We start from the raw sequence: 258,595 nt of genomic DNA, 5'->3' as shown, positions 1-258,595 counted from the left end.
TTTGAGGATATAGTCTGTTGATGAAATTTCCTTAATTTTATTTTTTTAGCTACAGGAGTAACAAACATATGGGATCCTTTTGGAAAATTGAAATAGTATTAAATATTAAACACTTAGGATTATATTTCTTCACAACCTTCTCCCTGCCATAATAACCAATGCATCAATTCTGTGAGCATGTTTCTAGACCCCCACCATTTTTATTTGCTCTTTTTATTTAAAAACTCTAGAGATTTTTTTTGTATCTGTACTTTCCATCTATCTAATTCGGCTTTTTTTACATTTCCTTTCTCTTTGTAAATACATTTTTTTCTTTTCAATTTTTTATTTAAATTCTAGTTAATATACAGTGCAATATTAGTTTCAGGAGTACCAGTGCTCATCATAACAAGTGCCCTCCTTAATATCCATCCCCCATCTGGCTCATCCCCCACCCACATCCATTTATCAACCCTCAGTTTGCTTGCACTGGTTAAGAGTCTCTTGTGGTTTTTTTCCCCTCCATCCTTTTTCCCCCTTCCATATGTTCTTCTTTTTTTTTTTTTTTTTTTTTTAAGATTATTTATTTATTTATTTGACAGACACAGAATACAAGTAAGCAGAGAGGCAGGCAGAGAAAGAGAAGGAAGCAGGCTCCCGGCCGAGCAGAGAGCCCGATGCGGGGCTCGATCCCAGGATTTGGGATCATGACCTGAGCCGAAGGCAGGGGCCTTAACCCACTGAGCCACCCAGGTGCCCCTCCATATGTTCTTCTGTTTGTTTCTTAAATTCCACAAATGAGTGAAATCATGGTATTTGTCTTTCTCTATCTGACTTATTTTGCTTAGCATAATACACACTAGCTCCATCCCTGTCATTGCAACTTAATTCATTTTAATTCTGCATAGTATATCATAATTTCACACACCACAATTTTTTTAACCTTTTTCAAAATAGTGGAAATTTACATTGTTTCTAATTATTCAAAGTAACAATATTGCAAAGAACATCATATATGTATGAGCATCTTTGCACACGTTTATTTCTGATGAATTCATTCCTAGAAGCAGAATTGCAGAACAAAGGGTATACGCATTTTCAAGTTTGATTAATATTGTGAATATGATTCCAAAAAGGATGTACCAGTTTACATTTTCTTTATTTAAAAAAAAAAAGTTGGGGTGCCTGTGTGGCTCAGTGGGTTAAAGCCTCTGCCTTCAGCTCAGGTCATGATCTCAGGGTCCTGGAATCCAGCCCCTCATCGAGCCCCGCATCAGGCTCTCTGCTCAGCAGGGAGCCTGCTTCCTCCTCTCTCTCTCTCTCTGCCTGCCTCTCTGCCTACTTGTGATCTCTATCAAATAAATAAATAAAATCCTAAAAATAAAAAAATAAAAAACAAAAAGTTTTCTTTCTCATAGCCCCATGCCTTAAGTTCAGTAGTAAAATATAAATGTGAAGTCAACCTGAAACTCACTGTCCATATTACTAACAATAACTCTGAAAAGTCTCCAGTGTAAAGATAGTGTGCTTGATTAAATGAAAAAAACTGTATGACATTTCCTAAATACTTAACATCCCATTTTGCAACAGAAGGCTAGATAGAAGGAAATAGCTCACAACGGAAAGCAAGGTCTGTTTCCATTGCCTCTTGGTCATAAGTTCAGAAGACTTTTCACTGATTTAGTTCCCTAGGTTTGTGAGTCCCTCTGATTCAAAACAGTGGACAGATTGGGAATTAGGTCTTCTAGGACCACTTTTAGAATCCTAGCTATTCCCATAGTCTATATGGCATGGGAAAACCATGGCCTTTGATAATCTTAGCAAAAGTTTCTGAGTTTGCAGAATCATGGGATATCATCCACATGACTTAGCTTGTCATGAGAACTTTATGTTCTATATAGTAGCTTTTTGCTGGTGGAGAGAATAACATGTTCTCAATTTGCTAAATGCTCCATTCTTTTGAAAAGTAAGCAGTTACAATAACTTAATTTATAAATTTTCTAAGATTTTACTTCTTTGTGTTTTTGTTCTGATTTGTCTAAGAAATTCACCTGAAATACCTTCACTGAGAACAAACACACACACACACACATACACACTATTATTGTCTGGACAAAATGTAACCTTGGAACATTTTGCTGTAAGGCATTCCAGTATGCAATGATAGTTAATATTTAACTAATATTACCTATTGATGTTTACAGGTAAGGCTTCCTAAGACATACAATACAAAGATGCCAGTATAGGTCAGAAGTAAGATCAGCCATTAGGTGAATCTGGAAGGTAGACATTTTAATAAAGACAAATGACAAAATTGTAATATGATAAAGACAAAAGTTATAATCATTAACATGTATTCCTTAAAATTGAAACATCTGTAATTGTACTGAGGGGAAAAATGCTAAACTTAAAATGTTATATATTGTATGATCCCATTCATGTATAATATCCTCAAAATGAAAAAAATATAGAGATGGAGAACAGATTAGGAACAGGGTGAGAGGGTATAGGAAGACAAGAGGAGGGATGTGATTATAATGGAGTAGCAAGGGGATGTTTGTGGTGATATGATAGTTTTGTTATCTTGATTATAGGACTGGTTATACAGGTCTACACCTGATAAAATTACACAGAATTTTAGATACACACAAGTGCATATAACACTGGCAAAATCTGGGGGCACCTGGGCGGCTCAATGGGTTAAAGCCTCTGCCTTGGGCTCAGGTCATGATCTCAGGGTCCTGGGATCGAGCCCCACATCTGGCTCTCTGCTCAGCAGGGAGCCTGCTTCCCTTCTTCTCTCTCTGCCTGCCTCTCTGCCTACTTGCGATCTCTGTCAAATAAATAAATAAAATCTTTTTAAAAAAACTGGCAAAATCTGAATAAGATTTGTGGATGTTTCTGATGTCAATTTCCTGGTTTTGCTATACGGGGCACCTGGGTGGCTCAGTGGGTTAAAGCTCCCAGGGTCCTGGGATCAAGCCCTGCATTGGGCTCTCGGCTCCGCGGGGAGCCTGCTTCCTTCTCTCTCTCTGCCTACTTGTGATCTCTGTCTGTCAAATAAATAAATAAAATCTTTAAAAAAAATTTTTTTCCTGGTTTTGTTTTAGATAAGATGTTACCATTGTAGGAAAGCAGGTAAGAGTACACAGGACCTCTTTGTACAGCCTTTTAAATTTAATATGAATCTATAATTATTTCAAAATAAAAGAAATCTTGCAGAATGTTCCCTTAACACTTGTTATTTTTCAAAAGTTAATCAAAGCAAACTTCAAAAGCTTAAGAAAACTGTGTGGGAGGGGCACCTGGGTGGCTCAGTGGGTTGAGCCTCTGCCTTAGGCTCAGGTCATGGTCTCAGGGTCCAGGGATCGAGCTTCGCACAGGGCTCTCTGTTCAGTGGGGGTGCCTGCTTCCCACCCCCACCCCTGCCTGCCTCTCTGCCTGCTTGTGATCTCTCTCTGACAAAGAAAGGAAACCGTGTGGGAGTATAATTCGTATTTTTCAGGCAGCATCATCACCTTGGTAATCAAACTGGGTTGTAATAGCTTACACACACTGAGTCTGACAGACTGTCCGATCTGTTGAATTATGAGCCCTCCTTTTTTTTTTTTTAAAGATTTTATTTATTTATTTGACAGACAGAGATCACAAGTAGGCAGAGAGAGGCAGGCAGAGAGAGAGAGAGGAGGAAGCAGGCTCTCTGCCGAGCAGAGAGCCCGACGCGGGACTCGATCCCGGGACCCCGAGATCATGACCTGAGCCGAAGGCAGCGGCTTAACCCACTGAGCCACCCAGGCGCCCCTGAGCCCTACTTTAAAGTCCTATCTGAGGAGAGGGCTTGAAAGTGTCTCCTCCTGACCTCTCCACCACTATAAGTCGTGTCCATTCTCCTCAACCTGTGCCTGGCCCTGACATAATCATCTCGACATGGTGGTCCTGACATGACCAATTGCCTGGTTCAGAGGACTCCACTGTTTGCATGGAAAGTGCTGTCACCTAACACTGTCCTCCAGCCCATGTCAAAGTTGCACTGAATTTTCCAGAGCACTTTCTGAAAAGGGGGGGATTCCTTTCCCCTTTTTGTCATACTGTATCACCAGGATCCCATTGTCCCTCAAAGTTTTTAATAAAACAGCACTTTCCATTTCTATTCACAGAAAATCCTTTAGGATTTAGACATGAGTTTGTGGAGCTAGGCTAGAGAATCATCTAAATGATTCTAAATCATCTAAATGTTCCAAGTGTCATCATTCCCCTAAACACTGACATTTTGTCCTTAAAACTGGAGCACATGGCCATCCTGCTGTGTGCCACTCACTGTTAATTAACCATGTCTTCTCACAAGACTTTCAGTATCTAGTAAATCCTGGCCAAGAAACAAAAGCAGAATCGTCCCATTCCCCAGTGGATTTGGATGAAAACTGGTAATATAATCAGGTACAACTCCAAGAGGAGGCACTGGAGGAGAACCAAGCTGGGTCTCTAAGGAGTCCCACATCACTTGATGACACACCTAATTAGCACCACGTATTTAATTAAGCTACTTGAAGATCATGTGTTCTATTCCTTCACCCTGTAAACACCTTTCTGCCTGGCCAGTTGATACCATTTATCAGTGAAAGATTTTTCTGTTACTATAGCTCTGCACCAGTGGGTTGGTTTGGTAATAAACATGAGGCCTTAGAGCTGTTAGAAACAAAACAAAACAAAACAAAACTGGAGCACATGACTCCCTACCCTGAAGGTGGGTTCTTAAACTAGGAGATTCCTTGGCCCCACTTAGAAGTAGATCTCTTGAAACAGAGGTCAACATACTCCTTCAGATACATTTAAGTATATTTGTTCCTGTTTATATTCAAGCTGAGACCCCCCGACTCCCACAAAAAGAATTCCATTCACCAAATTTAGTTACCAAATAACTAGGAAAAGGACACTGAGTTAAGTAGAGGAATACCTCTGCCTACTGAATAAAATAAACAATAGTGTGTCATGTGATCTAGAGCCAGATTTCCTCATTTAGAATCTTAAAATCTTCACGAAGTCTGGTAGCATTGCATTGCACTGGCCCAGCTCCTAGTAGAGCCAAATTTCCCAGCCATTGCCATCCACTGTGGGATGCTCCAGGAGGAGAAGCTTTCTCAGTACCAGCAGTTTAAAGATTTTTTCAGTGATGAATTCTTGTGGCTACCAACACTTCAGCTGAGGTGTGGACATTAAGCTGGTGAACATTGCTTTTAACAATGGCATGCCTGAGGATTCCAACACCTGCCTGCGTTATGTGGTCAAAGCAAGCCACTTTGGTACCATGGGCGTGGCTGTCATGTTTGTGTCAGATGAGAAGGATGCAGAGATCCTAAATGATGTGCAGGATCGCTTCGAGATCAAAATTAGTGAGCTGCCTGTTGGATAGACATCTCCTCAAACAACGAACAGACGCAGTACAGGACTAGCCTACCCATTCTGGAATGTGCCGTCTGTCGCTCTTCAAGAGACAACACCAGGTATGGGGGTGAAGAGGAGACACCACTGCCACCTATCCCCAATCCTCGCCCAACAGCTTCACTCTTGCATTACCCCTTCTCCTAAACTCCCATTTCCTGACTTGTGTATTAAGTTTCTAACACATTATAGACCAGCACTTGCTAAAAGTATAAACCCAGATAAGTTCCTTAACCTCTCTATGCTTCAGCTTCTTGAACTGTAAAGAAGGGATAATGGTAGTACCTACAGATTTTTGGGAAGGTTTAAAATGATGTTTGGCCTATGGTAATAACTCAATATGTTTACAGTTATTAATAATTATTACTTTGTAATACTATTATGGGCTTACAAAGCGGCAGAATTCCTGGAGAATATAATTTGAGAATCATTTATTTATCATTTTATCATTTAGTGTGGACAGTGGAATGGTCCTGGTCTCTAAACTGTTATTAGTCCCTAAGAAGAAAAATACAGAATGAGAAAAAGTGTCTGAGAACTCACAGAAATTTGACAGAGAAATATTACTTCTATTGGATCTAATAATAAAAAAATTGGATTAATATTCTGTCTTTTTTTTGTTTCAATTTTTAGTTAATTTTATTATGGTTTTATGAAAATCTTACTCCACAAAGGATTGGAAGCTTTTTGAGAAAAATGGTCCTTCACCACAATTTTAGAAGCACTAATCCACTATTTCTCAGTTATATGGATCTATTTTTTTTTAAAGTTTCAATTTTTCATTTTCTTATTTTTAAGTAATATATGAATATGCTGTCTACTTGAGTGGTTTTTTTAAACTTTTACTGTGAAAATTTCAAACATACAAATAAATGGAAGTAGTTTAATGACCCCTAACTACCAATCACTGATAATTTTAAATCACTGAAAATTTTAAAATTATCAGTATAGATCACGAATGCTCAAACTTTAATATGCATCAGAATCACTTGGAGGACTTGTTAAACAGAAATTGATTATTTCTGATTCAGGGATGGGGCCGAAAAATTTGCATTTCTAGCAGATTCCTACTAAAGTTTGCCTAAGAGGCAAGCTTTGAGAATCATTGATGTAAAGGGGCGAGATTTTTCTGCAATCCCTATGCCAAGCATTGGACCCCTTAGCCTAAAGCATGTGTTTCTTGCTAAACACAAATGGGTAGAATATTCCTAGTAACTCCTCTCTTCTAACCTGAGCTCACAGAATATATGTTTTCAAACTTACCCTTAAGGTATCCATTTCTTGAGAACTGATAATGGATTTTTGCCCTTGCCCCTCTTTATATTCTTGCTTCTTTTTTCCTTTTTCACATAAGTAACCCAAGTAAGTGTCTATAAAGTTTTCTTTCACTTGTTTTCTGATATAGGTGATACTCAGAATATTTAGTTACTGGTACTAAATGGGCACCACCTATTCGAAACAGATGTTCTTAACTAGTAAAACCAAACTCTTGTATATTAGCTAAATACTTGAATGGATGTAACTTCGCTACAGAGGGCTATGTGACAATGACTCAATTGCATCATATAACTTTCTACATACCTTCATTTTTTAACATGCCATGATATCATTTGTCGTCTGTCTGAATCAAATTCGTCACCTACATACCAAGCCTCTCTGTTCTTTTCTCATTAGCCCAACACAGTTAAAAGTGACACTAATGGATGAGGAATCAAATGTAAGTACAAATGTAGACACTAAATTTACATGACAGAACTTGGTTATAAGATAGTTAACCACATGATCTAGAGTATAATTACCTAACATTTTAGATATATAAACAACAAATGTCAAAAATTGAAACATTCTTGCAGAAAACCCTCAGACTTCCATCCATGTATTCAGAGGCCCATTTAAGAAACATTTTCCTTGGTGTGCCTTGGTGGCTCAGTGGGTTAAGCCTCTGCCTTCAGCTCAGGTCCTGATCTCAGGGTCCTGGGATTGAGCCCTCCGTCAGGCTCTCTGCTCAGCGGGAAGCCTGCTTCCCCACCCCCACCGCCTGCTTGTGATCTCTCTCTCTCTCTTTAAAAATAAAATCTTAAAAAAAAAAAAAAAAGAAAAAGAAAGAAAGAAAGAAAAGAAACATTTGCCTGGAGCAGTTTCTCAAACCTCAGTCATTCAATACCAGTTCAATGATTCTTTCTCTGTCCATAAACCATATTTACTTTTGTTTACTTAACATTTTTCTTAAAATCACTTCACTTTATTTACTTAATTTTTTTCAAAGAAAATTTTATATCTCTGTCATGAATGGAAAGCCAGCATCTCTTGCCATAAGAGGCCATCATAAATAAAAAAGATACAATGAAAACAGAAAATGTTATTAAATTCTGGCTAGTTACTATTATTTGGCTCTTAGCCAAAAGTCTATCTCTCTTTGGTAAAAATTTTAGCAAGTATTGGTGTAAAAGGCATACTAGCACCAAAAGGAAAGCGCTTTTCTATTTCCAGCTTTATAAAAAATTCATTAGGTAGATACTGAATTTAATGTATCAAGTAGATCTTGATTGCTAATATATGATCGATCATAAGGTTATCATACGCTTTTTCTTTTTTATTTATCTTTTTTAAAAATTTATTATTTTAGAGACAGAGAACAAGGAGGAGGGACAAAGGTTGAGGGAGAGAGAGGATCTCAAGCAGACTTCCTATTGAGCACAGAGCGTGATGCAGGGCTTGATCTCACAACCCTGAGATCATGACTTAAGCTGAAATCAAGAGTTGGACACTTAACTAACTGAGCCACCCAGGCACCCGTCTCCTTTTTTCTTTTAATGAAAAGTTGTCATCAATTTTCTCATGTCAACACATTCTTGCATTCACAGAATAAAATATACTTTGTCAAGGTATTTTTAAATACATTAATATATTTGTTAATACTTTTATTACTGTTTTAAGAACTCTTAATAAATGAAATTGCTTTAGAGCTTTTGTGATTGGTACAGTTTTAGTATCTGAATTATGGCAACTTTCTCTGGTAAATTAGAAGATCTAGTTTTAATTCCACAAGTGGTTATCTTTAGCTTTAAATAATATACTTAGGGGTGCCAGGGTAGCTCAGTGGATTAAAGCCTCAGCCTTCGGCTCACGTCATGATCCCAGAGTCCTGGGATCGAGCCCTGCATCAGGCTCTCTGCTTGGCAGGGAGCCTGCTTCCCTTCCTCAGAAGCAAAAATGTTATTTATTGACTCCACTCTGAGAAATGAACAAATTAGCCCTCACCCTAACTTTCATGACTCTTTCGTTATAGTCAGTTTTGTCAAAGTATTATCATTTTCACATTATGTAAAATTTCTATTAAGAATTATAACTGTCACATTAAACTGAATATTCATATCTATGTGAATTGATGTTCATTGATAGTTTTTTAATTAATCTTTCCATTAGCAGAATTATACCTTCAATAATCTTTTTAGAAGGTATCATGTTTCCTGAGTCCTTATGAATCTATTACTTGTCTACAGGAGGCCCTAAGATTTTAAAACTTTTAAAGTAAACTTTATTTTTTAGAGCAGTTTTAAGTTTACAGAAAACTGTGAAGACATTACAGAGTTCTTACAGTTCCAACACCTAGTTTTTGCTATTATTATCTTACATAGGAGGGTAGATTAGTCATAATTAAGGAACCAATACTGATACATTGTTATTAACTAAAGACCATACTTTATTAAGATTTCCTTGGTTTTTACCTAATGTTTTTCTGCTTCAGAATTTGATCCAAGACACATTACATTTAGTCATCATGTTCTATTAGGATCCTCTAGGCTGTGACAGTTTCTTAGACTTTCCTTGTTTTTGATGACCTTGATAGTTTTGAGGAGTATTGCTCAGGTATTTTGGTCAATGTCCTCCAGCAGGGATTTGTCTGGTGTTTCTGGTTTGTTTATTTTTTATCATGGTTAGACTAGGGTTATAGGTTTTTGAGAGAGAGACCACAGAGATAAAGTGCCATTTTCACCATGCTATATCAAAGGTCCATATTATTGGCGCATCTGACTGGCTCAGTCGTGGAGCATGTGACTCTTGATCTCAGAGTTCTAAGTTCGAGGCCCAAGTTGGGTGTAGAAATTACTTAACAACAAAATCTTAAAATCTTTAGGGGTGCCTGGGTGGCTCAGTTGGTTAAGCGTCCAACTCTGGTTTCAGCTCAGGTCATGATCTTAGGGTGGTGGGAACAAGCCCCACGTCAGGCTCCATATTTAGCGCAATCTGATTGGGATTCTCTCCCTTTCTCTCCCTCCCTGCACTCTTTTTCTCTCTCTCTCTTTCAAATAAATAAAATCTTAAAATATAAAATAAAATAAAATCTTTTAAAAAAGAACATGTATTATCAACATGACGTACCACAATTGATACTAACTTTGATCATTTAACTGAGACGTTGTCAGCTTTCTTAGCTGTAAAGTCATTCCACCCCTCCTTTCCTACTGAACTCTAGATGTCACTGTATACAGCCCGTACTTAAGGAATGGGAAGTTATTCACCTTCTTCAGGGGGCAGTATTTACATAAACTATTTGGAATTCTTCTACATAGGAAATTTTGTTCTTTTTCCCCATTTATTTATTTACTCAATCATATAATTATATCAGTAAAGACTCAAATATTTATTTTATACTTTGGTTACAACCACTTTATTTTGTTGCCCAGATTTTTCCAGCTTTAGCCATTGGGAGGTCTTTCAGTTGACTTCTATGCTCCTTTGACATACCTCCTTCAATGGGAGTCTTTTGGTTTTTGTTTTCATTTTTCAGCACTTCCTAACTTTCTGGCACTATAAGATGTTCCAGGCTCATCTCATCTATTTCCTACTCTAGTTGAAGAATTGGTCATTTCTCCAAGGGATGCTGATTCTTTTTATTAGAGTAGAGTATTAGAAATCAAATCTAAGGGGCACCTGGCTGGTTCAGTCAGAAGAGCATGCAACTCTTGACCTTGGGGTTGTAAGTTTGAACTGCCACATTGGGTATAGAGATTACTTTAAATCTTAAAAAAGAAAAGAAAAGAAATCTGATTTCTAGGTTCTCAATTCTATTGGTATTAAGATTGATTTTTTTAGTTTGGGAGTTTCACTCTAGAACGTTATAGGATTTTTATCTTCTAGTTCACTGTTTATTTACTCTGCTCAATTTATTTGGATCAACAGTTGCAGATCGGTCTGTTAACTGATCTGTTACTGTTAACTTTCCAGCTATCCCTCACTTTCCAGTTTCAGTTATAAGTCCGGAAACTGAGTTCTGGAAAATCAAAATGTATGCTACATTTTCTCTTCTTTGGTTCTACCTTCCTTGCCATCTAGAATGGATGCTAAGGTGGCCTTAATTTTTCCATGGTCCATCCATGTCCCTAGTGTTTATTTCTTCAAGTTTCAGACTACTGTTGGACCTTTATAACTATCTCATTTACCTTCTTAAAATGGCACTGAGTTGCTATTTAGAGGAAATGCTTATTAAATCTCACTTCCTGAGGTGCCTGGGTGGCTCAGTGTGTTAAGCCACTGCCTTCGGCTCAGGTCATGACCTCAGGGTCCTGGGATCGAGTCCCGCATCGGGCTCTCTGCTCAGCAGGGAGCCTGCTTCCCTTCCTCTCTCTCTGCCTGCCTCTCTGCCTACTTGTGATCTCTCTCTGTCAAATAAATAAATAAAATCTTAAAAAAATAAATAAATCTCACTTCCTTAATTTGGGTACAATTTGGAAGGTATTCTTCATAGTCTGTGGTAGGATTACGGCAGTTCCCTAGTTTCATTAAACGTGAAATTTTCCTCTCTGGTTTTGGCTCATTTCTGTTCACTTTCCTACAGTTCCCTCTCCCCTGGAAGTTATGTAACCATTAATGATTTTCATTTCACCAGCTCTTAACATGATTGTCCCTTACTTTATCTGTCCCTAACTGGTCAACTCACATGTGATTCACCTCAGCATTTTCAAAGAAGGAGGGAGGTGGAAAGAAATAGCAGTGAATAGGGCGCCTGGGTGGCTCAGTGGGTTAGGCTGCTGCCTTCGGCTCAGGTCATGATCTCGGGGTCCTGGGATCGAGTACCGCATCGGGCTCTCCGCTCAGCGGGGAGCCTGCTTCTCTCTCTCTCTCTGCCTGCCTCTCTACTTGTGATCTCTGTCTGTCAAATATACAAATAAAATGTTAAAAAAAAAAAAAAAGAAATAGCAGTGAATAGGGTAGCAGAGGAAAAGGGGCAACTCCCCTTTTTTTCTTCTTCTCCATAACCTGTTATTTACAACTCTTCTTCTCTGAACTGAAGTTAGTCTACTATACTGATTTGATTTACTTTTCCTGCTTTCATATTCCATTTGTTTATAGATATGTGAAGTTGATACACATTACAGATGCCTATAATATTGTAAAAGGTTTTTTTTTTTTTGAAGATTTCATTTATTTATTTGACACACACAGAGAGAGAGCACAAGTGGGAAGAGCAGCAGGCAGAGGGAGAGGGAGAAGCAGGCTCTTCGCTGAGCAGAGAGCCTGATGCGGGGGCTCAATCCCAGGACCCTGGAATTATGACCTAAGCCCAAGGCAGCCACTTAACCAACTGAACCACCCAGGCGTCCCAATATTGCAAAAGCTCTTACATGGGACAAATAGTCCCTCCTTAGGCATCTGAGGACATACACCAATAGGAATTATAAATTTTATTTTGCAACTAGAATAAGCCCTTTACTCTGGCCACTAATTCAAACCCTCTCTAAATTTTTGGACATAACTGTTTAATGAAGAGCCAGATAGATTGTTTAGAGTATATTTTCTTTTTCTTCATTTGCCTTTTCTTGGAATATTAGCCTGTGCAAAAAGCAGATCATAGTCTATAAGGTCAGTAGAAAGGTTCCTGGGATGCCAGACAACTGAATAGAGCTGTTGTTCTCCCTCCCCAATATATTTTAACTGCAGATAATCCCACAGGGTGCACAAGGCAAATGTTCAACCTTGAACAGGCAAACAAACAAAAGGTCAGTAGCAGAAAAACAAAACAAAAGAACAATCTGGAACACTTCTCTATGAAGATATGCTATTTAGGTAACTGGAAAAGCAAATCTCCCCATCCCCTCCCTCATTCACGGAGGTGGAGGATTACTTCTATCAGGGGATAATAAGTCCTCATATACCTTCTCTTCTCCTGGAAAAGTGGGAGTGTGAGACTTTAATCAAGAATTTAATTTAGTAGAGGGAGATGGTGGGATGACACCAACAAGAATTTAATTTGGCAGAGTTGACACATTTGGTAATTCCAAAGCTTGATCTTTGCGTATTAAAGTAGTGGCCATTAAGAGATAGATGGCTCAATTATGGCCTGATTCTTAAGGTAACTTTGAATGGGTTTTGTTTTAACTTGTTTTTTTTAATGCCTTTTAGGACAGTTTGAAGGCCTGAAGATAAAGAATTGATATTATTCTACAAAATAAAGTACTATCTTTTTTTTTTTTAAGATTTTATTTACTTATTTGACAGACAAGTCAACAGAGAGGCAGGCAGATAGAGGGAGGGGGAAGCAAGCTCCCTGCTGAGCAGAGAGCCAGATGTAGGGCTTGAGCCCAGGATCCTGAGATCACGACCTGAGCCAAAGGCAGAGGCTTAACCCACTGAGCCACACAGGCGCCCCTAAAATACTATCTTTATAGTGAGCAGGTATGAAGCTATGTTGATTGTAGAAGAGTCAAGTTTCCTTCTCACCTTACAAAGACTATGTATACTACTAGTAGAGTACTGTGTCACAGAATTAATGCCTGACTTTGGGAGATGTGGGTGTGTTTGGTACCAGAAAGATTTAGGTGGAAATATCTCAAGGGAACCAGACTTAGAATACCCGGGCGCCTGGGTGGCTCAGTGGGTTAAGCCGCTGCCTTCGGCTCAGGTCATGATCTCAGGGTCCTGGGATCGAGTCCCGCATTGGGCTCTCTGCTCTGCAGGGAGCCTGCTTCCTCCTCTCTCTCTCTTTGCCTGCTTGTGATCTCTCTCTGTCAAATAAATAAAATAAAATCTTTAAAAAAAAAAAAAAAAAAAGAATACCCACACCCAACCCAGACTCTTTTGCTTAAGTCATATTTTAAAAAAGAATGAATAATTCAGACTTGGGAAAATGTATGGTCTGAGAAAGGAGGATGGATCCTGATATAAATAAGACCAACTCGTATAGGTGGAGGATGGGATTTCCTAAAAGCATTGGAAGTACTAAAAAAAAAAATTTGTTTTTAAGAACTCACAACCCTGGGCACCTGGGTGGCTCAGTTAGTTAAGCAACTGCCTTTGGCTCAGGTAATGAACCTGGAGTTCCAGGATCGAGTCCCACGAGTCCCACGTTGGGCTCCCTGCTTGGCAGGGAGTCTGCTTCTCCCTCTGACCCTCAACCTTCTCATGCTCTCCCTGTCTCTCTCACTTTCTCTCTCTCTCTCAAATAAATAAATAAAATCTAAAAAAAAAAACAAACAAACAAAACCAAGAACAAAAAAACACTCACAACCCTGAGATCAAGACCTGAGCTGAGATCAAGAGTCAGACACTTAACTAAGTCACCCAGGTACCCCTAAAAGCAATTTTGAAGAAGGGAATTTGAACAATGTTGGTGCTGTTAGGGAGAAAAGCAGATATGAAAACAAGAATTAAAGCTAGAGATTTGGGTAAACTTGAGAGGGAACCTGCAATGGTTTATGTTCTTTTGATATTTTTGCCTTGAGATAGGGTATCATTTAAGAGTTAGGTCCAGATGCATATAACAGGAAACAAAAAATAATTACAGTGTCTTAAACTGGATAAAGATTAATTTCTCCTGCAAAAGTAGTCTAGAAGTAGTAGTTTCAGGGCTGTTATGACATTACATGTTCATCAGAGACCCAGTCTCCCTTTTATTATGTGAGCATATGGTTTTCATTCTTAAGATCACAAAATGGCTGGAATCTCTTTAAAGAAGCTTTCCCAGAAGTCCACTGCAATATCTTCCACTTATGTCTCATTAGCCATAATTTGGTAACATGGCCACTCCTAGTTACAAGGCAGGCTGAGAGATGCAGGCTTTTTTCTGGGCATACAGACACCTCCAGTAATCGATACTGTTGGTAAAAAGAAGCAGAGAATGCATTATAGGTAGGCAAATATCAGTCTCTGACATTGCGGTTATCCCATAAAGTATAGAGTTAATTGTTGTATATGCATAATTATATATATATACATATATAAACATATATATAATTATGCATATACAACATATATATGTTTATATGTGTATATATAATTATGCATATACAACAATTAACTCTCTATATAAACATATATGCATATATGTATGTATGTATAGTATGTATATATATCCATAAGGACTTGTTTTATATACACACACACATATATGTGTGTGTATATATATATATATATATATATATCTGTAATTCCCTCATATTAGCCTCAAATCTTTGGCTAAGAGTTGTGTGCAGATAGTATAATAAATAAACCAACAAGCAGGAAAGTGAAATAAGGCATGATCCACACACCTACATACCCATTCCACTCACGACTTGCAGTCATGCAAGTGAGCTGTTGTCTACTGAGGGAACCCTTCCCTGGAATTCTAAAAGATGGCACCTGCAAAGTGGGGAAACCCCACAGCATAACTTGGAACAGTAGGAATACGAGAAGGTTAGGTGGAAAACTCAGGAGGGTACTGAGGGCTGCCTCCCAGCCCTAACCTTTCTCCCATGAATGTTACAAAAAGCTCACCTTTGAAGGAGTCACAGGAAAGGGAAAGACCAATACCCCCTGTGATGCAACATAAATGCAGCTGTTCCAAGCATCACATCCCCTATTAACATCTAGAAGAAAAGAGGTAACTTATTCTGTGGTCTCTTTCTTTTTAAAGATTGATTGATTGATTGATTGATTGATTTTAGAAAGAGAGCACATGAGAGTTGGGGAGAAGCCAAGGGAGGGGGAGAAAGAGAATCATCAGGAGACTCCCGACTGAGGGCGGAGCCCGACACAGGGCTTGATCTCATGATGCTGAGATCATGACCTGAGCCAAAATCAAGAATCAGATACTCAAAAGACTAAGCCACCTTTCTCAGTCAAAACACTAAGAAAATTTCTTAGCAGACCTCACATTTGCCAAAACTAGATAACAAACATGTCCACTTCTAATCAAGGTATGGGTGAGGGGAATGGGATTACACTAAGGTCAGTGATTCTCAATCTTGACTGCATATTAGAACCACTTAAGGGGCTTAAAAAAAAATACCACCTATGTGTATCCCATTCCAACTTAATTAGAATCTCTGGGAGTAAGGCCAAGACATCAAAATTTTGAAAAGATACCCAAGTGATTCCAATTTGCAAGCAGGGTTGAGAACTACCAGCCTACACTTTTTGGGACTGCAACCAACAGCACTAGCCTTACCTGGAAACTTGTTACAACTACAAATTCTTCAACTCCACTGTTTAAGACCTAGTTAATCAGAAACTCCGGAGGTCAGGCTCATTAATCTGTGTTTTACAAAGCTCTTCAGTTGATTCTGGTGCACATTAAAGTTTAAGAACCACTAACCTAGACTAATGAAGATTTTGTTCTAAACTGTATTCTAAACTTTTCTGAAGCATAGATGAGCAAAATTAGCAAGGACAAGGAGTTGAAAAGCATGGGTAGGCAAGAAATAATCTCAGTTATAAGAATTTTCTTTCACTTAAAACAAAACACAAAACTTTTTAGATTGAATTAAGTTCAAGCTTATAGGAAAGTAAAGTTGTAACCAAAAAAAAAAGAAAATCAAAAAAAAAACAAAAAACCCTCTCATACATCTTAACTCTAAATCACCAATTTTTAACATTTTCCCACATTTGTTTTAGCGTACTCTCTCTCTCTCTCCACACAACACACACACAAATACACACACTTGAGAGTAGGTATTAATTTCCTTTTATTCCTTAATACTTCATACTGGGAACACAGGCCTTCTCTTGTATAACCCCACCAGTTATCAAATTCAGGAAATTTAAAATTGATGCAGTACTTTAACCTATGGTACAAATTCCAATTTGTCAATTGTGCTACAGCAAATTTTCTTCTTCTGTATAGAAACCAGTCTAGGGGGGGCGCCTGGGTGGCTCAGTGGGTTAAGCCGCAGCCTTTGGCTCAGGTCATGATCTCGGGGTCCTGGGATCGAGTCCCGCATCGGGCTCTCTGCTCAGCAGGGAGCCTGCTTCCTCCTCTCTCTCTCTGCCTGCCTCTCTGCCTACTTGTGGTCTCTCTCTGTCAAAAAAAAAAAAAAAGAAACCAGTCTAGGGTCATGTGTTTCATTTAGTTGTAATGTCTTTTTTAGTTTTGTTTATTCTATTACAGCTCTTCAGCTTCTCATTTTCCTTTTAATAACATTACATTTTTGACTTCTCATTTACCTCTGTGATGGTGTAAACAACAAGGGTAATTTTGCCCTCCAGAGGACATTCAGCAATTTCTGGAGTGTCAAAACTGGAAGGCCTTGGATGGTGGTGGTGGTTGCACAACAATGTGAGCGTACTTTAAGGATACACTTTAACATGGTTAACATGATAAATTTTATATAATATATTTAAACATACATACACGGGAGTGGGGGCTATCACATCTAAGAGGTACAGACTAGGAATTCTTTTTTTTTTAAGATTTTATTTATTTATTTGACAGACAGAGATCACAAGTAGGCAGGGAGGCAGGGAGAGAGAGAGGAGGAAGCAGGCTCCCTGCTGAGCAGAGAGCCTGATGCAGGACTCGATCCCAGGATCCTAGGATCATGACCTGAGCCGAAGGCAGAGGCTTTAACCCACTGAGCCACCCAGGTGCCCCCAGACTAGGAACTCTGCTAAACATACTGCAATACATGTGACAGACTCCAACAACAAAGGATTATCCAACCCAAAAGGTCAATGGTGGCAAGGTTGAGAAATACTGGTCTAAGTTACAGCTGACTCTTGAACAATGAGGGGGTTGGGGCACTGATGCCCACATAATCAAAAATCTGTGTGTAACTTTTGACTCCCCCCAAATTAACTATTAATAGCCTACTGTTGACCAGGAGCCTTACAATAACATTAACTATCTATTAACACATATTTTATAGGTTCTATGTATTATATACTGTGTTCTTAAAATAGGCCAGGGAAAAGAAAATGTTACAAAAACCATAAGGAGTGCATCTGGGTGGCTCAGTTAGCTAGGTGTCTGCCTTTGGCTCAGGTCATGATCCCGGGGTACTAGGATTGAGTCCTGCATCAGGACAGAGCAGGGAGCCTGCTTCTCCCTTTGCCTCTGCCTCTCCCTCACTCATGCTTTCTTTCTCCCAAATAAATAAATAAATAAATAAAATCTTAAAAAAAAGAAAATCATAAGAAAGAGAAAATACATTTATAATACTATACTGTATTTATCAAAAAATATCCATGTAAAGTGGACCTACATAGTTCACACCAGTGTTGTTCAAGGGTCAACTATATCAATAACAACCTTGCTAAACTATTTTGCATATCCATTGAGCAGTCTTATTTCTAGGAATGTATTTTGGAGAAAAATGAGTAGTGAACAATTATGCATGCACAGAAGTTTTTATTGCAAGGCTGTTTATAATAGAGACAATGTTGAAATAATTAAAATTTCCATGACAAATGAGAATGGTAAAATTAATTTCATTATAATCATGTGAAAGAAAACTACACACCTGTTTTTAAAAAGTCAAGGTAGGGGCTCCTGGGTAGCTTAGTTGGTTAAGCATCTGACTCTTAATTTCAGCTCAGGTCAAGATCTCAGGGTCCTGTGGTCCAGCCCTGTGTCAGGCTCCATGCTCTGGTTGAGATTCTCTCTCTCCCTTTCCCCCTGTCCCTCCCCCAGCTCACACTCGCTCTAAAATCTTTCAAATATTTTAAAAATAAATAAATTACAAGTCAAAATAAACTTTTAGGTGTAAACTTGGAAAGATGTCTATAATACATTAAGGAAAACAAAAACAGTATCCAAAACAATTGGTATACATAATCTCCCCTAGGATTTACAAATAATCAAAACCTATATTAAATTTCAAAGTCTTAAAGGATACATGCCAAAATATTAACAATGATTGATATTAAGAGGGAAATTTTCCCTTTCTCTAGATTGTTATAGTCACGTATTATCAGGAAGATAAAGACATTAAAGTATAGCATTGAGGTTAATATCCAACAGTTACTAATAAAATAGTGACTGGGAATAATTCTTTGAGCAGCAAAAGGTACTGCTAGCAGTCCTATGGGGAAGATTTGGTACATTATCAAAAGAACTGCCATACCTTCAAAACCCCAGGGATTTCTTTCATTTAACCTGGACCAGGATGAGCTGTCTTGTGGGTGAAAGAAATGGAAAGTATCAAGAGCTGTGACTTTGAAGCATCTGCATTGAAAGCATCTGCATTGTTTGTTGGCCTCTGACCATTCATTAGTAATTTCATATCTGAATGAAGAAGCTTAGAATACTTAAAAAGGCAAGTTGAAAAATGACCATGGTAAGTAAATGGTAAGTAACAACACACTAAAGCTGTGTTTTCCAAATAATAGGTTATGATCCATCAATGAATCAACAAAAAATTTAGTAGGTTATGATCAACTTGATAGAACATAATAGATCCAATAAAATAGAAAACTCTGTGTACTGGGTCTAGATGAAAAAGAACTTTTTTTGTCAGGTGCCTGATGGCTCAGTTGGTTCAGTGTCTGACTCTTGGGTTTTGGCTCAGGTTATGATTTCAGTGTCATGAGATCAAACCCTATATTGAGCTCCATGCTCAGCAGGGAGTCTGCTTGAGATTCTCTCTCCCTCTGCCCCTCGCCTGCTCTTGCTCTCTTTCAAATGAATATTCTTCAGGAAATTTCTTTATGTGGGTGTGATCAACAAACTTGAATGTTACTGCATTATATACTTTTTTTTTAAAAAAGAGTTTATTTATTTGACAGAGAGAGATCACAAGTAGGCAGAGAGGCAGGCAGAGAGTGAGAGGGAGGCAGGCTTCCCGCTGAGCAGAGAGCCTGACGTGGGGCTGGATCCCAGGACCCCTGGATCATGACCTGAGCCGAAGGCAGAGGCTTTCACCCACTAAGCCACCCAGGTGCCCCCACTATATACTTTAAAAAAGATATATATTTTTGTTAAGATTTTATTTATTTATTTATTTAACAGAGAGAGAGAGAGAGAGACAGTGAGAGAGGGAACACAAGCAGGGGAGTGGGAGAGGGAGAAGCAGGCTTCCAGACAAGCAGGGAGCCGGATGCGGGACTCAATCCCAGGATCCTGAGATCATGATCTGAGTCAAAGGCAGATGCTTAAGGACTGAGCCACCCAGGCGCCCCTAAAAAAGATACTCTTGAGATGCCTGGGGCCACAGTTAGTTAAGCATCCATCTCTTGGTTTCAGTTCAGATCATGATCTCAGGGGCCTGAGATCAAGCCCTGTGTCAGGCACCCTGCTCAGCGGGGAGTCTGCTTGAAGATTCACTCCCTCTTCCTCAGTCCCTCCTCTCTCTCAAAAAATAAAATAAGTAAGTCTTTAAAAAAAAAATATATATATATATATATTCTTACACAAGATAGTGTTAGAAGTGTTCTTATTTAACTTCAGATTAAAGTTGTTCTCGGTGTCATACCTTTTTTTCTAAGTTTTTTTTTATTCAAGTAATCTCTACATCCAACATGGGGCTTGAATTCTCAACCCCAAGATCAAGTGTCACATGCTTTTCTAACTGAGCCAGCCAGGCACCCCTCAATGTCATATCTTTTAATATTTCAACTTGTCTACATTTTCAATTTGCCATGCATTTGAAAACTACTTATTTTTTATTTTAATAAATTTTATTTACTTAAGATTTTATTTATTTACTAGACAGAGAGCACAAGCAGGGGAGAGGGAGAAGCAGGCTCTCTGCTGAGCAGTGAGCCATACGTGGGGCTTAATCCCAAGACCCTGGGATCAAGGCCATGAGCAGAAGGCAGACACTTATCCTACTGAGCCACCTAGGCGTCCCCAAAATTAGGTTTTAATATTGGTAATATTAATTAATAATTAATTTAAATAATAAAATAAAAGGAATTAGAGTATCACATCTTGTTTTTAATGATGTGTTTTTTAATAAAATACAAATTTTCATTAAGGAATTAATTAATTTATTTATTTATTTAAAGATTTTATTTATTTATTTGACAGAGAGAGATTACAAGTAGGCAGAGAGGCAGGCAGAGAGAGAGAGGAGGAAGCAGGCTCCCTGCTGAGCAGAGAGCCCGATGTGGGACTCGATCCCAGGACCCTGAGATCATGACCTGAGCCGAAGGCAGCGGCTTAACCCACTGAGCCACCCAGGCGCCCTCATTAAGGAATTTAAAATTTAAAATATTTCTCCTAGGGGCGCCTGGGTGGCTCAGTGGGTTAAAGCCTCTGCCTTCGGCTCAGGTCATGATCCCAGGGTCTGAGATCAAGCCCCGCATCGGGCTCTCTGCTCAGCAGGGAACCTGCTTCCCTTCCTCTCTCTCTGCCTGCCTCTCTGCCTACTTGTGATCTCTGTCTGTCAAATAAGTAAATAAAATCTTTAAAAAAAAATTGTTAGGGGCACCTGGGTGGCTCAGTGGTTTAAAGCCTCTGCCTTCGGCTCAGGTCATGATCCCAGGGTCCTGGGATTGAGCCCCACGTCAGGCTCTCTGCTCAGCAGGGAGCCTGCTTCCTCCTCTCTCTCTGCCTCTCTCTCTGCCTGTCTTTTTGCCTCCTTGCCATCTCTGTCTGTCAAATAAATAAAATCTTTTAAAAAATTGTTAAAAAAATTAAATATTTCTCCTTTATGGGAGTCCTGTAGAGAACTTTATGCTATTTTTGCCTTAATCCAACTCAGATTATAATAGTATATCATAATATTGTTAATAAATTGACATTTTGCTTTATATAATTTTGAATTTTAAAAGGATAGTGCCATCTGGTGGTTCTCCTGAACATGTTCACATTTCTCTTGGGGATATATCAAAAAGTGGGGCTGCTCTTTTGCATGTGGATATCCAGTAGGTGGTAATTGTAACTTTCTGAGGAGGTGCAAAACTGTTTCCCAAAGTGGCTATGCCTTTTTACATTTCCACCAACAATGTATGAGGGTTCCAATTCCTCCTCATCCTGGCCAACAATTGTTATTTTCCGTATATTCTATTATAGCTATCCTAGTATGTATAAAGTAGAATCTCATTATAGTTTTTTTTTTAAGATTTAGATTTTAAAAAAAGATTTAAAGAGAGAGACACAGTGAGAGAGGGAACACAAGCAGGGGGAGTGGGAAAGGGAAAAGCAGGTTTCCCTCCGAGCAGAGCCCAATGTGGGGCTTGATCCCAGGATCCTGAGATCATGACTGGAGTCAAAGGCAGACACTTAATGACTGAGCCACCCAGGCACCCCTCCTTATACTTTTGATTTGCAGTTGCCTAATAACTAATGTTGGTGGGCATCTTTTCGTGTGCTTGCTGACCACTTGCATATCTTCTTTGGAAAAATGTCTATTCAGATCCTTTGTTCACTTTAAAAAATATATATATATATTTATTTATTTGAGAGATGGGGAGATAATGAATGAGAGAGAGCAAATGTGTGTGCGAGCCGGAGAAGGGGCAGAGGGAGAAGGAAAGAGAATCCCAAGCTGACTCTGAGCTCCACCAGAGCCAGATATTGGGGCTGGATCTCATCACGTGGAGATCATAACTTGAACTGAAAGGAGGAGTCAGAGGGCTAATCAAATGAGCCACCCAGGAGCCCCTGTTGACTTTTTAGTTGGTTTGTTCATCTTTTTGTTGCTGAGTTGTAAGAGTTCTTTATTCTGGATACTAGACCTTATTGGATATATCATTGCAAACATTTTCTCCCATTCTGTAGATTGTCTTTTCACTTTCTTGAGTGGAGAGTTAAGCTTTTCATCTAATAGCCCCTATCAACACGCTTTTTGAAACACCCAATATCTACAACAGTCTAACACATTGTCTACTCATTCCTCTCACATAGGCAGACCTTGTCTTTTTTTGTTCTGCTGTATGTCTACATAGTGACCAGCATGCACTAGGTGCTACTATTTGTTGAATAAACAAATTCTTCTGGAGTCTCTAAGGACAATATCATAGATCATCAATTCAACTGACTATAGGAGACTGACAACATACATGATTAAACAAGACCATTTAGGGCTTGCAGTAAAGGGAGTGCACACACCCCATCTTCAAGCTAGTTTAACTGGTCTTCATGTAAGCATTTCATTGTCCTGTTCTACCAATCCAAAACAGTTTCTTCACGTCTCCCTAAAAATATGCCAATCTTTGGTTCATTAGGGTAGCTGAGTAATGTCAGGTATACCATGAAAAACAATACTAGAGTGCACTTGTGATGAGCACCTGCTGTCCTATGAAGTGCTGAATCACTATATTGCACACTTGTGTTATATATTATTATATATACTATGTGTTAACTGGAATTTAAATTAAAACTTAAACCAAACAAAACAAAACCCCGCAGTACTAGATTTCAGAATTCACCTTACTCCTGCACAGAGTTTGGGAGTTCCTTCGCTAACTATGTATCCTCCCCCAGGCTATTGATCCAGAAGCTGCCGCTCATCACAGGTCTGTAATAGGGTCCGGGGGACTTTAGCCCAGATTCCTTGCTATAGTCGAATGCGATGCTGGACGGCGTCTGGAAGAAGATACCCGCCGAGGAAAACTTGTCCCTCGATGGGGCGCGTGCAGCCATACAGGCATCCAGGTTCGGGCCGCGGAGTGGGGAGAAGAAGAAGAGCCAAAGTACTTGCAGGTCAGGGCCTGCTGAGAAGCCTCACTCTAGCCCTGGAGACCCTAGTGCTCGACTCAAACGACCGCCCTGCCAGCCGAATAACGAAGCGCTGCGACGAAGGAGCCTTCACGCGGCGGAGGAAAGCATACGCACTGGCTGACGCGCCCTTACGCGGGACGCCGGCGGAAGACCGATTGTCACCGCAGCGGGCCGCGAGAGGGGTGGGGCGGGATTGCCTCTTTCCCAGCGCCTGCGCAGAGAGCTGGCTTCCTGGGGCCAGGCGGGGGAAGGTGGGAACTAGCGCCGAGCGCCGGGAAGCCCACTGCGTGCGCAGGCGCACTCAGGGATCTGCCACTACCTCCAACACCCGTTACCCCCGCAGGCCTCCGGGGCGGGGCGGGAGGGGGCGGGGCGAGGCGAGGTTGGGGGGGCAGCGCCCTCTCCGGACGGGGGTAATTAAAGGGGGAAGCCCCGCCTCTCGCTGTACGCTCACTGCAGCTGCTGTGGACTCCACGTCTGCTCTAAGGAAATTATGTTACCCAACACGGGGTAAGGGCATGGGGGCGTTGCGGGGTGGGGAGGGGAGAGGGGGAAGCCGCGGCAGGGCGGAGTGCGCGCCTAGGTGGGGCCGGAGTGGGTGGCTCGCGGGTCGCGGCCCCTGCGGTGAGAGAGCGGCTCTGGAGTGCGGCTCCACGCTGGGCACGCAGTGTTGCTGGAACCCGCGGTGATGCCTGAGTCGGAGTTGTGCACCTCTGGGGGGGGACAGCCACGTGCAAGTCTCTCCCACAAGGAAAGGATCCAGAGTGGGTTACCCCGCCGCTCGCGGGGCAGGCCCTGCCTCGGACTTTCGCGTGTTTTGCTGAAGGTTTGCAAGTTCTAGGTGAAAGGTCACTGTACCGCTCACGGTTCTTCACTTTTTCCGAACGCTCAGTTCCGAGGTAATGAAATGATAATGGGGTGTTTTAAAAAGGGATTTTCAAATTAGTAAAAAATTAAATTAATCTTAAATATGGGTATCTTTTTCACGGTGGCGGTTCACTTAAGATTTTTTCTTTTTTGTTTTTTAAGATTTTATTTATTTATTTATTTGACAGCGAGAAATCACAAGTAGACGGAGAGGCAGGCAGAGAGAGAGAGAGGAGGAAGCAGGCTCCCTGCTGAGCAGAGAGCCCGATGCGGGACTCGATCCCAGGACCCTGAGATCATGACCTGAGCCCAAGGCAGAGGCTTTAACCCACTGAGCCATCCAGGCGCCCCACCATCTACCATCTTAAATCATTTTAAGTGTACAGTATATTCGCATTGTCTGCAACCATTCTCCAGAAATCTTTCAACTTGGAAAAGAAACACTGTACCCATTAAACAACTGGCGCACTCCTCCCTTCCCTTTAGCACCTATTCTACTTTCTGTTTCTATAAAGTGTAGAGGTTTTGAGTGGGGTGACTTGTTTATTTTATAACTTGCTTGAAACATACAGGCACATGGTCAAAAGACTAAAAGGCTCAAAAGGGTGTAAGGTAAAAAGTGAGTTTCCCCATCCTTAACATTCAGATTCCCATTTATTCACTGGTATGTTTCCAGAGATAGTTTGTGCATTTTTAAACATTTGTACACCACTGTAAACACAGAGACCACTTTTAAAAATAGTGGCACACTCCCTTTTTATTTTTACATAGTGTGTCTTGGGACATATTTTTACGTACATTTTACATATGTGTATGCACATCTTCTCTTTTATTGGTTACATGGTATTCTATTGATGTACCATATTTTGTCCAACCAGTCCCCAATCACTGGATACCAGATCATTTCTAGTTTTTCTTACTGCATAATTGCTGCAGTGATTAAACTTGTATCCACTGTTTGTATATAATTGTGTATGTATGACAAATTCCTGGAGGCAAAGTTTGAAAAAGTGTATGCACTTTATATTTCAATGGCTAATATCCTCAGTGCTCCAGGGAGATTGCACACCCAAAAGATTGAATGAGATTTCCTAATCCTACACGTTGGCAAACAACAAAATGTTTGATAATAAAAATACTTATTTTGATACTAAAAACCTAATTGAAAAAGATGGCACCTCATTACAGTTAAATTTTTCATCATTAGTGAGGGAGGGGATCTTTCTATATGTTTAAAGTAATAGTCCACATCAAGGAGCAATTTTGACTCCTATGGGACATTTGGCAATACCTTGGGACACTTTTGGTTGTCATAATTATGTATGCATGGGAGTATGTGCATCTTTAGAGTCCAAGAATATTGGTAAATGTTCTGCAATGCACAGTATAATCCCTTACAGATAAATAATTATCCTTTCCAGGGCGCCTGTGTGGCTCAGTGGGTTAAAGCCTCTATCTTGGGTCATGATCTTGGGGTGCTAGGATAGAGCCCTGCATCAGGCTCTCTGCTCAGCAGGGAACCTGCTTCCCTTCCTTTCACTCTGCCTGCCTCTCTGCCTACTTGTGATCTCTGTCAAATAAATAAATAAAATCTTAAAAAAAAGAATTATCCTTTCCAAAATGTCTATAGTGCAGATTGAGAAATTCTGGTTTAAGGCCATCTCTGTATCTTTTTCTTTGCTTGGCTTAGACAACTAGGTTTTGATTGATTTCTTAGAGTTCCATTTGAAAAAAAATTGTTGTATGTCATATGTGTTACAAATATTTTCAGATTCTTTTTCATTATGTCTTAATTTTGTACTATTTATCATGCAGAAACATGTTTTGATTGAGTCATAGTCTTTTAAGGCTTTTGTGGTTTTGTGACAAACCTATAGGGCCTTCTAAAGGTAGGATTTTCTTTTGAATTGATAAGTATTCTTCTGGATTTTTATTATTTTTTATTACTTTTATTTTGTTTTTACTCAGATTTCTCATTCAACTGAGGTGATACTCTATTTTGCTTACTATTTTGACAAAGGAAGTGAGTTAGGAAGCCCTCTTTCTTTTGGTTCTGATGACTGGCTGTACAATTGCACCAATACTGTTGACTGACTAGTTAATCTTTCTTTCTATTAGAAATTCCACCTGTCATATAACTGAAGGGGATCTGTTTCTGGATTTTCTATTTTATTACTTTTGTCTGTCTATTCATGCACCAGTACCAAAGTAGTTAATTGCTCTAGCTTTAGAAAATGTTTAAATATCTGGGAAGGCTAGTTTCTGCCTCATTTGGAATTTTTTTCAGAATTTTCCTGGATATTGTTGGATGTTTCTTTTTCCAAATGAACTTGAGTAGCTTATATAGTTGTTTTTTTTTTTAAGTGGTTGCTTTTCTTTTTAAAAACTTAAGAAAAATTAAATCACTTTTACTCTGATTTTGAGGTGCCATAGAAGTTTGGGAGATTGTAATGTAGATGAACTATGTTAACAAGTTTTAGCCATCCACCAGTGGTACTGACAAATTGGGACTCTTGCTTGCTTTCCTGCCTCTTATGGCTCTAACGTTTTTGAGCTGGAAGGGGGTTTCTTAATAGGACAGCCCAGGGCTTCAGGTTAAGAGGAGAAACTGTCTTTGCCTTTCTTTTTGCCAGTGCCTGAAACTCTTTGTGAGGAGAGAAATGTCCTTTATCCTACTGGGAATCAGTCCAACTGTACCAAAGGCAAAGGGATGAGGCTTTTAAAGCATAGTTGAGACATGTCTTGGATTTCTTTTTTTCAATTGTTAAAAATTATTTATGTGTTTTATTTTTTTTTTAAGATTTTATTTTTTGTTTGTCAGAGAGAGAGAGAGCACGCGCGCACAAGCAGGGGAGGGGGACAGCAGGCCAAGGGAGAAGCAAGCTTCTCCTGAGCAAGGAGCCGGATGAAGGGCTTGATTCCAGGACCCTGGGACCATGACCCAAGCCAAAGGCAGATGCCTAACGGATGAGCCACCCTGGCATCCCAAGATTTATTTATGTATTTTAGAGAGAGAGTATGTGCACATAAGTGGGAAGAAGGGCAAATAGGGAGAGAGAATCATCCAGTAGACTCCCCGCAGAGTCTGGAGCCCTCCATCTCACAATCCTGAGATCATGACTTAGGTCATGACCTGAGCTGAAATCAAGAGTTGGACGCTGGGCGCCTGGGTGGCTCAGTGGGTTGGGCCGCTGCCTTCGGCTCGGGTCATGGTCTCGGGGTCCTGGGATCGAGTCCCATATTGGGCTCTCTGCTCAGCAGGGAGCCTGCTTCCTCCTCTCTCTCTCTGCCTGCCTCTCTGCCTACTTGTGATTTCTCTCTGTCAAGTAAATAAATAAAATCTTAAAAAGAAAAAAAAAAAAGAGTTGGACGCTTAACCAGTTGAACCACCTAGGTACCCCAAGATCTGGGATTTCTGTTTGTCACATTTAATGTAGAAATTTTGATGTGTAAATAACTTAAAATGTCTAAAGTAAGTAAAATTTTATCACTCCCTCAAACAATACGAGGACCTAGAAAAGTTAAACTCTAATCACTGTTTTTAACATATGTTATTATATTTTAATTCTTTGTGCAAATATTATTTATTATTACTTATGGTATTACTAATTATTATTGTAAATACATTTGTAGATTTCTGTACTTAATTTACCAGGGTTTTTAAAATTTGTTTGTTTCTATTTTTTTGTTTCTTTTGTTTTAGTATTTTTGGCTTTTATGTCTTCTTGCACTTCAGACCTCCCATCTAAGAACATTTCTTCTTTTAATAAATAAGAAATGAGAAGGAAAAAAAATCTTTGTTGAAGTGAAAGAAACAATGCTGTCATTATTTGCAATTGATATGATTATATAGAAAACCAAGATAATGTGTAACTAAAGTCTTAGATTTAATAATTTTCAGTATACAAAAGTTTGTTCTTTTTTTTTTGCCTTAAAGATTTTGTTTATTTACTTGACAGAGTGAGAGGACACAAGCAGGGGGAGTAGCAGAGGGAGGGAGAGGGAGAACCAGGCTCCGCACTGAGCCTGTCACCCCATGTGGGTCCAATTGTAGGACCCTGGGATCATGACCCTAGCTGAAGGCACACGTCTATTTCACTGAGCCACCCAGTGGCTTATCTGAGCATCCGAGATAAGCTGATTCTCAAATAATATGTGGAAAAGCAAAGGTCCAAGCATAACTCTTGAGGAAGAACAAATTGAAAATACTTGCCTTATCAGTTAGTAAGATAAAGCTATTAACAGTTAAGACGGTGCAATCCATATGGACCAATGGAATAGAAGAGAAGGCCTAGAAACAGCTGTATTTATGGAGACTCATCAGCTGTATTTATGGAGACTCATCTTGACAAAGCTAGAATTGAAGGTCTGTAGAAAAGATGGGCTTTTTAGACTGGGACATTTGGTTGTCCTTACTGGAAAAAAATGTAATTCGATCCATCCCTCAATTCATATATATAAGTTAATTCTAGGTAAATTTTTTTTTTTTAAAGATTTTATTTATTTATTTGACAGAGAGAGATTACAAGTAGGCAGAGAGGCAGGCAGAGAGAGAGAGAGGAGGAAGCAGGCTCCCTGCTGAGCAGAGAGCCCGATGCGGGACTCGATCCCAGGATCCTGAGATCATGACCTGAGCCGAAGGCAGCGGCTTAACCCACTGAGCCACCCAGGCGCCCCTAATTCTAGGTAAATTAAAGACTAAAATTTAAAAGATAAACCGTAAAATTTTTGAGAGACAAATTAATACAGTTGTGGTTAGAGAAGGATTTTTTTTTAACCCAAAAGCATTGGCTGTAAAAGAAGATTCATAAATTCTACATGAAAATAAAGAATTTCTGCCCATCAAAAGATATTATAGGAGCTCCTGTGTGACTTAGTCGGTTCAGCATCTGACTTTGGCTCAGGTCATGATCTTGGGATCATGAGATGGAGCTCCCTGTCAGCTTCCTGCTCAGCGGGGATCTGCTTCTATCTCTTCCTCTGCCCCTACCCCAACTCATGCTTTCTCTCTCTCTCAAATAAATAAGTAAAATCTTAAAAAAAAAAAATTGTAAATGTAGTGAAAAAGCAAGCCACAAGTAAGAAGCTATTTTAAGTATATATGGTTTATAGATACCATATATTTATTATTTATATTTAAATATGTAAATATATGAATATGTATTTACATACAGGAATACCATTAAATTTATTAGAGAGAGAGAGCATGAGCAGGGGGAGGGGCAGAGGGAGAAGCAGACTCCCCACTGAGCGGGGAGCCTGATGTGGGGCTTGACCTGAGCTGAAGGCAGCCACTTTACCGACTGAGCCACCCAGGCATCCCCATACATGAATACTTTTTTTTTTTTTTTTTTAAAGGGTGGTTCTTTTTTTTTTTTTTTAAGATTTTATTTATTTATTTGACAGAGAGAAATCACAAGTAGACGGAGAGGCAGGCAGAGAGAGAGAGAGAGGGAAGCAGGCTCCCCGCTGAGCAGAGAGCCCGATGCGGGACTCGATCCCAGGACCCTGAGATCATGACCTGAGCCGAAGGCAGCGGCTTAACCCACTGAGCCACCCAGGCGCCCACATGAATACTTTTTTGATGAAGTTTATTGTAAGTAACCTCTATACCCAGCATGGAGCTTGAATTTATGACCCTAAGATTAAGAGTATCATGCTCTTCTGACAGAGCCAGCCAGGTGCTCCAATATATGAATACGTACGTAGATTATATGTTTGACCTATAATAGTATCCTATAATCCATCAGTTTCACCAATAAGAATATATGCCTTAGGGAAACTGTTGCCCATGTGACTGGAAAAAGTGAACAAGAATTTTTTTTCTAAGGTTTTATTTATTTATTTGAGAGAGAGAGATCACAAGCAGGGAGAGGGGTAAAGGGAGAAGCAGACTCTCCACTGAGCAGGGAGCCCGATTTGGCACTCGATCCCAGAACCCTGGGATCATGACCTGAGCCAAAGGCAGAGGCTTAACTAACTAAGCCAACTAGGCAACCAGAACCAAAATATTTTTAGCAACATTTTTCATGATAGAAAAAAGAAGTTTCCTGAGGGAATAAGAGAGAAACCAATTTCCACAATACTTTTTATGAGTGAAATTCAAAATAGTACAGTTTTGGACAATACAATGAGACGAATGAAATTTTTTTGCGGTGGTGGGGGGAAGAGAGAGGGTTTATGAGTTTCCTAGGTCTGCTGTAACAAAATAACCACAAATTGAGTGGCTGTAAATAAATTAATTCTCTCACAGTATCAGAGGCTAAATGTCTAAAGTCAAGGTATCCCTTGGGCCATTCTCCCTCTGGGATTGTGGGTAGAATTCTTCCTTGCCTCTTCCAGGGTGTGAGAGCTTCTGGTGACAGTCAGCAACCCTTGGTATTCTTGGCTTGCGTCACTCTAGTCTCTGCCTCTTTCATCGCATGGTGTTCTTGTATATGGGTCTTCATGTAGTCTTCCCTCTGCGTTTCAAATCATACTGGATTAAGGGCCCACCTGACTCTAATATGACCTCATTTTACCTAACATCTGCAACAATCCTGTTTCCAAACAAGGTCACATTCTGAGGTACTAGAGGTTAGGACTTCAACATATCCTTTTGGTAGATAGAATTCAATACACAACAGGGATGTAATGTCTGGCTTCACGGGGGTTCAAAATTAGTGTTCCCAGGGCGCTTGGGTGGCTTGGTCAGTTGAGCATCTGACTTCAGCTCAGGTCATGATCCCAGGGTCCTGGGATTGAGCCCCGTGTCAGGCTTTTTGCTTAGCGGAGAGCCTGCTTCTCCCTCTCCCTCTGCTGCCACTCTGCTTACTTGTACTCTCTCTCTGTTAATAAATAAATAAATAAATAAATAAATAAAAATCTTTTTTAAAAAAATGGTGTTTCCTCTCATCGAATTGATCATAAATGTTCATCTGTAAACAATTTCTAGCTTTAGGGCTATACTGTTTAGGAGGCCCTTGGCTTAGCCATAGATGTGTTGATACTAGGAATAGTAAAAAAATGGGAATGAGTAGTCATATGTAAACTAGTTGTTACTTTCTGGGGTGGGAGAATAAGGAGGAGAATAGAATTAGAGGAATGGACAGGTGGCTTCTGGAGTGTTGGTAATACTGTTTTCCTTCCCTCTTCTCTGTTCTCCATCTTTCCTACCAAAATGTTTATTTCTTGTTTTAAAACTCTTCCTCATGTTTACCTCTGACCTTTTCTGGAGTGTAAATCCTATAGATCTTGGCAGAGACCTTATGCTCTTTTTTGTTAACAAGCCTGTTTATGTGGTTACTGTACCCTTTTCTCTTTGCTAATGTCATTTTCACTATATTCTCTTTAATCCTTCTCCTTAGACAAGCTTTTTGGTTTTTTTTTTTTTTTAATGCCCAGCAGGCAGCCCAGCGTATGGGGCTTGAACTCACAATCCTGAGGTCAAGACCTGAGCTGAAATCAGAAGTCAGCTGCTTAACTGACTAAGCCACCCAGGCACCCCACCACTATCAATTTTAAAACCTTTGCATCATCTTCAGAAAAGACCCCATATTTCTCAGCTATCAACTCCCATCCCTGCACCCCCAGTCCTAGGCAACCACTATCCTTGTGTCTCAATAGATTAGCCTGTACTGAACATTTCATTTAAATGTAATCATACAATGTATGGTCCTTTGTAACTGGCTTCTTTGACTTAGCATAATGTTTTCCAGGTTCATTCATGTAACATGGATCAGTACTTTCTTCCTTTTTATTGTTGAATATATTCCACTGTATGGGTATACAGCAATTATTTATCCTCTCATCAGTTGATAGACATTTACATTTTTTCCAATCTGGCTATTACTAGCAATGATGAGCATCTGTTACACATTTATTTGCTTTTAGATAATTTCTTTTAAGTGGTATGTATTCATTGAAGAAAACTTGAAAAAGCCTGAAGAACATAAAGAGTGTGATAAAATTTATTCATAATTGCATCACTCAAAAATAAACTTTGTTAACACTTTTTCTGTGGGGAAAAAATTACTTTCCCCACTTTTTCTGTGGGGAAATGTGTGTATAGTTTATTAATTCGCTATTTCTTGTTAAGGTTTCCTTTTTGTCTGGGGGTGTCTGGGTGGTTCAGTTGGTTATCAGTTGCCTTCAGCTCAGGCCATGATCCCAGGGTCATGGGATCGAGCCTCATATCCGGCTCCCTGCTAAGCAGGGGAAGTCTGCTTCTTCCCCTCCCCCTGCTCATAGCCTTTCTCTCCCCTCGCTCACTCTCTGTCTTTCAAATAAATGAATAACATCTTTTAAAAGGGGTGTTATATGTAACTAAATAATCCTTGAACACTACATCAAAAACTAATAATACAGTGGCTAACTGAATGTGATTAAAAAAAAAGAGTAAAAAATCAAAATTTAGGGGCGCCTGGGTGGCTCAGTGGGTTAAGCCGCTGCCTTCAGCTCAGGTCATGATCTCAGGGTCCTGGGATCGAGTCCCGCATCAGGCTCTCTGCTCAGCAGGGAGCCTGCTTCCTCCTCTCTCTCCCTCTGCCTGCCTCTCTGCCTACTTGTGATCTCTCTCTGTCAAATAAATAAATAAAATCTTTAAAAAAAAATCAAAATTAAAAAAAAAAAAGATTTTCCTTTTATCAGGCCAGATATTGTTTGCCCTATCACAAGGCTGGCCAACTGCAGTTGTAATAATTTTTAAATCATTATGCAGTGGCAGTATCACAGAGCTGTTAGCTATCAGAGATGGAGGGAGGAAAGAAAGTTTAGAGAAAGTTTTTTTGATTTTTAAGATTTTTTTTATTTATTTGAGAGAAAAGAGAGAGGCCAAGGCGGGGGCGGTGCAGAGCAGAAGGAGAGGGAGAGGCAGACCACCTGCTGAGCGAGGTGCCCATTCGGGGCTTGATCCCTGGACCCCAGGATCATGACTTGAGCCAAAGGCAGATGCCTAACCGACTGAGCCACCCAAGTGCCCCTGCAGAAAGTTTTAGGGGAGGAAGCATAAATATTGTGAAAATATGCATAAGTTCCTGATACTAACAAGTAAGTAAAACACTGAGGTTTCTTATAAGGTCATTATTTTTCTGTTGTAGGAGGCTAGCAGGATGTACAGTTTTTATCACAGGTGCAAGTCGTGGCATTGGCAAAGCTATTGCATTGAAAGCAGCAAAGGATGGAGCAAACATTGTCATTGCTGCGAAGACCACCCATACAAACCCCAAACTTCCAGGCACAATCTTTACTGCTGCTGAAGAGAGTGAGTGAATGGGACAATGCCATTTCTTGAAATGTTCTGTGGTTTCAGTAGATGGGAAATTTGCTGGAGACTTTATAGCTATTTGAAAGCTACTCTAAACATAATTTTATCTGGTTATAGAAATATTTTGTCACCTGGGGGCAAGGATTTAGGAACTGTGTCTTTCCCAGCACTTTTGTATGATATGAGAGACTCCCTTTAAAAATCATGTCTCTTAAGAGCAGTGGTTCTTGGATCTGTGCAGAGAATAGGGGAGTGGAAATGAGAGGTGGTTGATGTGAACACTTGGAAAAAGTTCTCCATGTTTTTTATTCTCTGTGCTTTTGAAACTCATTATCTTAATACTTTAAGTTCACAAGTAATTATCAAATGCTTCTAGTCAAGGCATTGCGCTAGGCACGATATCAGGAGGGAGGGCTTAAAATTCAACTTTGGTGGATATTGCTAGTTTTGTTAGTCATGTTAATAGCATTGTGGTTATGTTAGGGGAGCACATATCAGGTATTTATGAATGAGACGATGCCTGAGATTTGTTTTAAAATATACTCCAGCTGAAAACAGGATCGGGAGTAAAAAAATTAAACAACTGGCAGAGAATTAACAGTCATTGAAGATAGGTGATAAGATTCATGGTAGTTAAATATACCGTTCTTTATAATTTTGTCTTTTTCTTGAATTTTTTCATAATAAAGGTTTTTTAAATTACCTTCCTTTTTTCTTTTTTCTTTTCTTTCTTTTTTTAAAAAAAGATTTTATTTATTTATTTGACAGGGAGAGATCACAAGCAGGCAGAGAGGCAGTCAGAGAGAGAGAGGAGGAAGCAAGCTCCCCGTGGAGCAGAGAGCCTGATGTGGGGCTCGATCCTAGGTCCCCGGGATCGTGACCTGAGCTGAAGGCAGAGGCTTAACCCACTGAGCCACCCAGGCGCCCCTTTTTTTCTTTTTAATAAAGTTTTTTAAAATTACTTTTTTTTTTTTTAAGGTTTATTTATTTATTTTAGAGAGCACACACATGTGCTCAAGAGTGGTGGTAGGGAGAGAATCCTCAAGCAGACTCCCTGATGAGTACGGAGGCCAAGCAGGGCTCAGTCCCATGACCCATGAGATCATGACCCAAGCTGAAACCAAGAGCTGGATGCTCAACCAACTGAGCCACCCAGGCACGCCCCCCACTTTTTGCTTTTTAATATAGTTGGTCTCTCTAGTCGGAGGCTGGATGTGGGTTTGTCTGTCCTACAGTAGGGTGGCGTCACTAGCAGTTATAAGAACAGTTACTTATATTGATTTTCTGAAAATGGGGTACTTCTTTTGGTTCACAGCAGAATGAAAAGGTTAGTATTTGAATGTCTCAATGCTTTTTTGTTTGTTTGTCCTTTGTAGTTGAAGCAGCTGGAGGAAAGGCCTTGCCATGTGCTGTTGATGTGAGAGATGAAGAGCAGATCAGTGATGCGGTGAAGAAAGCAGTGGAGCGATTTGGAGGTAGTACCTTAATTCTGAAATAATTATTGACTGTTATAACTATAAATTTAAAAAATTTTTTTAACTTTCCTAAGTCTTCGGAGTATAACCAGATATGAGTATTCAGTTATGTAGAAGTGCAGCTTAAAACCACGTGATGACTTTTGTATTGTTAAAAGTTATTTTGAGGGGCGCCTGGGTGGCTCAGTGGGTTAGGCCGCTGCCTTCGGCTCGGGTCATGATCTCAGGGTCCTGGGATCGAGTCCCACATCGGGCTCTCTGCTCAGCAGGGAGCCTGCTTCCCTCTCTCTCTCTCTGCCTGCCTCTCCGACTACTTGTGATTTCTCTCTGTCAAATAAATAAATAAAATCTTTAAAAAAAAAAAAGTTATTTTGAGTAAACATCCACCATTTATTCTCAAGTTAGGCCCTTGACAGTAACGTACATCAGCCCTTGACAGTAACGAACATGTAACCAACTAGTTTCCCAGATCTCATCCTCTTGCCTCTCCTCAACGTAGTCATCAATTTGATGACTTTTGATATTTACTGGATTAAGTATAGATAACTTACTGCCATTTAAGATGTTTCACATTCTGATCTCAAAAGACTTTTTTTGGTTCCATCTTTTTTCTATGCCCCTATATAAATATGTAAATACTTTATTCTTTCTCAAATAGTTTACTTCCATATCCTTGCCTTGAGGTTTTTGCCTCTTAACTTTTTCTCTTTCCTATCCTGAGACTTCTCCAGTGCCTACCTGTCCATCTCCATTCCTACCTGAAATGCTCCCTTCTCTGAGTGTGAAATCCCACCTCTCTGTGGTTATATCTTACCTCCTTCATGAAGCCAATTTCCTCACCATGCCAACTAGTCAGAAGTGTATTTTTCTTTTTCTGAATTCCTAAAATATTCCTTTGATCCTTGTCTTGTAATACTTTATTTTTTTTTTAAGATTTTTTTTTTAAACTTGACACAGGGAGAGGGAACACAATCAGGAGGAGTGGGAGAGGGAGAAGCAGGCTTCCCACATAGCAGGGAGGCCGATGTGGGTCTCGATCTGAGGAGCCTGGAATCATGACCTGAGCTGAAGGCAGACACTTAACAACTGAGCCACCCTGGTCCCCCTACTTTATTTTTTTAAAAGATTTATTTTATTTTAGAAAGAGAGAGAGAGAGCTGGGGTGCGGGGAATAGAGGGAGAGGGAGAGAATATCAAGTACACTCCCCACCAGGCATGGAGCCTGACACCGAGTTCAGTCTCACAACCCTGAGATCATGACATGAGCCTAAATCAAGAGTGGGACACCTAACCAGCTGAGCCCCTCAGATGCCTCTATTGTACTGCTTTAGATCTTAGTATTTTTTTTCCTCATTTAGTTCATAAACTTCTAGAAGACAGGTGTTGGGGGTGAGCTAAAGCTTTGATGGTATTATACCAAGGCACATGGCCAAGTCCAAATCCTGCCCAAACTATTACCACTCTTCCCTGCTCCCCCTATAATATTCCAGAGACTGTATGTATGTACATGTGAAAGATACTGACCAATGGGAAAAAATATCTTATTGTCAGCATGACTTGTGTTTATAACCTTTACTGCAGAGTACTACGTTATAAAGGGCCGGAGCACAGAGTTTAGTTTTCAGTTAGGAGGATATGTTTTCCATACCTTCGAGGGGAAACCAAAAATTTCCCAGTATGTTTTAATACTTTGTTTTAAGATTTTTATTTATTAGAGAGAGAGAGAGGGAAAGTGTGTGCTCGCATGGGCGCACAGAGGAGGGGCAGAGGAAGAGGGAGAGAAACTGAAGCGGACTCCGCGCGAAGTGCACAGACCAACCCAGTCTCGATCTCCCAACCCTGATACCAAACTGAGCCAAAATCGACAGTCGGATGCTCAGAGGACGTCACCACCCAGGCCCTGCCCCTATTTTGCTACTTATTATTGAGAAGGTCATCTGAAACACACTTTCTTTTTGATAAATTTACAGATTTGCAGTGGAGTTACCTCTGCTCTGAAGTCTTGCCCAAGATTTTCTTTCCTCCTCCTTAGTATCCACTTTGATGTATTTAAAATTGTTTGCTTTCTTGGGCGCCTGGGTGGCTCAGTGGGTTAAGCCGCTACCTTCGGCTCAGGTCATGATCTCAGGGTCCTGGGATCAAGTCCCGCATCGGGCTCTCTGCTCAGCAGGGAGCCTGCTTCCCTCTCTCTCTCTCTGCCTGCCTCTCCATCTACTTGTGATTTCTCTCTGTCAAATAAAAAAAAAAAAAAAATCTTTAAAATTGTTTGCTTTCCTTTTACCCATCAGTTTCTGCTTTCCTGGCATAACAGTGCACAATGAAGAGGGAATTCTTTTCAGCCACTCAGCTGCCACTCTCATATAACTATTAAGGATGCCACATTTACAAGAAATGATTCATAAGCTGCTCCTTTTTTTCCCCCCCTCTGTACTGTTTTTCCATGAAGATGCGAAGCCTTGATTTTTTTGTTTGTTTGGTTTTAGTTGTATACTGTGGTTGCTACCGTTGTGACCTTCTGTTTTGGCATTCTCTGGGGCTTTGAATTCTGCCTTTTTGGAAGACTTTACTTTTTCCCGATATTTCTCTCTGCTGGAGAATTGTCTTTAATAAAATCCTGAACAGTTGATAATGCTTTCAAACCTGTGCCTACAGGGTGCTCCCTATCACCCTGCCTTCCCTCACCTTCAAAGTTTTCCAGGCCTTGAGTAAATTATGCTCTTTTTTTTTTTTTAAGATTTTTATTTATTTATTTGACAGACAGAGATTACAAGTAGGCAGAGAGGCAGTCAGAGGGAGAAGGAAGTAGGCTCCCCGCTGAGCAGAGAGCCGGATGTGGGGCATGATCCCAGGACCCTGGGACCATGATCTGAGCCGAAGGCAGAGGTTTAACCCACTGAGCCACCCAGGCGCCCCAAATTATGCTCTTTTATAAACCATAGAATCATTCTTTCCTGCAACCCTTTTTTTCCCCCTGAAGCATGCATATATATATATATATATATATATATATACACACACACACACATATATACCTATATATATATATATATATATATATAATTTTTTTTTGCTTGTGCATTACTTTTCACTATTGTTCCCTGATCCATTTTAATTTGGGCCATCTGAGTGTAGAAATTTTGACCTACCTTAATTAGAACTATTTTTTCCTTTATCACTGGCAAGTCAAACATAGTTTACCACGTCAGTGTATCCCCATTTCTCATCTACTTTCTTTGCTTTTGAGCCCAGATGTTTGCTCTGCTAACATCTTTGTCACTTACTACCACATAGTGAGAGAGATGAAGTCAATAAAGTCTGAATTTGCTTAAGGAATCTATTGATTGGGTCAACCCTTACTAGCTTCATCTCTCTGAAGAGGGTAATTCTACACAGGGTGGTGTATATACCCATCAGGCCAGCCTCTCACTCAGACCTCTCCTCAATTCGCTTTGCTCCCACCTGGCTTCTTAGCAAGAATCATCTTTCTTGCCTCCCAGGCCCTAGCAGAGTGCCTTTGTACTGTAGCCACTCACTGATTATCTTTCAGTGGTGAGGCTGAGCAGCTCGTAGCTTTGTGGATTGACAAGTATGTCCTGATTTAAATATGCTCTTCATATGGGGTGCCTGGGTAGTTCAGTGAGTTAAAGCCTCTGCCTTCGGCTCAGGTCATGATCCCAGGGTCCTGGGATGGAGCCCCACGTCAGGCTCTCTGCCTCGTGGGGAGCCTGCTTCTTCCTCTCTCTCTGCCTGCCTCCCTGCCTACTTGTGATCTCTGTCTGTCAAATAAATAAATAAAATCTTTTAAAAAATGTGCTTTTCATAGATCATTGCTATTTGTGAAGATAGCCATCATTATGTTCAGTCTAGGAGGTTGGTAGTCACAGAATCTAGAACTTGCCTCAGATATGTGGATGACTTGCTTGAGTTGAGATTTGTTATAATGGAGTTATAAGATGTATAAGATGTATAAGTTATAAGATGTATAAGATGTATAAGATGTTGTTGAGTCCAAAGTTAGTCCTAAGGACACATTTTAAGAAAACATTATCAGGGCACCTGGGTGACTCAGTCAGTAAGTGTCTGCCTTCAGCTCAGGTCATGGTCCCAAGGTCCAGGGATTGAGCCCTCCATAGAGCTACCTGCTCAGCAGGAGACCTGCTTCTCCCTCTACCACTCCCCCTGCTTGTGTTCCCTCTCTCACTATGTCTCTCTCTGTCAAATAAATAAATAAAATCTTTTAAATAAATAAATAAAACCTTAAAAAAAAAGAAAAAAGAAAAAACATTAGCAACACAGAGTTTATACAGAAGAATATGGAAATTGAGGAATGAGTATGTGATCAAGATTTTATAATACCATGTATGAAAAAAGGGTACTTAGGACTAAAATACATTATCCACGTATTGTGAGAGAGGGGCTTGGTAAAGAGGACAACAGAAAATGTTTATTGCAACAGTCTAAGCCCACAATAGAAGTTGTGATATTTCTCTTTAACTGAATATTAAGTGCCCTTTAAAAAGAAGTGTGAATCATGGAGAAACAGAGAAGTGTTTTAAGATACTTTCATATTTCATCAGGCTCCCTGCTCTTCCCTCTCTCCCTTTCTCTCTGCCTGCCTCTCCATCTACTTGTGATCTCTCTCTGTCAAATAAATAAATAAAATCTTAAAAAAAAAAAAAAAAAGATACTTTCATATTTTACTATTTTCATTTAACATTATTTAACTAAACTTGTAACTAAAACTTGTAATTAAACTTCTGAACAAGATTATGTTACATAATGAGGGACCGACAGAACATGCATAAATAATCATTATTATAGATTAATTTTGTGTATTAATTACTAAAACAAACTTGATATACTTTGATGATTTGCCTAGAATTGAAAATTCACTCTAGGTGTTTTCTCTTTTCCTAGTTCCCAAGACCAGGAAGGACCTCTTTTATTAAAGTGAGGGAGACTAGTGAGCTTGGAAGTGGGGAGGGCCTTGGAAAGATGATAGAGAGAAGGGAAAACTTTTAGGAAGTTAACCTAAGGTTCTTGGAGATAAGGAGAGAAGACCAGGAGGTAAGAGAACAAACTAGGAATCGAAGCTACAAACCTCTGAGGACTAAGCCTCCTTGTGGTTTCAGGTGGAGCTCTGGAGATTGGCTTTCTCCATTGTGCCAGTGAAAATCATTTGAGTGTTTCACCACAGCTATCAAATCTTGCTTGCTTTGGTATATTGTCAGTCATATTATCTAAAAGAAGTATTTGTGAGCCAACTTAGGGTTCAACTATATAGAATGAATGTTTTTATTTCTTTTTGTTATAAAGTTAAAATTCCATTAATGGGAAGTTGGTTATTCGAAAACAGGAATTGATGTTTTGGTGAACAATGCCAGTGCTATTAGTTTGACCAGCACATTGGAAACACCTACGAAGAGAGTGGATTTGATGATGAATGTCAACACCAGAGGCACCTTTCTGACGTAAGTTACAGTGGTTGGGGAGAATCTTGCAATGTGTTTTCAGAGAACTTGTTGTGAACAGACTTGAACCAGATTAGCAATACAGTTTAAAACCTAGTCTCTTGTTTTAAAGGCTTTAAAGTGCTCCAAGTCAGTAAATGGTATTTTAAATAGTTTTATTCAGAGCTCCTTTCTCTGTGACTCTAATAAAGTCTGAAGTATAGCTCCAACGTTTTCAAACATTTGCATGAATGCATGCCAACTCGTCTGAGTATTCAAATCAGCAGTAGTCTTTGCTTTCTCTGAAAAACACTGGTTATAGTTATGTAAATCATAGGAAGCTCATTATGAATCACATTTTTTCTATTTTTATTAAGTTTTTAATTTTAATTCCAATATAGTTAACATGATTGTTATATTAGTTTAATTGTCTATGAATCACATTTTTTAAAAAGATTTTATTTATTTATTTGACAGAGAGAGAGAGATCACAAGTAGGCAGATTGGCAGGCAGAGAGAGAGGGGGAAAGCAGGCTCCCTGCCAAGCAGAGAGCCCGATGTGGGACTCGATCCCAGGACACTGAGATCATGACCTGAGCTGAAGGCAGAGGCTTAACCCACTGAGCCACCCAGGTGCCCCTATGAGTCACATTTTAATATAACAGAGGGTTAAGGCTATCTTGGGGAATATCAGGATGAATACAGGATACAGACTGAAACCAGATGTAGTTGTGATCTGTTCTGAACTGGTCAGACAATCCACTCTTGTTTGTCCACTTTTTATCTGTTGACTCTCAGGTTCTATCATTTTTTCATGTGGACGTAAGGAAAGATCAGCATAGAACTTGTTTGTCCGTGCATGTATCTTACATGTACCTGCCTTACAGTTATACATAAAATGGGTTAGGACTGATTAAGACCTTGGGCTTTGGAGTTAGACTCCTTTAAGTATGTGCGATCTCATGACTTTTTTCAAGAAACTTAACTTCTTGCAGATTCTTTTTCCTCTTTTGTGAAATGGGGACAATGAAGTATGTCACAGGATTGGTTGTGAGGGTTAAATGTAAAATTTGTTGTTAATATGGGACTTTCTCTTAGAGATACATTTTGTTGGGTCTGCAAAACTGGGCCCTGACACAGTAAAACAGTTTGTTTTTATTAGCATCTTTATTAGCTGTGCATATGAAAAAGATCAGATTTACACAAAATTCCAGATTTCTAGGTTTTCGTGAAGCATTGGAAAATCGGGCCACAGCATACCCACATGGCATCAGTTAGGCACATAGCAGAGTGGCTGAGTGTGGACTGGCTCATTAGAGACATTAGCTTTAGCCTTTTGTTACATTGCAGTGTGACTCCTAGATACCTGAAACTGAGGACAGGCTAAAAAGTTGCCATTTTTATCTCGTGCGCTTGCCCTGCTGTTTTTCTTAAAGAGGGAAGTAAAATATTTCTCATACCCATGTGTCTTGTCTGAAGTGGGAAGATGAGACATACGCCAACAGTGCCATATGTTCAAGTAAAATGAGTGAGAGCTTACTTCTTTGTAGACGTGGGGCATATTTCTATAAATTCAGTATGTAAAGTCTATCTCTATTGAATGGAAATCACTGTGAATCCAACCATAGTAAGAACTATGGCAAACATACAGAAAAGATTGTGGTGAAAGACTTCTATAGAAAAAGGACTAACACTTCAATAGGATTTGTGTTTATTTTCAAATAAAACCAGCCGCGCTGCTCTGTGATGCAGTTGTGTGTTACATGAAGAAATTATCTGGGCCTCAAAACCTTTTACAGATGGTAACTTTGTGAAAGAATTTTGATTAAATACAAACATTCATTTAAACAAGCATTTAAAAATAGAAACCTAAGCAGGAATACTGTTGCTCAGCATGTTGAATTAAGGCTTAAAAGGACATGATTTGTGAGAAATTAAATCATTCGTGACGGTTTTGATTGTAGATGATGAAGCCACGGATATAAACATTCTACTGACCAAGTTTTATTTACCTAAGGTATCAGGAGAATTTTGACATGATTAAAAAAAAAAAACTTTTAGACTGGTCCCATGACACGAGCATGGAAGTGACTTGTTAAGCACTGAGAGACATCTTAGGAAGTTTAATATAGATTTGTCAAAATTGTAGTAACCATAATTGTAGACAGTGCTGTTGCAATGCTCAGTGTTAACTTTAAGCTGTCATGAATGGTCAGTGTTAGCTTTAAACTTTAAACACTAATGTAGAAATGGTTCACGGAGATGCAGAAAATAATTTTGGTCATCGTGTTGTTCATTGGGAATTGCTCTTGCTTTAAAAAGTTAAAAATGGACTGTATTACAAATTTAAGAACTAAACACACTTCCATGGTTTGAACCACAGTTAACTGCTTTACTAATGTGGACTAGAAACGTGATCCTCTGGTATGTAACAAGATTATGTGGCTGTGTTGTATTGTTGAAGAGATTTTGTTTGTTTGTTTTTTTCAAAGATTTTATTTATTTGAGAGAGTGAGTGTGTGTGTATGAGAGAGCGATGGAGAGAGAGAGCATGAGCAGGGGGAGAGGGAGAAGCGGACGGACTCCCCACTGATCAGGGAGCCTGAAGTGGGGCCTGAGCTGAAGGCAGACACTTAAGCGAGTAACCCATCCAGGTGCCCCAAGATTTTGGTTTTAATTTATAAGAAATCAGCTGTTTTTTGCCATCCCTGAGAGAATTCTCAACTCAATTTCCATACAAAGATTGGATCAAAGACTTAGCTTTATCAGTCAACATTATGACTAACTAAACACAAATGTCTGATTCTCATTGCTCATTCCTTGTGAAATGACGTCTTTGGAAAACCCATTTGGCAAGGACAACCTGGCCCCTTTCCTATACCAGGATCATTTTCCAAAAATGGCTTAAACTGCATTCCTGCAGTTACAGATTTGAAGGTTCAGTTCAAAACAAAGCAAAAAAACCCCTGATTTTCAAACCAAGAAAATGAATTAACTTTGTTCAGGTACATTTCTCAATGAATACTACGTGTATAGTTGGAGAACTACTGATGGAACATATGAGCCATAGGGCACTAATGTACTCAAAACTAAATATGAGTACATTGGAATAGCAGATCTACAAATGTCTCAGGAAGAGATACTCTAAAATAAGAAGCCTTTTTTAAAGCAAAGATTCTATTCATTGTTAAAAGTTCCTGCATTTAGGGACAGCTGTTACTTTATCTTGTTTTATTTATTTTATTTTTAAAAGTAGGTCCCGTGCTGAATGTGGGACTTCATCTCACGACCCTGAGATCAAGAGTCGCATGCTCTACTGACCGAGCCTACTAGGTGCCCCTGGAACAGCTATTTTTTAAATCATACTAAATATTTTTCCCAGTTAAAGGCGTTTTGCAATGCCAAATGAAAAGATCTGATGTTGCTCTTTGGATCAAGGACAAGGTGTCAGGTTTTTGGCCCTCTGTGAAAGTTACACGTTATGAAAGCGAAAATTGATAATGAAACATTTCCATTTTAATTTTTATTTTGTTTTTTATTTAGTGACACTCATTTATTCATGGAAGGTAAGCGTAGATTATTTTCTCAGGCAAGCCTAGGAGAGAGTGGGGGCAAGGACCAAAGAGCTGACCTGTTTGGAGGTTTCAGGGAGGATCTAGAGCTCTTTCCTGATCCCTGGCATCCAGAGCCCTGTGGCAGAGATGAGATAGAAGGCAAACCCTTAATTTGCATTTTTAAGTTTTAAATATATAATCTCCAGTGTTATAGGTGTTTGTATCATGTTAAATGCTTATAGAAATTGAATAATAAAGTTCAGGTGCATTTCTGAACCGTTAATTTTTTCCCCCTACACCCAGCTCACTTTATTCGTTTACTTAAATGCCTATTGAGCTTGTGAGCCTAATTAAGTAAAATAATTCATGGAAGGGTAATAAGTGCAGTGCCTAGCATGCAGTAAGTTTTCAGTAAGCTTAACTATTTTATTAAGCTGAAGTTATTAGTATCTAAGTGTGGTGCTAATTGTCTTTAATACATAAGATTGAGCATGTTGCTCATAAAAATGCAACTGATTTAGTATTAGTAATGCTAAGGTCCAGTCAGGCAAAGTGCAGATGGAAAGGTTTTGTCTAAAAGATCAAAGGAGAAGCTCATGTTTATAATGTAATTGAAATTAGCTCTTTCCTTGGATGTAAAATGTAGTCATGGTCTTATTGCCTGGAATAGATTTGGTTTTTCCTGTGAAGATTTTAGCTTCATTGGTTTAATGAATATCAGCTGTAATAGTGTTTTCCCCTCCCCAGCTCACTCTCATGAAAGTGAAGCACTTTTGGAAAGGAAAAACAATATGTATAAAGCCTTTTAGTGATATTGATTGTATTTGGTTTCTAGACCTGAAAAGACATTGCAAATGGTAATAAGTATGTTGTACATTAGTTAATAAAAAAACCAAACAAACAAGAATCAACTATTTCAAAGTCAGAAATTACTGAATGTGAAATAAAACTAAAAGCTATATAATTTCAAGCTACACAATGTTACAGCTTAGTAACAGTGTAGCTTAATCATTAATAAATTAAAAATGTTGAACCTAAGTTTAAAAAAAATAAATTACCTACCATTTTGAATAGTTTTTTTAAAAATATAAAAACTAAATATTCATCTTGAAAGTATACTGAATTGCATATTGGTGCAAACTAAATTTGGGAATGTATTGGGAGTTGTGTTACTAAATTACAGTTCCAGCTTAGAAGGAATACCACACCTTCTAAGGTGAAATAAATCAGTATACATTATACGAATAATAGCAGTTGTTTATTTCATGTTTAACATATGTACTGTTCTAAGTATTTAATATTTATCATCTCATTTTAATCCCTTGGTCAGTCCTAGATGGTAGCAGGTATTACCAACACTTAAACAAATGGTAAAACTGAGAATTAGAATATATTTTGCCTGACATCATTTGATGAAGGGGAAGAAGAAAGATTTGAACCCCACTCTGTCTGACCCGAGCACCATGTTCTTTACCATAGTACTGCCCGTGCTGGCTGGCAAGGACATGAACTTGGTGAAAACCATGCACGCGTCGCACGCGCGCGCGCGTGTGTGTGTGTGTGTGTGTGTGTGTGTTGGTGGGAGGAGAATTGGAAGGATGTAGTTGAGGACAGCTTCAGTTGGAGTTAAGGCTAATGTGCCAAGGATTTTATTATTTTCACCAAGCAGATAATTTTTTAGGCTATTAAGTAAAGTTTCAAAAAAGTGAAAATTACTGCTTTTCCTACCTTCATTTTAGGAAAGTAAACGCAAACAAACAAAAGTAGCCTACAGATTGCTGACCAGGTTTAGTTGCTTTGTAGAAGTACTTTAAAATACAATCTTAGGGATGCCTGGGTGGCTCAGTTGGTTAAGCATCCAACTCTCGATTTTGGCTCAGGTCTTGATCTCAGGCTTGGGAGACTGAGTGCCTGCATCAGGCTCTGTGCTCAGCGGGGAGTCTGCTTGAAATTCTTTCTCTCCCTCTCCCTCTGCCCCTCTGCTCTTGTCATGTTCTCTCAAATAAATGAAATCTTTAAAAATAAATATAATAATTTGGAGAAGTGGGGAGGTTGTTAGAAATCTATTAACTTGATGTGTTTTCTTTTGCTTTCAGATCTAAAGCTTGTATTCCTTACTTGAAAAAGAGTAAAATTGCTCATATCCTCAATCTCAGTCCCCCGCTGAACCTAAATCCCATGTGGTTCAAACAGCACTGTGGTAGGTGGTAGGTTGAGGGGCTGGTTTGTTTGGTTAATTTGTTTTGCATTAAATCAGTGTTTCTATGATGTAATCACAAATTTTACGTAGCATTCAACATTAACTTTTCTATGTAGAATCAGTAGTACTTTCAAAACTAGATTCTTAAACTTTTACCTGTAATTTAAACCACTGAAGTATAATTTACATTCAATAAAATGCAGAGATCTCAATGGTTCCGTTTAAAGAGTTTTGACAAATGTATACACCTGTATAACCAATACCCAAATCCAGATACAGATTTCCATCATTCCAGAAAGCTCCCTCACATCTCAGTGGGTGTGTTTTATCATATATAACTTATTCTTCAATAAAGTTGGTTTGAAACTATGAAGTACTTTTCCTTTCACAGCAAACAAATAATTTGAGGTGAGTATGCATTAAATTACAAGATTTATGTAGAGCTGCCTCTTTTAAAATAGTTACATCAGATACTTCTTTGTACATATAATTCACTAAAATTTAGACAGGTAATTAGAAAGCCACAGGGCAAAGCTGAAAGAAGTTCTGTTTTAATTGACTAGGTTAAACAAATCTGCAACTTTTTGTTCTTGTTTTACTAGCAGTGTAGCCATAGAAAGTGGTTATTTATACTCCCAGAGTTGTTTCTTAATTAAGCGCTTTTCTTTGTGGTTTCTTTCAGCTTATACCATTGCTAAGTATGGTATGTCTATGTGTGTGCTTGGAATGGCAGAAGAATTTAAGGGTGAAATTGCAGTGAATGCATTATGGCCAAAAACAGGTATGTATTAAAAAAAAAATCCAGATCGGAGTCTCATTGCCCTTGACACTTTGAGATACATCTTGGGTAGGTAGGTTGAGGTGGGAAACAAACTTTTTTTTCTTTTTTCTTTTTTGAGAGAAAGGGAGAGTTAGCACGCTAGAGGCATGAGTGTGGGGTAGGGGCGATTGCGGGGCAGAGGGAGAGGGAGAGAGAGAGAACTGGGGCTTGATCTCATGACCCTGAGATCATGACCTGATCCCAAATCAAGAATCATACACTCAACCAGCTGTACTACCCAGGCACTCCTGAACTCTCTTTTTAAAACTTAGAGGTTGGGGAAGGGCGAAATATGGAAGTAATTGAATTCTGAAGGGCTTATACAAGCATGGGAAGATTGGGGAAAGGAAAGTATTCTAATAAGTCTCATGTTGGGGCAGCCACAGTACTAGATGGTAGTTTTTAAAAAAATTATATTTTCGGGCACCTGGGTGGCTCAGTGGGTTAAGCCGCTGCCTTCGGCTCAGGTCATCATCTCAGGGTCCTGGGATCGAGTCCCGCATGGGGCTCTCTGCTCAGCAGGGAGCCTGCTTCCCTCTCTCTTTCTGCCTGCCTGCCTCTCTGCCTACTTGTGATCTCTGTCTGTCAAATAAACAAACAAAATCTTTAAAAAAAAAGATTAAAAAAAATTATATTTTCTCTTTGGTGCTAGGGTATAGAAGTGCTTCTGGATTTTAAAGTTATAAACAACTACCTGCCTTTTTTATTTTTTGTTTTAATTCCAGTATAGTTAACATTCATTGCTATGTTAATTTCAAGTGTACAATACAGTGACTAAACAATTCTCTGCGGTACTCAGTGCTCATCAGGATAAGTGTACACTTAATGCCTTTCACCTATGCCTCCAACCACTTCCCCTTTAGTAACTGTTAATTTCTTCTCTATATTTAAGAGTCTGCTTCTTGGGTGCCTGGTTGGCTCAGTCTGTTAAGCATCTGCCTTTGTCTTGGGTCGTGATATCTGGGTCCTGGGATGGAAATCAGCAGGGAGTCTGCTTCTGCCTCCCCCTCTCCCTGTCCCTCTGCCACTCCTCCTGCTTGTGTTCTCACTCTCATTCTCTGTCAAATAAGAGTCTGTTTCTTGGTTTGTCTCTTTTTTTTTCTTCTGTTCATTTGTTTTGTTTCTTAAATTCCACATATGAGTGAGATCATATGCTGTTTGTCTTTCTCCGACTTTATTTTGCTTAGCATTATACTCTCCAGCTCTATCCATGTGTCTCAAATACTTTCTCCGCAGTTGGTTTATTCAAATCAGGATATAAAAAAGTTTCACACATTATATTTGTGTGATACGTTTTTCACTTATAGTCGTTAACACTTTTAATTTTTTTTTTTCCTTGCCGCTGATTTCTTGAAAAACCAGGTCATTTATAGAGTTTCCAACATTCTGGATTTTCCTGTTTCTCCCCATCGAGTCTTTTAACATGTTTCTTTATTGTCTAAAGGACCTTTATATTGTTTATTTCTATTGTTCTTTCTGGAATTATTTTGTTTATTCCTTTATTGCTCAACAAATACCTGTTGGACAGTTATTATGTGGAGACATTGTGCAGGGCACTGTGGATACTTCTTTAGCCTTTTCAGCTATTGGATGATGAGGCTGGTAAGAGTTGGTCATGAAAACACATTTAATCCAGCATTTTTGCAAAGTATTATAGCTCTGGAGTACTCTTGAACTGAATTGCTACAGACAACAACTAACCCAGAGTTCTAACCTGGGAACATGTGAGGGTTATCTTATCTTTGTTTGCCTCTGGTGTCTGCTGGGTGAAGGGATTTTACCACTCCCAGCAGAAGTGAAAGGGCCAAGGACTCAAGGTATTGATGCCAGGGGAGGGGGGGGAACTGGGAGGCTGTGGGTGAGAATGTATGGAACATGGGGGCATATTGTTAATGTAACTTTCAGGAGAATTTAGCTGTTGCAGCCACCTTTGTAGTTACTATTTTTTTTCTAAGGGCTCCAAGGATCAGTTTTTTAAAATTCCTTTCAAATGCTATTTGACCGAGATTCCTTTCTTCCCCCGCCCACTGTGGGATCTGAACCGTGTTTTACTGCTTCTTCATTTCCCCTTATGTCTCTGTAGCAGACACAGTTCCTTTAAGATTTTCTAGAGAATGATATTCTTTGCAGCGGGGCCAAAGGTGAAAGTCAAAAAGTGCTTCTGTAGTGCTTGTCAAACGGCTTGTCAAGATTCGTCGGTGAGTCATGAAACCAATTTTGTGGACTGTGAAATTGAGTTAGAAGGTAGCAGTCAGAATTTTGTTGTTTTATTTCTAGTGGAATAAGGTAGAAAATATTAGGGGGCATTGCAGATTGTCAATATTGTTTCATATATAAAGGAATAGATTTGTATTTGTGAGTGTGTGTATAGGTAGGTATTATGTATTCTTAGTCATGTCAATAAAAAGTGTTACTGATTATGGATCACAGTTAAAAACTTTAAACGCTCACAGTTGACTGTGTCTTCTCTTCCTCAGCTTTCTTTCCTCATCCGTTCTCAAGCTCCTCCGTCAACCTCCTCCTCTCCCACTTCAGTCGTTGATGCTGTTGGTAGATAGTGAAAGGAAGTTAGTCTGAAAGGGAGCTCTTCCAGATAACGAAGTCCTAACATAGTATTTTCCCTTTTTTGTACCTCTATTATGTCACTTGTCATTTTCTATTCATTCATCTTCCAAACATTTCTATATGCCAGGCACAGTTCTTTGTACTGCACAATTCATTGTGCATACACAGGTAATTTATTATGTGTCTAACCTGTGTACAGGGGATTAAGGGTACTAAGGTGAAGGGGATGCAGATCTTACCCTTCGAGTTTACTCTTTATTTATTTATTAAAATATTTTATTTATTTATTGGATAGAGATCACAAGTAGGAGGCAAAGAGGCAGGCAGAGAGGGGTGGGCAACCAAGCTGCCTGCTGAGCAGAGAGCCCTAGGCAGGGCTCAATCCCAGGACCCTGGGATCATGCCCTGAGCTGAAGGCAGAGGCTTTCACCCACTGAGCCACCCAGGCGCCCCTCGAGTTTACTCTTTAGAGTGGTTATCATCATCTGCATTTTTTCCTTCCCTCACCTCTGTTCCCCTAACCTTTAAATCTTTGGTTCCTTGGGTAACAAATTTAGAAAAAGCCTAGTCTGACTCTAAGAATTATAGATTTTATTCATAATATAGATAATTATTGAATACCTATTATGTGCCAAGCTGTGCTCTAGTAGTTTAAGATATATCAGAACAAAACAGACAAGAAGCTCTGTCCTTTTGGAACTTACAGTTTAATTGGGAGAGATACAATAGACAGTTAACATAAGGAGTAGTAAAGTCTCTAGAAGGTGATAATGCTATAGTAAAAAAGAGAACAAAGTAAGGGGGATTGGGAGTCTCTGGTACTGGAAGGGTGGATTATAATTTTGTTTTTTAAGATTTATTTGAGAGAACACAGCAAGCAGCAGGGAGGAGCAGAGGGAGAGGGAGAGAGAGAATCTTTTTTTATTTTTAAAGATTGATTGCTTGACAGAGAGAGGGAGGGGACAGGTAGAGGGAGAAGGAGAGTCAGGCTCCCTGCTGAGCAGAGAGCCTGATGTGGGGCTGGATCCCAGAACCCTGGAATGATGTCCTGAGCTGAAGGTATTCCCTGAATGGACTGAGCCATCCAGGAACACTGGAGAGAGAGAATCTTAAGCAGACTCCCTGCTGAGCATGGAACCTGATCTCATGACCCTGATATCATGACCTGAGCTGAAATCCGGAGTCTTTGCTTAACCAACTGAGCCACCCAGTCACCCCTAGATTGCAATTTTGTTTTTATTATTATTTTTTATTATTTTTTAATTTTTTAAAAGATTTTATTTATTTATTTGGCAGACAGAGATCACAGATAGGCAGAGAGGCAGGCAGAGAGAGAGGAAGGGGAAGCAGGCTCCCTGATGAGCAGAGAGCCCCATGCGGGGCTCTATCCCAGGACCTCGGGATCACGACCCGAGCCAAAGGCAGAGAGGCGTTAACCCACTGAGCCTCCCAGGTGCCCCTAGATTGCGATTTTATTTTATTTTATTTTATTTTTTTAAGGTTTTATTTATTTATTTGACAGAGAGAAATTACAAGTAGATGGAGAGGCAGGCCGAGAGAGAGAGAGAGGGAAGCAGTCTCCCTGCTGAGCAGAGAGCCCGATGCGGGACTTGATCCCAGGACCCTGAGATGATGACCTGAGCCGAAGGCAGCGGCTTAACCCACTGAGCCACCCAGGCGCCCCTAGATTGCGATTTTAAATAGAGTAGAAAGGTTTGGCCTTTTTGAGAAGATGAATTTTTTTTTAAGATTTATTTTATTTGACAGAGAGACATCACACGTAGGCAGAGAGGCAGACAGAGACAGAGGAGGAAGCAGGCTCCCTGCAGAGCAGAGAGCGCGATTCGGGGCTCGAACCCAGGACCCTGGGATCATGACCCAAGCCGAAGGCAGAGACTTGAACCCACCAAGCCACCCAGGTGCCCCCGAGAAGATGACTTTTGAGCATAGACTTGAAGGGGGTGCTGGAGTTACCCTTGGTGATGTGTTAGTTATAGGGAATCTGAGGGAAGCATTGAAGGCTGAGGAAATGGCCAAGGGAAAGAGGTGAGTATGCTTGGCATGCTCAAAGAGCAGGGAGAAGACCAATGTAGGAGTAGGAAATGAAGAGTAGGAAATGAGATGATGCCCATAAGGAAATGGGGAGCAGATGTTGTAGGTTCTTGCCAAAACTTGGGTTTTTATTCAGAATGAAATGGGGAGCTTTTGCAGGGTTTTGTTTTCATTTTGTTTTAAATATTTTATTTATTTAGAAAGTGTGCACACCTATGCAGGAGCGGGTAGGGGCAGAAGTAGAGGGAAGAGAGACTCTCAAGAAAATTCCACACACAGCACGGAGCTGATATGGGGCTGGATCTCACAATCCTGAGATCAATACCTGAGCCAAAATTAAGAATTGGATACTTAGGTGCACCTGGGAGGCTCAGTTGTTAAGCATCTGCCTTCCGCTGGGGTCACTGGGATGGATCCCTGCATCTGGCTCCCTGCTCAGTGGGAAGCCTGCTTTTCCCTCTCCCATTCCCCCTGCTTGTGTTCCCTCTCTCACTATGTCTCTGTCTGTCAAATAAATTAAAAAATCTTAAAAGAAATAAAGAATTGAGTACCTAACCAACGGAGTCATCCAGGCACCCCTTTGACAAGGTTTTCAGCAGTGGAGGGACATGATGGTACTTTATTTAAAGGATTTGCCTGGATGCTCTTAAGAATAGATTATTGGTGGAGGGGGGGTGGGAACGCGTCGAGGACGGGTCCCTGACTGACTCAGTAGAGCACAAGACTCTCTTAATTTAATTTCAGGTGCTTTGAGTTCAAGACCCATCTTAGATGTCGAGCCTACTTAAAAAAAAAAGATTTGGGGTGCCTGGGTGGCTCAGTGGATTAAAGCCTCTGCCTTCGGCTCAGGTCATGATCTCAGGGTCCTAGGATTGAGCCCCGCATTGGGCTCTCTGTTCAGCAAGGAGCCTGCTTCCCCCTTTCTCTCTGCCTGCCCCCCTGCCTACTTACGATCTCTCTCTCTCTGTCAAATAAATAAATGAAATCTTAAAAAAAGATTTGTGGGGTTTTTTTGTTTTTTTTTTTAAAACCCTTTTGTCGGGGTCTGACTTTCAGTAGACCCCAGCGGGGAGTTGCTCTGCTATGTTTGAAACTCCCTGATCCCAGAAATCAGGTAGTCTAGGAACTGTTGAGCACCAGGTTCCCTAGGAACGTGTGGGTGAGGGGGCGGACTCTCTCTCTGGCCACGCCCATTTCCCCCAGGAGGAGAGACTCTCCGCACTGGACCTTGGTCCCCACTGGGTTGGGGAGGAAGGGGCCGGTATAAAATCTTGAGGGTCAAAGGGAGAAACAGGAAATTGAGGAGGTTGGAGACTGTTGCAGTTACCCAGACAGTACATCTTGGTAGCTGTGTCCGGAGTGATAGCAGTAAAAGCAGTGGAGAGTGGCCAGATTGCCATATTTTGAAGGTGGAACCAATAAATACGGAAAGCTGCAGAGGGGGCAGGCTAGGGAGCAGGGTTAGGAATTCATTTGGGGGCATTGTGTTTGTGCATCCAAGTAGATATGGTCAGTAGACAGTTGTATTTGCAAGTGTGGGTGTCAGGAGGGAGGTCCAGGCTGGAGATAGAAATTTGTGGGTTATTAACACGTAAATGGTATATAGGAAGAGAAAGGACCATTGGCCATTACGACATTCAGAGATTGGGAAGAAGAAGAAATAGCAGAAATCTATAGCAGAGTAAGGTAGGAAGAAAATTGGAGTATGATATCCTGAAAGCCACTTGAAGAACATGTTTCAAGGAAGAAGGGGAGTGATTTCATTGTGTCACATGTTGCTGGTAGTTCTTATAAAATGGGGACCCTGGATTTAGTAGTCTCTACATCTCCTTCATGTTACTTACAACATTTGTAATTGAACTATTGATTTTACAACTTGATTAATGTCTTGTTGGAATGAAAGTTTCTTAAAAGTAGAGATAGTATCTGCTTTGTTAATTTTATTGTAGTCCTTGTAGACATTCAGTAAATATTTGATGAATTAATGAATGCACAGTATGATTACCTTCTGCCTAGCTCCAGAATAGACATTCTGAACAGAACATTGCATGACCATGAAGGGGGAGGACACCACCAGAATTGACGAGAGAAGTCAGTTCACTTCCATCATCTTTGCTGTAGCTTTGAGATGTTCATTTTAGAAGTTTTACTAGACATCTTGGAACCATTGGTATTATTTGGAGCCTAGACTTGATGGCACAGTAAACTGAATTTAACAGTCCTGTTCCTTGTTATACATGACATGATGAATTATGTACAGGATACTTTTGAAAGAGATCAGGAGGACTGTGTAGTTCTGGTTAGAGGTCAGGAAAGGAGGCTTTCTAATAAAAATTAACAATTCCAGTAGGATCTCAAGGGGATTTTGGAATTAGCAAGAAGAAGAATTGGACAAGGCATTCCTGGCAGAGGGAACAACAAAGACTATGGTATAGGAAAAAATACCGTGTGTTTGGTGGAACTCTCAAGGAATTTGATAATGGTGTTTATATGATAAATTATGGGCTTTTTATTTCCCACTGAACTTGAAGAATTGGGTGGAATGTTGGGTACGTGTGAAGTTGTTGTGGGGATGACTAAGCCCTAGATCTTGACTGCCAAGTTTAGGAGCTTGAATTTTAACTGGTATTCAGTACAGAGCCCCTTCAGAATTTTAGAAGCAGGAGAGCAGAGGGAAAATAGGAACAGTGGAGTGATAGGGTTGCTGATGAGGTTTAAGAAGTTTAATTTGGCATCTGAATGTAGGATGACTTGTGAGATCATGGAGAGAGACAGGAGCACTCGCTTGGATACTGCATTATTCATGACTAAGGCAAAATGGATTTCAGAGTGTGCCCAGGCTCCTGGCTGTTTATGAGGCTTCTATTTTAAAAAACATGTTTTTTCATCCTAGACTGTATAGAGCAGCTCTTTATGCTTGCTGGAACCAGAAGTAATCTCCCACCTGACAGGTGCTAAGGAGGTGAGACAGGCTTTCTTTCCAGAAAAGGAGTCAAAGGCAATGCTGATGTTTTAAGTCTGATATGTACTCTATATGTTTATGTGAAAGGACATCTGTGTTTTTGTTTTTGTTTTTAAGATTTTACTTATTTGAGGAGAGAGAGAGAGCATGGGGAGGGGGCAGAGGAAGGAGGGAGAAACAGACTACCCACTGAGCAGGGAGCCTGGCATAGGGGGCTCCATCCCAGGATTCTGAGATCATGACCTGAGCTGAAGGCAGATGCTTAACCAACTGAGCCACCCCTCTTGGGTTGATTTTAAGGCTCTTCTTACTATGTGTTTTGTGCAGCCTGCAATCAGGAGAATCAGTTGGAGGCTATTAGATAATTGTCCATTTTTTCCTTATGAATGCTTAACTTTTAGGGTCACCTTTAGGATTCTTGTGATCCAAGGCAAATCAGGTTTCGTTAAAATTTTTGCTTTTTTTCTTCTTCAGAAATCATCAGGAAGTTTTCATTTGATGTATCCTATTGTGAACCTGCTTCTTTTGTTGTCAGTTTTATACCCTATTAGGGTAGCCTATGACATTACAAAACCTTTGTTGAAAATAACTCTGACTTAGTTCCTGCTTTTGAGCATCTTTGCCTTCTTTGTATCTTCGGTAGAAAGATTAATGAAGTAAAGTTAGGTTGTTTGGGGAAATCGCTCTTTGTTCTTAGGTTGTATGTATGTGTCTATACATAGGAACACACACAGCACATGTACACATCCATGACATATTCTTAATTTGGAGTTTCTAAAAATTCTTTTACCGGGCACCTGGGTGGCTCAGTGGGTTAAGCCGCTGCCTTCGGCTCAGGTCATCATCTCAGGGTCCTGGGATCGAGTCCCCCATCGGGCTCTCTGCTCAGCGGGGAGCCGGCTTCCTCCTCTCTATCTCTCTCTCTGCCTGCCTCTCTGCCTACTTGTGATCCCTCTCTGTCAAATAAATAAATAAAATCTTTTTAAAAAAATAAATAAAATAAATTTTAAAATCTTAAAAAAATAAAAATAAAAAATAAAAATTCTTTTACCATTCATATAGTCTATATGAGACTAAAGTGTGTGCATATGCATAAGTTTTAAGATGCACTGTATTGAAATTTTTTTTTTTAAAGATTTTATTTATTTATTTGACAGAGAGAAATCACAAGTAGACGGAGAGGCAGGCAGAGAGAGAGAGAGGGAAGCAGGCTCCCTGCTGAGCAGAGAGCCCAATGCAGGACTCCATCCCAGGACCCTGAGATCATGACCTGAGCCGAAGGCAGTGGCTTAACCCACTGAGCCACCCAGGCACCCTGTATTGAAATTTTTTTTAAAGCTTATTTTGAGTAATCTCTATACCCAGCGTGGGGCTCAAACTCATGACCTGGAGATCAAGAGTTGCATGCCTTCCTGACTGAGCCATCCAGGCATCCCTATAATGAAATATTTTTAGAAAAATTCTGTAGTTGGGGTGCCTGGGTGGCTCAATCGGTTAAGTGTCTGGCTTGGGTCCTAATGGTCCTGAGATCAGGCCCCGTGTTGGGCTCTGCACTGGGCATGGAGCTTGCTTCACATTCTCTCTGTCCCTCTCCCTTGGCCCCCCCTCCCACCTCTTGCTTGCAGGCATTCTCTCAAAAAGTAAAAGAAAAATTCTATAGTTTATGGGAGTGAGATAACTGAACTCTAAGAATGTTGGTTACCAAAGTATGATCCTTTAGTTTCATTAAGATCCTGGCTCTGAAGTCAAGCTGTGTTTGAATGCTAGCTCCTGTAACCTTGGACAAGTTATTTAACCCCTTTGTGCATTGAGTGTTCTCTTCTATAAAATGGAATAATAGCAGTACCTACCTCATAGAATTCATTCAGATAACTTATGTAGAGTATGTAGAGTATATAGAGTATGTAGCAGCATGCCCAGCATAGGACACACTTGATAAATATTATAAATATTGCTGCCCTTTTTAATTTAATTTAATTTTTTTCAAGTTTTATTTCTTTATTTGACCGATAGAGATCACAAATAGGCAGAGAGGCAGGCAAAGAGAAGAGAGAGAGAAGGAGGAAACAGGCTCCCCGGTGAGCAGAGAGCCCGATGCGGGGCTCAATCCCAGGACCCTGGGATCATGACCCGAGCCGAAGGCAGAGGCTTTAACCCACTGAGCCACCCAGATGCCCCTTATTTATTTATTTTTTTAAAAATAAGATTCTATTTATTTATTTGAGAGAGAATGAGAGAGAGCCAGCATGAGCGGGGGAAGGTCAGAGGGAGAAACAGACCCCCCTGTTGAGCGGGGAGCTGGGTGCGGGACTCAGTCATGGGAATTCAGGATCATGACCCGAACTGAAGGCAGTTGCTCAACGAACTGAGCCACTCAGGTGCCCAGCTGCCATTTTTTATTAATAAGGTATCACATCAAGAGCAAAACCAGATCTCTTGAACTATTGGTTAAGCAAAAATTTTCTTCGTGGTAAAGGAACTATAGTTATAAGGTAGGGATATATTTTCTGACTCAGTGCTTTCAGGAAATTGCCCAAGTTAATTGTGCTGTCTTTGAAGTACGGTTTTATGCAAGAATGTCTTCACCATGAAGGTAGGAGCTTTTATCTGTTTTTGTCCCCAATCCCTATAGTCATGCCTGACTTAGAGTAAGTAGTGAATCACTATATGTTGAATGAATGAAAAGGGGTTATTGGCTCTCAAAAGCTATAAAGTTTTCATCTTGTGGACTGAATTATGTAAATTATTCCAGTATGTAATGATTTAAAATGATGGTTAACAGTGGTATGGAGAGAACTTTAAATTACTAGAGATTGAAACCTAAAGTACATTTAAACAAGTTGACTTTTTCATTGTTTGAAATGTAAGCTAAAATATATGTAAGTAAATTGAGATAAGTTACTGTTCACAATTTTGACAATGTATAATTAATAGTGTACAATGAATGGTAGAGTTTCAAATTACTTCATAAAAAAACATAGAATTTAAAAATCACATGCACCTAAAACAAGGGACGCCTGGGTGGCTCAGTTGGTGAAGCGTCTGCCTTTGGCTCAGGTCATGATCCTGGGGTCCTGGGGCTCCTTGCTCAGTGGGGAATCTGCTTCTCCCTCTCCCTCTACCCCTGTATTCTAATAGAGGGGTAAGACAATAAATTTAGGGAATGAGGTCCATATTTAGAGACAAACTGAGGCCCCATAGAGGTTAATAAGCGCCTTGCCAAAAAGCAACATAGTTGGCATAAAAATCCCACTAACCTTACTGCTCCGTGCTTTTTCTGTTACATCTTTCTGGCTTTCCTTGAAGAATCATATGCAAATTCTTGAGCATTCTAAATCAGAAGTCTATTTGAATTTTGCTGTGAGTCTCACAAAGGACTTCTATTTTATGAGGCAGTGTTGTGTAGAGTAAGGGTTGTGTGTTCCACTCAGTTATGTCAACAGAACATTTGCCAAATCCCTGAAGTTCTCAGGTTCTTGTTCTCATCACCTGTGAAATAAAAAGATCAACTGCCTTGTTTGTTCCTTCCACAGTCTTGTTTCATTTTCAGGTCTATGTGTGTGTTCTCTCCGCAGCCATCCACACCGCTGCTATGGACATGCTGGGAGGATCTGGTATTGAAAGCCAGTGTAGGAAAGTTGATATCATTGCAGATGCTGCCTATTCAATTTTTAAAAAGCCAAAGAGTTTTACTGGAAACTTTCTTGTTGATGAAAATATCTTAAGAGAAGAAGGAATAAATAATTTTGACATCTATGCAATTAAACCAGGTAATGCTTCCAGTTTTTAAGTTTTTAAAAGTAGTTATGCATTTTTCTACATTTCCTGCAAAGAACACACTCATGTTTTGTGGGCATGTTTGTGTAATCATAAAGCTAGTATCTTCTTTTAAAACCTATCCCGATGAGAGGGAAGACCATACCAGCACAGCTTCAGAAAGAGAGAAAGGAAAAATTGAAGTGAATTGAGGCCTTTTTAAGTGATGTACAGATACAGAAGGCATATCAGCCATTTCCAGATCTTGAAACTAAAAATGAAAATTGGGTTTTGGTTTTTTGTTTTGTTTTGTTTTTTGGTTTGGTTTTAAAAAAGATTTTGTTTATTTATTTGACAGAGAGATGCAGCGAGAGAGGGAACACAGTAGGGAGAGTGGGAGAGGGAGAAGCGGGTTTCCCATGGAGCAGGAGGGATCCCGATGCGGGGCCGGATATCAGGACCTAAGACAGACGCTTAATGACTGAGCCACCCAGGTGCATCTGAGAGTTGGTTTTTGAAGTTGATCTTAAGGGGCACCTGAGTGGCTCGTGAGCAGCTGAGCTACAATCAGAACCTGGCTCTTCTTCTCCCAAACTCCATGCTTTTCATCCCTAGACAACACTGCTTCCCTCACAGGACTGCTGTGAAGGTTAAATAGATCATGTATATAAAACTGCACTGGGGATGCCTGAGTGGCTCAGTTGGTTAAGTGTCTGCCTTCAGCTTAGGTCATGATCCCAGGGTCCTAGGATCAAAACCCCGAATCGGGGTCCTTTCTCTGTAGGGAGCCTGCTTCTCCCTCTCCCTCTGCTGCTCCTCATTGCTTGTCCTCTCTCTGTGTGTCAAGTAAATAAAATCTTTATAAAAAATTAATAAAAATAAAGTTGACCTTAAAATCAGAGTAAAGACTTTATTCAAGGATTAGGTGATATAGGAGTACATCTCTGTGAAAACTTTCTAGGAATATGGACTCTTTACAAATGTTTCTCTCTTAAGTGCAGTCTCTTAGAGCAGCTAGCTTACTGCTGGATGGTGAAGGCAAGTGAGCACAGTCTGCTTTTTGCCAAGAGTGTGATTCGAGAAGTTCTCAGAAGGCCACCTTGTTCAGAAATCATTTTTCCTCTCTAAAGTTGAAGGTCATGGTGGTGATGATCAGGCATTCTTACTTTATGTGTAAAACATAATCTATATTAAATAATAGTATAGGGGCGCCTGGGTGGCTCAGTGGGTTAAGCCTCTGCCTTCGGCTCAGGTCATGATCTCAGGCTCCTGGGATCAAGCCCTGCATCGGGCTCTCTGCTCAGCAGGGAGCCTGCTTCCCTCTCTCTCTCTCTCTGCCTGCTTCTCTGCTTACTTGTGATCTCTCTCTGTCAAATAAATAAATAAAATCTTTAAAATAAATAAATAAATAAATAAATAAATAAATAAATAAATAAATAAATAAAATGATGAAAAACAATAGACCATACAGCCATAAGCAGGAGTTCTCTTTATTGGTGCAGAAGTGTATTCTAAATACATTCAATAGGTTGCACTTGCACTTGTTTATATTTGCGTCATCCCTGTCTCTTCAGTTTGAACTGAATGAAATAGCTCTTTACAGTTTTACAGAATAGTTTGGTTTTTTTTTAAGATTTTATTTATTTATTTGCCAGAGAGAGCATGGGTGCACACGCAGGGAGAGCTGCAGCCAGAGGGAGAAGCAAGGAGCCCGGTGGTGGGACTCTGTCCCAGGCAGGACCCTGGGATCATGACCTGAGCCGAAGGGGACACTTAGCCCCCTGAGCCACTCAGGCATCCCCCGCACAGTTTTATTTACATGATCTATTTAACTTACACAGCAGTCCTGTGAGGGAAGCAGTGTTGTTTAGGGATTAAGAGCATGGAGTTTGGGAGAAGACAAGCCAGGTTCTGACTCCAGCCCAGCTGCCCAAGAGCTGTGTGACTTCAGGCATGTCACCCACTTTCTCTGAGCTTCACTTTCTTTATTTTTTTTCAAAGATTTTATTTATTTATTTGAGAGAGAGAGAGAGAGAATGAAAGAGAGAGCATGAGAGGGGAGAAGTCAGAGGGAGAAACAGACTCCCTGCCGAGCAGGGAGCCCGATGCAGGACTTGATCCCCGGGACTTCAGGATCATGACCTGAGCTGAAGGCAGTTGCTAACCAACTGAGCTACCCAGGCACCCCTTCATTTTCCTTACTGGTAAAATTAAGGAAACAATAGCTTCCATATAGGAATTTTGTAAGAACGAAATGCAATAATGTGTGTAATGTGCTTGGCACGGTGCCCGGCATAGGACACAGTTGCAGTAGTCAGTAGTTAATATTTACAGTAGAAAAACAGGCTCACAGAGATTAGTCTTTGTGAAAGAGCAGTCAGCTAATAAGTGGCAGAACCTGAACCAGATCCAGATCTTCTGGGTCCTGGACAGTGTAATTATCAGTTTAGGTTTTAAAGACACAGAGTCATTGTGTACAAAATCTTGAATTTGATTTAAGATTAAAAATCCTGTTAAGTCGGGGTGCCTGGGTGGCTCAGTGGGTTAAGCCGCTGCCTTCGGCTCAGGTCATGATCTCAGGGTCCTGGGATCGAGGCCCGCATCAGGCTCTCTGCTGGAAGCAGGGAGCCTGCTTCCTCCTCTCTCTCTCTGCCTGCCTCTCTGCCTACCTCTCTGCCTGCTTGTGATCTCACTCTGTCAAATAAATAAATAAAATCTTAAAAAAAAAAAATCCTGTTAAGTGCTGAGAACATAAGATGAATAGGTACTTTGATAAGTGGATATAATAAAGACCAATGCATTCCTGACCTCCAGTTTTTTTAATCTTCTGAGAGGGAGAGAGAGAGATGGGAAACATGTCCTTTTTAATGAGGAATCCCCTTCTCTCAGGAGGCCAGGTAAGAAATGAGTCCTGAGCACTTTGGAGGGATGTAGGACAGGTTTGCATGGATAGATGAGGGGGTAAAACCTCCTGAGAGAGAAGGTGAGAGCTTAACATAAACAGGTGGCTCTTTGTTTGGATCTTAGAGATGAAATTTGCCATAGAAGAAGAGGATAGCTTGATGAGAAAAGTATTTTAGCCTTGTGAAAGTCAAGTAGTCGGACAGCTTTCATGGGAATCTTTTCCATTGCACTAGAATGACCACTACAATAAAAACAGATAGAATGTTCGTTAAACAGGTGTTAAAATCTTAATGTATTGATGTTGTCATAGTAACCTGAGTATTTTCGGGGTCAATTTTCCAGGCCATCCATTGTTACCAGATTTCTTCTTAGATGAACACCCAGATACAATTGTCAAGAAAGTGGAATCACGTGGTAAGATGTAGACCATATTTTGTGTAGGAAAATAAAGATGCTAACTATGTATTTCTTTCAGAATATAAAATTGGACATTTCTGCCTTATGCTTTTAAAACATTTTGTAATTTAAACTAGACAAGTAGTATGTGGGCTTAATTAATTCAAGCAAAGAAGGTTGTCTTTTCCTTCTCCCAGTAAGAAGGTCTCAATATATTCTTTTCATTTGATTTTTTTAAAAAACTCTAAAAAGAAAGCAAACCCTTTTTAAGGTTTTATTTCTTTTCCTTGGCACTGTCTTTACGTATTTCGTGTTCATGTATTATTTCATTTTGAGGAAAAATGTGTCACATCAAAGTACACCTAATACCATTCTCAGAGTTTGTGCTGTGTGAGTACTTCAGGGGAGAAATTAACTTCAAAGGGGCTTTTGGTTTTACTTTATTTTTTTTTAAAAGATTTTATTTATTTATCAGAGAGAGAGAGAGAGGGAGAGAGTGAGCACAGGCAGACAGAATGGCAGGCAGAGTCAGAGGGAGAAGCAGGCTCCCTGCTGAGCAAGGAGCCTGATGTGGGACTCGATCCCAGGACACTGGGATCATGACCTGAGCCGAAGGCAGCTGCTTAACCAACTGAGCCACCCAGGCGTCCCTTTATTTTGTTTTTTTAATTGGTCCAGAGTTTAGTCTTTGGGTTTGACGTTATGCCACTAGCTTACTGAAAGATGTCTGAAGAAACATTCTTTAACAAATACCATTGAGAAGAATCTTTCATGCTTTATTAACAAGAATAATTGTGTTTCTTCTGGGCCCTTACTTTATTTTTATCTTCTAGACACTGCGAATCTCCTAAGCGATCACAGATTCTTTACGTGGCTGCTAGAAAACTTAAGAACAGATTTCCTCTATACCTTCGTACAGATTTATAGAACCTTACACTGCAGTGTTTTTAGCGCCAACCTTTTTTCTGGCTTACTCTTTTCTATATTTTTTCTTTGTTCAAATTTTTGTAGATATTTAAGAAATTACTTAATAAAAATGGCAGCTTTCTTTTATATCATAAAAAATTGAAAAATATACAGCTTATCAAAGTCTGAAAGAGTTTAGTCCTCAGGTTAGGCAAGAGGAAAATCCTGATTTTTACTCATCACTTTGACATTGGAAATGAGCTCATTGAAATTCCAGATTTAAATTAACAAAAGCCACTTATTGATCATGTATATCCATTTTGTTTTTCAAAAAATATTTATTGGGCACTACTGTGTTTCAAATACTGTGTTAAGTCCTTTGCATTCATTGTCCCATTTAACACTCGTGAGCCTACAAGGCAAGTATTATTATCTTCATTTTAGATCTGAGATCATGCAGGTGGCAGAACCAGGATTTAAATTCGTAGTTCTCTGATTGCAAGGCCTGTAACCTTAACCAGTAGATTTAAATTCCTTGTCTAAGTATTTAATATGTAAAGTCCTTTTAAATTAGCATATTTCCTCCCTCAGTAATCTAATTTATTAGCTATGAGGAATTGCCATCTCATGGACTAAGTGTGTAGTTGCTATGATCACCCCATTCTCTCCCTTGGGTCATAATGACATAGGGAACAGAATCATAATCAGAAGGTTGTTTCATGACTGGAATCAGAACAAGAGAGGTTAGATAAGTAAAATGTAAGATAGATGTTTATTAGCATCGGATTTCAGTGGGAGTGATTTTGCCTGTGGGATCAGAGTATGTCAAGTGCATTGACTACAGTCCATACACCCATCTCCACAGGAGGGATGCTCTCCTCCTTGAGGTCACAGTACTCCCATTCCTTCTGCTAAAGCTTCTCTTTCCCATATGCTGGAGAGAGCATTTGCTGCTGTGGCTCTCTTTTCCCTCTTCCTCACTCATGCAATTCTATTCAATATTTCCTGTAGATATATTAATGTATTTATATAGGTAATGGTCCAGTATACCTGGCCTGGGACCTAACATTTCTTTCAGGTGATTATTTAGTCCATATGCACATCTGCTATATGTTGACTTCACACTTTCTCTCTGAGATCCGTGTGAAATCCCTCATTTCTCAAGTGAGAACAGCTCACCTTTCTATTTGCTAATCCTATTTGTACCTTTTCTGGTTATTTGTGCTGTGTATATTTGTTTTATATAATGTGTTTGTAACTATGAAGTATAAACTAGGCACATAATTTTTAATTTGCATTTTTTTTCTCATATTAAAAATAGTACTGTCATTTCTTCATTGATTTCCCCTCCTCCTGCCACCCTAGTGCACAACACAGGGAGCCCACAGAGTCTTGTTAGTTGGTTCAGTTTGTTTTTGTTTTTGTTTTACTTTAGTTTTAATTTTAATTGCTTCCTCTTCTCCAATTGTTCTGGATTCTCCCCAGAAACACTTATTCTTTGCCTGGCTGTCTTTTTACTTTACCCTGTAGTTATCACCATCTTTTAATATTTCTATCTTACTGTTCTTTCCTTCTGCATTCTGGGAGACCTTTTCAAGGTTGAACTCTGTATTACTGCTAAGACTTTTGACAGGGTGCTTGGCTGGCTCATTCGGTAGACCGCATGTATGACTCTTGATCCTTGGGGTCGTGAATTGAAGCCCTATGCTGGGCTTGGAGCCTACATTACAAAAAGACTTTGGACACTTTCATCTTTTCATATGGCCATACTTAAAACAATGTTTATTTTAATTTTGGTGTTGTACTTTTTATTTCTCATGTTCCCTATTTCCTTTTTCATTTTATTCTGTTGTCTTTTCATCCTGGCCCGTTATATATGACTCTGTGCCCCTGTTTCATAGCGTTTTCATGTGGAGGAATCCTTATGGGATTAATAATCCTAGTAAATAATAATAGTAATTAGTAATAAATAACAGTAAATAAGCAATAGTAAATTGTTTTTAGAGATAGATTCTTTTTTCTTCAGGATAATTTTCCTTTACCTTATGGTACATTATTTTTCATAGACATCAGGTTATTTTTTCCCCCTGTTAATTCATCTTCATATTAGGAGTGATCGCTAGAGCTAGTAGAGCCCGGTGACAGAGACGCACAGATTGCTTTTGGCTCCACTCCCTGTTCAGCTGGTGGAATTCCTTTCTCAAAGCGGTAGCTTCTCTTGTGGTACCTATTAGGCCTGTAGCTAGTGCCAGTGTGCAAGACTGACGCAAGACCTTCTTCTGCTTCCTGCTGTCCCCTGCGTTCCCCGCTCTCAGGGCTCTTCCTCTCCCCACTGTCACCAGTAATGCTTTGAGGCCTGCCTTTTCAGGAGGAACCACTACCAAAGCTCCCTCTACTGTCTGCTCTTCCAGTATTTGGGAACTACAGTCTTTGAAATTGGATTTGAAAGATGGAGGCATTCTTAAAAGATGGCATTATATAATAGAGGGACAGATCCTAATCTTCTAGCTGGCACAAGCCCAGAGGCTGGTCCCATGTTTTAAAAATGTAAAAACCTGTCTTCCTTGTTTAGGTGAGCAGGACCATTCTTTCTCAGAGATCTTCCATGAAGCAAAGTATAGGCAGTCCTGTGTTCTTAGGCTGACTCTGTCAACCTTCGAGTTACTGAGCATTTCTTCCTAGGTTCTGACAGTAGATTGTGAGTCTAGGTGATGTTTAGTGTCTTGTTCACATGTTTATACTTAAGTTGTGAAGTTAGGAGAATCTGTGACGGGGCTGCTAGCCATGTATCTTTTTTTTTTTTTTTTTTTTTTTTTTTGGTTACTGAAATGCTCTTTCTCATTGTAGTCTATAGATTGTACCTTTCCACTACACTACTGATTTCTTTTTTGTCTCCTGAAGTTTTATTCTCTTGGGCAGAGTCATCACACCATGTCTAAATACTCCAGGTGATTATGCAATTTATGTAAAAAACTTTACTAAAGTTTTTGCTGTGGTCTCCTTGGCACCACAGGCTTCTAGGGGCCACTTCCCTGATCTAGGTGTTGGTGACATAGTATGTTCACTTATTCATACCTTTTTAAAAATGTATTGAAGTATAGTTGATGCAGCATATTACATTAGTTTCAGGTGTACAACATAGTGATTGGACATCTCTCTACATTATGCTGAGCTCACCACAAGTTTAGCTACCGTGTGTCACCATACAGCATTGTTACAGTTCCATTGACTATATCCCCTATGTTGTACCTTTTATCCCTCTGACTTACTCATTCCATGACTGAAAAGCTTTACCTGTCACTCCTCTCTACCTTTGTACCCATCCCCCAGTTCTTCTGATAACTTTTTGAGCTGTATACTTATGGTCATTATTCATACCCGTTACCCAGAAAAAGCCAGTTCCTCTTGCAATTTCATCAGACTGGGGCTCCTCCCACTGGATGAAGAGGACGGCGAGAGTATCAGCCTCAAAAAAGCTCTCCCTGCCCCTGGCCCTGGCAGGAGTCTAGAAACAGAAGACCAGGGGAGTGGAAGTTACGTATTTTTAAACTTGTATCAACTTAACCCAATGGTCATAACCATTCAGTATATAATGAGCCAGGGGATCTGCAGTCCATAGGACAATTCCAATAGCATGAAGCTGTCCCTCAAAATACCAACTTCTGTTCCTTTATTCATTTTCCAGTAATCACTTGTGAGTAGTTTGGCAGTTGCCCCCAGAAACAAGTGAAAACAACTCATTAATTAAATTAACTCCAAGGTCAGCCTGTGCTCTAGGCTAAAATTGAACTCTCCATCTGTTTCCCAACTCAAATCATACTCAGCCATATTGACCAGTATAACTCACCAAAGATTATTAAATGAAATCTAATGGACAACATAAAGATCCTCCATCGTACAACAGAAGCAATATAAAAGTATCCCGAATTTGCTGGCTATAAATTACCTTCACTATGATGATTCCAGAGACAAAAACGACGACAAAATCCTCCTCTTCTTACACGTCAAAATCCAAACAGATATTAAAGATGAAATCCTCAAGACCCAATGGAGCAAAGAAGATACACACTTTAAAAAAAAAAAACTTGTAGTCAGTTTGTCATTATTTTTAAATTCATTACAGACAGTGCACCCCTTTACTGCCTAAACCCAGGGACAATAACCCCAACTGCCTTGTCCTTCGCATAATCCTGATGGGAGGAAGTAGGTTCAATCCAGGGATGAAGGAACTAAGTTTAATTCAGAGGTAAAGTTATTAGAAGTTCACTTGGCTGTTGATTCAAGCTACAGTCTCCCAACAATTCAGCCCATCGATTTACATCGTTGATGTTCTGATCTCTAGTGTCTTCTTTTCTCATTTAGAACTCAGAGGGGGTGATGAAGGAGTGATTAATTATTACTCCTAAAAATGTCTTTAGGTCTGTTTAAAAACAAACCAAAAGGGGCGCCTGGGTGGCTCGGTGGGTTGGGCCGCTGCCTTCGGCTCGGGTCGTGGTCTCGGGGTCCTGGGATCGAGTTCCGCGTCGGGCTCTCTGCTCGGCAGGGAGCCTGCTTCCCTCTCTCTCTGCCTGCCTCTCCATCTACTTGTGATTTCTCTCTGTCAAATAAATAAATAAAAAATCTTTAAAAAAAACAAAAAAAGCCACTATAGTTTAGTAGTGGTTTTTTTTTTTTAACTTAATCAGCGAATCAGCCTTTTACTTGGAGAGAATAAACCATTTACATTTATAATCATGACTGATGTGTTTGGATATTATTCCATCAGTTTGACTTCTGCTTTTTGATGTCACCAGATGCATTTAAAATCATTTTTGTCAAGTCTAATTGGTGGCAAGTCTTTTCTGCTAATTCATTAATTCTCTGTGTGGCTTTATACTGTGTAGGCTTTCAAACCATTTATATCAATATTTTACAGGTGCTCTTCCGGAATTGAAAGAAGAGAAGTCACAGCAACCACCAAAACCACCTTCTGGAGCCGTGGCAGAAACATTTAGAATCGTTAAGGACTTCCTCAGTGATGACGTTGTTAAAGCCACTCAAGCAATTTATCTGTTCGAACTCTCAGGTAAGGATAATATCTGGGAATGTGGTGCTTTTGTGAAATAAAGTAGGATATTTCTCTTGGAAGAAAATCAGCCTCCAGTGGCAATCACCTTGATAGTTGCCTATATCTAAAACCCTTAACCCTAGAATGTAGACATTAAAGAATAGTAAATACTGATTTGTATTTTATTAAGATCAGTGCATATGGACACATGTAAAATAAAATCTCATTACATAGACTTCCAGTGTTAAATAAATTTGGTGGTATGTCGTTGAGAGAAAATCCTAGTTAGGAGGGCATATGGATCCTGACATGAGGTTTAATACAGTAATGTATCATCAGCCACGGCACCCGGCCATTTTTATCTTTGAAATTATCCGAGTCAGTCTGCATGTAGTCAGCGTTCTTTTTTTTTTTTTTTAAAGATTTTATTTATTTATTTGACAGAGAGAGATTACAAGTAGGCAGAGAGGCAGGCAGAGAGAGAGAGAGAGGAGGAAGCAGGCTCCCTGCAGAGCAGAGAGCCCGATGCGGGACTCGATCCCAGGACCCTGAGATCATGACCTGAAGCGAAGGCAGCGGCTTAACCCACTGAGCCACCCAGGCACCCTGTAGTCAGCGTTCTTAAACTTCTCAATGTTTTTCTTCTCAACATGGTATTAACACATACTAATGATAGTTACAAGAACTAGCTACCTCAGTCCCATTGAGTGCAACTTTGACATTATCAATTCTTTTATCCTTTGTCTCCTCGGTTTCCTCTCCTCTTCCTTTGCTCTCCGTAGAGCCCATGGTCCTTTGCTTTAATCACTCTCTTACCTATATCCTACATTCCCTGGCCTTTGTGTGCTTATGTCATCACCTATCAAAAGCCTAGTCCTGAATGAATCACACTGGCTGGCCCACAGTTGCATTCCGGCTGCTCAGTGCTCCTGGGGAAATGGAAAAACCCGTCACACTACCCAGTGGATTTGCACTAATAGAAATTCTCATCACCCTTCCTCAACTGGGCTCTAAGCGGCACCTCAGAATACTGTATTTCTGTGGTTGGCTTACTGCCTCATTTCCCACAGTGACTGTTTTAAAACTTCTCAGTATTCCACAAACCTCCCATCTTTCTCCCTTTTACCACTTCCCTGCCAGTTTCAGCAAATAACCCCACCTCCTCTTTCACAGAGATAATGCAAACTTGCAGACAAAATGCTTCAGCTTCCTGTCATCTGATACCACATCAGTTGTTAGGAGCATCATTCTTTCTTCCTTCCCAGTAGAACAGAGCTCAGCTCTAGATTTAAGCATCTCAAGCTTTAATGTTGTTACTGATCATCTGGGACCCTGCTAAAATGCAGTCTGATTCACCATGTCTCGGGTAGGGTCTGAATTTTGCATTTCTGACAGGACTGTAGTCCACAGATCGCACTTTGAGTAGCAAAGTTTTAGATCCCATTTCCTCTGGCCTCATCAGGGATTTTGTGCTGTGAATTACACCCTCTTACCTGTGTATCCTGCAGCCTTCTTTCCAATGATAACTTAACATCCTCAAAGTCTGTTCCATCTTTAAAACAAAACACAACGCCCCTAATCCCACTTCTTACCCCTGCCATTCCTCTCCCTTTTAGAGCCAAACTTCATTTCATGTAGAGTTCACTCTACTGTAGTACCATATTTCTCCATTCTGCTGAATGTGCTGTCACCAAGGTCCTCAGTGACTTCTGTATTGTCAGCGGGCCTTTGTCATTTTACACTGTCCCCACTGTACAGCATTTGAAGCTGTTGACCGTTCCTGCCTTCTGGAAAGGCTCCCGTCCTTGTCTTCCCTGCCTGCAGCTCTCCTTGCTTTCCTCCTTTATCTGTAATCATCCTTGTCAGTTCCAGACTTGCCCTAGGAAACCTTAATCATTCACATGGCTTCAGTTGACCATAGGAAATGACTACTTAGGTTTCTGTATTTCTAGCCTAGTCAGACTTCATTTGACATTTTCACTTTGTTGGTGCAGAGATGCCTCAATCTGAAAATGTCTAAAACAGCTCACCATTCCCAACACCTGGCTCGGACACTCCCTATTCAATCTGCTCTTCCTCAGTAGTCCTCTCTCAGTACAAAATACATCCACACTTACCCGGTTTCCTGAGCCAAAAACTAGCAAATCATTTCTTACGCACTCTGCATACCTTTTCCTCATTCTGTTCATTTACCGAGTTTTGTGTTTCTGCTTTGAAGTTCTCTCTCAAATATGCCCACTTCTCCCTATTCCCACGGCCACAGTCCTGATCCAGGCACACATCCTCAAGTTCTCAAACTACCCTAACAACCATCCTCACTTACCTTTTGCATCCTCTTTATCCCTCAACAATATATTCTCCACCCTGATATTAGGGATTTTGATTTAAAATACCAGCCTTATGTCATTCTCCTTCCATGGCATATCCCTTATGACACTGACTTTATGGTAAGGGATATGCCATGGAAGGAGTACTTTCACTTGGCCCACTGCCCCTGCCTCTGGACTGCTTCATGAGCTCATCTCATGCCACAGTTCATTCTCTTTCTACCTTCAGTCCTCCCACACTCGTTTCAGTTCCTCATTTGCCTAATTCTCACCTGACTTTCCAGTCTCACCTTCCATGGGGCTTGCCTGGCTCTGCTTTGTTTTGTGTAAGAACCATGTTACCTCAGGGTCTTCAGAGCCTAGCCCCATGCCTGGCACAGAAATACTTAATAGTTAGTGAATTTGATAGTGGCCTCAGGGTTTTAACCAGGAAAACAGCATGATGTAAAATTATTCTAACTCTAGCAGCTATTAAGTTTAAGAAGAACAAGCCTTCTGCGGCATTGTTTTCTATATCTCTGTATTTTGTGCAGGTGAAGATGGTGGAACATGGTTTCTGGATCTTAAAAGCAAAGGTGGGAATGTCGGATATGGAGAGCCCTCTGAACAGGCAGATGTGGTGATGAGTATGTCTACTGATGATTTTGTAAAAATGTTTTCAGGTGAGTTTTAAATTGTATTAACTTACTGATTGTTCAGGGAAAATTTAGTTCTAACTTTATTCCTTTCCAAATAATCAAGACTTGTGTTCGATAGCCGTAGAATCTTAGCAGCTGTTGATGTTAAAGAGCACATAGTCTTCAGAAGGTGGGTCTTACTGTTGGTAAGTTCTTACTGTTCAGCCGACAATGGGAAAGTCGAAGTCAGAATTTCTTTTTTCCATGACTGAGAAGCCCATAAGATAATCTTGAAAATAGAGAGGTGATTTAAAAGGACTCCTAGGTGGACTTTATTTCTACTGGTTGGACTAAGACATAGCCCCTTCCAGTAACACCTGGGACACAGGAGGTGCTGAACTCAGCTGTACCTCATTTATTGAGAGTAAGGTCCTGCTTTGATCATGCCATGACTGTAACAGGAAACAGAGGCCCTCTCTTGCGGCTCCATGATCCTGCTTTCTGTGGAATCCCTAAGCAAGAGAACCTTTTGTGTAATCTTCTATTCTTCCCATGTACCTCTAACTGTGCCAGAGAATTTTAAGGATAGTTTTTTCTATTTTCTACTCTTAGGATACTACTTCAAATGGTAATTATCACATGTATTTAGAAACAACACTTCAAACTAAAGCATTATAACATTCTAACCAAAAAAATTCACTTAATGATCTATAAATGTGATTCATTCTTTGTTCTGTTTTAATCTTTATACATTCCAAAGATCACAGTGTGTACTCTGTGCCCTGTAGATTTTGCTTTCCAATTCCTTTTTTTTTTTTTAACATTTATTTATTTTTGAGAGAGAGAGCACATGAGCAGGGAGATGGGACAGAGGGAGAAGCAGACTTGCTGCTGAGCAGGGTGCCAGATGCACTCAGAACCCCAGAATCATGACCCAAGCTGACGGTAGCTGCCCTACCCACTGAGCCCCCAGACGCTCACTGCTTTCCAGTTCTAATCCAGGATGCTAATGGCCTACCTACCATATGAGACAGTGTGTGTATGTTGCTAATCATTGAGGTCCCTTCGACTTTCCCTTTTATTTATTTTTTAAGATTTATTTTAGAGTGCAAGAATGGGGGTAAGAGCCGAGGGAGAGAATCTTCCAGCAGACTCTCCACTGAGTGCACAGCTCAGTGCAGAACTTAGTTTTGCAACCCATGAGATCACGACTTAAGCTGAAACCAAGAATCAGACATTTAACTGACTGAGCCCACCAGGTGCCCCAACTTTTTTTTTTCTTTTACAGTAATGTTAAATAACTCATGGTACAAAATCAGAAAATACAGTTAAGAAAATAGCAAAACAGAGGGGCACCTGGGTGGCTCAGTGGTTTAAAGCCTCTGCCTTCGGCTCAGGTCATGATCCCACAGTCCTGGGATCAAGCCCTGCATTGGGCTCTCTGCTCAGCACGGAGCCTGCTTCCCTTCCTCCCTCTCTACCTGCTTGTGATCTCTGTCAAATAAGTAAAATCTTTTAAAAAAGACACAAAATAAAAATAGTTCTTTTTATTTATTTATTTTTTAAGATTTATTTATTTATTTTAGGGAGAGCATGTGAACAGGGGGAGGGGCACAGGGAGAGAAAATCTCAAGCAGTGTCTCTGCTGAGTGTGGAGCCCAACACGGGCTGGATCCCAGGACCATGAGATAATGACCTGAGCTGAGATTAAGAGTCAGCCACCTACCCGACTGAGCCACCCAAGCACCCCTAAGCAAAATAAAGATACTTCTTTATCTCACTACTGAGAAGTCAACCATTAATTGATTTTGGTTTAGAGTCATACATACTTTTGTGAATATGTATAAATATACACAAGTGCTTTTAAAAACAGGATTATAGCATTACCACTGTTTGGTGATCTTTTTCACTCACACATTATAACATCTTTCAGTGTTAATAATGATCTCTTCAGTTTTCAGTAGTGCCTTTAGTGTTTCAGTATTCTAACAACTATGTCTTCATAAAACTTAAAGTGCTTTGGACATACAAGATGCTCAGTAAATGTTGGCAAATTTATATTTTATAAATAATATTTTGAACTTAAAGATCATTTAAAATAAAAATTGTCAATTTCTTTTTTTTTTTTTTTTTAAGATTTTATTTATTTATTTGTCAGAGACAGAGGGAGAGAGAGCAAGCGAGCACAGGCAGACAGAGAGGCAGGCAGATGCAGAGGGAGAAGCAGGCTCCCTGCCAAGCAAGGAGCCCGATGTGGGACTCGATCCCAGGACCCCGGGACCACGACCCGAGCCGAAGGCAGCTGCTTAACCAACTGAGCCACCCAGGCGTCCCAAAAATTATCAGTTTCTAAACTGAAATAACAATAATTACAACTAATATGCATTGTATGGTTACTGTGAGTTAAGCAAGTTAACAAGCAATGCTTTGAGATAAAATGTTTTCTTCATTTTATAAAAATGAAAACTGAGGCACCAGTGGATTGAACAATAAACTCAAGATTACACAGTGAAGAAATGTTGAGGTCAAAATTTGAATCCAAGCTTTTAAGCGCATGCTCTTTTAATCATGATGCTACTCTGCCCTCCAAAGGTGAAAAAAGTCAAATGACTTATTAAATTTAATCTTCTTATGTAACATCAACCTATAATAATGGGTTTTCCAGGGGCGCCTGGGTGGCTCAGTGGGTTAAAGCCTCTGCCTTCAGCTCAGGTCATGATCTCAGGGTCCTGGGATTGAGTCCCGCATGGGACTCTCTACTTGACAGGGAGCCTGCTTCCACCTCTCTCTCTGCCTGCCTCTCTGCCTACTTGTGATCTCTCTCCATCAAAAAAATAAGTAAAATCTTTTTAAAAAAAATAATGGGTTTTCCATTTATATCTGTCCGTGAATGTGCTTCTGCGTTGACTGTGGGAAGTCAGATAAATGAGTAACTAAAAGGAAAAAAAAAAAGTATTCTTACAAGATTTCCTTTTTTTTTTTTTTTTTTTTAAGATTTTTTTTACTTATATGACAGAGATCACAAGTAGGCACAGAGAGGCAGGCAGAGAGAGAGGAGGAAGCAGGCTCCTGCCTAGCAGAGAGCCCCATGCGTGGGGCTGAATCCCAGGACGCTGGGATCATGACCTGAGCCAAAGGCAGAGGCTTAACTCACTGAGCCATCCAGGCACCCCTCTTAAACGGTTTCTTATATTGACAGTGAATTTACTTCTGCTTCTTACGTCCTTTTGTTCCTACTCTTCATTCCATCTGCTCTCCTTTGAAGGGGCACAGTTTAGACCTTATATCCTAGTATGGTTTCTCTTTTAAGAAACCACAGCCAGGGGCTCCTGGGTATCTCAGTGGGTTAAAGCTTCTGCCTTCGGCTCAGGTCATGATCCCAGGGTCCTGGAATTGAGCCCCACATCGGGCTCTCTGCTCAGCAGGGAACCTGTCCCCTCCCACCCCCCGCCTGCCTCTCTGTCTCCTTGTGATCTCTGTCTACTTTTGATCTCTGTCTGTCAAATAAATAAATAAAATCTTAAGGAAAAAAAAAAAAGCCTAGCCATTTCTGACCTAATTTATATAGTGGATACTTTATAAATAAAGAAACCAAGCAACTAGTACTCATCTAATCAAAATCTCCTTTTGGCCAGTAGAGGCCACTGTAGGGTAAACATTAGCATAGAAAGGAAACTGTAGGGGATTACCAGTTTAATGTATAGAGAGGAGATATATATAGGATATTGTGCTTACTAGCTATTTTTAAAGTTATTTTTAAAACAGTTTTATTGAGGTATAATTTACATGTCATAAAATCCACCCAGTATAGATTTATAGAGTTGTACAGCCATCACATATAATCTAGTTTGAGAAATTTCCATCACCCCAGAAAATTCTTTCATGTCTCTTTGTAATCATTTCCCATTTTTGCCCTCAGCTAGCCAAACGCTGATTTGCTTTCTGTCTCTTATAGATTTCTGGGTAGTTGATATAAATGAAATACACAATGTATAGTCGTTTGTATCTGTCTTCACTTACGATAAGGCTTTTGAGATTCATCCATTTATGTTGTAGCATGTATCAGTAATTCATTTCCTTTTTATTGCTGAATAGTATTCTACTGTGTGGCTATTCTACATACTACTTATCCACTCACCAGCTGGTGGGCATTTGGATTATTTTAGGTTTTCAGCTGTTATGAATATGCTGCTCTGAGTATGGTCATGCATGTATTTGGGTGGTTGTATATTCTCATTTCTCTTAGATAGATTCCTAAGAGTGGAATTGGTGGGTCATATGGTAAGTTGATAGCTTTTTTGAGAAACTATCAAACCGTTTGCTAAAGTGGCTGTACTGATTTTACCTTCTCATTCATAATGCGTGAAGGCTCCCATTTCTCCAAATTCTCACCAAAACTTATTAGTGTTTGTTTGTTTGTTTGTTTGAACAGCTTTATTGAGGTATACTTGACAAAAGCTATATATATTTAAGGTATAAAACAATGATTTGATGGATGTGTATATATACATTGTTAAATTACTGTAGTTAAGCTAATTAACACATTTGTCATCCCACATAATTACCTTTTTTATGTTTGTAGTGAGAAGGTTTTAAGATCCACTCTTAGCAAATTTCAAATATGCAATATAGTATTATTAACTGCAGTCACCATGCTGTGCATTAGATGCCCAGGAATTATTCATCTTAGAGCTGAAAGTTTGTACCCTTTGTCCAACATCTCCCCATTTCTCTCACTCCCAACTCTGGCTACCACCATTTTACTCTCCGTTTCTGGATTCCACTGTAAGTGAGATCACACATACTTGACTTTCTGGGTCTAGGTTCATCCATTTTGTCACAAATGGCAGTGTCTTTGGTATTATAGCCATTAGAGTGAGTGTGTGGTGGTATCTCATTGTGATTTTAATATGTATTTCCTTAATGTTGAGCAGCTTTTAATGTGCTAAATAGCTATTTACATTGATGAACTGTTCAAAACTTGCTCATCTTTAAATTGACTTGGCTTTTTCTTATTAAATTGCAAGATTCTTTATAAATTCTAGATGTATGTGATTTGCAAATATCTTCTCTGTGACTTATCTTTTCGTTTTCTTTTTTGTTGTTGTTGTTCTTTTTTTTTTAAGATTTTTTATTTATTTATTTGACAGACAGAGATCCCAAGTAGGCAGAGAGGCAGGCAGAGAGAGAGAGAGGAGGAAGCAGGCTCCTTGCTGAGGAGAGAGCCCGATGCGGGACTCGATCCCAGGACCCTGAGATCATGACCTGAGCCGAAGGCAGTGGCTTAACCCACTGAGCCACCCAGGCGCCCCTGTTGTTGTTGTTTTTAAAGATTTTATTTAATTTTTTGACAGACAGAGATCACAAGTAGGCAGAGAGGCAGGCAGAGGCGGGGGCGTGGGGGGCAGGCTCCCTCCTGAGCAGAAAGCCCGACACGGGGCTTGATCCCAGGTCCCTTAGATCATGACCTGAGCCAAAGGCCGAGGCTTTAACCCACTGAGCCACCCAGGAGCCCCTCTTTTCATTTTCTTAATGATGTCTTTTGAGTTATGAAAGTTTTTTAGATTTGATAAAGTCTAATCCATCAATTCTTTCTTTTATGGTTCATGCTTTTTCCCCTAAGTATTTTATTCATGCTATTGTGAATGGAATTATTGTCTTTAATTTTATTTTTGAATTATCTGTTCTAGTATACATAAATACAGTTAATTTTCATGTATTGTTTTTGTATCCTGCGAAAAAACGGTGAAGCTATTTGGACCTGGGATTTTTTTGTTGGAACATTTTTAATTACTAATTCAGTTTATTGTTATATGTAACAGTCGCTTTTATTTTTTTAACAGCTTTATTGAGGAATAATTCACTTATCATACAATTCATCCATCTAAAGTGTACAGTTAAGTAGTTCTTAGCATATTCACAGATATTTGCAGCCGGCACCACAGTTGCTTTTAGAACGTTTTCATCACCTCAAAAAGAAACCGTTTACCCATTTGCTGTTAACCTCATATCCCCTATCAACCTGCTTTCAGGTCTAAGCAACCACTGATCTACTTTGTGTCTCATAGTTTCCCTTTTCTGGACTTTCATTTGAACAGAATAGTATAATATGTGATTTTTTTGTGACTAGCTTCTTTCAGCATGTTTTTTCTTTTAGTATGTGTTCAACTTTCTCTTTTTTTTTTTTTTTTTAAGATTTTATTGGAGAGAAAGAGCGCATGGGGGGTGGGGCAGAGGGAAAGGGAGAAACAGGATCCCCTGATGTGGGGCTCAATCCCAGGAGCCTGGGATCATGACCTGAGCCGAAACCAGACCCTTAACCAACTGAGCCACCCAGGCACCCCCAAATTTCATTCTTGATGTAGAATGTATTGATACTTACTTTTTCCTTTTTTTCAAAAATGGAGATTGAATTCATATAACATATGATTAACCATTTTAAAGTATATACTCTTCAGTGGTATTTAATTTAGTGATGCACAGTCCTGTGCAAACATCACTTGTTTATTTCAAAACTTACTCATCGCCCCCAGAAGAACACGCCATGGCATGTAAGTAACACTCTTCATTCTGGCCTCCCCCATCCCCTGGCAACAAGTCATATGTTTTTCCTCTTTCTCTCTATGGATTTGCCTATTCTAGATAGTTCATATAAATGGAATCATACAAAATAAAACCTTTGTGTGTGGCACCTTTCATTTGGCATAATGTTTTCAAGGTTCATCTAAGTTATAGCATGTATCAGTACTTCATTGATTTTTATGACTGAATAATATTCCATCATAGAAATATGCCATAATTAGTTTATCCTTTCACCTGTTAGCAGACATTTGGGTTATTTCCACTCTTTGGCTGTTATGAGTAATGCTGCTGTAAACATTTGTGTCCAAGTTTCTGAGTGGACTTAGGTTTTCATTTCTCTTGTATTGCTGGGTCATGTGGTAAATCTATGTTTCACTCTTTGAAGAACTGCTGAACTTTTCCACAGCAGCTCTGCCTTGACATTCCTACCAGCAGTTGTGTGAGGTTTCTGTTTCTTTGTGTTCTTGCCCTTCCCAGCACTCCTTATTTTCGTTTTTGTTTTAATAGCCATCCTAGTGGGTGTGAAGTGATACTGCATGTGGCTTTGATTTGCATTTTCCTAATGACTAATGATGTGTTCAACATTTTCTCATGTGCTTATTGGTTACATGTACATCATCCTTGAAGAAACATCTCTTTGGGTCCTTTGCACATTTTAATTGGGTTGTCTTTTTTTTACTGAGTTTTAAGAATTCTTTATAGAGCTCAGATATAAAGAGGATATCCTTTATGAAGTGTATTATTTGCAGATATGATCTCTCAGTTTTTTGGGTTATCTTTTCACTTTTTTGATGATATAGTTTGAAACACAAAAATTTTTTTTTTTTTTAAAGATTTTAGTTATTTATTTGACAGAGAGAGATCACAAGTAGGCAGAGAGGCAGGCAAAGAGAGAGAGGAGGAAGCAGGCTCCCTGCCGAGCAGAGAGCCCGACGCGGGACTCGATCCCAGGACCCTGAGATCACGACCCGAGCCGAAGGCAAAATTTTTATTTTGATGAAGTCCATTTTGTGGATTTTTTTTCTTCTGTTGCTTGTGCTTCCATTGTCATATCTAAGAATCTTAATGAAACCTGTTTTAAAGATTTGCGATTTACTCTTAAAAAAAAAATTATTTATTTACTTATTTGACAGAGGGAGAGAGACAGTGAGAGAGGGAGCACGAACAGGAAGAGGGGGAGAGGGAGAAACAGGATCTTCACTGAGCAGGGAGCCCGACGTAGGGCTCAATCCTAGGACCCTGGGGATCATGGCCTGAGCTGAAGGCAGATGCTCAATGACTGAGCCACCCAGCACCCTGAGGGTTTTTTGTTTTTTGGGTTTTTTCTAGAGAGAGAGGTTGGGGGCAGAGGGAGAGGAAGAGAGAGAATCTTTTTTTAAAGATATTATTTATTTGAGAGAGAGCATGAGTGGGAAGGAAGGGACAGAGGGAGAAGCCAACTCCCCACTGAGCAGGGAGCTGGAGCCAAAGGTGGTGCTCAATCCCAGGACCCAAGGTCATGACCTGAGTCGAAAGCAGATGCTTAACCGACTGAGCCACCCAGGCGCCCCAAGAGAGAATCTTAAGCAGACTCCATGCCCAGCGCAGAGCCTGACATGGGACTTGATCTTAAAACCCCGAGATCATGACCTGAGTCAAAATCAAGAGTCAGACACTTAACTAACTGAGCCACCCAAGCACCCCAGAGGGTTTTTATCTTATTTAATAGTTTTAAAGATTTATTTATTTATTTTAGAGAACACAGAGGGGAGGGGCAGAAGGACAGGGGAGAGAGAAACTCAAGCAGACTCTACACTGGGACCCAACACGGGGTTCAGTTGCACAAACCCGAGATTACAACCTGAGCCAAAACCAAGAGTCTGACACTTAACTGATTGCATCACCCAGGGGCCCCTATTTTTATTTTTTTAAGATTTTATTTTTTTAAATAATCTCTGCACCCAACAATGGAGTTCAGACTTACAGTCCCGAGATCAGAAGTCACTTGCTCTTCTGACTGAGCAAGTCTGGCACCCCTTTTTTGAGGGTGTTTAGATTTAGCTCTCCCATTTAGGTCTCTGACCCATTTTGAACTAATATTTGTATATGGTGTGTACATAGAAGTACAAGTAGAAACCTAACTTCATTTGTTTGGACGTGGAGATCCATTTATCCCAGCATTTCCACTCCCATATTCAAAAGAAAATAGACCCTCAAATATGTATATACACATGTTCATAGCAGCACTGTTCACAATAGGCAGAGGGTGGGAAAACCCCCAGATGGCCATCAACGGATGAATCAATAAATTATTTGTGTGTGTGTAATGAAATATTATTCAGCCATAAAAAGAAATGAAGTACTTATTCATCATACAATGTGGATGAACCTTGAAAACTTAATAAGCAAAAGAAGCCTGACAAAAGATCACATATTGTATGAATTCTTTCATATGAAACACTGAAATAGGTAAATTCATAGAAACAGAAAGCTGATTGGTGGTTGCCAGGGTCTAGAAGGAGGGAAATTGTTAATACATAGTGGGTACAGGGTTTCCTTTTGGGGGATGGAAATGTTTTGGGACAAGATAGAGGTAGTGGTTGTACGATCTTGTGACTATACTTAAATTTAAGTTCTGAATTATTCACTTTAAAATGGTTAATTTTATGTCGTGTGAATTTCACCTCAATCTTTAATGTACCTGTTTTTATTTTATTAAAAATTTTTGGGACATCTGGGTGGCTCATTTGTTAAGTGTCTGCCTTTGGCTCCAGTCATAATCCCGGGGTCCTGGGATCAAGCCCCCACACAGGGCTTCCTGCTCAGCAGGAAGCCTGCTTCTCCCTCTCTCACTCCCCCTACTTGTGTTCCTTCTCTTGGTGTCTCTGTCTGTCCAATAAATAAAATCTTCAAAAAAATTGTTTTGTAAGTAATCTCTACAGCCAACATGGGGTCTGAACTCATGACCCCAAGATAAAGAGTTACACACTCCACTAACTGAGCCAGCCAAGTGCCCCAAAGTATGTATTTTTAAAAGGTGTTCTTTGGCCTTTCCCCCTTCCACAGCACAGAAGTGATCACCGTCAGGTCTCTTTGGTATCTCTCATTGTGTAACTGCACCTTTTCCAAAGTAATCATATTTCTCAATGTTAGATACATATTTACACTGTTTTGTTTAGATTCACTAATCTAAACACTGATAAGTGAGATTTAAGTCCTCTTACAGCACCTTGATGTTGCTTTACCTGCCCCTTACCCATCCCCCCAATATAATTCTATCACTATTTTTGCTTAAATAAATACTTAGGTTTAAATGATTATGATTCTGGTATAGTTTGCTGCTGAGTCAAATAGTATACTATTATTATGTTTCTTCTCAGAGAACTTTTCTTTTTTCTGGACATAAATAATTGTCCTATTTTTCCCCCCACTAAAATAAGTATAAAGTAACTAAGCAGAATCTTTCTGTACTCTTCCACAACCTTTTGATACAGTTTTCCACTCTGCCAAATGTGTTAGGTTACCTGTCGGTCTGCTTTTTTCCTGGAGCCCTTTGTCTTGTTATAATAGATAGATAGACTTACTAAGCCTGCTTCACAGCTGTGATCCCAGCAATTTTTAACTCTCTTCTGCACCGAATGTCTTTATTTCCTATGTCCCACGTTCTTTCTTGGTTTATATCCTCTTTTGGTTACACACATTCTCCAGTAGCTTCATGTGACAAGATACATAAGAGGCAGTATTTTGTGAGTATCTAAAACTACTTATATTCTACCAACACATTATTTGGCTGGGTAGAGCTTTTTGGATTGAAACTCATTTTTCTTCAGAAATGGGAGGCCAGGGGGTGCCTGTGGCTCAGTTGGTTTAAGTGCCTAACTCTTGATTTCTGTATGTGTCATGATCTGAGGGTTGAGGGATCGAGCCCCACATTGGTCTCCATACCAATTGGTGTGAAGTCTGTTGGAGTTTCTTCCCCTTTCCCTCCCCTTCTGCTCCTTCCCCTGCTCACATGCTCTCTGTCTCTCTCAAATCAACAAATGAATAGACTCATAAAAAAAAAAAAGAATCATGAAGCTATTGCTCCATCTTCTAAGATTACCATTGAGAATTGAATGATACCTTTTTTCTTAATCTTTTGGATCCATCCTCTCTTCTTTCTAAAAACTTTGGAATCGGAATGCTCTCTTACTCTGTTGTGGTTTGAAATTTTATCATGATGCAGGGTAGTGTGGTCTTTTTTCCTTTCATTTTCCTGGGTACTTGATAGGTTCCTTGGGAATGTATCTTAAATTATTTCTTTGATATTTCTTTCAGTTCTCACTTTCTAGAGAAAACATGATCTTTGATTCAATCTTTGACCGTCTCCTTCTTGTATTGCATATGTCTTAATATAACTTTTTTACTTTGGGGGAGATTGGCTCACCTTATTTTTACCTACCATGTTTTTTTAAAGAGTAAGGAGAAACTTTATTTGGAAAGAGTATTACGGGGGTGGTGCATGGAGAGAGACTTTTGTAGGAGTGGGAGGGGGATGGTAGCAATGGAGAAGACCTCTGTGACCAGAGGATCTACAAGTGCCTCTCGCCTATTGTGTTTTAATATTATCTCTCAAATTTTTAATTTCTAGGATTTCACCATGTGGTCATTGTTTCTTCTTCTCTTACTGTCCCCTTTTCACTCACTGGATCCCATTCCATCTCCCTTCTACTGTTTCTCTCCCTCTCATTCTCCTCCCCTACCCATTTAGGTTGTCTCCTCTATTTTCTCCCTCTTCCCTGCGCTTCTCTTCTTCCCCCTTTCTCCAGTATTCTCTTGATTCATTGGTTTTATATGTTCTCTTATCAATAAGGACACAAACTGTGAAATTTTTTATTTTTTTACTTTGTTTAGCTTTCTTCAATGCCTGCCAAATGGCTTTTATCTCATTTTGTTTTTTTTGTCTCCATTTGATGTCCATTTGTCTTTATAGGCAGGGCTCCATAAAGCTGGAGAAGCTGTGTATGTGTGAGCAGGGCTTGTGGTCTCCTGGGTTGTGAAACCCTGCAGTGAAGCAGGGTGACAGAATAGGGACCCTGTTTTTCAGCAGAAGAGCTCCCAGATGTTAGTGTTTGTTAAATTTTTGGAGGAGCCGTTCTGTTCCTGTAAAGAACAAAGATTTTCCTGTCTTCTGTATAAATCAAAACTATCCCTTGGTTTATGATTTGTAAATTTAGGTATTTAACATCACATTTCCATGGAGCAACGTACACCTGTTTATTCGTTAAAGAATTGGGCTTGATTCTTTCTGTCCTTAAACAAACTATAATGCTTTGTTACAACCCCTACATTGAATAATTTAAAGGTGTTTAATATCTCGACATGTATAAATACATTAACACATGCTTTTTTTTTTTCTACAAAGAGCCCATTTTTGTGTGGGCAAGTAGAAGTTTACTAATGCACCAGACACATATCATGCCTGCTGGAGATATCTATATATATAAATTAGCATCATATAGCTCAGAAAACTATTGAGAATTAGGGGCATCTGGGTGGTTCCATTGGTTAAGCGTCCCAACTCTTGATCTAGGCTCTGGTTGTGATCTCAGGGTCATGGGATCGAGCCCCACGTTGGGCTTCATGCCCAGCACAGGGTCTGCTGGAGATTCTTTCCTTCTCCTTTATCCTCTGCCCCTTCCCCTGCTCACATGTGTGCATTCTCTTTCTCTCTCTCTGTCAATAAATAACATCTTTTAAAAAGAAGAAAAAAGGAATCTGAAACACCTGGCTTTGAAATCCAGTGTGTCATATATAAGCTGTGTGACATTGGGCAAGTCAGAATATTCTCTGAGCCTCAGTTTCCTCATTATTTGTGCTGTGTGCCTGACCATGTAGTAGCACCGGAATAAGAGTAGCAAATACAGACTCCTCCCTCCATGGAGCTTCTGTTCCTTTTATGTTGTTAATGACTACAGTTCTGCTATAATGCTCCCGTTTTACATCCTGGCATTTCTGTGCTAACACATAATTTTGTTACCCATACACTATGTTTTTAATGATAACTTTTTAAGAATATTATATGCATTAATACCTTTTGGTTTTTTTAAAAATCTAAACCTAAAATGTTAAAAGTTTAATGAACTGTATAATAGATTGGAAAATTAACTAAAATAGTATTTGTTTACTACAGTTCATCTGAGGGCTGTGTATCCTTTAATGTGCTGTAACTGGTGTGTAAATGTTGCATCTTCATCTTTTTGGTATAATCTTTGCTGATTGTTTTTACATTATCTCATATTATAAGATATTGTTAACATCTAAGTCTAGGAATTGGGATTCCTAAGATATTGATAAAAAAATTCTGGAATAGAAACCTGTGCACTTCAGAGGATTATAGAACTCAAGAAGGTTCTTCTTATAATGCATGTTCTTGAAGTGGTATCTCCCTAAGGGTACTAATGGTTGCTTTTCCTTCTCTCATTTTCTCATTTTAGGGAAACTAAAACCAACAATGGCATTCATGTCAGGAAAATTGAAGATTAAAGGAAACATGTCCCTAGCAATCAAATTGGAGAAGCTAATGAATCAGATGAATGCCAAGCTGTGAAGGAGAAGGGGAAAAAAAAAATGTCAGTCACTAAGCTCAAAAAGTAAAAGGAATCAACAGTTAAAATCTGTTTTCTTCCCTTTCATATTATAAGGATATGCAAGTTTGTTCTGGAAAAAATAGAATTTCTGTATCTATAAGACTTGAAATTGTAATTAAAACAGCTAGTTAATCAAACCTAAACTTCATTAAGTGGAATTCTAAGACAGCCTGCCTATTGAATTTTGTGAGTTTTGCCCTCTGAGAGCTAGATTTCATTCATTGTGGGGAAGGTATGGTGAACAATTAATCAGGTTCAAACAGTAAAATTAGCTCTTTTAAGCACATCTTCCCATAGAAAAGGAGGTTAATCTGGTTTAAATTTTTCAGTTTGGGATTGTATGCTAATGAAATCTTAACGATATTTTAGATTTTTATATACTTGTTTTAAGGAAGATCTTCTATAATGTATTTTCACAGAAATCACATAAACTACCTTAATAAATACTGTTTGTGAAGACTGATGAAACAAAAACTGTTTTTCATCCTAACTAGCTTTCCAAGTATAAGTTACCTATTATTAATACAATTCTGCTAATGTAATTCAGTATGTATCCTCTTGCTAAATGTGTAAAAAGCCTTAAAATAAAATACTTTCTCTCCAGAAGTATGGATTTGGTCACAGTGTTTTATTTATTTATTTATTTGACAGACAGAGATCACAAGTAGGCAGAGGCAAGCAGAGAGAAGAGGAAGCAGGCTCTCTGTTGAGCAGAGAGCCCAATGTGGGGCTTGCCCTGGGATCATGACCTGAGCCGAAGGCAGAGGCTTTAAACCACTGAGCCACCCAGGCGCCCCAGTCATAGTGTTTTAAAAAGAGAACATCAGAATAGATGGTTGTTGAGCGCTGAATTGTCAACCTACCAGATTCGTTTGTTGAAATACACACATGTCCCCCCATGTACCTCAGACTTTCTGTATTTGGAGGTAAGGCCTTGAAAGAAGTGATTAAGTTAGAAGAGGTGGGCTCTAATCCAGTCTGACTGGGGTCCTTCAAAGAAGAGGAAGTTTGGAGATAAAAGACCAGGGATGCACACACAAAGGAATGACCATGTGAGGACCAGTGGGAAGACAGTCATCTGTAAAGCAAGGACAGAGGCCAGAGAAGAAACCACATCTACCAAAACTCCTGTTCTCTAGAACTGGAAGTTGTCTGTTGGTGTAGCCACCCAGTCTGTGGTATCCTGTTTTGGCAGCCCCAGCAAACTCATACAATGGTTTGTTTTTCTTTCTTTCTTTCTTTTTTTAAAGCTAAGGTTTAAAAAAAGTCTTTCCTTTCACTTTAATCAGTTAAAAATACTTGCTCTGTGTAATTCTTTTACTTCTCATCTTTCATTCTCTAATATTACTGTGATTAATTCTGACATTTCCTAGAATCGTAATGTTAGAAGCATTTAATGTCTATTTTACACATGAGGAAACAGGACCAGAGAATGGGAAAAGATGAGTCCAAGGCCAAAATTAACAAAATCCCTATCCAACAAAAATCTCCTAGGACATTAGCCTTGAATAGAATCTGAAGGCTTGACTTGCCCATCCAGAAGCCCAGATGGATTGCCTTTGGGGTGACAGCCTCACAGTTACCTTTGTATGTGCCGGTCTTTCCTAGCTGTCTGAAGATTCTGGTCACGTGTTGCCAGCAGGCTTGTATTCCACTGAAGTCTATCAAAGCCTTCTTCCTTTGCATTCTCCAAACAGTATCAAAGCTTTGGGAAAATGAAAATATTGGGAGACAGGAGTTCTGGGTGCTAGTCACTAAAACATGAAGTCGCTTACTAAGAGGCCTTGGGATATTGGGGAAAAATATTTTTGTAGGGCCCTGGTTTTCACATCTGTAACTGAAGGAGTTGGATTAGGTCATCTGAAGCCCCTTTGCGGTCATTATTGCTAAGAAGTACCAGACAGGTTTAGCGTAGCCTATCAGAAATAAAGGTAGGGGCCCCTGGGTGGCTTGGTGGGTTAAAGCTTCTGCCTTCAGCTCAGGTAATGATCCCAGAGTCCTGGGATCAAGCCCCGCATCAGGCTCTCTGCTCAGCGGGGAGCCTGCTTCCTCCTCTTTCTCTGCCTAGATCTGCCTACTTGTGATTTCTCTGTCAAATAAATAAATGAAATATTTTTAAAAAAGAAAAAAAAGATACAAAGGTAGCCACACCTAGATTCCTGAAGCCTCTCTTGCAACATTGCCCAGATACCTTAATGAATTCATGTGTTCCCTGTCCCTGGATCTTAACCATTAACTGCACTGAAGTAGAATCACCCAGAAGTTTTGAAGGCCATTTTGTGAGTCGTCCAGCAGGTAGTTGAACCCTATTTCTGAAATGAAATAGTGCGGAGGGGAGCGCCTGGGTGGCTCAGTGGGTTAAGCCGCTGCCTTCGGCTCAGGTCATGATCTCAGGGTCCTGGGATCGAGTCCCGCATCGGGCTCTCTGCTCGGCAGGGAGCCTGCTTCCTCCTCTCTCTCTCTGCCTGCCTCTCTGCCTACTTGTAATCTCTCTCTGTCAAATAAATAAATAAAATCTTTAAAAAAAAAAAAAGAAATAGTGTGGAGGGAAATCAAGCCCATGAATCTTGTTAGTGATTGAGTTAAAGTATTATATATGTATGTATTTTTTTTAAGATTTTATTTATTTGACAGAGATAACAAGTAGGTGGAGAGGCAGGCAGAGAGAGTGGGGGAAGCAGTCTCTCTGCTGAGCAGAGAGCCTGATGCGGGGCTCGATGCCAGGACCCCAAGATCATGACCCGAGACAAAGGCAGAAACTTTAACCCACTGGGCCACCCAGGTGCCCCTATTTATTTATTTTTAAAGATTTTATTTATTTAACAGAGCACAAGTAGGCAGAGTGGCAGGCAGAGGGAGAGGGAGAAACAGACTCTCCACCAAGCAGGGAATCTGATGTGAGACTCGATTCTAGGACCCTGGGATCATAACCCAAGCCGGAGGCAGCCGCTTAACGACTGAGCCACCTAGGCGCCCCTGAGTGAAATTATTTAGACGTTATTTTTAAAATGGCTTATTGCTAGTAATCCTATATTTCACCAAATCCCCTTATATAGTGCCTCTTAAATAAGCCTCTTAAGTAGAAGAAAAAAGTCTGTTCCCTCTACCTTTACGTTTTCAGCTGGGGTGTCCTGTAAATTAGATTAGCAAAAGATCGCTTAACAAGAAGAAATTGAAGTTTTCTAACATGTGCATTACAAATATACATGGGAGTATTCAGACATGAGTATTTCCAAGGTTTGTTTGGTTAGAACTTGAGCTTATATATCATCTCAACAAAAGAACCATACATTTTTAGACAAATAATACGAAAGAAAAGAACTTTGAGTTTCTTAAAGTGGCAAATTATGCCAAGGAAAATATATGGTAGTAAGTTTAGTTTTATAATAGACTGCCAAACTGTCTTCCAAAGTGGCTGTGCCATTTTGCATCCCCCCCAACAATGACGTTGTGTTCCTGTTGCTTCGCATCCTCTTTAGTATCTGGTATTGTCAGTGGTGTGAGTTTTGGCCATTCTAACAGGTGCGTCATGGTATCTCCTTTCAGTTTGCAATGTTGAACATCTTTTCATATGCTTACTTGCCTCTGTATCTTCTTTAGTAAGGTGTCTGTTAAGCTTTTTGGCCCAGTTTTAAATTAAGTTGTTTTCTTACTGTTGCATTTTAAGAGTACTTTGTGTATTTTGGAAAACACTCCTTTATCATAGGTCTTCAGAAAATATTTTCTCCCAGACTGGGACTTGTTTTCTTATTCTCTTGACATTGCCTTTTGCAGAGCAGAAGCTTTTCATTTAAAAAAATTTTTTTTTAAGTTTATTTATTTTAAGTAATCTCTACTCAGTGTGGGGCTCGAACTCACAACCGCAACCAAGATCAAGAGTTACATGCTCATCTGACTAAGCCAGCCAGGCGCCCCGTAGTTTTTCATTTTAATGAAGTTTTTCGTTTTAATGAAGTCCAGCTTAGCAATCACTTCTTTTCATGGATTTTACCTTTGGTGTCATATCTAAAAACTCATTGCCATACCCGAGGCCATCTAGGTTTTCTTCTGTCATTTTCTAGGAATTTCATAGTTTTGCATTTTACATTTAGATCTGTGATCCAGGGCGCCTGGGTGGCTCAGTGGGTTAAGCCGCTGCCTTCGGCTCAGGTCATGATCTCAGGGTCCTGGGATCGAGGCCCGCATCGGGCTCTCTGCTCAGCAGGGAGCCTGCTTCCTCCTCTCTCTCTGCCTGCCTCTCTGCCTGCTTGTGATCTCTCTGTCAAATAAATAAATAAAACCTTTAAAAAAAAAAAAAGAATCTTTAGATCTGTGATCCAATTTGAGTCAATTTTTGTGAAAGGAGTAAAATTGTTCCGATTCATTTTTTAAAAAAATTTTTTTGGCATGTGGATATCCAGTCCCAGCACCATTTGTTGAAAAAAAAAAAAAAAACCACTGTCTTCTCCTTTGTCAAAGATCAGTTGACTGTACTTATATGGATCTATTTCTGGGTTCTCTGTTCTGTTCCACTGATCTATTTGTTTATTCCTTCATCAATACCACACTGCTTGGTGACTGCAGCTATATGGTAAGCTACTGTAAGGTAGTATCAGTCCTCCACCTTTGTTCTTCTTCAATACTGAGTTGGCTGTTCTGGGTCTTTCACCTCTCCATGTAAGGGAGACTCAGGGTCACCTGGCTGGCTCAGTTGGTGAGGCATGTGACTCTCGATCTTACGGTTGTGAATTCAAGCCCCACACTGAATGTAGAGCTTACTTAAAATGAAAAATAGAAAGAAAATGAAAGTACAAGTATTTCTCAATTTAAAAAAAAAACAACTTAGAAACAATTTGTTGATACCACAAAATAATTTGCTGAGATTTTGATTGGCATTCCATTGAATCCATATATCGATATGGGATAAACTGATGTCTTGACAATATTGTATCTTCTTATCAATGAATATGAACTATCTCCTCACTTATTAAGGTCTATGATATCTTTCATAAGAGTTTTTTAGGTTTCCTCATATAGATCTTGTCAGATTTTTTTAGAGTTGTACTTCAGTATTTTGTGGGATGCCAATGTAAGTGGTAATTTATTTTTTTTTAAGATTTGATTTATTTATTTGGCAGAGATCACAAGTAGGCAGAGAGACAGGCAGAGAAAGGGAGAGGGAAGCAGGCTCCCTGCTGAGCAGAGAGCCTGATGCGGGGCTCGATCCCAGGACCCCGGGATCATGACCCGAGCTGAAGGCAGAGGCTTTAACTCACTGAGCCACCCAGGCACCCTGGTAATATATTTTAAATTTCATATTTCACTTCTTCATTACTGGCATTTGGAAAGTAATTGACGTTTGTGTATTAACCTTATATTTTTTAAAGATTTTATTTATTTGAGGGATAGAGAGAGAGCATGGAGGGGAGAAGGTGAGAGGGAGAAGCAGACTTCCCACAAAACTGGGAGCCCAATGCGGTACTCAATCCCGAGACTCTGGCATCATGACCCAAGCCAAAGGCAGTGGCTTAACCAACTGAGCCACCCAGGTGCCCCCTGTGTATTAACCTTATCTCCTAAAACCTTACTATAATCATTTATTAGTTCCCAGGAAGGTGTTTTTGTTTGTTTGTTTGTTTGTTTGTTTTGTTGTTGTTGTTTTTGGTCATTTTTTTCAGGTTTTCTACATAGACAACTATGTCATCTGTGAACATAATTTTATTTCTTCCTTTGTAATCTCCCTACATTTTATTTCCTTCTGTGGTATTATTGCATTAGCTAGGACTTCCAGTATGATGTTGAAAAACATTAATGAGAGGGGACATCCTTGCCTTGTTCATGATCTTAGTGAGGAAGTTTCTAGTTTCTCACCATTAGCTGTAGGGTTTTTGTAGATATTCATCATCAAGCTAATGAAGTTCCCTCTATTTCTAGTTTACTGAGAGATTTTATCATGTGTAGGTCTTAGACTCTGTCAAATGCTTTTTCTGCATCTATTGACATGATCTTCTTTAGCTTGTTGATGTAGTAGATTACATTAATTATTTTTGAATGTTGAACCAACCTTGTATTCCTGAAATAAATCCCATATGGTTGTTTATATAGGAATGTCCATGCTCCACCATTTCATATGTTGAAATTCTAATCCCTAATACAATGGTATTAGAAAGTGGGGCCTTCAGGAGGTAATTAGGTCTTGAAGGTGGGGCCCTTGTGATTGGGATTAGTGCCCTTAGTAGAACCTAGTAGAGCTAGCTGGTCCCTTCTACCATGTGAGGATATGGTGAGATGGTGCCATCTGTGAACCAGAAATCAAGCCCTTTCCATATACTAACTCTGTATGTGCCTTGGTCTTGGACTTCCTAGCCACCAGAACTATGGCAAATAAAGTTTATTGTTTAAAGGCTACCCAGTCTCTGGTACAGAGGATCCCTGATTTCATGATGGTTCAACTTAACAATTTTTCAAAGTCATGATGGTGTGAAAGCACTAGACATTCAGTAGAAACCACACTTGAAATTTGAATTTTCATGTTTTCCTGGGCTAGTGGTATGTGGTGTGATACTCTCATGACACTGGTCAGCAGCAGTTAGTCGCAGCTCCTAGTCAGCCACTTGGTCATAAGGGCAAACAACTGATACACTTAACAACCATTTTGTACACGCACGACCATTCTGTTGTTCACTTTCAGTATAGTATTCAATAAATTACATGAAATATTCAACACTCTTCTTTTTTTTTTAAGATTTTATTTATTTGACAGAGAGAGAAATCAGAAGTAGGCAGAGAGGCAGGCAGAGAGAGGGGGGAAGCAGGCTCCCTGCTGAGCAGAGAGCCCGAAGTGGGGCTCAATGCGGGGCTCGATCCCAGGACTCAGAGATCGTGACTTGAACCGAAGGCAGAGGCTTAACCCACTGAGCCACTTAGGCACCCCTTCAACACTCTTCTAAAATATGCTTTGTGTTAGGTGATTTTGCCCAGCTGCAGGCTAATGTAAGTGTTCTGAGGATGTTTAACACAGGCTACACTACACTCGGGTGTTCGGTAGGTTATGGGTATTTAACACATTTTTAATTTATGATATTTTCAATTTACAGTGGGTTTACTGGGACAACCCCATGGTAAGTTGAGGAAGACCTATATTTTATTATGGTAGCCTGAACAGACTATGACTGTTGTGACATATAGTTCTCTTTATACATTGTTGGATTCAATCTACTAATATCTTATCGAGGATTTTTGTGTGTATGTTCATGAGAGATACTGGTCTGAAATTTTCTTGCAATGTCTTTGTCTGGTTTTGGATTAGGGTAATATTGGCTTCATAGAATGAATTAGGAATATTTTCTCTGTTTCTGTGCTCTGAAAGGGAGTAGAAAGAATCGGTCTGGGGCGCCTGGGTGGCTCAGTGGATTAAGCTGCTGCCCTCGGCTGGGGTCATGATCCCAGGGTCCTGGGATCAAGCCCCGCATCGGGCTCTCTGCTCTGTGGGAAGCCTGCTTCCTCCTCTCTCTCTGCCTGCCTCTCGCCAACTTCTGATCTCTGTCTGTCAAATAAATAAAATAAATCTTTAAAAAAAAAAAAAGAAAGAATCGGTCTAATTTCTTCATTATTTATTTATTTATTTTTATCTATTTATTTGACAGAGAGAGACACAGTGAGAGAGGGAACACAAGCAAGGGGAGTGGGAGTGGGAGAACCAGGCTTCCTACTGAGCAAGGAGCCCCATATGGGGCTCCATCCCAGGATCTGGAATCATGACTGAGCCACCCGGGCACCCCTAATTTCTTCATTTAACTATTTGTTAGCATTCACCAGTGAGGGGTCCCTGGTTGGCTCAAATCCGTTGAGTGTCAGCCTTCAGCTTAGGTCATGATCTCAGGGTCCTGGGATTGAGTCCTGTGTTGGGCTCCCTCCTCGATGGAGAATCAGCTTTTCTCTCCATCTGCCTCCCCCCGCCCCCCAGAGCTTTCAAGTCCAAGCTGTCTTGCTAGACTTGACCTCCAAATTTTGTATCTGTAGACTGATCAGACTGTCAAAAATTCTAGGGTGTTTCTCACTGTTTGGTTTCTATACTCCTAGACACAAATCAACAATGCCCTAAGAAAGAAAAGTAGTCAAGAATGTAGGAGTCACTTCAGTGTGTTTCCCCTTCTTGCTGAGCTCTTAGACTCTCAATTCTTGGCTGCTCTAGAAGATCTTTAAACAACCTTTGTTGTTTTGTTGTTTTAAATACAACTTCTATAATTCCAGTTCTTAACAGGAGAGGTAGTTTATTCCTCAAGGTACCCCATCATTGCTGGAAGCCTGCATCATTAAAGAAATTCATCACAATGGATATATCCTTTTTAAAAATTTTTTCTTATTATTTTATATTTTTAAAAGGTCTTTATTTATTTATTTGACAGAGATCACAAGTAGGTAGTGAGGCAGGCAGAGAGAGGGGGGGAAGCCAGCTCCCTGCTGAGCAGAGAGCCCAATGCAGGGCTTGATCCCAGGACCCTGAGATCACGACCTGAGCTGAAGGCAGAGGCTTAACCCACTGAGCCACCCAGGTGCCCTGGATATATCCTTTAAATGAGATTGCATTTTTAAAAAGTTATTTGTGGTAAAAAACAAACAAACCACACAATATGAAATTTATCCTCTTAACCACCTTTAAGTAGACAGTTCAGTGGTATTAACTACACTCACATTGTTGTGTGATAGATCTCCAGAACTTTTTCATTGCATCAAACCATAATTCTATACTCATGGAACAACTCCCCGTATTCCCCTCCTCCAGTTCCCAGCAACCACCATAATACATTGTTTCCATAATTTTGACAACTCTAGTTATCTCATGTGAGTGGAAGCATATAGTATTCCAGTAGTCCTTTTGTGATTGGTCTGCTTTACTCAGCAGAATGTCCTCTATGTTCATCCATGTTGTGGCATATGACAGGATTTCTTTCTTTAATAGAGCAATATAAGATTTCTTAAAGTCTGAATAATATTCGATCATATGTATATGCCATATTTTGTTTATCCATTCATCTATGGGCATTGCGGAGGCTTTCACCTCCTGGCCATTGTGAATATGCTGCAGTGAACATGTGTGTGCGAATAACTCTTCAAGTTCCTGCTTTAAGTGCCAGATATATACCCAGAAGTGGGATTTCTGAATCGTAATTTATGGTTTTTTTTGACAGGCCCCCACACTGTTTTCTTTCTTTCTTTTTTTTTTTTTTTAAAGATTTTATTTATTTATTTGACAGACAGAGATCACAAGTAGGCAGAGAAGCAGGCAGATAGAGAGGAAGGGAAGCAGGCCCCCTGCTGAGCAGAGAGCCCGATGTGGGACTCGATCCCAGGACCCTGAGATCATGACCTGAGCCGAAGGCAGCGGCTTAACCCACTGAGCCACCCAGGCGCCCCCCAACACTGTTTTCTGTAGTGGCTGCACCATTTACATTTCCACCAGCTGTGCTTAAGGTCCCAATTTCTCCAGGATTACACATTTGAAATATGTGGCAATTAGCTTTTTTTTTTTTTTTTGGACAGACATTATTTTGTCAAAAATGCTTACATAGTTTTTTGTTTTTTGTTTTTTGGTAAGTCAGCCTAGACCAGAAGGAGTGTTGACAGAGCAAGGTGTTAAGAATCCTTTCTTTTGAGCGCTTGGGTGGCTCAGTGGGTTAAGCCGCTGCCTTTGGCTCGGGTCATGATCCCAGGGTCCTGGGATCGAGTCCCGCATCGGGCTCTCTGCTCAGCGGGGAGCCTGCTTCCTCCTCTCTCTCTGCCTGCCTCTGTGCCTGCTCGTGATTTCTCTCTCTGTCAAATAAATAAATAAAATCTTAAAAAAAAAATCCTTTCTTTTTTGTTCTGAAGTTAGTCTCTTTATCTACCTCACATTCTTCTCTCTCCTCATGTACCGCAAGGGTGAGAGGGACTGAGGTTTTCTTGTCACAGTGGGGTGAGGTCAGGATGTAAGCACCACATTTGGCTAATCAGTCAGATATGCTTTAAATGTTGTTTATTATCACTATTATTTTGGAGATACTTAATGCTGCAAGTAGAAAGAGAGCTGAGCATGGAATCTGGTTCCAAACCGCCTGGGATAATCCGGGTTTTCCCAGCTACTGTATGATATTGGGGCAGATGTCCTAATTCCTCTGTGCCTCATTTCCTTATCCATAAATTGGCAATGCTAACAACACTCATTGCAGAGTTCTTGGCACTAAATAAATTAATATTCCCTAAGCACTTAGGGTAAACCCCAGTCACACACAGTAAGTACTACAGAAGTGTTTGCTAGATAAAGTAAAGGTGGAGGGCGCCTGCCTTATCTCTGTGATACCGAGGTGTTCTTGTATGCTTCCCTGGTCCTAGTATGTTTTAGGTGTCATTAAACTGCCCTCTCTGTCTCTCTGGGATGAATGCGAGTATTGTAGTTGGATGGGGAACTTCCACTGGGCAGCGGAGACTGTGGGTTGTCAGTACGAAGTGTTTCCGTACATGCCTGGGTGTAGAGGTGACTCGACTCGGTGCGTTAAAGCAGGTGTTATACACCAGACGAACGGAGCAGGTTCTTGTAAGGTCTGCTCCCTGCGTTCAGGTGAAGCTCTGTGGAGCTCCAAAGGGGCAGCGGGGGCAGCAGGGACCGCGGGCCACCGCGCGCGGCAGGACGTAGTGCTGCCCACTTCAGAACGTCGCGGGGACCGTGGGTTCCACACCTGTCTGCGCCCAGAGACCGAGCTCGTGCGCGCCGGTGTGTGCTAGGAAGGTCGGTCTACACCACCTCCGGGCAGCGACGACCGCGAGCTCGGAGCACTTCGTAGGAGGTGTCGTTACACACTTCCTGTGGGTCTCGCGGACCACGGCGCGTTTCCGGTGCCGGCTGGAGCCCGGGGTCCGAGCCCCCGCCCCGTTCGCCAGCCCCGCCCCGCCTGCGCCCCGCCCCCCGCCCGCCGCGCTCCGAGCAGGGCGCGCGGAGCCCGGGGCGCACGGAGCGGCGCGCGCCGGTCGGCGGAGCCAGGCTGGCGCCCCCGCCCCCCGCCCCGCGCCTCCGTCCGCCGCCCGCCCGGCGCCTTCCCCGCGCTTCTTACCTTCGCTCTCCGGCCCTCCGGCCGCTTTTCTCCCTCCCCTCGGTCCCGCCCCGTCCAGCCCGGGCTCCCCGGCTCCCGCAGGCCCCCCCCGCCGCCCGCGTTCCTATGGACAGACGCACAGACACCTGCAGGTGGGTGAGAGCCCGCGCGCGGGGCGGAGACTAGCGCGCCGACGCTGCGACCTGGGCCGGGGAGCCCCTTTGTGTGGGGGGCGGCCGCGCTGGGGTCCGCGCTGCCGCCCCTTCGGCAGCCGAGCAGTGACCCGGCTGAACCCTCTTTTGTCTCCTCTGGGGGTGGGGGAGGTGGGAAGGCCGAGAGTCAGGGCAGCGGACTCAGGCGCGTGGCCGTAGCCGACGACGGGCTTGGGGGCGCGAGGGGTGAGACCCCGGGCGGCCGAACGGGCTCCCGGAGCGAACGCGGGCGGCCGCGGCTCTGGTCAGCCTCGGCTGGGCCGGCCCGCCGCCCAGCATCTCCTGTCGCCGCCGCGGGCGCGCTGCGTGGGTCTGGCTCGCCTGCTCCTGCTCTCGGGTCTGTTTGGAGGTGGGAAGGAGGGCGGGAAGGAGAAAGAAAAGATCTGCCCTCTTAGTTTCCAAGTCTTGAGATGGTTGTAGAGAGAGGCAGAGAGGTGCTTCGGGTCTTTGCCCGACTTGTTTCCCTCGCGAGAGGCACGCTGAGGTGCGTGTGGGGCGTGTGTGCATCGCTCCGGTCCCTTATTTATTGTTTCTAACGGAGGAGGGCTTTCTCCGGAGGGCTCTTCCGCCCCCTCCCCCATCTGAGGCTGCGCACAGAGATTTGTGTTTGTTATCAAATACATCGACAAATGTATTCCCCTGGGCGCGAGCAGGCTGGGCTGACCGAAATCCAACCCAAATCACAGACCGTTTCAGGTTTTCCGGTGGCTTTTCTCCTTGTTTTAAGGTCAGGTAGGGACTTACAGGCAAATCGAAGATGAACATGGCTGTGATTTCTGCAAAATTTGTTTTACATATATACACATTTTAAAGTTTGATGGTAAAGTTTTGTTATTTTCGAGACTCTTTTTAGGATTAGCATGACAGAATCTTCTATCTATTAAGTAAACAGTTAACAAGAGACAGTGACAGCTTCCACGGTGGAGGTTAAATTGGCGTGCAATAAATATCTAGCTTTGCGTTGAGGCGAAAACCATTATTTTTGCTGGTTTAAAATATGAGGTCTTCCACAGCATGTGGGGAGAACGTGAATGTTAGAACTGATTTTCCTCCCTGTGATGTGCTTTCCCTCTTTTGGTCTGTTTTTATGTATTTTCTCTCGCTATAAAACCCAACGATTGGGTGGTACATGTTGGATATAGTTTTTTGAAAAGCACTGTAGGTGGGCGCCTGGGTGGCTCAGTGGGTTAAGCCGCTGCCTTCGGCTCAGGTCATGATCTCAGGGTCCTGGGATCGAGTCCCGCATCGGGCTCTCTGCTCAGCAGGGAGCCTGCTTCCTCCTCTCTCTCTGCCTGCCTCTCTGCCTACTTGTGATCTGTCTCTGTCAAATAAATAAATAAAATCTTTAAAAAAAAAAAAAAAGTACTGTAGGTGATATTTCCGAATTATATTATTTATCTGGGTGAGTTTCTTATGAAGAGTTGATACGTATTTGTAGATATTCAAATTATAAGTGAAGTTGAATGGGCGCCCAGAAACTTAATTTTACAGATTCAGATTTTTAATGCAGGTACGGATTTTTATCTTTGTATTATTCTCAACTAGTGCTCACTTCTGGAGACTTCTCCCCACCCCCCCTCACCCCAGCGTGTGAGAATCTATATTGACAAATTTAAATCTGATGGTTATCAAGAAGATTAAAAAAAGACTTTTGGGTGCTCAGTTATATGTACAGCTGTATGCAGAAAACAGAGGCTTTTTTAAACATCTGAACTTAAAGGAAAAACATTGTGGTGGAAAACAATTTATTTAAATCTTCATCAAGTAAGATGTAGAGATTCATCAGAAAGCAAAGTACAATTTTAATGCAGTTTTAATTAGGCAAACTGATTTTTGTCATTTAAAGAGACAGTTTTAGTGTGCCGAAAAGAGTAGTCTTTTTCTAGGAGAAAGAATTAGCCTAGATTCTTGCCCTAGTTACATTAACAGACTATTGTTATTGCATGCCTAATTTTGTAAATATCTGGAGTGTACATTTTTGTACCCTTAAAACCTAGAAGAGACTACATCTAACATTAATCTCACTAGTCCCTTTGACTTGATCAAATTTTATTCTTGCGTTGACTTCCTGTCTAGATTAGTTAAACGAATTTAGACTGCATAGGGCTTAGTGCAAGGCGCTGGTAGGCCCTTGAAGAAGGTTCCTCTTTCTTTTTCAGTGAGGATGGCCCAAGGAGCATAGGTATTGAAATTTATTCAGGCTTTATTAGTGATGGGATGGAGTTGGAAAACACCAGCAGAGTTTCCGCTATTAGATTACATACTCATTTTCAGTTCTTAGAAGTTTTAAAAAAGATAAGCCAAGAACTTGAATTATTTGTTTGTGTGTTTATAGGACTGTCAGTCAGAGGGATAAGGTTTTAAAAGAGTCACTGTGTAAATTAAATATTAAGAGTGTGGCCTGCATTGAGAATTGCTTGGCAACTTGTGGTTAAGCATAACAGTTTTCTGGGATTGGCAGTGTAGCGTCTTCATCTGGGGTGGCTAAAAGATAACAGCCAGTCTTTTTCCATTTTGTTTTTATTTTTGGCTCTGATATGTGGATATTAATTTTTTTTTGTTTAATTAAAATTAATATTTTCATGTAATCAGAAACCGTCAAGAGAACTTGACATATTTTCAACTGATTTCTCTTCTGGTTTGTTGGTATTTAGGAAGGCGTATAAATTATTTTGCTCTCTTAATGATTGAAATTTTTTTCTGATATTTTTGATATGACAAATGTTACTTCCAGATATTTTGAATTTGTAAAGTTGGATTTTAAATATAGCTGAGCAGTATAAACTGACATTGGCCACTTTCTTTTTTTTAAATAACGCTAAGCTGTCCAGTTAAATTTGATAGGCTAGAAAATCCAAAGACTTTTCCTGGTTGTTAGTTATCAGTGTGGTACCATGAAAGGAAACTCAAAATGGCCACTTTAGGTTACCTGGAACCCTTAAAGGACTAGTATTATCATTAGTAATAACCAAATGAAAAGCTGAAAAGTAACAGTTTCATTTTTTGTTATAGACCTGTGACTTTCAAATACTTCTTTTTCATAAAGTTTTTTTTAGCCTGGTATAGAAGCAGGTCTGACTGTGAGAAGTATGGACAGTGACCTCTCATTACAGCCTTTATTGTTCTGCATTGTTTAAGAACAGCACAAACCCATGCTGCTCTTGGAAAATGCAGAATTCATTCTTGGATTAATATTCTGCTACCAGATGTACGAGGCTGGCTCTGAAGAAGCTTTTTCTCTTAAATACTGTCAAAAATAGAGAAGCTGAGGATTGGAGAGAAGCCATTTATTTTGAACAGTTTATTTTCTGACAGTTTGTGTTTGTAAAGAAACCTGCTCATAATATTTACTTAAGAGATCTACATAGTTGCCTGAAGAAGCCCCACAGGTTTCTTTCTTTCATTTAAAAAAGTTTCCATAGAGCTTAACTCTTATGTGATACTTCTTGACTTGGCTTCTGATTAGTTGATTTATGGACTTTGTTTACCAGCATGAGTGGAGAATTCTTTTGCTGTACAGAAATTGCACTCTGCCTGTGCTCTGGTCTGTTTCCTAGGTAACAAATGTACTGCATAGATTCCATAATGAGGACTGTGGTTGGCTAGTTACAGTGTAAATTCTGTTGTTTGGTAAAGCTTAGTCTCAAATTCAAATAAAGGTCAAGAAACCAAAAGTACTCAAGATGCGAATTTTTGAATTTTATTTTGTATCCAGTGTCAACAAGTTTAATACCCTTTTCTTGAGAAAGGCAAATTATACAAGTATTCAAGTGTATTTTGTAAAGTCTTAAACAGTTGGAGGGCTTTTGACTATTCCGTATTTGTAATACCAGTGGCTCTAGTGACAAAGAAAATGTATTTCAAAACACTTTATCATACTTCAATATAGAAAGCAAAGGGATATTTAGGATGTCAATAACCTGCTTTTTTGTATTGGAAGAAAGGTAACATCATATATATTGCTGAAGATAAATTGTGCAACTTCATGTGAAATACAACTTTTAGGGGTGCCTGGGTGGCACAGTTGGTTGAGCATCTTGGTCTCTTCTCAGGACTTGATCTCAGTGGATTTGGGCCCTGCATTGGGCTCTGTACTGGGTGTGGAGCCTGCTTAAAAAAAAAAAAAAAAGTAAGAAAGAAAAAAACAAATAGAACTTTAAAAAACTTTAAGAAGATATTAAAACATTTAAGAAACTTTTAAAAACATTAAAAGTCTTGGGATACCTGGGTGACTCAGTAAGTTAAGCGTTTGCCTTTGGGGCATGTTCCCAGGGTTCTGGGATAGAGTCCCCCATGGGCTCTTTGCTTAGCAGGGAGCCTGCCTTCTGCCTCTGCCACTCCCCCTGCTTGTGCTCATTCTTTCTCTGACAAATAAAATCTTAAAGAAAAAAGAAAAGTCTATTATAAAATGATGCATTTATACTCTAGCTATTTTCTCTCTTACCTGCCTGAATTTTGGCCTGCTCAGCACTAGGGAGCAAGTCTTTCTTAGATAGCTACAAATTGGAGAATAGCTTTCCACTCCCCCTTACTCTTCCTTTTGAAATCGATGGCTTCTATAGCTCTAGGTGCAGGGCAAGAAATAATATATGTGCAATTGCTAGTAATTATTACCTGTTTGTTAAAAAAAAATTACAGTGAACCAGAATTCTATTAATACCCATTGAAATATCTTTTCATTTGATGACTGAAAATGTTTTAGTTTGTTGACCATCAGGGATTCTGTTAGGTGAAAAAATTTTTTAAAAAAACTTTATTTATCTATTTCAGAGAGAGAGAGAGAAAGAATCTTTAAGGCGACTCCCTGCTGAGTACAGAGCCTGATGTTGGGCTTGATCATGACCTAAGCAGAAACCAAGAGTTGAATGCTCAACTGAGTCACCCAGGCGCCCCTGAAAAAAAAAAATTTTTTTTTTTAAATTAATTTGAGGAGCACCTGGCTGGCTTAGTCGGTAGAGCATGTGGTTCTTGCTTTGGGGGTTGTGAGTTTGAGGGGTGTAAAGCTTACTTAAAAAAAGTGGGGAGGGGCACCTGGGTGGCTCCGTGGGTTCTGCCTTCGGTTCAGGTCATGATCTCTTGAGTCCTGGGATGGAGCCCTAGATGGGGCTCTCTGCTCAGCAGGGAGCCTGCTTCCTCCCTTCCCTTCTCTGCCTGCCTCTCTGCTTACTTGTGATCTCTCTCTGTGTCAAATAAATAAATAAAATCTTAAAAAAAAAAGTTGGGGTGCCTGGGTGGCTCAGGTGGTTAGACATCTTCCTTTGGCTCAGATTATGATCTCACGGTCCTGGGATGGAGTCTCCTGTGCAGGGCTGTCTGCTCAGCAGGGGGCCTGTTTCACCCTCTCCCTCTGGCTACCACTCCTCCTGCTTGTGCTCTCTGCCAAATAAATAAAATATTGGGGGAAAAAAGTTAATTTAAATTCTAACAAATTATGCAGAGTTGCTTCAGTTACTTTACCTGGCTTAGCAGGATTGGTTGTGGATTATTTATTTACTTTTTAAATTAATTTTAATTTCAGGAATAGGGTATATCTTGTTTGGGTTTTCTTTCTTCTTGGTTTTCCTCAAAACTGACAAGTACTTTAAACATTTTTGGCCTTTTCACATTGAAAATATTATGCCCCTTCAGTTTTCTCTTGCAATTATTTTCCTTATATGTATTTATTCTTTAGATTTTTTTTTTTTTTTTAAGTAGAATCCAAACCCATAGTGGGGCTTGAACTCATGAGCCTAAAATCAGGAGTTGCATGCTGTGCCAACTGAGTCAGCCAGGCACCCCTATTTAGAATTTTTTTAATCATTGCATTATTTAAGACATAATCACCACATATCAAAAGCTCTACTTTTCTGAGACTTCACACTTCTGGGACAGAGTTAACAATATTTGTCAATTCCTACCCAGTCAGAACAACTTCCTCTCCCCAGTCAGTATTAGTTATTAAGGGCTGTCATAACAAAGTATGACAGACTGGATGCCTTAAACAACAAAGTTTTCTCCAAGTCTGGAGGCTGGAAGTCCCAGATCAAGATGGTGGCAGAATTGGGTTCTTCTGAGTCCCCTTTGGCTTTCAGTTTCAGTCTTCCTCAGATGTGTTCACTATGTACCTGTGTCCTCTTATAAGATATCTATCCATAGCCTTAGAACTCACCCAAAGGATCTTGTTTTACTTTAATTACCTCTTTAAAGACCCTCTCTCCAAATATTGTCTCATTTTGAAGTACTGGCTATTAGGAACTCAGTGTATTAATGGGGGGGCAGTACAACTCATAGTATTTGTCTGCTCATTGTCTTTCATACATACAGACATACTTCACTACTTATGTGTGATATATTCGAGCCCCTAGACTACTTAATTCCTACTCCCTAAGATTTCTCAGTTCTGTTTGCCCCCATAGAAATCACATATTATTCTGTCACCTTTGCCTATCATTAGTCTTGGTTCTCCAGTTAAGTTTATTTAGTACACAACACAAGTCCTTATGCTGAGACTTCTCTAGTCGTGTTTGATAGTCTGAAGCTCTTTGAATCCTCATAAATGGCTCATGTGAATACTGTGTTCTGTCTTTCAGGTTTAAAACTGTTTATCTGTGGTTTTATACTTGAAGGCCAGTTTGCCTGAATATAAGTACTTGGCTCACATTTTTGTTCTCAAGTTTCCTAAATATGTTATTTTGTTGTAGGTTTGGCAGACCTTGTCTGTGAAAGGCCAAATAGCAATTATTTTAGGCTTTGTGGAACATGCCACTGCAGTGCAAAAGCAGCCGTATAGAGTATGTAAATGAACAAGCATAATCGCGTTTAGTAAAACTTTATTTACAGAAGCAGATAGTGGGCTGGATTTGGTGCACAAGCCATAGTTTGCTGAGTCCTACCCATTTTTTTTTTTTAAGATTTTATTTATTTATTTGAAAGAGCAAGCATGCGTGAGAGAGCATGAACAGGGGGAGGGGCAGAGGGAAAAGCAGACTCCCTCCTGAGCAGGGAGCCTATGTAGGGCTCTGTCCCAGGACCCTGAGATTGTGACTTGAGCCAAAGGCAAATGCGTAACCAGCTAGCCACCCAGGTGCCTCAGAGTCCTATTGTATTTTGTAATTCTGTAAAAAAAAAAAAATTCTGCTAAAAAATGTTACTGTCAGAGTCCAATACCACTTTGATCTTCTTTTCTTTTTAAATGACTTTATTGTTCTCTTAGATGCCCAAAGACTTTTTTCTTCATCTTTAAAAGGTAGTAATTTTGGTACAGCATCTATTAAGTGTTGGCTCTTCTCTGTTAATTTTTCCAGATACACAACATGGATTTTATAATGTTGACTTAAGTATTTTTTCATAAATATTTTCATCAATCATAGATTTTAGTATTTAATCTGTTTTATTGCTCTCATTTTCTTTTTTGGGGGGTCCCCTGTTACATGTATGTTGGATTTTTTTTTAAAAGATTTTTATTTGTTTGTTTATTTGACAGACAGATCACAAGTAGGCAGAGAGGCAGGCAGAGAGAGAGGAGGAAGCAGGCTCCCTGCTGAGCAGAGAGCCCGATGCGGGGATCCCAGGATCCTGAGATCATGAGCCGAAGGCAGAGGCTTTAACCCACTGAGCCACCCAGGCGCCCTGTTGGATCTTCTTTGACTGCCTTTTATATCTATAACTTTCTTCAAATTTTTTTTATCTTTTTTATTTTATTTTTCTATTTTTTCCTTTTTATCCTTTATTAAGCAGTAACTGCAGTTTTGTCTTCCTTTCTGATTTTTTTTCTTTCTTATTCTGTCCTGAATTCTATCATTTCTCTTTGTAAATGCTCTTGTTGTGTGACCATTCCCTTTCTTCCCCATTTTTCTATTTCTAATGTATATTTCATAGCTTCTATCACTTTAATTTCCTTTAATATTAAAATATTATGCTACCGTTCTCACCTACTTTATGGCCATATTTCTGTGATGTTACTTCATTGACTATTAGTACCTTATTTCATTCTTTTACATCTTTTTCTCATAGTACCTCACATGGGATTAGATTGCATTTCTTTTGTGTGTTCATGTTTAAATTAGATGGATTTACTTGTACTTTAGGAGAAGGTTTCTGTGATGGAGATGGAAGTAGGCCAAGGTAGTTCTTTTTTAGTTTCATGGTATGAAATTTTTTCCTTTGTTTCTTATGTGAAATATTAAAAAAATATGGCCACTCAAATAAAATTGGTGGGAGGTAATATTGCATACCCACTAGAATGGCTAAATGAAAAAGATGAAAAATATCAAGTGGTGATGAGTATGCAGAGTAACTAGAATTCTCAAGCACTGCTGTTGGAAGTGTAAATGGGTACAGAAATCTAAATGGAGGGATGCCTGGGTGGCTCAGTTGGTTGAGCATCCAGTTCTTGGTTTGGGCTCAGGTCATGATCTTGGGGTTATGAGATTGAGCCTCATGTCAGGCTTGGCACTCAGTGCACAGTCTGAGATTCTTTCCTTCTCCCGTTCTACTCCCACCCCCAAAGTAATAAACAAAATATTAAAAAGGTATAAATGGATACAAGCAATTTGGGAAGCTATTTGGTAGTATTTACTGAAGCTATGAGTGTGCATGTATTATGATTTAGTAATTCTACTCAAAGATACATGCTTACTAAAATAAATGTACTAGAATGTTCATAGTACTGTTTATAACATCCCCCAAACTAAAGTTCTGCCCAAATGACAATGGTATACTATGTGGTAGAGTGTTAAATTAATGACCCCAAGTAAGTGCCATCTCTTGGTGTCTATGCCCATGTGTTGTCCCTTTGCACAATGATTCTGATTTTAACCATTTAACTTATTTTGGCCAGTGGGACATTAGGCAAGTTTGGTGCAGTAGAAGCTTGATAAATGCATACACATTGGAGGGGAAATATTGCCCAGAGACCACAAGATAGAGAAATACGCAAGTAGGAGAGATCAGGTGAAAGAAAATTGAGATGCACTAGCTAGTGACCAGCACTTACTGCCAGGTTAGGTGAGGATGACCATCTTTAACTTCCCAGCTGACCTGACCCTCCACCTAAAAGTAGTCACATGAGCAAATTCACGTAAAGCCAGGAGGAAAAACTGCCCAGATAACCCACAGAATTGTGAGAAAGGAAGAATTATTTTAAATTATTTAATTGTAGGGTGATTTGTTATACAGCAATAGGAGACTGAATCAAAATGGATAAATTTTTCTATATTCATAACAGTGGAATACTGTTGAGCAATGAGAATGAACAATCTGTAACTACATATTATGTATGAATCTCACAGACCTTTGTGGTGCTATAGAAGCCAGGCACAAAACAGTTCACACTGTGTGCCTCCACATATATAAATTTGCCAAGCAGGTAAAATCAGCAAATTCTGTTAGAAGCCAGAACCTTTAGGAAGTAGTGACTAGAGAGAAAGTAGAGGCTTCTGGGGCATGTAATGTTCTGTTTCTTGATCTGGTTGCTGGTTACATATATGTGTTCGGTTTGTGAAATTGTGGAATATCAGCAAATTGTTCACTTATTATTTCTCCTTTTTTGATTGTATATTTCTTTCTTTCTTTTTTTTTTTTTTTAGACTTAACTCATTTTTGAGAGAGAGCAAGAGCAAATAAGCACAAGTAGGAGGCCAGGGGGAGAGGGAGAGAGAATCTCAGGTAGACTCCGAGCTGAGCATGGAGCCCAACTGGGGGCTCATTCTCATGCCCTGAGATCATGACCTGGGCCCAAACCAAGAATCAGTTGCTCAACCAATTGTGCCACCTGGGCACACTCTCTCTCTCTCTTTTTTTTTTTTTAAATTTTAGAGAGAGTGCATTTGCACGGGGGAGAGGCAGAGAGAGAATCCTTAAATCGACTCCTTGTTGAGTGTGGAGCCTGGTGGGGCTCTGTCCCACGACCCTAGGATCATGACCAGAGTCAAAATCAAGAGTCCAACACTTACCCTGAGGGGTGCTGAGCCACCCAGGCACCCCTGATCGTATGTTAACTTTCAACATAAAGGAAGAAAATGTCCTTTTTCTTCTTTTTGTAATTGTATGTTTATTTTTTTATTAATTATTTTTATTAACATATAATGTATTATTTGCCCCAGGGGTACAGGTTTGTGAATCGTCAGACTTAAGGACTTCACAGCACTCACCATAGCACATACCCTCCCCAATGTCCTTAACCCAACCACCCTCTCCATACTCCCCTCCCCCCCAGCAACTTTCAGTTTGTTTTATAAGATTAAGAGTCTCTTATGGTTTGTCTCCTTCCTGATCCCATCTTGTTTCATTTTTTTCCTTCTCTACCTCCCAAACCCCTCATTCTCCCTCTCAAATTACTCATATCACAGAGATCATATGGTAATTATCTTTCTCTGATGGACTTATTTCACTCAGCATAATACCCCCTAGTTCCATCCTTGTCGTTGCAAATGGCAAGATTTATGGCTGCATAGTATTCCATTGTATATATATACCACATCTTCTTTATCCGTTCGTCTGTTGATGGCCATCTAGATTCTTTCCAAGTTTCGCTGTTGTGGACATTGCTGCTATAAACATTCGAGTTGCATGTGCTCCTTCAGATCACACATTTGTATCTGGTTTGGCTATTGTGGACATTTGGGTGCATGTGCCCTTTTGGATCACTACATTTGTATCTGGTAAATACCCAGTAGTGCGATTGCTGGGTCGTAGGGTAGCTCTGTTTTCAATTTTTTGAGGAACCACAATGCTGTTTTACAAAGTGCTGCACCAGCTTGCATTCCCACCAACTCTGTAGGAGGGAGTCCCCTTTCTCTGCATCCTCACCAACATCTATTGTTTCCTGACTTGTTAATTTTAGCCATTCTGACTGGTGTGAGGTGGTATCTCGTGGTTTTGATTTGTATTTCCCTGATGCTGAGTGATGTTGAGCACTTTTTCATGTGTCTGTTGGCCATCTGGATGTCTTTTTGCAGATATGTCTGTTCATGTCTTCTGCCTATTTCTTGATTGGATTTCTATTTTTATGTATATTTTAGTTCTGTCCACTCATGTGGGGTTCATGGGGCTACCTTATCTCCTAATTTTGTTGAATATCATGTCTTTTGTTAACTGTTGTCCCATCTCTGTGTTTGTTTTCTACTGAGATAATTGTAGATTCATTTGCAGTTATATGAAATAACAGATTCTTTGCCTATTTGCCTGGTTTCCTTAAATGGTAACATTTTGCAAAACTATATAATATCACAACGAAGATACTAACTGTTATGGGCTGAATTGTATTCCCCCCAGATTCATATGTTGAAGTCTGAAACCAAACCCCAGCACATCAGAATGTCAGTGTATTTGGAGGAAGGACTTTTGAAGAGGTTATTAAGTTAAAACAAGGTTGTTAGGGTAGCCCTAATCCAATCTGCTGTCCTTGTAAGAAGAGGAAGTTTGGACGAAAGAAGAGACACCAGAGATGTGTACAGAGGAAAGACTACGTGAGGACAAGGTGAGAACTTGGCTATCTGGAAGCCATGGAGAGGCTTCAGAAGAAACCAAACCTGTTGACACTTTGATCTTGGATTTTTAGCTTTCCAGAACTGAAAATGAATTTCTGTTATTTAAGCCATCCAATCTGGTCTTTTGTTATGGTAGCCCTAATAAATATATTGGCTTTGATACAATCCACCACTTGTATTCATATTGCGTTTTATTGGTACTCACTTGTGTGTATTAGGATCAGTATAGTATATTTTATCACCTATATATGTTAATGTTTCTCCCAGTCCTTCTATTCTGCTCATATCCTACCAGCCTATTTCTAAGCTTTGACAACCATTTCTGAAATTTTTTTTTTTTACCATTTCTGAAATTTTGTTGTTTAAAAAAATACTATACAAATGGAATCATATGTAACCTTTGAGATTGGCTTTTTTCAATAAGCACAATTCCTTGGAGATTCATCTAGGTTGTTTTATTTATCAGTTTTTTTTTTTAAAGATTGTATTTATTATTTGAGAGGGAGCACAAGCAGTTGGAGGGGCAGAGAGAGGGGAGAAGTTGGCTCCCTGCTGAGCAGAGAGCCAGACGCGGAACTCGATCCCAGGACCCAGGCGCCCCAGTAGTTTGTTCTTTTTTATTCCTGAGTAGTAATCCATGGGTGTATCCTAGTTTATTTAACTTCATCTGTTGAAGGACATCTGGGTTGATTCCATTTCTTGATTTACAGATAAAGCTGTTATGAAGGGTACCTGGGTGGCTCAGTCAGTTAAGTGTTTGCTCAGGTCATGATCCCAAAGTCCTAGGATAGAGCCCCATATGGGGCTCCCAGCTCAGAAGGGAGACTGTTTCTCCCTCTCCCCCCTGCTTGTGCCCACTCTCTTGCTCTCTCTCTCTCTCTCTCAACTAAATAAATAAAATCCTAAAAAAATTAAAGCTGTTTTGAACGAAATTTGTAATCTCCTGGGGTACATACTCAGGAGCATAACTGCTGTATCATATGGTAATAATATGGTTAGTCTTTTAAGTACCTGTCATACATTTTCTGGGTGATTGTATCATTTTATATTCCTACTAGCAATACATAAGTTATCCAGTTTCTCCTCATCCTTGCTAGCATTTATTGCCCTTATTTCCTATTTTATGCATTCTGATGTATGTGTAGTAATATAGGTTTTTAACTTGCATTTCCCTAGTGGCTAATATAGCACATCTTTTCATGTGCTTATTTACCATCTGTATGGTAAATACAGATTTACCTTCTGAGTAATGTCTCTTTATGTCATTTGCCTATTTTATAATTGGGTTTTTATTTATTTATTTATTTATTTATTTACTATTTTGAGTGTTCTTTATATATTCTAGTTACTAGTCCTTTGTCCTTTTTCTGGTACATGGTTTGCAAGTTTTTTTTCCAGTCTGTACCTTGTCTTAATCCTTTTCACATGGGCTCTCACAAAGCAAAAGATTTTAATTTAAATTTTGCCAGTTTTTTCTTTTTCTTTTTTTAAAGATTTTATTTATTTATTTGACAGAGAGAAATCACAAGTAAACAGAGAGGCAGGCAGAGAGAGAAGGAAGCAGGCTCCGTGCTGAGCAGAGAGCCCAATGCAGGACTCGATCCCAGGACCCTGAGATCATGACCTGAGCCGAAGGCAGCGGCTTAACCCACTGAGCCACCCAGGCGCCCCAGCCAGTTTTTTCTTTTAATGATTATGCTTGGTATCAAATCTAAGAACTCTTTGCCTAGCCCCCGATCTCAGAGATTTTTTCCTATGTTGTTTTCTTCATGTTTTTAAGTTCTACATTTTATTTCCGTTATTTTTTAACATTTTATTTATTTGAGAGAGAAAAAAATCATCACTGGAGGGGGGAGGGATGGAAGGAGAGCGAGAACCAGATTCCCCGTCTGTCAGGGAGCCTAATGTGGGGTTTGATCCCAGAACCCTGAGATCATGACCTGAGCCAAAAGCAGGTGCCTAACCATCTGGGCCACCCAGGTGCTCCACGTTCTGCATTTTAGAGTTAAGTCTGATCTGTTTGGTATTAATTTTTTTGTTTGTTTGTTTGTTCTGTGTTAGTTTTATTTAAGGTGTGAAGTTTAGGTTTAAGTTCATTTTTTGCCTATGAATGTCCAGTTGATCCTGCACTGTTTGATGAGAAAGCCATCCTTCCTCCATTGGATTGCTTTTGCATCTTTGTATAAAAACAGTTGAGCATATGTATGGGTCTATTTCTTGGTCTACTTCATCTGTTTTGTGAGATTTGAGGGGAGTCCAGACTAAGCCTTTGCTACTGCTCAGCTTGCTTAGAACTCCTTGTTCATTCTTTGCATGATTTTTTTTGTTGTTGTTATTATCTTGGAAATTTTTTTTCCTATTGATCAAAGGGAACAAATATCTTATTAGGTAAAAAAGGGGGGATAAGATACACAGTAATTTGATTCTTAATAGTTTTTCAAGTTTATCTTCTCCATAATATAGTGATATTTGTTTTGGAGAATTCAGTTCTAAATTACTTGGGTTATTAACATTTTCACGACAATTATGGCTCAATAATAAGCATACTTTATTTGACATCTTGAAAAAATGGAGCGCTGCATTAATGGATTTTTGTATATCAAAAGTTTATCTCTTGGACAAAACTTAAAATTTTAATTATTTTTAGAGAAAATGTTTCCCACATGTGGTTAAATTTCAATCAAGGTGGCAATTCAGTTCCTTATGGAAATCTGCCAAGAATCCTTTTCTGGCATCTGGATAAACACAAGCAGATAGAGAGAAATTTGTTTCTCTCCCCCAGAAAATTCTTTTAAGCTTTCTGGCTCCGAAGTTTTGCAACTTTAGGCCAGTTTCCTACAACCAAGGTGAGGAAGGTTCTATCCCCCAACTGAAAAATCTGTCTAATGCATGGATTTATCAAACCTTGTTTAAATAGCATTTGAAGATTCTGTGAAATTTTAGCTGAAGGTATTCCCATTCCACCTTCAGAGCAACATTTAAGGAATGTTCTGTTTCTGAAAGCTGATAGTTTTATGTGATAGTTTAACCTTCCTGTAAATATTTTCCTTTTGAATATATGTAATACAAGTGAATATAATCAATGTAAAGTATATATTTTTATAAATCATTCTGAGTATATTGTTATGAATATAGTATATGTGAATATATTCTTGATATGTAATATTCTTTTTTTTTCTTAACTGGCTTTTTTTTTTTAAGATTTTATTTATTTATTTGATAGAGATCACAAGTAGTCAGAGAGGCAGGCAGAGAGAGAGGAGGAAGCAGGCTCCCCGCTGAGCAGAGAGCCCAATATGGACTTGATCCCAGGACCCTGAGATCATGACCTGAGCCAAAGGCAGAGGCTTTAACCCACTGAGCCACCCAGGCGGCCCATCTAGCTGACTTCTTTCTGATGGATGAAAGTCTTAACACAGATTATTCCTGTATACTTAGTATTTCTTTAGTGATGTGTTTATACACTGATAAATAATAAAATATGTGCTTTCCATTAATAAAGTAATTGCCTCAAATGTCTAGGTTTTTTTTTTCTTTTTTAAGTAAGCTCTACCTGCTACCCCCACCATGTGGGGCTCAAACTCATGACCCTGAGATCTAGAGTTGCTTGCTCTACTGGCAGAACCAGCCAGGCACCCCTGGGGTTTTTCTTACTTAAAAATTATTTTAGGGGTACCTGGGTGTCTCAGTGGATCAAGACTCTGCCTTCGGCTCAGGTCATGGTCTCAGGGTCCTGGAATTGAGCCCTGCATTGGGCTCTCTGCTCAATAGGGAGCCTGCTTCCCCCTCTCTCTCTGCCTGCCTCTGCCTACTTGTGATCTCTATCCCTCTGTCAAAAAATAAATAAATAAATAAATAATTTTTAGAGTTAAAATTCATTCTATAGATTTGCCTTAATACCTTTTTAGTTGATGCCTTCCAATATCAAAATAGACATTTGTCTTTCTAAGAGCAAACTATAGGCCTGAGAAGTAAGCATATCTTTATACATTATGTAATAAGAAACAATATTTTTGTTAAAAATGAAATAATGTAATTCTGAGTAATGTTTTTTGAGAAAAGTGTATGTAGGTGAAAAGGTCACTCAATTTGGCTATGTGAAAACTTAAAATTTTAAAGTTTTTTTTTTAAATGAGATTAAAAAGGAAGGCAGCAGTTCCAAGAAAATGCAGTGATAGAGAGTTGAGGTCCTCTTGGCACTGTATTATTTTAATTTTAATGATTTACAAAAGAATTAAAACTTTGGGGAAGAATAGGTAAACTGAAGAACAATTATCTGTCTCACTGAAAATTAAGCATAAAATAATACAGCAATCCATTTACTTTCAATTTTCTTTTAAAAAATATTTATTTATTTATTTTAGGGGGAGAGAGAGAGAGAGAGAGAGAGAGAGAGAGAGAGAACAAGCAGGAATGGGAGGGGCAGAGGGAGAGAGAATCCCAAGCAGACTCTGAGCTGAGCGCAGAGCCTGTTGTGGGACTCAGTCTCATGATCCTGAGATTATGACCACCGAAACCAAGAGCGGGGGTTTAATGGACATGCCACTGAGGAGTCCCTTCCTTCTTTCTGTTTTTCCATCTATCTTTCTCCCTCCCTCCCTTCCTTCCTTTCTCTCTTTCTTTCTTCCGGTATAATTAACGTAGAGTGTTATATATTAGTTTCAGGAGTACATTAGTTTCAGCAATTCTGTGTTACTCAGTACTCCTCACCGAAAGTGTACTCTTAATCCCCTTCATCCGTTTCACCCATCTCTCTCCACCCCCACCTCCCCAGTGCTAACCACCAGTTTGTTCTATATATTTAAGAGTCTGGTTTTTCATTTGTCTTTTTCCCATGTTCCTTTGTTTTGTTTCCTAATCCATTCATTCATTCATTCATTTATTTTAAAGATTTTATTTATTTATTTGACAGAGACACAGCGAGAGAGGGAACACAAGCCAGGGGTGTGGGAGAGGGAGAAGCAGGATTCCTGTTAAGGAGGGAGCCTGATGCGGGACTCGATCCCAGGACCCTATGATCATGACCTGAGCAAAAGGCAGATGCTTAACGACTGAGGTGCCCCATTAATTCATTTATTTATTTATTTTTAAAAAATCTATCAAATTAGCAAAAATGTAAAATGAGATAATGCCCATTGTTCTTGAGGGGAAAGGAAGGGAGGAAGTTATTCCATATATATTGCTGATGGGTATGCAGAATTCTTTTTTTGTTCTTTTAAACTTTGAAAGTGTAGGGGAGGAAAAACTTTCTTCTACCCTCTTTGATTCTGTGGCTTGGCTTAAGAAATAAACAGATTGGGACGCCTGGGTGGCTCAGTTGGTTAAGCAGCTGCCTTCGGCTCAGGTCATGATCCCAGAGTCCTGGGATCGAGTCCCACATCGGGCTCCTTGCTCGGCAGGGAGCCTGCTTCTCCCTCTGCCTCTGCCTGCCTCTTTGTCTGCCTGTGCTCACTCGCTCTCTCTTCCTCCCTCTGTCTCTGGCAAATAAATAAATAAAATCTTTTTAAAAAAAAATTAAAAAAAAAAAAGAAATAAGCAGATTGACAGGAGAAAACCATACAGGTGTTATATAATATTTTTACGTGCACATAGAAGTCTTCATAAGGCAAATGAAGACCTGAATGAGCAGTTAGAACTGAGAGTTTATATATATTTTATTTTATTTGTTTATTTACTTTTTAAAGATTTACTTATTTATTTGACAGTCCGAGATCACGAATAGGCAGAGAGGCAGGCGGAGAGGAGGAAGCAGGCTCCCTGCTGAGCAGAGAGCCCGATGAATGTGGGGCTCCATCCCAGGACCCTGGGATCATGACCTGAGCCGAAGGCAGAGGCTTTAACCCACTGAGCCACCCAGGCGCCCCGAGAGTTTATATATATATTTAATCAAAGGATCAGTATATTTGTGGGGAATTGACTAGACAAAGGAGTTTTAGCTAGAGGCCATAAATTGTGAGACAGTGATTAGAAAATATATGGGGGAAACTAATGGAAGATAAGGGTTATTTTGATAGGTATATTTGTACAGATCAATTTTGGCATCATCTCCCAGTCTCTAGTGCTAAGAATGTTCTCTTCCTGCAGAAGAAGGGCGCCTTTCTCATGGGAATTTTATGACCTGCTCTTAGGTAGAAAGAGGGAGGTCAGAGAGACCTTCCTGCATTTGCTATTTCTCACATGCTCTCAGCCCAAAGTAATTGCTGAAGTGACGTATTTGGCACCTTCGGAACCCCTTCAAGATATAATACATGTGCCAGTAATAAACAAATTGTGTATCTAGTTGATGAATTGTTACAAACTGAGTAAATGTGACTAGCACTCCTATCAAGAAGCTGGACTTTATCAGCACCTTATAGGAACACCTTGTATTCCTTCCGGTATCTAACACCATCTTCCTGAAGGAAAACAAGTGTCCTGATTGTTGAGTCATAGGGTATACGTGCTCAGCTTCAGTAGAGACTGTCAGTTTTCCAGAGTGACTGTATCAATTTATACTGCATCAGCAGTGTGTCAGTGTCCCAGTTCCTCCACTTCTTTGTGATTATCATTTTGAAAAGCATTTAACAGAATGTATCAAGAGACGTAAATACATCTATACCCATTTATCTAGTAATTCTACTAATTGAAAGGATGGGAAAAGATACATGTACAACAACAATGCCACGAAAGGTGAAGCAGAGATCAGAGACCACAAGCTATATCTGGCCATCTGGCCCAAATCCGGTTACAACCATTTGTTTTTTTGTGGCTGCTTTTGTGCTATAATGGAAGAGTTTAGTAGGTATTTCAGAAACCTTGGAAAACAAAATATTTACTGTCTGACTCTCTCCAGAAAAAGCTTTCTGACCCCTAAATTAGAGCATTATTTAGAGTAGTAAAAGATTAGCAATAGCCAGTATATCTGTCAGTTGGGGAATTACTGGATTAATCCTGGTGTAAGCACTTGATAGAATAGGATATAGCCATTTAAATTCATCCAGCAAATATTTATTGGGAATTTGCTACATGTTAGGTACTTTTCTAGGTGCTGACAAATCAGCAAAGACTAGAATTCATGCCCTCATTGACCTCTAATTTTAGTGGAGGAGTTAAAAAATAAACAAGTACATGAGATAACATGTTAAGAGGTGAGTGCTCACATGGTAAAAAAAGGGAAGGAAGATACAAAAAATTTCAGGGCGAGGGCTTGACATTTTAGATTGCCTTCTTTCTCTGAGAAAATGACTTTTGAGTAAGGACTTGAAATAAGTGAAAGGGCTTGACATGCAGATAGCTGGAGGAAGAACATTTGAGGGAGAAGGAAAAGCAAGACAAAGGGATAAAGTTGGAAATGTGCCTAATGTGTTCTAGGAACAACAAGAAGAGGAAGGGCTGTAATAGAGTGAAGGAGGAGGAGAGCAGCAAGGGATGAGGTTGGACAGGTCATTGGGGTGGTGGTAGCAGTGAGGATGCATCATGGTCAGCCTTGTAGCAACATGAAAAATCCATGTCATAAATTTATGTTCAAGGAAAAAAAGTGCTTTTCTCACTTCCATTTTCCCCTCCCTCCCTCTCTGCTCAGTAATGACAATCATGTAAAGCAATGCATAATAAGGAAAAGACTAGAAGAAAATAATGCCAACATTTTTAATGTCCTGGGATTATGAGGACATTAGCTTGCCATACTTTCTATAGTTTGGTTATCTTTTATAATAAAATACATATTTAGAAACTTGAATGATTTTGCATACTTTAGAAATCAGTTACTCTAGTTTATTGTAGCCTGCCAATGGATAGCACTCTTTTTTCTTTTTTTAAAGATTTATTTATTTATTTATTTGAGAGAAGGCACAATCATGGAGTGAGGGGAGGGAGCAGAGAAGGGGAAAGAGAGAATCTCAAGCCGACTCCCTGCTTAGTGCAGAGCATGTCATGGGGTTCAGTCTCAGGACCCTGAGATCCCAACCTGAGCTAAAACCAAGGGTTGATGCTTAATTGACTGCACTACCCAGGTGCCCTGGATAGTACTGTCTTAAATCATATAAGGGGTTGCTGGGTTTTTAATTACTAATTTTTCAGTGTTTGAACCAGAGGAACATGGGGATTATCTATTTTAAGCCCTTCATTTTATGTTTTATAGGTAAGGAAATGATCTGGAGAAGTGAAGGAACTCAAGCTTTCAGTTCTTTTTCTTAGGTGTTGGTATGTTCCATCACTCTTGGTGGTTATTCTGCACTTAAGTGATTTTTGTGATGAATGATTTACTTAATCTTTAACATAAAAAGAAAATCCTTGAAAATAATGAAATCCAAATCTGTGTTCAAATCTTCTTAGTGTGAAAACCAATGGAACAAAAACGATGTTAATAATGATGCTTTTGGCTAGCATCTGGTTAAGACCATGGATGTAGGAGAGCTCAGACTGCTTTGGTTTGTTTCTGGCCCTTATTATTGCTTAACCTCTCTGTGCTTTGGTTTCCCATTTACAAAATGATTTGTTACTAGGTATATACCTCATAGGGTTGTTGCAGTGCTTAAATGAATTCATATGGGTACAATTCCAGGCACCTAGGCCAAATTATTGAGGCTTAAATATCAGGAAGGGAAGGTATTTGAACACTAGGTACCGGAGAAAATTGAGCTCAATAAATACTTGTGTTGTTCAAAGTGTATATATAAGTGTATATATCTCTCTACTTTGACTTCATGGTTATCTTATAGCAATTTACTAACGGTTTAAAGCATATCATCTTAGCACACTGGCTTCAAATTGTCCTGTTGTAGCACTTATGCTATAAACCCTTCACAGATGGTTATCAAATTTGGGGGGAAATAATACTTATTTTTATTTTATTGAGTAGGAGAAATATTGTGACTTAGTTGAATGGCCTGAGTGGGTCATGTGACAAAACACAGAGCAAGGTGAGTGGTAAAAGGCCACTGGCTGGCCTAAAAACTAGCTGGCACAGAGTCCAACCAGCTCTAAGAAAGATTGCTTGTTTACTGGAACATGCAAGAACTTTATTTCATGCCTATATAGGTCAGGGCATTAAAGAGCTCCATATACACAGACACACACTGGTGAAAGGGAATCAAGTAGAGAGTGAGAAGGATGTAACCTTGTCCTTTGAAGTGTGCCACCAAAATTTTAATATTTGAGTGATCTTAACCTCAGAGAGGCTGAGCACCATAGATTTCATATAATGGGTATAGTTAAGAATTAGCACTTTTTAAGTTTTTCTAGAAAATGACTTTCAAAATATATGATAGAACTTGTTAAAATTTGAAGTAAGGGGGCACCTGGGTGGCATAGTCATTTAAGCACTGGACTCTTGGTTTTGGCTCAGGTCATGATCTCAGGGTCATGAAATCAAGCCCCCTAGCTGGGCTTTGAAAGCTCACCTGGGAGTCTGGTTAAAGTTTCTCTCTCCTCATCTACCTACCTTTCCTCCTGCTTAATCCTCCCCTCCCAAATAAATAAATCTTTAAAAATTTTTGAAGTATGGATAAAACAAGATTTAACTTAGAGTACTTTGACTATTTGTGGGGAAAAGAAGTTGTATTTTTCTTAGTGGCATTTATCTTAGTGAAGGATAATTTTATATACACGCTGTGTCCCTAATGTATTTTGTGTTTGTCACTATTTGGGGATTACATAAAATTCTGTTACTTTTTAGTGGGAAAAAATCTGAAATATTTTTGATATGCTGATTTTGTTTTCTTCAGTACTAAGTCTTCCGAAGTTTTACTTGCTCAAGCTGCTTTTTTCTTTTTAACATAGCTGGATAAATACAGTTATAGTCAGCAGTGTTCCTGCCACACCAGCTTCACAAGAAAGTTTCTGCCTTCCTTGCAGAATCATGGGTTATAACTTAGGGTTTCTGTGGGCACATTAATTCTGAGTAGAATCTGGGGATTGTTCTTAACTAGAAGTGTGGTGGTTTTGGTAGTGAGTGCCTAACAGGACTTAGGTACTTATATGCTCAGTAGGACATTGCTGTTTTAGCAGTTGTGGTATTTAATTGAACCTGAACTTCCCTTGGAATTTTCCTAGTCCATTATATTAAACTGAGAAAGTTTTTAAAAATGCAACTCAGTATTTATGATTTAGTTAATAGGTAAGCTAAGGGGGCACCTGGGTAGCTCAGTGGGTTAAAGCCTCTGCCTTCAGCTCAGGTCATGATCCCAGGGTCCTGGGATCGAGTTCCGCATCGGGCTCTCTGCTCAGCAGGGAGCCTGCTTCCCTTCCTCTCTCTCTGCCTGCCTCTCTGCCTACTTGTAATTTCTGTCTGTCAAATAACTAACTAACTAACTAACTAAATAAATAAATAAAATCTTTAAAAAATAGTTAAGCTAGGGATTTTTATATATATATAAAATATTTTAATATTTTATATATATATTTTAAAATATATATATATATTTTAAAAGATTTTATTTATTTATTTATTTGACAGAGAAATCACAAGTAGGCAGAGAGGCAGGCAGAGAGAGAGGGGGAAGCAGGCTCCCTGCCGAGCAGAGAGCCGATGCGGGGCTTGATCCCAGGACCCCAAGATCATGACCCAAGCCAAAGGCAGAGGCTTAACCAACCCACTGATCCACCCAGGCGCCCCAAGCTAAGGACTTTTAGAAGCGTTTGGAGGTGGGAGGAAGGAAGCCATGCATTTACAGAGATCTTCATGAAACATAAAATTATGACACTGGATTAGCCTTTCTTTCATGGTCCTCTACTGTTCCACTAGGCTCTGGTCCAAAGAGTAGCATATGACTCAGACTTCCCCTTAACACTCTTGTTGTTGCATTAGTTATTCTTTTCATGGTTGGTTTGGTGTATCATATGCACATAGTTAATCTGAATACTCAGGATGTATGGAATCTCTCTAGGTTTTAAGAAATGACTGTGATTGAATATTTTAGTTTGATTCTTTTGTGAGGAGTTTTTTGTTCTGTGAGATAAATATATAGCATTAGGACCAGGGGAGCTAATTTCTTATCAACTAGGATATCAATCAAACTTTCTGTTCCTGTAAGGTCAGGTAAGACTCTGAGATATTGTGTCTCTTAGCTTTACTTGGTAATTCTTTTTTTTTTTTTTTTAAATATTTATTTATTTGAGAGATAGACAGTGAGAGAGAGCATGAGCAAGGAGAAGGTCAGAGAGCGAAGCAGACTCCCCATGGAGCTGGGAGCCTGATGTGGGACTCGATCCCGGGACTCCGGGATCATGACCTGAGCCGAAGGCAGTCGTCCAACCAACTGAGCCACCCAGGCGTCCCTTTACTTGGTAATTCTTAATCTTTCTGTGGGTTTTCATCCCTTTTGAGAATTGGATAAAAAGTTTGGATTATCTTCTTAGAAAGTGCCCATTTGCAAATGCAGCATGCAATTTTGTATAAATTTTGGGAAATGTGTGGATCTTTCTGACATGTTATACTAACAACCTCTATTTTGTGTACTTACATTTTAGCATATGACTTTCTTCTGTTTTCTTAAGAATGGAAACCTTAAAGGTTTGAAATATGGATTAGGAGAGTGAGCTTATAGGTTTCCAGGGAAAATTTATGTTTTTGAAGAAGGGGATATCATGGAATTTTTCCATCAGAGATCCATTTAAACTGTTGTTTCTGATAATGTGAGTAGTTCATCTGGTTAAATCATTCTTCTGCACTGTAGGTTATGAAAAAATAGTGTCTCACTAGTGGTATATTCACAAAGTCTAGCAAGGAAAAATTAAAAAGCTTAAATTCTCATTCTCATTTCTATGGGAATAAAGAGGGAGAATTCATTATGTCAAGCATTACAAATAAGCATGTATTAAAGAGGCTACATATGATGATGGCACATTGTTGGAACACCCCATGAAAGATAATTTGCATGGAAGATGATTATTCAATAGGGCTTTAATTTACAAGAAACATTCCACAATTTAATTGAGCCCCTTTTGCACACACTGCTTTGCTTCAATAGATTGCATTTGCTCCCTGCATATGTACAATGCCATAAGGGTGGTTAAAATCTGATTCAGCCTAGCTGGAAGGTGAAACAACAACTGAAAGTCATGTCATAAAAATATACATTATTAAACATTTGAGAATTGTTTTTGAAATCCGTTTTCTGTTGGCTGATATGTACCATAAAGCTGATTGTCTAGTTTTCTTTTTTATAATAAGATTTGTATAAGATTATTTGGTCCTGCTGGCCACTAGTTAAACTATATGGTTCAATTTAAATTTTTTTCACTTTCATAGGCTAGTCACCTATATTATATTTTTGTAAAATGAGCATACATAGCCTGTATTTATAGTTACTATTGAAAGAAAATTATTTGGTGATAAAGAAGACTCTAAAACATTTCAGTAAATAACTGACTTATGATTAAAATGCCTAGAAAGTTAATGCAGTAGCCCTCCCTTATCCGTAGGGATATACATTCCAGGACTACCAGTGGATGTCTGAAATTGCAGATATATACTATTTTTTATTGATGTATACCTATGATAAAGTTCATTTTATAAATTAAATACAGTAAGAGATTAACAACCAATAGTAATAGAACAATTATAGTAGTATACTGTAATAAGTTATGTGAATGTGATCTCTCTCAAAATAGCTTACAGTACTGTGTTTACCTATCATCTTGTGATGGTGTGAGATGAAAAAATGCCCAAGTGATTAGGTGAAGCGAGGTGAATGATGTAGCCTTAGCCTACTATTGGCCTTCTGACACAATGTCAAGAGGATCATCGGCTTCAAGACCACAATTGACTGTGGGTGACTGAAATCTTGGAAAGCAAAACCTCAGATAAGGAGGTCTATTATATGTGGTTAGAAAAAAAAGAAAAGAATGTAGGTATGTCCAGTGTCTTCTCTGTCTGTATTAGAAAAGTATATGGATAAACTTTATCCTAGAGAGGAGGTTTTGTGTGAGCCTGAACTGATGGCGTTAGTGGATGTTCCATCCTTGAGCATTTAAAATAAGCGTTGTTGTGAGAAGCAAGGCCCATTCTTGGTGGAGAAGCACTAAAGGTATGTCCAAATGAGGAAAAGACAGAAGACCTGCAGGTTAAGTCAGGAGGAACAAGATAAGGATGTCTGTTATTACCATTGTTTTGGAGTCCTAAGATAAGGCAAGAAAAATGGATGGAGATGTTGAAAAGGAAACCATATAATTATCACCATTGTAGGAATAGTGATGGCATAGAGGTAATGAATTTTTTTTAAAGATTTTATTTATTTATTTGACAGAGATCACAAGTAGGCAGAGAGGCAGGCAGAGAGAGAGGGGGAAGCAGGCTCCCCGCTGAGCAGAGAGCCCGATGCGGGGCTTGATCCCAGGACTCCGGGACCATTACCTGAGCTGAAGGGCAGAGGCCTTAACCCACTGAGCTACCCAGGTGCCCCAAGATGATTTTTGAGAATAGGATGAAAGTTTAAAGTGGAGGGAAGGGAGGTTGAAACATTTTCTGTTGAGTGCCCTTCATGTTTTTGGTGAATGAAGGCTTTCTGCTGAAGGTGGAGGGGCTAAGAGGGAAATGGTCAACTAAAAAGAATGAAAAGAAAGGATTTAGAGTAACTGTGATGAAAAAGTATTTGGTATAGCTCTAAGAGTTCAACTGAGGGTAAATTGTATGAAGACAGTATGGAGTCAGTCAAGAAAGGTTGGTTCCTGTGAGTTAGGATATTTCTGGAATTTTCTGAGCATAAGCAGTTGATTACTGTATGGGCAGCTTGATGACGACCTGAAGTGATAAAGAAGTGGTTCAGCATCTTCCACAGAAGTTTGCTCCTCATGTTAGATGTTTGCCTCCATGAGACCCTGAAGTTGGAGAACCTATAGGATCAATTATAAGTAAGGTGAGGGAAAAAGGAAGAATAAAACTATTTGGAGGAGAAGCCTGTATTATTTTTATAGTGGACAGATCTGTTAGTAGAGGTCTCTGATTATGTCCAAAAAAGTCTAGATGGAAATTCCTACTTGCTAGAGTTACTGTGGAGATTAAATTAGGTACAACAGTGGGTATGAGTTGTTTCCTGTAGTGCTCTGCATTATAGTAAACTCTTAGCAGATGTCTGCTTTAAAACAAAAACAAAAGTCCTGTGTCCCGTGAGCCCATTCTTCCGGACATTTTAAGCAATTTTGTCTCCCTTATGTTCTTTGAATATTTAGCATCTGTGAACTTTTTCTTTGCACTGGTCTTGGCCCCTGTTCCTTCATCCCTGCTTCTGCATCCTGAGGAACCTGTGCTTGAACCTGGTACTTCTTGTCCCTATTTCCTTTCTTTCTTTTTTTTTTTTTTTAAAGATTTTATTTATTTATTTGACAGAGAGAGATCACAAGTAGGCAGAGAGGCAGGCAGAGAGAGAGAGGAGGAAGCAGGATCCCCGCTGAGCAGAGAGCCCGATGCGGGACTTGATCCCAGTACCCTGAGATCACGACCCGAACTGAAGGCAGCGGCTCAACCCACTGAGCCACCCAGGCGCCCTTTCTTTCATAGCCAGATTCTTAAATAAATGGATTAAGTGCTTTTTTCCCCCTTTTATTACTAACTCTCTTTAATCCTAGGGAATTTGGCTCTTTCTACCTCCCTTCTGGTCAAAATCTCCACAAAATAAACATTGCTAATAGACAAATAAACACCTAAGTAAATGATCAGGTGATAATAAGTGCTATGGAGAAAAATAATTCAGTTAGGGAGTGCTGGGCAAATGTCAGGGGTGGGGGGGCTCTGGGGTGGTCAGAAAGATCTCTATTTTTTGCAGGGGGGGGCAGGTATCTCTAGTAAGTGGACACTAAAGCAGATTTAAGGAAGTGAAGGAGCAAATCATACATATCTGTGAAGAACATTCCAGGCAGCCAGTGCAAAATCCTTGTAGCAGGGACAAGGTTGATGCATTTGAAGAAGAGCAGGGAGGGTTTTGGAGATGGGGTAGAGTGAGAAGGGGATGATGTCAGAAAGGTAAGTAGATTGACATTGGGAGCATGTGGAAATCGTCTTCTGATTGCTTCTTTTTCCTCAGTAAGAGTGAGAATGAAGCAGAAGGGACTGGAGATTTGAAGAAATGTTCATTTAGGACAGTAGAGAAAGAATGGACTTGAACAAAATGTTATCCCTGGACCAGTAGCACGATTGTCTTCTGGGAATGCGTTAGAAGTGCAAATTCTTGGATCTCATCCAAGACTTACTGAATCAGAAACTCTGGAGGTGAGGGCAAACAGTCTGTGTTTTAACAAGCTTTCTGGGTTATGCACAAAAATGTTTGAGAGCCATTGGACTAGAGGGTTAAGTACAATTACTAGGTAGCCCTGAGGACTTACTTGAGTTTAGTGATCTTAAGTTTAATGTGAAAATAGTAATTAGGGGCGCCTGGGTGGCTCAGTGGGTTAAGCCTCTGCCTTTGGCTCAGGTCATGATTTCAGGGTCCTGGGATCGAGCCCTGTATTGGGCTCTCCGCTCAGGGGGAGCCTGCTTCCCCTCCAACTCTCTGCCTGCTTCTCTGCCTACTTGTGATCTCTGTCAAATAAATAAATAAATAAAGTAAAATAAAAGAGAAAATAAAAAAGAAAATAAAGTAAAAAAATAAATGTAGTCATTAGGTTATGCTGAAAAATGAAAGGGATGAGGGAATTGAGTGCATACAAGGAATTGTTTTAAATGATGTACTGCAAAATCTAAACTGCATAAAGAGAAAAGTGAGGGTGGGTCATTGGGACAATGAAAATGTGCTAGGATCAATAGACTTTTAGTCCCAATGGGTCAAAGAATTGGTCAATGAAAGAAATTCTGACACAGATCTAGTTGATTCTAAATTACAGGTATTTTCCCTTTAGTCAAGTATCTTCCTAAATCAGTATTTCCTGCTTGACAATTATATGTCAGAGTAAGTAATTTTGAGTCAAAAATTCTGAGTTCAGGGGTGCTTGGGTGGCTCAGTGGGTTAACCTCTGCCTTCGGCTCAGTTTATGAACTTAGGGTCCTGGAATTGAGGCCTGCATCGGGCTCTCTGCTCTACTCAGTTTGTTTTGTGAGATTAAGAGTCTGTTATGGTTTGTCTTCCTCCCAATCCCATCTTGTTTCATTTATTCTTTTCCTACCCCCCAAACCCCCCATGTTGCATCTCCACTTCCTCATATCAGGGAAATCATATGATAGTTGTCATTCTCTGATTGACTTATTTCGCTAAGCATAATATCCTATAGTCCATCCTTGTCATTGCAAATGGCAAGATTTCATTTCTTTTGATGGCTGCATAGTATTCCATTGTATGTATTTATATATATACATAAACATTGTATGTGTATATATATACATACATACATATGTATATATGTATATGTATATATGTATGTATGTATATATATATCACATCTTCTTTATCCATTCATCTGTTAATGGGCATCTAGGTTCTTTCCATAGTTTGGCTATTGTGGACATTGCTGCTATAAACATTTGGGTGCACATGCCCCTTCAGATCGCTACTTTTGTATCTTTAGGGTAAATACCCAGTAGTACAATTGCTGGGTTGTAGTGTAGCTCTATTTTCAACTTTTTAAGGAAGCTCCTTGCTGTTTTCCAGAGTGGCTGCACCAGTTTGCATTCCCACCAACGGTGTAAGATGGTTCCCCTTTCTCCGCATCCTCGTCAGCATCTATCATTTCCTGACTTGTTAATTTTGACCATTCTGACTGGTAGTCTCACTTTTTTATAGGATTTTATTTATTTATTTGAGAGAGAGAGAGTGAGCATGAATAGGGGGATTGGCAGAGAGGGAGGGAGAAGCAGACCACTCACTGAACATGGAGCCAACGTGGGGCTTGATCCCAGAACCCTGAGACCATGACTTGAGCCAAAGTCAGATGCTTAAGCAATTGAGCCACCCAGGCACCCCTGAAGTCTCCTAATCAGTGCTCTTCACTGTTTTCCACACTGACCTCCTCCTCTTCTGTATCCTTTACTTTGTTTCTGTAGTGCAAAGAATCTTGCCTTGTATCAATTACAAAAATATGAATCTTGTAGAAAAGTAAGAAAAAAGTATTCATGACTGTTATTATTACTTGCCATATAATAAAATTGTTGTCTTAAAAATACATTAGACTTTTGCCTCTGGCCAAGGCAGAGTAACTGGAGCAGATTTATCATCCCACCTGTATTATTAGGGTTCTGCAGAGATATAGAACCAATAGGATGCATATGTTTATATATTTATTTTAAGGAATTGGGTCACTTAATAGGGGAAGCTGGGAACTCCCAAATTCTACAGTCTGTAAGTTGGAGACCCTGGAGAGTCAATGTATAATTCCAGTCCAAGTCTGAAGGTCTGAGAACTAGGAAAGCTGATGGTGTACTTTCTAGTCTGAAAGCCTAAAGGCTCAAGATCCAAGAAAAGCTAATGTTTCCTTAGAGTCTGACTGCAGGCAAAGACTCAACTCATTCGTCAAACAGGAAGAATTCCTTCCTACTCTGCTTTTTTGTTTTATTAAGGCCTTCAATTGATTGGATGAGGCCACTCACATTTAGGGGGGCAATCTACTTTATGTAGTCTACTGATTCAAATGTTAATCTCATTCAGAAATACCCTCACAGATACACCCAGCATTGTGTTTGTCTTTTTTTAAAAATTAACATACAATGTATTATTTGCCCCAGGGGTACAGGTCTGTGAATCAACAGGCTTAGACATTTCACATACCCTCCCCAGTGTCCATCATGCAGCCACCCTATCCCTACCCTCCCACCCCCCAGCAACCCTCGGTTTGTTTCGTGAGATTAAGAGTCTCTTATGGTTTGTCTGCCTCCCGATCCTATCTTGTTTCATTTTTTTACTTCCCTTCCCCCACAACCCCTTCCCTGCCTCTCAAATTCCTCATATCAGAGAGATCATATGATATTTTCTTTCTCTGATTGACTTATTTCACTGAGCATAATACCCTCTAGTTCTGTCCATGTCATACAAATGGCAAGATTTCGGGCTTTTGATAGCTGCATCGTATTCCATTGTATATATATATACCACATCTTCTTTATCTATTCATCTGTTAACCGACATCTAGGTCCTTTCTATACTTTGGCTATTGTGGACATTGCTGTTACAAACATTCGGGTGCATCTGCCCCTTTGGATCACTGCATTTTTATCTTTAGGGTAAATACCCAGTAGTGGGATTGTTGGGTCCTACGGTAGCTCTATTTTCAACTTTTTGAGGAACCTCCATACTGTTTTCTAGAGTGGCTGTACTGGCTTGCATTCCCACCAACAATGTAGGAGAGTTCCCCTTTCTTCGCATCCTCACCAGCATCTGTTGTTTCCTGGCTTGTTAATTTTAGCCATTCTGACTGGTGTGAGTTGTTAATCTCACTGTGGTTTTGATTTGTATTTCCCTGATGCTAAGCGATGTTGAGCACTTTTTCATCTGTCTGTTGGCCATCTGGATGTCTTTTTGCAGAAATGTCTGTTCATTTCTTCTGTCTATTTCTTGATTGGATTATTTGTTCTTTGGGTGTTGAGTTGGATAAGTTCTTTATAGATTTTGGATAGTAGCCCGTTATTTGATATGTCATGTGCAAATATCCTCTCCCATTCTGTCAGTTGTCTTTTCGTTTTCTTGACTGTTTCCTTTGCTGTGCACAAGCTTTTGATCTTGATGAAGTCCCAGTAGTTCATTTTTGCCCTTACTTCTCTTGCTTTTGGCGATATTTCTAGGAAGAAGTTGCTGAGGCTGAGTTTGAAGAAGTTGCTTCGAAGCTGTGTTCTTCTCAAGGTTTTGATGGATTCCTGTCTCATACTGAGGTCTTCCATCCTTTTTGAATCTATTTTTATGTGTGGTATAAGGAAATGGTCTAGTTTCATTCTTCTGCATGTGGCTGTCCAATTTTCCCAACACCATTTTTTGAATAGACTGTCTTTTTTCCATTGGACATTCTTTCCTACTTTGTTGAAGATTAGTTGACCATAGAGTTGAGGGTCTATTTCTGGGCTCTCTATTCTGTTCCATTGATCTATGTGTCTGTTTTTGTGCCAGTGCCATACAGCCTTGATGATTATAGCTTTGTAATAGAGCTTGAAGTCTGGAATTGTGATGCTACCAACTTTGGCTTTCCTTTTAAACATTCCTCTGGCTATTCAGAGTCTTTTCTGGTTCCATATAAATTTTAGGATTATTTGTTCCATTTTTTTTTTGAAAAACATTGATAGTATTTTGATAGGGATTGCATTAAATGTGTAGATTGCTTTAAGTAGTATAGACATTTCCACAATATTTGTTCTTCCAATCCATGAGCATGGAACATTTTTCTGTTTCTTTGTGTCTTCATTTCTTTCATGAGTACTTTACAGTTTTCTGAGTACAGATTATTTGCCTCTTTGGTTAGGTTTATTCCTAGGTATCTTATGGTTTTGGGTGTTGTTCTAAATGGGATTGAGTCCTAATTTCTCTTTCTTCTGTCTTGCTGTTGGTGTATAGAAATGCAACTGATTTCTGTGCATTGATTTTGTATCCTGACACTTTACTGAATTCCTGTATGAGTTCTAGGAGTTTTGGATAGAGTCTTTTGGGTTTTCCACATAAAGTATCACATCATCTTCAAAAACTGAGAGTTTGACTTCTTCTTTGCCGATTTGGATGCCTTTTATTTTTGTTGTCTGATAAGGCTAGACTGTAGTGCTATGTTGAATAACAGTGGTGACAGTGGACATTCCTGGCGTGTTCTGACCTTCAGGGATAAGTTCTCAGTTTTTCCCCATTGAGAATGATATTTGCTGTGGGTTTTTCCATAGATGGCTTTGATGATATTGAGTTTTGTACCCTCTATCCCTACACTTTGAAGAGTTTTGATCAAGAAAGTATGCTGTACTTTGTCAAGTGCTTTTTCAGCATTTATTGAGGGTATCATATGGTTCTTGTTCTTTCTTTTATTAATGTGTTGTATCACATTGATTGATTTGTGGATGTTGAACCAACTTGCAGCCCAGGAATAAATCCCTCTTGGTCGTGGTGAATAATCCTTTTAATGTACTGTTGGATCCTATTGGCTAGTATTTTGGTGAGAATTTTTGCATCTGTGTTCATCAAGGATATTGGCCTGTAATTCTCCTTTTTAGTGGGGTTTTTGTCTGGTTTTGGGGTCAGGGTAATGCTGGCCTCATAAAATGAGTTTGGAAGTTTTCCTTCCATTTTTATTTTCTGGAATAGTTTCAGGAAGAATAGGTATTAATTCTTCTTTAAATGTTTGGAAGAATTCCCCTGGGAAGCCGTCTGGCCCTGGGCTCTTGTTTGTTGGGAGGTTTTTGATGACTGCTTCAATCTCCTTGCTGGTTGTGGGTCTGTTCAGGTTTTCTATTTCTTCCTGGTTCAATTTTGGTAGGTTATAGGTCTGTAGGAATGCATCCATTTCTTCCAGATTGTCAAATTTGCTGGCATATAGTTTGCTCATGATATGTTCTTATAATTGTTTATGTTTCGTTGGTGTTGGTTGTGATCTCTCCATTTCAATCATGATTTTATTAATTTGGGTCCTTTCTCTTTTCTTTTTGGTAAGTCTGGCCAGGGGTTTATCAATCATATTAATTCTTTCAAAGAAACAGCTCCTCGTTTTGTTGGTTTGTTCTACCGTTCTTTTGGTTTCTATTTTATTGATTTCTGCTCTGATCTTTATTATGTCTCACTTTCTTTGCTGTTTTTTCTCCAGCTCCTTTAGATGTGGGGTTAGGTTGTGTGCTTGAGATCGTTCTCATTTCTTGAGAATGGCTTGTATTGCTGTATATTTTCCTTTCAGGACTGCCTTTTCTGTGTCCCAAAGATTTTGAACAGTTGTGTTTTCATTTTCATTTGTTTCCATGAATTTTAAAAATTCTTCTTTAATTTCCTGGTTGACTCATTCATTCTCGAGTACGATGGTCTTTAGCCTACATGTATCTGAGTTCTTTCTGACTTTCCTCTTGTGATTGAGTTCTAGCTTCAGAGCATTGTGGTCTGAAAATATGCAGGGAATGATCCCAATCTTTTGGTACCAGTTGAGACCTTATTTGTGACCCAGGATGTGATCTATTCTGGAGAATGTTCCATGTGCACTAAAGAAGAATGTGTATTCTGTTGCTTTGGGATGGCATGTTCTGAATATATCTGTGATGTCCATCTGGTCCCATGTGTCATTTAAGGCCTTTATTTCCTTGTTGATCTTATGGTTGGACAATCTGTCCACTTCAGTGAGGGGGGGTGTTAAAGTCCCCTACTATTATTGTATTTTGTCAATGTGTTTCTTTGATTTTGTTATTAATTGGTTTATATAGGTGGCTGCTCCCATGTTAGGGGTATAGATATTTAAAATTGTTAGACCTTCTGGTTGGACAGACCCTTTAAGTATGCTATAGTGTCTTTCCTCATCTCTTATTATACTCTTTGGCTTAAAATCTAATTTATCTGATATAAGGATTGCCACCCCAGCTTTCTTTTGATGTCCATTAACATGGTAAATGATTTTCCACCCCCTCACTTTAAATCTGGAGGTGTCTTTGGGGTAAAAAGAGTTTCTTGTAGACGGTGTATTGATGGGTCTTGGTTTTTTTTCTTTTTTTTTTTTTTTCTTTTCCTTTTTTTTTTTTTAATCCATTCTGATACCCTGTGTCTTTTGATTGGGGCATTTAACCCATTTATACTCACGGTAACTATTTAAAGTTATGAATTTAGTGCCATTGTATTACCTGTAAGGTGACTTCCTGATTATTGTCCCTATTCCTTTCTGGTCTAGTACTTTTAGGCTCTCTCTTTGCTTGGAATTTCCCTTTCAGTATTTCCTATAGGGCTTGTTTGGTGTTTGCAAATTCTTTTAACTTTTGTTTGTCCTGGAAGCTTTTTATCTCTCCTTCTATTTTTAATGATAGCCTAGCTGGATATAGTATTCTTGACTGCATATTTTTCTCGTTTAGTGCTCTGAATATATCATGCCAGTTCTTTCTGGCCTGCCAGGTTTCTGTGGATAAGTCTGCTGCCAATCTAATATTTCTACCATTGTATGTTAGAGACTTCTTGTGCCGAGTGCTTTCAGGATTTTCTCTTTGTCACTGAGACTTGTAAGTTTTACTATTAGGTGATGGGGTGTGGGCCTATTTTTATTGATTTTGAGGGAGTTTCTCTGTGCCTCCTGGATTTTGATGCTTGTTCCCTTTGCCATATTAGGGAAATTCTCTACTATAATTTGCTTCAACATGCCTTCTGCTCCTCTGTCTCTTTCTTCTTCTTCTGGGATCCCAATTATTTTAATATTGTTTCGTCTTAGGGTTATCACTTATCTCTCAAATTCTCCCCTTGTGGTCGAGTAGTTGTTTGTCTCTCTTTTCTCAACTTCTTTATTCTCCATCATTTAGTCTTCTATGTCACTAATTCTTCTGTCTCATTTATCCTAGAAGTAAGAGCCTCCATTTTTTATTGCATCTCATTAATAGCTTTTTATTTTTTATTTATTTTTATTTTTTTTAAAGATTTTATTTATTTATTTGACAGAGAGATAGAGAGAGAGCACAAGTAAGCAGAGCAGCAGGCAGAGGGAGAGAGAGAAGCAGGCTTCCTGGAGCCTGATGTGGGGCTCGATCCCAGGATCCTGGAATCATGACCTGAGCTGAAGGCAGCCGCTTAACTGACTGAGCCACCCAGGCACCCCTCATTAATAGCTTTTTAAATCTCATTTTGGTTGTATTTAAGTTCTTTCATTTCTCCTGAAAGAGATTTTATTCCTCCAGAAAGGGATTCTCTAATATCTTCCATGCTTTTTTTGAGCCCAGCTGGCACTTTGATAATCATCATTCTGAACTCTCGTTCTGACATACTACTTTCATACAGCTTTTGAGGAGGAGAATCAAAGTGGTGGACTCCCAATATCTGGCCGAGAGCTCAGGGCCCCATTCTTCAATGCGCCCTCAAAGAAAAGCAGTCAGTCCCTCCTGTCTCCCAGCTCTCTGGCCGCACTCTGAGCTCACCCATGCCTGTGACTGAGCGTTTCTATCTCTGGCGCCAGCCCCATTTGGAGTTTCTTTTTTTTTTTTTTTTTTTTTTTTTTTTAGATTTTTATTTATTTATTTGACAGAGAGAGAGATTACAAGCAGGCGGAGAGTCAGGCAGAGAGAGAGAGAGAGAGAGAAGCAGGCTCCTGCCAAGCAAAGAGCCCGATGCGGGGCTCGATCCCAGGACACTGAGATCATGACCTGAGCCGAAGGCAGCGGCTTAATCCACTGAGCCACCCAGGCGCCCCCCATTTGGAGTTTCTAAACCCAGCAGATTCCTGCCTTGTGCTCCTGCGTCATTCCCCCTGGTGGAGGGAAGGTGAGTCTCCCTGGGTCTGCCACTTGTGGGGTCACTGCTCAAAGAGCAGTGGTCTGACTGTGTGGCAGATCACAGTTTAAGGTAATCCTGAGCTGAGAACCCTCTGCTCAGCTCTGTCTCTGTAGCTGGCTTCCCCACTCCGATACCTGGGAACTCTGCCACATTCAGACACCCCTGGTCTTTCTGTGACCCTATGGGTCCTGAGACCATATTGTCCCTGCAAGGGCTCCACTCCCTGCTTAGCCTTTGGAGCAGACTTCTGAAAGTTCCGATTTTGTGCTCCGCTGCTCTTTCATTTGCCATGAGCCAGCCCCTCCCCCCACAGTCTGTCTTCCTGTCACTTCAGATGCACTTTTCCACATGTCCTACCTTCGGAAAGTGGTCAATTTACTGTTCTTAGAATTGCTGCTCTTCTTCTCTTCTGTCTCCTCTTTAGTTTCTAGGTGTTCATAATGGTTTGATAACTATCTAGTTGAACACCTGGGACCTGATGATATTTCTCCTCCACCATCTTGCTTCCTCCACCCAACATAATGTTAATCAAATATCTGGGTGCCCTGTGACCTGTCAGGTTGACACATAAAATTAACTCTCACACACCTGAAACAATTAAGAAACCATACAAAATATATTAAACCGTGATTTTTTTAAAACATTGGATATCAGGTACTGAAATACCAGTGATCTTTGAGAGATAAGAAACAAACAAGGTGAACCTCATGACTGTCTCAGCTTACTTCCTGGAAAGGGTTTCTGTTCTCCATGGAGGGGGGCAACCCAAGTGCAGGCTGCCAGTTTCCCTGAGTTGAGAAGGTGGGGATTGAAGTCTGAGGAGGCTGTGGTGGCTAGAGTTCCTAGGAAGAAGCAAAAATATCTCTATTCACAGATGACATGATCCTGTATATATAAAATTCCATGGAATCCACAAGAAAACTAGAGATAGTAATATGTGAATTCAGCAAATTTGCAAGGTACCAGATCAACACACAGAAGTTACTTGTATTTCTGCACATAAGCAAAGAACAGTCTGAAAAGGACATTAAGAGAGCAGTTCCATTTATTTATTTTTTTAAAGATTTTTATTTATTTGACAGAGCACAAGGAGAGGGAGCGGCAGGCAGAGGGAGAGGGAGAAGCAGGCTCCCCAGTGAGCAGAGAGCTGAATGCAGTCTTCTGTACTAGGGCCTTGGGATCATGACCTGAGCTGAAGGTTGACGCTTAACCGACTGAGCCACCCAGGCACCCCAGCAGTCCCATTTATAATAGCATCTAAGAAAATAAAATACCTAGGAATAAACTTAACCAAGATTGTGAAAGACTGGGGCGCCTGGGTGGCTCAGAGGGTTAAGCCTCTGCCTTCGGCTCAGGTCATGATCTCAAGCTCTTGGGATCGAGCCCCACATCGGGCTCTCTGCTCAGCAGGGAGCCTGCTTCCTTCTCCTCTCTCTCTCTGCCTGCCTCTCTGCCTACTTGTGATCTCTGTCTATCAAATAAATAAATAAAATCTATTAAAAAAATTTATAAAAAAAAAAGATTGTGAAAGACTTCTAAACTGAAAACTATAAAACAGTGCTGAAAGAAATTAAAGACCTAAATAAATGGAAATATAGCCCGTGTTCATGGATAGGAGGACTTAATATTGTTAATATGTCAGTATTTCCCCTGAGCTATCCTCATTGAAATTCTAATAGCCTTTTGTACAGAAATTAAAAAGCTGATATTTAAATTCATTTGGAATTGCAAAAGGTCTTGAATAGTCACCACAGTTTTGAAAAAGAGCAAAGCTGGAGGACTTGCACATCTGATTTCAAAACTTACTACAAAGGTATTATACACTTGATCTTAGCCAAAAGGCCGAGAAGCGATGTACTACAAAGGTATTATAATCAAAATAGTGTAGTATTGGCATGAGGATAGAAATATAACTAATGGAATAGAATTGACAGTCTAGAAATACACCCACATATCTAGGGCCAGATGATTTTTGACAGGGGTGCCAAGTCCATTCAATGGGAAAAAAATAGCCTTTTCAACAGGTGGTGGTGGTGGGACAACTGTATGTCCACACATAAAAGAATGAAGTTGGATCCCTGCCTCATATCATATAGAAAAATTAAAATGGATCAACAACAACACCATGTAAGGGCTAAAATCATAAAACTCTTAGAATAAGTGACTGCTAAAGAAAGCAGAAGAAAGAGGTGCCTGAATGGTTCAGTTGGTTGGGTGTCTGCCTTCATCTTGGGTCATGATCCCAGGGTCCTTGGTATTCAGTCCCACATCTGGTTCCCTGCTTAGTGAGGAGTCTGCTTTTCCCTCTGGCCCTCCCTTTGCTGGTCCTCGCCTCTCTCTCAAAAATAAATATTAAAAAAGTCTTAAAAGAAAGCAGAAGGAATATCATTCTTTGTTGTTTTTAATTTATGATTTCTCTGTTGATTGGCCTATGAAATATTAGGTTGTGGTTACTAATCTGTGCTGTAATATACTAATCTATACTAACAGAGATTTAACACATGAAATGTTCCATTATGATGTCTAAACTTGTGCTCATAGCATACTACATTGTTCTGGAGCTATTAGGAATTTCATGATCTAGTTTTTGTGTGTTGATTACTAGTAGGACATCACATGTTCTGGTATTTAAATATAATTTCACATTAGCAAAATCTTTATCAAACTTAAATATAGATGGCTTTTAGGCTTTTAAGAATTGGTTGTCTTGAATTATTCTGGACTCTTCTGAACATTTCAATACATAAATTTGCCTTCCTTAGTACCTGGTGTGTAGGTCCTCTGATTTTTTATTGAATGAGCACATACTGTGTAAAGTATGATTATCATGAAAATTAATTCCCAAGCCTTCAGTTCTTTGAGGCATTTGCAGCAAATACATACTACTTTAGAAGTCATCATAGTAAGAAATGCTGGTGTATCTTTTGGAGTTCAAAGACCTTTTTGTACCAACTTCTTTCTAATGAAACAGTTATTATATGGGAATAATTTGATCCCATTGAGTTATATTCATGTAATTGTTAGATTATTAAAGCATTTAATCTGTATTTTAGTAAGTGCTGGTATAAATACATTACCTTGTGTCTTTTTCTAATTATACTATATTGTAGGAAGTAGACCAGTATAATAGAGGAGAGGTGGTTGAGTCCCTTCAGTGTTGTTTCATCTTAGTTAAGATCAAGGAGTTCTAAAATTTGTGTTTGGGTAAATGACAAAGTGAAAACAGTTTTTTGCCATTTTACACTTGGCTTGATTGAGTAGATTGGTTTCTAAAAAGGAAGCGGCAAATTAAATTGCTTTTACATTTTTAAAACACTTAAGATGGAAAATAGGAAAGCCAGACGTAGATAAACATAGTATATTACTTTCAAGGAAATTTAATTCAGTCTTTAGCAACGGCTTTGAGTAGAAGTACTACCTTTAGTTGTAGATAAGATAATGCATGTGGTATAGTCTCAAGTAACTAGAGACAATGAAATTGATATCTTACCTTAGTTGTGCATTATTTATCATGTCTGATAAAGCAACAGCATATCCCTGATGCTTTTACCACCCTCTGCATGATACTCTATACTCCCAAGTAAGTGAGTATATTAATCCTAGGTTAAGTTTTTTACAGTAAGAGTGTGGACTTCCTTGGTGAATTAACATCCACAAACTTAAAGCTACAGGTAGGAGAATGATAGAGGATGCAGAAGCATGATAAGAAAGAAGACTGAAGGAACAGAAAAATGAACAGGGTATTGAAACTTGAGAAATACTCGGATTTTCTTTTTTACTATAACTGTTCATTTTAAGTGATTCTAAAAGAAGAAATCCAGATCCTCAAGAAAATTCTGAATACAAGTAAATGTTAATGTTTATTTTCCAATAAGAACAAAGTCAAACTGTAAAGATTAAAAATGGTAACTAGACATACTAAGGTCCTGTGTTGTCCTTTTAGGAATCCTTTTCTAGACCGTCTATGGTTTGGGTTGGATAAGCATATGTTGTTTTGTCCCCCCAACATTCTGCCCCTAGAACCTGTCATGCATTACTTGGAGTTAGGATGTGCTCAGTAAATAATGTCTACATTTGATCTTCTTTTTCTCCTGATACAGTAGCTTGCTGGATCTCCTCTTTCATTTTGTTTTTGGTTTTATTAATTTCTCCTTTACCTATAGACCTTTTTTTCTAGTTTCTTTTATCATGTTTCAAGCTTGTTGAGTTTAATATTTAGCTGACTTATTTGTCAATCTCAATTTTTTTTCTAATAAAAGTATATAAAGCAGTCATCTTCCTGGATTCTAAGAATCCTGTTCTTCTTGGATTTTAAGAAGTGTGTTATTCTCAATGTTTTGTATTTCTGAATAGTGTATACTATTTAAAATAGTATTTTTTAAAGATTTCTTCTTCTTTTGATTATTATGCTTATTTTCAGATTTATTGCATTTTGGTCATAAATATGGCCTATGTGGTTTTTGCTTGTTAGAATTTTGAGGTTTTCTTTTTGGCATATTGCATGATAATTTTTGAGAAAGGTTTTATCAGCATTGGAAAAAAATGTAAATTTTTTTTTTTTTTAAAGATTTTATTTATTCAGCAGAGAGAGGCATGGTGAGAGAGGGAACAGAAGCAGGGGGAGTGGAAGAGGGAGAAGCAGACCTCCCCCTGAGCAGAGCCCAATGCGGGGCTTGAGACCAGGACCCTAGGATCATGACCTGAGGCAAAGGCAGATGCTTAATGAGTGAGCCACCCAGGTGCCCCAAAATGTACATTCTTTATTTGAAAAAAAAATTATTCAGATCTTGTGTTTTTCTTTTTTTTTTATGTCTGTTTTGAATCTTTGTTCATATGTTTCATATCACCATAATACATTCTCTATCCTCCCCCCACCCCCCACAGTAAAAGTGTATTCGGCTTTATATCCCTTAACTGCCCTAAATGAAATGCCTTTATTTTTGTCCATGTACTTGAATCCTCACTGCTGGGCAGTGAATTCTGATTTTGAATAGTTTTCCCCTAAGGAACTATAGATCAAGTTTGTTGTCTTCTAGTATTTCATGTTGCAGGTAAGGTATCTCATATTTTGATTTAGTACTTTATCCCCAAATACTACTTTCCCACAACCACAGCTACACAAGTCTTATTCCTTTTCTGTTTTGTTTGGTATCTCTCCCATCTCTAGGTAGCCCTGGGCCTAGTTCCTTTCATCTGAGTCACATTTGATTATCTGTCTAGTCTCTGTTCTTCATACACCTATGTCAGTTCCCGATGCCTTTGAAAAGGCCAGGATTCCCTCCTCCTTGGTTCCACATCACAGAAATGATAAGCTTGACATGTGCAGTCATTCTCATTGCTTACTTTGACCTTGAATCCTGGTCCTTGTTGATCCAGTTGGGATCAGCTTCCTTATTTCTACTTGGTATATTTACTTATCTGTGGCTTGATCATTGGGTATAGCCATAGAGTGTATCTCCCTTAGCCAGCTCATAGTCCAAAGGTGGACAAAATGAATGTACTGATTCAGAAGGTCTTGGCTCAGCCTCTAGTGGGTCCTTGGAATAGCTGCCAAGAGCACCAGTGCAGGAACTTAACTCTTGTTGTGTGGACCCAACATCAGTCATCGGTCTTTTGATTACATTAGATGGAATGGAAATTTGAATCCACACGGCTTAGGCTTCTTTTAGAGTTGAGTGGATGGTGGGAGTATCACCAAGTTAACAGGTGTGGGCGGTCTGAATTAGCAAGATACAGGGCTATGTGTTGACAACTGGGCAATATCTTTTCTACCCATAGTTGTAGCCACCTAGCATCAGAGCCACCCATCAAAAACTGATTTCTTTTTTGTACTTATGACTCCTAATTTGAGAAGTGACAAGAATGAGATGCTGAGGGTGGATAATGATCCTGGTAAGATGTTGAGACTTTTCAGATACATGCATAATTGGATGTGATGATTTTAAAACATCAACCAGTAGATATGTGGTTTTAGAAGTTTTGCCTTAGATTACACGAAATTTAAGCCATTTATCAGATCTGGCCTTTGGCCTGGAATTTCCGCACCTCGTTTTGTGCTTTTGAAGGTTCTGGGAAAGATAGTTTAGAATTTCTTAGTGAAATATTTTTTTCTAAAAGTAATTAAATGTGGTTCCTTGCACAGATCTTTCTGGAAGGTGTGTATATGTGCACATGCTGTAGTGTCAATTTTATAGATTGTTCTAAACCTCTACACGTTTATGGACGTGTCCCTAGTATTAATAGGCACTGATGGATCAGCTGCGGGTGGCCAACTGGAGAGGGGCAGGGGCACCGGTTGGCTATAGCATGTGCTCTGAGATGCTGTAATTAGTGAGTAGATGGGGTCAGTAGATGGGGTCAGTGAATCTGCAGACTAGCAGAGATGAGGTCAAGGGATAGAGCTGGTTTGGATAAGGAGTAAAGCACTATAAAAAATCATACCTACCATTTATTAATGACAGACTTTTTGAGCTAAAGTGAGTGCTGAACATATAGCAAAACCCAAGAGGCAGTTGGCTGAACACAATAGTGGCAGTCATGTAGAGAGAAGTTTCTTAAAGAATCTTTTTGCTAGATGTAAAGTCAGTCTTTTACATAGGTTATCTTGCTATAGCCATACAACTAAGGCATTTTTACTGTTATTTTCATCTTATAAATGTGAAAATTGAGTCTCAGAAGTTAAATAAATTGTTGGAAGTTAAACAACTAGTAATTGCTTGAGCCAAGATTTGAGTCATGTCTATCTGTTGCCAAGCTTTGTGCATAGTGTGTTGAACCACTGTGTATAGTAGATAAGATTCATGGGATGATGTGTATCTGTAACTTTTCTTGAATTCTCCTATTTAAAAAAAAAGCTTAGAAGTTTGCCCAACTATGTCTTAACAGGCAGATTTAACAGGAAATATGACCTGAATGGAAATTATCCAGTAACTCTTTGGTTTAAGATTTGAGAATTGAATGAGAGATAGTGTAATAGGTTCATTCAGCATCCATCCAGCAGTAAATCTGAGTGTGTTGCCAGATGGTTACGCTGGAGCCCACGTCACACGTTTGATGCCGTTTCGGGAGAGTTGGCTTCTTTCAAAGGCCAGTTGTTCCATGTTTACAGACTGCTGACAAAATGGGATTAAGAAAGTAGTGTGGGTGGTTGAGCAGAACCATAGAAAACTTAGTGTATATGACCGAAGCATGGTTTGTGAGGTTGTATTTCTCTGTATACAAAAGAAATGCTAAAACAAAACCCAAGATGAAGAAACGGTGATAAAGTTGGCTGTGATTCAGATGGCTTTGCTTTCATTCTGGGACCTCATGGATGAATAGGCATTGTTTATGTGGGGAGTTGCATTGCTAGAAATCACTGAACACATCAAATATGCCTCAAGTGGGGACATGTGCATAATGTGCAGACCCCCTTTAGGTGTAAGGCAGGACACTTGAATAAGATTTCTTAACTCAGGGAGAAACCCATCTTATTTCTCCCATTTCAACTCTTTTTTTTTTTCAGTGTTAATTGATTATTTCCCATCCATATTTTCACATTTGCAAAGCCAAGAAGATGTTACCGGTGCCGCCGATGTTGGTACTAAGGGATTAACGTAGCTCTGAAGGACAGAATTATGTGTGGTGGAAATTTGAGAAGGGGTCTAGTTGAAATTAAATGTGAATGGATCCAAGACCCAACTAATGATGTGTATAAACTCAGAAAACTGAAGCATGAGCAGTAGAACTGTACTCCAAGAATTGCCCCTTTTTTGTATGTTCACAACCACATACAAATACTTGGCGTTGGTGTGTCTCATCCTTGAAGGGGGTCCATTTAGCGACCAGATGCAGTTTGTGCCACAGCTTGGAATATAAGGAAAGAGTGTAACTGAGGGATCTGGATTTTTTTTCCTTTTGTTATGGTAAAATACATATAACATAAAGCTTACCATCTTAACCATTTTTAAGTATGCTGTTCAGTGGTATTAAGGTCGTTCACATTGTTGTGCTGTCATCACTACCATCCATTCCTCAGAGAGTTATTTTCTTTTATGTTGCTGTTAGAAGAGTGAGAAGCCTTAATTCATAAAAGATGAAGTAGTGAGTGCTGTCCAGTAGAACTTAAGGCAGTGATGGAAAGCCTTAATTCATAAAGATGAAGTAGTGAGTGCTGTCCAGTAGAACTTAAGGCAGTGATGGAAACGTTCTCTTCCTGCACTTCCCACTATGGTATCATTAGCTACATGTGACTGTTGAGCATTTGGAATGTGGCTAATAAGGAACTGAGATTTTAATTATATTTAATTTTAATTATCTTAAGTTTAAGTTTAAATAGTCACTGTAGGAGAGAATTAGTAAGTAATGACCCTGGTGCTGCCCTGATATCTTGCGATTTTGCTAAGTGGGGCTTTGATGCCTGCAGAGGAGTCGGAGTTTGCCATCTGTGGTAACTAGAGTTGCATTTCTCATAGAAATAATAAAAATTCCAGTTGGCGGTGATATGTAACAATAATAGTTCTGTGTTTCTAGTTAGCAGAGGGGGTTAAATGAGATTTTTGTGAGTGGCCTGAGGATCTAATTATAATTTGTGTAGCACTGTTTTTATGATAAAATCCTCATTTATATTCTAAACTAACTGATTTATCACTTTTTGAACCTTACTCTTCTTGTGGAGATTTGTCATGTGTTTTACTTCCCCAGAACCTTCTCCTCAGCAAATTATAGCACATTTTATGTGTGGCTCACTACATGTTGATTCTTTAACCGGTGTGCCAGAGGTCATTTCATCAATGAAGGTTTTTGGGTATGTGTTCTGTGTATACTGAATAATCAGAGAACATTTTACTCTGCTGGCTGAGTTGACATTTGACACCTTTCCTTTTTACTTTGCTCTCTGATTTCCCATTAGTCACCCCTTGCCCATCCTCGCAGGACTATAAACACTAGAAATACATTCTCTCCTGAAATCCACAGCAGTTGACCTCCCTGAAGCATACAAATCTTGAGAAAATGAGCATATCCTGTGGTTTTCATTTATTCATAATGCTATGTTCCCAGTAATGGTGAACTAGACTGATTCTGGAGACCACCAGTGGTCTGTTCATTGCCTGAATTATTTGGCTGCTCCTAATGATGCCATTACTCCTGCTTTATTGGTGTTTATTATTGTAATTATTCATATATAAAAAGTAATTTTGCCCAGTACCCATTATATGAAGGAGAATTTATTACATATTTCTTTTTTATGTAATATTCTAGTCCTCATAGAATTGCACAATTTTACTTCCTCGGAATAAGAGAAGCCACATTGTGTCCTTGATTATTGTTGCTGTTTTGCAAACTTACTATATTACATAACCAAAATAGAACAAATAGACCCTCAACTTACTGAGTCTAGATGAACATAGAAGAGAAGGAATTGGACAAAGGGATGCAGGGACTATTACTAGGGACTTTGGGAGTGGGAGAAGTTTTTAATCTGGTGTGTCCCCATCAGTGAATTCTCCGAGTGCCATCCGAATCATTGACTATCTGTGGTCCTGGTGTCCATATTTATCTGAGTTGTTCTACAGGGTTTAAAGAAAGGAATCCCCTTTGTACATCTCTGGGAGGTGCTAAACTGGTTGAAGTTACTGCTGCTCTATATAAAGAGGCTTAGAAAGTGTTTGTGATTAACTCATTCAGGCACTAACGTGTTCACGTACTGTTTTTTTCATCTCAGCGTTTAAATAGTATTGTCTAAGCATTAACACACTTCTCTTTCCTTTTCTAAATATTTTGTTTTTAAGTAAACACTACACCCAACATGAGGCTCAAACTCACAACCCTGAGATCAAGAGAACCACGAACTGAGCCAGCCAGGCACCCCAAGATACTTTCCTACTCAGTATCTTTACACTTGGTATTCTCCATCCCTGGAACTTTCCCCCCATCCACTTTACATGGCTTGTTCCTTCATATTTCTCCATTTTCAGCATAAAAATCACTTTTTCAAGGGGGCCCCTGGGTGACTCAGCCAGTTAAATGTTCGACTCTTGATCTCAGCTTAGGTTTTTTTGGTCTCAGAGTTGTGAGTTCAAGCCCCATGTTGGGCTCTATGCCAGGCATGGAGGATACTAAAGAAAAAAAAGAGAGAGAGAGAGATAGATATAGATATGTATGTGTATGTGTGTGTGTGTGTGTGTGTATGTGTGTATATATATATAGTTTTTCAGAAAGGCCTTCTCTGACTGTCCTCATTAGGCCTGTCCTGTAATTCTCTGTCATAGCACCTTGATTAAATTCTTTTTAGCATTTATCGAATCTATGATTATTTAGCATGTCTTTTTTTTAATCTTAGGCTTCTTCTCTGATTGACCTTCAGGTTTTTATATCCACCTACCTGTTGGGCATGCCTACATTTATTTATTCTCAATTATTTATTGAATGTCTACTCTATTGTGTACCGGATGCTAAGAGGACAGAAAATCCTGGCCTCTGTCCTATCCTTGTAGTTTTACAGATTATAAAGCAAATAATGGTAGTCAAATACAGTTGATCTTCATTATTTGTGGATTCTTTATTTTTGAAACCACCTGCTGACTAAAATTAATTTGTAACTGCAAAATCTGTACTTGCAGTACTTTCGTAGTCATCTGCAGACATGTAGAGAGCAGCAAAAAATTTTAATTGATGCACATGTTTGCAGCTGAGGTTGCAGAAGACGATGCTCTGCTTCTTCAGCTCTCATACTGTAAACAAGTGTTCTTTTCACACTCAATGTGATGCCACACTTTTTGGATTTTTCTGCTTTTTGTTGGTGATTTCACTGTTTAAAATGGTCCCCAAATGTAGTGCTAACATGCTTTCTAATGTGCCTGAACACAAGGAGGCTGTAATGTGTCTTATGGAGAAAGTAGCTACTAGATCAGCTTTGTTCAGACATGAGTTATAAGACTGTTGGCCTAGTTCAATGTTAATTATTCCACAATTTACGGTATATTGAATAGGTGTCTTTAAACAGAAGCAAATAAAACAATGTTATATGTTGACCAGTTGCCAAAAATTGTATGATCAGTGGCTCACAGTACCCTAACCCTATATTTCCTCTAGCAATTTCAGTGTTTAGTGTTGGCAGTGACTTTACAGAACATAATTATCATAGATAAAAGAATCAACTGTACTTGCAAATTATCTTAAGTGCAAACAAAGAACAAACAGGATACTGTGATGGAGAATAGTAGTGGTAAGACAGAGACTTCCCTTTTGGGGGGCCTCTTGGGAGGTAACATTTATGTTGACATCCATGAAACATATAGGAAGAAGAATGTTTCAGGCATAAATGTCTCTAGAATAGGAAGGAGCTTGACATTTTTAAGGAATTGAAAGAAAAGTATTGTAGCTGGAGGGAGGTAGCACAGAATGAAGTTGGAGAAGAAAGCAGGAACTTGATTATGATGCCCTTTGGAGACCACACTGAAGAGTTTGGTTTTGGAATATGTAATGGGAAGCCATCTGGAAGGTTTTAAGGTGGTTTGTATGTTCAAGATGATCTGCTTTATTTTTTAAAAAGATAATTCTGTTTGTTGTAGGGGAACAGGTTGAAGAGGGCAAAGGGCAAAGTGGAGAAATGAGTTAAGAGCATGGCTATCCTGAGGCGCCTGGGTGGCTCAGTGGGTAAAGTATCTGCCTTCAGCTCAGGTCCTGATCCCAGGGTCCTGGGATCGAGCCCCACATCAGGTTCTCTGCTCCACGGGGAGCCTGCTTCCTCCTCTCTCTCTGTGGCCTCTCTGCCTACTACTTGTGATCTCTGTCTGTCAAATAAATAAATTTTTTAAAAAATGGCTATCCGTATTCAGTAATTGCCAAATCTGCCTATACTGGGTCCTACATAGTTCTCATAGTTTTGTCCCCTCCACACTGTTGCAGGTCCCCATCTTTGCCTGTTGTGCTCTCACAACTCCACACCAGTCACTCTGCCTAAATCCTGCTCTACCGTGTCTCCAGAGAGATGTGATATATTGAAGTTACCTCTCTTATTACCATGCCACTGCCCTCCTTAAACCCCCACCCCCACCCCCACCCCCAGAGACTCCCTAGAGCTCTGGATGGTCTGATGTCTTCTTGCCTTTCAGGCACCATCCATCACTATGCTTTGTCTTGCATTTAGGGCTACTTAGACAGAAATGCTTTCTCTCCACACCTCAGTTGTTTGGGCCTGCCTGCCTGCCTTTCTTTGCCTATGAATCCTTCACCACTTACCATCTCATGCAAGATTAGGCGACCCTGGTATACATTTTCATAATAATACAAAGCAATTGTGAATTTCATGTTTTAATTTGTTTTTGAATCCCCAGCATACTCTTTTTGTGAATGGAATTATAGAAATAAAATCAGAAATAAAACCAGGGTCACAAAACATATATGTTCATTTACTCATTTCAAAAAATATATATTTTTTAAGATTTTATTTATGCATGTGAGAGAGAGCACAAGTGTGGTAGAGGGGCAGAGGGAGAGGGAGAAGCAAGCTCCCCACTGAGCAGGGAGCCCAACGCAACACAGGCCCAATCCCAGGACTATGGGATCATGACCTAAGCTGAAGGGAGGTGCTTAACTGATTGAGCCACCCAGGCGCTCCTCATTTCAAAAATGTTTATTGATTGCCTAAATGTGTTCTAACAATGGAGTATGGAATAGTAAACAAAACAAAGTCTCTTGTCTTTTGGAACTTAGATGTGTGTATGATCTGTCACTACCTATATATCCATTTCAAAGCCATTTTTAATTCTTTAATACTTTTAGATTTACAGAAATCCCACATCCAGTTTCCTGTATGATTAACTTAACATTAATATGGTACATTTGTTACAATTAATTAACCAAATACATCAACTAAAGTCTATGCTTTTTTCAGATTTCCTACATTTTTATCTAATGTCCTTTTTCTGTCTAGGATCCCATCCATGATACCACGTAACATTTTGTCATTATGCCCTTTAGGCTCTTCTGATGTGGCAGTTTTTCAGACTTTCCTTCTTTTGATGACCATGACAATTTTAAGAATATTAGTGCATTCTGTAGAATGGAGAATATCCCTCAGTATGGGTTTGTCTGAAATTTTTGTCATGATAAGATGGGGATAATGGATTCTTGGGAAGAAGATCACAGAGGTAAAGTACCATTCTCATCATATTGTATAAGTGGTACATGTTATCAACATGAATTATTGCTACTGATGCCTTGGTCACTTGACTGAAGTAATGTTTATCAGGTTCTTACACTGTAAAGTACTCCCCTCCACCCCATACTTTACTTTTTGGAAGGAAGTTACTATGTGGAGCCCACCTAAGTGATGGGGCATTATGCTCTACCTTTTGTACAGTAGAAATTCTTCTGTATGTAGATTTGTCTATTCTCTCCCAGTTATTTATTTAGTCAGTCATTTATTTATATCAATATGGGTTCATGGTTATTTTGTACTTTGGTTTGTAATTCAATACTACTTTATTTATTGTTCAAATTGTTCTGGTTTGGCCATTGGGAACTCTTGAGTTGGCCTTTGTGTCTTTTTGGCATGCTCCCATTGGTTTGTTTTGTGAACACTTCCTTATTTTCTGGTACTGTAGGGATATTCAAGTATATATTTTTGAAAATTGAAGTAATTTCCCTGCAATGATTTTATACAGAATTTGAAAATAATTTGATATGCTTATATGAACTCAAGATTATTAAGTAGATAAATTTTCAATATTTTCGGTTTTGTGGTGATTTATGTAGCTACTTTTAATAGGTGAAAATATATATGAGTATGAATTTTCTCAGAATATACTGTGTTTCTCAGAATAAATAATGTATAAATACTTCCTAGAATAATATTGAGATCAGTATATACTTTCAGTTTGTCAGGTATAACTTTCACTTTGCAAATCATATTAGAGAATTTTTACATTTCTCTAGGTTTCAGGGACATTTACAGTTGCCAGTGGCTGAGCAGATATTATACGGGAAGTGTTTCAGTGATTATATATGCTGAGTGGTAAGCTTGCTTAGTCTAAAAAAAGGACTTCATAATATTTGGCTTTTGGTTATAATTACCAGTCATGCTTGCCAGAAATTAAGTTTAGCTTGTAGAAGCCTGAAATTCTTCATATGTTTATCTCTAACTAAATATTTCAGAGACTGTTATGAAACTGTCAGTAATTCCATTATATATTATATATTCAGCTTATTCTTGAGTTATAGATGGTGAAATAACATATAGCAAGGGATTGTCTAGCAACATGGGAAATGCTTAAGATAACAGGATGTAAATAATAATATTTAGTTTGATTATAATTTTGTTTAAAAGAAAACTGATTACAGATACAAACAAAAGACCATTTGGAAAATACCAAAATGTTAACAGTGAATGTCTTCTTAGGTAGTGTGACACAGCTTTTCTGTTATTTTTCAGTTTTAAAAAATGGCCATGCAGGGGCACCTGGGTGGCTCAGTGGGTTAGGCCTCTGCCTTCGGCTCAGGTCGTGATCCCAGGCTTCTGGGATTAAGCCCTGCATCGGGCTCTCTGCTCAGCGGGGAGCCTGCTTCCCTTTCTCTCTCTGCCTGCCTCTCTGCCTACTTGTGATCTCTCTCTCTGTCAAATAAATAAAATCTTTAAAAAAAAAATGACCATGTTACTTGTTTAATGAGGCAATGAGGGCCTATTTTTAAATTTAGGAAAAAGCAAAAAAAAAAAATTTTTAGGAAAAAGCATATTCTGTAAAGATTTTTATCAGGTGCTAATTTTGTTTGTTCCATTTAGATACTGAAAGTTAAAAGGCCTTTAGAAAGATATTCTTTAACTCAGGTTGGTTTTCTCCACTTGTGAGCCAGTTCTTATTTTTATAATATTAATAATAATAATAATACTTTACAGTTTACAAGTTTTTAAGTACATCTTACTTCATTTTAAAAGATCTTTTTCAGATGGATTTTTACTTCAGTTATATGCACAAATGGGCCATAGAATAAAGGTTAACACTCAGTGTTGATATAGTGAAACCAGGACTTAATTGATGTCTGCTCAACTGGATAGGGTTGGAGACTAAGGGCTCTAACTGCTGCACAGTGAAGCCTGGGTGTTACCACTGTTGCTGCTGCCAGTGCTGCCAGACAGACCACATTTTGAGGGCCAGCCTCACATTCCTCTCATTGGAGACTGATGGCCTCAATAGATACCTTGGGGAGACTTTTTGGATTAAAAATAGCTAGCATTGAGGCACCTGGGTGGCTCAGTGGGTTAAGCCTCTGCCTTCGGCTCAGGTCATGTTCTCAGGGTCCTGGGATCGAGCCCCGCATCGGGCTTTTGCTCAGCAGGAAGCCTACTCCCCCCCCCCTCCCGCCGCCTCTCTGCCTACTTCTGGTCTCTGTCTGTCAAATAAATAAATAAAATCTTTAAAAAGAATAGCTAGCATTATCAAGCTGCTTTTAATTTTTTTTAGCTTCTGGTGGTGAGGAGGGAGGTGAATTGAGGCTGGTAAGTTGCAGTCTTTTGCAGGCTGATGTTTCTGGGTGTCCATAGGATGGGTCATAGATAGAAGATTACAGTTTACAAAAAATATGTTCCAGTCCTCAAAAAATTTGCAAAGGTACCACAATTAAAGTCAGATGAATTTTGTTTTCTTTATGTAAAGCCTTTTTAAAAATTTCTGGTAAGGTAAACCATACTTTTCTTTTTAACCTAATGTATGTGGATAAATTCAAAGAGAATGTGGTTTTTTGTCCTTAAGCTAGAGTAAAATTCCTTTTTTTTCTTCCTAAAATGACCCTGGTCTCTAATGGCCAGTGCCTAACCTCTTGTTCTTTCTGTTGCTAGGAAATATCATGATACACAAGAGAATAGGGACTGGAGTGGTCATTTCCCTGGTTGCCTCCTTGGGGTGGGGTAGATGTTTTGTTTTTGTTTTTATGATTTATTTATTTATTTGAGAGAAGGAGCATGCATGAGCGGAGCGAAGTGGGGGTGGTGGGCAGGGGACAGAGGGAGAGGAAGAGAGAAGATCTCAAGCAGATTCTCTGCTGAACTTGGAGCCCATCCTGCGACTCTATCTCAGAACCCTGAGATCAGGCCTGAGCTGAAGTCAAGAGTCAGACTCTTTAACCAACTGAGCCATTTAGGCACCCCTGGGGTAGACTGTTTTATGAGACTGATGTGCTGCCTACCGTGCTAAGAAGACACTTGGTTTGACTATTTTATTAAGATTCTGACTTAACAGTGGTGATATTACTACAGCATTTGATAGCTCAGCCCTGGAATTAGGATTGCAATGTCAAAAACTGGGTTTGTGTTCTAAGTAGCCTGGCTTCATGGTGTTAGCAGGATTACTCTAGTCTGCCTGTGTGCCACTGTGCATGGTGTAACTTTGCCTTGTGTGTACCTTGATAAACAAGTGTGCCTTTTTGTAGCATGCCTATGAATTATTTATAATGAGATTTATCAGTACATTAAAATGGTAATCAAGAACTATGCAGAACAGGGGTGCCTGCGTGGCTTAGTCAGTTGGGTGCCTGCTTTCAGCTCAGGTCATGATCCCAGAGTCCTGGGATAGAGCCCCGCATCAGGCTCCTCTTCCTCTGCTGGCTGCTCCCACTGCTTGTGCGCTCTCTCTCACTATCTCTCTCTGTCAAATAAGTAAAATTTAAAAAAACGAAAGAAAGAAAAACAACTGTACAGAACTGTAGCTCGTCTTTCCTTAATAATGGCCCTCAAAGTAACCCTTAGAAATCATTGTAACAAAACTTAGCTGTCTGTTCAGAAACCTGTCTCAATATTGAGAAATCACTATGTATAATTTTAAAAAACTATATTTAACATTTGTTCATTTTTGCTCTACCCATTAAAAAAATTTTTTTTAAAGATTTTATTTATTTACTTGACAGAGAGAAATCACAAGTAGATGGAGAGGCAGGCAGAGAGAGAGAGAGGGAAGCAGGCCCCCCGCTGAGCAGAGAGCCCGATGCGGGACTCGATCCCAGGACCCTGAGATCATGACCTGAGCCGAAGGCAGCGGCCTAACCCACTGAGCCACCCAGGCGCCCCTATTGTATTTTTTTTTTAAGATTTTAAGTAATCTATACCCAACATGGGGCTCAAACTTACCACCCCGAGATCAAGAGTCGCATGTTTTACCAACTGAGCCAGCCAGGCACCCTGCTTTACCTGTTTTTATGTGTGTTACGTATGTGTGTATATGATATCATGTATGTATATACATAGACTCTTACTTAATCATTTGAAAGTAAGTTGTAGATGGAACACATCATGGATTTCTTTCTAAGTGCAGTTTGTCTAAGCAGAACTTATATTGCATTGCGGCTACTTCCTTCCCCTCTAGTCACCCTTTCCCCACATTCACGTCACCTATCTAGGTAACCCATGTTGACATGATAGTATGTGTCCTTCCATAATTATTCCATGTTCCTATAGTCATACATGCACATATTCATATACACAGTCTGTCAAATTTGATCTATGTTTGACAATAGTAAAAATTTGGAAGAACTCTCACTAGAATGTTTTCTATGATCACGTTGTAATATTTACATATTAAAATGTTAAAATCATGCTTAAAGAGGAAAATGCCTTAAGCATCCCAAAATTATAAAATTATTTTTCTAGTCCTTTTGATTTTTAAGGTAAATTTCCAAGCTATTTAGAATTTCATATTCTGGTTATTAATTCCATTAAAAGATTGATTATTCTTTTTCTAGGTAAATGACCATGTGGAAATAATGCTGTCTTTGTGATTCTCCTCCAATATTTTTGTCTACATTTTGTCTTATTGTATAGGCTAGCACAGTTAGAACAGTTTTGAATAATACTGATGAGTAGGTATCCTTATTTTTAATTTTTAACATCAGTCTCTTACTCTAGTGTTAAGGTTTTATGTTTTTGATAAATATTATTTATTGAGTTAAAGATTTTTTTAACATTAAAACAGTTAAGTGAAACAGAGTAGTCAAATCAGAGAATTAAAAGAAAGAAAATAGATGAAAAACATTTCTAAAAAGTAGAATGGGAATGAAACCTGAAAGTAGATTGTGAAAATCAGCTGATGAGGCCGCTAGAAGTTTTAACATTGTTAGTCCTGTATGTATTCCAAATCAGTGTTTGAGTAAAACAAGAAAGCCATACATGTTACAGAGACTGTGAGAGCTGAGAGATACTGGGATACCACTGGCACATGTCCAGATGAATTTCATTGGATAAATCCTGGGGCTGATATGTACTTGGTTGGAGATGAAAACTCTTTTAGAAGGCAGTATATCGGTTCACCAATAAAAACAAATACATTTAGCACTATTTTAAGGAATGTTCATTTTGTCAAAGGTGAAAATTATTGGATGGGTCTGTTGCCTTGTGAATATATTCTTGAATATATGCAGTGAATATGATTGTATTCTTAGGAATATCTCCTTAATGGATCTGTTGATATTCATTAAATTTTAAACTGAGCTCAACATTTTCCAGTATGGCTTCAGAGTACAGGCCATGAATATGAATATATGCTGATGAAAATATGAATATAGTCTTAGTGAATATATTGATATTCATTAAATTTTAAACCAAGTTCAAAAATGTCCCAATATGGTCAAGAACATAGCTCATGAATGTGAATATAAACTTATGAAAGCTTCATGAATATATTGATATTCATTAATTTTAAACTACATTAAAACATTTTCCCAATAGGGCAAAGAAGAATATATTCATGAATATATTCATAAGAGGATATATTCATGAATATAATCATAAAGAATATATTCACATCTATTGAATATATTCATGAAGGATATATTCATAAGAAGACTAAACCACTCTACAACTCTTTGCTTTTTGCAAATTAAATAGTTCTTAAAATGCTATGAAGCAAATACTAAAACTTCACTGAAATACTGAAAAAGTGAAAGAGTATAAATTTGGTATTGTCAGTGGAATGATCTATTTATGAATTGGCTCCTAGTGAATGGTTTTGGCAAATTAATTTAGAGCCCTCTGTTTCAACCAACACCCTTATTTATTGCAGCATCTATTTTGGGAAAACCAAGACAAGAAAGAGGGTATTGAAAACAGCTGGGCTGTCAGAGTTCTAAGAGATCGATAGACACTACAGAAATGATGGTACCTCTTAGAAGGGAGGGCTTCAAGCCCTGCATAACACCCAAAGAGCAAAGTACTCAGGTAAATGAGTTTAATATGCCAGCCAGTGAGTGTAGCCAGACATTGTTGTTTTAACTTCCTGTTCATTTCCCTTGGGTTCATGTTCATGAAACTGTACAGTTTAGTAATAAAGTAATAAGAGTAGGTTTCTAGAGTAGGACTACTTACAAAATACTTCAAGTCTTTTTTTATTTTTATTTTTTTAACATTTTTTAAAAGATTTTATTTATTTGACAGAGATCACAAGTAGGCAGAGAGGCAGGCAGAGAGAGAGGAAGGGAAGCAGGCTCCCTGCTGAGCAGAGAGCCTGATGGGGGGCTCGATCCCAGGATCTTGGGATCATGACCTGAGCCGAAGGCAGAGGCTTTAACCCACTGAGCCGCCCAGGCGCCCCTCAAGTCTTTTTTTAAATTGAGGTATAATTTACATGCAGTAAAATGCACAATTCTTAAAAGTATATAGATTGATACATTCTTACATATGTATGTAACCATGTATACACCATCAGCATTAAATGTGGAATACTTCCTTTACCCTAGAAGGTTTCCTTGTGCCCTTTTTCTGGTCATTGTCTCTACCTTGTAGAGACAACCATTATGCTGACTTTTGTCCCTATAGATTGTTTTGCCTGTGCTTAAAATTCATATACATGGAATATATAGTAAGTATTCTGATGTTCCTTGCTTCTTTCACTGAGCATAATATCTCTGAAGTTTATTCATTGTAGTTGTGTATATCAGTAGTATATTATTGCTGTCCATTGTATGAATATACAACACTTTTTTAAAAATAGATTTTATGGGACGCCTGGGTGGCTCAGTTGGTTGAGCGGCTGCCTTTGGCTCAGGTCATGATCCCAGCATTCTGGGATCGAGTCCCATATCGGGCTCCTTGCTCAGCGGAAAGCCTGCTTCTCCCTCTGCCTCTGCCTGCCATTCTGTCTGTCTGTGCTCGCTCTCCACCCCCCCTCTCTGATAAATAAATAAAATCTTTAAAAAAAAAATAGATTTTATTTATTTATTTATTTGACACAGAGAGAAAGAGAAAGAGAGGGAATACAAGCAGGGGGAGTAGGAGAGGGAGAAGCAGGCTTCCTGCTGAGCAGGGAGCCAAATGCGGGGCTCGATCCCAGGCCCTGGGATCATGACCTGAGCTGAAGGCAGAGACGCTCAGTGCCTGAGCCACCCAGGTACCCCGAATATACAACAAATTTTTAACTCATTCAGATTCGGGGCTGTTTCTAGTTTTGGACTATTAGGAATAAGACTATGAGTTATATTCTTGTGCTTTTTGGGACACATATACTCATTTTTTAACATCTTTTTTGATGAAAGGATTATCAGTTATAGTGTATTAAATACCTAGTAGGTATTAAACAGCATATCTACTCTGCTTTGAGACATATACTGGTTAAAAATGAAAGTTTTAGCAACAAAATACAAAATGAAAGTTTTAGCTACAAAATACAAAATAATTATGAATATAATTAAAAGGACTGCCATCCTGATACTTATTAACAGACTTTAGTTTAGATATGGACTGGAAAAGTTGGAATGGGTCATTTCAGGCCACTTAGGGATCTAGATTTTTTTTTTTTTTCCTTTTTCTGTAGTGAAGTGCCAGATACTACATTAGGTACTTTACCTTCTCCTTTAACATTCACAGTGACATTAATGAGTGGGTGCCACTAATATCATTAGACTTTAAACACACTTAGGTTGTACCTGGAAGAGGCACATCTCTTTCTTTTGCTATAGGATAATTTAATGCATTTTCAAACCTGGAGCTAATGATATTCTGGAGTTTACTATTTTCTTTTGTTGAATTTGTAGTATTTGGGGGCTGAAGAGTTTAGTTACCATCTGCAAGATGAGAGAGCTTAAACTCAAAACGGAGGGACTCTGGGAATCAACATGACTGGCTTTATGAGTTTCTTACCTCATCTTTGTGTTTTGGTAGTTCAGAAAGGAATGCTGAGGCTTCAGAAAGTTTGCTACTTTGGATTTCATAAATCAAGCATTCTTCACGGCCTGTGTTCACCCTGAGTAGATTGAAACTCTGGATAGCTTGAACGGTGCTCATCCAGAGGCTTCCTGCCAGCAACAACCCAAACTTCTCAACCTATTTATGTTTAAAACAAAACAAAACCAAGGCCACGTTATAGGCATAGCTTTTGGAAAAACAGTATTATTAATTTTTGTGTAGATTTTATTCAGTTATTTGAGAGAGACAGTGAGAGAGAGCATGAGCAGGGGGAGAGGGAGTGGGAGAAGCAGGCTCGCTTCGCTGAGCAGAGAGCCCAATGTGAGGCTTGATCCCAGGATCCTAAGATCATGACCTGAGCCAAAGGCAGGTTGCTTAACTGACTGAGCCATCCAGGAGCCCCTGGAAAAACAGTATTATTAAAATCTCTTAATATTCCATGGGTATACAGAAATAACCGTCTATTTCACATACATATCTGAGTAAACAGTTAACCATTAAATGTAAATAAATAGATGCTGAGTGAGCCAGATCTTGTGAATATATATAATGTTTTGAATGTGATATTGTCTGGTGTTTGTACAAAGAATTCTGTAAAATGCTTAACTCCTTCATTAACCACCAAGCCATGAGCTTCTTAAGGTCAGTACCCATGTCTGATATATATTTGCTGTGCTATAGCATCTGGCACAATTTATTGTACACAGAAGATGCTTAATCTTTATATTTTTAAATGAATAAAGATATGAAATGTTGATTATAAAAATACCTCCTTATGGATGATTATTGTAATATTTGCAAGAGAGTACACCTGAAATACTAAGTCATTGGAAAATGGATTTTCCTACAGTATTTACATCTTCCCTGTGATGTTTGCATTGCTATTTTGTCCATTAACTAGTTCAAGAAGGTGTGAACCCTTATCTCTGTCTCTGCTGTCCTTTTTGTCTATGTACCCAATCTTTGTGCACTAAAATCTTCCTTCCCTCAGTTCCATAGTATATTGGATTCATTTCTGACCCCTTTTCTTATCTGTGACCTTCTTTACTATAAAACGGAGGAAAATGTTTAGCAACTTGAAAAGTCTTAAAAGATTTTCTATACTGTGGGCGCCTGGGTGGCTCAGTGGGTTAAGCCACTGCCTTTGGCTCAGGTCATGATCTCAGGGTCCTGGGATCGAGTCCCGCATCGGGCTCTCTGCTCAGCGGGGAGCCTGCTTCCTCCTCTCTCTCTCTGCCTGCCTCTTTGCCTACTTGTGATCTCTCTCTGTCAAATAAATAAATAAAGTCTTTAAAATAAAAAAAAGATTTTCTGTACTGTTAAACTTGAAGTAAATGTCAGATCTGAGAGTGTCCTGAGAGATCACTATTTAACCCCTTTATTTTACAGACGGAGAACCTTAAGTTCTAATTATTTCCTCACTATATCTCACACCACAGTGTTATATAATTGCTTAACTGTAAGCATTTCTAGCCAGGCTTTAAACTCAGTGGGAATAGAGACTACATCTTTCTTATTTAATACTGCATCTCTGGCACAAGCACAGTACTTGGAAGAGAATAGAGGTTCAGTTATTGGTGTTGAATAAATAAGTAAATGAATCAGGCTTGGTCAAGGGACTTGCAGCTCACAGCTGTTGAATCCCTTTTTAGCACACTAAAAGTTGGGCATTTGTAATCTACCCCACCATCCTAGAGAGTAAGGGCTGTGGAAATGATTAATTTCCTTAAGTGCATGCCAAATTCTACAACTTACACTTTTCCACACGTTGGCTTTCAACATGCAGAGTACTGCTGTACGAAACAGTGGTTGACCAAAGACACACCAGAGGATGTGCTGTCTCATTTTTGCTCATGCTTGATAACATGTAAACTCATGAATGGCATATGTAGAAGGGACTGTAACAAATACCATCTGCTTCAATCCCTTGATTTCTTATTCCCAGTAAAGTTCAGGGTCTTTAGCTTGGCTTTCATAGCCCTCTGTGCTATTCCAACCTCCTTTTCTTATCTTATATCCTGTTACTTTCTTTCTTTTTAAGATTTTATTTATTTATTTGACATAGAGACAGCGAGCTCAAGCAGGGGGAATGGCAGGCAGAGGGAGAGGAAGAAGCAGGCTCCTCGCTGAGCAAGGAGCCCAACGTGGGGCTCAGTCCCAGGACCCTGGGATCATGACCTGAGCCAAAGGCAGAAGTTTGACTGAGCCATTCAGGTGCCCTTCTGTTACTTTCTTTCTTTCTTTTTTTTAAAAAACATTTTATTTATTTATTTGACAGAGAGAGAGATCACAAGCAGGCAGAGAGGCAGGCAGATAGAGAGGAGGAACCAGGCTCCCTGCTAAGCAGAGAGCCTGATGGCGGGGCTTGATCCCAGGACCCTGAGATCATGACCTGGGCCCAAGGCAGAGGCTTAACCCACTGAACCCAAGGCAGAGGCTTAACTCACTGAGCCACCCAGGTGCCCCTACTTTATTTAACCCACTCTGTTCTGAAGCAGATGAAAATATTTGCTATTTTTCTTTACACCCTGAGCTTGCCACCTTCTTGTCTTTCTTCAACATTGTTTTCTCTAACTCCCATATTACACTTTATATCCTGATCCTGTCCATTTAGTCCACAAGTCTTTATTGAGACCTCATTATGTGTCAGGCACTGGGCTAGGCGCTGAGACTATAATGATTAGTAAAGTTATAAGCCTTATCCCGAAGGAGTTAACACTCTAGTGGAGGTGGTCATTTATGTAGGATAACATATGATCCCAGGGGAGCAAATGGAGTGGCATCTAGGTGAGTTCTGGGGACATTGTTGAGGAAATGGCTAAATCAGAGGTTCTCAAATGGAGGTGGATACTGCAAAATGTCCTATGCACAGAACAGTCCCCCAAACAAAAATTTATCCAGCTCTAAATGCTGAAGGATGAGAAACCACTAAATTAAGTTGTAAGGACTGAATAGAAAGGTGTTTCATTAGTCCAGAAAAAAAGACAGTATTTTTTACTTATCTTCACCATTTGAAGCTGAGGTGCCATAGTGTGGGGAACTGGAATGAGTTTGTTAATATGACTGGAGCTCAGCTTTTGAATGGGAAGGAATTAGGCTTGAGAAATAAGCTTCAGTACCACTAAAGGATCCAGATCAAGAGGCCTCAAAAGCCATGCTGAGAAATTGGGACATCTTCTCTTTATTATTCCTGTTATTAGCCTTCGATGGAGTATTGTTAACTGTAGGCAAAACCATAAATACACATTAATGCAAATGTAAAACAGGTGAACTGTTAAAACTCTCTGGTGCTTTGTAACTAATAACAAATCTGAGTTTATCAGTAGACACCCATGGCAGGACACTTTGGCTGAGGAAAACCATTCCAGCAAGTCTGAACTCTTGGTTTACCCATCTACTAAGGTTCTTTGATGAGGCTACATAAGGGAGTTCCTTGTTAGCTGAGTATAACTGACAAAGGGCATTTAAAGTGAGCCCACTTCAAGTAGGGACCAAAATTTTTATAGTAGCTAGTGAGGGCACTTGATAGGTGCTCTTTGTTGGGAGTTCCCAAGACCATCCTGGGCATAATGATTTGCTAGGACTGACAGAACTCAGAAAGCTGTTAAACAGTTACAGTTTGTTACAATGAAAGAATATAGATTAACACTAGCAAGGGGAAAAGGCAGGTGGGTCAAATCCAGGAGAAACCAGGCATAAGATTGTCCCGGTGAAGTCACATAAAGGCATACTTAATTCTTTGAGCCATGTATGTGACAGAACATGTAAAGTAATGCCAACTGGGGAAACTCAACTGAACCTTGGTAGTTAGGGTTTTTATTGAGAGTCCGTCACAGAAGCATTGCAGTCTACGAGATCTCTAACTCCCAAGATACCAAACTGATACAGTGTGGCTCAAAGCCTTGGGCATACAAAAACACTCTAAACAGGCAAGATATTCTATGAATTTAGAGGTTCTGTCTCAGGAGCTGGTCAAGGGGGAATTTTCATTTCTTTGAATGTTCAGGGTTTAAGCAACCCTAACATGCTGAATTAATCTTTTACTATGTGAGCTTTTTGTTTGTTAAGGAAATTACATATTTCTGCTTTACTATTTTTTTCTGCTTTTCTTTTTCTTTTTTAAGATTTTATTTATTTATTTGACAGAGAGCACAAGCAGGGGAACTGGCAGGCAGTGGGAGAAGCAGGCTGGCAAAGAGCCAATGTGGGACTGGATCCCAGGACCCTGGGATCACAACCCGAGCTGAAGTCAGATGCCTAACCAACTGAGCCACCCAGGAGTCCCAGAATTTTATTCTTTTTTAATACTGATCCTGCACAGGCTCCATCTTGAAAACATAAATTGAAAATTTTTGATAGGTTTTAAAAAAAATCTTATATTGAACAGTGTTTGTGTATTTGAAGCACTGTGCTAATCCTTAGAATGAACAAGAAGAGGCTTGAGGGTTTATTTGGCAAGCGTAGATTTTCTGATGAAATCATATCAGAGCATAATGCAGCATCCTTCACCAAGTTCATTTCATTCAAACTGGTCAGAAGGAGTGATGTTTTTGCAGAAACACTCTTTGGCTTTTTCAGTTTTCCTAAGGGACTCTCTTAGTTCTTGGAGATTTAATCCATTCTTTTAAAAGTATTTACTGTGTTATCTTTGAGAATTCTCTCCATTTCCTAACTGCTGGTAAGTCTGGCTGACATTAATCTGTTAATATGGATTTACTTTGACTATAGTGGTTCTCTAGCATTTTTCAGCAACTTGTTCAAGTCCTACTTTTTTGGAAAACTTTGTAGTTTCAGTTTACATTTATCCTCATGTTATGTGGTCAGGTGAGTGATGAAAACAGGTTCTCAGAAATAGACGCTAGGATTTGAGGGGGGAGTTTAAGTGGAGACTGGTCAGCTCGTTGGTGAATATTTTTGTGCATGACAGCTTTTATTGTTCACAATCTCATGATTATACGGTTATGGTTAATGAGCATCCAGTTGGTGAGGACTCCTGTACTTTATTTGTGGGAGTAGTGTGTGTTTGTTCAATGATCTGGTAGAGAGTTTAATTTAATTCGTTCACTCGTTCAGAGCCTGAAGTGACTGAACATTCCTCACAGAAATCCCTGGAACGTGCTTCGTTAAGTTGTCACACTTCAGACTTTCAAAAAGTTTGGCAAACTGACAGAGGATTAAGGGTCTTTGGTTTTAAGCCTTTACAGTTCCTTTGTTTCTAATGCCTAGTCCACTTACACTGTATTCAGAGTAATCCATCTTTAGTGTTTACAGGCTTACTGTACATGGCAAACACAAAAATAGAGTGGCAGTCTCTGGCAACCAGAGTTCTGTCAGGCAGAGTCATTACAAGAGGCAATCAATCATTCTTAGCCTGAAAGGCTTAAAAATCAGTAATCAATGGATTTCTCTCCCACAGCCTCATTAAACAGTGGTGTTTAATGTTCAAATATGCTACAATACAGAGATGATTACCAAGAAATCATAAACATGGGTGAGTTGGGGATTACTAATTTGAAAACAATGAAAATCCTCCCCTTGACTTCTCTAGCACCTTCGTCAGGTACTGGGGTTGGGGGTGGTGGTGGATGTGGAACAATGGTTGCAGCTCTGAAAAGCCAGGGAAGAGCTATACATCTTTAGTAAACTCTTCGGTAACTCTCAGGAACTTCATGTAAGCATAGAGCTTGCATGCCTTCCCTTTGGACCAGCACATTATCCCTTTCTGATGAGGCAAGGGGAGGGGAGCATGCTGAGCCTCGTGTGGGTATGGGATTTAGGAACATCACTTAAGAAGTGTAACGTTGTGCTTACTAGCATTAACTCAAGTGGACTACCTTGATTTGAATCCTGACTCCTTGACTTACTAGGAATGTAACATTGGACAAGTTTCCTAAACTGTCTGACTCAGTTTTTTCATCTCTAAAGTGGAGATAATAGTAGTATTTCCTCATAAAGGTCAATGCATTGATACACTTAATGTGCTTAGAGTAAAGCCTGACACTAGTAAGTGCTATTAGTAGGTGTTATTATCTTTATGATTAACTTCATTTCTCAGGGGTGTTTCCTGAGATTTCCTGACATTTCTGAATAGATCCAGTCCTACTTTGTAAGATCTAGTGGCACCACTTACTACAGTGATGATAAAAAGTACCATTTACTAGGTTTATTTGTTTGGTTATTGAATTAATGACACTTTTACATAAGTGAGAGAAAGAATCATGTTTGGTTTTGCCCACATTGTTCACAAGGCCTGATAAGTGTTCAGTGATTATTGATTGAATAAAAAAAAGTATTTTATGGTTATAAAGTAACTATGCAGTGAGTTGTCATTTTACCTCTAAAATTATCAAAGTTTTTAAAAAATAATGCTATAAGGGTGCCTGACTGGCTCAGTCGTTAAATGTCTGCCTTCTGCTCAGGTAATGATCCCAGGGTCCTAGGATTGAGCATCACATTGGTCTCCCTGCTCAGCAGGAAGCCTGCTTCTCACTCTCCCACTCCCCCAGCTTGTATTCCCTCTCTCGCTGTCTCTATTTGTGTCAAATAAATAAAATCTTTTTAAAAAAATGCTATCATACTGAGTCAAAGAAGAAAGGAAATAGGCACTATGATGTACTGCAGTTGGGAGCTGTCTGTGGTAGACCTTACCACAAGAAGTTTTCATAAGAACTAAAGTCTCTGCTTTTTTTTTTTTTTTTCTTTTAAGATTTTATTTATTTATTTGACAGAGACACAGCAAGAGAGAGGGAACACAAGCAGGGGGAGTAGGAGAGGGAGAAGCAGGCCTCCTGCTGAACGGGAGCCCCATGTGGGGCTTGATCTCAGGACCCCAGGATCATGACCTGAGCCAAAGGCAGACGCTTAACAACTGAGCCACCCAGCACCCCTAAAGTCTCTCCTTTTGACTCTGTCTAGGGATAGAGGTATATTAAAAGGTTAATATAGAAAGATGTTCATTGTAGCACCTATATTATATATATAGTGGAGTGAAACTAAACAAAATGTCTTAAAGGAAAGACATTAATTATAGTAATTACTAAAAATCATATAGAACCATGGTTCTCAAATGGAGTTTCTCATATTAGCTGGAAGAGTCACCAAATACTAGATAAAGGCAGATGCCCGAATCCAATCTCTTTGTCAATGAATTAGAATCTCTTCAGTTGGAGCTGAGAAACAGGTCTTACATTTTCTAACAGGAAACCTGGGTGATTTCAGTGTGCATCCTGATTTAGGAGCCGCTGTTGCAGTGGCTTTCTTGTTACTTGTTGACTCTCAGTCAGGTGAGCCAAGGGTTCTACTCTTCTCTCTCTCTCTCTTTCTCTCTCTTTTTCTTTTTTTTTTTTTGAGAGGGTGGGGCGGGACAGAGGGAGAGGGAATGAGAGAATCCCAAGCAGGCTCCAAGTCCAGTGCAGAGCCCTACACAGGGCCTGATCCCCCGACCCTGAGATCATGAGCTGAACAGGAGTCAGACATTATATCAGCTGAGCCACCCAGGTATCCCTTTACTCATCTCTTAAAGCCAAATGAAATACCAACTATATTAAAATCTGTGGGGACCGTCAAAAAAAGAGAACGTAAGAAGAACCAGAAAAAAAAATCAGCAAGAAGGGAAGAAGAGATCAGATTATCCAGAAAGCTAATTAGTGCTAAGCATCTAATACACGCCAAAGAAATGTCATCTCTGTATTCTCTATGCCCCCAAAATTAGTGGATGAGTTTCTCCATAAAAGAATAAAATACTCTCCTAAATATTGGGGCAGCAAGGCTTGGTTTGGAGGTGGTAGTTGTAGTTGCTGGTACCATCTTCCTGGTACAGAGCATCTACCTTAGAGCTCATGTCCAGGCAGCATTTTGAAGGAATATCTCATTAAGAGTGAGTGAACTCATTTATGCTTTTGGTCACCGTGGACAGTCCTGAGATCCCATGAGTAGAGGCTGAGCAGTAAGAGAGTTAAGGAACAAACGAGTCTGAGATGTTGTACCAAGGTGAGTAGGTGATCATAGTGTTCATCCTCTTCCTTCACAGGGACCCCTGGAGAGCCAGGTGTAGTTTGGAATAGTCTGTGACATCTCAGATCTCCCTTGAGAAGACCCACGTTGCTGTTGATTTCTGCCTTTGTACTTCACAGGGAGACCCAGCTGTGTCAGCCTTTCCTAAGCACCCTCTGCACTAAGGGCAATGTCTGCCGTCTTCAAAGCCGAGTAGCTTCTGGCTAAGCTCCTTGGAGTGGAGCAGGCCATAGGTCTGGAACGTTTACTACCTAATGTATACACACTTACATTCTCTTGCCTAGTTCATAGACCTTTTCTCTCTGATTTTGTTGTGATTTGCATGTTATTATACAGTCTTACTCGCTTAAACTTCTTTTGTGAGCAAGGCAAAAGATTGTAGCAGGATTTCTGGGTCAGTTGCCTTCCCTTCCCCTGCATTTTCCCCTTCCCTTCTGATTTTATTTTTAAGTAATCTCTGTAGCCAAAGTGGGGTTCAAACTCACAACCCTGAACTCAAGAACTGCATGCTGTACGGACTGAGAGCAGCCAGGCACCCCTGTGGGTCAGTTTTCAATAATGTATAATTTTAATTAAAGATGATGTATCCTTACTAAAGGAATTTTAGCTAGTGAATATTCCACTTGGATTGTTGACCCATTCCCCTTCTCTGACTTGCTGCCATGCTTCATGCAGCCCTGGATGTGAGTGGACAGGAGTTGTATCTGTTGTCACTGGTTGGTCAGGAAGTAGGGAGGCAGGGGAGACACACAATGCTAGAGTTGAACTGACAGGTGGCAGAGCAGGTGAGTAGCATATTTCAAAACAGAGAATTCATGAGAACTCAGTTGAGTTGCTCATTTAGTATATATAATCATTTGATTTTTGTTTAATATTTATGAATACCTTACCCTTGTCAGGTTTTGTTGAGGGTGCTGAAATCACAATGCTAGCCAAGGTTTCTGCCTTCCAGTAGTCTGCAGTTAATGCTTATACAGGATTATGGGGTAAGAAGATGCCTGGCAAATAACTGCTTAGCCCCTGAGCAGTGTATTTGTATAAAGATCCCCAATTCCTAAAAAAAATTTAGAGATTTAATTCTGGAATTTGGGCTTCAGTTGGGAGAATGGTAATGCCACTTAAAGAGATATTAATTAGGGAAACATTAGGGAGTATTTTTCTGCTAACTAGATGCACAGACATGGGTCAAAATATCATCTAGTGAGATGGTACCATGAGAAAAGTGTCAGTTTTGAAGATCAGAAGAGCCAGTGACAAAAATTGAGAAGGAGCAGTAGGAATGCAAGGTGGGTCAACACTGAGAAATCTGCAGGTGTAACTTTTTTTTTTTTTTTAAAGATTTTATTTATTTATTTATTTGAGAGAGAGAAGGAGTGGGGGAGGGGCAGAGGAAGAGTGAGAAGCAGACTCCCCGCTGAGCAGGGAGCCTGCCTCGCACAGCCCTATAGGGCTTGATCCCAGCACTTTGGGATCACGACCTGAGACACCCAGGTGCCCCTGCAAGTGTAACTTCTAAAGTGAAAAAGAAAAAAGAAGATCAAATGTATATTTGACTAAATACTTGATAAAATTCAACATCCTTTACAATTAAGAAACTGGGCAATATTTTTAACATAGTTAAGGAGATTTGTTAGGAACAAATAACTAATAATCATAATTAAACACCAGAAGCTTTACCTATAATAGTTAGGAATTAGAAAGCAATTTTGAGAAGTAGAGATAATGACAAGGGATTTGCCTTCCTAAATGTAAAACTGTATTCAGCTATAGGGATTTTAAATGATGCAGTATTAATTATAAAACAGATAAATATAAATAGATCAATAAACCAGAATATAAACTCTAGAAACATATGGGAAAGGACATTTTTGTGCTTTTGCAAAGGGACTATGATCAACTAAAACCATATCAATTTTTAAATTCCTTTGCATTTTTCAGAGAAATGGTCTCATTCCCTCCCTCTTGTATGTTTTCTAAAACAAATGCCGGGGCTCCAGATTGGATGGTTTAGTCCTGTTACCAGTGCCCTGAAATTTAAGCCACTTTGATGTCTGTTCAGAACTTCTAAAATATTTCTTTATGAGCAAAACTAGGTTATTCACATTCCTACCCCATGTCACTGACTCATCATCTCATCTGAAACAATGATACTAATTTTAGTACTCAGCCATGCTTATTCCTAAAAATGAGAGTCTAAGTGGAGGACTATTAATATGATATACACATAGTAGCTTCAAAATTTCATTCCCGTGAGCAAATGTTTCACAATAATAAGAAAGACCTGTCTTCCCTTTAACTGAGAACCAGTAAGGATAAAAGAATTACTTTATATATTTTAGAAATGTATTCACATATAAGAATAAATAATTGTTATCCCTGTTTATAAACTTATTAAAACATTTAAAATGTTAATTTAAGGCTTATCCACTATGAATAGAGAAAGTACATCTCTATCTGAATGTTTCATTTTTTTTCTACAAGCTTTAGAAGAATAGTGATAATATAAACAAGAAGTTTTGTAAAACCTAGTTATTTTGGAAACCAGTGACTAGAGAAGAATTCTTAGAATTGAACCTGTCCTGCAGATTCCTCTGCATAAAAATGTGAAGGACACTTTGGAGCCAAAGATATTTGGACTTTTGCAGCTGAGGAGGTAGTAATGCCATTTATTGAAATATTAATTTAGATATAAATTGTCAGGATATGTATCTGTTAAGATTCAAAGGGGTAGATGAAAACAAAACATTGTGTAGTGAGGCAGTAATTTGATTTTTTTTTGTTTTGTTTTGGTTTTTTTGTTTTTTGAGACAATAATTTGAGAAGACTGCCAGGACCACTGTAAATTCTAGCTTTTTTTTTTTTTTTTTTTGCCTTTTTTTTTTTTTTTAAGATTTTGTTTATGTATGTATGTATGAGAGAGAGAGTGAGCTAGTTGGGGGAGGAGCAGAGGGAAAGGGATAAGCAGACTCTGCACTGAATGGGAGGCCCCAACACCATACTTGATCCCAGGACCTCAAGGCCATGAGCTGAACCAAAACCAAGAGCTGGACACTTAACCAGCTGAGCCACTAAGGTGCCTCTCAGTAGTTCACCCTGGTGAACTAGTTTTAAAGTTCAAAAAGAGGATGATGAGCCCCAGCAAAGGAAACTGAGAAATGGCAGAGTGTATTGGAACCCAAGGAAAGAGAGGATTTTAGGTAAGGCAGAGAATAGTTGTTTGAGCTGCTGAGAAGCCAAGAGAAGAGAAATTAAGGAATTTGAAATTCTTTGAAATTCTTGATGTGGAGGTTATTGGTGATCTTGATTAGAGCAGTTCCAGTGGAGAGTGGAGTGGCATGTATATTTTCACATTGTTTTCTGAAATCTGGGATCAGCCTGCCTTTAGTTCATATATTGAGATGGGGTTGTGTTTCCAGCATCTAGGACAGTCTTCACTATAAGACACTGCTACTCAAGTCTTAGAAAATTCTATCAGAAGAATAAGGGTATGTAAATTCAAAGGTAGCTAAAAATGTTAACATCACCCACTTTGAGATAGAATTTTCAGTTTTTCCATTTATAATACTTCTTTGAGTGGGCTGTAAAAAGCATGAACCATCGTGTCAAATCGTGCTCACTGATGGGAAAACCACTTTAAAATGTAATGGGATAATTACAAATGGAATAATTTGTATGAATGGAATGCCATTAATTAATTTTAATCCTTTTCTAGTAGTATGTAGTACAAACTTATGCTCAGTGTAAATTGTAGAAATTAAAAATATGAATAATTGGGGAGTCATTAAGAATTCTGAGGTATTTGTGGTTATTTTAGATGCATTAATATATTTTTTAAGGATTTTAAATTATGTATTTGAGAGAGAGCATGAGTGGGGTGAGGGGGGAAGAGGGGGAGGGAGAAGCAGACTCCCTGCTGCTTAAGGAGCCTTATGTGGGGCTCAGTCCCAGGATCCCAGGATCATGACCTGAACCAAAGGCAGATGCTTAGTTGACTGAGCCACCCAGGTTCTCCCCTAGATGCATTAATATTTTTGAAAGCATTTTTTTACATAATACCAAGTTATTGACTAAGATTGAAATCAATAAGGGAGGCAAACCATAAGAGATTCTTGATTATAGGAAACAAACTGAGAGTGGGTGGAGGGGAGGTGGGTGGGAGGGTGGAGTAACTGGATGATGGGCATTAAGGAGGGTACTTGAAGCAGTGAGCACTGGTTGTTACATGCAGCTGATACATCACTAATTCTACCTCTGAAACTGATAGAGTACACTATATGTTCATGAAATTGATTTTAAATTTAAAAATATTGACTAAGTTTAAGGTGTTTGTTTTCCTTGACAGTAGGAATTTTGTTAAGAATTTTTTTAAGGTGGGGGCAGGGGCAGTTGGAGAGGGAGAGAAAGAATCCCAAGCAGGCTGGGTTTGGATCCTGACATGGAGCTCCATCCCACAACCCTGAGATCATGACCCGAGCTGAAATCAAGTGTTGGTGGCTCAACCGATTGAGCCAGCCAGGCACTCCTAAAAATAATTTTTATTTATTTATTTATTTATGATTTTATTTATTTTGAGAGTGAGAGAGCATGAGCCAGAGGGAGGGGCAGTGGGAGAAGCAGATTCCCACTGAGCAGGGAGCCCAGTGTGAGGCTCCATCCCAGGACCCCGGGATCATGACCTGAGTCGAAGGCAGATGCTCAACTGACTGACCCACTCAGGTTGCCCCCTAAAAATTGTTTTTAATAATGAATTTGTTTTCTTGGCAAATGCATAATAGCTTGCATGATATAAATGTGTATTTCAAGTTAAAATTTCTACTGGATCAGTTTCTGAAAGAGATGGTGAACACCATTTGTTAGGAGGGTGTAAGTGAACTTACGTTCTACTGTGGTGGAATGGATAGGGCAAGAAGTACTTTGGGAAGTTGGTTCTATTATGCTGACCTCTGTGTGGGATGCTAGAATGTTTCAGAATAGTTGCTAAAAGTGGGTATATCATGGAATTCCAGAAGTTTTCTGAGTTTCTTTGCTTGTACTTGAATTACTTGGAAATTTCTTCTCTCCTTCTGCCCTTTCCCACTTTCTTCGTGAACTCCTACTGATCCTTCAGCTCTTGGTTTAAATACTACTTTCTCAGATTCCCCCAAATAGAATAAGTCTTTCTAGTTTTATGCTTTCTTAGCATAAATTAGATAAAGTAGATTGTCTTTGCAGAATTTTTGTCAACATTGCAACAAAATTATTTCTTGTATAGTTAATTGTCCCATCCCACCCTGAGTCCTTGAGTTCCATATAGGCATGGCTTCCTTATTCATGACAGTATTCTAGTGCTTAGTAGCCTAATGTCATTCAATATTTGTGAATGAAAGGATGCCACTGAAAAGGCCATATGATTTCTGTTAAAAGAAACTCTGGGACCAAAGTTTTCAGGTGGCTGCAGAGTAATAGATACTACAGTTGGTCTCAGGCCTATTTGCATGATTCCCAGGGATGTCTGGGTAGCTAGGCCTTGTTCTGTACTGCTGCTCTAAATTTAGTGTTCACTTTGATGGATCTGTGTTAGTCTAAGGAATCTGAGTAAGTTAAATGTGGACCTTATTCTTTTTTTTTTTTTTAAAGATTTTATTTATTTTTTTGATAGAGATCACAAGTAGGCAGAGAAGCAGGCAGAGAGAAAGGAGGAAGCAGGTTTCCCACCGAGCAGAGAGCCTGATGCAGGGCTCGATCCCAGGACCCTGAGATCATGACCTGAGCCTAAGGCAGAGACTTAACCCACTGAACCAGGTGCCTCTGGGGACCTTATTCTTGACTGGGAATACCATAACATGTTGGATATTCTCTAGGTCTCGTTCTTCCACAGGTATACTGTGCCCAATTGTATGCTCTCTATAGTTATATTGTAGACCTTCGAAAGGGGGAAAAGCCTCTAATTTCAGGTGAAATATTATCAAGTGATTGTTCTAAGCATTTTACAGTATGAATTAGTTTATTCCTTACAATGGCACTATGAGGTTGGGGTTATTCTTTTTCATAATTTTACAGATTAGGAAACTAAGGTACAGAGAGGTAAAAGGTAACTTGCCCAAGGTCACATAGCAAATGGCAGAGTTAGGATTTAAATTCAGTCTGTCTGGCAGTGGAGTCAGTGCACTTAACCTCTGCACTCTCCCATTTTACATGAAAGTGGTCCCTCATGCACATCCAGAATAGTTTGTGTACAGGATTTCTTCTGTTTTATGCATATTAAGATGGGGCTTGAAGGAAAGCAGTTGAGCCCTTCTGGGAGACTCAGAAGCTTTTATCTATATCAGTCAGTGGAGAATGTTGCTGATACTCTGCTTTCTAACTGAGTGACCTGATTTCCTTCTGTAGCCATTTTCCTATAAATCATACTTCATCTCTCAGGCAACCTGAGCATTGACACTTGCCAAATGGTGTCTGTGCAATCATACTTTAAGTTCATACATTTAATTCTTTTTCATCTTAATTTCTTATATAAATGGCCAGAGAAATAGAAACATAGGGGGGAAAATGTCACTGCTGAGATAGAGGAAGTTAGCCATGAATTGGCAAGGTAAGACACCCTTTCATCCCCTCAAGGAACCCCCTACCAGATTTGAGTAAATTCCTGAATGAGCTCAAACTCCTTGAGCTCAGCATTCACAGGGCTATTGTTAGTGTTTTGTATATTCAGTTTTTGTTTTCTGTGTTATGGTTGTGCAGAAATGTTGATAGCTGTTTTGTATTTATAGTGCATAATTCCACGGCGCCTGGGTGGCTCAGTGGATTAAGCCTCTGCCTTCGGCTCAGGTCATGATCTAAGGGTCCTGGGATCCAGCCCCATGGTGGGCTCTCTGCTTGGTAGGGAGCCTGCTTCTGCCTCTCCCTATTCCTGCCTCTCTGCCTATTTGTGATCTCTCTCTCTGTGTGTCAAATAAATAAATAAAATCATTTTAAAAAATACAGTGCATCATTCCTTTTATCAGTCTCTTTATACTGATCTATTTCCAATTGTCTATTCAGTACCTTCTTTGGGGTGTCCTAAAGGCACCTTACAGTAACATGACAAAAATCAAACCTTTTCTCAGTGGTCAAGTCAGAATCTGTAACTTCTTTCTTCCTCCCACCTTCTTTATCCAATCTTTCATCTTTACCTCTTGAGTTTCAAATCTGTCACCTTTCCATCCCTCTGCTACTATTAAAGGTAGATTACCATTATATCTTACCTGAATTGCTACAGTGTGTCTCCTAATTGGATTTCTGCCTCTAGTCTTGATTTCTTCAACTATAATTAGAATGATGATTCTAAGGTCACTTTCTTGCTTATAGCCATGTAATACTTTTAAATTATCTCTATAGTAAAGTAAGGGACACCTGGATGGCTCAGTTGGTTAAGCGTCTACTCTCAGCTCAGGTCATGGGATTGAGCCCTGATCAGGAATGGAAAAGAAAGGAAGATGGCAGATCTGTTAGAAAATAACAGGCAAATTGGTGAGAATTTAAAAAAGAAAGAAAGAAAATTGGTGTGAATTGCTTTTGAGAGATGAGGGCAAATAGAGACTAGGCCAATTCCCAGGTTTCTATCTCGGGAGCCATAATAGATTTGTTCTCAAGATAAACATCATAAAAGAAGAGCAAATATATACGTTAGAAGTGATGAGTTACTCAATTTTCTTTAATAAGGCAGTGAACTCAGGAATCACTGATTTTGAGGTATAACATGAATACTCATACATACAAAAACCTCTCAACCTATAGACCAGCATAAGTACACCATTCTATGAACAGTATGTCCTGTCTGACTTTGGAGAATCACTTAAGGTAATTATAAAATAATTTTTTTTAGGGGCACCTGGGTGGCTCAGTCAGGTAAGCATCCACTTCTTCATCTCAGCTCAGGTCTTGATCTCAGGATCGTGATTTCAAAGCCCTGTATTGGTCTTCACCCTGGGCATGGAGACTACTTTAAAAAAAGGAAAGAATTTTTTTTCTCTTCCCAAGTGGAAACCATTTCAGTTGACTGTCAAAGTCATTCTAGTTATTCTAGGCTTTCTGAGAAAGAGTATAAAATATGTGACTTCAGAGATTTTCAAGTGGTCCACCTTATTCCTTGAGTCAAACATAAAGTGTCACCTGTCACCCATTCTATAAATAAATATGTATTAGACATTGTGAAGCATTGACCTGACCCCTAGAAAGAGAAGGGTGACAAAGACACATTCTATATCATCACAGAGCTTATCTTCTAAGAAAAAAGAGAAAAAATAATTTCAATGAAGCATGGCAAGTGCTACAGCAGAGATAGAATAAGGTGTTACAGGAACATAAGGCAGGGGTATCTAACTTAGACCAGCATGAGTCCGGGATGGTTACCTAAAAAGCCTAATGACATGCAAGTTGAGAACAAAAGGATGCATAAAAGTCAGGGGAGAAGCAGGAAAAGTACACCTGTATGATGGCCCAGAAGATACTGAGGAAATGGAAGTTGTTTGGTATCACTGAATGGAAGAACAGGGGTATGTCTCAAAACGTAGGCAAGGGCCTGATTATAATGGTCTTAGAGGATATGTAAAAGACTTTCGACTTTATTATGGAAATAATTTTTTTTTAAAGATTTTATTTATTCATTTGACAGAGAGGGATCGCAAGTAGGCAGAGAGGCAGGCAGAGAGAGAGGGGGAAGCAGGCTACCCACTGAGCAGAGAGCCCGATGCGGGGCTCGATTCCAGGACCCTGAGATCATGACCTGAGCTGAAGGCAGAGGCTTTAACCCACTGAGCCACCCAGGTGCCCCTAGAGATAATTTTTTAAATATTTTGTTTATTTATTTGAGAGGAGACTGTGATGAGCACTGGGGGAGGGGCAGAGGGAGATGCCAACTCTCTGTGGAACAGAGAACCTGATACAGGGCTTAATCCCAGGACCCACTCCAATCTCTGTCTTTGGTTTCACAGGGCTTTCTCCCTGTCTTCAGGGAGATGTCTCCTCACAAGGACACCAGTCATAGGGATTAGGGGTACATTCTACCCATCTATGACTTCATAGAAGCTTAACTACAATTACATCTGCAATTACAAGTTACCTAGTAGGTAACATTCTGAGGTACTTGGATTTAGGACTAAACTGTATCTTTTTGGGGAGGGGGAGGGAACAATTCAGTCTATAACCCAGTATTTAGCATATACCAGGTACTTAATAGGTATTTACTGAATTGGAATATAAATGAAATATGTATTATATATTCATGGCATAGAATTAAAAGCTTTTTTTATTATGATTTTTAAATTTGCTAGGTACAAAGTATCTTTTAGATTTGTCTGTTTCTAAAAATTATATCATGGACTATATAGTACTTGTAACATTTGAAATTTAAGAAATATATTATCTTAAAGTAAAAACACATATTATATAGTCTGAATTCTTTATTTGCAAGTTCACTTTCAATGCTTGTACTAATTTATATAACTTACAGATACATTTTTTTAAACAATAGATGGATTTTTTTTTTAAAGATTTTATTTATTTATTTGACAGAGAGAGATTACAAGTAGGCAGAGAGGCAGGCAGAGAGAGAGAGAGGAGGAAGCAGGCTCCCCGCTGAGCAGAGAGCCCTATGCGGGACTCGATCCCAGGACCCTGAGATCATGACCTGAGCCGAAGGCAGCGGCTTAACCCACTGAGCCACCCAGGCGCCCCAATAGATGGATTTTTGACAGCTCTTTCTGCCCTTGGGTCCTGTCCCCATAGTTTAATAAAACCACCCTTTAAAAATTTTTTTTAATTTATTTTTAATTTTTTTTTCTTCTAAAGATTTAATTAATTTATTTGTCAGAGAGAGAGATCATAAGTAGGCAGAGAGGCAGGCAGAGAGAGAGAGGAGGAAGCAGGCTCCCTGCCGAGCAGAGAGCCCGATGTGGGGCTTGATCCCAGGACCCTGAGACCATGACCCGAGCCGAAAGCAGAGGCTTTAACCCACTGAGCCTCCTAGACACCCCTTTATTTTTATTTCTTTTCAGTGTTCCAGAATTCATTGTTCATGCAGCACACCCAGTGCTCCATGCAGTATGTGCCCTCCATAATACCCCCACCAGGCTAACCCAAACCGTCACCCTTCTCCCCTCCAAAACCCTCAGTTTGTTTCTCAGAGTCCACACTCTCATGGTTCGTCTCCCCCTCCAATTTCCCTCAACTCACTTCTCCTCTCCATCTCCACATGTCCTCCATGTTATTTCTTATGCTCCACAAATAAGTGAAACCATGTGATAATTGACTCTCTCTGTTTGACTTATTTCACTTAGCATAATCTCTTCCAGTCCCATCCATGTTGATACAAAGGTTGGGTATTCATCCTTTCTGATAGAGACATAATACTTCATTGTATATATGAACCTTATCTTCTTTGTCCACTCGTCCATTGAAGGGCATCTTGGTTCTTTCCACAGTTTGGTGACTGTGGCCATTGCTGCTATGAACATTGGGGTACAGATGGCCCTTCTTTTCACTACATCTGTATCTTTGGGGTAAATACCCAATAGTGCATTTGCAGGATCATGGGGAAGCTCTATTTTTAATTTCTTAAGGAATCTCTACACTGTTTTTCAAAGTTAAAACCATCCTTTTTACACACACCCCATCCCCCCAAAAAGATGGGTATTATATTCTGGAAAGCACATTTTAGGCCTCAGTAGGAATAAATATGCTTTCCCTGACCTTTAACTGTATTTTTTAAAAAGATTTTATTTATGGGGCGCCTGGGTGTCTCAGTGGGTTAAAGCCTCTGCCTTCGGCTCAGGTCATGATCCCAGGGTCCTGGGATTGAGCCCCACGTCAGGCTCTCTGCTTAGCAGGGAGCCTGCTTCCTTCTTTCTCTCTGCCTACTTGTGATATGTCTGTCAAATAAATAAATAAAGTTTAAAAAAATAAAAAAATAAAAGATTTTTATTTATTTATTTGACACAGAGAGAGATCACAAGTAGCTAGAGAGGCAGGCAGAGAGAGCGGAAGGGAAGTAGGCTCCCTGCTGAGCAGAGAGCCCAAAGCAGGTCTCCATCCTTGGACCCTGGGATCATGACCCGAGATGATGTCAGACACCCAACCGACTGAGCCATCCAGGAGCCCCTTTAAATGTATTTTTAAAGTGGCATCTTCTTTCTGTACTTTATTGTGCATTAATGTTGGAACTTTTTTCTTTAGACATTTTTTAGTAGAATTTTCCAGTTCTTTGAATATTTTTCTGTATTTAGCATATATAGTAAATTGCATCCTTAAATGAAAATACAGGGAAAGCCGGCTTATATGAAACACTTTTTAGACGCTAAGAGTTGTAGTTAATAGAAAAAATAAAATAGGAAGTGTATGTCATTCTCAGTAAATAAGAAAAACACAGTAATCTTATTTCTAGTTTTTCAAAGGAGCCCTACTTCCCATGGTTTTATTTTCTTTTGTTTCTAGCTTTGTTAGTCACTGATTTGTTAGTTGAGACATTGTCAGTGCTTGTTAGACCATCCCCAGACTTCCTTAGATAGTGTTGAAAGTTACATAGGGGATCTGCTGAAAGAAGGTAGCATTGTTGAATGTGTTTAAGTTTGATGGGTAGCTTCACCATTCCTGGATTATTTATATTCCATTAGCAATTGATGGAGTCCAGTTTATCAAATTTTTTATGGTTTGTGCATTTTGCATCCTAAGACACCTTTACCTGCCCCAAGGTGACAAAGATACTATCCTATGATTTCTTCTGGAATTTTTCTAGTTTTAGGTTTTAGATTTGTTTTGTTTGTTTGTTTTTAAGTAGGCTCCATATCCAGGGTGGAGCCCAATGAGGGGCTTGATCTCACAACTGTGAGATCAAGACCTGAGCTGAGATGAAGATTTGTGCACTCAGCTGACTGAGCCATCGAGGCACTGTTCTAGATTTAGGTCTGTGATCCATTTTGAGTTAATTTTTATGTGTAGTTGAACTGAAGATTGTTTTTTAATGGCTGTCCAATTGATTTAGCATTGTTTGTTGAAAAAAATTTCCTTTCCTATTGCATTGCCTTTGGCTTTTGAAGAAAGTCAGTTGACCAAATATGTGTGGGTCCGTTTCTGCACATTCATTCTATTCCACTGATGTATGTATCTTTTCTTTTGACAGTACTCCATGATCTTGATTACTGTTTGGTTGAAATTACTCTAAGCTTTGAAATCCGGTGTAATGAGTTTTCCACCTTTATCCTTATTTAAAGGTTTTGCTTTGATTTTCCAGATCTTTTGCATTTCCATATAAATCTTAAATCAGTTTATCTATCTCTTCTAAAAAAGCCAACTAGAATTTTGTTTGGAATTGTATTGAATGTATAGATCAGTTCGGAATAATAGCGACCTAACTATATTGAATCTTCCAATCTACAAATACAATATTTATCTCTATATTGACATCACATTTAATTTCTCTCAGCCATGTTTTGTAGTTTTTAGTATAGAAGTCTTGGATACTTTTGTTAGACTTATTCCTAGGTGTTTAATATTTTTGATACTATTCTAAATAGAATTTTTAAACATTTAATTTTCTAATGTTTCATTGCTAGTGCATAGAAAATAATTGATTTTTTAAGACTATTAATCTTGTACCTGGTTACTTGACCAATAAATTTATTTGTGAGTTCTAGCAGTTTCATGCCTCTGGAATTTTCAACATAAACAGCAGTATCATCTACATTTAAAAACAGTTTTACTTCTTCTGGTTAAGTTTTCTTTTATTTCCTTTTATGGAATTATTTCAGTGTTACAGTGTTGAATAAAAGTGATGCAAGAGCATTCTTATCTTACTCCTGATCTTGAGAAAAAGCAATTCAGTTTTTTATATTAAGTTTAATATTAGCTGTAGATTTTTTATAGATAACCTTTATCAGCTTGAGGAAGTTCTATTATTAGCTTACTAAGAGTTTTTAATTGTTAATGAATATTTAATTTTGTCAGATGCTTTGTCTGCATCTATTAAGATGATCATGTCATGGTTTTTCTCCTGTGGACTGTTAATATGTTGAATTATATTGGTTGATTTTTGAATGTTCAGCCAACTTTACATTCCTAGGGTAACTCTTACTTGGTCATGATGTATTACCAATTTTATATATTGTTGGATTCATTTTGCTAATGTTTTGTAAAGGATTATTACATAAAATAAGGAATGTTGATCTGTAATTTTCTTTATGGTAATATTTTTGTCAGGTTTTGGTAGTAGGGTTATGCCGGTCTCCTTAAACAAGTTGGATAATGTTTCTCTTCCTATTTTTTGAAAATATTTGTGTAATTTTGCTATTATTTCTACCTTCAAGGGTGGTAGAGTTTACTAGTGGAATCTTTCTTTTTCTTTCTTTATTTTTTAAAGAACTTTTTTATTTATTTGAAAGAGAGAGAGACAGAGCAAGCATGAGCTGGCGGCAGTTGGGGGGGGGGTTGGTGGGCAGAGGGAGAGGGAAAAGGAGACTCTCTGCAGAGCAGGGAGCCTGACACCCAGCTAGGTCCCAGGACCCTGAGATCATGACTTGAGCTGAAGGCAGACATTTGACTGAGCCACCAGGTGCCCTGCAGTGAAATCTTTCTTTTGGAGAAGGTTTTTTTCTTTTTGTTGTTGTTGTTTTTTAAAACATTCAGCTTCTTTTATAGATATATGGCTACTAAGATTTTTTTCCCCCTTGTGTCAGTTTTGTCATCCACAAGCAATTGATATTTAGTGGTATTAAAACATCTGCAACACAAATCCTTTGGAAGGTTCAGAACTTTATAAAGAGGAACTGTAAGGGCTGTGGGTCAGATTGTTGTAACTGAAGTGAGATAAAAGCTAACTAGACATTCACTGATATTTGTCTAGTAACTCATTTTGTCAGGTTTTGGAAAAGTGACATAATCTTTTCATATTCTTTTTTTTTTTTTTTCTAAAAAATTTTTCTCAGTCTTTTGAAAAAAGAACATTTTCATGGATCTTCCTTATACCCAGTGCTACCTTAAGTCATTTTTGGTCATAATATTATTTAAGTAAGTATAAACATAAAATTTATGATTATAGTTCTGAGATAGCTATAAACCAAAACAGTCCCACCAGTTCAAACAAAGTTAAACTATAAAACCAACATAAACTCAAATTAACATGAATGTGATGGGGAACCAGATTTGAGACAATATCTTTTCTACTGTCACAGGGCTAGAGTATGTTATGTTAAAAGCATAGGCTCTGGAGTATGACCAAAGTTCAAATTTTGGCTCCACCACTGCTTTGTTCGAGTGACTTAGTTACTCATTTATAAAACAAGGATAATAATTTATTAGGATTATTGCTATAATTAGGATTATTGGTATGTCAAGTCCTACAAGAGTGCTTGGCAATTAATAATTATTCAATAAATATTAGCTGTGATAATAACTAGTTTTATGTTATTCTACTGAAACCTTAATGATCAGTATTGGGTTTATTTTTTGTTTATTTTTTTAAAAAATTATTTATTTGAGAGGGAGAGTGAGCTCAAGTAGGGGGGGCAGCAGAGGGAGAGGGAGAGCTGAGCAGGGAGCCTGACATGGGCTCGATCCCAGGACCTGGGATCATGACCTGAGCGGAAGGCAGATGCTTTTAACCTTCTGAGCCATCAGGGCGCCCCTGGTGTTGGGTTTAGTAGTAGAAAGTCTGACTCTATATTTAATGGCTTTCTGATTTTGACTTTAATAATGCAAATACTAATATATAGAATATCGCCTTGCCTAAGTTAACATACAGTGTAGTAATAATAATTTCATAGCTTTGTTTGCTAATCTAGGATAAGCAAATTTCATACTTAACCTAAACTCTGCTAGTCAGGACTCTGAGTTTTGGGTTTTTTCTGTTGTTGTTGTTGTTGTTTTTTATTTTATTTATTTTCAGCATAACAGTATTCATTATTTTTTTACCACACCCAGTGCTCCATGCAATCTGTGCCCTCTATATTAATACCCACCACCTGGTACCCCAACCTCCCACACCCCCCCCGCCACTTCAAACCCCTCAGATTGTTTTTCAGAGTCCATAGTCTCTCATGATTCACCTCCCCTTCCAATTTCCCCCAACTCCCTTCTCCTCTCTAACTCCCCATGTCCTCCATGCTATTTGTTATGTTCCACAAATAAGTGAAACCATATAATAATTGACTGTCTCTGCTTGACTTATTTCACTCAGCATAATCTCTTCCAGTCCCATCCATGTTGCTACAAAAGTTGGTATTCATCCTTTCTGATGGAGGCATAATACTCCATAGTGTATATGGACCACACTTTCCTTATCCATTCGTCCGTTGAAGGGCATCTTGGTTCTTTCCACAGTTTGGCGACCGTGGCCATTGCTGCTATAAACATTGGGGTACAGATGGCCCTTCTTTTCACGACATCTGTATCTTTGGGGTAAAGACCCAGGAGTGCAATTTTGCAGGGTCATAGGGAAGTTCTATTTTTAATTTCTTGAGGAATCTCCACACTATTCTCCAAAGAGGCTGCACCAACTTGCATTCCCACCAACAGTGTAAGAGGGTTCCCCTTTCTCCACATCCCCTCCAACACATGTTGTTTCCTGTCTTGTTAATTTTGGCCATTCTAACTGGTGTAAGCTGATATCTCAATGTGGTTTTTTTTTTTTTTTTTTATTTATTTGAGAGAGACAGTGAGAGAGAGCATGAGTGAGGAGAAGGTCAGAGAGCGAAGCAGACTCCCCATGGAGCTGGGAGCCTGATGTGGGACTCGATCCCGGGACTCCAGGATCACGCCCTGAGCCGAAGGCAGTCGTCCAACCAACTGCGCCACCCAGGCGTCCCCTCAATGTGGTTTTAATTTGAATCTCCCTGAGGGCTAGTGATGATGAACATTTTTTCATGTGTCTGATAGCCATTTGTATGTCTTCATTGGAGAAGTGTCTGTTCATATCTTCTGCCCATTTTTTGATATGATTGTCTGTTTTGTGTGTGTTGACTTTGAGGAGTTCATTATAGATCCTGCATATCAGCCTTTTGTCTGTACTGTTGTTTTGTTTTTAAGATTTATTTATTTATTAGAGTGAGTGAGCAGGGAGAAGAGGGTAGAGGGAGAGGAAGAGACGGAATCCCAAGCAGACTGCCGGCTAATGTGGGCCTTGATGCAGAGCTTGATCTTATGACCCTGAGATCACCACCTGAGCCAAAACCAAGAATTGGACATTCAACTGACTGAGCCACCCAGGCGCCCCTCTTTGAATTTGTTTTTAATCAAGTGTCACATGATAACTCTGTAAAGCTGAGTGTCTAATCTAATCATTGCCCATATCAGATATGAGAAATACTATCTGAAGTTATTTTTATTTCTTGAAAATGTAGAAAAGGCATTATTTTTTCAGTGTAGACTTCATCATCAGACTGTTGAAGCAAATCAGTGGGTTCTAGAACTTATTTTTAGCAGTTCAGAAATACCTTAATTGTCTTCTTACTGATACAGTTTTGTATTAAATATAGAATGTATTGCAATATATTGATAGCTATTCCTTGTTGGCTTGGACTCAATCCATTTAATTACCCTAAATATCAGCAGATTATGCTCTCATAACTACATTGGTTAACATTGGTTGCCTGGCTGAAATATATTAATAATGATACTGGAAAAATATTTTCATTTTATGATACTCAAGAAAAGTTTAAGAGCCTCTTCATGAGATTGCTAGTGAATTTCAGAATGTAATAAAAGTGACTTATGATTACTATCTATTGATTCTTAAAGGTTGCTGATTATTATAGAATTAAGTGGATAAGCTTTTAACAAAATTTAAAATTTTATCTATTTTGTCTTACAATTTTTTTTCTGGCTTGTGGTACCTTCAGCAAAGGTACTAGTTTACTACTGTATAGTAGCTCTTACCTGAACAGGAAGTTCTTTGGAGTTCCACATGCTTATATAATTTTGTGTTTTGATTCTGCCACATTTTTACATATTTGAACTGTTACATCTTCATTCAGATATTGTCATAATGTATATTATTTTCTTTCTATGAACATATATATTTATTTCAGCTCTTTTATTTTCTCATTACTCTGTGACACTTAAAGTGGTGTATTGTTTAAGTATCACATATGCCATTTTCATGATGTCAAATCATGATGGCTTTCATTTGCAAATTATTAATGCAAAAGACAAGTTTTATATTTATATTGGCTAAAAAAGAAACAGCATGAACAGGCTACTCAACAAATTGAAAGTTGAATCATGTCACTTTAGGTGATTATGGACAATAATGTGAGTATAGATATGAAGGCAGTATTTAGATCTAAGGTGATTATTTAGATGATTCATCATATGCTTATATTAATCATATTTTTACTAGAATCAAAATGAAAACAGTTATATACATTTTGAAATAGAATTATAGACCTCCTGATAGTTTATTTGTGGAGTCCAGTCTGAGAAACAGTTGTACTTGGGGGATGGTGCAGAGAAATTGAAGGATTCCTCTGAGGTTCTAAAAACCAGGGATGGGGGCACCTGGGTGGCTCAGTGGGTTAAAGCCTCTGCGTTCGGCTCAGGTCATGATCTCAGGGTCCTGGGATTGAGCCCCGCATTGGACTCTCTGCTTAGCAGGGAGCCTGCTTTCCCCTCTCTCTCTCTGCCTGCCTCTCTGCCTACTTGTGATATGTCTGTCAAATAAATAAATAAAATCTTTAAAAAATAAATAAATAAAAGCCAGGGATGGGGGCACCTGGGTGGTTCAGTTGTTAAACATCTGCCTTTGGCTCAGGTCATGATCTCAGGGTCCTGGGATTGAGCCCCGCATTGGGCTGCTTGTTCAGCGGGAAGCCTGCTTCTCCCTCTCTTGCTGTGTCTTTCTCTGTCAAATAAATAAATAAAATCTTTAAACAATAAAAATAAATAAAAACTAGAGATGAATATTATTTTTTGTATATCAGTAATTGAGTTCAGTGGCTTAAGCAAGATCAGGACCTTATATTTCCTTATGTAACAAAGAATCCTAGATAGTTCAGAGTTGATGTAGTGGCTGTATGATGTCAACAGGGATCCAAGCTCCTTCTGGGTGTTCTCTCCCATCCTTAAGTTCTTACTTCATGTTCCCACTGTGGCCTCAGGAGCTCCAGCCATCATGTCCTTATTCCAGGCAGAAAGAAAGGGAAGGACAAAGGGAAAAAGGCAAAAAGGCCCAAATCAGACATGTCGCTCAGTGACTTTCATTTATATGTTATTGGCTGGAACTGTGTCATATGACAATTCCTATTTGAAAGGAAGCTGGGAACTGTGTTTTAGGTGACCATATTGCTGCCCCAATAAACTAGGACTCTCTGTAAGGAAGAAGAATGGATACTGGGTAGGCAGATGGTCTCTGCCATACCAATTTTAAGAAAGCTTAGTTGGTTGGACGACTGCCTCCGGCTCAGGGCGTGATCCTGGAGTCCCGGGATTGAGTCCCGCATCAGGCTCCCAGCTCCATGGGGAGTCTGCTTTGCTCTCTGACCTTCTCCTCGCTCATGCTCTCTCTCACTGTCTCTCTCTCAAATAAATAAATAAAATCTTTAAAAAAAAAAAAACAAACATCAAAAACCTCAGTCTTTTTTTTTTTTAAACCAAGATTTTTATTTTAATTCCAATATAGTTAGCATACAGTATATTTGGTTCAGAGTACAGTGTAATGATTCAGCAGTTCTGTACATTACTCAGTGCTCATTGGAATAAGTGTTCCAGTCTTTCTCTTTTATCTGCATTTTTACTTTAAAGTTACATAAAAGGAATATAAATAAAATAAGTCCCTAACTTCCTAAAGTATGAAGGGAACATAAAGATCATATAGTCCTGACATTTTAGCTTAGAGGTAATTTAGTGACTTGTCTTAGGCCACAGACATCGGTTCCAGGCTGGAACTGAAGTTCCTAACTCTGACACCAGTCACTGGTCTTCCCAGTTACTGGGCCGCTTCATAAAATCTGGTAGCTCACTTACTACTCTCCTGTGTACAAGACAGTTGTGGTTTGGGACTACTGGGGAGAAGAATTCTCTGTTTGCTTCAGTGATTACAATAAAAGTGATAGGAGGAAATTTCATGTTCTTATATGAGGGTGTTAAGTTTATTTTGTTAGTGTTGATGGCACTGCCAGTATTTATATGTTTATTAATTAGTTCTTTTTTTTTTATCGTTTTTGTGTTTTGTTTTTTAAAGATTTTATTTATTTATTTGACAGACAGAGATCACAAGTAGGCAAAGAGACAGGCTCCCCGCTGAGCAAAGAGCCCAATGCGGGGCTCAATCCCAGGACCTTGGGATCATGACCTGAGCCGGAGGCAGAGGCTTAACCCACTGAGCCACCCAGGCACCTCTATTAATTCATTCTTTATTTATTCATCATTAACAATGGCTTATAAGGTCATAAGAGCAGGGCCATATCATGTTAATATCTCTGTCCCCATCTAGGTCCTAATTGAAGAATGAAAAATTATAGCCCCTTATACTAAAAGCTTAAAAATAAATAAAAAGTTTTTAAAATTATGGTTCCTGTCCTCAGGGAATTCTCAGTGAACTTTGAGAGACAGACATGAATGGCACTGATAATAGTACAGAGATAAGAGATGATAGAAATACAAGTGAAGAGTGAACAAGTAAATAAATATCTGAGACTGAAAGGAGGTCTATAAAGACTTCAAGAGGAGGTGGTCCCAAGTTCAGTTTTGAAAGGTTTTCCAGATGAAGAAAGAAGAGGGCTGCATATCACACCAAAGAACAAGTTTTTTGTTTGTTTGTTTGTTTGTTTGTTTTTAAGGATTTTGCTTATTTATTTGACAGAAGGAGCCAGAGAACATAAGCAGAGGGAATGGCATAAGGACAGGGAGAAGCAGACTATACACTGAGCAGGGAGCCCAATGCAGGGCTTGATCCCAGGACCCTGGGATCATGACCTGAGCCAAAGGCAGATGTTTAACCATCTGAGCCACCCAGACCCTACCCCCCCCTTGCCCCAGAGAACGAGTTTTTAGAGGACCAGTGGGCATGAGAAACTGTTTATGTGAGAAATATGGGAAAAGCCCATAGTAGTAGGAAATGAGGCTTGAGGGGTTGACTGTAGCCATGACCATGTCACAGAGGCCTCATAACATGTGAAAGGTTTTGAATTTACCTATTGATGGGGCGCCATGGAGGTTCAGATGTGTCCTTTTGTATGGCCACCTGACAATTACAGTTAGACCTTGGCACCTTAGTGTGGAGCCCACCTACAGTGAGGCAGCACTTTTCACTCACAGCTACAGATGAACAGGGCAGACTAAACCATACATCAAGATCCTTGTTCCTCCCCTGCTCAGTTTTCCCCAGGATCTCCCCTTTATCAAAAACACACTTGACCATTCTGATCACATGCAGACTCCTCATGTCCCAGTTTACTTTTCTTGCCCATCATGTTTTCCTCACTGTTACCCAGCCAAGGACCCATAACAAGTGATTCTTTTTGACCTCCGACAAATAAAGAATGGCTTACTCCTGTTTGGTAGATGATTATCCTTACGTGCCCAGGAGGCTTACATGGTAGAATAAACCAGACACATCTTTTTTCTTTCAAATGGTGAAATGAAAGGCAGTATTTCAGGAATTTCAGACAGCAGGGAGACAGATAGCCAGCTCCTAAGATTTGGTTACAGTCCTGGCACCTGGCCTGGCCCACTCATCCTTGCTTCTGGTCTGCAAACTGCCTTTGCCCCTGACCCCAGGAGGCACACCCTAGTGGCTCTCCTCCCGGTCAAGTCTCCCTTTCCTGCTAAAGACTTTCCTTCTGCAGCTCTTAATTCTCTGCTTGGACTCTGAGTTACGTTATTTGTTTTCCACTGCCCAGCAGAGGATTGACTTCTTTTCTGTGACTCATCCTAGAATGGACCTAAACCTTTGTTGGTTCTGCCTTTAGTAATGAAGTTTCTGATGGCAGAGGGTGAAGTCGGAAGTGCATACTCTTGGTTAATACAGATAAGGCGCACATTTTATTATTATTATTTTTAAAGATTTTTATTTATTTATTTGACACACAGAAATCACAAGTAGACAGAGAGGCAGGCAGAGAGGGAGAGGAGGAAGCAGGCTCCCTGGTAAGCAGAGAGCCTGATGCGGGGCTCAATCCCAGGACCCTGGGATCATGACCTGAGCTGAAGGCAGAGGCTTTCACCCACTGAGCCACCCAGGCACCCCCCCCACATTTTATTATTAAGGAATTGAATAAACCTCTCTTTGTGACTTTGGAAGTAAAACATACCATGAAAAGGCTCACCTCTTTTTTTTTTTTTAAGATTATTTATTTATTTGATAGAGATCACAAGTAGGCAGAGAGGCAGGCAGAGAGGAAGGGAAGCAGGCTCCCCGCTGAGCAGAGAGCCCAATGTGGGGCTCTATCACAGGACCCTGGGATCATGACCTGAGCTGAAGGCAGAGGCTTTAACCCACTGAGTCACCCAGGCGCCAGTAGGCTCACCTCTTTTTTATTGCTTAATTGTTTTTTTTCTTTCCCACTTCTTTTCTCATGCAAATATCTTTAATATATATTTTTAATTTTTTTATAAACATATAATATATTATTAGCCCCAGGGGTACAGATCTGTGAATCGCCAGGTTTATACACTTCACAGCACTCATCATAGCCCATACCCTCCCCAATGTCCATAATCCCACCACTCCCACCCCAGCAACCCTCAGTTTGTTTTGTGAGATTAAGAGTCTCTTATGGTTTGTCTCCCTCCCTTCCTACCCCCAAAACCCCCCACGTTGCATCTCCACTTTCTCATATCAGGGAGATGGTATGATAGTTGTCTTTCTCCAATTGACTTATTTCACTAAGCATAATACCCTCTAGTTCCATCCACGCCGTTGCAAATGGCAAGATTTCATTTCTTTTGATGGTTGCATAGTATTCCATTGTATATATATATACCACATCTTTATCCATTCATTCATGCAGATATTATTGTAACAATCAAGGAAAGTAACAAAAATCTTTTCTCACAGCCATAAAGCATCACTTTTTTTTTACTTTTACCTGTATTCTCTTCCAGTCTGCCCATGTGCAGCGATATTAACTAGGTGGTTTTTTTTTTTTATTTAAAAAAATTTTTTTTAAAGATTTTATTTATTTGACAGAGATCACAGGTAGGCGGTAGGCAGAGAGAGAGGAAGAGAAGCAGGCTCCCTGCTGAGCAGAGAGCCCGAAGCATGGCTCCATCCCAGGACTCTGGGACCATGACCTGAGCCGAAGGCAGAGTCTTTAACCCACTGAGCCACCCAGGTCTAGATACAGTTTTGAAGTACATTTCTTTTTTATGCCATATGATCATAGTTCAAGGAAATGGAAGTAATAGAGATATGGGAATATCTTGGGTAATAATGGCTTCTTATTTTGATTATTTCCCTTTAGGAAGGACACTGCTGATCCTGTAACATGGAGGATTGCCTTCATACTTCATCTGAGAATCTGTCCAAATTGGTCAGCTGGGCCCACAGCCATGGGACCATTTGCAGCCTCATTCCAAACCTGAAACACTTGCTTTCGGAAGGTTCCCATGGGAACCTCACAGCAATGTGGGGCTGTAGTGCTGGCCATGCTTATCACTGGCCGCTGACAGCTACTTGCAGAGCTGGGTCCCAAGAAAGGGTCTGTTTCCAGGATAACAGAAGTTTTAACTCTGATAGTCCCAGTATAATTGGAGTACCCTCTGAGACACAAACTAGCCCTGTTGAAAGGTACCCTGGGAGACCTGTGAAAGCGAAGCTAGACTGTAATCGGACCAGAGACTCTTGTGACTTCTCTTATTGCAGTGAACCCTCTGAACTGGATGAAGCTGTAGAAGAATATGAAGATGAAAACACCCTGTTTGACATGGTTTGTGAGTCTTCTGTTACAGACGAGGATAGTGACTTTGAACCCCAAACCCAAAGGCCTCAAAGCATTGCTCGAAAAAGGCCTGGAATAGTCCCATCTTCTCTCCATTCCAGCTCTCAAGCTCAAATGGTTGATGAATGCAGCAATGATGTCATCATTAAGAAAATCAAACAAGAGATTCCTGAAGATTATTACATTGTGGCGAATGCAGAGCTGACTGGAGGGGTAGATGGACCAGCCCTTTCATTGACACAGATGGCAAAACCCAAGCCTCAGACTCATGCTGGTCCCTCCTGCATAGGGTCTGCTAAGCTGATTCCCCATGTGACATCTGCCATTGGCACAGAGCTAGACCCACATGGTGTGTCTGCATCCCCCTCTGTCATGTCCAGACCAATCGTCCAGAAGACTGCCAGGGTATCTCTGGCTTCACCAAACAGAGGACCCCCTGGTGCCCATGGTACCAGCCAGCAGGTGGCCATGCAGATGCCTGTGAGCACATCCCATCCTAACAAACAGATCAGCATCCCTTTGTCTGCACTGCAGCTGCCTGGACAGGATGACCAAGTTGCTTCTGAAGAGTTCCTGCCCCATCTGCCCAGCCAGGTTTCCTCCTGTGAGGTAGCTCTTTCTCCCTCAGTTAACACAGAGCCAGAAGTGAGTTCCAGTCAGCAGCAGCCCCCAGTCGCTCCAACCATAACCACTGAGGCCACAGCACAGTGCATACCAGGTATGGCACATGAGGTGACAGAGTCCCTCATCCACGCACATCAGAGAATTCTGCGCCGTCAGCACTTACAAAACCATTGGCTCAGTTTGCTAGGAATCAGGCCTTTATTATTCTCAGAAACATAGAAATAATGAAATATATTCTATCCTGAAGGAAATTCATCTGAGTTAAGGCCATCCATCCAGTCAGTGTACCTCAGGGCTGAGAGGACAGCTGTAGGATTGTGCTGTTAATATTGCATGGCTAGATTTAAGGTTTGTATCTGATGTTAAGCTGAATAATTTTTATTATTTTTTTAGAAGATTTTATTCATTTTAGGGAGAGAGCAAGTTAGTAGGGGTGGGGAGCAGAGGGAGAGGGGAGACTCTTAACTCACTGAGCCACCCAGGTGCTGCAAGCTGAATAATTTTTGGTGTATTAATGTTATCTTTGAAAAGAATTTTTATGCTCTCCTATCGGTATCAAGATACTTGGTTGCTGCTGGAAGCCAAAATGACATGATGTTGGGTGTGTAATAACAATAGAACTGGTGCTTTTCCATTATTATTTATTTGTCTGAACCAACTTGGCCTTTCTGTTCATCTAGTTGGTGTGGCAATTTAAAACAAGTATTTTAAAAGCAACAAATAATTCTAAAAGAAGTATTTTATCTTTTATCTCAAAATTTATTTTTTATTTTTTAATTTTTTAAAGGTTTTATTTATTTATTTTACAGAGATCACAAGTAGTCAGAGAGGCAGGCGGCTGGGGGGAAGCAGGCTCCCTGCTGAGCAGAGAGCCCGATACGGGGCTCGATCCCAGGACCCTGAGATCATGACCCAAGCAGAAGGCAGAGGCCTTAACCCACTGAGCCACCCAGGCTCCCCTTATCTCAAAATTTAAAAGAGTCTGATAACTTACTTTCCTGGAGTACATGGGCCTAATTGGAATGGACTGAGAGGAGAGGGAAATAATTGTATGAGGCCTCTATCTAATTTTGACATTCTAATGTTCTCTGATTCTAAGATGTAGTATTTATTTAATCTGGGCTATTATTATATAACAAGGGTTTGGGTGTCATGCATTTAGCTTCATTATTCAGATCTAATAAGCCAGAAGTAGACATGGACAAAGATGAACAGATATACAGAACGGAGTATATAGAAAGCAGAAATTTGTGGCACATTTTGGTTTTTTTCATTTTAATGCCTCTCAAGGAAGTCATGTATTTTGGAAAAAGTTTCCTAGAAGCCTGCAGTACCTGTGCCTTTACCCAATTTATGATTTTGTTGACACAGTCATGGTATTATTAATAAGCTATAGAATGAAAACATTCATATCCTCATTCAAAATAATGCTTTTCAGCTTATTCATTTTTCTTTCTTTTTAAAATAATAGTTTCATTGAGATTTAACTCACATATCATAAGATATACTCTTTAAAAATACACAGTTCAGTGGTTTTTGGTATATTTACAGAGTTGTGCAACCGTCACCACTATCTAATTCAAAGCACTGTTACCACCCCAGAAAGAAACCCAATCCCATCAGCAGTCCCTCTTTTCTTCCTCCCAGACCATCAACCACTGATCTATTTTATGTTTCTATAGATTAGCCCATCCTGCACATTTCATATATGTGGAATCATAGCATGTGACTACCTTCTTGCACCTAGCATATTTTTTTCTTACATTGTAGCAATGTATCAGGGTTTCTTTTTATTTCCAAATAATATTTCACTATATGGATATATCATAGTTTGTTTTTCCTTTCGTAAGTTGATGGACATTGAGGTTGTTTCTCTTTTTTGGCTGTCCTGTGTAATGCTGCTAATAACACTCCTATACAAGTGGACGTATAACTTCATTTCACTTGGGCAACTACCTAGAAGTGGAATTGATGGGTGTATGATAACTCTAACTTTTTGAGGAACTGCCAGACTTTTCCAAAGTAGCTCCACTATTTTACAATCACCAGCAGTGTAAAAAAGTTTTCTGTTTCTTAACATGCTGACCAATATTTGTTGTTTTCTATTTAACAAAATGATATTTATTCTGGGTGCATGAAGTAGTATCTCATTGTGTTTTTGTTTTTTGTTTTTTAACCCCACCCCCCTTCTCCCATCTCATTGTGTTTTTGATTTCCACTTCCTTAGTGATTAATGGTGTTGAACTTTTTAACAGTATAGTCTTTGGCCAATCCTAGCATAATTTAGACACATTTTCATTAGGCTCGTCAAGGTCTTTGTACTAGATAGGAAATCTGACTCTTAATACATATAGAATAAAGTAGTGGTACCTTTTCACTTAAATAGATAGTTGTATCTAGTTTATTTGTGTCTCCCCCACCATTTAAAAAAAAATAAAATAAAATAGAAGACAGCCTGACAGTTTTCTATATTCTCATTTATTTTATATTAGAGGGTAGAATTCAGAATTGTATTTTGCAAAGTGGTCCAGTATATCAAAACAGTTAGTAAGGCTGTTGTATCACACATCCTTCCATGAATTTACCTCAGTATCCTTCTACCAACTTACTGCAGCTTAGTAATACTGCTGCGTTACCCCTTCCACTAACTTACCCCAGATTTCCCTGCATCTGCCTAGTGGACAGTGAATGAAACACCAAGACTCTTTACTAAACAAAATATGAATATCTTATTATATAATTGTTATGGAAAAGAAATTCAGCCTATTTGAAAAATATTTTAAACTTTATTTTTTGTATAGATTACATTCTCTTAGGTTTTATTTCTTAATAAAATTACACTCTTTTTTTTGAAATTGCACTTTTTATGATAGCTATAAAAAGCAGGTATGGCCAAGTACAGCACATAGTTAATACAATCATAAACTGTGATTTAGCTGTACTCTTGCAAAGAGAATTGGTCTGGCTTGGAGTTGGAACTTCTAAGGAAAAACAGTATGAAGAACTGATGAGAAGGTCCTAAGGAATCATCCTAATGTTTTGGTCCATTGTTCTTTGGAAGGATATTTATTATATTGCTAAAATATTTTTAGCGTTAAAGAAATACTATTTTAGGGGTGCCTGGGTGGCTCAGTCATTAAGCATCTGCCTTTGGCTCAGGTCATGATCCCAGCATCCTGGGATCCAGCCCCACATCAGGCTCTCTGCTCAGCAGGAAGCCTGCTTCTCCCTCTCCCTATTACCTTGCTTGTGTTTCCTCTCTCACTCTCTCTCTTTCTCTCTCTCTCTGAAAATAAAATCTTTAAAAAAAAAACAAACACTATTTTACTAGAAACATCACTGGAACAAATAAAACTCTGATTGACATTTTTCTTTCGTGGGAATTAGATAAAGTCAGCTTACAAATTTACCTTTTTTCTATAGAGCCCAAATTAGACTCTCTGCTCTTAACAGTTTTGTTTTGTATATTTACTATTGTAGATAGTCTTCATTCTAAACATAGATTTTTTTTTTTAATTTAGAATTACAGCACATCCAAATGTATGTGAATGAATATATATAGATGGTCCTTACTCAGTTAATATAGGAAGTATACTTGGGACTAAGCCAAGAAGAAACCTTTTGAAAGAACTAACTGAAAGCAAAATCAGGTGCTCTTCTTAAAACGGATGTTGTGTAAGCTGGGTCCTTATCAAATCATTGTAGAAATACTGCATATCTTTGAATAGTATTTTTTTAAATAAATATTCTGACAAATGACTGTTGAGTAAACCAGAAACAAAGAGAAATTTTTTCATTTTGTTTAGTTTTTACTGATGCCATTTAAATTCTGTTCTCCTAGTGGAAAGTCATCCTTATTTATGTTCAAAACTAAACTCACAAAATGATAAAATGTTAATCAAGGTATGAATAAACTTATTAATTTTCATGCTTTTCATCCCAAATCTTAGCCAGTAGTAATGAGTAAAGAGGACATATTATTAGAAGAATTACTGACTATTTCCCCAGTGGCTTAGATTCCATTACATTTTGAGGTTATTAAATGTAAATTTAGGGCATTTGTCATAAATTTAAATTTCTATTGCATTCTGAGTTGGGTTTTTATGTGTATATTTTTTTAAACATACACACATACACGTGACTTCCTTTATGATTTTGTGCAAGGACCCCTTTTATTAATCAGCTTTTCTCCAGAATTTTTATAGTAGCAAGCAGTCAACTTTTGCTTATTAGATTTGAAATATATGTTTTTCTTTTGAAAATACACATCTTTACAAGATTAAAAAATACAAATCTTTAGTTCTAATAAATTATATGTATTCATTATATATTAGAAATATTAACTCCTACTTTATTTTGTATATTGGAAATAACATTTCTCTCTTTACCATTAAAGTAATTTTGATGTAATTAATTTTGTTGATGGCATATTTTTGAGATGAATTTTCTTAATTTTTATGAAGGTTATTCCTTTCAGCCTCTATTTAGCTATCATCTTTTCCACATTTGGTTATTTTGCCAAGGAAGTCCTTTCCTTCCCTTGAATCTGATAACTATTTACCTAGGTTTTACTCTGGTTCTTTTTTGGTTTTCCACCTGCTGCAGCTGCCCCCACCCCCCAGGGTCTCCTTTCTTTTCTTATATTTAACTCTGAAGTCAGAATAGATTTTGGATTGGATCCTCACTTCATTATTTTTGCAGTAGCCAAATGTTCCAGCTTCATTTATTTTTTAAACATACACAATGGGAATTATTGAATAATTCCCATTTATGCATAACATTTATGTGTAACATTTTTATTTATAATTGGGTCCATTTATAGATTTTCTTTTTTTTTTAAATTTTTAAATTTTTAAATTTATTTATTTGTCAGAGAGAGAGAGAGGGCGAACACAAGCAGGTAGGGCAGTGGGCAGAGGCAGAGAGAGAAGCAGGCTCCCTGCTGAGCAAGGAGCCCAATACAGGACTTGATCCCAGGACCCTGGGATCATGACCTGAGCTGAAGGCAGCAGCTCAACGAACTGAGCCACCCAGGCATCCACCATTTACAGATTTTCAAGTCTGTTGCTATTGATCTTTTCTTCTAATTTTTTATTATTTGATTATGTCTTTTAAAAAGATTTTATTATTTTTTTTAAGTAATCACACCTAACATCAGGTGAGAACTTGATCACCCGGTGATCAAGAGTGGCATGCTCCACTGACTGAGCCAGCCTGGCACCCCACTATTGGATTATATCTTACACAAAACAAAATGCATTTGTAGAAGAGTATAATTTATTTAATAGAGTACTTTTTGAAACCTCATGTAAAATTGAATTTAGTAAGCTTTTAAAAATTGATTAAGTCTTATATTCTAGTTGTTTGGTATATGTTGTCATGCATAAACAATGGTTTCTCTTGTCAAAAACAGAAAATCTGAGTTAAAATAACTTTAAAAAGAATAAATTGCTTTATATCCGAGGACATATCTTGAAACAAGTTTTTAGCCAAATGTTAAACGATGTCTGGTTTCTTTCTTGCCATTTCTCACCTTAGATTCCTTGGTATTAGCTCTCCCTATAGGTGTTTGATTTCTGTATGGTCCCCAAGGTAGTTGCCAAGTGCTGCTAGGATTCATGTCTAGCAGTAGACAGAACCTGTGTCACAACATTCCCATTAACCCTTGAATCAGTCTCTGGGGCATTAGACCCCCGCCTGGAAATGGTATTGAGACCAGTTTACATAAATCACATAACTAGGGGTGGAGGTTAGATGGGGGTGTTCTTCCAAGGACGTTCTAGGTTGTTATCTTGAAAGGAACAGCAAACCAGAATTATCTACACTACTTGTGTATATTTTTGTTTTTGTTTTGGGCACTTAGGTTTCTTGTTTTTTGTGTTGTTGTTGTTGTTGTTGTTTTTTAATGTGGGCAGATGGGAGATATTTATATATGTCATTCAAGGACAGGATATACTAGAACAGTGTTCTAATAATGGGTAGAAACATGAATATATGCTTGTTTATATATATGCATGCATATGTATGGTATACATATGCATTATATTTTACACATTTCCTTATTCCACAAGAAATATATGCCTCTTCTTGCCAAGGTAAAATAAGACTGAATTTGTTTTTTTTAAAGATTTTACTGATTTTTTTCCCCAATTTATTTATTTTCAGAAAAACAGTATTCATTATTTTTTCACCACACCCAGTGCTCCATGCAAGCTGTGCCCTCTATAATACCCACCACCTGGTACCCCAACCTCCCACCGCCCCGCCACTTCAAACCCCTCAGATTGTTTTTCAGAGTCCATAGTCTCTCATGGTTCATCAGATTTTACTGATTTTTTTATTTGAGAGAGAGAGGGTGCATGTAGGAGTGGGAGGAGGAGCAGAGGGGGAGGGGGAAAGAATCTTAAGCAGACTTTATGCGAGGCTCAGTTCCACAGCCCCAAGATCATGACTCCAAGATCATGACCTGAGCCAGAAACAAGAGTCAAATGCCCAACTGACTGAGCCACCCGGATGTCCTGATTAAATTTGTTTTTGCAGCTGTACCCTTTCCTGTACCTTCCTGCAAGATGACCTGAGATGTAAATTCTGGCAAATAAAGAGAGGCAAAGTAAAAATTCAGGCTCAGTTTATACCATCATTTCCTTCCTTATCAATTGGGTGCTTATATTAGGATTGGTATGTCAGGCAGCGCTGGGCATTGAGATAGTAGAGACTGGTCACTCGGGTTTTGAAATCAGACATGCCTAGGTTGATTCCCAGCTCTACCTCCTGCTAGCCTTGTAAACTTAGCTAAGTCATTTCATTTTCCTGAGACTGTTTTCTCATTTGTAAAGTAATAGTAATGCCTGTCTTGCAGGATTGTTTGAGAGCCAAATGCAAAAATATAGGTAAAGAGAGTAACTGACATGTAATAAACATTCAGCAAATAATAGTTTCTACCATTATTAATATTTTTTTCGTTGTCTTCACCATTGTTGCCATTATTATGCTGTGCTCAATACTCTTAAGTAGCGAAATAGACTCTGATCTTATGCGATGACATCCCTACATCTACTAGAAATTGGTCCATGGAACAGTATCACTGGTATCAGCTGGGAATCTAGTAGAAATACAGAATCTCAGTCCCTATCCCAGACCCAAAGACTCAGAATTTGTGTTTAATAAGATCTCCACATAACTTGTATGGACATTGAAGCTGGAGAAGCAGTGATAGAGGGAATGCAAGACCCATATTGTGGGGCACATTGTTTCCATCCTGCTACCCAGTAACTTTGAACACTTTTCAAAGTGTGAGAGAATTCCCTCCTTTGTGCATCTGTGTTTCCCTGTTGGAGAGGCCAAAAACTTGGATTCCAAGTATTTATTTCAGAGATGGCACAATCTTGTGAATTTAGGATTTACCAGTCAGATGCACTCACATCAGACCCTAATCAGAAGAATCTGTTTTGCAAATTGCAAATCTTACAGTTTCTAGAGGCAGCAGGAGCAGCATCCCTGCAGTGGTTCTAACTGTAGAGGCTGTCGCTGAAGTTTGGTGGCTTTGTTGCCTCTACCAGAGTGAATCTGTGTTGAGTCAGGGAATTATTTGTGGAGACCTCCAAACCTCATTTACTGGTGTTCTAGGAATTTCTTTGGTCTTTATTAAATGCTTTTCTGCCTGAGCTGGCTTGACTGGGCTTTTTGTTTTAAGTAAAGAATCTGGGGGAATATAACCTCTAAACCTAGGAAAGGTGTTGATCTCTCCTAGGTGTTGCATGAAAAATAAAGTAATTTTCTTTTTGTCACTAAGTTTGTGTTTTCAGCTAAAATTAATGACATTCCTTTGTTCATTAACCACTGATACCAAGATGCCCCATATTGAATGATATCTTGCTATACATATTACACCCCCAATCCATAGGATATGGATTCTCCTCACACTAAATCTTCCCTCCCTTCCCAGTGGGAGTTTTTGCTAAAATATGTCCCTTGCGAGGAGTGGTTGGAAGCACAGGTTAACATACCTCCCTGAACCTAGAATAGGGGAAGCAGGTACTTAGGACCTTTGCTTTCAGCTATGGATTTTACATAAAGGGTAGTTCTGGAAAATGAGAGAAATCCCAGTTGGGGCTTCTTATACCACTATGTTAAATATTTGTTAAAAGTTAATTTTGAATTATTAGTTTTACATTAGGCATACCTTTTTCCACATGAATTCACGTGGTACTATTTCCTGAAACTATCTATTTTATTTCTTTACCATTTCTTAAGTCGATACCTCTGACAGAGGGATTGAACAGCAAAATCACCTGGACATAGCCCAAGTAAGGAAGTTTTAGGAAATCTGGACTTGGACATTTTTTTTCTTTCTTCATTTCTTTCCTTCCTTCTTACCCTCTATTTCTTTCTCTCCTTGTATAATTTTGCCCTTGAGTTGCCATGGGTAGTGGTGGTAATGTCAAGAGTTTTGTAAGATCTGTTGAAGGGGATTGAGCTTTATTTCCTTTAATCTCTTGGAAGAAACTTAATGATCTAAATACTTACCTAATTTATTGTGTTCCCCTTCTCTTTAAATGCTGAAGGAGGCTTTAATGGGACTACGCAGCACCCTTTTCTTCAATTTCAGTGCCTTGCACATGGTATGAGTGTGATCGTTGTGTTGGTAATTTCTTTATTTTTTAATTTTTAAATTTTATTAGTTTATTTGAGAGAGAGAGATAGTGAGAGGGAGCAGGAGCAGGGAGGAGAGAGAGAAACAGGCTCCTTGCTGAACAGGGAGCCCGATACATGGCTGGATCCTAGGACCCTAAGATCATGACCTGAACCAAAGGCAGACACTTAACAACTGAGCCACCCAGGTGCCCCTGTTGGTAATTTCTTGACCATGAAAATATATCTTTGGGAAAATTTATATACCTGAGTTTCTGGGACTCAGCGCTTGCTGTCGGCAATATCTTCAGGAAAAAAAGGATGGACTGGTCAACGAATGGTATTGGACATTTGGTCACCCTTATGGAACAAAATAAAATTAGATCCTTATCTAACAACAGACATGAAAATAAGTCTCATTTAAAGATCTAAATGTGGAATTATAAAGCTTAAAACTATCTGGAGGAAATCTTGCAAAATAGCCTTGATGTCAGGAAGAGTTTTTAAAACATGGCACAAACCATAAAGGAAAAGATTGGAAATGCTGACAACCTTAAAGTAAAAGACTGTAAGTAAAAGTCTTAGCTGGGACAAGAGATATCATAAAGTTAAAAGATAAAACAATCATCTGTGAGATTATTTGAATTCATATAACCAAAAATATTCATACACAGAATATATTTTAAAAACTGCCACAAATCAGCAGGAAAAAAAGTTCAGATAATCCACTAGGGAAATGAGAAAAGGAAATGAAGAAGCACTTCTAATAAGAGGAAACCCATGTAGTTAGTAAATATGAAACATGTTCAACCTAGGAACACCTGGATGTGGCTGAGTCAGTTAAGCGTCGAACTCTTGATTTCAGTTCATAGATCATGGGATCAAGCCCTGCATCGGGTTCTGCACTCAGCACGAAGTTGGCTTCAGATTCTTTTTCCCTTTCCCTCTGCCCCTCCCAATTCTCTCTCTCTCTCCTCTCTCTCTCTCTCGCTTTCAAATAAATACATAAATAAAAAAGAAAGAAAAGTGCTCAACCTCACTAGTAATCAAAGGAACACAAGACAACAATGAGATACCTTCAGAAAGGCAAAAAGTATTAATTTTAACTATCTCAAGTGTTGTTGAAAGTATGGGGAAAGGGGGACATGCTTGCGGGAATATAAATTAGTACAACCATTTTGGAGAGCAATTTGCAATATTTAATAAAATTAAAGATATTCATATCATCCAACCTAGGAATTTGGTTTCTAGGCATTTGCCCTAGAGAAACATCCATAAATATATACATGGGTGGGGGAGGGATGTATAGTAGTGTACACTACAACTTTGTGATGACAAGTTAAAAAAAATCGACAAGATGCCTGGGTGTCTCAGTTGGTTAAGGGGCTACCTTCGACTCAGGTCATGATCCTGGGGTCCTTGGATCAAATCCCACATTGGACTCCTTAATTAGTGGAGAGACTGCTTCTCCCTCTGCCTGCTGTTCCCCCTGTTTGTGCTCTCTCTCTGACAAATAAATTAAATCTCTAAAAAACAAAACAAAACATTGACAACCTCAGTATCTATCAATAGAGAAATAAATTCATACATTTTTCAGTGGAATATATGCATCAGCCAGATCTGCATTTATTAATGTAGATAAATCTTGGAAACAAAATTGCAGAATGATAGAGTCCATGTCTTAAAAAAGAAACAAATATTAACAGTATATTGTTGTTACACATGCATGTGCACACGCACACACACACACACCCATGTGTAATTATGAAACATGGAAGGACATACCACAAATGATAGTGGTTGCCTTTGGGGAGGAAGGGGGATGGGAACGGGTGCACAGGAAATTTGAACTGTATCTGTAACATTTTCTTTCAGAAAGATGTAAAAAAAAAAATAACAAAATAATAGCATGTATTAAATCTGAATGACAAGAATATGATTTGTGTTACATAAGAGACAACGTAAGTGCACTGCTTAATTATGGAAATCCGGACACACAACTGCCTGGATTCATATCCCACCTCTACCAGTTATTTTTTGGATGACTTTGGCAAATTACTTTACTTCCCTGTGGCTTTACCTTTTCATCTGTAAAGTGAAGAAAATAATGTATTTATTCTCTAGGGTTGATTATAAGGATTATTTTAATCCATGCTAAGCCCTCCGAGTCATGGTAAACATACTTTAGTATTATTCTGTATTCTCTTTTGTATATTTAAAACATGATTACTTTTTAAATATAGATTATGGGGATGCCTGGGTAGCTCAGTCAGTTAAGCGTTTGACTTCTCTTCATGTCATGATCCCAGAGTCCTGGCATCAAGCCCTGCATCGGGCTCCTCACTCACCTGTCACTCTGCCCCTCACCTCATGTGCGTTCTCCCCCTCTCTGTGTCTCTCTTTCTTTCAAATAAAGAAATAAAATCTTTAAAATATATATATAAATTATGAAACAAAAATTGTGGAGTATTTATGAGATGAGGATAGTATGACATTATTGCTATTACTGAACATCTAGATGGGTTTTTTTTTGTAAGAAGGCAAACTTGACTAACATTGTTTTCTAGTGTACTTGTTTATAGACAACGAATTTGGGGATTATCCTTATAAATTTCAACACTATGGCTCTCCTCCTTATGATTTTAATGGGATGCTGACATGCAGAATTTTTTCAAGTTCTGATGGAATAAATAAAAAACAACCAAGCCCCCTCCTCCAAATGTTCTCTATTATCTATTAGCACTTTCTGTTTCCAAAATAACACTACCTGAGTTCCATGAAGAAAAAGGTTGTTTCTGTTATTTTGCTGATGGGAAATGAGGCACAAAGAAACTAGGTGACTGCTTACTTAGAATTCCTGCTTGTTAACTCAGAGGCATTGAGTCACTGCTATGCACCTACCTTTGCTTGTCTTGGGATAGAAATAGCCTAAACCTCCAATTGCTTCCTCTTCCCCTTTTTTCTTTTTCAGGTTGTTCCTATCACTTACCCAAATTTTAGGCTCCTAGAGTACGTCTTAAAGAGATAATTTATTTTCTCTGAGAATCATTTTTAAGGAGGGTGAGTGGGAGAGGGAGAAGCCGGCCTCCTGCCTAGCAGGGAGCCCAATGCAGGGCTTGATCCAGGACCCTGGTATCATGACCCGAGCTGAAGGCAGATGCTTAACGACTGAGCCAGAGAGTGGACAGGGAGCTGGTCAGCAAGGCCTCCAAAGACAAGTCTCAGGCACCAGCACCCACAATAGAGGTCATGGCTATACCGTATTGATTGGGTGATTGGGTTCAGTTTCCTTAGCAAAGTTTGGTCATCTTCATCGTCGTCGTCTTCTTTTTGAAAGGGTGAGGGTGGAGCAGTGGGAAGGTTAGAGAGACTGGTTTTCCTCTCCGCTTCTCACTGTCACACTCCTTTGCCAGTTGCCCCTAGCCCAGAGCATGTCTGAGTTTCCAACAGAGTGATTGGCCTCTTAGACTAGACTTGAATGCTCTAGGCCCTCCTGACTCCATATGTGGTCACCTGGGAGCTGTTAAAAATGGGTTTTCTCTTGCCACTTTAAAAATACTCTTTGTCTTGGGTGCCTGGGTGGCTTAGTCACTCTTGATTTCAGCCCAGGTCATGATCTCACAGTCATGGAGCCCCAAGTAAGGCTCCATGCTCAGTGTAGAGTCTGCTTGAGATTTTCTCCCTCCCTCTGCCCCTCCCCGCCTCCTGCACAGGTGCATGCTCTTACTTTCGAAATAAATAAATACAAACTCTTTAAAAAATTGAAATTATCCTTGTCTTTTAAAAAAATTCTCTTTGTCTTTTAAAAAATTCTCTTTGTCTTTGACTTTTTTTTAAATTAAAAAAAAAAGTATATTTTATAGGTGTGGAGAGGGGTGGAGGAAGAGGGAGAAAGAATCTTATGCAGGCTGCACAAGAGCAGGGCTCCATCTTTTGATCCTCAGATCATGACCTGAGCTGAAATTAAGAGTCAGACACTTAATCCAACCAACTGAGCCAGTCAGGAGCCCCAGCCTTGTATTTGACTTTTACCATTTTGATTATAATAGGTCTTGAAGTGCTTTTCGGGTTAATCTTACTTGGAGTCCTTTGAACTTTCCATACCTGGATGTCCATATTTCTCCCAAGATTTGGTAAAATTTCAGCTATTTCTTTAAAAAGGTTTCTGCCCCCTTTCTCTTTTCTTTTTTTTTTTTTCTTCTTTTTTTTTTTTTAAGATTTTATTTATTCATTTGACAGAGATCACAAGTAGGCAGAGAGGTAGGCAGAGAGAGAGGGGGAAGCAGGCTTCCTGCTGAGCAGAGAGCCTGATGTGGGGCTTGATCTCAGGAACCCAAAATAACGACCTGAGCCAAAGGCAGAGGTCCAACCCACTGAGCCACCCAGGCGCCCCTGCCCCCTTTCTCTTTTCTTCTGGAACTCCCGTGATGCAAATATTCGTTCACTCGATGGTTAGCCCAAAATTCATGTAGCTTTCTTTATTTTCGTTTTCATTGCTTTCTTTTTGTTCTTCTAACTGGCCAATCAGATAATCTGTCAAGGTCACTGACTCTTCTGCATGATCAAGTGTGTTTGAAGCTACCTATTGAACTTTTTCACTTTTGTTAATGACGTTCTTCAGCTCCTCGATTCTGATTGGTTCTTTTTCATGGTTTCTGTTTCTTTATTAAACTTCATTTTGTTCATGCTTTGTTTCCCTGGTTTTGTTTGTTTGTGTTCTCTTTCATTCTGTTGAGTTTAAGATGATTATTTTGCATTTTTTTGGCAAGTAAATTATAGATCTCCATTTTTTTTTTTTTAAGATCACTTGAGGAGCCTTATTAGTTTCTTTTGGTTCTTTTAATCATCTTTGTCATATTTGCCTGATTTTTCTGATCCTGTAGCCTTGCGTTGCCTGTACATTTGAAGGAGCAAACACCTCTTCCAGTTTTTACAGACTGACTTCAGCAGGTAAAGATCTTTTCCTTTTCCTTGGCTGGTAGGATTACCTCTGGAATCACAGTCATGCTGGCCTGGACAGTTAGGCTGTTGGCGGGTGCAGTTGGTACTCTTGTTACCAGTGACTCGGGTGGTGTGGATCTTTTCTGGTCCCTGAGCAGATGGGACTGTCTTGAGTACCTTGTTTGGTAGAGTAGTGCTGGGACAAAGGTCCACTTTAGAATCCACAGTTCAGACAGTGGCCCTATTAACTGGGTGTATGGACAGTTGTAGCTCTCACTGGGTCCTTTGAAAGACTCCTGCCTGGTGACTGGATAGGTCCTTAGGTTGGCAGGACTGGCCCTGGACCATGGCCTACAAGGCTGTAACTGATCCCCAGCACTGGTTCTGGTCCCACAGCCATGGTCAAGGTCTGCAGACCTGGCTCTGGAGCGCAAATGGGTGTGTCTCCTGTCCTGTCCCTGGGTAGGTTACAGTGTTCTCTGTCTGTGGCAAAAGGAGCTAGAGCTGAGTATAGGGTTGTTTCAGGATCTCTTGGGGGTACAGATCCCTGGACCAGCAGTAGTACTAATGGAGTGTGGCTGAGAGGCTGGAGCTGAGCATCAGATCCTTTCTGAATCTCTGGGTTTGCAGATGGGTCCTTGGACCTGCGGAACTCGTGGCAAACTGCAGCTGTAAGAGACTGGAGCCAAGTATAAGACCCTTTTGGAATTTCTGGAGGTACAGATGAGAGTGTCTCCTGCCAGGTTCCTGTGTCAGCCGGGCTGCACTCAGGTTATGGCTAGAACCAGCTGGAGCCGAGTTACAGGGCCTTTCCGAAACTAGAGTCTGACAGAGTTTGGAAGGGTCACCTCCAGAGGCTCCCGCCCACAGCCAAGGAGAGGCTGGATGTGCTTTACAGGCCACTTGAGGGTCCACACCCTGAACCAGGGTCTATATGCCTGTATACTATATGAATATATGCTATATGCTATATGAATCCTCCTGTGGATTCCTTGGCATATGGTGCTGGTGATAGAACTAAAGCCAAATGGAGCTGTAGCTGAGTTCTCAGGGTATGAAACTGTTTGAGGATCTGTAGTCAGGACCATAGTTGGTGAGATAGCCACCTGGGTGTGAGCTTGCCTTCTCAAATGGCTCTCCGTGGTATTAGACTCTTCTTGGGTTTCACAGTCTCCCACCCAGTCCAGAGCTCCCAGAGAGGTGCTTTTGTCCATGCATGCATACCAAATTATTGTTGATAGGGGTGATATTCAGGTATCTTGCTGATATCACTCCCTCCCACCACTAGAAACAAACAAAAAAAAAAACACCAAAACTTTAGTATTACCTAATTTTCGACCTGTTAACTTCATTCAGCAGAAAAAATAAAGAATCCTTACAATCCAAGAATATGCTGTTCATATGAATTTGACTTTAGGATTTGGTACATATTCCTTAAAAATAATGCCTGAAATTACATTTTACACAATTTTTTTAGTTTCTAGTGTACATTAAGATTTATGTTAGGGATCACTAACTTTTTAACAACTTTATACATTATAATTACTGCTGCTAAATAATTATTCTATGAAATGAAAGGCCATCTCACCATTAAGAAAAAAAGCTTTATTTTTCTGTTTTGCTTATATTTATAAGTGGTTAATAGAAAGCTGATTTATGTAGAAAAATAATTTAATTTTTATTTTATAATGAATTTTTCAAAAATATGTTTTGTTTTTACCCACTGACCTAAGTAGAGAAATTAGCATTCTCCTAGCCATTAAATTAATACTAAATGAATATTAATAGACTAACTCAGAAAAAAGGAGGTAATTTATTAGAGTTTTCTGCATTTCTCTTTTTATGTGTTATCTGTTTTCCTTTGCATTATGTGCCATACATCTTTTGTTTCAAGTTGATTAATAATCCCTTTTTTACTTTAATATTCATTTTCAGTAAAAGATGCCTTCACATTTTGAGTCTTACTAATTAAGATATGCAGTTCTATAAATTGAATGTAAATTTAAAGGAAGACCTGGTTTCTTTCTTTTTTTAAAATTTTTTTTAAAGATTTTATTTATTTATTTGACAGAGAGAGAGAGAGAGAGAGAGAGAGAGGAGGCAGGCTCCCCACTGAGCAGGGAGCCCAATGTAGGGCTCAATCCCAGGACCCTGAGATCTGACCTGAGCGGAAGGCAGAGGCTCTAACCCACTGAGCCACCCAGGTGCCCCAGGAAGACCTGGTTTCTAATCAAAATTTTTTTTCTAATCACAATTTTTTATAACTATTTCTGTTGTAGTATAGCATTTCATTTTGTAAATTCAGCAGATGTTACCTAATATAGTGTACTTATTTGTTTTAAGTCACTGAAGCCATAGCATTTTAGCAAACTCATGAAAAGTGCTTTTCAAATACTCAGTTCTGACTGACATACTGATGAGCTATTAACAAATGGTGATGATAATTTTTCTTCATAGGCAGGGTCATATGCTGTTAACTCTCTTTGATTACTATGTGCGAAATAGCAATAAAAATAGCCAGTACTTATAGGGTGGTTATTATTTCACTAACTGCTTATGATAACTCAGTTCTCACAGCTCTATGAAGTCAGGACTATAATTAACTCCATTTTACAGATGAAGAAGCTAAGTCAAGAAAGGTTTAAATTGCTGGAGGTCACACAGTGAGAGGGTGGGAGAGCCGGGATTCTGACCCAGTCTTTCTGGTTCCCAGGTTCATGCTGTTAACCACCACGGTCACTGGCCATGCTGATGCTTCTCTTGCACATTTTGTTATCTTCCCTCTTAACACTGAGAAGTCCTTTGAGGACCTGTACCAACTTTTCCTCAGTTTTCTTAATTTCTCTAAAAACTTCATTGCCAATCCTTTTTTACTCTTCCTTTTCTAGTCCCACTCTGCATCTGCTTTTATTGTCTAAGTGTCTTCACAAGGAGGGGGTGAAAATCAAAGTATTTAAACAGTTGAGAAGACATATACAGACATACCCAAAACAATGCCTGCCATGTTGAGGTACAAATGTGTTTTTGTTGAGTGTCAAAGTAAATATGCAATTGCTAAAATTCTAGAAAGAAAGAGAGATAATCTCATTTCTTCTGCATTCTTCTGGGAAAACCCAAGCTGCTATGTGGAGAACAGTTTGGATAGGGGCAAGAATAGACATAGGGAATTTTCAGTTATTAAGAATTTTCAGTTCTTGTGTGTTATTAATGGATAATAAATCAAATGCCAAATTCTCATTTAACTCTTAAAATCTGTAATTTTGGATGATCAACAGGAGTATGTCAGAAAATAGTAACTTAACCAGGCATTACTGTGTTAATAGTAGTTTTCCTCTTGAACATAAGACAAAGCAGTATTTCCAAAGAAAATAAAAATACATCACAAAAGAAAACTGAAGTATATATATAGTTAAGATGCAACAGATTAGACTCTTGGTGATTAAAGAGTCAGACTTTTAATTAAAATTTTAAATCAGAAGGATATATATCAAAATATATGCAGTGGCTGCCTTTGGATGATGGATTTATGGACGGTTTTTCTTTCTTCTTAATACCTTTATTTACTGGGGAAAAAAATTTATATTGAACATGTACTACTTTCATGCTAAAACTAATAAATTCATTTTTATTAGGGGAAATATACATAAAATAACCTTTTCCTCATGTGAATACTCTTTAAACCATGTGTTTTTTAAACCTCAGATATTTCTAATTTATGCAAAGCATATTTAAGGATATGTCAATTCACTGAAGTAAAATGCAGTCATGGCTGAATTCCTGAACTGTATAAGGAGTGATTTTTACTTTTGAAAATGATTTAATGTCCAATGAAATTTTACTTAAGACTCAGATGTTGAAAGCAGTGAAAGAACATATATAGGCTGATGAAACGATGCCTGTTTAACAGTATTCTGCTCTGTGTACGAATGAAGTCACCGTAGAATAAACTGAAAAGGAAGCCCACATGTATAAAGCTGTGACTTCATGATCGAAGCTAGAAAATGTGAATGTCACATCAGTAATGAATACCTGTATCTTGTACAACTTAAAGTGAGAACTAAAAAACAAGGTCCCTTTGGGAAATTTGTATATGATGTTTTATATATGAAAGTCTGATGGCAGCAACTCACTCTATATTCTGTCTATTACACCAACTGAAGATATTTCAGACTATCAGAAGGTCCTCTTGATTCAGTGTCGATGGCAGTATAATAATTTTAAAAAAGTGGAGGAGAAATATCTGCAGTCTCTAATAAGCAGTATATCACTGAGTACTGTCAGATTCTGTAGAAAATTCCACAGCATGATTTATTACATTAATTACAGTCATGTGGGTTTCATGCTGCTAAGCCTGAAAATGCAGCCACATTCTACAGTTGATTTAAGAATATATTTTGGCCAAGACAAAAGAGCTTCTTATTGTGATTAATATAGTACAATATTTATTCTCTTGTTCTACTCTTCTTTCTTTCGCCTTTGGAATGCTTAATTTCTTTTCTGTGACTTGAAATTAAGCTTGAGATTTGAGAAGTTTCATCTAGTTTTTATTCACTTCTGTCATCTGATCTCCTTTTTGTCTCTTTGTGCCATCTTAGTTGTCACTGAATGTTGCATGTCCTCTCTATGTGAAGCATGTTTAACTCCCTTCTGAGCAAATGTGGCTAGCCTACAGTTGTCCCTAGCTAGCAGTGCTGACCTCAAGGCTTCCTAGGTCACAGCTGTAATACCTCATCTCTTTTTGAAGGGAAGGAGCAATTAAGGAGAAATCCTAATTTTCTTCATGCAAAGAAGCAGAATTCTTAGAGAATGCCATGATTTTACCCTTGTTTAATACTGTACTGAATTCACAGTCACCTAATGTCTTTCTTAGTGACACAGTAAACTTGTCACATCACTATATTCTAGGTGGTGTCAAATGGAAGGTCTCCTAAGAGCTGTTTTAGATACAGAAGTTAATTCTGGTTGCTTACATATGTTGGTGACAGGATATGTTCAGTTATGCACAAATGCTTAACACCAGTGGCCTTTATAGATTAATTTGGATGAATTAGCAAATATTTGCTACAAATTAAAGAAAGCCTTAGTAGAGAAGAAACTCACGTGAAGTAAGATTTAGTGGGTTGGAACACATTTCTAAGAAATGATGTTTTTAAAGAGTTGAACTAGATGATTTAAATGCCCAACACTGAGGTGGGTGCTTTGTTTTTCTTTCTTACTCAATTTTTGTACAACTCTTAAGGGATAGGTATAATTATTACACCTGTTTTACAGTTGAAAAACTGAATTTAGAAAACACGTATTCACATAGCTAGTTAAGCAGTAGAGCTGGAGATTTGAACCCAGTCTGCCTTTCGTTCTCCCTCCCCTTCTTACTTTCTACTTCCCTCCCTCCCGTTCTACTTCCCTCCCTTTCTACTTCCCTCCCTTCCTTTCTTTCTCTATCCTTCCCTCCCTTCCTTCCTCTTTCTCTCCCTCCCTTCCTTCCTTTCCTTCTTTTCCTTCCCTTTTTTTCCTCCCTCTTCCCTCACTCTCTCTCTTTTTCTCTTAGAGAGACACTAAGAGAGAGCATGCAAGCAGGGGGAGGGAGAGGGAGAGGGAGAGAGAGAATCTCAAGCAGACTCCCACTGAGCATGGAGCCCAATGTGGGGCTCAGTTTCACAACCCTGAGATCATGACCTGAGGTGAAATAAAGAGTTGGACACTCAACCAACTGAGCCACCCAGGAATCCTATTCTTTGAAATTTTTATTAAGGAGAAAAATTTTGAGAGACTTTGGAGTTGTATAACATACAACTAAGAGAAATGAACAGATGACCAACGTTTATTTAAGTGATTTCTGCTTCAGTGAAAAATATAAAAAATCATACTGTATCGGGGCATCTGGCTGGCTTAGTTGGTAGAACATGTGATTCTTGATGAGGGTTCTGAGTTCAACCTCCATACTGGGTTTAGAGATTACTTAAATAAATCTTTAAGAAAAAAAATCATACTGGACTGACTGGTACTATTGTTCTAAATGTTCGTGCTTTTGAATATGTATGTAAGAAATGTGTTTTACTCTCACTATTGGAACAGATAAACTAAGCATTAAAATAATTTGCTGGTCAGATAGCTATAATAACATACAAATCTGGCTTCAATTAGTGGTGTTAACAATCCTAAACAATAAGGGCATCTGGGTGGCTCAGTCATTAAGCGTCTGCCTTCTGGGATCCAGCCCCACATCTGGCTCCCTGCTCAGCAGGGAGCCTGCTTCTCCCTCTTCCACTCTTTCTGCTTGTGTTCCTTCCCTCTGCTTGTGTTCCCTCTCTCACTGTGTCTCTCTGTGTCAAATAAATAAATAATCTTTGAAAAAAAAAAAAACAACCACAATCCTACAAAATATACTGTGTTTTAAAGTTCTAGGAGAAAGCGTATAAATGTGCAAGGACAGGTGCCTGCGAGGCTCAGTGAGTTGAGCATCGACATTTGATTTTGGCTCAGGTCATGTTTTTGGATCCTGGGATTGAGCCCTGCATCAGGCTCTGTGCTTACTGCAGAGTCTGCTTGTCCCTCTTTCTCTGCTCCTCCCCCTGCTCGTGCTCTCTCTCTCTCTTTGAAATAGGTTGATAAATACAATCTTTTTAAAAAATGTGCAAGGAGTCGGGTGTTTAAAGGAGAAAGAAGACACTACTTTTTAATACATTTTATGGTAGTTACAAGGTTATCTCAATTTACTTTCCACTTTTTTTTAGAGATTTTATTTTTAAGTAATCTCTGCACCTAGGGTGGGGCTCTAACTCACAACCCCAGATGAAGAGTTGCATGTTGCACTTACTGAGCCAGCCAGGTGCCCCTATCTTCTGCCTCTGTTGATTTATTTAAAATTTTATTTATTTATTTATTTATTTGAGAGAGAGAGAGCAAGTGTGCGTGAGTGGGGGGAAGACCAGAGAGGGAGAGAGAGAGAGAGAATCTTCAGTCAGATGCCCTATGCAGTGAGGAGCCCTACATAGGGCTCCATCCCATGACCCATGAGATTATGACCTGAGCCAAAACCAAGTGTCTGTCTGAGGCTCAACTGACTAAGCCAGGCAGGTGCCCCTAGTTTCCACTTCTAAAGTAAATACAGCTCACTTTTTTTCCTCAGCAAATTGCAGGAGTTAGGAGCTATTGCTATTTTCAAAAATGAGACATGAATGTTGGCAAAATGATTTTTATAACCCTTGACAAATAAAATTGGTCTATTTCCTAAGATTACCAACCAGGACATTTTTTTTTAATACCAAGATTATTTTCCTTGAATGTATGAAAGAGTCCTAAGAAAATTTAATTCATTTCAAAAGAATGCTTTTATGGAAGAATTAAGTACCTAATAGAAAACAGCATCATGTCAGTATAATCTTTTTTTAAAGTGAAGGTCAGGACTGGGGAGAAGGGAGGGGAGGGGGAACTAACCCGTGATTTTATGGACATACGAATTCTGATACGGACTTTTGTTAAAGTATTGTTTGTTTTTTCCCTTATCCTGACAATAAGATAAAGGTATTGTCTTGTAGCAATTTGTGTGATAGGTCTTTTGTTGTTGTTGTTGTTGTTTTTAGTAAGCTCTATGCCCAACGTGGGGCTTGAACTCACAACCCTGAGACTTAGAGATTGAGTCACATGCTATATCAACTGAGCCAGGCCCCCACCCCTTGTGTGATACCTCCTTTTATCCTAAGGAATTAGCCCTGGAAAACGTTCCAGTGGCCTTATGAGTCATTTCATAAAGTTACTACAGTTGTCCAAAGCACCTGCCAACCACAGCAGACTCTCTGAAGAGGCTTAATGAAGGAGAGGTGACTGTGAGATTCTGATTGTGAGCCCCAAAATTTAATTTTATGCCATCGACTCTTGTTTTTAAATATAGTCCGTATGGTTGGTCTAAAGTGATTGTGTAATCACACACACTGTTGTCTCAGTAGCTTGCCGTTTAGCTTGGTGTTAATTCAGTCAGCAAATGTTTATTGAATGCTTCTACTTCTCAGGTGCTCTTCCAGACCCTGTGAGTAGAGTAGCAAAGTCCTGGCTCTTAGAGAGCTCACAGCTCACAGGAAAGAGACAGGAAAGCGAGGTATCAAAAAAAATAGGTAGTATGTCAGATGGTGACAGGTGTACAGAAGAAAATAACAGCATAAGGGAAATAAAGAATGTCAGAAGTAGAGAAATGGGTTGTTGATTTATTTTTAAAAAAGCAGTTTCATCAAATGTTTGGCATTTGGAGGTTCTTTGCAGTCAACATATTCAGTTTCCTCTCCTGGTGTATATATTTATAATTACTGTATAAAATGCTGCATGTTTCTCCCACTGTCCTAGCTTTATTCCCCACTCCAACCCTTCTCCCGCCTCCAGACCAGGATCAGTGTTTTAAAGTCCTCATGGGGCGCCTGGGTGGCTCAGTGGGTTGTGTCTCAGCCTTAGGCTCAGGTCATGATCTCAGAGTCCTGGGATCGAGCCCCACATCGGGTTCTCTGCTTAGCAGGGAGCCTGGTTCCTCCTCTCTGTCTGCCTGCCTCTCTGCTTACTTGTGATCAATCTCTCTCTCTCTCTCTCTCTCTGTCAAATAAATAAATAAATAATCTTTAAAAAAAAAAAAAAAGTCCTTATGATCAGAAGCCAGACTCCCTCCCATCTCATTCCCTTCCCACATGCAATTTCTTCCTGAAATCTTTACCTTCCTGTTTTTCTTTACAAAATGGTACCCATTCCCCCATGGAACAGAGCTCCAACACATCTCAAGCTCTCTTTGACTCCTCTCTCTTTTGTTTCTGAATTCCTATAGGACCTAAAGGTCATGCCACAAACACAGTGCCTAATTGCATGGTGCCATGTATGGTCATTTTAATTTCTTTTATGTGTGTTAGTCATCTCTTCTAGCTATGATGTAATCTACATAACCATCAGGGACTTGCCTTTGACTGTACCTCACAGGGCTTCTTGAAATGCTGGGGGCAGGGTGGGTTCTCACAAATGTAGATTAAATATTAATCCCAACTGCAGTCTCATAAATATAAATCTCACCAGATTTATTTTTTCTTTTTTCTAAAAGATTTTATTTATTTATTTGGCAGAGAAAGAGGGAGAGAACACAAGCAGGGGAGAACAGCAGACAGAGGGAGAGAGAGAAACAGGCTCCCTGCTGAGCAAGGAGCCCGATGTAGGACTTGATCCCAGGACCCTGGGATCATGACCAGAGCCGAAGGCAGATGCTTAACCAATTGAGCCACCCAGGCACCCCTCTTTTTTACTTTTCAAGCTTAAAAATACACTCTTATTTAATAAACTTGTGGAAAGAATTCTTTCATTGAAAGAATTTGGACATCATTTCTGTCAAGTGAAAAGACAAAATATTCAAGTAAAAATAACAAGTTAAATATCAAGAAATGTTTCTTATTGCTTCAGATGTATTGTTTTAATAAAATCACAAAAGGAATGTGATAGCTAAGCTTGTTTTTTGTTAAATCGAGTACTGCAGCAAAGAAGAAAATTGATCTGAATTTAAACTGAACATAAATCTCCTTAAATTAAATGAGAACACAAGATACTGCACTAATTATGTGTTTTTCCATGCCATCTCCTAACAAGGGAGGAAATAATTGGATTAATGGGGCATGAAGACTATGTAAATAAGTACAGAAAAGCTGTGTGTATAAAAACTTTACTCAGGCTCTTGGTTAGAGTTCCTGTGCCAATGCTGAGGTCTCCCTTTGGCCCTGTTCAGGTCACAGATCTCTTGGAAAACAGTAACCTAAAACTTTCCCATCTCTTGGCTACTTTTGTAGAAGACCCATTTCACAGTACTAGGTTTTATGGTATGGCTTCTCCTTTTCAGAGTAAATTTAAGTGATCCTTGTATATGGTACAGACAGGTAGTGACCGTTCATTCAAAGAACCAAGGTCACTCATGCCTTCTACCTGAAGTTTATTCCCCCTCCCTACTTAAAACCAGAACCTTACTAGTGATGCATACTAGTGACAGCAAGGACCCCCTAAAATAATAGTCCAGCAGTCTATAGTGTGGGTAGAAGGGAGCTAATACAAATTAAAAGTCTGGAGGAAAGGCAGACATTTTATTTTTATTATTATTATTTTTTTTTTTTAAAGATTTTATGTATTTGACAGAGAGACTCAGCAAGAGAGGAAACACAAGCAGGGGAAGCGGGAGAGGGAGAAGCAGGCACCCCATCAAGTAGGGAGCCAGCTGCGGGGCTTGAACCCAGGACGCTGGTATCGTGACCTGAGCCAAAGGCAGGCGCTTAACAACTGAGCCACGCAAGCACCCCAGAAAGGCAGATATTTTAAAAATGCATTTTTGAAAGTCATACATGTCTAGAAGTTCTCCCTTTCTTATCATCCTCAGGTCAGTGCTTGAGATGTTCAATCTTAGAAATATGTATAGGATTTGTAAATTTAAAATTCTTTTGGTGGCCCCTGACTGACCCAGTCAGTGGAGCGTGCAGCTCTTGATATGGGGGTTGTGAGTTCAAACCCCATATTGGGTGTGAAGATTACTTAAAAATAAAATCTTTAAATAAATAAAATTCTTTTAACAGTCCATATATTTATTTATTCAGTCTTCATACTTTGGGTAACTCTGGAGTGTTGGAATATATGTTGGGTACTCAGGATTCATAGATGATGAATACATGAAAAATAATGTAATTGGTGGGGCATGGAGACTATATAAATAAGTATAAACAAGTTGTTGCTTAACAATTTTACTAAGACTGGGGTACCCGGCTGGCTCAGTCGGTAGAGTGTGCAACACTTGATCTTGGGGTTGTAGGTTCAAGCCCCACATTGGCTATAGAGATTACTTAAAAATAAAATCCTTTTTAAAAAGAAAAAAGATTTTATTTATTTATTTGACACAGAGGGAGAGAGAGATCACAAGTAGGCAGAGAGGCAGGCAGAGAGAGAGGGGGGAAACAGGCTCCCTGCTGAGCAGAAAGCCTGATACAGGGCTGGGTCCCAGGACCCTGAGCCATGACCTGAGCTGAAGGCAGGGGCTTAACCCACTGAGCCACCCAGGCGCCCCTAAAATCCTTCTTTTAAAAAAAGATTTTCCTAAGACTGTCTCTAAGCATTCCTTCTCCTCGAGGAGGTCACAACCTAACAGGGAGATATGAGATGGAATGAAATAAATAGGGCAAGATAATGGAAGCATAATCCACTTATCAGCTGGTGTCTCCTGGTCCTCTAAGATCTCAATAAGATTAACTCTCATCTCTTAGCTCTATCCTACAATGTTTACAAACTCTAATACCCTTCCTTCTTTTGGGGGGTGGGTGGAGGGGAAGTGGGAGGTAGTGGCTGGCTTGAATAGTCTCTTATTTTCTCTGGCTTCTTCCACGAAGGTAGTGTATGCCTCATTTCACTGTCTAGGAATGTTTTGCACCACATCCTTCAGATGTGAACTTAGCCTTCCTTATACAAGGTGAAGATTATTGAAGATTTTCTGAGTATGGGAAGACATAAATCTGCAAACCTATAGACAGGTTTATATCATAAAAAGTACAGAGCGAACTTGACCGTGTAGTTTTCTGACTAAGTAGTTTTCTTAGGATAAAATACAGTCATCAGTAAGGCCTGCAAGACCTGGTGTGATCTCAGCCCGGTGGGCTTTCATACCTCTCCTTGTGCCTTTTGATGGCTCCAAGCACGCGGTGACTCTTTCAGTTTCTCAAACTTAGATTTCATTGTAGGAACGTCTCATGTGTTGTTCCCTCTGCTCTTCCTGCTTCTGCAGTTTACATGATTGGCTTCTCGTTTTTAGGTCTCAACTAAAAGGTCTTCTTAGAGTCCTTCCTAGGACATCCATTCTCAAGTAGGTCCCTTATTCTTTCTCACAGTCCTCTTTTCTCTTCATAGTATTTGTGTCAGTTTGTACGGGATTTCCGTAGTTGTGTCTCCTTCACTCACTCTGTGATAACTTCCACAAAAGCAAGGACTGTTTCCATTATACTCAGACTGTTTCATTAAACTGTAGAATCAGCCTACATAATTCCTAATATGTGTTAGTCACTCATGAGTGTGCTTGAATGAGTGAGGTGGCTCAGCAGAGATTGAAGGATTAGCTGCAGAGGAGCGGGTACACAGTGTCGAAGGTGGTGCTTAGGTTTCAACCTTGGGTAACTGGGTAGGTAGTGGAGGCACTGACTAGGAGGAAGAGCAGGTTTGGGGGAACAGAGCCAAAGTTGTGTTTTAGGTCTGGGCACATTTATTGATTAGGTGCTTTGGTTCGTGGGAGCCATAGAGACCTGTTTCTGATGCCTGCTCATTCACTATAAGCGAAATTGTATTTCTATTGTAAAATACCTGATCTGTTAGAAAACAATAATTTGTACTTCTGTATTTTTGGCTGCTACCTTGTCTTCTCCATTCAGTTTTCTAGGCCTTTGGGATTTTATCCATATTCAATTTTTTTAGAGCTGTTACTTAATCACAACTACCCATATATATACTATGACATTTTGCTTATCTCAGCACATGTGTTTTTTTTTTTTTATCAATAACAGTGACTCATTTGGTTTGCTGAGTGATATACATATTTCTCTTAAGAAAACTGAAAGTGATCTTTGTAGAATATCTTTTATTTGTATTGAAAACAATTTTGTTTATCATCAGCATTAGATAAACAGAACTACTTAGAATCTGAGTTCTATTTCTTACAACATAACTTTCAAACAAAATTTAATGAAAGTTGGCACTGAATTTTTGATGAATGACAAAATCTTGAGGAATGTAACCCTTCTTCATAGACTTCATGTGATGGAAAAGCATTCAGTGAACATTTATGGTATCCCTGTTAAGTGAAAGGCACTAGGCTAAGGGACTAGAAGTTGTAGCAATCTCATTCATATGCAAAGAACTGGATCTGAATTCTGGCTTCTCTTTAAAATCACTTCAAAATAAGAAAGAGAAATGGAAACAAACATTCTCTTAAATTAAACTATAAGTCTTCTACTACAACCACAGTATATAAAGAAAGTCTGCTGGATAGTTGGGAATTCAGATACGACACCAAGAGGCATGACTGTAGATCTCAGATGGAGGTGTAAGAACTCAGTTTTCCATTGAGGATGGTACATGCTGAGCAGTAAAATTAACAGTCACTTTTGAAGAATTGGAACAGGGACTACTGGGTTGGTTGGGCTTGAGAACTTCCCTGGGCTGGGTTTGACGCCAGAGAATAGCAGAGGAGGCAGGCCTGAGGCAAGAAACACATACACACTTGTCCTCTTTGTGAAAGGTGGTTTGCCAGTATCGTAAACCAATGAAGATATACTTGAATTTACGGCTTGAAAGGGCACATGGTGTACCAGAAAAAAGATGAGTACATAGTGATCAGCACTGAGGTAATGCCTAGGAGGCTTACTGCTCTTCACAGATAAAGAAATAATCATTTAGATAGGCAGGTCCCTGCCCTAAGAACAATAAAGAGATTTCTGAGGGATAAAGACTATGCTGACATTGATTTTCCTACACCAGTATTGAATTCTAGAAGATACTTGAGCAGTACTGCTATTGTCCAGGGTGTGTGGGAGGGGCTAGGAATGGGGAGTATGAGTGGAGAGTCTTATACCTAGTCAAAGTGTTATTCAGTTATAAAGACAATAAAAAGTTAAAGACATGCTCAAAAATTCAAGACCTCAGGAAAACATAGTTTTCATAAATACTTTCTGAATAAGCTATTAGAGGACAAACTTTAGCTTAGAGGAGACGGACAACACGCTGGTGGTAAGCATTGATTTTTTTCTATTTAATTGTAAGACTGAGACCAGAATGTGGAAATTATGATTAAAAACAGAATATTATAAATTATTTTATAAATATTTATAATATCACAAGCTACAACAATGTGGAAATGTATAACTTTTAAGATTTTTTAAAAAATTTAGTTATCTGAGAGAGAGCACAAGCAAGGGGAGGGGCAGAGAGAGAGGGAGAAGCAGTCTCCCTGCTGAGCAGGGACTGATGCCCTGCTGACTGTGGCGCTCAATCCCAAAGACCCTGAGATTATGACCTGAGCCCCAGGCAGACACTTACTGATTGAGGCACCCAGGTGCCCTGGGAATATATAATTTTTAAAAGTTGGGAAGGCACAGGAGAGAGAATATGGGAAAATGTATAAACCAAGATTCAGAAGATATCTCTTAAAGCTAACAATTCAAGTTACAGGATATTCAGATACTTGAAGGTATACAGGTACTATTAGAAGAACTAAACCCAGGGACGCCTGGGTGGTTCAGTTGGTTAAGCAGCTGCCTTCGGCTCAGGTCATGATCCCAGGGTCCTGGGATCGAGTCCCACATCGGGCTTCTTGCTCGGCAGGGAGCCTGCTTCTCCCTCTGCCTCTGCCTGCCTCTGTCTGCCTGTGCTCACTCGCTCTCTCTCCCTGTCTCTGACAAATAAATAAATAAAATCTTTAAAAAAAAAAAAAAAAAGAAGAAGAAGAACTAAACCCAACAGTAAAATAAAAGATAATAAGTGTAAGGACCAAGAAAAAAATAAAATTGAAAATGATTAGTTGGAGAAATATAAGTGTATGGTATATTAATTTTGGCATTGCTTATAGTAAGGTATCAATATATGTTACATAAAAATAGATAAGCAAACTTATCAAAGTAATGATAGCCACTAGAAAAATTAGCAAAAGAACATAAACTAAAAGATGTCTTTATAGTCCTAAAGGTAGATTGCTGTCCCTTTTCAGCCTCTGGCTGTTATCCTGCTTGTGGTTGAAGCCAACACAAGAAAGAGGGTTCAGCCAAGAGAAAGTTGCTGAGCAAGAGCCCTGATACTGCTGTAAAAACAGAGCCTGACATGTATTATGATCACAAGAACTAAGATTAAATGAAACAAATAGAAATGAGAAAGTTGTCAAGTATATCCTAAAAGTTCTCACCATGAGAAGTTTTCTTTTCTTTTTTTTTATTGTATCTATATGAGATGATGGATTTTAACTAAACCTATTACAGTAATCATTTTATAACATATGTAATTCAGACCATTATGCTGTAATGTTTAAACTTACACAGTGATATATGTCATTATTTCTTAATCAAACTGGAAAAAGTCTATACATTAATGTGTGTAGTGTGCAAAGTAACAACTAATACTAAAACAAAGAAATGAGATAAACTCAGCATTGACCTAAAAAATGGATCACAATCCGAAACCAAGTGATCTCCTATTTGGTGTTACTTTCATCAAAGAATACATGGGTTTCTGAAAACCCTTTGGCAAATGCCACACTAAAAAATGACAGAGCTTTTGGGGCTGACAGTGCAAAGCCTATGTAACTTTGTAATCAGATCACTAACCAACCAAACTAATTCTAATAAGAATGATTATATAGAAAAATGTCAAATTGGTGCCTACCTTTTTACACCAAAATAAATTAAATAATTAAATATTTAGCTTAAATATTTAATGAGTAAAAATGAAATTTTAATGAAATAAAATGGAAATGGAAAATGAAATAAAAATGTTTTAGAAGAAAACATAAGAGAATTGTTTTATGGTTTCATAATGGGAACAATATCTCTAAGTATACCACAAGTCAAATAAATAAATAAAATCTTTAAAAAAAAAAAAAAAACTTAAGGGATAAATTCAATCCCATAAATGTGTAACAGTCACAAATACAAAAGGTAAACTAAAAAGAATTATGTATTTATATGCAGGCATTAAATATATCACAAAGGGCTAAATATAATAATGATAAGACTAAATAGTATGAACATAATATTAAACTAAATATAAATGAAAAATTCCTAAATGTATCTGTAGCTCCTAAATCAATATAAAAAAAGAAAATGGACAGAGGCCGAAGAATTCAGAAAGAAAATGAGAAAATATAAGGAGCTAATAAGTATCTTAAAAAAATTAAATCTCATTTATCATAAATGCAAAATAAATAAAACCACAACAATATATTTTGCTAGTTAAATAAGCAAAGATTAAGAAGATGGCTAATACATTATATCTAGGAAGGTTTGATTAAACAGTCACTCATACCTTGATACAACATATATACATACAGGGAAATAGAAACAGAGCGATTCCACTTTGGAAATTACCTCTGTGTATATACATGCCCATATATGGGGAATACCATGTGTATAGGGATCCTCACTGCAGCATTGTCTATAATAGCAAAGGGATGGAAATAGTGCAAATGTCTTTCAGTAGAGAATTAGGGGTTAGGTAATATGTTATGGTGTATCCATTATAAGTACAATATATATTGTACAGTACATATGATGATATGGAGCTACACTGTAATGGTAAAAAGCAGAGTGTGGAATAGAATGTATAGTATATTCCAATGCCCTTTTTCAAAGGCAGAAAGTAAGTGAATGTGCATAGAAAAATAAAAAATTGTACCCCATAAATTGTCAGTATTGGTTGATATGCAGAGGGAAATATGGCAACAAGGAGATGGGATGGGAGGGTGACTTACTTTCACTATATCCATTTGTAACTTTCAGATACTGTACTATATGCTGTATTGCCTATTGAAAGTTTATTAATTTATTAAAATCAAATGGATCATGGGTCATAATGAAAAGAGTTAATCATAATTTTTATCTCAGGTCATCCAGGTAGATGTTTTAGTGGATGACAGACTGAAATGTGAAAAGTAACTGTAAAGCTCTTGGAAGAAATAGCTCTTCCATTACCTTGAGGTAGGCAAGATTTCTTAAGCAATATGCAAAAAGCATGAACCAGTAAAGGAAAGAAATTGATAATTGGGGGATATTAGGATTAAGAGCTCTTATTTATTAAAAACACCATTAGGAAAGTGAAAAGGCAAGCCCCAGATTGGAAGAAGATAATTGCAATATGTATTTCTGATAAAGACTCAAACAGAATATGTTAAGACCTTCTACACACAGTAAGAAAAGGACAGACAATCCAACAGAAAAATGACTTGAACAGGTACTTCACATAGAGAATATTCAAATGGCCAGTAAACAGATAAAGAGGTGTTCGACTTTTTTAGTCATCAGGGAAATGAAAATTAAAACTACAGTGCAGTACCACCCCACACCCAGCAGAACGACTTTAAAAAAAAAAGAAAGAAAAGAGACTACTTAGTGTTGCTGAAGATATGGAGCAAACTGAACTCTCACATACTCTTGTTTCTGAAAGTAAATTGGTATAAGCACTTTGGAAAATTGTTTGTCAGTATCTGTCAAAGCTACTGAAACCTATGATTTCCTCTGGCCCAATAATTCCACTTCCAAGTTAACACCCAACATGATCATTTCATAGAATGTTCATAACAATTTCATTGGAAATAGCCCCAAAGTGAAAGTTACCCAAATGCCTGATAGAATGGATACATGAATTGTTATATAGTCACACAGTGGAATGTTACAAAATAATGAGGGTAAATGATCACAGCTACAAAACAAAATGGATGAAACTCACAAGCATAATGTTTAAATGAAGAAGCCAGGCACAAGAGAGTCATCCTCTTAGATTCCATTGATGTTAGTTATAATAATAGACCAGACAATTGTGTTATGTTTCATCGGGATAGCTGTTACTCTTGATGGGGGGAATAACTGGGAGAAGGGGACATGAGAGAGACTCTGGGCATGCTAAGTGGTGTTCTTTTTCTTGATCTGGTTCCTGGATTCAACTTGTGAAATTAATTACATGCACTTAATGACTGGTCTACTTTATTGTATATTTGTTTTACCTAATAAAAAGTTTTTAAAAGGAAGTGGATCAGAAGTTTTTCTAAAACTAGAGATAAAAGCAAGGTAAATGTAATAGTTTTACATTTTATTATCAATCTTCCCTGGTCTTACTTGATTGTGTAATTAGCTGAAAAAGTATTACTTGACCTTAAAGCCATTTACTTCCACCTATTCATGGAAAATGAATGAGGGTTTCTCTACTCTCCTACCTCCTTTTGTGGCACATTCCGGGGTCTTAGGAAAAGAATTTTTCAGTTTTATTTTTCTGAGGATATTGAAGCAGTGCTAATATGTTGGTCAGCTCTAAGTGTTAGCATACTCTCCAAATGTGAATGGAAGAGATGCAGATGTGAGAGAACAGGCTGCCTTACCCAGGAGATTTGCAGATAAATGACTCCAGACACTTCCATAGTCTTCTTCACCAGTTCCTCTTACAGTATACATCCTAAGGCTGGGTAATGATGTCCAACAGACTTAAACTCTTTTATTCACATACCCCTCAAAAGAACTTGAGGAAAAAAATAATAACCGCTCCCTGATATTTAAATGGACACCCAAAGGTGTTCAACAGTTTATTTTTGTAAAAAGGAAGTAGAAAATATTGAATATTTTATAAAGATGAAATATATAATACTTTATAAAGTGAAGATGAGGATTGACTGTAAGTAGAATTAATATTTCATGTATTTGATCATAGTTATTAAGCATCTTATGAACAAAAGTGTGCTGAATCTGAAAGAACGGAATAGTTTTAAGCCTCTATCTTGAACATCCTGATAGTCCTGCAGAATATTCTATTTCTAATGGAAAAAACCAACTTTACTAACCTATAACTCCCTCAGAAGCTCTAAATTCACCCTCATTCAGGCCCAAATACCCTCCTTCTGAAGTCAAATTTCACCTATATCAGAAGATGTATAAGAACAAAGAAGGACAAGACATGCTATGAATTTAATCACTGATTTATAAATTTTCTTTGCCTCCTCAAAGTCTTTTACACCCCAGAGTATGTCCTGTAGTAGATTTGGGATGGTAGCACATGCAAACTCAATCTTCATCTCAGACAAATAAGTTTTGTAAAAGATTCTATGTGAACCTTGAGAAATTAGAAGTTTTTTCCCTAAAGTTTTCTATGAATGTTTATTTCTTAGAAAGTCTTTGAAGTTTGAAGTCCGCTGTGGTGGATATTTAAACAATTAGCCCAAATGAACACATGTTCTGGCCGCCTTGGATTTACATGTAAATAGCCAAGGAAGCCAACCTGGTAAAAGGTTGCATGCATAATGTGCCTTCCATCTTTTTGATGGAAAGATACACATCTTTATTGTTGATATATAAACAATTTTAACAGGAAAAAAATGGCGTAATAGGATGCAGCATAAAATATACTTTTATATATTGAATTTTAATATATAATCTTTCAAAAATATGCCCATAAAAATATCTAATTAGCTAGTTTAGTAAATTTTAGTTCATTTCATTTTATAAGGTTATGAGGATTTGGGAAATTATACATTAGAGCTCTCATTTAAAAATAACATTCTCATTCATAAATGTGTGTAGTAATACAAAAGCTAGTGTCTTTTATGAATAAAATTCCATTTCAAATTTTATTTTTATAATTATATGTGGTCATCACAGAGACTTCCACTGAGCAACTTTATAAATTAAAATTTTCTTAAGATAATCAGGATAAACAAGATATTTTACCTTATACTATAGAATCTGAAATTACATTTTTATGTTTTTTTAAATTAAGCTTTATGCTTGCCTCTCAATAATTGGATAACCCAGTTTTCTATTGGTGTACTTTCATTTTTAGAATTTCTCTTTCTGAATCACACCCATGTCTGACATAACAGTGGTGAATTTCGACAAAACATCTTTATTGTTAATGTTAAAGAGTCCAAACTTAACTTATGTATTACTAAAGGGAAACCACTTAAATGGTATCATTGAACTTAAAAAAAAAAAACTGAGTAAAAATAAGGAGTAGGGTTTCCTTCATAAAAGGCATAAGCACTAGAACTTTGTTTCTCAAAGAAGTTTCTCTCAAACCTCTTCCTGAGCACAGATTTCTGCTACAGAGGAATCTCATACTGATAAGCATCCTAAGTAATTCACAAGTACACTGAAGTGTGAGAATTGCTAGTCCAGAGCAACATTACTTAACTGTGCATAATCCATGATGGAAAGAGGCAACCCTAGTCCTTGGTGGAAGAGTGTAAATAATAAATTAACAACATAAAATGATTTGTCCAAGAGATATACCCCTTTCCTTACATCTGAATTATTGTAGCCTGATTCAAGTTTCACTGTCCTGTCTTTACACTATGAAGTTTTATCCTCATTGCTTGACAAAATATCAAATATTTTTATTGCTTATTACAAACTGCCTGCAATTCATACAGAGTATTTATAAACTGTATTTACCTAAATTGCCATAGAGTGTTGAATAAACTACTATAAATAATTTATATTTACTAATTTTTATTTTATTTTAAAGATTTTATTTATTTATTTATTTAACAGACAGAGTTCACAAGTAGGCAGAGAGGTAGGCAGAGAGGCACGCAGAGAGGGAGGGGGAAGCAGGCTTCCCGCTGAGCAGAGAGCCCAATGCGGGGCTCGATCCCAGGACCCTGGGATCATGACCTGAGCCAAAGGCAGAGGCTTCAACCTACTGAGCCACCCAGGCACCCCTATTTACTAACTTTTAAATAGAGATCTCTAGTGATGTGCTAAATAACAAATTTGAATATTTTAGTTCAGTAAAATAGAACCAGTAAAACCTCTGATTTCACAAATGAAGTGATTCGAAATGAGGGTGTCAGCTTGGGGCCCAAGCACACTGCAGTAGGGTGAATAGCACATTTCTGTCTCACGTTCCTCCTATAAAGCAAAGGCTGGCTCTGATCTCACTCTTCCCACAAACCTTCATGCACAAAACTTGTGTGTCAGTGACACGACAAGTTCATTTTGATTGTAATGGGCCATATTCTTGTCTAGTACATCATTTGTGAAACTCAAGTTGACTATTGTAATGCAGCAGGTTGGTAAATAACATTGATGAGTGATCTCTATGAAATGGATTCCTTCTTTCCCTTTTCATTATAAGAGGAAACTTTATTGCAGAGTAGAAAGTGCATTGTCTGAACTCATCAACACCCTCTCTATCCCTCCCCTCCCCAATTTGTTGCAGACCAGGATGAAAGAGCAGCTGAGCTCAGCAGGGAGCAGAATGAGAAAACCATCCGGAGCACGCAGACCGCGCTCCGCAATTTCCGAGAGTTCCTCATCTCCAAGTATCCTTCTGAAACAAGAGAGATTTATGTCATCCCTTGCAAGGAATTGGATGCGTACCTGGCCTCTTTCTTTGTGGATGCCAGGCAGAAGGATGGGTCCGAATATGAACCCAACAGCTTGGCCAATTACCAGTGTGGACTTGAACGGTACCTAAAAGAACATAGGTATGGCTACAGTATCACCAGGGATAAGGAATTCAAGCGTTCCCAAGAGGCCCTGAAACAGAAGCAGATTGAACTCCGCTGCAAAGGAAAAGGAAATAAGCCACACAAGTCCATGAAGCTCACCTTTGCTGATGAGCTCATTCTGCGGAAAAGGGGACTACTAAGCCGCTATAATCCTGAGGGTCTTCTCAACCTTGTCTGGCTCAACAACACGAAAGCTTTTGGGCACTGCACAGGCTTCCATGGATCTACCTTGAAGTGGGGTGATATCCGGCTCCGGGTAACAGAAACAGGGCTGGAGTACTTAGAGTGGATGGGTCAAGACACTGGTGACCTGAATGCCAAAACCAAGAGAGGGGGGACAGACTCTCGTGTGTATGCCACCCAGCATGCTCCACAGACCTGCCCCGTACAGGACTATAAGGAGTATGCCCAGCGCCGGCCTCCTGCCATGCGCTATGAGGATGCTCCTTTCTACCTGTCCATCAAGCCAGTTGTGAACTTGGCAGCTCTGCATTGGTACAACTGCCAAGCCCTTGGGAAGAACAAGCTGGCTAAGATGGTGAAGACCATGTGTGAGAAGGGTAACATCCCTGGCAGAAAAACCAACTTCAGTGTGTATCAGAGCTGTAGCACCTTGTCCGAGGCCCAGAGCAACCAGCTGGTGCTCATCTGTAACAATCTGAGCCAGCAGGCTGCCCAGTCGGTGGCTGGGCACTCCAACAGTGGCAATTTCATCGTCTCTGCTTCCTATGACTCTTCCTCAGACACTGCTTGACCAGGTGGCTTGAGGAAGACCCCAGTTTGGTTACTGTGTCCAGAGAAACTGTGATTAGACACTGCTTCTCATTCCCTTTCCACCGCCCTCAGTATTAACTTTATAAAAATATAAATATATAATATATTTTTCTTTTTACAAATAAGCCAATGGAGATAGTTTAGTATTGCTAACATAGTATTTATAGGCTTAACACAAATGTACTTGTGGGTGATTAATTGTAATTGCTGTTACAGACGACAAAACCATAGTGGTTCTCAGGCAACACAAAGTAGAGAAGGAATTCCGTTTTTAAAGAACTGTCAGAAAAGTAACTGAAAGATATCCTAGATACTTGTGTCCTCAATTCCTGCTTTCCTTCCCACCCCACCTCTCATTTTAGTAAAGTTAATAAATGGCTTTATTTTTTTAATTTTTAAAATTTTATACTAATCAGGAGACAATATTAACTCTACTGCTTACATATAACTGTATCCAGTCACGTCAAAAATATGAAAGTGTTGATAAAAGCTCAACAAATTATCTACATACTTTTTTTAGCTGAATTAGAATTTTAGCTCCTGTGCCTCATTTTTTGTAATGTCTGAAAATATAGATGTTTAACTAACATCTTTTCTTTTGGGGGCAATAAAGCTGCCATTCTTTTTGGAAGATACATAATTTTTAAATAATATGCAAAGTCCAATATTGTGGCAAAAAAGACTGTTATTAGCTCATTTTTACTGTTGTGCTTGAACTTGGATAGAATGTTTTTTGTTCCCTAAGAAATCAGTTAAAATGAGATGTGATATTCAGATTTACAAAACTACCAAAGCTTTGAAAATGTTCCCAAGCGTTAGATTGTATATCAAACATAAAGAGAAGGTAGAGAATGAGAGAGTCTTATTAAAAATCCAGAAGCACTAGTCAAGACAACAAAAGAGCCCTACTCTTCAAAGCTCAGATCCCCTGAATTATTTATTTATAAGCATTAAACTTCAGTCTCTTTTCCCTAGGAGATTACTTGACTCTGTAGTTGAGATCAAAAGAATATTGACACTCATTTTGGGTAACAACATTTTGTTACCAGATTTAGATAAATTCAAAGCATTCTTGAAAATGTGCAGAGTTTCTTCTACAGTAAATATAAATTTATCTGTGATACCCTGCAATTATTATAATAATAATTTTGGTTAAACAGCCCTTTGTGGTGGTTTTTCCAACGTCTGTCTTTTCATGTCTTGAAGCCTGTGGTATATTTTTAGTTAAGATCCTTCAATAACAACGTAAGTTTAGACACTAGGACGATGATAAAGTTGAGCTAGGTTCCTGTCCTGTATAATGATTAACGCATAAAAAACCCAAGTCTTAATAGCTTTACTGGATTCTATTGGGAAGTATTTGTTCTTCAAGGCAAACTCATAATTCACATTAGCGGGAGGGTAGGTGTTATTTTATGTATTAATTTATCATGGACTAGGACAAATTTCATTTTTATTTGCTTTGTTAAATTATCATATTAGCTGAGCTTTCCCATGGCTAGGCAGCGTTTTCCAACACTAAGTCATAAACACATAAAGACCCATTCCTCTTACGCTGTGACCTCTCCTTTGGCTCTAGAGTAGAAACTCTGCTGTGGACTTTGTGTGGTGGAATCCACTTTACTTTGCAACTTTTCCTCCAGAGGGAGGCATCCAGAAACAAGAAGAGAGGGTTGGAGATATTTTGCTTTATTGTTTTACACTAACAATGATGACACGCACCATTTTTTGAGCTGGTGTGTTTACCAGCACTGTGCAAAGTGACTTACTACATGCATTATTTAGATAATAGTTACTAACTGTATGAAAATTAGAAAATTCAGATAAGCATAAGAAAACAAAATATATACTCCTGAATCTGCTGGCCAAAATAACCACTGTTAATATTTTGGTAAATATTTCTTTAGACATTTCAATACATATATATTTATTTCTATATATATTATCTTCAATCCTTGAAAGGATTAGTTATCTCCATTTTATGTTGAGATCAAGAGAAATCAGTTAGCTTATAGTTAAGGAAATGGTAAACTGTCATCTGACTGCGAAGTTTTTTCTGTTTATCTTCCTTATTTCCAGCTCCTAGTCAGTTTCCAGCGATTTGAGCCAGAAATGGGGACACGGTGTCTTCCCATCTCTCAAGACTATCTGATTAAAAGGAATGCTTGAGTGATCTTTCATGATGGCACACTGTGCTCCCTAATGTCCCCTCTTCTCTTCATTTTGAACCACAAGGCCTCTTTCTCTCAAGTTCTCTTTCCTTAATCTATGCCTGGTTTGTAAGTGCACAGGACAGCCTACTGTAAAAGAATTCTGTTTCTAAAAAACAAGGTTGTTTTTAATGGGTTACCTCTCATGTTTAAATTTTTTTTTTTTCGGTAAAACATTTAAAATGTGATTTTGTATTTTATTTTTGCATTGACACATACTTTAAAAATTCTTAATATGTTTTTGATATGTTTTGCCCTTTGGAAGAAGGGCAGTCAGTATGTACTGAGAAAGCTAACCTGGGAGACTTTGCATCCCTCCGAGTGTTTATTGAGGTACTACTAAAACGAAAGTCTCTCCTATTTCATCTTACCGCATTTTCATTCAGAAAAACACAGTTAAATTGAGAATGTGAGTTACTTTTTATTTATTTTATTTTGCTTTGATAACTCAAACCAAATAGGAACATTGTGATCTAGATTTAGAAATATTTTCTGAAGAATGGCTTGGTAGAAGTTTAGCTGAACTGTAGTATCTCTTTGGGTTAACAAAATAACAAAAAACTATCAGCAACTACCTCTAAATTTTGTGTTTTTATATAAACAATACTGAAAACATGCTACTACCAGATGCCATTTTTGTTATTTTAGCTTAAAAAAAGTTAATATTCATACTGTGGCAGTGGTACATGCCAAATATGGTACATGTTCTTTAGTGAAAATTCAGCAGTCCAGCGGGTATTTACTACAACTGAATGTGCTGCCTTCCCAGGCAATCCTGTGGTTCATACAATAACAATAAAACCATATTTACAAAGTTTACACTTTTAGGTCAGTGTAAGGTCATGTAAAAAAGAGACAGTGCCCCTCATATGACTCTGGAAGTTTTGCGCTGTCCACAAAAAATGTCAAACCCATCTATCAGCATTTAGGGGATATACCTGCAAAATTCAGTCTTTGTTCTACCTGAGTGACTGACTGTTGAAAACCATGAATGGTAGCAATTTTTCTCTAAAAAACCATAATGTCTGAAAAAATTAGCGCTATTCAGGATGTTTATCCACAGAGCTTATTCTTAAAGTTCCAGTTCTTACCATGGGTTGTAGGGGTGGTCTGAATATGATTTATAATATGCCCTCTACTTAAAATACTTGTTATTTTTTAGATATTTTTCCTTGCGTTAAATTTTCCCTGTGTTAATTCACTTTTCCCTATGTTAAGTTACCTCCTGATGCGCAAAGGAACAGCCTGAAATTTTCTAGGGTAGATCAAGTCTCTTTGGTTTTTCAGTTGGGTCATTGTTAACTGAAACTTCCATCACATTTATCTGTCCATAAGCCATCTGTCATATGGCTTAGCTTTTAGATGTCATGAAATCAAATGACTTCACTGACATGAGAATTTATAGTCCTATCAACAAGTACTTGAACATCTATTGTCTAGACACTGGGAAGGGTGCAAAGATGTGTAAAATAGCCCCTGCCCTCAAAGAGTTTATAAAAGATCCTGTAATAAAAGTGTCATTTCATTTTTTTGAGAGCTCACCAAAAAGTCTGCCAATACTGTTATGCATCATTTCCCAAACTTTATACTCTTGCAGTTTGTTTATTATTCAGCCATTGAAAATGTTGGTTTGCTGTGGAATACCTAATACTGCTTTGAGTATTTTGAGGAGAATCTTCTTTAGAGCCTGTTTTAAAATCAGCATGAAGGCAAAGCCATTCCTGCACCGTCCGTTGTGTTCACATAGGTGCACACATGGATAAGAAGGTGTAGATTGTCCTCAATGACTGTCATTTACTGGGTCCTTACAATGCACCAGAGTACTAAGTGCTTCTATAAGTTGTTTCACTAACTCTCACACTTACCCTGAGGGCATGATTATTTCTCCTTTATAGATGAGGAAATCCAGAGGAGTCTAATGTGTTGCCCATATCACAGCTAATACATAAGAGCGTCAGGATCTGAAACCCGATCCAGATACTATGAAGTCTGTCCTTTTCTGCTGTAGCTGCTTGTTCACAAAGTGATTTCCTTGGCTTTTGTAGACTCTCTGAAGTGATAAATTATAAATGAAATCCCTGGTGTAATAAAATCATCAATATTCATTGTCTCCAGATTGACTGCGAGCAGTGCCATCACCTGGCATGTTTGTTAGTACAGCATTGTTTAGGCCTCATTATTTTAGTTACTTGGAGATGGAACATTCAGCACTTTGTTTTCCCCTGGCCATGTGTAGAGAACAAAAGTTTATCTCACTTTTTAAAGTACATTTAGCTTTGTCTTGGAGATGAGTGTGTGCAGAAGTAATTATACTTTTAAAAGTGGTTATCATTTGTTTTTATCAATCAGACAGGGTAAGGGGGAGTTCTAGGCAGAGGGAATCTCTCTCTTAAGCCCAAGAGCCAATACTGCTATCTTAGATGATACTGATTGCCAGTTTGCAGTCAATAGGAAGATCAAAGGGAGTTTGATCTTGACTGCAGATTTGGTGCCAGCAAATTGACAATATTTAATATAGGAATTTGTTGTTAATATTTTGTTTTTTTTCTTAATCTGTTGAGATTGTTTCTGGGGTACCTGTCTGGCTCAGAGCATGTGACTTGATCTCAGGGTCATGAGTTCAAGCCCCACATTGGGCATAGAGCCTCCTAAACAGATGAATGAATGAATGAGTAAATGAATGAATGAATGAATAAAGATAGTTTTTAACAGGAAGTTTTTGAGGAAAAATACTATCCTTACGATTCTCAGAATTAGAGAGACCGGAAACTGTTCAGATTTTCTTTATTTGATTATCTCCACAGTTCTATATATTAGAAACAAACACTTCTGATTTTAATCAGGCTTCTTGTGACTGGATTTCTTTATCTACAGGAAAGGAGTATTTTGATCTATATTTCTCTGGTCAAAATATAGCTGCAATATTTAACATCTATAAATAAAAACTCAACTATATGATAAAGGAAATAAATTTCCAAGCCTAGAGGAGAAGTCAAGGGGAGTGTATGATCATTTGTTGCAGTAAGCTAATTTTTTAAGTGGTTCCTTTATGAAAAAAAAAAAAGGTTATAAACACTAAAGAATTAAGTTTTCTATCAGTTAGTTTAATAGATTTTTTTTGTCAAATGGATTTCCTTTATATCAGATCTTGGCATATTACCATATACAAGTACAGAGAGAGAGGGTGCTTATTAGGAAACACACCATTGTCGAAGGCATCCTCAGTTCTGTTTTGTTTTACCCTTAAGGCATAGCATTCAGCATTGCTTCTCCTCCTCACTGGATCTAGCTGAGATGAAATGAATGTATAGCTTTTCATAAGACAAAGTAATGAAGCTGGGATGATTTTAAGAGATCCTTGTTATAGAATATAACTGGGACACAAATATACTGCATATATTATCCTTTAGTGATTGGTGTATTCCTAATTATACAAAAACAGAAAAGGGGATGATACTGGAAAACTGCCAACAACTCTGATTTCACTTCTAATTAGAGAAAAGAAACATAATCAGAATTTCTCATGCTTCATCCTATCTGTAAATTGATCATTTGGGCCTGCCAAAGCTGAAGGAAAACACCTGATTTGGTATTAAAGATTGCATTACTTTTTAAAGACAGCATTTTAATACATTTAAATTGAGTTGTTACATAAACTATGACTTTGTTGAATTACACTCAGTATTAATTAAGTCAGTACTAATTTGATCAGAATATTAATTAGGTCAGAATATTAATGTACACCATCATCTTTGCTGAATTATAATATAAAGGTTGACCTGGAAAGGGTCCAAGAGATCCTCTAGCCCAGTGCTGTTGAGTGCTATGAAGAACAGGAGTCACCATGTCCTTTTAGGGGTAGGGAGCAAGGAGAGCAAGGAGTTAAGAGTTTGCAAAGGGAATCCTCAAATGCTGATTAATTCTCATGTTCCCTATGCCCCTACCTTCCTACTTTGAAACTCACCCGACTAAATGAGCTACTACCTCTGTGACACATCCTCCACACGGAGGCTGGAAAAAAGATTGGAAACTTCTGCTCTAACCCACCCCTCTTTTTTATACAAGAGAGAAACGGCCCCAGAGACATTAATGAGTGCCCAGGTGTGCACACCTTGTTAGAGGCAGAACCGGAACTAGAACCCAGGCACCCTGACTTCTAGTTCACAGAAAAGAGTTGAGGGTGGTAAGACAACCCGACATTTCCAATGAGTAGGAAAGGGTATCTTTTCTTGTTTTCAAAATTGTAATAGTTTTTTAAGCCCTCAGTCAAGCTGCCAGTTTCCAAGTAGGCTATTTTTGCATGTGAATTCTCACTTTTCATTTTATACAGTTACAGCTTGATTTTAGCAACTTTTTCTTTTTGAAATTTGATGGAATAATCTCTAAACGTAAATTTTCTTTTTTTAACGAACATCTCTCCACTTACCCCATTCATATATAGTTTTCATTTACGGAGGGGAAAACTACAGTTTTCAAGTGTATGATTTCCAGTTATAGATTATGAACTGCTTAATCTATAACTTGCTTAGTGTGGTAATCATTTGTATATCCAGCTACGTAGTATTTATATCACTAGTTTTGAATGCAGTCTATAATACCCTTTTTTACTCTATGGAAAGGTTAAAATATCATCTCAAAGGTTTGGGACATATATTCAGTCCAAAGGATCGAACTTCTATCAACATAATTAGAATGTTTCTGAAGTGAATTTAGTTACAGGGAGGAAAAATGGGAACTAATGGAAGACCTATAGCAGGAAGATGTTGAAATACGTATTTGTAAATTCTCTTATTCTCCTGCTTGGCCTTCTAAAGAGGAATTCAAGCATAAAAATAAAAAATTTTCACAAATTTTTATTTTATAAATTATATTTACCAGATTATAGCAGGAGAAAAAAGGTGAAATTCTAGGATTTTTTTTCTTCAAGTACAGTGGAATTATTTGTCTTTTGAATGCAATGTTGAATTTTGCTAGACTTCTGATGTTCTTTGTATTACACTGGAATTAGAGAATATTTTTACCATTCATTTCAAAGAGCTTTGAAAATGCTTTGGCACAATTTATTTATTTGTGGTAAGTAGAATTAGGAAGACATCAGCAATATGGAATCCTAAAAGTAATTGTGCATACTGTATTTAAGTGATTTTTATGCCTATTTACTTTCGGTAATTCTTACATTTTATAAATCAAATACGTTAGTATACTTTCACTAGAAATTAATTTATAATTGATTATTTATACTGGATGAAGTAGCAGGTCCATTTTAGGATTAATCCACTCAGATTAACTTTATCTAACTGAATTTTTATATATACAATTCATTATATTACAACTTTTTAAATAACATTTATAACAGAACTTCTGTTTTATAAAGTATTTGTTACAAAAAAAAACCCATCTTGCCAAAAACCATTACAATTTCTATGCATTGTGTAATATGCAGTGATGTCACTGTTGAGATTTGCATGTTGTTGTAGGTGCTTTTTCATATCTGTGTTTGTGGTGTTTATGTGGAATTGTTGACCATTGCTGCTATCACTTATTGTATTAAACAGAAAAACTGTGCTAAGAGGCTGTGCCAGTCAACATTTGTATGTGTGACTTGTAAAAATATGTACTTAGTTGTTTAATATTTGGAGCCAGCACTTAGTAGCCTCTACAGAAGGAAATATTGTAGTCGTCAAGTGATGCCAACTTCAGAATCTTGTTTCACATGTGTAATTCCAGGTCAGATGTTCTTCCAGACTTTCCCCAGCTCTTAGAAAGGAAATGTTTGCAAAAAGAAAAAGCAAGGATTCTTAACTTTTCCAGTACTCCCCCTACTTCAGATCCTTTTTTTGTTCTTCTGATACTTGAACACATTACAAAGAAATCCAATAGAATGACAGTGTAGCAGCATAATTACCTTTATCTGGTTATTTCTATCCAGGTAAATGATTTAATACCGGACTATGAGGTAGCGACATTATTTTTGTTGGTTATGGCTTATTGTTTGAAATGCATTTGACAAGAATATTTAGCTTTTTAAATGTATTTATTAGGGACTGTAGAAACCTCAGAGTTCCCAAGTATTAACTTCTATATTCAGCATTCACACGGGCTTATTTAATGTATTTATTTGCCTTATAACCGTCAGAATTTTTTCATGCCCAACTGTCTTTAGTTTGGTTCCTAGTATTTTCATCTTGCCTCAGCAATTACAAACACACTCTGAAAGTAGAGAGAAAATTATTTTGGTGAATAAATTTTATATTTTGTTAAAATTCCACATGGGGGAAATAGCATTCTACATTTATACTCTTAAAATGGAAGGGAAACTGTCATGAAATGTTAAGAAAAGAAGGCTACTTCCTTAAGAGCATTTTAATACCAACACACCAAAATTCCTTGCTTAGTGCAGGGTTTCATTCTGTCTGTTCAATGGGTTTCTAATTATGAGATTCCTTTAATAAAGGGATAATCTCCTGAATTATATTGAGGCTTTTTGTGTGACTGTCAGATACATGGCGACAGCCAGTACTGTATTTGGAAACATTGCTGCTGAAATTGCTGATTTAATTCTAAGAATATTAAAACTAATTCATCAAGGCCCCTGCCACTTCTTTGCTTCAAGGAAAAGAAAGGCAGATTTTAATTGTGAGCCTTTTCTCCAAAATATGCTTTAAACATTTACCCCTCAATAGAGGTGATAAAGCAATAACAGGAAATTCAATTATGTATGTTCTAAAGAAGTTCCGCCCTTGTCCAGTGGCCTTCAGAGCAACACTAAAGTATTTCTTGATTCCTGCATTGGGGGCTTTCAGGCAAGGCCTTTCTACTTAGAATCTTTTTTATATTTTGGACACCAAAGATTATGGCATGATATATCCGATGATTAATGGTTTCTATTAGATAGCTGGGCATGTTTATTTGAATCCTGCTCTTGGATTTTTTTTTACCCACCTGGGTTTTCTGTACATTTTAAATGTCTGTCCTGAGGCCCTTATGCCCAGGGCTTTTTAATTAAATAATGCATATATATTTATTAGGGTTCTAATTTATAGAGTATATTTCCATCATGACTTTGAGCTTTTTTTCACTGTTAAAATTAGACATAGATTTGCCAGATTAGCCCCATCGTGAGCAATAGCATGTACCTTTTTCATTGTAATCTGGAAATGTAACTGTAACCCAATAGGCCTGAGACCTGGTAAGGGAATGACGAAGCATTTTGGATTCAACAGAATCACTTAAATGACCCTTTTATCTGTTAAAGTGAAGAACTTTGATTGTTTAGTAAAAAGAATGCTATATTTGACTTAAATAAGGTCTTCCATTTTACAAATTATAAGAATAATTTTAAGATTTCTTTTACTCTACCGCTTAGAAGTTAATTGGGATTTAAAAGGCAGATTTGTCAATTTATTCAGTATAGTTTAATGCCAGGCATTTTGTTAAAGTAGAAATATAACCATCACAATTAGTACTTCGAAAATTTTTATGAAAAATGATACTATTCTTTTGAGATGCATTTACTTTCCCCCCCATTTGGTAGACTGACATTTTGGATATATTTTCTGGCCACTTGGCTTTTAACTGATTTATGTGAAAAAAGCACATGTGTGCCTGATGTTCACTCTAATCCTATTTTAAAATTCTCTTTTTAAACTGCTGCAATTAAAATTTGTGAAAGAGGAGAAAGGTGTATTGAAATGGAAGGAAATTTCTGTTAATATGTTAAGATGTGTGACTGTGATGCTCTTGGCTAATTAATCCTCCGCCAGTTGATATTTGTATTAATATGGTAGAACTTTTTTGTTAATAAGAATATAATATTGGCTTCACTTTTATTTTTCTGCTCACTGCTTTTCACACTAAGATGTTTCCATCTTTTTCAGCTCACTGTTTTTGCTTCATATTTGTCTGTGTACTTGTGCTCTAAATAAAATTCTAGTTTTATGTCCCAGTGGCTTATTCCATTGTGTGTATAATATTTGTCTCTAACGTCGTGTATTTTTCTATTGTTTTCAGTATTTGTTGTTCCAGCCTAAAATTTAAGGATGTAATGGAAAAATCCAATAGGGACACCTGGGTGGCTTAGTCAGTTAAGCATCTGACTCTTGATTTCGGCTCAGGTCATGATCTCAGGGTCTTGAGATGGAGCCCAGTGTCAGGTTCCACATGAGGCATAGAGCCTGCTTGGGGTTCTTTCTCTTCCTCTTCCTCTGCCCCTCCCCTCCCCCATGTGTGTGTGTGTGTGTATGCGCGTGTGCGCATGTGCACGCGCACATGCATGCTTAGAAGAAAAGAAAAAAAGGCTAATAAAAATCAGCTAATGAGCATCAGTGATGTCTCCATAATGAGAGCATGCTTTAATCGCAGTATTTTGTATCTATTTGGATATGACCAGTCTTCCTTCATTTAATAAGTGGTTTCCTTCAAAAGCTGGCTGATTTTTGAAGCCACAACAAACAATTTTAAAACAAGCCACATTTTGGAAAAAAAAAAATTGTCCTGGTCACTGTGCATTTGACCCCAGGATATAGTCAATGAACATTAAGCAGACTATTCCATATTAGGTGTTGTTTCTTTTATTTTCTTTCTTTCTTTTTTTTTTTTTTTTTTTTTTTTTTTTTTGGTAGATAGCAAAGCAAAGTTTATTGAGCGATAGTACAAAGCTCTTGAAGAGAGGGGACCGGAGAGGGTTGCCCCAGGTATTGTTTCTAACCATTAAGGAGGGGGAATTCACATGGAAGGAGAAGCGTTTCTACATGAGTATGCTCACACATAGCCCATATGGTAGGACAGCTGAATTAATCATATGCTTCCTGGAGCCCCAGGTCCAACAATCCTATTAATGAAAGAGACTCCGCTACAAACTCACTGTCTCTGACCTCTGCAGCCAATTGTACAAAATTATACCAAGCTAAGTAGATGTCAGTTTTCAGACTTCCTTAGTTTTAGGCAAATCTTTTTGGTCAGATATAACTCCCCATGTGCAATTTATTGCATTTTAGGCAGAATAGGAATGATTATTCAAAATGATTATAATTGTTAACTTCAGATGTTTTTGTTGTGTCACTAAAATTATTTAATAAAGGAAAATATTAAAACACCAGAAAATATAATGTTCTTTATCACAGTCACTTGTCTTGCAGAAATGCCAATGTAGGGGCGCCTGGGTGGCTCAGTGGGTTAAGCCGCTGCCTTCGGCTCAGGTCATGGTCTCAGGGTCCTGGGATCGAGTCCCGCATCGGGCTCTCTGCTCAGCAGGGAGCCTGCTTCCTCCTCTCTCTCTCTCTGCCTGCCTTGCTGCCTACTTGTGATCTCTCTCTGTCAAATAAATAAATAAAATCTTTAAAAAAAAAAAAAAAAAGAAATGCCAATGTATTTCTTTCATATCTTATGAATAATCCACCAGTCTTTACTCACAGAAAGCTGAATATTGCAAATGGAAGCAATAGCTGTATTTTTGTATGGTATTTTAAAGTTACTTTATAAATAGTTATACTTTATGTTTTCCTGGTACTTCAAGTAACAAGGAATCTACCTTTAAATTTGTTTACAAGTTACACATTTAAGACATGACTAATAAATAAATAAAATATGTCAAATTTTATTTCCCCAATAGGGGTAGAATATTAGAATTCAAGTTGAGTAATATTTAGCCTACAACTCAGAAAATGTTTTCTTTTAAAAAAAAAGTTTTTTAGGGGTGCCTGGGTGGCTCAGTCATTAAGCATCTGCCTTCAGCTCAGGGTGTGATCCCAAGATCCTGGGATCGAGCCTGGTATCAGGCTCCTTGCTCAGCGGCAAGCCTGCTTCTCCCTCTCCCATTCCTCCTGCTTGTGTTCCTTCCCTTGCTGTCTCTCTCTCTCTGTCAAATGAATAAATAAAATCTTTAAAAATAAATGAAATAAAAGTTTTATTCATTTAATTTTTTCATAATCATCTTTTCTGAGAAGATATCAACTAAAATGTCTAACATGTACAAAATACTTCATGTTGGGATATATTATCTGAAAAGATTATGTTAAAAGCAAACATTGAATTGGTGGCAAACATTTTCAGACCGAACTATTGTTTTCTTAAAAGAGCATTTTCTTGATTAAAATTTATAATGCTTTTAAACTGTTAAGGCAAAAATAAATATTCATTGTGAAAAATTTGGCACATACTAATAATAAAGGAGGAAATATCACAGGAATTTTACTACCCATAAAAACAATTCAAGTAATACTTTGGTGTTTTATTTTATAATTTTTATGTATAGATGTCCTTCAAAAATTGTAGTCAATCTGCATTTACTGTTTTGTACATTTGTAAAAGATCTTTAGCCTTTGAAAGTGTGATTATTATATAGTTACATAGTTTTCCGTTGCATAGTAGTACCAAAATCCATCTTACAGTGCTTTTGTTGGGTTGGATTTTCACTTTTTAAAATTTGCCTTCAAAAACATCCTTAAGCATACATTTTTGTATGTATCTATGATTAAATATTTAGCATAAATTTCTACAAGAGAAATTCCTGGGCCAAATAAAAAACATTTACTTTTCCTACATATATATTTCCAAAACCCTACTTATTTTTATAACTTTGAAAAACAATATATTCATATTGTAAAGCTTGTAAGCCTCACAGACGTAAATACTAACCATCCTTCCAGATATTTTCCTAAACTAGTGCAAATTCCCCCTATCCTAGCCAATGCTTAGATCTGGACCTTTTTATGTTTTTGGCAGTCTGATAAATGAAATACATCTTCTTTTGATTATAATGTCTTATTATTATTAATGCTTTTGTTATTTGTATTTCTTCTATGAATAATTACCTGTCATATCCCGGGCCCATATTCTAGTGAGTAATCTTTTTCCAATTGATTTAAAGGAGATTTTCATATGTACTTTGTCACTTTATGTGTTACAAGTATTTTCTCCAGGTCTGTTTATTGTCTTTTAAAATTTATTCAATGCAGAACTTCTGAATTTTTATGTCATCTGAGTTGTTAATCTTTTTTATAGCTCTGGTTGTATCATGCTGAGAAAGGCTTTTCTTACTCCCCAAATCATGAAAATTATCTTCTTTATAGCAATAGCCTTTTGAAAAAGATCTATTTGGAAATGTGCTGTATGTGGTATGAAGTAGGAATCTAAATTTGCTTTTGTTTTTGTTTTTCTAACTCAATAGCTTATTATCTCAAAGCATTTATTGAAGAGTCCATCCTTTCCCCAGCAATTTGAATTGGAACCTTTATTATATACTCAATTTGCATATTTACACAGGCCTTTTCTGGACTTTCTTCTGTTGCAGTGATCTATTTCTCTCTTTTCCAGAGCTTAAACTAAATTACTACAGTATTACACTACATGTCTGTATCTTTCAGGGCAAAGCCTGCCAAATAATACTTTCAAAATTGCCTTCCTTTTCTCATGCATTTACTCTCCCAGATAAACCTGACCAGTAACAACCTGACCAGTAACAAACTACAAAAAGGGGGATTTTAATTAGAATTACACCGCATTAAAGAATACTTGAAGAAATTAAACAGACTTTTAATATTGAGCCTTTCCATCCAGGTACATGATATAATTCTTCTTTGATTAAGTTTATATGTACATTGTTAATATGTACATTGTTATATGTACATTGTAATTCTGTTTAAGAATTTTTTAGGGGCGCCTGGCTGGCTCAGTCAGTTAAGCATCTGGACTCTTGGTTACAGCTCAGGTCATGATCTCGGGGTCTTGAGATCAAGCTCTGAGTTGGGTTCTGTACTCAGCATGGAGTCGGCTTGAGATTCTCTCTCCTTCCTCCTCTGCTCCTCCCCTCGTTTGTGCTCTTTTTCTAAATAAATAAGTACATAATCTTATAATTTTAAAAAAATAATTTTTTGAAAGTTTTCTTACTAAATTTCACAGACACAAAAGGCCACAAATAATGTACAGCTTGTTTAATTTTTCTGAAGCAAGCATTTTGCTGAAAACACCACCTAGAAGAAGACATAGAACATTACTCGAAACCCAGAAACCCCTCCTATGCCCTCCTTTAGTTTCCTCCCTCAGGCAACCACTTTGTTATTTCAACATAAGAGTCATTTTATCTGTTTCTGAATTACATAAGTGGGCCCTTTCAACTCACTATGTTGTGTCTGGCCTCTTTTGTTTAACATTGTTTTTGTGGGCCTCATCCATATTTTTTATGTTTACTGATTCCAGTAGTCCATTCCTTGTCATAATTGTATAATAATATATTGTATAAATATTTTACAATTTCGGGCACCTGGGTGGCTCAGTGGGTTAAGCCTCTGCCTTTGGCTCAGGTCATGATCTCAGGCTCCTGGGATCGAGTTCCACATCGGGCTCTCTGCTCAGCAGGGAGCCTGCTTCCTCCTCCTCTCTCTCTTTCTCTCTGCCTACTTGTGATCTCTCTCTGTCAAACAAATAAATAAAATCTTTTGAAAAAATTTTACAATTTCATATGCATTCTGTTGTTTTTGAACATATGAGTATTTCCAGCTCAAGCCTTTCTATTATTGAGTTTACTTTCATGAACTCTTATGTTACATGCCTTTCAGTAAACATGTAGATGCTTCTGTTAGGTATATACTCAAGTGTAGCATTGCTGGATCATAGAATATTTGTACGTTCACCTTTAGTAGATAGTACCAATTAGTTTCCAAAGTGGGAGTGCAAATTGACTTTCCTACCAGCCAAGTAGGAGTGCTCCTATGGCTCCACATCCTCATCACTGCTTGATATTTGCAGATTTTGTTTTTATTTTAAACATTTTGGTGGATGGATTTTAATTTATGTTTCCTGAAAAATTAATGGTATTTCTTATTTTATACAGTGCCCATTCAAGTTTACCCAATTTTTTTAAACGATTTTATTTATTTATTTAACAGACAGAGATCACAAGTAGGCAGAGAGGCAGCCAGAGAGAGAGAGGGGGAAGCAGGCTCCCTGCCAAGCAGAGGGCCCAATGCGGGCTCGATCCCAGGACCCCAGGATCATGACCTGAGCTGAAGGCAGAGGCTTAACCCACTGAGCCACCCAGGTGCCCCAAGTTTACCCATTTTTAATTGGCCTCGCTGCCTTCTAATTGGTTTGTTAGATATACGTACTTCAGAAATCTTCTCTCACTATGTGGCTTGCCTCTGCACCCTCTAAATGGTGCATTTTAATAAATGCCTTTTTAATTTTAAAGAAATTCTTTTATCAATCTTTTACTTTTGAGGTAATAATGTTGATGTTCCATTAAAAATATGCTGCTACCCTAAGGTCCTGAAGATGGTCTCCTATGTTTTTCTCTAGAAGCTTTATTGTTTTACCATTCACATTTAGATTATGATCCATTTGGAATTGTTTTTTGTTTGTGGTGTGAGGTAAGCATTCAATTTGCTCATATCATGTTAAGGATTTTTGTGTCTGTTTATGAGCATGTTGGCCTGTAATTTTCTTTTATTGTATTGCTCTTGTCTTATTTTTTTATAGAAAAGTTATTCTGTCCTTTAAAAGAAAATGGGTACTATTCTCTCTTTTTCTATTCACTAGCAGAGTTTTTAGGTTTGGCATTATTTGTTCCTTACATGTTAAAAAAATTTGCTGGTGAAATACATCTCACCCTGGAGGAGGGGTGTGTGTGTGTGTGTGTGTGGTGTGTGTGTGATATCTCAAATTACAGATTCAGTTTCTTTAATGGATGTAGGACTATTTAAATTTTATATTTCTTGCTCAGTTGTAGTAGGTTGTGGCTTTCCTATGTATTTGCCCATTTTATAAAAATTTTCAAATTTATTGGCATCAAGTTGTTCATAATATCCTTTTACAATCTGTAGGATTTGTAGTGATAACCCCTGTTTCATTCTTTGTGTTGCAGTTTGTGCCTTCTCTCATTTTTCTTACCAGTTAATTTATTTTGTTAGTCTTTTTATTTTTTTAAATTTTATTTATTTATTTGACAGACAGAGATAACAAGTAGGCAGAGAGAGGTGGAGGGGGAGGGATCATGACCTGAGCCGAAGGCAGAGGCTTAATCCACAGGCTTAATCCACTGAGCCACCCAGGCGCCCTTACTAGTCTTTTTAAATCCATCTTTTGGCCTTACTTCTTTTTTAATTATAAATTTGCTATTGCATTGATTTCTGTTATCTGTAATGTTTCCTTCTTTCTACTCTTCTGAGTACATATGTTGTTCTTTTTATCATTTCCTGGTTCAGTTGATATTCAACCTTTCTTTCCTGATCTCTGTGTCCAATGCTATGATTTTCTCTATAGATATTACAATAAGTGCCTCCCACAACTTTGACATATATATTATTATTATCATTTGGTTTGGTTTGAAATATTTTTTCTTTTTTTTTTTTTTAAAGTTTTTTTTTCTTTATTTGAGAGAGAGAGAGAGGGCACGAGCAGGGAGGAGCGGTCAAGGGAAAGGGAGAAACAGACTCCCTGCTGAGCAGTGAGCCTGATCAGGGTCTTGATCCCAGGATCTGGGATCATGATCTGAGCAAAAGGCAGGCACTTAAACCACTGAGCCACCCAGGTGCCCCTGAAATATTTTCTAATTGCCATTGGTTTTTTCCCTTCCTCAGGGGTTTATTAGAAGCATATTATTGCTTAGTGCTTTAAAGTTATGCTCTTGTAATTTATTTATATTTTAATTCTGCTGATATTCTGAATGATTTAATCCTTTGGAATGTTGAAGTTTGCTTTATGTCTAGCATTTCTATTTTGGTAAAAGGGCCATGTATCTTTGAAAAGAATGTGTCTTCTGCAGTTGTTCGATATGTTGTTTTTTGTGTATCAATTAAGTATAGTTTGATATTTGCATTGTTTCAATCTTCTTTATCTATACAATTTTCAGTGTGTATTTTTTATGTCAGTTATAGAAAAGGACATATTAAAATCTTAGTTGTAGATTTGCCTATTTCTTTTTAAAAATTCTTACATTTGCTCTTTATATTTTGAGGCTATGTAATTAGATAGAAATTTGGATTATTAGGGCGCCTGGGTGGCTCAGTGGGTTAAGCCGCTGCCTTCGGCTCAGGTCATGATCTCAGGGTCCTGGGATCGAGTCCCGCATCGGGCTCTCTGCTCAGCAGGGAGCCTGCTTCCTCCTCTCTCTCTCTGCCTGCCTCTCTGCCTACTTGTAATCTCTCTCTGTGAAATAAATAAATAAAATCTTAAAAAAAAATTTGGATTATTATATCTTTCTGTTGAATTTTAAAACATTTCTCTTTATAGTAATACATCTTGCCTTAAAGTTCGTTTTGTCTGATATATAGCTATACTAGCATTCTTTTCTACCCTATTTATTCCTATGTGTAAGGAGGACATACATAGCTGAGTTTTTTTTTTCTTATTGAGACTGATATCACTTATCTTTTTTTAAAGGTTTATTTATTTGAGAGAAAGCGTGAATGGGGGAGGGGCAGAGAGAAAGAGCATGGAGCCCAAAGTGGGTTTCATGATCCTGAGATCATGACCTGAACTGAATCCTAGAGTCGGACGCTCAACCAACTAGGCCACCAAGGCACCCTGACATCACTTATCTTCTAATTGGACTATTGATTCTGGAATAATTGATATGTTTAGGTTTAAGTCTATAATCCTACATTTTTTGCTTTGTCCTATCTATTCTTTGTGCCTTGTTTTTGATTAAAGAAGTCTTTTTTATTTCATTTTCCTCCTCTATGAACTTATATATTCTTTCAATATTCTTGTAGTCGTTACCATGGAGATTAAAATATGCATCCTTGAGCTGTTAAAGTCTACTTTAAATTAGTGTTTTCATCATTTTCTAGATAATGCAAAGACCTTTCAAAACTAGCTCCAGTTACACTCTTTTGTGCTATAGTAATGAATATTAATTCTACATGCGTTTAAAGACCCATAAGACACCATTAGTATTGTTTTAAACAGCTGTGTTCATTTAAATTCACCTACATATTCAATCTTCCCAGTATTCTTTATTTTTTTCTGTATCAATGTGTTTCCATCCTGGATTATTTCCTTGCCTGAAAAACTCCTTTTATTATCACTTAATACTTGACTGCTAATAACAAATATATTCATTATTTTATATGACTTCCCCTGTATTTCACCTTTATTTTTTTTAAGATTTTATTTATTTATTTGACAGAGATCATAAGTAGGCAGAGAGGCAGGCAGACTGAGAGGAGGAAGCAGGCTCTCTGCCGAGCAGAGAGCCTGATGTGGGGCTCGATCCCAGGACCCTGGGATCATGACCTGAGCTGAAGGCATAGGCTTTAACCCACTGAGCCATCCAGGCGCCCCTCACCTTTAATTTTGAAGGATGCTTTGCTTAGTTTGAATTCCACACTGTCATCAGGCCACTCCCATACAGGGAAGCCCTGTTCACTCCAGTGACTCTGACTTTTCACATAAGGCTTCTTCCCATATCCCCCACTGTTGTGTGGGTGTCCTCCTTACCCTGCTTAGGCAAGCATACCACATGCCTGGCTACCTCTGCATGGGATGTTTGCTTGTTTCTCTCTCTGAGTTCAGGCTCTGTTGCCTCCCACTGAAACATATTTCTTGCCCCAGTCAATTTCCTATACTCCCTGCTGGGCAGGCTTCATGCCTAACTCTAAGCCATCACAGCCCCTTCAACACACACATATTCCCGGAAAATAGATACCTACTTTGCTCTGCCCCACCAGCAGCTTTGAAATTGAAAAGTTCAGGAAGAAAATGGGAAAAGGAGAGGTAAGGGAAGAGGAAGAAGAGAAATAAGGGAGAAAATTCTATAATTTCCATTTTGTTAATAGATTCTGATGCTCTGGTAAAATTCTCTATCTTCTCCTTATTTCCTTCAACATATTAAAATTATTTTTTTTAAGATTTTATTTATTTATTTGACAGAGAGAAATCACAAGTAGATGGAGAGGCAGGCAGAGAGAGAGAGGGAAGCAGGCTCCCTGCTGAGCAGAGAGCCCAATGCGGGACTCGATCCCAGGACCCTGAGATCATGACCTGAGCCGAAGGCAGCGGCTTAACCCACTGAGCCACGCAGGCGCCCTTAAAATTATTTTAAAGTCCACATCCATGTCTCACAAGTTCAGTAATCTGGATAATCATGTTGTCTGATTTTTCTCTTATTTTTCATTCATTTGGTCTTATTTTATAGTATGCCTGTTAATGTTATTGAATTCTGGCCATTGTGTACGAAAACTTGTTGAAGATGTTATCCTTCCTCCAGAGAGGATTTAAATTTCTGCTAGCTTGCAAATAAGGTAGGCAGATCACCTTAATCCATCTGAAACTGTTCTACAGATCTTTCTTGACTTACAGTGGGATTATACCTTGATAAACCCATCATAAGTTAAAATATTTTAGGTAGAAAATGCATTTACTATGCCTAACCTACTAAACATCTCAGCTTAGCCTACCTTACATGCACTCAGAATACTGATGTTAGCCTTTAGTTGGGCAAAATCATCCAACACAAAGCCTATTTTATACAGAAGTGTTGAATATCTCACATAATTTGAAAATCTCACACTGTACCGAAAATGAAAAACAGAATGGTCGTGTGGTTACAGAATGGTTTTGAGTCTCTGGTGGTTTACCCTTGTGATCATGAGTTAGACTAGAAGTTGTGGCTGTCTGTCTCTGCCCAGCATCACAAAAGAGCATCCTACCACATATCGCCCAGCCCAGGAAAAGATCAAAATTCAAATTTTGAATTATGATTTCTACTAAATGCCTATCACTTTCACATCATCGAACAGTTGAAAAATCATAAGTCGAACCATAATAAGTCAGGGACCATCTGTATTTCCAGTGTTTCTTATTCTTACAGTTAATCCCTTCTGGATCTCAAAGCCTGTACTGTTACCAAGTCTTCTCCTTAGGAGGCCTTGTTACTATTCTTGACTCCTCAGTGCCATGCAGTTTCCTCTCAGTTATTTCTCCTTTCTACTTGGTTTCTCTGCATCTTGCCTGTGCCTGTTTAGCTTAGGAATCACCAATTCCTGGAAGGAAAATTGCATGCAAAATGTTGGCTCACTTTTCCATGGTTTCCTTCCTCCAGGATGTCCAACTCTCAAGTCCTGGCTGCTTTTTAGGCCCGTAGTTGGATATTTAATACTTGTTTCCCTGAGATGACTAATGTGGACTTCAGGCTGCTTGTTTCTGTTTGGGCTCTATGTCCTGCACTGCAGCTCTTCAAATGATTGAAGAGGAAAACATAGTGATCAATGCAGGACTCACTTCTGTGCATTTCCCATCGCTCCAGGATTTTGCTCCTTGAGTTCCAGTTACTTTTATTTTCCAGTGCATTTTATCTAGCCTTATTCTCAGCAGGGAAGATAGTATAATACCAGCTACTCCATTATAGCCCTAAGTGGAAGTCCTCCTGCCATCATTTTTAAGTTTTCATTTCTTTTATTAACTTGTTCTTAGAAGCTGTGTCTTTCATGGTTGAAAATATCTTTCTTTTGCCCTAGCACTTGAATGATACCTTAAGTAGGTAATAGAATTCTTCATTTTATAGTCTTTTTCCCTTACAACTCTGAGAAGACGAGAGTCATTATTTTTTAGCATGTGGTGTCACAGATGAGAAATCTGATTCTTATTACTATGTTAAAGACTTTTCTCTTACCAGATAAAGATTATCAAATTTTCTTTTTGTTCTTAGATCTTGGAAATTTCACCAAGATATGTTTATATATATCTTCTGTAAGAAGATATGTCTTCAGTATGTATATTTGACAGTTCATGAGACTTAACGCCCTAAAGATTAAAATCTCTTTGATTCTTGGAAATTTTCTTGTATTATTTCTTTCACTACTTATTTTATTCTATCCTCTCATAATTTTTCTTTTGAATTCTTATAAGCTATATTTTGAATTTTCTGCCTCAATCTTCTCTGCCTCTTAACTTTGTCCTCATAATTTAAACACTATTATGACTTTGCTTGCCCTTCTGGGAAAATTCCTTCCGTCTCACTTATTTGTCTTTTAGCCCTGTTCATTCTAATACTCAGCTCTTCTATTAAGTATTTTTAAATTGTGTTTTGTCAATTTTAAATTTCCAGGGTCTTGTTCTCCTATTTTTCCTTTTCCAATGAAAGCTGTTCTTGTTTCAAGGATGAATTATGCTCTCAAATCTATGTAATGATTTGTTTGTGATCATCTGAATTTTTTTCACTTTGAATTAATTTTAAGAGAGGGTGGAATATGGAATTAGTTGCCCTAATTGTGTAACTTGGTAACTTTCATGATATTGGTTTTCCCCAGGTCCAAGTGATGCTTGTTTGTATGCTCACAATTTTTTAAAAGGCTATTTATTTGAGAGAGAGAGAGAGAGAGAGAGTGAGGGCAGGGGAAGGAGCAGAAAGAGAGGAGGAGAGAGTTTCAAGCAGACTTTCCACTGAGTGTGGAGCCCAACACAGGGCTTGATCTCACAACCCTGAGATCATGACCTGAGCCAAAATCAAGAGTCCGTCAGTCAAATAACTGACTGAGCCACCCAGGCGCTCCTGTGAGCTCACATTTTAAAATGAAAGTCTAGATTTATCATTACTGCTAGCTTACGGGGATTTCCTTAGACATTATTAAAGGCTCTTGTTTGATATATCTGGACACAGCTCCTTCTTGAAGGTAATAGTTGACCAACAGGTTTTACAAGTGACCTTCAGCCAGCTGTAATGAGTGGACAAAGAAGTCCCCACAAATGGGCTTCTCTTCAGAGTATATAAGTTGAAAACTAGCTGGGAACTGGGAACTCTCAAATGCAGACAAAGGGGAAGTGTTACCTGACAGAGGCATGCATTCAGCCATTTTTTTGCTTTTTGCAGCAGCTTTTTGTTTTTCCTTCCCTATGTCAGGTGCAGCTGCCTAGAGTTTCCTGAGGCAATGCCCTTTCTCTCTCTGACTCTAAGGGTGGCTTTTCACAGCAATTTCCCTCACTTTCTATGCTATGCTTGCCAATGCTTATGCTGTAAATGCTGTAGGTGTTAATCATGCATAGCGAGCAGGTTAGTTGCTTCCATCTGGCCATCCTTAGAGTAAGTACACAACCCCACCGTCCAGCCCTGCTCCCATGGCCAGCTCTTCCAAACCTTGAGCTTGAAGTTTGCGTGTTCTCTAATGGAAGAAAAATGCCAGTCTTAAAGTAGTCCCTCTTTCTCCTGTATTCAGTTTTAAGTCCTCACTTTTGTTTGTTTCTCCATCAATAGAGCCTCCTAAAAATTTCCTTGACACATAGCTTTACAACTTCTACCAGAATTTTTATAAAGTATTGTATTGAGTAAATTTACTCACTCTTTAAATATAATTATGATAGAACCATATGTGCTAGAGTGCCTAGCTGGCTTTCGTTAAGCGTCTGCCTTGGGCTCAGGTCATGATCCCACTGGGCTCAAGCCTGCATCTGCTTCCTGCTCAGCGGGAAATCTGATTCTCCCTCTCCCCCTCCCCCTGCTTGTGTTCCCTCTGTCCCTGTCTCGCTCTCTGTCAAATAAATAAATAAAATCTTTAAAAACAAGCAAACAAAAAACCAAAAGAACCATATGTGTCATTTAATCATTTTCACACAATTTCTTTTATGTAAGCATACAAGCATTCTTTACCTGTTTCTCTGTGTACTAGGATTCTGTTTCCCATTTTCAATGTACAGTCTCTGTCTTCTGTTAAAAATGAAATTATTTAAGGCCACATAATTGTTTCATATAATAACTAAACCTAAACATCCTATCTTACAGTGTGCCTTTTTTCTACTCCCATGCTATACTGAAATGATGGGGACTAGGCTGTGTTGCAAATAAATCTTTTGTTGTGGTTGTTTAAAAACAAAAACACACTACAGTGGAACTGTAGTGGTTGTATAAAGAAATCAGACTTAGTTCTCCTCACTGAAGGTTAATAAGTAAATATTGGGGACCAGAATATACTTTTCATAAGTGGCTAATATCTAAATTGTATTCCATGCTGAAGCTTTATCCATGGAGTACATGATTCCTTTGTTGTGATGGTCAGGGCGTAGAGTCAGTGGGACCCAGGTCCAAACCCTAGCTCTAACACTTGCTAACTCCATGACTTGGGACAGCCCAGTGCCTGGCACAGAGAGGACACGGTAAATATTGGATGAGTGATGTATGAAGTTACTAAATGTATGAGGCTCAGTTTCTTTATCTGTAAAATAAGTAGAACAACACAGTTGCTTAGTGATTACAGATAACTCTTGGCATATAATAAACATTCAATAAACACTAGATGTAATGATAATAAATTTTATACTAGAATCCTTTCATTAATATCAAGCAAGTCCCAGAAATAATAGAGTTATCTCAGTTTATGAGGATGGTGAGAGAGATATACTCACGTGGCACAGCACCTTCAGACAGCCTTTCTAGCACTGTTTATTTCTCTTTTGCTCCAAGCAATTATTGAAGCAGATTGTGTGTTTAACAGTTCAACAGCAAACTTAAAGGGTAAAGACAGAGTCTTAAGGAGCAATACGAACCAACTGGAGATCTTCTGGACACAATTCCGAAGCAGGTCTAAGGAATAATAAAGCAAACGTGAGACACATACTGGAGAAAATAAGGGAGTTCAGTTCATGTGGGGAAGGTTGTGTAGAAGTGAGTTTGGAATTGGAAATGGGAAAAAGGACACTATTTGGTACAAAGACTATGGGGAGATTTCTCAGGCTATAGATGGGGAAGGTTGGTGTGGTGTCTTGGGCACAAGTGGATGCTGGGGACAGCAGGAGCTGGTGGTTGGGAGTTCTTCATGGGGGGGCAGTGGAAGGTGAGATGAGTTAAGCAAAGCGGAAGGAATTTTCAGATCACATTGATAATTGCACCAACTTTCTGTTTTGCTCTTTCTCAGCCTCTTAGTGCCTTGTTTGAACATAGAAACATTCTAGAGAGGATCAGAACTATTAGATAAACTAGAGGTTGGCATTGTTTTCATTTTATTTTATCTTATTTTAAGATTTTATTTATTTATTTGACAGAGAGAGATCACAAATAGGCAGAGAGGCAGGCAGAGTGAGAGGGGGGGAAGCGGGCTTGCCGCTGAGCAGAGAGCCTGATGCAGGGCTTGATCCCAGGACCCTGGGATCATGACCTGAGCTGAAAGCAGAGGCTTTAATCCACTGAGCCACCCAGGTGCCCCTGCATTGTTTTCATTTTAAGGTAGTCCACTTTGTTGTTGTTGTTTTTTCTTTATTCAATGACAATTTATTTATGTATTTATTTTTAAAGGTTTATTTTATTTGTTCAAAGAGAGAGAGAGCATGAGAGGGGAGAGGTCAGAGGAAGAAGCAAACACCCCACTGAGCAGAGAGCCCAATGTGTGACTCGATCCCGGGATTCCAGAATCATGACCTGAGCCGAAGGCAGTTGCTTGACCAACTGAGCCACCCAGGCACCCCAAGGACAACAATTTAAACAGTTTTGAGGAGAAACCAGTTTTCATCTGATTTAGTTTGGCAATTGCAATTTAAAATCCGTTCCTTGGGGTGCCTAGGTGGCTCAATGGGTTGAGGCTCTGCCTTTGGCTCAGGTCATGGTCTCAGGGTCCTGGGATCAAGCCCCATGTCAGGCTCTCTGCTAGGCAGGGAGCCTGGTTCCCCCTCTCTCTCTGCCTGCCTCTGTGCCTACTTGTGATTTCTCTCTCTCTGTGTCAAATAAATAAATAAATAAAATCTTAAAAAAAATAAAATCCATTGCTTCTCTGAGATGATGTGAGCCCCTATGGCATGTTCTCCCTTCTTCCCTGTAAAGTTATTCTCGCTTTACCTTCCATTCTGATTCTAAGCCAGCTGATGGGTTGGGGAGTTAGGGTTTAAATACCTCTTTGTTCATTTGTGAAAAGAATTAAAGAAACATGCCAACACCATTTAGTACAAGGCTGTCTGGGATGGCACAGAAAACACTATATCGCAGAGAATTAACAGCTCTGCATACACTGAGGGTAAAGAGAAAGGATGTGTAACTTGTCTTCCCTCATTCCTTCTATTTTTGTTGTTGTTATTGTTCATATAAATGCCTTTTATTTCCAGTGAAAGTTTTAGACAGAACGTTCTTTGTTTTCCTGCATTCACATTTTTTCCTTCTGTTATTGGAATGCCTGCATCAGTGCATCACTTGCTATGTATAGCAAAAATACTAGGATCAAATGCAAGGTGACCGCATTGACTCCATGCTAGAAATATTGTTCTCTACTTTATTTATTCCAGTATATGCACCCTTGATCGACATTTCATTTTTTAAAGTGTTATCTCTTCGGAGATTTCTGTTATTTAACATGATCCCAAGATGTAATCCTCCAAAGAAGGGAATGGCAAATTATTTTAATGCCTTTTATTGTTTTTGTTTCCAGCCTATTCTACTAAGCTCAACAAATTTCCTGTATTTAATGTTAATGATGACTTGAATGATCTGTGTACCAGCGCAGTGAGCCCAAACACCACCAAAGCCACGCGGTATGCCTTGAATGTGTGGCGATACTGGTGCGTGACCAACGGGCTCAAAGATCACACGGACATCACCAAGGTAAGAGACTACTGAGTCTACTTACTCTCTCAACCACTTTCACAGCTTCTAAGTCCTGGGCATTCTGTTAAGCATTGTGGGGAACACAGAACAGTTGCTTTTTGCTTGAGAAAACTTCGAAAGAACCTGAAAGCAAAAGAAAAAATATACACCGTACAAAGCAGAATTTAATAAGCATTTTGTGAATGTACAGATCAGAAATGCCAAAAAATTCAGATAGATAAATTAATTTCAGTTTGGTGAAACTAGTGAAGGAATTGATATTAAAGCTGTGTTTTGAAGGACAGGGGGAATTTTAGTAGAACTGGGGCATCTGGGTGGCTCAGTTGGTGAAGGAACTGCCTTCAGCTCAGGTCATGATCCGGGAGTCCCAGGATCGAGTCCTGCATCAGACTCCCTGCCTCTCCCTCTGACACTTTCCCCTCTCATGCTCTCTCTTTCTCTCTCATTCTCTCTCTTTCAAATAAATAAATAAAATCTTAAAAAAAAAAAAAGAATTTCAGTAGGACTGGATGAAGATGGGAGTCCTCTAGGCCAAGTGACATGAGGAAAAATAAGATTTGGAGGGACAGACTCACTTGCCTGCAGCAGAGATTTCAGATACGGGAATAGTAGACTCTAAAACCAGACTTTGATAAACCGTTAAATACCAAACTAAAATCTTGTGAATACTGGGAAGCCATTGAAGTTTTTTTTTTGTTGTGTTGTGTAAGGAGAGACTTTCTCTGAAGAATTATTTCAGTGGCAACAGGGAAGGGCCTGTCGAAATAGGGAGAATGCTCTGACTGTAAGATCTAAAGGGTTAGGCAAAAGGGAAACTGCTGACGTATATAATATAGACTAATATGTATGAAATCTTATAGAAATGAAAAGAATTATAAATTGAGGAAGCAACAACATAGTAATCAAAATAATCCACTGGAACTGAAAATAAAGAAAAATTTCCACTCGTGGCCATAGGAGAAAAGGGTCCAAAATTACCCTTCTGCTGTAACAACTAGAAGACCAGGGGCGCCTCAATGGCTCGATCATTAAGCATCTGCCTTCAGCTTGGGTCATGATCTCAGGGTCCTGGGATCAAGCCCCGCATCTGGCTCCCTGCTCAGCAGGAAGCCTGCTTCTCCCAGTCCCCTTCCCCATGCTGGTGTTCCTTCTCGCGCTGTGTCTCTCTCTGTCAAATAAATAAATAAAATCTTAAAAACAAAAGACTGAGCACAATATGTGCAACAACTGTTTTCAGACAGAACAGACAGCATAGGACTTGATCCCTTAGAGAAAGGTAACAGATGAAAGTACTGAGAAAGGTCTTGCACCAGATGTGGAGAATCGTTAGCTTTAGACTGAATTCTGCTCTAATCCCACCCAACAAATCTTAAAAGCTAGGCCCAGGTGCATGAAAAGGTGCTAACATCACTAATCATCAGAGAAATGCAAATCAAAACTACTATGAGATACCACTTCACACCTGTCAGAATGGTTAGTGTCAAAAAGACAAGAAATAACAGGTGTTAGTAAGGAATGTGGAGAAAAGGGAACCTGGTGCACTGTTGGTGGGAGTGTAAATTAGTGCAGACACTGTGGGAAACAGAATAGAAATTCCTCAAAAAACTAAAAATAGATCTTCCATATGATCCAGCAATTCCACTTCTGGGTATTAGTCTGAAGGAAATAAAAACACTAACTTGAAAAGATTTATGTACCCCCATGTTCATTGTGCCCTTATTTACAGTAGCCAAGATGTGGAAGCAGCCTAAGTGTCCACTGATAGATGAATGGATGAAGAAAATGTGCATATATACACAATGGAATATTACTCAGCCATAAGAAGACGGAAATCTTGCCATTCACAACAACATGAATGGATCTCAAGGGCATTATGCTAAGGGAAATAAGTCAGAGAAAGGCAAATACCATATGATCTAACTTATACGTGGAATGTAAAAATAAAACAATGGGAACAACAAAAAACTAAACCAAACTCATAGGAAAAGAGAAAAGATTAGTGGTTGCTTGAGGTGTGTCGGGGGAAGGGAATGAAGAGTAAAATGGGTGAAGGTGGTCAAAAGGTTCAAACTTCCAGTTATAAAGTAAGTAAGTCCTAGCAAGGTGATGTACAGCTTGATGACTATAGTTAATAATACTGCATTGTATATGTGAAAGTTGCTAAGAGAGTAGATCTTAAAAGTTCTCATCACAAGAAAAAAAATTTAACTATGAGTGATGATGGATATTAGCTAGACTATGATAATAATAATTTTGCAGTACATAAAAATATTGAATTGTTGTGTTGTACACCTGAAACTAATGTACTGTTATATGTCAATTACATCTCAATTCTTCAAGTTAAAAAAAAAAAAAAAAGGCAAGTCCCAGAAGGATTGAATGATTTTTCAAGTAGTCTAACTATGTCTGGAGCAAAGCTTAAAAATATTTATAGAAACATAAAAATATCCAAAATCAAATAAATAAAATTCACAGTGTCTGGCAACTAAAAAAGATTATCAGACATGCAAAGAAGCAAGATTACGTCCCTTAAAGAATGAATCAGTCGGGCGCCTGGGTGGCTCAGTGGGTTGAGCCGCTGCCTTCGGCTCAGGTCATGATCTCAGGGTCCTGGGATCGAGTCCCGCATTGGGCTCTCTGCTCAGCAGAGAGCCTGCCTCCTCCTCTCTCTCTCTCTCTGCCTCTCTGCCTGCTTGTAATCTCTCTGTGTCAAATAAATAAATAAAATCTTTAAAAAAAAAAAAAAAGAATGAATCAGTCAAAACTAGCCCACATCTAACAAAGATTTTAGAATTAGCAGACAAGATATTAAAAAGTTATTATAAAGAAAATAAACAAATAGCCAATGAGCACATGAAAAGACGCCAACTTCCTTAGACCTCAGGGAAATGCAAATCAAAACTACATGAGATTCTACTTCACATCCAACAGGAAGACTACAATAGTGAAATTTTTTACAAAGATAATAATAAGTATTGAGGAGAATGTAGAGTAACTGGAACTTGTACATTTCTGGTGGGAATATAAAATGATGGAGCTGTTTTGGAAACAGTCTTGCATTTCCCTACAAGTTAAACATAGAGTTACTCTTTGGCCCAGCAATTCCGCTCCTACATATAGACGCCCCAAATTAAAAAGATGTGTCTGTACAAAAATTCATACCTAAATATATGTTGTGGCTTTATTCACAATAGCAAAAACAACCTAAATGCCCATGAGCAGATGAATAGATAAAACGTAGCATATACATACAATGGAATATTATTTAGCAATGAAGAGAAATGAAGTACTGATCAATGTTTACAATATAAATGAACCTAGAAAACATACTAAGTGAAATAAGTCAGAAACAAAAGAAAAATATGTATTATTCCATTTAGGTAAGATATCTAGAATAGGTAGGGTCATAAAGACAGAAAGTATGAGAGAGGTTACCAGAGGCTCAGAGGAGGAGGAAATATGTAGCTCTTCTTGAATGAGTACAGTTTCTGCCTGGAACGATGCTAAAGTTCTGGAAAGGAATAGTGGTGGGGGTTGGTCAATGTTTTAAATGTACTTAAAACCATGGAATTGTATACTAACAAATGGTTAAGATGGTAAATGTTATATATGTTTTACCACAATTTACAAAAATACAAATAAATCAGTAAAAATATAACTATTTTACCTTTATTAATAATAATTTAAAAATTCACCTGTTCTCACAGACCCCTATCAGCATTTCGTCATCCCCACTAAACTTAATTTTTTCTAGGCCTGAGGATCTTGTCTTTCAGACTTTGAAGTAGTCTGTTACTGGGAGCCTTTACATTCCCATGCAAGAATCCCTGAAAAGAGCCTAATTTCTCCACTCTCTCCAACATTTAGAGAAGTTCTGCATCCCAGGTGGAAAAAATGTCCCATCTGTCCCATAGAGTGTGCCTTATCATTGAACTAGTATTTCTTAGTTTCCCCTGTGTTACCTAGAGGAATCCTGGATGAGAAAGAAGATGGATTTTAGTCTTCTGTAATCTATTCACATGGGCCCCTCAAATTAAACATTTTTAATAATAAATTCTTAAGAAAGAGGCCAGTATCTTAGAGAATTAGCCAATATTTAGTAAAAAGAATGAATTGTGGTATCAGAGCCCATGTTCTTTAATCTCATTTTCTTGGTCTCAATGCAAGATATTTTTAATCTAGATGTGTCTTTAACGATAGATAAGAGACACCTGGCTGTCTCAATTGGTAGAGCATGTAACTCTTGATCTCATGAGTTCAAGTCCCACACTGGGTGTGGAGCTGACTTTAAAAAAAGAAAGTTAGATATAGCTGGCAACAGACAAGGTGGGTAAGAGCACTTGATCACGGTTTGGTGCTGGTGAGCGTCAAATTAGTCATGTGCTCAAGAGAGAAAGGAAGGGGGGCGCCTGGGTGGCTCAGTGGGTTGAGCCGCTGCCTTCGGCTCAGGTCATGATCTCAGGGTCCTGGGATCGAGTCCTGCATTGGGCTCTCTGCTCAGCAGGGAGCCTGCTTCCTCCTCTCTCTCTGCCTGCCTCTCTGCCTACTTGTGACCTCTCTCTGTCAAATAAATAAAATCTTAAAAAAAAAAAAAAAAAAGAGAGAGAGAGAAAGGAAGGAGTCAAACCAGACTTCAGAATGCCATCTAAATAAACAGGATGCACACTACCAGCCTCACTCTGTAGCTAGTGTGTGAGTTCCACCTAGTATTTTCCCTGCTGGTTCTTTTCACAAGTGTGATCTGATCCTCACTGACCCATCTCCCTCAAGGCTGCTGCCTCACTGACTTAGATAGTCTTGGAGTCCACTAAATCTGACTTCCCTCTTTGCCTGGGCTTGTTCGAATGTGGCTTAGCTTTTGGGACCAAACAAATCCCACCTAATACGAAGAGAAGTTAACACCTGCAAGTAGGGAGCTGCAAGTGACAACATAAAAATCTGAAACCAGTTGAGTTTGAGAGTCATGGTTATTTTGACAGGTTTTTACCGGTGTCTAAAAAAGTCGTTGCTTTTCATATACTGTATGTAGCTGCCCTACTGATGACTTTTTAGCCTGAATCTCTTGGAGTTTCCTAGACCAACAGTCAGATGATCAGAAAACAATTATATTTTGGGGTGCCTGGGTGACTCAGTGGTTAAACCTCTGCCTTCAGCTCAGATCATGATCCCGGGTGCTGGGATCAAGCCCCACTTTGGGCTCTCTGCTCAGCAGGGAGCCTGCTTTCCCCTCCCCCTCTGCCTGCTTCTCTACCTACTTGTGATCTCTCTTTCTGTCAAATAAATCAATAAAATCTTCTTTAAAAAAAAGAAAATAATTATATTTTATCTTTTTCCTTTAGTATATACACATACACGTACGATGCATGTGTGTAATTTTTTTTCTTGTCTTGCCTGGTTTGCTAGAACCTCCAGACTACTGTTACACACATACAGTATCAGATAGTTCAGCAAGCTCATCCTATTCCTGACTTTATAAAGAAACCATTCTAATGTTTCCATCTGAGGTATAATTTTTATAGTTCTTATCTGTAAAATACTCATCATAGTAAAACTATTTTTTCTTCCAATCTAAATTTCATTTGAATTCTTAAAAATTTGAAATGGATATCAAACTTTCAAGTAAGTTTTCAGTAATTAGCAAGTTCGTATTACTTTCTCTATGAGTAAGTCCATTATATTAACATATTTATTAAGATTGAATCATCCTTACACTCTGCAACAATCCCTACTTGTCTTGATATAGTGTTGCTTTCCTGCAGTTCTGAATGTGATTTGATAACATAGGCAGTCCTTGTTTTGTGTGGTACCATGTAAATTGCTCTTTGCGCATATCAGAGCTGTGTATCAGAGCCTTGTGCTCGTTTTCCAGTGTTATAATATGCACCTGTCTTACTTAACAGGGCACGGTGCTAAATGAAAATAGCTTGTTTATATTTATATTCATATGCTTTTTTTCATGTATGTTAGATTCGAATTCAAGAAAAATGAAGACCCTTTCTCTTTCTTGTGCTCCAAAACTGTTCAAGTACAAAAGCTAAATAGATGCCATAAAACCATCTCCTTAGAAGTCATACACATCTCTGACAATCTTGTCACTCTATTTTGGGGCTCTTCAGCTCTTTTACTTCTTTTTTTTTTTTTTTTAAGATTTTGTTTATTTTTGAGAGACAGAGAGAGCACAAGCACCAGCTGGGGGAAGGGCAGAGGGAGAAGCAGACTTCCTACTGAGTTCCAGGGAGCTGACACGAGGCTCAATCCCAGGACCCTGAGATCATGACCAGAGCTGAAGGCAGACAGTTAACCAACTGAGCCACCCAGGCATCCCTATTGAGACTTTCTTTATTCCTAGAACATGTACTTGGCCTGAAAGGACTATGAGGAAAGTCTGGTTTTCTCTTTCTAGCTCCCTCTTTTTTTTTTTTAATTTAATTATTTACTTATTTATTTGTCAGAGAGAGAGCGAGAGGGACACCAAGAAGGGGGAGCAGCAGGCAGAGGGAGAGGGAGAAGCAGGCTCCCCACCAAGCAAGGAGCCCAATGCAAGACTTGATTCCAGGACCCTGATCCGAAGGCAGCCTCTCAACCAACTGAGCCACCGAGGCATCCCTCTAGCTCTCTCTTGAAAATAAAGCTCTTGGGGCATCTGGGTGGCTCAGTGAATTAAGCATCTGCCTTCAGCTCAGGTCATCATCCCAGAGTCCTGGGATGGAGCCCTAGTTGGGCTCCCTGCTCAGCGGGGAGTCTACTTCTCCTCTGCCCCTTCCGTTCGCCCACCCCACTGTGCGAGCACACTTGCTCTCTCAAATAAAATAAATAAAATCTTTCTTTAAAAAAGCTAAAAAAATAAAGAAGGAAAGAAAGAAAGAACTGTCTTAATGTCCAGGCTTCCTTCTCCCAACATATCCAAGTGAGGAGCTCTCTCTAATTGTCAGTGCAGTCATTAAGCTTTCCATATTTTTTGAAAAAGTATTGTTATTGCAACCCGGTGGGTCATTAAGCCAGTGATATTTCAGGGCCTGTTCAGATACATTCAAGTGAAGGATTAAGGTCATGAACTTGCTGTGCAGCCCGGACATACCCATCGTCTTTCCCCAACAGCACCATGTTTAGTGCCCGCAGGACCCAATAGTATGGTAGATTTTGAGGAAATTGATGCTGGGAGAATTCCGAGTTTGTAAATTTGGTTCACAAATTCTTTAGAGAGAATGTCTGGATTTTAGTGAAGGAGAGAAAAGGAAATGATTTGCTAGAAAAGAAAAGGAAGGCTTTCTGGAGGGGAATAGAATTGTGCAAGTTACAAAGGCCAATAATCATAATTACTAAATACATGTATATTTATGTATGCATATGTGTGTGTGTTCTCCATTATTTAAAACCCTTCCATGCCCCTTCCTTTATTTAGGCGTCACAGTAATCCTTTGAGAAGGTCTTTATTTTGTCCCATATTGCTGCTTGAAACACTGTGGTTTCAAGTATGGAACCGAGATCTTCCATATGAAGTTCTTTCACTGTATCAGGCTAGGAATCAACCCCATAGAGGCGGGACAAAATGTCCCGTCCACAATACAGCCCCCTGGGAGGACAAGGAGAAGGAAAGGGTCTGGCTCTTTGGGTGTCCTCCAGTGTGTAACCTCAGTGTTTGTCTCATTTGAGATCCCTGCGGCGAAGTTGAATGAGCTGCTCGAGAATTTCTATGTCACCGTTAAGAAGAGCGACGGCTCCGACTTCCTGGCCACCTCGCTGCATGCCATTCGCCGCGGCCTGGACCGCATCCTGAAGAATGCAGGCGTGGGCTTCTCCATCACAAGCAGCACCTTCAGTTCTTCCACCAAGAAACTCAAGGAGAAGCTGTGGGTGCTGAGTAAGGCAGGGATGTCAGGTGCTCGTTCTCGCAATATTGTCTACTTCTCTCTTTCCGATGAGGAGGAGATGTGGCAGGCGGGGTGTCTGGGGGATGACAGCCCTATCACTCTGCTGTCCACCGTGGTCAAGTACAACAGCCAGTACCTGAACATGCGGACGCTGCAGGAACACGCAGATCTGATGTACGGTGACATTGAGCTGCTCAAAGACCCCCAGAACCAGCCCTATTTTGCCCGGACAGACAGTGTCAAACGGGAGAGCCGGAGTGGTTCCACTAGAGTATGCCACGGGAAGATCTACCACGAGCATTCCAGGGGCCACAAGCAGTGCCCTTACTGCCTCCTCTACAAGTACATGTACATCCACCGGCCGCCCACGCAAATGGAGGCCAAGTCCCCGTTCTACCTTACGGCCAGGAAGGAGGCCACAGACACGGGCAGCGTGTGGTACGAGGAGCAGAGGATGGGCCTGCGGTCTCTTCGGGGGATCGTCCCCAACTTAGCCAAGAAGGTCAAGCTGGAAAACTGTGAGAACTTCACCTTCGTCTCATTTACTCAGGTCTCCAGGAGGCTCGGCTCCCACAGTTGCTGTCAGTGAGTCTCCCCTGGGCCCAGGCCACTGCCCTGCTCACCCTGAGGGGCAAGAGTTCCCTCAGGCAAGCGGGGCCAGAGCTCTGAGGTGGCAGTGAGTGACGGCGACCTCAAGGTCAGGCTGGTCTCTGGCAGGGTGACCTGCTATTTCTTCGACTTTGGGTGTGTTTTTGTAAGTGAAAGTAGAGGAGTCTGAATGATTAGGGTATTTTATCCAAATGTGTGTCACCTTTGTTAAATTATAGAATCTAACACCATGTATAACTGCTCCATAAACAAGAGTGAGGAAGTTCATTTAGTGCCTTTTTAGCACAGATTTTCTTAAAAAAAAAAAAAAAAGAAAAGTAAAAGAAAAAAGAATAAAGGAGACTGTTTAAGTAGTCATTAAAAATACTCCCAGTAGCCTAGTAGCTTTAGAATGTTATGAAGACTATATATACTTTGTTGAATTACACTCACAATAAGGAACTGGAAGGAGAGAGGCAGACACGTTAACTATTTCCAGGAGAAAAATTGCACTTGACACTCCTCTGTCTGTTTCATTGATGGATAGCTTGGTTCTGCAGAGCAAGCAGCTTTGCCTGCTAGAAGCTGGTGGGGCTGCACTCGGGAGTGCTGATGGGGAGATAGGGGTGGCCCCCACTGCTCTCAGCACCAGGAGCAACTCGATCCCTGTGTCAATGGGGACAATTTTAATTTTATGGAAAAAGATGAATGCGCCAGACGATATTTAGGAGAGCAAGGTTTCCAGTGAACTGGGTGGTTTGTACCGTGAGGGAATTTCCAGAAGTGGCTTGGAAAAAAAAGCAATCTGTGATCAAAATACGAAAACCTCCTGAAGCAGAAGTGCCTACGTGTTCTTCCTCAGCACCACGTGAAAGCTATTTTCATTTGAACCTTTTTCTGGAATTTTTAAAAATCTGTCCTTTGTGTCATACAGTTGTACCGTCAGCATCTACCCCCAGATTTGTTAAATGACCACAGGTAATTTTCAGGCTTGGCCCGGAAAATCCAACAAAGCAAGCTGCAAAGAAAGCAAATGCCCAAACGTGATTATGAAAGTACTTAGGATATGTTTTATCAAAGTTTGACTTTTTTCCCACAACGACAGATGTCATCATTCTGTATGGGCCATGCATGGGCCATGATGACGGAGACAGCCTGCCAGGTAAGCGGACTCCGCACTAAGGACACGCGTGTAAAAATCAGAGCGTAATGACAGGTCATTGATGCACTCAGGTAAACTGCAGCCTGACCACATGTTATTGAAACATGAGCAGAATCTTCTGGTAACTACTCTGAATGACAAGAGAAAAAGGAGCCCAAAGAGTGCAAATCAATAATAACAATAATTTCCAGGAGTCTTTATGTTGCGTTTGAGGAAAGACTGCTACAAGATTATGTTCCTGCGTGTGCTTTCTAATCCAAAATTGAAATTCCAGTGTAAATTCATGTCGCAAGAGTCCTAAAATCGGTCCCAGTTCTTTTTCAAAACATTACTGTAGTATTTATTTTAATTAATTGTTCTTAAAAAATCATTCACCAGTCGTTGAAATACGTAATACATCCTTTACCAGAAAAGACTCAGCCAATGCTGCCTTAAGGTTTAATGTTGTTCCCTTTTTAGTTAAACTGAACATTTATAATTTTGTTTACTAGTTGATCTTTTCTGAGTATGGGTTCATTTTGGTATGTCTCCGTGCATATATAAGTAACACTGATTTAGTAATCAGTATTATGACTTGATACTGCATATTATTCTGTTGTGATTTCCTATAGTGGATTTAGGGTTTTGCTTAAAGAAGAGACACAAAGCATTAGGTATAGTTTTCCTTAGTTTGCTAAATACCCAAAGGATATTTTGTTGGTGGAAAGCAGGTGGTGATCTTTCCTGTCAGTTCTGCACTTAAACAGAAATACACCCCATGTGAACTCTTGGGCAGACAGAGCCTGCAGCCTCAATAAATAAAACCTCCATTTTTATTTTAAATAGATGCAAGAGGAAATGGCCATTAGGAATCCCTGATCTTTTCAGATTTCAACACGTCCATAAGTAGCAATAACTGACCCAGAGGTTGTCATCCTTCTGTTGACAGGGGCTTTTCCTCAGCTGAACAACCACCTCTGCCTCACATTTGTTGCTTCTCACTGTTTCATGTGCTATAAATCCCAGAGTTCTGAGGTGAATGACTGAATAAAAAACCAGGAGGTGGAAACTTCAGTGATATCTGATGGAACGAGAGCATTGCATCTCAGCATCCTAAATGCCACACATTCTGTGCCCCCCTCGGGGACTGGGAGTTAGATTTAGCAGATGCTACTCTGTGCCACCGGTTAATGAGGTACTTTGTTATGTGTTTGCGTGAGATGTCTGTGTGTGTATGCAACACACGCTTCAAATGTGTATGTGGTGACGCCTGGTAAACCTGCTAAGGTGGCAGAGCCCCTCTTTGTATGGCCATGTCCGGAGTAGCTAGTTCTAGCGGGCAGTCAGCCCTTCCAGCCACCCTCGCCCATGCCCGCTGGAGGACGCCATGATTTTCCACTCTTGCCTAAGCCAGGAGAAAGGAGAATCCCAAGAGAAGGAAGGGGGTGGGGGAAGATTAAGGGCATTTTCTCCACTTACCTTTATTTATTTATTTATTTATTTTACTCAAAAGTGGGAACGCATATCAGGAGCTCCCAAGCTCACCGAAGCACAAGTTGCCTCTGGCTCGGCGTCAGGAACAGTGGAGCTGCAGGTGTTAGGGAGGACCTGTGGGGTGCTTTGGGCGAGCTCTTGCCCACAGCACCTTCTGCGTCTGCTCTAACGTGAGCCCTGCTTGCTTGATAGCTCCCCTCCGGAATCTAACAGGTCTCCCCTCGGAAGTGTATTCCAGCAGACGTGATGGAGGGTCAGCTTGGAAGGGTGTGATCCCATTAAACGTGAAAGGTTAACATAGCACTGGGTGCACAGTAAGCATGCAATATATGTTAGCTATTTCAGCTACAAGTTTTGGTAATAGTAATAATTAATATTATTCAACAAATCTGCATCACATCAATTATTTCGTCCATTGTGGAGATTCTCCCTCCTTTAAACTGTTAAACTTGAAGAGGAAACCAAACCTGATAATCTGGTCACATGTATGCCCATAAATTCTACCTCCAACACAGCCAAGCCCTGTTACCTCAGCTGTAAGCAAAAACACGTGAAGAATGGAGATGCCTTAAGAGGCTTTATGAGAAAGCTTTTGCATTGTTTCGTGTGTCCGCAAAGGGGAGTATTATGGAAGAACCTTACCAAAGCTGTGAAAGAAATGGTCTCCTTGATGGCATTTTCCAGCTCTCCTTGGGTTATGTCCTGCTCTGACTGATAAATGGTGTTTGAAGAAATGTGAAATTCTATTATTTTGATTTTTATTTCAATTCGGTCTTATTTAAAGGATCAAGCACTATATCCCAGCATGTTCACAGACAGTCATTGGGAGAATCTGGACAAAATATCATTCATGTGGAAGCTGAAGGCTCTTACAGTAGTAGAAAGAAAACTGGACTGGGAGCTCCTTCCCTCCTCCGAGGTTCTGGTCTCACTTCCATCGGTGATGGAGTGGGATCACCGGAATGGGTCACCTCCAGCCTGAACAGTGTTATGGTTTCTGAAGCCCATACAGTTAGGAAGTGGCAGAACTCGGAAGCAAAATTCCTAATTCCTCAAGGTCGTATAGTGGATCTCCTAAATTTTAAGAGCTTCTCACTCTACTGGAACACTTTCTTTTGAAAAAATCGTTTTCTTGAATTGTCAGGTTTCACAGATTTTAAAATTGTTTTTTGCTATCTTTAGGCAGCAACATGTTGATTACTTTTCTCAGTTTAGGCTAATGCTGACCACAGTTTAATTGCTTCAATAAAGTAAACAGGATGTTTAAACATTATGTTTATCAAAATGCATCTCTTTGTCATTACTGAAATCTGGTTTTTGACCTACTAACCAGTTTACCTTTGGGCACTGATAAATGCAAACGACAGAGACCTCAAAGTCACCTCATTTTCTCTACATGTGATCCAGTTTTGTCTAAGTTAGGGCCCATGCACAGTTAGAAACAGTTAACAGTCCTGAGCAGAAGAACATATTAAAAGTTTCAAGTTCACATATATCTTTTTTTTTTTTAAAGATTTATTTTATTTATTTATTTGACAGACAGAGATCAGAAGTTGGCGAGAGGCAGGCAGAGAGAGAGGAGGAAGCAGGCTTCCCACAGAGCAGAGAGCCCCATGCGGGGCTCGATCCCAGGACTCTGGGATCATGACCTGAGCCGAAGGCAGCGGCTTAATCCACTGAGCCACCCAGGCGCCCCTCAAGTTCACATATATCTTTACATGTTTTTGCTTTGGGGTTGAGTTTTTAATGCTCTGTATTAAAAGAAAAACATCCAGGGGTTTAATCAGTGTTCTTGAAAATCTTTGTTGTTTTTTTCCCCATGGGAATTAATCTCCTTAGTAGAGGGGGAGTTTGGTGGCGATAAGGACACGCTCCCTTCCTGAGAGAAGAAAAGGCCTCTGATTGACTGATCTCTGGGAATTCCTATGTATTCCGTGTCCACGAATTCTGACATCACAGGATTTCCCAAAACTCCTTTGAGGGAGGCTGCCCATCCTTCTGACAAGGTTTGCTAATTACCATGAGGATTTTATGTACTACTAGTTCTTCATAGTCCAAGAAATCCCAACATGTCTTTCATGTTTAGTTGGTTGACCAGAATCAGATTTCTGTGGTCAATTAAAGTGCTTTATTAATCTAATGCAGCTGATATGGAACTTAATTTCAGGAAATATTTGTTAAAACAAAACAAAAGATCACTGGGTTATATTAGATGCATATTGCTTCCATTACTATTAAAAGCATTTAGATAGATCCCTCCCCCACAATGAGAGGAGAATGAGCTCCTAAATATTTTATGGTCAAGATAACTGATTTGATTAATTTATATTTAACTGCAGTTATTGTTACAGTTCAAAAAAGTTTCTAGAAGGTTCTCATTTGACTAACACTGTGGTAAGTACTTTCTCACTGCTGCCTCATATTTTCATCTAATTTCACAATAGCTCTGCAAGGTAGGTCTAAGTATTCCCATGTTACTTACTGGGAAACCCAAGGCTCAGAGAAGTTAAGTAAATTTCTCAAAGTCTTACCGAGCTTATAAATTGGAGAACTTAAGTCTGAAGCCAGGTCTTCTGACTCCAAATCCAGTGTTCAGTCCGTGAGACAAAACTGCCTTCTTTGGGGCTACAGAAGGCCCGTTTATCACAGAACTTAAAAAAAGTAAACACGATTTCTGTCTGTTTAGGAAACACTTTATTTCTCAAGTCATACGGTGACACACCTCTTATGTACTCTCTTACTAACTGATTGGTCACTTGGTATGTTTCAGTAGTTCTGGAAAGCCTGATGGTTTTCTGTGAACATTCTGCATATTGAAAACTTTTTGTCTTTATCCAATAAATAACTTGTATTACCTGTTACCTACCCTAAAGGGCAGACGGTCATGCCAATTTATTCTAATAAAAGTCAAATACTTTACTAATTGTACCTGTCTTGACAATGGTATCATTGCTTAAAATGTAAAAGGCTTCCTAACCTATGTCACAATTATATGCGCATGTTTTTCACTTTCTTTTTTGTAAATTTTGATGTCAAAGGATTTTTATAATCTTTAGGCTAAAGCACCCTTGTAGCAAAATATTCTTACTTAGTCATTTGTTTTCTATTCTTCTTTCCTTTATCTGGGCATGTTTACTTTCTGCTTTGAGACTTAAAAAACAATAGGTTTTAAGTAACTCTAAGATCATGTAGTCAAATTCCCTCATTTTACCAATAAGGAAGAAGTGGAAGCCCAGAGGTATCTGAGGGGCCGTCCAAGGTCAGCAGGACAGTAAATAGATTCAGGACCAGAACATTAATCCAAAACTCTTTCCTCCATACCATCACTGGGAAGATTTGGATTTTTAAAAACAAATGATTGAATTGCATCTCACAGAACGACATGTGGCTAGCAGAAGCCCCCACTGAATTCCTAACGTCCCAAAGAAACACTCATAAAAACCTCCAAAGAAGGCCAAATCTCTGTTCTAGAATCTAGACAGAATTGGTACAAGTTATGAGGCATACTGTGCTGGATTGAGGCAAAATCTTCCAGGGGGTAGCTCGGGATTTTCTCTGGTTTCATGTCATGAAATGGACATGCTGAGAAATAAGAACTTTGAAAGATATTTAGTAACTCGTTTTCTTCACCAACGGTGTCTGCCTACTTACTCAGGATCAGATCTCCCAAGCCAGAGAAATAACTGATTGATCCTATCCCTTAACCAGATGGAGAGACCATGAAGATTCTCTATATCCCACCCCTTCTGCCTTCCTGCTCCCCGCTCCCCCCTTCATTCTGCCCAAGACTCCAAACCTTAGGGCTAAAATGTGAGCAGAAAGCAGAAAGATTTCTTAAAGGCATGGTGCATTCTGTGAAAAATGTCCTTTAGGTGAAGGCAGATACAAAGAAGTA

The 258,595-nt window shown here is 39.0% G+C and overlaps 2 protein-coding genes and 1 pseudogene across 6 annotated transcripts; all 3 read left to right on the top strand.

Annotated features, from left to right (window-relative positions):
* The first annotated feature begins 4,309 nt into the window (after positions 1–4,309).
* On the top strand, positions 4,310–4,472 carry LOC122916867 (annotated as a pseudogene).
* A 19,211-nt stretch (positions 4,473–23,683) lies between these two features.
* Positions 23,684–84,219, top strand: HSDL2 (hydroxysteroid dehydrogenase like 2). Of its 2 annotated transcripts, XM_044265124.1 has the most exons (11): positions 23,684–23,791; positions 33,226–33,389; positions 34,769–34,867; positions 40,224–40,338; positions 45,968–46,071; positions 46,754–46,852; positions 58,046–58,240; positions 61,473–61,544; positions 67,348–67,497; positions 70,340–70,468; positions 83,461–84,219. In XM_044265124.1, exons 1-11 carry the CDS (start codon positions 23,775–23,777, stop codon positions 83,571–83,573), a joined length of 1,257 nt encoding a protein of 418 aa, XP_044121059.1. In that variant the 5' UTR covers positions 23,684–23,774; the 3' UTR covers positions 83,574–84,219. The 2 variants fall into 2 exon arrangements, with proteins under 2 accessions (XP_044121059.1, XP_044121060.1); XM_044265125.1 differs by lacking the exon at positions 33,226–33,389 and having other exon boundaries at positions 23,689–23,791.
* A 10,421-nt stretch (positions 84,220–94,640) lies between these two features.
* On the top strand, positions 94,641–254,660 carry KIAA1958 (KIAA1958 ortholog). Of its 4 annotated transcripts, XM_044265123.1 has the most exons (5): positions 105,887–106,328; positions 181,206–182,400; positions 216,819–216,902; positions 243,431–243,603; positions 251,260–254,660. In XM_044265123.1, the coding sequence occupies exons 2-5, from the start codon at positions 181,230–181,232 to the stop codon at positions 252,064–252,066; spliced, it is 2,235 nt and encodes a 744-aa protein (XP_044121058.1). In that variant the 5' UTR covers positions 105,887–106,328; positions 181,206–181,229; the 3' UTR covers positions 252,067–254,660. The 4 variants fall into 4 exon arrangements, with proteins under 4 accessions (XP_044121056.1, XP_044121055.1, XP_044121058.1 ...); XM_044265121.1 differs by lacking the exons at positions 243,431–243,603; positions 251,260–254,660 and adding an exon at positions 94,641–94,810 and having other exon boundaries at positions 106,124–106,328; positions 216,819–228,039; XM_044265122.1 differs by lacking the exon at positions 216,819–216,902 and having other exon boundaries at positions 105,888–106,328.
* Positions 254,661–258,595: the final 3,935 nt, after the last annotated feature.

Source organism: Neovison vison, chromosome 9 (assembly GCF_020171115.1).
Source record: "Neovison vison isolate M4711 chromosome 9, ASM_NN_V1, whole genome shotgun sequence".
Taxonomy (NCBI): Eukaryota; Metazoa; Chordata; class Mammalia; order Carnivora; family Mustelidae; genus Neogale; species Neogale vison.
The sequence above is the reverse complement of the archived record's forward strand: the minus strand, read 5'-3'. Positions and strand labels throughout refer to the sequence as shown.

Bases quoted from the DNA above. Each gene is read 5' to 3' on its own strand.
- HSDL2 (XM_044265124.1), top strand. The intron at 61,545-67,347 runs GTAAGATGTAGA...AATATTTTACAG, and splicing joins CAAGAAAGTGGAATCACGTG to GTGCTCTTCCGGAATTGAAA. The intron at 70,469-83,460 runs GTGAGTTTTAAA...TTCTCATTTTAG, and splicing joins TTTTGTAAAAATGTTTTCAG to GGAAACTAAAACCAACAATG.
- KIAA1958 (XM_044265123.1), top strand. From the start codon at position 181,230: ATGGAGGATTGCCTTCATACTTCATCTGAGAATCTGTCCAAATTGGTC. The intron at 216,903-243,430 runs GAGAGTTCCTCA...TTTTGTTTCCAG, and splicing joins GACCGCGCTCCGCAATTTCC to CCTATTCTACTAAGCTCAAC. The intron at 243,604-251,259 runs GTAAGAGACTAC...GTCTCATTTGAG, and splicing joins ATCACACGGACATCACCAAG to ATCCCTGCGGCGAAGTTGAA.